Source organism: Furipterus horrens, unplaced genomic scaffold (assembly GCF_987537825.1).
Source record: "Furipterus horrens unplaced genomic scaffold, mFurHor1.1.pri manual_scaffold_9, whole genome shotgun sequence".
Taxonomy (NCBI): domain Eukaryota; kingdom Metazoa; phylum Chordata; class Mammalia; order Chiroptera; family Furipteridae; genus Furipterus; species Furipterus horrens.
The window spans coordinates 55202970-55491327 of record NW_028327179.1 but is presented as its reverse complement, the minus strand read 5'-3'; the positions used below and the strand labels follow the sequence as shown (position 1 = coordinate 55491327).

At 38.6% G+C, this 288358-nt stretch overlaps 3 protein-coding genes across 11 annotated transcripts; 2 read left to right on the top strand and 1 right to left on the bottom strand.

Moving 5' to 3' along the window:
* Positions 1–28955: 28955 nt before the first annotated feature.
* Positions 28956–110039, top strand: NRCAM (neuronal cell adhesion molecule). Of its 9 annotated transcripts, XM_090287356.1 has the most exons (30): positions 28956–29141; positions 31276–31293; positions 34486–34591; positions 36406–36602; positions 41773–41895; positions 44675–44845; positions 45351–45407; positions 47233–47344; positions 49880–50064; positions 51515–51646; positions 61996–62139; positions 63610–63721; positions 65091–65257; positions 65353–65500; positions 67020–67144; positions 67594–67623; positions 69153–69254; positions 73776–73973; positions 74066–74136; positions 75210–75435; positions 75792–75907; positions 78677–78881; positions 81027–81149; positions 81719–81895; positions 82921–82956; positions 88448–88564; positions 89717–89869; positions 95439–95570; positions 96077–96155; positions 108637–110039. In XM_090287356.1, exons 1-30 carry the CDS (start codon positions 29036–29038, stop codon positions 108872–108874), a joined length of 3906 nt encoding a protein of 1301 aa, XP_090143482.1. In that variant the 5' UTR covers positions 28956–29035; the 3' UTR covers positions 108875–110039. The 9 variants fall into 9 exon arrangements, with proteins under 9 accessions (XP_090143482.1, XP_090143484.1, XP_090143483.1 ...); XM_090287358.1 differs by lacking the exons at positions 31276–31293; positions 88448–88564; XM_090287357.1 differs by lacking the exons at positions 45351–45407; positions 88448–88564.
* Positions 110040–163313: 53274 nt separating this feature from the next.
* LOC150001788 (histone H3.3A-like) lies at positions 163314–163739 on the bottom strand. The gene has a single exon (XM_090286748.1). It carries the CDS (start codon positions 163737–163739, stop codon positions 163329–163331), a length of 411 nt encoding a protein of 136 aa, XP_090142874.1. The 3' UTR covers positions 163314–163328.
* A 3648-nt stretch (positions 163740–167387) lies between these two features.
* Positions 167388–268192, top strand: LAMB4 (laminin subunit beta 4). Its single transcript, XM_090286886.1, has 34 exons — positions 167388–167406; positions 167658–167815; positions 172232–172367; positions 174612–174685; positions 175758–175946; positions 176780–176843; positions 177003–177217; positions 178285–178405; positions 179549–179737; positions 183930–184109; positions 186535–186644; positions 189574–189653; positions 190202–190352; positions 199187–199318; positions 213800–213985; positions 215415–215530; positions 216127–216247; positions 227623–227800; positions 228910–229053; positions 230356–230587; positions 231019–231176; positions 233096–233320; positions 234169–234389; positions 236504–236600; positions 239667–240042; positions 244321–244481; positions 246354–246550; positions 247151–247312; positions 250703–250847; positions 255904–256111; positions 258673–258811; positions 261251–261424; positions 262719–262902; positions 267367–268192. The coding sequence occupies exons 1-34, from the start codon at positions 167388–167390 to the stop codon at positions 267498–267500; spliced, it is 5376 nt and encodes a 1791-aa protein (XP_090143012.1). The 3' UTR covers positions 267501–268192.
* The last annotated feature ends 20166 nt before the right edge of the window (positions 268193–288358 follow it).

Below are 288358 nucleotides of genomic sequence, written 5' to 3'. Positions count from 1 at the left end.
CCAGCATGGTCTGAAAAAGACTCATACAATCAAATATATTAGTAATTCTGCAGTAAAATGTACAAATAGCGACACTTAGTGGGATAGAGTGTATAAGTGGGTCAAAATTGTCACCAAAACTTGCATTTTTCAGAATTTATGGATAAGTGAACCTGTACTAATTTTTTCTTTGAGGATGTATGTATTTATTTGTTCAGCAAATAGCAGTTGCTCTACCAATGGTTGCTATCGTTTTTATTAGAATTAATGTCTGATAATGTGGATTTCATCTCTTACAGAAACTGAAATGTGAATAATTCTACTCACTATTAATACTCTCATTCCCATTGAATTTCATAGAAGGCCATTACAGTACTTTTAAAAATGGTGAACTTCATTCCTCAAGAAGATATTCACAAAAGGGCATAAATTCTTTCTTCAGTAATTTTAGATCTAGATATGTTACTCTGCTCTGAGATAATTGATAAGATCAGAATTATAGTTAGAACAGGAAATGAGATTTCCATTACATACAGTTAAAATTAGCACCAGCACATTTTTAGCTTTTTCTTCTTTTGCTATAATTCTATTTGAGCAGATAAAAATCAATCACTTCACTAGTTCAGCTAGTGTCTGAACATCCTAAAATAATGTATGTAGATTCATGCTAACTCTTGCTTGCTAGCTTATGCTTGATGTGACCTTAGACTAGCAGTTTTCAACTCACTGGTATACCAGGATCTGTGTGAGGTGTTCATAAGAAGTTTTACCAATAATAAAGTACCAAAGCTTGTAAATTATTTAATTAAAAAATAAATGAGTCATTATTTCAGGTTACCCTGTAATAATGTCATTTTCACTTTCTTAGGTTCTAATATGGAAGAGAAAAGGAAGGGCATTCTGCAGGAGTGTATCTTAATTAAATGTTATCCAATATGTCCTTGCAGGAGGCTTTCTTTAAAGAACTTTTTGCTAGTATATCTGCCTGTTAGTCAAAGTATGTAGATTTTAATCTTTTTTTTTTTAAATATGTGTTTTAAGTTACATTTGGAAAGATTAATTTTTAAAAATTCTTACTAGGACCTGCTTAATTTTTTCATTATGGTAAAAAATACATAACACAAAACTTATCATTTTAACCATTTTTAAGTACATTCACATTGTTGTGCAACCATTATCACCATCCGTCACCAGATTCTTTATCTTCCCCAACTGAAATTCTGCAACCGTTAGACACTTAACTCCCCAATCCTCTCTCACTCTAGCCCCTAACAACCACCATTCTACTTTCTGTCTCTAAGAATTGACTACTCTAGGTACCTAAGATAAGTGGAATCGTACAACATTTGTCCTTTTATGACTAGCTTATTTCACTTAATATGTCTTCAAGATGCATAAATATTATAGCATCACCTGTCAGGATGTCCTTCCTTTTTATGGCTGAGTAACATTTGTGTGTATGGATACCCATTTTTTAAATCCATTCATTCATTGATGGTACTTGCACTGCTTCTACATTTTGGCTCTTGTGAGTAGTTCTGCTGTGAACATAGGTGTAGACATGACTGAGCTTGAATTAGTATAGTTACTAATTGGGTGTTCAGTGATGCTCATATTATCATAAAAATAAGTCTGTTAGTATGTTAATTTGGCTATTTAAAGTCTCAATAGCAGAAATTCAGCATAAATAGCAGCTTTAAATTTAAGATTTAACTGTGTAACACTGATATTTCATCTCTTGTCTACCAGTGAATTATTAAGGTGCCAGTCTCTACATGAAGAGAGCCTTGAAAAAAGGGGCGTTTGGTCTTCTCTGACTAAGGAAGCATGCAATAGCATCACCAAATAGACTTCTTATGACAGGCTCCAAAGGTCAGTTCTAACCTCAGAACTGGAAAGTGTGTGGTGTTCCTAGTGAATTATTTTTGAGTCTCAAACTATTGCTCTTCTTACCTTGCTGCCTTTTCCCACCTTATAGTTCTTCAAGTAATCAATCAAATAATCTCCTTACAAAATAGCAATAATGAAAATTTATGAAAAAAGAAAAACTATTGTTTCTAAACTCATTATAGACTGTGAAGATGAGGAAAGTGTTTTTTTATGAAATATTTCAAACTCTAACAAACAGAAAAAAAAACAATGTCTCTTTTAGATATAAAATCAGATAATGCAGAGTATGGTTGTTATGTCAGGAAACCTCACTAAGATTTCTAGTACATTCAAAACATTTTATATGGATACAAATTTTTATTTATTCCTTCCTACTCCTACAAGTACTATGGTGATAAAGACTGGATCTTGTGGCTATAGGATGAAATAGCACCTGAATCATATTTTCAGTTTTAATAAAATTTTTAATTTGTTTTCAGCCCAATTTATTTTATTTTCAGCTCAAATTCTTTTATGGTTTGGGCATATAGGCCTTTGATTATTTCTCTGGAGTGTATTATTACTGATTACAATTTTGCCTAGCTTTGTATTCATTATCTTTTATATGGGTTCCTCCTATCAAATATGTAACTGTGTCATATTTGAGTCTTTAACCTATAGGTGCCATGTCCCTACCTTCTTATGACATCCAGACAACCTCCCTATCAGGCACTCCTACCCTCCAGTAGATCCTCCTTTCAGCCTGTGTGGGAAAAAAGAGTGACACAAAACAGGCCCCTGATCACACAGAGTTTATCATCTTCAAAAAGGCAGAGGGACACTAGCCAAATAAGCACACCACATTTATACAATTACAAACTGAAATCAGAGCTTTGAAGAAGAGAGACGTTTTTAAAAGAAATTGTTGACCATAATAGTTACAGACACAGACTCTAAAGCAATGTCACGCTTGCTTGAGATTGGAGGCTGAGGCAAAAGGGTAAGTCAGTAATATTGATCTTTGTTTCAACTTTTGATATTTATTCAAATGGGTAATTTGTATTAATCTGTTTTCTCAAATACTTTATTAAGATATTTTTATCTTGATTATTGAGTTTTTGGTGCCCCCTTATGTTTTATACCTAATGCTGCTGCCTCACTCACCTCACCTTAGTCCCAAATCTGCTCCAAAGCCAAACTACCTGACTTCAAGTCCTGGTTTTGCCACTCAGCAGCTGTGTGACATTGGGCAGGTTGCTTATACAGTGTATTTCAATTTCCTTATCTGTAAAATGGGGATAATAATAGTAGTACTTCAAAAGGTTGTCAAGAGTATTAAAATAAATTAATATTTGTAAAGCATGAGAGAAGTGCCTGGCACAAAGTACTACATGTACTTAAGGTGTATAATGAGGAAAGATGCCTCTAGACTGTTTCAAGTACTGAATGAGTCACTAGGAGCTGGATCTCATATGTCTGAATGCACCGGGCTGCCATGAGTGGGTTTCTAACCCCCAGCACGTTTGCTACATTTACACATACTCTCAGGAAGTCTTATAGCTAATGTTGTATATTTTAAAATTGAAGGATTTGCTTAATGCATTTCCTTTTTCCCGTCTTATTTTTTTTTTTTTTTTACCCTTCAAGAACCAAGGAGAGGGTGGAGAATTGAGGCCACCATCACCCTCAGGCAATGACATTTTTAGGCACTTTCAGAAACATAAAACACTTCATGGGTTTGTGTTTTCCTTGCGCTGAGGTTATGTAGCCTCTGCACGGCTGCCATGTTGCTTATGAGATAAGCACCACCTATAGATTTTTACCATCACGTACCAACAAGTTTCTTACACAGCCGTTGCAGAGCACTGCGCGCGTAAACATGCCAGTCCATTGTCAGAACCCCCACTTTTAAAATCTACTGCTTCTTTTCCTCTCTGTGGGGAAACTCCTAGCCTTCTGCTAGCATTTATTTCTACTGCCATTTTAAGTTCTACTCACAATGATTCTACAGAGTCTAGCACACTTCTTTTTATTCGTGTAAAGCACTTTTTTTAATGACAATACTATTCCCTTATGGCAAAGGTATTGTGTTTACACTTTAAAAGTATAAAGAGTAAACAGGAAAAAATCCTAATGTAAAAGGTGAAGAAATTCATTGTAAGTTAATTTTACTTATTCAAGATATTCACTTGAAAATGGCTAAATACAAGTTTCAGTTTAAAAAACAAACTCTGATGTGCACTAATTTATTTAATAAGATGGGGGAAACGGTGTGAGATAAGCAGGAATTTAATTATCTGTACCGAATTCTGGCTAACAGGTAATATTTTTGCTAAAATAGACTCTATAAATGAACATAATAAGTGCCCTCAGGAAAATAAGATTATACCATGGAAGAAATGAGCTTTGTCTCCAAGTGAATAAATGGATTCTTTCCTATTTTAATCTTTGAATTAACAATTTGTTGAAAGAGGGCCACTGGATTGGAATTAGCATTCTCCTTTGATGAGCTCTTATTTATATTCTGTCTGAGATTATATGTACATCTAAGTATTTTTCTATCTCTTATAAAGAACCCAAATGAGCTAAAGTTTAAATGTAGTGTTTCAATTTAAATAATAGAGCATTAAGAAATAAAAATGTTTCTATTTAAGGATGTATGTTTTGTGGCCACACTTATTAAAACTTGGTTAAATTGAGAGCATTTGTAGTGAAACCCTAAATAACTTTTTTGTTATTAGAATGTCTTTATATGGATAAATGTGACAAAAAGTCATTTATGTTTACATTCTCTTTGGAGGCCATGGGATTCTCAAGACCCAAAGCCAAGAGCCTTGACTGAAGGCATGAGGTTGTTGGTTGAACAAGTATTGCTATATTACATAGCCACACAATGTATTGTGCCTTTCTGCCACAGCGAGCAGCAGCAAAGTTAAAAGACTGCTGCGAGAAAACTTTCCATAGGTCCCCTGCCCATCCTGCAAGCAGAAGCACTGGTTACCCTTTGTTGCAAATTCTCTTTTTGATGATGTTTGTATAATGAACAGCCTCAGAAGGCAGAAAAGTGTTTCCCCCTAGAGCAAAGGGCAGGCATGCTCACCATCCATTATAAAAAACTCGGTTCCCTAAACTCGAATTTCCTCTCTTGTAATTCATTCTGCTGCATGTATAAGTGTCACCTGGTCCTCTTCATATCACCCTGTAGGAACTGAAACCTTGGGAATCAGGGCAAGAAAATGTGAATAGTCTGTTATAGTCTGGCTGCTGCTATTGCTGTATGCCATAGTCTTTGTCTTTGACACAGGGGTCTCATGTCCTCTCCTGGCATCTATAAAACTATAGCAAACTGACTTGTTAGCTTGTGAGTGAGGTAAAATCTCAACCCGTTTACACCCATTGGCAGGAATGACCATTAAAAGACAGATAAAGGTGATAGCCTTTTTTCCCCTCTGTGCATGATCCCAACTAGTTGGTGGTGGGTTTATAAATAACATGGCCTGAAGTATAGTGTATAGATAGAGCACTGCATGAGATGGCAGGGCATCAACTCTAAATATATAATGTGGTGTGAGTTGTAGGGAATAACTGATATTTCTCAAAACATGTAGGAGATTGTCTTTCTCATGAAGGCTTTGTACACCTAGGGACAAAAAATGATGCTGGATCTGATTTGGACTTCATCTCTGTTGGCTCAGATTCTCAAGGAAAACATTATCTAAATTTACCTAGAGAACATGCCATGTGTAATGACTTCTTAGTCTTGGAGACAGCCGATAGCCATAAGCCTAATCCTGTAATAACAGCTCACTTTGTTGTCATGCCTAGGCTTCACCAAGCCAGAATGCCAAAGTCTACATTGTTATGAGTTATAAGACAGCAACATTTCTTCATATCTGCCTTCCTTCTATGGACACAGCTCTAAGAAATGGATCTGCTACTCTAGACAGAAATGTCTTATACTTCACCCAAAATGGTTAAGTTGAGGCCATGCCATCCTGAATGGGGGAGCCAGCATGTAGCCTTTCTGTTACCTATTGACTCGTGAGAAAGAATGCTAAGTGATTTTTACATGTCATTCAAGTGAAGGCCCAAACTTACCATTTCTGTGTGTTTTAGCATATAATATGGGAGAGAGAAATGGACTTCACCTAAGAGTGATAACAAAAATTATAGAGGAGTCTTCACAAGTAGCCAAAAAGTTTTTTTCTTTGTTATTAATTGAGGTTGGCCAACAAGTGGCACTGGTGCTGCCACTCCTTCCTTCTGTGCCCCTGGCAGCCAAGGCTGGTCCATTCGGCCTTCTCTCTGACAACACTGGACTCCAACCTCTGGCTTCTCTACCCAGCCCTTCATGAAGCCACTGCCAATTGACTCATGATGGCCAGGGAGTCTAAACCTGTTTGTTCCATTTCTATAAATGTTTATGATGATTCAGTAGGCTTGAGAATCATAAAGCTCCACTGAAACAATGATGCGGGAAAACCTTACAAAGAACACCGAGAAATGGCACTTCTCATACATAAGAAAATTTTAAACATACACAACAATGTTAAGAATTAAAAAATGAAAAATATCAAGGAAAACAATAAAAACCAGATTAGATGTATGAGAGGCATATTTCAAATTATTTCGGCAATTCAGAACTGTCTAAAATGCTGATTATCTAGCACTTACACTACCACTGTTTTACTTATTCACCTGTTTTCTCCTCTAACAGGTATGCTTTCATTGTCTAAACATTCATGGTACATTTTAGTGTAAAATATACTGCAAATAAGTAAGGCATGATTTAAAGAGAACTACTCTGATCAGGATACAATTGTGCCAGTTAATTCTTGAAGAATCTTGTAGTTTTTGTGAATTCTGCTAAGCATCTGTGAAACTTTATATTAAGAAGCCTTTATCTGTTAATTATAATACCTAACTCAGAGAACTGTTGTAAGATCAAATAAGGTAATGTGTGCAAATTTCTCAGCATTAGTAAATGCTCAGTAAATGTTGATTATTATTGTAGGAAAGGAACAGTTTAAAACATGAGTATTTTAGACATTAGGAGTATCCAGAGGAAGCCAGATTTAGCTGTATAATTTGAAAAGTATACAATAGAAGTGAGATGTAAATTTGTTTCCTAGCAGGTGATGAGGAAATAAAAGGAGGACTCTTCGTACTTGCTAAACTGGGTCAAACTAGGATAGGTCTCAACATAGATGTGCTGTGAAGTCCTGTGTCTCACAGAAGGACATTGAGATCCATTTATAAGGTGACTTACCATTACCACTGACTCAAGGGTGAGGCCACTGGTGAGACATTCCACCAGGAGGAGGGATATTCCATTAACTTGTATCCCAAAACTCCAGGGTTGACAGCAGGTTTCAGAAGAAGTGTACAAAGCACCAGAGTTCCTCAAATGATAAAGGAAGGGACAACCGGGAGTGTGCCCTGGGTATTGTCACACAGTTTTACTTTCTAAACGCAGCTATAGCCCCTGAAGCCTTGTGTGAACCTTAGCTGCTACACATTCAGCTCTGAACATCTTTCAGAAGGTGAGGCTGAAATGAACTATTGACTGTTCGAGGTTGCACAGGCACTACCATTGCCCTGGAAGCACCTGAGCTTAAGGCTCACTTACCTCAGTCCCTCTTGAGCAAATGTAAGGTCATTGTTCACTACCTATCTGGTAGCAGAACCTCATTATTTATCTGCTGTCAGAGGGAAGAGGAGGTGTAGATCATTGCTTTTTCATTATATACCTTGCCTGGAGGGAAAGAATGACTTTTTTCCCCCCTCCCCAATTCCATAGAATTAGAAACCTAGAAACTGAATGAGGGCTTGGTCCAATTAATCAGACTGGAAACAGACTCTGATTTCTGATTAAAGAGGACAACCCAGGGAAAGAGAAACATACGTGTCTGTTACAGGAACAATGGTCTTTGTTTTTTGTCCCAACTGTGAAGAAGACCATAAGAAACAATGAGTTGCCGTTGGGAGGCTTTTAAAGACAGCTGCTGTATTAACAGTTGACACCAGTTAATCATTTTATTCAGTATGGAGTATGAATATGTCTCTGAAATGTAAGTTTGTTACACTGGTTGGACCATTTTTGTAGTGATCACTTGAAGTAAAGGTAGAGGACTAATCCAAGTTTTGGTGAAATCTAATGACCTTAAGGTCCTGTGATTTCCCCCAAGAGTCCCAGTGTACAATATCTTTAAAAATTAAACAAAAAAAAAATGTAACTCAGCTTGCAGAGAATATAAACATATTTAAAATGAAATAATGCAGCATTAAATATCTTCCTAGATAAATTAACAAAGAGCTTTACATGAGAAATAGAATATGCTAATCCATGTTTTATTTCCAAATACATAGCACTAAATGTAGCAGTAGTATTATATGTTTTAGAAACAGCAGGCACTGCAATATGGAAAGACTGAATCAGAGAAGACCTCCACGGATTATAAGGTAAATAAAGTTCAGGAACTCTGTGGGCTGCTGGGCTAGTATGAGGCCTGGCCCAGGTCACTTCCAGCTGTCTAACATGTGTTCCTGACTCATGGCACCCACCCAACATGAAAATGAGCTTTTCTGATTAAGTCATCTCATAAGCCTGTGAGTCAAGCTCTGTAGACTAGGTCATTCATGGAGATTAATGGCTTCTAGCTTCCTAAGTGGTTTCTGTGTGACAGTTGTGTGCATGGCAGGGGTAAGGGCTTCAGAGAAACACTCCATGATTTGAGGCAATTGCACAGCCCAGTTTGTGGCTGGGAAATGCTGCACCTGCCAGATGGTGCTGGCAGGAAGCAGGCAACGGGCAAGCCTGTTTCAGCACTGCCTGATGAGGAAGCCACTTTGCACCTGTTAGTGAAGAGGCCAGACTATTATGTCATTCATGTGCAGAGGATTTCTTTCTTTCTAACCTTTGGAGTTAGTGTTATTCTCATCCCCATGCTGCTAGAGGAAGAACATCAGTTCTTGTTTGCATCAAAAAAGGGGTAAGGAAAGAAATGAAATTCTCTTCTGTGAAGATGAATGAACAGAGTGAAATGAAGCAAACAGGTAAAATAATATGATTTTGTTATTTCTCCTGGAGTCTAGAAGCTGAGAGGAAATTTGAGGTTTTCTGCCACAGGGCATCAAGGTGGTTCTTGAGGGGGCCATAGAGGAAAGGTACTTGCTCTAATTTAGTGCCTTGGAAATTGAGAGTGGTTTTGGTGGTCTCCCAGACTATGGGAGACCTTCAGTGTGTGCCCCCATGTCAAGCTGGTAGCCAAGCTTGAGGAGAAATTAAAGATGTCTGAGAAATGCCTCTCCAAGATGTGGCTAATGTATTCTTGCATAGAACAAAAGTATTTGCACCAAGAGAATAATAAGAAAACTAAAATAAAGTTGGACACGTAAGTGCTAAGGGAATAGCTGTTTCTGTTTCCCCTGTTAGCCTTGGGAAGAAGAGACAAGTCAGTGCAGTTGAGGAGTCCTTGTGTTGCAGGGATGGGTACCTCAAGGGGCCAGTTATGGGTGTTATAATCCTGAAGCACAAACCCATGACATGAGATTTTGCAGGTACAATGTAAGACTGCACCCTCTTGTCTTAGCTTAAGGTCTCTCAAAGGCTGAGTGACAGACCAAACTTGTACATAGGTAGTTTGTTTGGAAATGTCACCTGATGAAGCAGAAATACAGGGCAGGAGGAGTGAAACAGAAAAAGGGAAAAGCCAACACAAGGATGCATGATGGTACTGGCTACTTCACCACCTCAGGACCTGTGAGGTGGGATATGAAATGCATCTCAGAACTGACTGCCAGGAGATGAAAATGGGATGCATTTATTCACTAGCTCCCATTGGTCAAGAGTGACCATACAGCACTAAATCCCAAGCTCTGCTGTGCTCAGCATGCCTGAATGCAGAGTGGATTCCTGGGACCTTTGACGTACGGAGTAGAAGTGCCCAGGGCAGGAAGCAAGCAATCCATTGTAAGGGACAAGTTGAGGTCACTGTCTAGGTGAGCCTGTGCAAAGCCTGCAGGGGACAAGACCCTAATGGCTTTGGCTGAAGTACAAGGAGCAACTGAGATGGTTTTGGAGTACTGCAGAAAAGGGGTGAACACACTAGCTCTCATGGAAATGCCTCTTTTTGTCCTTCTACCTAGAAGGAAGGTGCTGAAATGAATAATTTCTTAGACTATCTTTGGCCTTTCAAATCTATGATTGATGAAGATGGAAAAAAAACTTGCTAAAAATATCTTAATAAAATGTGAATGGACACAGCAGATCACAGCAATAGCATTTATTCTCCAAAAGATATCTGCCAGTTGTAGACAAGGTATAAAGTAAAACAGCTGTATCCAGTGTCTATTTAGATACCTGAGTAGGCAGCTGTGATATACACTGAACACAAATCAGTGCTTGGTCTATAATGAAAATCTGGTAAAAAGTCAAGTTTATTGATTCTTAGTACATGACCATTACCTGAGCCTTAAATGGTTTTTATAATTAGGTAATCTTATTAAAGGTGAAACTTTAGAAGGGATGCTAGGGTGGTTTTATTAACATGAGATTTAAGGAGGGGACATAGGAAACCTTTCAAAATACACTTGACTCCAGGCAAAATTATAAAGTGGATCAGGTTTATTTTCAGCCCTTCTCTGTCCACCACTCCCCACAACGTCCCATACTCACTATCTCTGCATCCTCATCACCCTTTGGGGACCTGCTGACTGCTCAGATACCTCTATGCTGTCATCCAGTTGATTATTTTTAAAATAATTTATTTATTTATTTGTTTATTTATTTATTTATTTTTAGAAAGAGGAGAAAGGAGAAAGAGAGGGAGAGAAACATCACTGTGTGGTTGCCTCTCACTCACACCCCCAACTGGGGACCTGACGTGCAACCTAGTCATGTGCCCTGACTGGGAATCGAACCAGCGACATTTGGTTCATAGGCCAACCCTCAATCCACTGAGCCACAGCAGCCAGGGCTTCCAGTTGATTTTCATTGATGTTTACCATATACCTAGAACCTTGCCGAGAGTCAAAAATGGGAACACGGAATGTTGTAAATCTCCCAATGTCTTATCCTCTGGTGTCCAAGTCCTTCCCATGATGACTAGATAATTTGAAAAATAAATTTATATACCTTGTGCCAGACAGCTTTTATGCTCCTCTTCGGGGCCTCTTGGTCTCTCCATCTCTTGTTCTAGCTTTGCATGGACTCTAACCAACTCGGCACCAGTACACTTCTCATCTCCAGCTGCAGGCTCTGGAGTTGACCCACTGCAGGATATAGTAGGTGCCCATGCCTTGGAATGTAAAACCCAGAGGTGGCCAAGTGGAACCCGGGATAAATTTTTCCTCTGTTCCCACTTTACCCTAGGGTTGGTTCTTAACTGCCATTTATACAGCATCTTGGGGCTGTGGTCTATGGATTGAACAGTCATGCTCAGCAGCTTAATATACTTCTCCATATTACCTCTCCTTCTCAGCTCATTCCCCTTGTACTTCAATCATACCTGAGATTGCATTCCATGATAAAATCATAGCACATTCATTCCTTCAACTAATATTTCTAAGGTACATATTATGTGCCAGACACTGCCAAAGACACCACAAATACAGCAATGTTTTATATTCAGTGACTTATCTGGCATCAGATATTTTCCCAGAAACCCTATTGTTTAATTTCCTTTCTAGGAGGTCAAGAAATCCTGGCCACATGGTATAGAGCTGGGATTGCCCAAACAAGTTAGGGACCGAGAGTGACTAGAAACAAATGTAACCCCACAAAAGAACACAATGAGAGGTAGAGGAGGGATGCTTGGGACAGAGCATTAAGAGCAGGATATAGCAGCTGATCTGGAATGACAAACATCAGAGAAGAGGCAAGAGTCAGCAGTCAAGGAGGTCAGAAACTGAATTAAAGGATTCAGAATGGATTGAGAAATGGAGATAAAACAAGGCAGAAGCATTTAGGTCCAACTGCTGAAAGCAAGGATATCAGGAGCCCCTTCCTAATGGCTCTGGGCTTCCAGAAAATTAAAAGGTGTTTTTTTTTTAAATAAAAAAAGGCTTTTTAAATCAATTACTCAGTAACTTATTTAGCGAACTCTTGCTTATTGAGGTGATATTTCATAAAACTCTTAGTTCATAGAGAAAAACAAAGAATCAACAATCAACAATAAGTGCTCTTATAAAAGTATGCATTGGTTCTTTGGTTGAAGGTGAGCCAAGACATTTTCCTCTAGAGCTGTTCTATGCAACAGAACTTCCTGTAATGATGAAAATGAATTCTATTCTGCCATGGCCAACACAGCAGCCACTAGCCAGCCACATGTGGCTATTGGGTCCTTGAAATGTGGTTACTGTGATTGAGGGACTGAATTTTTAATTGTAGTTAATTTTAAGTAATTTAAATAGCTACATGTGGTTAATGGCCACTGTTTAGGGGAGCACAGTTCTAGAGGATAACATCCTAGCTGAGTCTTCAGGAATTAGGAGGCATTATCCAGGCCATGAGGAGGGTGGGTGTCAAGCAGAGAGTTGGAAAAGTATTCCAACCAGAGGTAACAGCAGTGAAAGGCATGGAGATCAGAATGTCTGCTTATTAGTCTTGTGACAGAGGAGTGACAAAAAAGTGACAAAAAAGGAGTTTAGGAGGGTACCATATGTGGAAGCTCTGTGTGACCGGCCTTGTCACATTTACTAAGTCACCATTTACTAAGGGTACACTAAGCTTTTGGCATGTTGCTGTGTGCATTATATATTCATCTCATCCTCTCTACAGCCCTGGATCTAAGTTAATTAGCCCTATTTTATCAGTGGGGAGACTAAGGCACACAGAGTTGATTTAACATAACCAAGCAGTGCAACACAGCTTCTAAGTGGCAGAGTCAAGATTTAAAGGGGGGTCTGACTCCACAACCCATCTTCTTCCCACTTTATTACTTCACCCCACTATGTGTGGCACATGGGTAGTTTGGGCTTTATATCATTTTAGGCAAGACTAGTCTTCATTGGTATTTTTCCTAGGCAGGCCTGATGTAAAAACATGGAGACAAAGGAGTTGAGGGGACTGGCCAGAAAAATGGAGGATGGCCCATGGGATTTAGGTTGGAAAGTGAAGAACATAAAGATAAGAGAGGCCAAAGAACAGAGACAGTGGAATGATTAAGAGAACTGCAGGTGAGGGCATTATGGTCAGGGGAGATTATTGCCATTATAGTGGCTTTGAGCCTATTTTCAGCCCTGGAGCTGAGGGTGTTAATTGGTGGAGAAAGCCTCTGGCAAAGTTCCCATCTAGTGCATAGACAACCTCTTTTTCCAAAAAGCAGAGACCCAGGCTCCTTCTCCATGTGAGCAAATGGATTTCTCAGAAACTGAGCCTGAGTTTCAGAAGTTTTATTTTTTTAATCTCTATTTTGGTGACTTATTTTTGCTTAGTGAAATAGATGTAAACAGCACTGATTTTTAAAAGTCAATTTTTGTAACCTTCAGCTTGCTAAGCAACATGGAGCCAGGGAGGATGCATCAGGGATGTAAAGATGGGGCATACACCCTTACCTGTGACTCTTCTTGACACAGATCCTCTCTGCTGACTTATGTTTTAAGATCGCATGTGCCTTAGATGAGATGGAAGTGAATGTGAGGTTAAATGTACTTTTGATTTGAAATCAAATTATATAGAAGTGAGTTAATATATCATAAAAATCATTTTGAAAACTACAAAAATTGTCCTGATTTGTATGACACTGTTTTGCAGATAGTGATAGAAATATTTTTCATGCAAATGACATATGTAGCTTATTTTCATTTGCATTATCTACTTTACTTAGAATAGCTCTTATCTCTACATTCTTCTCTTAAATGACTCCTTCGATAATTCAGTTAAGCTTATAAAATAATATATTGTTTGTCATTTCTCTCAGTATTACTTAGTTTTATTTTTTCAGAAATATATAAACATTTAACTTATACTAGGACTAGAATATTATAAGTGAGAGCACATACCAGGGGAAATAAGGCCATAAATGTATTGTCTTGAAGTGTGTCCTGATTTGGAAAACACAAGGTGTTCAAGTTATTTTTCTTTTTTAGAGCTTTATTGAGATAAAGTTTACATACACAAAATTTACTCATTTTAAGTATAGTTTTATTACCAAACAAAAGTGGGGTTTGGCTGCCTGCTGTCACATATTCAGAAGAAAAAGGTTGGTAGAGAAGGAAAGAGGTCTTGATTAAAATGTTACACAGTTTAGGGGAATGGGGGAGCTAACTCCTCAACTCCAGGCCAATATATTCCAAGAAACCCATCTGTTCCCAAAAATACTGAAATCCAAAACCATGCCCAGAAATCCTGCTCCATCCTCATCTGTCCTTCAAAGCATGAGGCTGCTAGGCAGAGGGTTCTCTGGCTTCGGGTTCCCTGGGGTCTGTGCTGCCATCGCCACTGCTTCCACTCCAGGGGGCCCCGCTGCTGCCAGCCACTGGAGCCGGCCATGCAGGGGCTCCTTCATGCCAGCTGAGGGGTCCAGTGCCCACTGCTTCGCCAGGCAACTTCTATGGCCCACCAGTATGCAAGGGCTCCTGCCCCATGCCTGTCCTGCAGATCCCAGAGCAAGAGAAAGAACGAGACAAGTCTCTCTGCCTTCCCTTCGTTTAAATCTCCCAGCCCAAGCTTCCCTGCACTCCAGCAGGGTTCAGCTCCCTAAGTCAATCCCGTCCTCTTCCAAGGGTAGACTGACAGGCCTTACTCTAGCGCAGCACCTACCCCTGCTGCATGTTGACCTGTAAGGTATAATGACCGTACCCTCTCGTCCCCCCAATAGTTAGGGACTGGAAGCGGTAGGAGGACTTTTCCTCTGGTCCATCACTGTAGCCTCGAGATTGCTCCATGCAGCGCCTCCTCCTGCTGCGTCTCTGCCTGGGGAGTAGGCAAATATGTCGTCACATGCCACACTCGCAGCATGGCTTTACCCGACCACCACTACCCACCCACCCTGCTGCTTCCTGCAACCCTTCCCTCACTCCATGGCCTGGCCAAGCCATCTGGCCAGGTCTACCTGTATCAGTTTAATGAGTTTTAAAAAACTTAGACATTTGTGCAGACTTCACCCCAATCAAGTTTTCAAACACTACCATTGACCCAAAGAATTACTTCCTGTTTCTAGTCAATCTCATCTCCCAACTCCAGGCCCAAGCAGTCACTGATCTGTTTTCTGATTCTGTAGTTTTACTTTTTTTCAGAAAATTCATGTAAATGGAATTACATATAGTTGACATTTGAACAACATGAGTTTGAACTGCATGGCCACATATATGCAGATTTTGTTTCAATAAATATAGTTGGGCCTCTGTATTCACACCCATGAATTCAACCATTTGCAGATGGAAAACTATTTTGAATCCACGGTGGGGAAGTCCATGGATTTGGAGAACCATGCATTATTCTATGTCATTTTATGTAAGGAATTGCATTATTCTGTGTCATCTTATGTAAGGGAATTCAGCATACACAGATTTTGATGCTGTGGAAATCCTGGAACCAATCCCCTCACAGATACTGAGGGGGGAAGTCAAAAGTTATACAAGGATTTTCAGCTGTGCAGAGTTATTGACTCTAACCCATGCATTGTTCAAGGGTCAACTATGTAGTCTTTTGTGTCTGACTTTTTTCACATGTTTTACCCAAGTTGTTGCACATATCAGTAGTTCATTCTTTGTTATTATTGAATAGTTTTTCATTATATGAATATACACCATTTTTCTTTTCACCAACTGATGGACATTAGGATTGTTTGTAATTTTTTTATTATTATAAAAAATGCTGCTGTGTACATTTGCCTACAACTACTTTTGTGGACATATGTTTTCATTACTCTTAGGTAAATATCTAGGAGTGGAATTGTGGGTTGCAAAGTGTATACTTTACCTTCTTAGTAATTTCCAAACTGTTTTCCAAAGTGGCCATACCTTTTTACATTCCCAAAGCAATGTATAAGAATTCCAGTTCTCTATATCTTTACCAAAACTTGATATAATCAGTGTTTTTGAATATAGCTATTCAACTGATGTATAGTGATATCTCATGGTTTAAATTTGTATTTCTCTAATGATAAATCACATCAAACATCTTTTCATGTGTTTTTTAACTATTTGTATGTCTTCTTTGGGAAAGTGTCTATTCAAGGTTTTTGCCCATTTTTTTTTAATTGAGTTGTCTTCTTATTTTTGAGTTGCAAGCATTTCTTTATATGTTGTAGATATAAGTTTTTTTATTAGCTATATGATTTGTAAATATATCTCTCCTAGTCTGGGGCTTATCTTTACATTTTTTATTGGTACCTTTTGAAAAAAATGTTCTAAGTTTTGATAATGTTCAATTTATCTTTTGTTGTCATTTATAAATCATACTTTTAGTATCATATCTAAGAAACCTACCTAATCCAAAATCACAAAGCTATCCTTTTACATTAAAACTACTGACGTTTATTCCTTTAAAAGTGATCAAAATTATCTGAATGTCACAACAATAGCTTGGCAGTCTCTGTTTGTAAGTTTTATGTTTTTCTTTTCTTTAAAAAATAATTTGCTTTCTATTTCATAATGGTAATTTGTAAATAAAATTCGTGTTTTTTTAAAATTTTATTCTTTATGCTGAGTTTTGAAAGTGAGAAAACAAAGAAGAAATTATTTAAGCAGGAAATGCCAGAAATAAACTGTCACTGAGATATATTAAACAAAGAAAACTTAAACTGATGACTTGAAAATTTTATTTAAGTTTCTTTTTTTTAATTTTCACCGAAGTATATGTTTCTTGATTTCAGAGCGAGGAAGGGAGAGAGACAGACAGACAAACATTAATGGTAGAGAGAAACATCAGTCAGTTGCCTCCCATACGCACCCAGACCAGGGATCAAACCCTCAACCTAAGTATGTGCCCTAACTGGGAATCAAACCTGCAACCTTTTGCTGTATGGAATGATGCTCCAATAAACTGAGCCTCCTGGCCAGGGCTTAAGTTTCTTAATCACAATCCAAGAACATATTTATATGCAGTATTTGAGACCTTAAGTAAATGTGTTAAATTGGAACTCAGAGACTTTACTTAGCCCAGTCTGTTTCTCCCAGTTAAGGTATATTTTGGTTTAGTGGCTGTGGTAATGATAGGAGTCAGGGGGCCTAGTGTAGTGTTGTCACTTTAAATAAATATAACTTGGCCCCAGAAGCCTTTTATAATTCATTCTGCTTAGCACTGTACTGAAAAAAGTACCCTCCTGCCTGTTTGCCATTCATCTCCTCTTTGACTGCCCTCAGCCTCAGGCAGCCATTGGTCTGTACATAATTGATTCTCAGGTTATTGAATTTAATTGAATCCTCTAAAATTTCTTGCACATTTTACTCTTTGCATGAGAAGATGGTACTCTCCATGGTCCTTTTGAAAAAACTAATTCACCATACCCAGCTTAGTACTTTGAAACTAGTCCAAACTCAATGACACAACATTTAAATTCACTCACAATCTGGTACCAATTCGCTGCTTCTGCCCTATTCCTCCCTTCCCACCATGTGCCCTTCAGCGCCATCTAGGCTCTTGCTAGAAACACATGGTACCCTCAGTGCCCTGTGACTACTCAGTGCTTCCATCTTCTGTGTCTGGAGGATTCTTGTTACTCTCCGAGGCAGAGTTCAGATCTCACCTCCTGAAGTCTTTCCTCAGGAGGTCTCTCCTCTTGAGCAGAATTTGCTGCATGAACCGTCTCCCTGCTCCCATAAACTCAGGTCCTGCAGCTACTGGAGCATTTTCCACATTGTTTTTATATTTAGTTCTTATGGAACTTACTTCCCTTTCAAAAGCCCTAATCTGAGCACTCCAAGGGCATGAGTTATGTCAAATTCACTTTTGAAATCCCCCCAGAATATCTGAAACTTAAAGGGTATACAATGAATATTTTAAATAAAATGTTTGAAACCAGTCCTACAAAGAAGTCTATCTAATTGTGCTTTAGACACAGCTCTAATGCTGCAGTTTTAAAGCTTCTGAGTAAAACTAAGTGCTCTCCCGCTTAAGCTCTGTTGTTTTTGAAGTGCCCAGGCTGTCAGCCCTTCAGGTGTTGCTGCCTCTGTACCACTAGTGTGAGCTCTCTTCTCAATTTTGTAGCCTTGTCTTTCAGTTAGAATTTTCAGCATCCAATGTAGAGATTTTATCATTTGCTTCCTCCTCTTAAGCAAAATACTCAGAAATGTATCCAGATAGTTTTTCTCCATTTAAACCATTACTCTCAACTGAAACCAAAAGCACATCTTACAAACATGACTATTGCTTTCTGCTTCTTGCTTGTCTACCTGAGAGCGTAGCACAATTTGTGAAGTATTTACATAAGAACCATGTTCTTTTGCTTGTTTCTTTAATAGTAAACTTTTTTTTTCAAAGCAGTTTTAGCTTTACAGAAAAATTGAGCAGAAAGTTCAGGAAACTCCCATATGTCCCCTGCTCACCACTGTCAACATCCTTCGTCAGAGTGGGACATTTATTATAATCAATCAACCTACAGTGAACTAGTTAAGTATATGAGAAAAACCTGACAATGTAAATATCATGTTCTGTAATCAACTTTGATGCAAAATCAGAAATTAACACTGAGCTGCTATGGAGTAATGACAGATCTTTCTAGAAGGGTACTTAGACTTCCAAAAACAAGCACAAATTTCTTCTCTACAAGGCTTGTGAGAGGAGTTGGAGAACAACATTTAATGTTTTGTACTCTAGCAATGGCCTAAAACACTCTTATTTTAAATTCCTGAAGAAAACAAAAACTTAAACTTTGCCTTCCTCAGTCAGACTAACTGGACATATTTAAGATGCTTCCCTTAGCCTAGTGAAGTAGGGCAAGAGGGCCCCCAGTGTTTATTGACTTAATTGTGAACCTGCTGACCCAGCAGGGAGAGGACCTTTAACTGTTTCTTCCTGCCTGTGCCTGAGCAATTGCCACATTTAAACTCAGAACCCTATAAAAGCCAAATGTAATCATTCTTGTCAGCTCTAGGAATGTCTCTAGGTTTTGTCTCCTATATCCCTTGGTCTCATACTTTATACCTGGTGGTCTCCTTTAGGAACCTTTCTGCTATCTCTTACCTGGATTGTGTTCTTTATCCAGACCTTTCACTTCTAGACTCTGTTGGCTGCTCTGCCAGGCTTTGAAACTGCCTGCTCCACAAGAGTTGGCACCACTAGACACAGAGATCCAGCAAGTGGTGCCCAGACCTAAAAACCACTGCTCAGCCTCAGCCAAGAGCCCAAGCCCACTCCTCTCTGAGAAGGCATTGGACACAGACTTGCCTTACCTGCTCACATCATGCTGCCCTTTGTTGAGAAAGTAATATGTGGCTAATACTAATTTTTTCATTCCAGCCTTGCCTGCCTACCTTCATCAGATCCAATACCAGCAGCCTCACAGATTCTGATGCCTAACTCTTTTTCAATTTCTGATCTTGGTGTTTTCCATCTGCTGTGGCATCTCAGTGGCTGTACTATTTGTTGATGGGTGCTTTATTTGACTACACTTACATTGTAGCAGATGCAGCTCTCATAATTCAAAGAGTAGGACTGGAAGAGACCTTGCAGGTGCTCTAAGTATGAGCTCTTAGAGAGGTGCTCCTATGTAAATGTTTTCCTTGAAATTTTTGTGATTCCTTTTACATGCTTAAATTTTTTCCATATGTATTTTTATACCCAGTTTCTTTGTGAATTACAATTTCTGAATCCTCCCAAAAGTGATGATGACGATGATGATAATAATAATAATGTAACTTGAACATTCCTTGCACCTATGACATTTATTTCATTGCTTTCTCTTTGTCCTCATATCACTTTTCCTTCTTACTTTCAAAATCTCCTTCCAAAGAGGCACAGATATTTATCTTCAGGAAATAATCGCTCAGTTTACCCTCAAAAATTTTTCCATGAAAACTCAACTGAAGAAACACAAGGAGGCAGTAATTCTGGGTTTAATGTTGTTATCAGCCAACTTTGATTAAAAAAAAAAAAAAAACCTCTTGAGGGCCTTTTTTTGTCTTTATTCTTTCAGAGAGATGGACATTTGGACCAAGAATACTTTCTTCCTGATGGTATTTCTGACCTGCTCTTTGACTTGCCATTTCTTTCACACCAAAGCAATGGAATATATTCTTTCTATGGAGTCCATTTAGGTAGTAATAGAAATAGAATATGATCTTCTATAGAAAAGTGGTTACTGAGAAGTTGGTGTCTATTAGCTCCCACAGCAGAATATGCTAAAACTTTCACTGTTAGTTTGGTTAAATTTCACATTGCAGTCACTTTTAACATTCAGACTTTTGTGTACATAGCTTTTATAGAGAATATGGACTCCTGATGAACTAATATTTTACTTCCTGGAAACTAAGTTATATTCTAAATGCTCAGGAGGAAGATGTTCTTTGGAATAAATCTGATAAGTTATCTTGAAGCAACTGATCACTTACTGATTTGTTTTTTGTATTTTCACCTGGGCTGTTTAAAATTAAATGCACCAGGAGCTAAATAGTATTTCAGGCATTACTCCCCTGTTTTGCTGATAAATCCTTTGCAGTACAAAATGCATATCAGCAGGTGACTCAGATTTGTTCTTTATGTAAAAAGCCTCTAACTGGAATGAAGGATGTTCAGCTATTTAATTTATGATAAAATATCTTCCCCAGCAATGATGACAAGTGGAAAACACAATTCTTCATGTCACATCAGTCTCCATTTCTCATTTTCATGGTCCTGTTGTGATTATACAGAGCCTGGATACCTTAGCAAAATATATTTTGAAATGTTACTGTGAAAATTATAGTAATCTATGGCATGGAAGGAGTGATATCCCTTAGATTTGTTACTTCTGCCTCCTTACCCCTGCATTCAGGCCCATGTTTGGGAAAAGCCCAACTTACAGGAAAGAGTGATTCAGAAATGCAGCTGGGAGGTAGGCAGAGAGGGTGACTGTAGCCAACCAACAACCAACCACACAGTCCTTGCTCATAACCATCATTTTGCTCCCTAACTGATCATTGGGGTGAAACATAAGACAGCATTCCTGTAGAATGTCACCTTCAGGTTTTCTGTGAATCAAGCACATAATCTGTAACAGAGGTAGAAGTGCTCACTAAATATGCCACAGGCATCTGACATTTCCCAGCGTCCCTTTTGGCTGGAGTCATGACTACTCTGGTGAGTGGGCTGTGAGCAAAAGATGTGTGTGCATCATCTCTGGGTGTAAACAGTAAAATGCAGGAGAATGTGAAGGCCCTGGAAGCCACTTGTTGAAATGACAGCATCACAAAGTGGTGGAGCCTCCATAAGCCTGGAGCAGAGCCCCCTGCCACCCACTCTGGACATTAGCATGAGTGAGATACGAACTGTCCTGTGTGAAACACTAAGATCTATGGGTTAATTTCTCACCACAGTGTAGGCTCGTTCTCTTGCACGGTCTCTCTTCTCCCTTACCCCTCCCTTCAGCCCCATTAGGAGAGGAGCACACATTGAGATTTTGACCCATGTGCTGCATCTCCACCCTGAATGGCTCATAACAGCTTAAATCCTGGTTCTTTAAATATATGTGTGTGTGTGTGTATGTGTGTGTGTGTGTGTAGTATTTATTGATGAGAGGGAGAGAGAGAGAGATTCCACTTATTCATGCATTTATTGGTTGATTCTTACATGTGCCTTGACCAGGGATCAAACCCAGAACCCTGACATATCAGGATGACACTCTAACCCACTGAGAAACCCTGCCAGGGCCAAATTCTGGCTTCTTACATTTGAAATGTGACAAAACTTTTTTTAATCATTAGCCTACTATTGAATGGCTGCCAGTTTGCCAATATTAGTATTTCATATGGCCTGCTTTGCTGAAGGTTTTAATAAACTGTTTCTGATATACCTTTCAGTGATATTTGTAGAAATCTCAACTTATAGGAAGATGGAACAAGAGCTTATTTCAATAATTCAACAAATGTTTTTGAATATGTTACTATCAAGACTCATAGTCAGAATTCAATTTCTATTTCTAGACTTCACCTTTAGAGAAGTTCCCTACTTTCATTTCTAAAGATTAGAACTTTTTTTGTTTTATAATTGGAAGGAAACCAACTGGGAAGTGGGCCTTGTGATACAGGGATAGATCTGTCTCTAGCTTAATTTTTGCTTTTCTGCATTATAAATAAATTGCTATCATGCCTAAGACTCAATTAGGCATAACCCACAATTATTTTAGTGTAAACAAATTTGTTAGACATCAATGGTAACTGTCTTCTACTTATTCTGAGTATAAGTTTTGTGTGAGAAATGTAACTTGTCTGTGCCTTTTGGCTGCACCAATATATATATAAGGAAGTATATCTAGGAAAAAATGATACATCATTTAATTTACATACTTTTAATTTAAAATTCCTGTAATTCCAATCATGCTCTTGTAAGGAGATCTGTGTATTTAAATCATTAAGGATTCTCTTAAATGTGCACATTAGGGTCTTTCTGATTACACAAAACAGCCATCTCCATTTATCTTAATTGTTTCAGATGCCTATGCTTTGTAACAAATAACCTCCAAAATTTGTGGCTTGGAACAACAATAATTTATTATTTACCATAATTCTGAGAGGTTGTTAACCTTCAGATGGCTAACATCTGATTCTGTTCTCAGATGGTTCTTCTGTTGCATGTGGATTAACAGGTCATTCAGCTGCTTTCACCTGGGAGCTCAGTTGGGACCAGAAAGTCCAAGCTGGTCATTCATATCCCAGGGTCTCTTTCCACTGGCCTCTTATCATTCATTAGCTCAAACTTCCCCAAGGGAACATTACAAGAGAAAAAGCCCCAGTGTGCAAATGTTCAGCATACCTCATCTGCATAGTTCTTGCTAAAACCCCATTAACCAAAGTATATCATGTGGCCAAGCCCAGAGTCATCATGAGAGGGGACTACACAAGGGTATGGATGTTGGGAGGAGTGCTTCCTGTGAGCTACCGATGTGGCAGTCTACCCATTGTACCATGTTCATGAAGGCTTGCTTTAGAATTCACAGATAGAACAGAGCAGGAAGATGTTTCAACCACAATCACTATTCTGGCAAAATTCATAGAGAATTGGAATGTCATTTGGATTACCAAGAGTTTTAGAGGCCTGGTTATCATAGTGCAACAGGAGCAGATACTCATTATCACCTGTCAGGTGTTCCACTAATGCCGCAGTCACTCGGTGACTTTTTGTCTCTATTTCTGCTGATCTTGTTGCTGCTCACTGACTTCATTCTGCTCTTGATACATCATATTCTCTGCTTATACATGGATTTTCATACTGTCTTGCCTCTGTGTGAATCTTTGACCTTTCTTCCTGCTCCAAACTGTTGACTCACCTTCTCTTTCTGCCTCATATTCACTCTCTTCGTGAGAAAGGAATTTCTTACCACTTCATCAGCAAGTCATCTCACAGGCTCTATCTATGTGGCTGCTTCCTTTGGTCAGACACCTCCCATACCCTAATTCTTCTAACCTTTATCAGGATGGTGGCGTCAATGCAGAAAGTCAGACTGTGAGCATGGCAAGTCTTCAGAGGAAAATGGTCTTCTCTCCATTCTTTTTAGCTAATCGTGATCAGATTTGCCGGTAGAAATGAAGAAGCCGTCCTTTGAGAAGCACTGTTCTTTTTCTCTCTTATTCCATCCTTCCTTTCTTTTCCAATCAGCTATCTCACCCCCAAAGCTGATACTGACAACTATAACTGGCTAGACATGTGTAGGGCAGGTTGGCACCTTGGTTAGAGTCACTATTAGTCTAAGCATGTGGACTTTCATTAATCATGCTTTATCCTTTATCTTAGCTCGCTCAATTATATCATTGTCTACTATTTCCTTTCTTGTAATTTCTATGCTTAATAAAGGAGGTATGAAAAAAGCCAGTATCCAAAGAATTTCATGTGGTGCAAATAATTAGATTTCATTGAAAGACATTGGTATTTTTGATGATCTAACACCAATGTCAAAAAGGCTTTTAAAATTTTTTCAAAATCCAAGGGGTCCTTAAAATATTGTTTTATATATTTTTATACTTCTTTATGCACAAAATATCTCTAGAAGGATTCACAAAACTTGTTAATAGTAACCATCCCAAGGGAGAAACTGGGTTTCTGCATTGCTTATTTTGAATTATATGGTCTTTTGTACCTTATGAATGCTGTAACATGTACATATATTGCCACTTTTTAAATTAATTTTTTTAAATGCGTCTTGTCTACGTTGTCCTGACTTGAAGTTCCTTTAAAAGGCCAGGGCCAACATGTGGTACGATTTCAGCTGGCACCATTCTCATAAACCCCACCATGAAGAGGTCCCACTGTGAACATCTGTTGAGATTCAGAAACCATTTGTGTGTGTGTGTGTGTGTGTGTGTGTGTGTGTGTGTGTTTAACATCGTCATCATTGTCATCATTGCCTAAACCTGGTAATTCTGTTTGCCAATTGATTAAATGCAAAATAAGGGACATGAGAGGGAGGGAAATGCTAGGGGCTACTCAGGATGTGACAATGTGAGATAGCTGAAAGCTCCAGAACTTTTCAGCACTGGGGTTCTAGGTCTGGCACTTCTCATACTGTGTGTGTCCTTCCGCATATGACTTCACCATCCTGCATCTTAGATTCCTAATCAAGAATTGGCAAGATGAGATAAATTAATGTATGGAGCAGACCCAGTGTGATTCCTGGCATGTGGAAGGTTCTCAGTGAATGAATAATAGCCATCATGATTGGTTTTTTTCTCTCTCATCTATTAAATGGCTATAACACCTGCTTTCCTATTTCCTGGAGCTTTTATGAATATCAAATAAGTTAATCAGTTATAGTGCTCTGAGGAACGGAGACTTGAGCTATTTTCAAGATGTAATCTATTATCTATTATTTGGGTTTAAAAAATCTGTTAATTCACCTTTCCTTCAGTATTGTTCCAATTTCTAGTTACCAGATTCCTTGTAGAAACTCTACTATGGGACATCGCTTTGGGCTAGGAGGAAACTAGAAACATTTTCCTTGGTACTTCATAGAGTTTGCCTTGTTATTTAAAGAGATCATTACAGTCACATGATCTCAGACTACTTTTTTCTGAATCTCATTTATCATAGTGTCATTGTATAGATTTATGGGTTACTTTGTTGATGTGTTAATTATGCAAAGTCATTGTCCACTCTCTCTAACCTTCCTTCTATTACCAGTCATGGGCCTAGCCCTCAATGGGTCTGCCTAGGGCTAGCTGTAGTGTGCGGGTTCTTGATTTTATGTACAACAGCTTTCACAGCACAAGTCCAGATGACTATAGAATACATTTATTAAAGCTGGGACAGTAAAACAAGGGAGGGCTTAGCACAGAAGAAGCAACAGGAGAGCCTAGGCTGAGCTGTCTTAGACCACTGGGAAGTCAGAGAAGAGGGGGCCTTGGGGGCAGGTTCAGGGGATCCAGGGATCAGCCTGGAACAAACAGCCAGCTGCCCATTGCCTTAAAGTTTAGGAGACGAGTGCCTGTGGAGAAAGAGTCAGGGGAAGAAGAAGGGAATGACTTGGGCTGCTGCCCAGAGGGAGAGCACAAGCTGGGTGCTTTGTCTTGAGGCTTTTATCTCTCTCTTGCAGGCAGGAATCTTAGGGGAGATCTCTAGGGAGGGTTTCACCAGAATATTCATCCCTTCTCCAGGTGTGCCTTTCAGGGTCACAGTCTTTACTGATTGGTCAGTGGCAGGGCAAATGGTCTTTAGTCATTGCAGTTGGTCCTGGCATCGCCCACCTGGTTTTGTTGCTTTTCTGGGCCTGGAGCTGAAACACAACTGAGGTCTATAAGTTATCTCCAAGGAGGAAAGGCCAGGGAAGGGGAGGTTACTCTGGGGGCCAGGTCCTTGTTTTCCCAGTTTTGCCCCTTGTGAGGCCTTCAACCGTGGTGACCACCTGCACCTGGCTGTAAATTGCTTGACCATCATGATCAGCTGTCTCAGTGTCCCTATTCCACTTGTCAAGAAATTTTCCTAGCTTCTCACTCTCCTGCCTCACTTCCATAGTCTCAGACTTAAAATCTGTGGCTGAAAAGCAAAAATATGGGCTGGAAATGGGCATTAATGTGCTCATTCCTTAGAGTAAATATTTAGTTAAATATAAAAAGTAACCATCCTCAGGTTAACTGCTGAAAAATACCTTTCATAGTCAAGATAACATCATACCCAGCTAGCTATCCAGTCAGTGAGGCCAGCCACTGATGAGTCATCAGAGCAATTATTAGTGTGCCAGAGAGCATCCAATCACAAGTTTATTGGCCCAGAGAATTGATCATGTTACATTGTACAGTCACCATTGAACCACCCATGCTGGGATGCTGAAAAGTACAGACTAGAATGAAATGGTAAGTAATGTATGGCCTTCCAGTTTTGGTAAAAAGTTGGTATTTTTTAATATAATGAATTTTATCTTTCACTTGAGAGAAAAAGATTTTATCTTCTTTCCAATGATCACTCCTTAAGTAAACAACAGAAAGCCATGTTTCTTGAGCTTAATATGAATCCTTTGTTAAAACTTGAGGTTTTTAATATATATATGTAATAAATAACTCAGGAACATTTGCTCTATGATTTAATATGAATTTTAGGCAGAAAGCAGTAAGGGAACCTTGAATTGCATTTCTTTTCTAACGATGAAAAGTTTACTGAAGAAGGAGCATTTTTTTTCCTTCTCTTTCAGATGTTCTATAAGTAATATGTGAAAAATTGCTTTGAAGGCATTAAATGAAATATGTAAAGCTTTATTGTTTATCTTACTTTGAGTCATTTTAAAAATATATGTTCTTTCAAATATCAGGGTGATTTATGTTCCAAAAATGAACCTATCATTTGTCTCATTCAAGCATGCTTTAAAATGTCTGTGAGAAATTTTTTTTTCCAAATTACAAACTATATTTTGCTAATGTACTCTTTAGTCTTGACTAAGCATGACTTGCTGTTTCGTATTGGGGTTTCATTCATTTTAATGTAACTACATAAACAATTTAGTTTAAGTTCATGATTCTCTTATAAGAGAGAATGACCATCATTTTCCAACATAAATTACAAGGCAGATGGGGTCCTAGCAATGCAGGGCATTGACATCAATATTGAGAGTGCAGAAGCAAACGCAGAGCACGTTACTCTTACAAAGAGTAAGCTTAATTTTTTGTAGCTGTATTTGATTTTCACTTTGATTGAGTGCTGAGGACCTAATGCTGTCCTCGGGCATTGGGTTTTTCACCTGTGAGGGCATACATAGGAGGAGTGGGTGATTTTCCATGAGCAGGAGTCAGAGGATGGGCTGGGTCATTGCTTTGTCCTCCTTAAACAGAACCTACACTGATGACAATTTTGTGGCTGCTAGTGCAGTTAACTTACAATTTCTTGGAAGAAAGACCACATCTTCATTTATCATAGTTCATGTCCCACCCCCTTGTGAGGATTTACTCATATCTCTTTAAGTAAGTGCTTTCTCAGTTTTTCTTAATTTTTGTCTTTATACAACACTGTGATTTAATGTGCAATATTTTATTCTATATATACTCTGAAAAGGTAAAGCAGGTTGAATGATGCTTTCTTTTATATGAACTTACCTAATGGTTTTCTCTGTTTTAAAGGATGAATAGTTAAGGCATCCTTGAAAAATAAATAATATGCAAAGAACTTATAACATAAATTGTATGTAGTTGTTTAAGATCTTACTAGCATTGCAATTTATTAGTACACCTTTGAAAGAGTGCATTAGTTCTTTAGCACCTATTCATAGAGCAAGGCACTTAAATCTAATAAACTCAATTAGCTTGACACCTAAATCAGTCAGGTATGCCATTTGCTTACTCAGTGTTTGATTATGTAGTTTTTTCTCAATATGTGCAGTATGTAACGTCAACTTTTATGCCAGTTACTTTTATTTTCCCTGAAGCTTATGTGTAAATTCAAAATTAGCGTTTTAGCAGAAAATCATGACAGACGTAAATAAATTTAGTTAATTGGCATAATTATGCTTTCCACACACAGAAAGACAATATGGTTTGTATTTTGGTTAAAAATATCTGTGTGAGCCTCTATACCAGCCTCCCAATGCTTAATGGGCCTGATTGTTTATATATTATATTATGGAAAGCCAAATTTCCTAGATCTTAAATGAAACCACATAGTATAGATATTTTCTTCACAAAATATTTATATATGTATAATGTCTATATTTAACACAGTAAATGTTTTTGTGTTTGTTTAGCAAGAAGTGTCCAACTAAAATTGTAATTAGATTAAAATCAGAACTCATTTGCTAGCAAAACATGTTATCAGTATTGTTTCAGCTTTTTATACATATACATTTATACTCTATTTCACACACAGACATAATATGACAACTAATTTGATCATATTAACAAGTTTGGTTTTCAAACTAAATAGTTATAAATATAGAATTAGATAGACTGTGATCAGACTGCCTACATAAATAAAACCTCATCTTCAAAGATGTTAAGTCACCATTTCTGGAACTCAGAGCCTCAGAACTCAGAGCCCAGGCCTATCTGCTGCCATAGTCTATGTACGAGATGGGGAAGGCCTGAGTTGTCAGTCGTTCAGCTGATAAATCAGCGTTTGGGGGTTTGAGGCAAATTTGAGACAGTGACCTGGAGTTTCACAGAGATAATCTCTAGAATAAAGAAGTCATTAGTCTCCCCTCTAAAGTCACACTTTCTGACTGACTTGTGAGCCAAGTTTGTGTGATCTAGGAGAAATAATAGCATGGCAGCCTCCGATACAAATGCAGGTAATTAAAATGAAAAAACCGTAAAGATGGCAAAGTAGACATGTTTTGCTTAGCATCACTACAAGTATTTCTGACCTGATTTTAGCTGATTCATGAATAAATGATTATTCTAGTTCTGAGAGTTAAATATTTAAAACTTAGCTCACTCTTAGAGTTCATATGTAATCCAGGACTGATTTTCTGTGCTGCAGATTTCCACTCTTCATTTCCTTCTTTTTAATACACTATAACTCTTACTCTATCCTTTTCCAGTTTCCTGCATGAAAATTATTTAGACATTGCACACAAATCTTTTGTGAAAGAAGAAAAAGAAATTCAGTTTGTGGGTCTCAGCAGGAGTTAAGCTAATGCAGCTTAAAATAATGCCAAGAAAGAAGCGCTTATCTGCAGGCAGAGTGCCCCTGATTCTCTGCCTATGCCAGATGATTAGTGCACTGGAAGTACCTCTTGATCGTAAGTATTAACATTTTAAAGCTGTTAGGCCTGGGAGTCAAAACCTCCCCAGCATTTACCATCATCTGAACTGTGTGAATGGAGAAGGTGTCTGTGTGATACTGAAAAGCTAATCAAAATTAATTTGGCTTTTACTTTCAGCACCTGATGTTCATAAGGAATCACACCACAGAAATGGCCATTGAAACAGTTATGCACATTGTACCCTCCCTATCATTATCTTCCTCCTCCCTCAGGTACATTTTCTGTACCATGGGGGGCGAAGGTGAGGAGCCTGAGAAGGAGTGAATTGTGGGCTGCCCTGATCCTCCCAACAGGGGACTCTTTATAGTAGCAGTTCTGCAAGAAAACCATATGAATTACTTTAAAATGATTGTAGATCCTCCCTACTTACCCCTCCCCCCTTCTCCACCCCCTCACATGCTGAGAGAGCTCTGGAAAAGACTGGTAGATGGTCTCTCAGCCAACCCCACACCACTTCTATATCCCCAAACTACCCATAATACACTTCTCTTGATTCAGACAAGGAAAAATTCACCTTTGATTTTTGAATCTTAAATATGAATTTACATCTAGGAAATGTATCTTATCTGAAGCCTAGTGAAGGGTCATCTGTGTTTAAAAATGTAATCAAAGATCAAGATGTAAATTTTGAAAATAAAACAAGTCATCTACAAAAACACTATTTAAAATAGAGCAAGTAACAACTGCTATATTAGCCTCTCTTTTCCTAAGTAGTAAAGTATATGCTGGACTCTCCCTGGTCTGGGTGGCCTATTTATGAAAAATAATGATAATGCTGGTTTCAACTGGTCACTTTTCTTGTAATGGAAAGCAGAATTTCAAATCTGGACAATTACTATACTTCAAAATTGATTTATTCTTTATTCCTAATCTGCCTGACCTCTTTAAATCCATTAGTTTCCTGAATAGAACATCTGTTTGGCAAGTTTTCTGAGGTACAAGGAAGATAGCACTTTCCTGGGACTATTCAATTGTTGAGATGTCATTTTTTGCCAATGAGGTTGCAACTGCCAGTGGGAAGATATTAAGAAGTGGTTTGTCCCACACTTTGTTGAATTCCTTTGCTCTGCCTCTATAAGTCTAAAGTACAATAAAACATAATACTTTGCTTATTTTTAAAAATATAATTTCAATTACTTTAATTTCAAAAAAAAATTATTGCTTACACTCATTGGAGTTGGAATGCTTAAGTAAGCATTTGCCCTAACAGATATATAGGAAAGAGAAGATCACTGGAGAGAAATGCTTTTGTTCTCTATTGTATTAAATATAGTCCCCCTTAATCTGACTGCTCAATCTAACAATCAGAGGGAAACAGTCACCGAGGGCTAACTCAATTATCCCTGCTAATGGAGAGGAGTCATAACCGTGATGAAAAGAAAGGCACGGACAACCTAGGCACTCCTGCATTAACCTTTGCAAGTACTAGTGACAGGCAGCCCTGCAGAATCATTTGAATTGCATACTAATGTCATTTATTACTTGCCCCTATTCCTTACCTTTTTTCTATATGTGTGGCTCCTTGGTGTGGCTACTGGCAACACCTAGGTGATAAAGGAACTCTGAAAGCAGAAATATGCTAACAGTTTGACTTGGGAATTAACCATAGAAATATAAAAACCTAAAATCGGTGTTGGATTTGGCTTGGATGGAGCACTGTCATTGCAACTATGTCCCATTGTTAAGGATCATTACCATGTGCATAGTGATGTCTGGGATAATAGGATCAGACATGATATAGTATGTGACAACTCAAATTAATTGTAGATTTCAGCTGTTTTTCAAATTGAACATAATTACTTGTCCAGTACAACATGGGTAGAATGGAATTAGCCATGCTTATTCCTGGAAGAATCACTTTTTTTCTATAGCATTCCTTTTGTTCTTCAGTATGTTATGTGGGATAACTGCTTTAGGAATAAACAAGACCGTGAATGGGAGTTTCTCCTACAACTTCACAACTTCAAATTTGCTGTACTAGTTTTTTTAGGTCAAATCAAATAGGCAAGATGCCCCTTTTATCTTCAGGGTTCTAGTGTTCTTATTACTAACATTTGGTTTTCTTTAATTCTGTTTGCCCACTCACCTGCTGATATTGATGGGAAAAAAGCAAAACTTCTTGAAGACTGTAAGTGTCTTTCTGTAATAACTAGGCAGTGTGAAAATTTGGTCATGTCTTTGTTTTTGAATGAATAGTGTGAAATAAATTGTACAATTTAATGGTTTGTGACTAATGTATTTTAAGCATGTGTGTTTTCTGTGGCTAAATATTAAAATACCAAGAAGCAAATTTAATGTAGTCCCTGTATGAGTTCCGAAGACTCTGGCATTACTCTTTTTCATTTGCCTATATTATGCTCTACTAATTTCTGTGCTTTATTCACTTCTGATGTAACTCAATGAGAAAATTCACAAAATTTAAAGAGAACAACTACCTAGTTCAAAATACTATTAAATGTTTACTGGAATACAGACAGGTCTTTTGGTATCTTTTAGAAAGTGGATGCATGCAGATGCTTCATCCAAGTTGGCATCTGTGCATACTCCGTTATTCTTCTTCAACCTGCGCACTGTGTAGACAAGTGTTTCCAGGCGTCATCAGTATAATATCCTGGAGAATTTGAATACTGTTTTGAAAGGTGCAAAAGGCAATAAATAGCACTCCCTCCCAGCATTTCTGAGTGCCCTACTCTAAGCAAAACCTGTTGCTGCCTCTGACAGTTGATCATATATCATCTACCTAAAAAATAGTTTTCAGGCATTTGAAAAATCCTTTGATGTTGGATTAACCAGGAAATTATGTAAAATCACCTTTTTTCCCTTATTACTTCAAAGCATTTTTGTTTCCAGGTGATCTAAGCACTGTCTAGATGGTAAACTCCTGGCAGTTAGGAGTGGAATCTCTCTTGACATGTAAATAGAAGTTCTGGGTCTGAAACCACCAGACATGCATTCTATTGCTTTCAGAAAAGCACAAAAAATTGGTCTGAGTTGCTTATAAGAATTCCTTCACCTACCACCTATGTCCACTATTCTCTGGGTGTGAAATTCCATTTTTCTTTCCATCGTCCCAAACTCTATATTCCCTTCACTCAAAGGTGAAGCTGGTCCAAATAAAAATAATTTTGATAATAATGTGAACATAGGTAACATCACTAAACCATTATAGTACTAGTGGCATGTACTAAGAATTTTCCACAAATTATTTTATTTAATCTTCCAGTGACTCTTAAGTGCTCCCTCTAAGGAAACTAGAACCTATAGAAGTTTAAAAACTTGTTTGAAGTCTCAAAACTGGTAAGAAAGAAACAGACTGGGTCTTAGTCACCAGTTCAAACTACTAAACAACATTAGGAATTGACAGAGCTGGAAGAATGAGGGTCCTGTGTTGTTGTGGAGGCTGAGAAGAGGAGCTGGCTTGTCAGGAGGATGAGGAGGGGGATGCATCTTGCTAAAGGGGGAGAGGGGATTGATACTATCCAATACCCTGCATTTAATAGGCGCACAATAAGTAATGACAATAATAGGTTCAGCTTTTGATCTGTATTTTAGGTGTCATTTGGATACTTAGTAAAACGTTTCTAGTAGACAGGACTGGAGACAAAGCAAGAGAAAAGAACCATGTTTGCAGCTTTATAAGACATTGGACATGGAAGTGATAAAATTTAGACCTGGCAACAATTAACCACAGTAAGGAAAAACAAGAGCAGAGGGCAATTATTAAGCTTAGGGAAACACTTGGTTGGCAGGTGGAAGAGATTTCACAAAGGAAGCACAGTGTATGCGCAGAGAGGAAAGGGGAGATCTAGAACATGAAAACTTCAGTGATTGAGGTAAGTTTTATTCCAGGAGAGCTATCCATTGTAAGATGTTTAGCAACATCCCTGGCTTCTACAATAGGTGCCAGTACCACCCCCAGCCCCAGAGGTGACCCAAAATTGTCTCCAGATATGTCCAAATGTCCTGTGAGGGAAGGGGGCAAATTGCCTCCAGCTGGGAACCACTAGCTCTCCCTGGACTTGTACAAGTCATTGGTTTCTACCAGGAGAGTTTGGTTCTTTACTCTGCTTGTGCCTTCCTAGTCAAGCCTAGTTGCTGCCCTAAGTAAAAAAAAAAAAAAAAAGAAAGAAAAAGTTTAAATAGATTATTTCTCAAGACCCTACCTGTTCTAACACTGTAATTCTGATTTCATAAGAAGGACATGGTAATTTTAGAATGACTTGCATGTTGGATATTCAGATACCAGCTTTCTTCAGATTAAATTGTTTTGGGTCATAACGGTTTGCCCCTATGATTTGATAATAAATGATCATATTATACTTTGAAGACTGAAATGGAAATATTATCTCCTATAACAGAGAACTTCCCAAATCTATTTACCTCCTAAATAAGATTTTTATCTTTGTTCCGACTAGACACCTATATACATCCTGGCTCTAATAAGACATGTCAAGTCTCTAATTAAACCATCTGTTGTTTTTTTTTTAACAATTTTATTTATTTATTTATTTATTTATTTTTAGAGAGAGGGGAAAGGAGAAAGAGAGGGAGAGAAACATCACTGTGTGGTTGCCTCTCACATACCCCCAGCTGGGGACCTGACGTGCAACCTAGTCATGTGCCCTGACTGGGCATCAAACCAGCGACACTTGGTTCACAGGTTGACACTCAATCCACTGAGCCACAGCAGCCAGGGTTAAACCAGCTTTTTGAACATTAACTTCTCAAATATATGCTCCCAACATACAGGGTGGGACAAAAGTAGATTTACAGTTTTAAGTACTCGAAACACAGAGTTTATTCTTGTATTATTACTTTTTAATTATTGTATTATTTTTCATACAAACAACTGTAAACCTGCTTTTGCCCCTCCCTGTATGTCAACTTATATTAGTTCACTAATGAACTATATCAGTTACTCTTTCCAAAGAAAGGCAAGTTTACTTCATAACTAAAACTTCATTGAAAGACCCATTTGAACAAAAGGAATCAGAGGAAGGAATTTCTCATTGTTACATCAGAAAAGAAACTGTCTTAATATTAAACTTGTATTGGTAATTATTTTTCCAAACATTTAGTGGGAGAAAATGGGTTTTGTGAGTAGTACATATAAAGTTACCAAAAGGAAGTTATGCCTTGACTTCAAAGTTTTAGAACACTGCTTGTTAAAAATTGACTGGGGTATGTGCTACCACCATAGAAATTTCTAAAAACATTTGGAGCATGTCTGGAGTAAGTGATTTTTGATATAGAAAACATGATTGCTATTATGGTAATAAATGATTTATTTCTTTACATTGTTCTTCTTCTCACAATTAAGTGGTACAACCTCCAACCATTACTCAACAATCTCCAAAAGATTACATTATTGACCCTCGAGAGAATATTGTAATCCAATGTGAGGCCAAAGGGAAACCTCCTCCAAGGTGGGTGTGCTTTCTGCTTTGTTGTAGTAAGAAAAGTAAGCATTTGTATTAACATTGAAGTTCCTGCACATCTCTCAAGTATCATTTGTAGGTTCATTGTTTTGTCTCTCTTGTTAATTAGTCAGTTTTTCCTTCTTGAAAACCCAGATGATTGCATTTCTGTATTCATGCCTTTCTGCGAAATGCTCAAAAAATGTAGGGAGATGGTGGAAAGAACCTTCTAGTGGCTCTAAGTGACTTATGACATGGGAAAATCCTTTTTGTCTGGGCCTCAGCTTTTTCATGTGTAAAATAAATAAATTGAATTTGATGACTCCTAAGATCTCTCCTTTCTCTAGAGAGGTCTATAAAATAGTCTTAAGTGGGTTTCCAAACTTGGCAGGGTTCCATGAACAATGCATGACATTTTAGAGTTGGAAGAGATATTAAAAATTACCTGGTCCAACCAATATATTTTATAGATGGGAAACTGATGTCTAGATAACTTATCCAAGGTCCAACAGCTAATTAGTGGATGACCTGTAACTTGTCCAGTATATATAGGAGTTTGGGAGAGTTAGATGATTATTATTAAAATGTAATTTAGATTTTTAAGTAATAAAGAAATGAAAGTTTCTAAATATTTTATTTGAGTTTGTCTATTATTGGCCTTACCAAACTATCACAGACTAGTACCTGAGAAAAAAATTAATGGGTACTAAATACTGAAGTATATCAAAAACTTTCATCAAAGGTTTGCCATATCATTAGAAACCCTCTAGTGCTCAAGCCCTAATGTGATGTCATTTGATGGAGTTCCCCTTTAGTTTCATTTTTACTTAATACCTTCTATAACTCTTTGTAAGATAGAATTTCTTCATCTCAGCACTATTACTATTTGTGGGCCAGATAACTTTTTAACATGGGATGGGGCTGCCCTGTGCATTGTAAGTCGTTTAGTAGCATCCCTGACCTGTACCTAGTATATGCCAGTAGCACCTGCCACCACCTCCTGCCTTAGTAGTTGTGACCTCTACTGCTACAAGGAGAGTAGTGGGAAGAGAAATCCAAGTAGGTGTGGAAAACATAGTGAAGTTTAGAGATTCATGCCTTTGTATGAGCGTGTTCATTGTCAATTTGCGACTAGTTATAAAGTATTTAATTATGTGAGCACTGTGGCTTTTATATAAATAAAACTGAGAAAACTGAGAAAGAAGAATTTCAGTTGACAATCTGAAATACTTCCTAAGTAATTTACAAAATCATCTCTGGAATTAAAAATTCTTAAAATATATTATATAGAGAATTACCATTTTTAATAACCAACATTTAAAATGCCACTGAACTCATATTTCTTCTCCTCTTCGCAACCTACACTTCGCATTTTGGTAACTTGAAATTTGTCTGATTACTTGTGAAAGCCTCTCTTGTCACATTTCAGCCCAGAGCAAATTTTTGTAGATAGATTGTCAAAGCCATGAACAAGGGAGCTTACAATAAAAATGCTAATGAAGCTCTAAGATAGTGTGCCTAGGAGACCTATTTTCAGTATTTCTTTGAAAAATGACAGGCATTTCCTGTGCATTATTTCTATATTTGAGTCAGATTTCATCTAGTTCTAATAAAGACATGTACCTTAAAATATGTGGCCAGCACTTTTTTGTAAGTCATGATTCAATGAATCATTTTAGATATAGAGCCTATTGTTCCTTTATTGAATATTAAAATCTAATAATTATTTCTGGAAACCCATAAACTGCTAGGAATTTGTTAAAGAGTGAGTAATCTTGTTTTTCTGGACCATTAACAAGCTTAATCCTTTATGTATTGGGCAGCTTCTCCTGGACCCGAAATGGGACTCATTTTGATATAGATAAAGACCCTCTCGTTACTATGAAGCCTGGCTCAGGAACCCTCATTATTAACATCATGAGCGAAGGGAAAGCAGAGGCCTATGAAGGAGTCTATCAGTGTACAGCCAGGAATGAACGTGGAGCTGCAATGTCTAATAACATTGTTGTTCGCCCATCTAGTAAGTGGGACTGGTCCACCAACAGGTGGACCTTCATAAAGTATGGGTCTGAGACTCGGCATTGGTTACGTCATCCAAATACCATTACAAGAAAGTAATGGCATTGATTCCAATACTCTGATTTTGTTTGCATGGAAATTATTGCTCCTTTCCACTTTATCCTAAGTTCCTCAACCTAATACTTTGCCAATCCAGTATGTCTTTTACTTGTATACAAGTCCAGAATTAAACACCAGAGCTAAGAAAAGTGTTTCTTTCCCAAATTGATCTAATTATTAATTTCTTGTGTATTTTATGTATGAGCAAACTTCCTACGGCCAGATGGAAATAAATTCAGTATGAATTGGGTCACTGAGATCTTAGTGTAACAGAACCCATAGGCTGTTTAGTTATTAGGGGCCCGATTTCCCACCATCAGAAGCATAACTCTCAATACCAGAGTTTGGTGAAAAGAAAAAGAATTGTTTATTTAATGGTTATATAGATTTAGATTATTTGCGGATTTTTGCCATTAAGTCTTATTTTCTTTAGAACACCCACAAACACATAGTTCTGCCTCCCCATACCAAACCAGGCTAGTTTTAGAAAAGTCAGAGATAAAGTTTTCCTACTTCCCAGACACAGTTCAGTTTTACCTGCAGCTGCCAACCATTCAATCCTGATCAGGGAGGTTTTGCCTGTGTTGTGGTGTCCTCCAGCCTTAATGGAGAACCACATGGAGTTCCCAGCCTCCTTGTAAACCGAGTGGAGTTCTCCCTTTCCTTTACAAAGCCTCAGTGGCATTCCCCCTTTCCTTTCAAATCCACATGGTGTTCCCCCTTTCCTTTCAAAGCTGCGTGGTATTCTCCCCTAAAAATGTCTGCCGCTTATTTTTAAATCCCTGACTGCATCCTGTGATGCAGTGGGCATGGTAACCAATTCTGACCATTCACAGAACCTTACACGGGCTCTGTGCTCTCTGTACCATTCTTTGACCCAAAACCCCTCCCATCTTCCTGGGGCCTTGGGAGAACCAAAGCCACTTGCATAACAGACACTAGCCACTAGCCACAGGCATGTGAAGGCATCTTAAAAGCTGTTTCCTTTTACCATCCCCCAACCCACAGGCTCTGGGGATTTTTGGAGATCCCCATTCTGTAAGATTAGTATAATTTATTTTTTACATTTCTGTTTCAGAAATTACGTAGAGATAGAGTGGACTCACTGCCTCGATATTACTGTGGCTGTTATGCAGTGTACTGTACCCAAATTCTCTCAACAACTCAAGAGCATGTATTTAAAGAAAAGTGACTATTGGCAGTTCTGGTCATTTTTAAAGCTTTTCTTTTATTACATGTGTACTGTGTGTTCATTATATAAAAAAATCAATTATATATAAAAAATAAATTTAAAAATTACTCATGAATTCTTCCATTCAAGAAAATAATTACTGCTTTTTCCATTTTTTTCTAGATAATGTTTGTGTGTGTTTAAAATGAGCTCATTCTGAAGTACTACTTTATAACATTTTCTGACTTACCCATGATATGTATATTCTCATATCAATCTTTTAAATAAGTATACTTATATACTATGCAATACTATATGATATTCAAAGGTGTAGGTATACAATTATGTTATTTGTTTTATAAATTTATGGACATTTAAATGTCTTTCGTTCTTTTGTGAAAAAGATGCTTATAACAAAATATTACATATCTTCTTTTTTTCATTTAAAAAAATTTTATTGTTGTTCAATTACCGTTGTCCCAATTTTCCCCCTGTTGCCCTCCCCAGCTCCACCCACCCCCACTCCTGCTCGCACAATCAATCCCCACCCAGTTGTCCATGTCCATGGATCCTTTATACTTGTTCCTTGACTAGAACCTTTCCTTTTCTTCCCCTGTTATCTCCCTTCCCCCTCCCCTCTGGTCAGTGTCAGTCTGTTCCTTATTTCCATGTCTCTGTTCTATTTTGCCCATTTGTTTGTTTTGTTCATTAGGTTCCACTTATAGGTGAGGTCATATAGTATTTATCTTTTGCTGCCTGGCTTATTTCACTTAGCATTTACATCAATGCTGTGATGAAGGATAGGAGTTCATTCTTTCTTTCTGCTGTGTAGTATTCCAGTGAGTAAATGACCCAGTTTTTTGATCCACTCATTTACTGATAGGCACTTCAGCTGTTTCCAGCACTTTGCTGTATTAAATAGTGCTGCTATGAATATTGGGGTGCATAGGTTCTTTTGAATTGGTGTTTCAGGATTCTTAGGGTATAATCCCAGCAGTGATTTTTAGTTTTTAGAGGAAATTTCATACTGTTTTCCACAGTGGCTGCACCAGTTAGCACTGCCACAAACAATGCACTAGGGTTCCCTTTTCTCTGCATCCTCATCAGCACTTGTTGTTTGTTGATTTGTTGATGATGGTCATTCTTACCGGTGTGAAGTGGTATCTCATTGTGGTTTTATTTTGCATCTCTCTGATGACTAGTAATGTTGAACATCCTTTCATATGTCTGTGGATCTTCTATATGTCCTCCATAAAGAAGTGTCTGTTCAGGTCCTTTGCCCATTTTTTAATTGTATTGTTAGTCTTCCTGGTGTTGAGTTATATGAGTTCTTTATATATTTTGGAGATCAAACCCTTGCCCAATGTATCATTGGCAAATATGTTTTCCCATATGGTTGGTTCCCTTTTCATTATGCTGATGTTTTCTTTAGCCAAGCAGAAACATTTTAGTTTGATGTAGTCCCATTTGTTTATTCTTTTCTTTATTTCCCTTGCCCTAAGAGATATAGTGGCAAAAGTATTGCTGCATGGGATATCTGAAATTTTACTGCCTATGTTTTCCTCTAGGACTTTTATGGTGTCATTTCTTATATTTAAATCTTTTATCCATTTTGAGTTTATACTGTTTGATTACAGTGGCCTTAATATAGTTTGATATCAGGTATTGTGATCGCTCCTACTTTGTTTTTTCTCAAAATTGCTGAGATTATTCGAGGTTGTTTATGGTTCCTTATAAATTTTTGAAATATTTGTTCTATACCCGTGAAATATGGGTATTTTAATCGGGATTGCGTTGAATCTATAGATTGGTTTGGGTAATATGGACATTTTAATGATTTTAATTCTTCCAATCCATGAACACAGAATATGCTTTCATTTATTTGTGTGTTCCTTAATTTCTGTCTTTAGTGTTCTGTAGTTTTTTGAGTACAGGGATTTTACCTCCTTGGTTAAATTTATTCCTAGGTATTTTATTTTTCTTGTTGCTATAGTAAATGGGATTTTTCCCCTTGTTTCTCTTTCTGATATTTCTTTTTTTTTTTTTCTTTCTGATATTTCATTGTTGGTGTACAAAAATGCCTTCAGTTTCTGAATATTGACTTTGCATCCTGCTATTTTGTCAAATTCACTTATTAGGTCAAGTAGTTTTCTGGCGGATCCTGTAAGGTTTTCTATGTACATTATGACATCTGCAAACAATGACAGTTTTACTTCCTTCTTTCCAATTTGGATGCCTTCTATTTCTTTTTCTTGTCTGATTGCTGTGGCTTGAACTTCAAATGCTATGTCAAATAGAAGTGGTAGAAGTGGTAGAAGTGGACACCCTTGTCTTGTTCTTGATCTTAGGTAGAAAGCTTTTGGTTTTTACCTGTTGAGTATGATGTTGGCTGTAAGTTTCTCATATATGGCCTTTATTATGTTGAGGTATGTCCCCTCTATTCCCACTTTGCTGAGCATTTTTATCATAAATGGGTGCTGTACTTTATCAGATGATTTTTCAGCATCTATTGATATGATCATGTGACTTTCATTTTGTTTATGTGATGTATTCCGTTTATTGATTTATGAAATTGTACCATCCTTGCATCCCTGGATTGAATCCCACTTCACCACGCTGTATTACCTTTTCAATGTATTGCTGGATCCAGTTTGTCAATATTTTGTTGAGGATTTTAGCATCTATGTTCATCAGATATTGGCCTATAGTTTTCTTTCTTTGTTTTGTCTTTACCTGGTTTTGGAATTAGGATAATACTGGCCTCATAGAGTTTGGGAATCTTCCCTCTTGAATTTTTTGGAATAGTTTAAGAAGAATAGGAGTTATTGCTTCACTAAATGTTTGGCAAAGTTTATCTGTGGAACTGTCCAGTCCAAGGCTTTTGTGTGCCAAGAGTTTTTTGATTACTGATTCAGCTTCACTAATTGTTATCAGTCCATTCAGGCTTTCTGCTTCTTCTTGATTCAGTTTTGGAAGATTGTATGTTTCTAGAAATTTGTCCATTTCTCCTAGGTGTCCAATTTCCTGATAATAATTTCTTACAATCCTTTGTATTTCTATGATATCAGTTGTAATTTATCCTCTTTCATTTCTGATTTTATTTATTTGGGTTCTGTCTCTTTTTTTCTTGATGAGTCTGGTTAAAGGCTTGTCGATTTTGTTTATCTTTTCAAAGGACAAGCTCCTGGATTTATTGATCTTTTGAATTGTTCTTTTAGTCTCTATGTCATTTAATTCTGCTCTGATCATGATTGTTTCCTTCCTTGTACTCACTCTTAGCTTTGTTTGTTGTTGTTGTTCCTCTCATTCTTGTAGATGTAGGATTAAGTTGTTTATTTGAAATTTTTTTATCTTTTTTAGGTAGGTCTGTGTTGCTATGAACTTCCCTCTCAGGACTGCCTTCACTGTGTCCCATAGGTTTGGGGATGTTTTGTGTTCATTTCCATTTGTTTTCAGAAACTTTTTTGATTTCTTCCTTGATCTCATTGTTAACCCATTCGTTGTTTAGTAGTATGTTATTCAACCTCCAAGAATTTGAATGTTTTTGAGTTTTTTTCCTTGAGGTTCGTTTCTAGTTTCAAGCCATCGTGATGTGAGAGAATGACTGATATGATTTCAATTTTATTGAATTTGTTGAGGCTTACATATGTTCTTAATGATTTATTTAGTATATGTTCTTAGATTTGGAATCATTGACTCAGAATTCATACTATTAATGGCAATGAATGAAAATTGTCATTTTTTAACTTTTTACACTGTATTTAAAAATTATTTTCTTGTTATCTTAATGTACATAAATGCCAAATTACTGTTTTCCCAAAAGTTTGGTTTGTCTTTCTTTCTAGTGCTCTTTTTCTTTTTCAATGCTGAAATAACTTAGAAGCTATTTATTTTTTCATAGGGTCCCCATTGTGGACCAAAGAAAAACTTGAACCAATAACACTTCAAAGTGGCCAACATTTGGTACTTCCCTGCAGACCCCCAATTGGACTACCACCACCTATAATATTCTGGATGGATAATTGTAAGTTTTAAAAATGTTAATTTTCTTTCTTAAAGAATCTTATAATTATTTGCTGTCACACTAAATTATTACCTCTTGTGATTCATAAAATATTTTAGAGCTGCTCAGGAAAATAAATGCTCATTTAAATAAATAACATGTCATTTCATTCATTCACTTGTTTTTCCTGTGCACCTACTATAAACTAGTCACTGCTATAAGTAAGCCAAACAAATTTCATGCTCTCCTCAAGCTTATATTCTATGCAATGGGAATAGATAGGGGCGGAGAAGGAAGCAGATAATAAATGCATGTAGAAAACATGTGTCAGTTAGCAATAAATGCTGTGAGGGAAAATAAGCAGAGTTTTGAGCAGAGACTTAACAGAATGAGAGAGCAAGGCATGCCTCTAAATACCTGGGTAGAATGGGAAAAACTGGGGCAACCCCCTAAGGCAGAAGCACCTTGGTGTGTGTAAAAGACAGCAGGGAGGCCAGTAGTGCATCAAAGGAGAGAGTGATAGAAAAGGGCAGACAAGTCCATGGGCTCAATACAGAGGGCTTTGGCTTTGCACACATTGAGGGAGTGACTTTACTTGAAACCAAACAAATAGTAATAACATCACTTCAGCTTATGTGTGAACAATAGAGGACAAAAGGAGAGTAGACCTCCTTGACTGGAGGCCACTGCTATAATCTAGGCAAGGGTTTATGGTGACTTGGACTTGGGCAGTAGCAGTTGAGTGGGTAAGAAAGGGTCAGATTCTGGATGTGTTTTGGAGGTAGACACTCTAGGATTTATTTAGGTTAGGTTGGGGGCATGAGAGAAAAGATTCAAAAGTAACTCCAAAGTTGAGGACAGAACACCTGGTAAAATGGAATTTCCATTTCCTAAATTAGCGGAAGCCCATAAAGGAGAGTAAATCAAGCTGTTTTGGTTTCTTTTTTCAGTTGTTTGTTTGTTTGTTTGTTTATCCCCAATGGCAGCTAACATCTATTGTGTATATACTAAGTGCCTTTACTAAGGACTTTACATGGGTTATCTCATCAATTTCTTACAACAACCCTATGAAGTATGTCTGGTTATTCTTTCCACACTTTAGATGAGGAAACCAAGGCACAGACATGAAGTCATCAATTAGGTAGTTTAACATTTGTCCTCCTGTCCTTATCCTTGAGGAAATTTTTTTGTTGCTCCGCCTCCCCACCCTCCAAAACCTCCTCTGCAAAAAGGTTAATATGTTACCTTACAGGTAGCACATGGTTCTGCTGGGAGACTAGGAGATCAGGGAGTTTTTTAAAAATTTTTATTTATTTATTTTTAGACAGAGGGGAGGAAAGGAAGAGAAACATCAATGCATGGCTGCCTCTTGTGTGCCCCCAGCCAGGGACCTGGCCCACAACCCAGGCATGTGCCCTGCCTAGGAATCAAACTGGCGACCCTTTGGTTCTCATGTAGGCAGTCAATCAACCGAGCCACACGAGCCAGGGCAGAAATCGGAGTTTTGAATGTGAGAGGCCTATGAGACATCCATGGGGAGATGCACAGCAGGAGTCAGAGCTTCATGAGTCAGAAGAAAGATTCAGGGTTCTAGTCAGCAGTGTTTGCCTGTAGAGCCAGGGGCTGGATGAGAGAATGAAGAGAGGGAGGGAGTGCGGGTTTTGAAGAGCAAAGCCTGGGGTGCTGAGACCAGGAGCTCCCCAGGAACCAAGAACTTAGGGAGAGACCACCAAAGCAGATGAGAAGGAGCATCACTGAGGTAAGAAGAGAACAAAGAGAGAGTAGTGTCCCCAAGATGAGGTGAAGAAAGAGTCGCAATTTTATTGCTACAACAGTAGACATAGATCTAAAGGGTCACTGGTTCGATTCCCAGTCAGGGCACATGCCTGGGGGTGCACAAGTAGCAATCACACATTGATATTTCTCTCCCTCTCTTTCTCCCTCCCTTCCTCTCTCTCTAGAAAATAAATAAATAAATAAATAAATAAATAAACAACCTTAAAAAAGAAAAAGTTCACCTGATCAGCAGTACTCCTTTTTAAAAACAACAAAAACAACAATTTTTTTAAAAAAATAGAGCAGATGATAGTCTCTGTCCTGGAACTTAAATTCCAGCATGGTAGACAGGCAATAAGCCATATATATGATAAATAAAATATGTTATATGTTAGAGAATGATAAATAACTCAGAAAAGAAAAGGAAGAGGAGGTAAAGAAGGCTGGGTAGTCTGCAGCATTAAATAGTGTCATCATTGCACCCTATTGTTAATTGCCCTTTCGCTGCCTGATTCTTCAGTTAGCTCAGACAGGGTAGGGACCCCAGTATGGCTGACACCTTACACAGGGCCTAGCTCACAGGTGCTCTCACAGTCTGACAATTTATGAAGATGCAACCCAGATTAACATCTTTATAAGCTTCCTTAATCCATGTTTCAAAGCATGTGTGTATATGTGTCTAATATTTAGGAACTATTTAAATGTTAGGAAAAGTCACACAAATGCTTTCTGTCAAACTTTTTATGGTTTACATTTGCTTAATGAAACACTTCACTGTACAACTCTAATCTTACCTCTGCCCTACTCCAAAGAAGTTAAGTTCAACAGGTACAATTGGAGTTTTCATGTGTTATTTTGTTGTTCCTGCTTACACTTATATGCTGTTACTCAAAGAACTTTATGAATAGGGAAAAAATATTCCAGTGAAATTCATAGATCTATTAGTAGATACATTTATTTTGCTAATTTGGGAAGTGGTCCCTTTATGATAGAATGGCCTGTATATCTTTCTGCCTTTTTCCAGCCTTTCAAAGACTTCCACAAAGCGAGAGGGTTTCCCAAGGTCTGAATGGAGACCTTTATTTTTCTAATGTTCTCCCAGAGGACACCCGTGAAGACTATATCTGTTATGCCAGATTTAACCACACTCAGACTATACAGCAAAAGCAACCTATTTCTGTGAAGGTGCTTTCAGGTAAGAGTTTAGCTTCCTGAATCTGTCTTTCAATGATGTTTACAAATATCTGCAAAATATTAACTAATAAATACTACTGATTGAAGTAAACAAGTCCACTGATCAGGTAGTTTGAATAGTGACTAAAGTACTGGCATATGTGCTATAAGTGACATGTACAAATACCCTAAATACTGTGTTTTTCATGATATGCTGTTATTAACATATCTCTTTCCCTGGTAACCTTCTGAATCTTGGAGTTCTGCACATTGGTGTGTGCTTTATGCCCCATGATGCCTTTAATTGGTAATCCTGAAGCTTCAGTTATATGTTCACATAATACTGGTTGGGGTGACTGGGTAAATTAATGAGTTAGTCATGTACAATGTAAAGCACTGTTTTTAGTTGGTAAGGATGGCACTTGGTCAGCATAGCTGTATATGTTTACTTTTCTTGCCTAATACTTTTTTGTCCAATACCTTCTCCCCTATTTTTTACATTTTTCATAATATTCTGTTTATTTCAGTGGATGAATTGAATGACACTATAGCTGCTAATTTGAGTGACACTGAGTTTTATGGTGGTGAGTTATGGTGATCGTAACTGATATTCTCTTCTTCATTGTAGAATTTAGTTCACTAACTTCACCTCCATGGCTATTTAACCTTATTTCTTTATGAGATTCCTAGTTATGTGTTTAATACCACTAGAAAATATGTATGTTTCTTGTGAAATTTAGCTGTAAGCTTGCAAACATGCCACTAAAACATTTTCCATGTTGTATGTATAATAATGAAAATTATTATAGCTGTTTTCATGTAAAGAACCACTTCACATGATTTGGGTTTTTTTTCATGTATGTTCAGAATTATGTTTTTTGTCTTTTGTCTTGTTCATAAATTTTCCTCATGAACTAAGTAAGAATTGGCAGGGTGCAGTAACCTGCTTGAATACTAACTCTTCAAAGTCTTAGTATCCTTTAGCAACTAACAGTAAGTGGATTTTGATAGTAAGTCATCATATTTCCCATCTGTTTTCACATGACATTATCGATATCATAAAATTAGCAATAATATTTCTCTTAGTTTTGTTTAAAAACCAGTCATTATCTTCAGTGGAAGTAATATTTCTAAAAATAGAACATTTAACTTCATTCTTTCAAAAAGAAAAGAATTTGATTTCCTTAAGGGAAATGTGGGTTTCAGGTACAGAGTTGATCAATGAAAATTATGGGGTCTTCTTAATTATCTATAAGGCAGAATTTCTACTGTATTAATTTTTTTACCTTTGAGGTGTGAAGTAAAAAACATTAAGGTTTGATCAATGACCAGAGTAGACATACTACATCTTATGTCTTATTTTATTTTAATATACTCCTGAAAGATACAGGTCTCAAAACCATTTCCAAAGTGATTTTAGAAGGGTAAGATTTCCTATACTATCTCTAAAATCTTAGGAAAACTCTAATTTCTCTCAAGTCATACCTTTTTTTGGTATTCAATTTTTTCTTCTGAGGAATGAGTATAAATCATATATTACCTTTTATTCAGTTTTTGTTAGTATCAAATTGTTAATGCATTAAAGTTTTGAAAACTCTGAAGGACTGTAGAATCTGAATATGTTGGTTTCTACTTTAGGTTTTTCTGAGAGTTCATCAAAATATCAGGCCACATTTAGGCAACACCTCCTTGAGAAAAAAGATGGCCTGCATGAATCTCCCTGAGATCTCTGACTTGAGCCCTCTTTGTATTTTCACTGAGAAAACCAATTTCAATTTCTTTAACTCCACTATTATTCTTAATATATGGCAAAATTTGCCAGACCTCTGTCAGTAACTTTCTAGTTTTGTTTTGTTTTGTTTTGTTTTCCATAAACCTTGAAGTTTGGGGGTTTTGATATGTTAAACATCTACCCCAGATTTATCTTCATGATTAACAAATGGAATTGAGTACAATGTAGTCCCCAGTGTAAACCAAAATAGCCCTTCCATAGTCATACATTTCAGAAAAATATAACATCTTCCACATGGTAAATAATCAATTTTCACTTTGACCTAAGCACTAATTTTAAGTGATGTATATTTTGAGAATATGATTTTCCTTTTTATGTCTACATTTTGAAATTTTAACTACCAACAAAAAAATCATAAAAATATAACCCAAAATTAAGAAAATATACAAAAAGAGAATAGTTCTTACTATTATTAGTGCTATGCAACCAAAATTATTTCTATTCTTGTCTGAGTGAGCAATAGCTATTTCTGTAAGGCAAAGAGTGTGCATGTGTAGTTTAACAAATTTTAAAATGTTAAATAGTTTTGAAAAGGGATTATATTTTTTAAGCAGTGAATCTGTTTCTAGAAATACATATTCATAACTTTCAATGCATATTGATTTTCTCATTTTCAGCTAAATCAAATAGAGAGAGGCCACCAACACTTTTAACTCCAGAAGGCAATACAAGTAACAAAGAGGAATTAAAAGGAAATGTTCTTTCACTAGAGTGCATTGCAGAAGGACTGTGAGTTAATACTTTCTGTCTTGGTGTACATTTCTTATAAAAACATAGTAGATTGGTAGAGAAGTATTAATATCATAGCAAGAGTCATTGACTTATACTAATTCCATCAAACATCAGGAAAAATCTGATAATTACTTCCAAAATAAGCCAGATGAATTCTCATATTATTAAAATATTTTAATGTAATAGTTTCTCCTGAAATAAGTATCAGTAATCATCATATGATTACTATGATTATAATTAGGGTATATTATTTTGCTACAGTGTGTAACAAACGACCTCAAAACTTATTGGCTTAAAGACAATAGCTATTTATCATTGATCTTTTTTCTGCAGGTCTTCAGGGAAGTTGTGCTAGAATGGATTAGATCCAGGGATATAGGTTGATCCTGCTCATGTGTCTGCTAGGTGGCTCAGCTATGGGTTCACAACTCTGAGTGTCTGGCAACTGAGCTCTTGGTTTTGAGTTTCTCACATCCCTTTAGCAGTCCAGCCCAGGCTAACTCTCCTAACAACAGAAGCACACATGGCTTCTTTGGGCCTAGTGTCGGAACTGGCATACTGTTCCATCCACTACTTCCTACTGGCAAGTAACAAGCCCAGATTCTTTGCAAATGTCTCATCTGTGCACACCTCAAAATTAATGCCACTCCTAGAACCCATACACCTTTGGCAGGAGTTGCAGTGAGACCTCACTCAGATACAAGAACCACTATTACATTAGGTAAATATTAGAGGCAAGCTTCTACCTAGTCCCCTCTTATGCCTGGCACAGAGCAAGTACTATTGATATAGAAACATATGCTGAAAACATTGAATAGACTCTCAGAAACATGTTGTGATCACATGTTGTGACCTGCGCTACCCTTGTCCTGGTAACTCAGCAGTCTCACATTTGTTCCCAGAATCAGGCTTCAGGAACAACTTTACTGCAGGAGACACATGGAGGCCTTTTCTGGGCATGTCAAGAAATCACACTCTCAAGTAACTGAAGATGAGAAAAGCCTCATTTGAAGTATATATCTTGTCCACCAGAATTTTTTTAAAAAACAGAAAACAAAAGCCTTGTAATTTTCATCATTGTTGTGTTAAAAAGTGGTTTAATTACCAACCTTCGACCCTTTGGGAATAGAGGCACTCATTCTCACAACTTAGTGATTGCCCTTCCCCCAAATGACATATTAAAAAAACAAACAAAAAACTAAAATATGATTGGTATTTGGAAATTGCATCAAACTTCCAAAAGCTTTTAAAAGCTTGGAATGTTATAAAATTAAGATTGGAGGTCTATCACTTATAAATCAATGAGCATACAACTCATGGAATCAAAATATTTCTAATTCTTAACAGCTGCTCAGTGGAATAGTAGGCCTCTGGAATAGTTTATGACTTAGTTAAGCTATGATTTCATGCTTCTGACTGCATCACCCTCACACCTCCAGTTGTATGAGATGCAGATTAATCTGACTATAAGGAAACATAATGATATGCTATCAGATTCCACATGGGTATAGTATCTTCAACTTTTCAAAATGATTCTACGTTTTCTACCTTTTTATATTCACAGCATGTCTTATTTTAGAAGCCATTTCATCAACTATGCATATTCAATTATTTTTATTCAACCAAATAAACCAAAACCAATTCTAAAAATCAATTAGTCTCACTTGCATTTCTAATGACAAATATTGTGGTTTTCTTGAGGGCCTGCATCGTTCTTTTTTCATCTTTATCTTCCCAACACACAACTCAGTGCTTGGTCTCTAGTTCATTGTTCAGTAAATGTTTATGTCAAATGGAATTTTATTTTACCCACATGAAAACCCTCTAAAGCCACTTGATCGTATCCCTAGTAAGAAAGCTAAGGAAACTGAAGCCCAAGGAAGGTCAGGGATCCATGGTCAAAGAACAATTTAGAAACAGGGCTGGGACTTTGAAAGAGATCTTTAACTTCAGGCCTGTGTTCTGGCTTTTCATCCATCTCCATATTTCATAATTTAATGAAAAACACTGTAAGAATGGTATGAATAATTTGAGTTTAATTTAGTCTTATCAGTTGGTTTAATATTGCAAATATAAATAAGAAATGTGTGTATCATGTCTTTCTCTGTTTATCTTTAACTCTAGCTGATGAAAAATTTAAACTCAATATCATTAATTTCATGGTAATTCTTTTGATTGGCATAGCACTTCATGTAAAATTTTCCAAGAGTGCTTCATGGATCAGAACTTTGAAGAGAACATTTAGATCCCTCAGTAAAGTAACTTATGCTGACATTCTCTGCATCTCTGAACTCAAAGTCTATGGTGTGTCATAAAGTAGTGTAGTTCTGCTTCTGTGAAAATAGCTCTACGTATAAGGTTTTGAGCATTATTTATAAAAGTGTGATGCTAGTTAAAGTATCTATATCCTTCTCATTAGCTTTACGAGTATATAAAGAATTTGTTACAAACTTGCATGGAAATTAATCCTCAAAAGTAGTTAGGTCAACTTCTTTCTTTGTATCATCATCACTTATTTATTTATCTTATCAGGCCTACCCCACTTATTTACTGGATAAAAGAAGATGGAACACTACCCATTAACCGGACATTTTATAGAAACTTTCAGAAAACGCTACAGATTATTCAGGTTTCAGAAGAAGACTCTGGAAATTACCAATGTATAGCAAAAAATGCATTAGGAGCCATCCATCATACCATTTCTGTCACAGTTAAAGGTATATATATCATTGTTTAAAATGCGTTACTACTGCATTCATGAGAGGCCCTTAGTATTTGATTAGAATGCCTTTCATTATATTCATCAATAATAATAAATGTAAATTTATATCAACATTCATGGTATCTTGAATCTCTTCTCATTGTTATTTGTATTTATTGTGTATCTAAATCAGATTAAAAATTATCTCCCTCAAATCTTTCTTACAAAAGAATACCAGTTAATACATGTAGAAAGAAGAAAGGAAATGGAAAAATCACCATTAGAATCCCACAGTTATAATTGCTGTAGGCAAGAGCCAGTGATGAATGCTAAAATTAGTGGATGAGCCTTCAGGGGAAATAGGATATTTGCATAGCCCCAAAGTATTTATCACCACCCCCTTCCAGGCAAAAAAAAATTTTTTTTTAATTTACTGAGGCAGTTTTAACACATGTCTACTCATTCTTCACTATTCCTCTCTTATGGAGATGGATCTTAATTTTCCTGCCCTTGAATGTGGGCTGAACTTAGTGACTCACTGGTCAATAAAGTATGGTAAGCAGGAAAATAGTAACATTACAGTGGAGAAACCTGGCGAACGTCACCTTAACCAAGTGATTGAGATTAGCACAACCAGCAATAAGTCATGTTGATATCATGTACTCCCTGATATGATGTAATCAGAGGGTCCGTCACCCAAAACCTCAGTCTAATCATGAGAAAACAGACAAACCCAAGTTGAGAAACATTCTACGAAATAATTGATTAGCACTCTTTGAAAGTCTGAAAGTCATGAAAGACACAGAAGACCAAGAAACTCTTAAGCTGGAGGAAGCTAAGTGAGGAGACATGACAAGTAAATGCAATGTCGTGTCCAGGACAGGGTCCTGGGACAGAAATATGACAGCGGAAAAACTGAGGAAGTTCTAGTAAAGTGTGTAGTTTAGTAATGGTATTGTATCAATGTTAATTTCTTGCTTTGATAACTGTACCATGTTTATATAAATGCTAACATTAGAGAAGGCTGAATGAAAGACTTCTGGGAACACTATTAACTTTGCAACTTTTCAGAGTTTTAAAAATTGCTTCCTAATTTTATAACTACATATATTCTGTAGGGCTCAAAATTTTAATTCATCTTTTTAGCTAGATCTATGCCTGTAAATTTCTTAGCCTTAGATAAATCTGTTGCCTATTTAATGTATCGTTAGTTAATGTAAAACAGATGATGATAATTATATCAAAAAGGTCTGTAAATAATACATAGATATCAGTGAATCTCTTTAAACATTCTTTTGAAAATGTGAAGTATTGTTTGAAGCACCATGTATAAATCTATTCACTCTAAAAAATGAAACTAACAAATGTTTTGCAAGATACTTTTTATTAAAATAGTTTAATATACTAAATTTGCTAAAATATCTATTTGATTCAAATACTTGTATTTTTTTCTTTCCTCAATAAAGCGGCTCCATACTGGATCATGGCACCTCAAAATCTTGTGCTGTCCCCAGGAGAGGATGGGACCCTAATCTGCAGAGTTAACGGCAACCCCAAACCCAAAATTAGCTGGTTATCAAATGGAGTCCCAATAGAAAGTAAGTTTCCTTAACTGGCTCCAGTTGTTGTATATTCTCAGAGCATAACTACATCTCAACAGCAAACAAATAGTGATAAAAATAATTTGGGTTAAACAAGAAAGACATGTATAAGTTAAACAGGCACCAAATTACCTTTAGACTTTTATCTTACTACATTTAGATTTTTTATTATAACTGAATATTTTGTACTATAATGGTATGTGTTCATTGGGACTTGGGGATATTTCCTTTGTTTTTTTTCAAATGCATCATAGGAGGAATGCAGGGTCAGAAATAAACATCACTGAGAAGTTCAGATCCTGTTTTTTGTTCAAAATGTGAAGTGGTTTGTGGAAACATAAGAATTAGAGGAGGTGGGTGGGGAGGCTAGGAGTAGAGACAGTGGTATAAAAATAAGAATACAGCTGTCTTAATTTAAAGAGTTTTTATTTCTAAATATAGCCCAGATGTTCTCAACTTCTCAAGGCTTTGGTGTTCACTAGACCATTGAACACCCAGAGAAGAACACATCATCTCATCCCAATCATGTTCAGGACACTCTCAGTCTTTGACCAGTTTCCCTGAGTCCTAGCTACTTCATATCACCTCTTCTGCTACCTTCCCTGGAAGCCTCCTGGAAATTTTCTCAGCCAGCTTCTTCAGGCTGCCATTTTGCTGCCCAAAGCAGTCCTTCAGGTGTGGCCACGGGCTCTCCCATTAATTTCCTAAAACACAACAAAGACCAGTTTTACAAAATGTGGTTAAAGGCTTGAGGATAGTAGAAAGGGTTTATGGCAAAAGAAAAGAAAACTGAAAACAAATATTATCCCTCTCTGCCCCTGGATTCCCAAACCACAGCCATCCACAGAGAGCCCACTTAGTCCCCTCTTTCTCAACCTCACTCACCGCCAACTGGTGCCCAGGGGAGAATCTTGAAACATTTCCCCTTTCTTGGAGTGCAGACCTTCTCCTAGATCCAGAAAAAGAGAAAATCAGTTTCTGTTTAAAACCCAGCATTAGGTTCATCCTTTCAGTCCATAGCATAATAATGTGCAAAGACACTCTTTACTCACAATAAAGACAACATTTTAGGTTTATGATGTAGATCAGCTTGGATCCTCATTGCCTAAGACAGAATAAAAGATTGGTTCTATAGTTACATAACCAAAAGTTCCGTTAAAATGGCTTACCTGAAATAATCTTTAGCCTAAGATGAATTTGAAAACTGCTGGCAGATTTGAAATGGCACAAGCCCCTTTTTTCTCACCATCAAGGTCTTACATTTGCAGGTCTTATATTTGCAGGTCTAAGAGCACCCTGTTCCATGAGTAAGTTTTAGGAGTTTGTGTCACACAGAAATTATCAGACATAGTCATGAGTTGCATCATAACCTTTCAGTCAATGGCAGAAGGCATATACAATGTTGGTATACCATTTAGCCTGGGTGTATATATAGTAGGCCAGAGAAGGAAAACTCTGACTCCAAAAAACCTCCGCTGCCTTGCGGCATACCTCTTCAGGGGAAAGGCTAGGGGAGTAAACCCCGACAGAAAATCCGGAGCCGGAGTCCCTAAGGCGGTTTGACGTTGTAGTCAACACCGGCAACTCCTGCGGCGCACCTGAAGCCAAGCTGTATTGACTCCGTCTTTCCCTTGGGCCCTTCAGCTGCGAAGAGAGGGGGGGGGGTCTGCTGCATGGGCAACAGCAGACCCTCCATATCACCCTGCCCAGGCTCTGTAGCTTCAGCTTCACTGGAGAGGACACTCCAGCGTCATCGCAAGATGTCGATTCAACACAGGAGGAGACAGATACCGTGTCACTCCCGAGTCGGACTGCACAGCCATTCTCAGCGGTGCAGATAGACTCTTAAGAAGCTACACCATCGTCTCTCGAGACGGACGGCTGCCGACGATATATAGTAGGCTATACCACCTAGGTTCGTGTAAGTGCACTCCATGATATTCGCATGACAAAATAACCTAATGACTAATTTCTCAGGATCATCCCCGTCATTAAGCAGTGCATGGCTGTACTCTGACACAGACAGCCTGTGTTTGTTGTAAAAGGAAATATCCTCCTAGGAGTAAACAGATTCTAAAGCAGATTCCAAACCCTAGCAAGTGGAGGTTTGGATATTTCCACTATCAATTTTAACCATGATCAGAATCAAGAACTGCAGGAAGTGGTTGTATATTGGGAAGCTGCTACCACTCTCAGAGACATGCTAATGAAAACTGAAAGAAAAAGTGAAAGAAAACCCAGAACTAAAACAAGTTTTATGGTACATTTTCTGATTTTCTTAGGAATGTGAGGCAATAAAGGATGGAGCATGCTCATTACTTGGACACCATATTTTACAGCTCAGAGACCTATGCCCATTTATGGAAGGTTAAATGTGCACCTGAGATCTGGCTTCAGTGGAACTCAGTGGGCAGGGTCATTCTTCTAGCCACTCAGCAGGAAAACCAGGGAGCCAGGGAATGTTGAAAAATTAAGTCCTTAAGCTTGGCAGCCAGAATAGAGTCATAAGCAAGGAAAATTGAGACAGAAGTGAGTCAGTGACACAAGAACAAGGGGAAATTAATTAATGAAGCTGATCTTTCCTCCTGATTCCCTCAGCTTATTGCCCTTCCAAACCCAGCATAGGCAGTTGTATTAATAGCTTTGAAATGCACTCATAAATACTCCTTTTGGGGGGAGAATCAACTGTGAAAGGTCTCCTTTGGGGAGGTGTTGGCGCAGGACAGGGGTCCCAGGAGACAAGGTAGGCCCTTCTACTATAACCCCAAATCATCTGATTAGGTCCAGAGCAGAAGAACAAAAATCTCTCAAGTCAGTTTCCATATTAGATCATTTCTTCCATTTCAAAAGTATATTTAAGTCACCACTAGAAGGAAAGCAGGAGGTTAAGCAAAGATAGAATCAAAATTTTAACTATGCTTACAGACCCAGGGTCCCTCGACCTCTGGTGTGCATCAGAGCAGTCACTCTGGTGGACAAGCGAGGGAAGAAACACTATGTGGTGTGGCAGCAGACAAGGGCCCTCCCTGGCCCACCATGGTGCCCCATGGTGCCAGGAGAAGGTGCTGTATGTTTACACCATGGTGATGTGAAGCATCTGTAAAAGGTTTCTTTCTCTACATTCAGTGGCCAAGCTAAATGTGTATGTATTGCTTTTTTTGAATCTCATAACTAAAAGGTAAATTGCTGAAACACCTGTTGGGAACCCTCATAGTTCTCTGCACAATGATACTGCAGGGACACTGCTGTTCCCTGCCCCCACCCTGAGCAGCTGGTCTGCCTGCAGCTTCTGCTGAGCGGCCTTTTGGCTAGATACTAAGTTGTAAACAGCTAAGTTCAAAGTCAACCCTACATGCCCCCACCTTGTGTTAACCTACCCTGATCCAACATAACGAGTAAATGAAGAAGAAAAATGTCAAGAATTTCATGTAAGTTCAAGGAGCTTTGTGCCTCTCCACCCTGCTTGATGGTATCCCTATGAATTTAGAGGACCCTAAACAGAATTGCCTTTGAGGTCTGGAAACAGGGGACTGGGACTTGTTTCTCACCTGCAGTTTGCTGCATGCAGCAAATGATAGTTTCTGGGGAAAGAATGCCAGAGAAGAGGGGGTAGGCTGGAGAGAGCAAAGTTTGCAGCAGTATACAGTGGCATGGAATTGGCATAGTAAGTATTCCTAATCTTTGGGGGGACCTAGACTGGGCCCCAGAAATTAGGTGGGAGCACAAGCTGACTTGCTGACAACACCTTTCACTGAAAAGACTGCAGACATCTTGGGTAGAGCAGCTGCTGAGGGTGAGGGGCAGGGAACAGCTATGCCTCAGCATCATTATCATGCAGGGAGCTGTGTAGCATCTGCACCAGGTGCAGCACAACAGAGACACTATCAGGGGACCATACTCCCAGATACACAGTCTTCCCATACCTGACTTGCAGTGACACCTGAGGACAGTGACTTTCCTCTGACCTCTGCAGGCCCTAGCTGCCAAGTGCACATATATACTATAAAGGAGAAGCAGGATCAGGGAGAGAGAGGGATTTTTTTAGCAAAACAGTGTTCTTGATTTTTGACTGTGCATTTCAGACCTGGACCCTGCTTTTTACAGAACTGGAAGGATAAACTCAACAACTGAGCTCTAATCTCAATGTCTTCCAAAGTTCTGTCCCCTCAGGACTCACTAGGTTACTTTAAACTTTTCTTGAAGGAAAAAATAAAGTAGACTATGAAATACAGAATTTGCCTAAAACTACCAAAATATTTTTTATGCCAAAGGACCTAAGCAGGTTATTTTATTTTAAAGTACATATTTTTTATTATGCTGTTACAGTAGTCCCAATTCTTTTTTCCCTTTGCTCACCTCCGCCCAGTACCCCGCTTCCTTTCAGCAATCCCATCCCCGCTTAGTTCTTGTCCATGGGTCGTGCATGTAATTTCCTTGGCTTCACCCTTTCCTGTACTATTCTTAACATCCTGCTGTCTATTTTGTTCCTACCAGTTATGCTTCTTAATTCCTGCACCATTTCCCCCTTTCTCCTCGTTTCTCCCCTTTCCCCCTCCCAGCTTATAACCCTCTTAATGATCCCCATCCCTATGATTCTGTTCCTGTCTTGGTTCTTTGCTTAATTTGTTTTTGTTTTTTAGATTCAGTTACTGATAGCTGTGAGTTTGTTGTCATTTTAATGTACATAGTTTTGATCTTTTTTTTAAATAAGTTCCTTTAACATTTCATATAATAATGGCTTGGTGATGATGAATTATTTTTGCTTTTCCTTGTCTGGGAAGCACTTTATCTTCCCTTCCATTTTAAATGATAGCTTTGCTGGATAGAGTAATCTTGGTTGTAGGTCCTTGCTTTTCATCACTTTGAATACTTGCCAATCCCTTCTTGCCTGCAAAGTTTCCTTTGAGAGATCAGCTGATAGTCTTATGGGGACTTCTTTGTAGGTAACTCTCTTCTTTTCTCTTGCTGCTTTTAAGATTCTCTCCTTATGTTTAGCCTTTGGCAATTTAATTATGATGTGTCTTGATGTGGTCATCTTTGGGTCCAACTTGTTTGGGACCCTTTGTGCTTCCTGGACCTGTATGTCTATTTCCTTCTCCAAATTAGGGAACTTTTCCTTCATTATTTTTTCACGTAATTTTTCAATTTCTTGCTCTTCCTCTTCTCCTGGCACCCCTATGATTTGGATGTTGGTAAGTTTAACGTTGCCCCAGAGGTTCCTAAGCCTCTCCTTGTTTTTGTTTTTTGGTTTTTTTTCAATTTTTGTTTCTTTTTTCTGTTCCGGGTGAATGTTTATTTATTCATTTTTTTCCAAATTGTTTATTTGAATCCCAGCTTCCTTCCCATCACTGTTGGTTCCCTATATATATATATTTTTTTTTTTATTTCACTTTGTATAACCTTCACTTCTTCCTTTATTTTGTGGCTGTACTTAGTCATTTCTCTGAGCAGCCTGATCACCAGTGTTTTGAATTCTGCATCTGATAGGTTAGCTATCTCCATTTTCTTTAGTTCTTTTCCTGGAGTTCTGTTCTGACCTTTCATTTGGGCCATATCTCTTTGTCTCCTCAGTTTGGCAGCCTCCCTATGTTTGTTTCTGTGTATTAGGTAGAGCTGTTTTGACTCTGTGTCTTGATAGTGTGGCCTAATGCAGTGGGAGTCCTATAGGGTCCAGTGGCCCAGCCTCCCCTATCACCCAAGCTAGGTACTCAAGGTACGCCCTTCGTGTGGGCTGAGTACACCCTCTTCTTGTAGTTGAGCCTTGGTTGCTGTTGGCAGGTCAATGGGAGGATTTACCCAGGGAAGTCAGCTGCAAAGACTGGCTGTGACCACTCACCATCAAGCTCTGCCCTCCACGGATGATCAGCTGTGCAGGGCCATGGTGGTGGTGCCCTGATGTGCTCTGTAGCTGTCCACTGGGTATGCTGACCCTGGGGTTTCCTGGGTGGTACAGACCAAGGTCAGTCCCCACCTGTGTTTGGCCAAGGGCCACCCTGCCTGAGCTATAAAGCAATCAGAGATGGCTGTTACTTGTTCTGGGCTTGGAGATTCCCAGTTGAAGCCAAGCTGTGAAATTAGGCTAGCTGCTGCTAGTGCTGAGCCTGAGGCTCACTAAGGCCAATTGTTGCTTGTTTGATAGGACTTAGGAAATTGAGAAGCATAAACCAAGACCAGCAATTCATATGGAAAAGCAGCTTGGGTAGGCCCATAAGTTAGGTGGAGAGGAGTCTCTGGGGCTCTCCAAGGCAGTTCAAATAGTGTTAGCCAGGTTAATGGAGTCTTGGGTATGGAACCAGCTTGCCAGATTAAGGGGCAGGCAGGGGAGGGGGCAGTTTAGAAAAGAGACAATGGCCTCTGCTTGCCTGGATGCCAAATGCTTCATTTTCTCCCTGAATGCCACTGGTGCCTTTCAAGCTGCTACCCCAGTACCGGAGCTCAGAGGAAGTAAGTCTGAGTAGGTGAGTCTGTGTGTGGGTTCTTCAAGATGAACTGCCTGGGGCTCCAGCAGTTTCTTCCACCAACTCAATCTCCACTGGTTTTTGCAGCCATTGGCTGGGGGTGCTTGGTGTGGGACTGGGACTCCCTGACCTCAAGATATCCCTCCTGAATTTTTATCCACCACATGTGACTGAGAGACTAGCCCATTCTGCATCTGCACCCCTCCTACCCATCTTGATGGATGTGGTTTCTTTAATTCCATAATTGTCAGACTTCCATCTAACTCAATTTCTGACATTTCTGGCAAATGGTTGTTCTATATTTCTATTGTAATTTTGATGTGGTTGTGCAAAAAGGTGAGTCATGTCTGCCTACACTGCCATCTTGGCCAGGTCTCCAAAAATATTTGTTAAACAACCTACAGAAGTCAGGAAAAAGAACACAGCTGCAGAGAGCTAGTGCCAAAAGAGATCAGAGAGCTTTGATTTTATCACGTGACCTTCAGAGGCTGGGATAGTGTGGAAGTAGAACCCAGGACCAAAAGGAAAATGTCCAAGGCCAAGGCCATGTGCACCATAGTTCCTGTCCCTGTCCTAGGAGGCAGCAGGAGAGCCTAATGCATATAGATCTGGAATAGTGTTCCATGTGGGTTGGGGGAAATCTCAAATTTTTTCACATGGGGTATATATAAGATCACACCATTATTATGTTAAAAGGAATGAAGAGAATGAGAATGCACAGAAAACCTTCTCCTGCCACAATTACATATGGTGCTGGCATTACAAGGAGAGATTTAAAACCAGAAATGTGTGATAAGCAGTCAGGGGAATGAGGGAATGGACCAAGATATTCCCAAGTTTCCACCAAGGCATCTTCCTTCTTCCTTTTCTCATAAGTAAAGGGTTCAGTTCACATCCCCTTAGAGTGGATGAAATAATTAATTCAAGAGGAAATTTATCTCTTCACCTAGAGGCTTGTTCTACATTATTCCCAAATGTTCAGTTTTCTGGAGATGTTTATGAAGCAGACTACTCAGAAAAGCTGAGCATTGATCTCATGTTAAACAAAGTGCTCCAGTCTCAAGTTTCTCATCTCCAAAATATATACTCTGTCTAGTTAATCTAACTAACAAAGTTCTTTTTAAAGAGAAATTATGCAATAGATATAAAATATTTTAAAAATTGATAGTACTCTATACATGTAAGATGGCACTAATTATTATTACTCTCATTATCTGAATGTTGCAAGCATTTAGAGTTTGGCCAGCCATGTCAGGATAGTAAGGATAAAAGAAAGTATTGTTGGTAGGCAGTCATCCCAGTTATGAACCTTACCTTTGGGGCTTTAAGTTATATGCAGTGATTCTGTGCTCTTAAATTTCTTTTTCCAATGTTCACTTGTAGCAAGTGAAATTAATTATTTCCAGAATCAATTATTGTTCCTTTGGATAACTTAGATTTGGATGCTAGAGAGTTGTTCCCACCTAGTCGCCAGCAGATTCCAAAGGCTTCAGATGTCTCTGTAGTAGTAATTTCATTCTTTGCCCAAATACCAGCTGAGCCTCCACATGTCATGGGGACAGTTCCTGGATTGGTTTGTGTTTCATTCGTAAGTGCTTAAGGAAAATGTAGCCCAAACTCCATGGAGAGAGACCTGCTTGTTTACTACTCTTACTTAAAGGTTTATTTTATTCCTGGACATGTTGCCAAAAATATTCAAAGCCTGCTCCACTTATTGGAAATAAGGCACATACAATTGGATGCCTTTCAGGTAAAGAATAACATCAAAAAGTGCAACCTTTTTAAAATAGTTTATGTTGTGATGTGATTGATGAGAGTCCTTCCCAGGAGAAGATTGTCCTGCTGGCTTTGTTCATTGAGGTAGTCTTCCATGTTTACAGCGATGTAACTTTTTAAAATAATTGTTGTGGTTGAGAAACATATAACATGAAATTTACCATCTTAACCATTTTAAGTGTACAGTTTGGTAGTGTTAATATATTCACTTTATTGTAAATGCGATCTCCAGAGCTTTTCCATCTTGCAAAACTGGAACTCAATACCATTAAACAATACAAGGTGGTATAACTCTTAAAAGCTCAATATACTCAAGAAATTAGAGGAGCTCTTCTCACTCAGTCTGCCACCCACCCAGACAGATTTAGCTAGAGCTCTTCCTGGGCCTCATCACTGCCTGAAATGCCATCACTCACTCCCAGACCTCCACTGCCTAGCATGACCACAGAGGTACAGTACAAATGGACATATAGGGACACTGAGAGTACCCTGAGGAGTCCCAACAGTGAGTGCCCAAGTACTGGGTCCAAAAGTGCTAAGAATAATTGGCCAAGAAAGAGACTCAGAAATGCTGCTCTGTTCCAGCATGGCTTATTGAGGCAGTAGGTGGACATCATGAGAGTGTGTGAGGCAGGAAGACCCTGAGGATACTAGACTTTGGACTTGAACCAAGTAACCTAGCTGTCCTGAGTTTATTGCTGTAGTTTATTGATGAAACCTATATCTGTTCAAGAAGAACATGTTTCCTAAGGCAATTTTGAAGATACTAGAGTCATAAACAGCAGATATGAGCTAAGATACTGACTCAAGTATCTTGGCACAACCAGACTACTAGTTAAACTAATTGGAGTATCTAAGAGGATTTCATAAATTAGCTATTGATTGTGATCTGAGTGTTGAGCAGCTACATACAAATATATGTGATAGTAAATTTGTGTGGCCTTAAGCCACTAGGTTTGTAGTAACTTGTTATAGTAGCAGTAGAAAATTAATGCAAAAAGAATGAGCTCAATACTTTGAATATGTGTAGTAAAACAAGGATTAATAACTTTATTTTGGCTTGTTTTTATTAAAGTGAGTTAATAAGTCACAGATGAACCAAATATTTGAGACTTTAAAGTGACAAAGGAGTCTAAATGCAGTGATAATCATGTCTTAGATGCACATACCTTTCCTGTCATCAAAGGAAAAAATGGTGTGTAGAATGAAAGTAAAGTCTACTTAAGTGGTTCAAGTTGAAAGGGCAGTTTAAGAGAAAGGCTGCTGTTATTTAGTTTTGATTTTGATCAGCATACTGAGACAGATACCTATCATCCCTTTTAGTGTACTTTTAAAGCAATGCAAGGTCCCAGCCTAAGGTTTAGCATTTACAAAAAGGAATTTATCTCCAGTATCACAGCACTTCCAAATTGTTGGGCATGCCCTGGACATAATTCTCACATATTATGTTACCCAACCACCTTCGTTCTGCTTCAGTAAGGATCAGTCCTGGAGTTAACATTTTTAAAAGTACTTGAGAGATTTAGCTGAAAATACTACCTTTAAGAGAAATTTTACACAACTTATTTCTATGTCAGCCTCAGGAATTTCCAAAGAAGAAAAATTAATATCTTCACATTTGATTATTAGTTCTATATTTAGTTACTTTTTTATTTATTTACCTAGTTATTTCAATAAGAGACTCTTTAGTTACAGATTTAGATTAGCTAGAGGGTTTCTATATTTTTTGACTAGCTTTGCCATCTCCTCTTAATAAATTATTAATTTGCTTCATCAAAAATAACCACGGTTTCTTTATGAACAGGCAATGTTTTCCTAAATTTATATTGTTTTCACCTAACTTGTGCTTTTCTGTTCCTGCATCTCTCAAAATAATATTCAGTCTTACAGAACAAATCCACTTAAAACTAAATACACCCATGCTAGGTGATAACTAAATTCTGAGGAAGAAAAATTATGGCTTCTACCTGGGTTTATGGCCTTGTCCTTCATACTGGATATACCTAGATCACTGTGTATTTCTTTTCTACTTACTATAATGTAGACCTCAAGCTTTACATCTTCTAAGCAAAGAGGAATAAATATATACTTTTAATTTTTACACCCAAACAGTTGCGCCTGATGACCCCAGCAGAAAGATAGATGGCGATACCATTATTTTTTCAAATGTTCAAGAAAGATCCAGTGCAGTGTATCAGTGCAATGCTTCTAACGAATATGGATATTTACTGGCAAATGCATTTGTAAATGTGCTGGGTAAGCTCTTCCTTTATTAAAGGCATGGCAAATTAAATTAATGACTTCTGTTGTTTTCCATTCATTCAGCAAAAATGCACTGAGCATCTACTATGTGAAAAAGAACACAAAGTGATAAAGGACATAGAAAGATGAATAAAATACAAACCTTGCTCTAAAGGATTATTACAGTCTGCTATTAATGTTCTTTCATAACACAGTATTTATCATGGGATAGCCTAATTGTATGAGTAATCAAATAGGCTGTTCCGTTCACAGATGGTTAGACCAAGTGTCAATCCCCTCAATAGGAAAATAGCATTGATCTGTCATTAGTAATGGAATACTACTGCTGTTCCATCCTTGAATAACAGTTTCATGCTTTTGATTTTTAGAAAATAAATTATTGATCATAATATTTGGCCTTTATCCAAGTCACAGATGTTAATTAATTTATTAATTCATAATAATACATTTAGAAAACTATGACATATTCAAACATATTCTGAAACAGTTGGTTTATGTGAACATTGTATTTCTCATAATGGACAAAACTACCAGAACATCAAATTTGTTAAAATTTGATGTGATAATTGTTTTCATGGTTCCAGGGAATTATATTTCAATTTTTTCAGTGGAGTAGGCTCCCCTTCAAACAAAATTAAAATTAGGAAGCCAACCAATACTTGGTATTTTCCCTTTGTGCTTGAAATAAAGGTCAGTAAATCAAATAAAGTGCTGAGCAGTTAAGATACTAGTGGATGTTTAAGAAGCACTTTTGATTTCTGATCCTGGTCCTTTTTTTAATCCTCACCTAAGGATATGTTCACTGATTCCAAAGAGAGAGGAAGGGAGGGAGGAAGATGGAGAGAGAGAGAGAGAGAGAGAGAGAGAGAGAGAGAGAAAAGAAGAGAGAGAGAAAGAGAGACACTGATGTGAGAAACATCAGTTGGTTGCCTCCTATAAGCACCGCAACCAGGGATGTATGGGCAACACTCCAACAGATTGAGCCACCCAGCCAGCATTGGTTCTGTTTTTTAATCATCAGCACTCTGCTTTTTTGTGCTGGCTTCATTCCCACCCACTCACCCCCATTATAACCCTACGGTTATGAAGAGCCAGTCATCAACAAAAATGTACTTAGCCATGATATCCATATCAGAAACTGCTGGTTTCTGGGGGGTAAAACAATAGAAGTCTCATTCTCTGCCCTCAAGCGACTCGTAGTATAGTAGGAGATATAGATAAATTAACCAATTATTAAAATATTATGCCTGAGTAATACATGGGGCATGAGGCAAAAGGAGAACACTTTCATTTTTCTCCTTCAGCAACTGGTAGTGTCATATCTTGTAGAACACATAAGGATAGAGGCATATTTGTTGTGCTTTACCTTAAATTCTAATGGCCTTGAAACAAAATGCCATAAAATCCATGGTGGGCCTAATGTTTATTTTATTTTATATTTACTTCACCTTTTTATGTTTTTAGCTGAGCCACCACGAATCCTTACATCTGCAGACACACTCTATCAGGTCATTGCAAACAGGCCCGCTTTACTAGATTGTGCCTTCTTTGGGTCTCCTCTGCCTACCATTGAGTGGTAAGTATTGGTCCTACTTCTTTTTAATATTTACATTTGCTAAAGCCTTCATATTTCTCAATATGTTGGGTTAGTCAGAGAACAGATAGGGGAAAGGTGGTACAGAATCCATTATTTTATTAACTATTAAATTTATTCACAAATATTTGTTAAATGCTTGCTCTGTGCTAAATACTTGCACATGTATAATCTATTTAGCAGCGCACTTTGTCAACCACAGAGATATATATAAATGTTTTTGAAAAAAATTGAGGTTGCCGTATTTTCCAATGCCATGGACATTACCTGGGATTTTATAAATAGTGGGTAGAGGGATTGGTTAGGGGACCTTTCTTGATTATAAAATATCATTTGGGGTGGGGGAGAGGTTCTATAAGCTCAAAATTAGAATTGTTATGACCACCAGTGTTTATCTTTAGTACCTCTCCCACCTGAATTTCCTGACTTGGATCCAGCCAAGCTCTCCTGTGTTCTTTAACTCTTTACTTCAGACCATCCTCTTTCATATAACACACCTGATACATGTTCTGTTCATCCTCCTAACTTGCTTGCTTTAGCATGAGCTGGAAAAAACAAGCTAGCATAAGTAACAGCTCGGAAAGAATGAGTGAAAAAAAATAGGAACATTCATTTATTGGTCCTCTATCAGGTGCTGCGTTCTGCCTACAATGAGAGATGAAAGCCAGGTGTAGAGTTAAAGGATAATCTCCCCAGGCGCCCACTTCACCCTCAGAGAAGTGTGGGCATTTGTGTAGATGATTTCCTAGTGAAGATGGCAAGTTAACACTTAGTCCCGGTTGATTTGGCCTTTTCATCCATCCTCACTTCTGTCCGACACTAACCAGGAAGTTGAGGGTACACATGATTTACATACACTCTTTATGCTTTTTTGTCCCTGATTATTTTCCTAGTCATACTTTCAAAAATACGACCCTTGTAACCTTGAAATCAAAGTCTCTTTAGAATTGTATCCTGCAGATGGAGTTACAAATACATCACAGCAGGGGGAAAATGTCAGAAAGAGCAGCCTTCATTTTTGCTTATCTTATCACTTATTTAGAGATAGAGTATGTAATAGTGTGTTTATAAAATTATGAATCTCATAATGAAATTTACAACTTAAGTAGTATTTTGTATTGTCACCCTAATAATTTTTGCACCATTGATCATTGAATTCTCCAGTTTTATATCCTATCTTTACATGGACCCCACTGACTTAAAAGCATGCAATATGCTTTGCCAGTTCCAAACACCTTTGAACTTGATACAATAATGCAGATCCTGGTATGTTGACCTCAAACATGGTATTTTTATGTCTGACTCCAAGTTATAATGTGTTTTATTTCTCGTTGTTATTTCCAAAATGAAGGTTTAAAGAAGCTAAAGGTAGTGCTCTTCATGAAGATATTTATGTTTTACATGACAATGGAACTTTGGAAATTCCTGTGGCCCAAAAGGACAGTACAGGAACTTATACATGTGTTGCAAGGAATAAATTAGGAATGTCAAAGAATGAAGTCCACTTAGAAATCAAAGGTAAGGCAGAGGTGAATTTTTTTTTTCAAGAATTTTGTGACTTTGAGCGAATTCTCCAGCTTTGGCAATAGATAATGATAACCTTGAAATTTCAGATCCAACCAGGATCATTAAACAGCCTGAATATGCAGTTGTGCAAAGAGGGAGCACAGTGTCCTTTGAATGTAAAGTGAAACATGATCACACCTTAATCCCTACGGTCATCTGGCTGAAGGACAACAGTGAGCTGCCCAATGATGGAAGGTATTTGAACATGATTTCTGTCGTTCCTTTAAGTTGCCATTGAATTAAAGGTTTGTTGTATAATGACCTAACCATGATGTTTTAAATGTTTCTGAAGTATGCTCTCTCCAAAATAGATATGCATTCACTCCCTGCTTTATAATGTTTGTACCTAAAAAGGCATTGAGTTATTAAACTAAGACCCTGAAAATGTTTGTCTATCATTGTGTGTTGTATCCTTGTAATTCAGGATGAGAAAAATCTTTCAGGCTTTGGACAACGTCTATTGTTTTCTGCCTTGTACAGTGAAATCTCAAGAGATGTTTTCATTGCCATTCTACAAATAAGCATAAAGTATGATCTCTTTAATCACCAGAGTGTGCCTGAATCCTTGTATTTTAAGGGACACTAGTTTTTATTTGGATAGGGACTTTTCTTTTTTATTTTAATTAAAGCCAATAAAAAAGAGAGAGAGAAAAGTTTTAAAAGCATTTAGAAGAGCCAGAGCATGTTGCAGCTCTTTAGCTTGTTTGAGCATGTTGAGGCCCTCAATTTAACCAAGCAAGTACAGATTTGAAGGTGTGAATTTTAGCCATCAGAGTATGGCTACAAGCATCGCCCCCTGTTGGAAGAAATGCTGGATGTTGGTGGAAATAGTTTCTGTGGTTTGCTTGGGAGGTGTGGAAATGTTGCCCTGTTGCTGTTAATAGCCCCTAAAAGAACAATGAGGTCTTCTTTATATGCCCAGAGTTTCCATCTAGTTCTGTGCTTCAACTGGTCACTTTTATTTGTGGAATCTGAGTGATAAAGATGAAAAGAAAATATGAAGTAATGACCTTCAGTTTAAGTTGCCTAAAGTTTTAACTTTGAAATCCTCTGTGAGGACAGTTAATGTTTTATACAGCCTTGTTAAAACCTTGCATGAATCCTATTTACATGTATTTTTGGCCTACTTGGTAATTTTTCATGACCACAGTGACCTCTAGAAAACTCTTCGTGGTGATTACTGATCTAAATCTTCCTGTTTCTAGTGAGAAAGCTGATTTTATTTTTTGAATTTACTTTCTCCTGTGAGAGTTTATGCATGTGACAGAAATGACACAAAATTTCTACAGTAAATACTGAATTATTTTAAAATATGCACTCTGTTAGAAATTGAGCTGGATGAATGGTGTTCAAAGGTGTCTTAGCAGCAGAAGCCATAGGAGAACCCCCTAGTAAGGTAACTTGAGCTACCTCCCACCCCCCACCCCAGATGCCCCTGGTCTCTAAGGAAGCTCCTAAAACTCCAAGGGCATGGTTGAACACCACCAGATGAGATGATAGACAGCCCTGATAACCCAAGGTGATAATTTATTCTAATTTTTTTCAAACTTTAACTATTATCAAAGAGACACATGTTGTATAAGATTTTAGCTCTCATGTACTTCAAATCTCCATCATCTTTCTTATATCAAATTCACAGTAGCATGCCAGTAAAGCAATCATCAGATGTAGTTAGATGTCCATTTCAGTTGCTCTGAATGTGTTTTATTCACAGGTTCACTATTGACAAGGACTATTTGGTGGTAACTGATGTAAGTGATGATGATGGTGGGACCTACACGTGTGTAGCCAACACAACTCTGGACAGCGTTTCTGCCAGTGCTGTGCTTAGCGTTGTTGGTAAGAACTGGGACACACACATAGCTGGCTGCCCTGTTTTAGGCAGAAAGGAAAAATTGTCAATAGTAGTTGTTTGCTTATTAGTTTTACAACTTTATGACTGAGTTAAATAATCACTTTTTTTTTCTTTGAAAGATACCCATGAAGTGATAATTTCAGTATAAATATACTCTGTAGCAGTACTGGAATAAAGTGGTGGTTATGCATATTAGTGATATTTGATATTTGTATTTTAAGAAATTAGAGAAAATAATCTACTTTTATTTAAAATGGAAAGATTTCTTCCCCCATAAATTGTTACCACATGTTTATCAATTCCATATCTCACAGCTAATCATAGGGCTTAGTTTTATAATCTTAATCATGTTCATTCTTTGTCTTCTTGTGCTATTGTATATCTTTCCATTACTAATTGTGATTAAAATCCTTTATATTAATGTCCCTTCTAGCTCCTACTCCAACTCCAGCTCCCATTTACGGTAAACTAATGAGTCTTCTTTTTCTATTTTCTGTCAAACAATTTCACATTTGCAGAAAAATTACTTTCCTCTATCACATCATTGTGTTTCTGTAAGGAAAGGGGCTCTGTCAAATGCTCTGTTGGATTGCTCCTTTACTGCTATGCATCATTTCCTCATTAAAACTCTGGAACTTTCCACTGAATAGATTACCACTCTTTTCTAAAGATTTCTTATGTTATTATACAGTTATTTCATTTAATAAAAGTCCCTCTTTGATACGATTTCCTTGTAAAGAAGCATAGTGTTTTCTCAAAAGCTATCATCTACATTGTACAGAATAAAAAAGCTATTTCAAATATCCCACAAATCAGTTTTTTATTTCAGTCTATTAATAGTTGTTTTGAAAAAATAAATGTTTGGGGATTCCATTTTCAAGAAATTTACATAGGAAAGCAATGGATATTTAGAACGACATTTGACCTTTGTGTTAGAGAAAACTAACTCATTGTGTGTTAGCAAAAGATAAATCACTAAAGAAAGACCAAAAGGAGGGTACTTAAGGTTGTGTGAATTTTCTGAATCTGGAAAATAAATCATAAATTATTTCTAGACATCTTTTCAACTTAAGAACCCTCATCTTTATTCAGCATAAAAATACATAAATTAATTTTTGACATAAACTCAGCTAGATTTTACATAGTATTATTAAGTTAGGTGTAGAAAGCCTGTTCTTTGTAGACATTTAAGGCTACTTTACTGATTGAAAAAAAAAATGCCCATGTTTTTATATGGACTCCGACCCCCCAAGAGCCACAGTTACTCCCAGGAGCAAGGTCAGGAAAAGTCCCAGGGAGGAACATTAACTCTCTGGATCTCAGAATCACCATTAGGAGAGACAGACTACTTTTGGGACACCTTCATCCCAAAAGGTGTCTGTACCCTTATGTCCTCTGAGAGTAAACACACCTCCCCGTGTGCCTGATTGACTATTGTACTAAGTTATCTGCATAAGATATGCATGCTGAGGGCTACCTATATAGCATCAATTTTAGAATTCCCTTAAAAATATAAATATTCTTCAGGAGCCCCCAAATCCATAATTTAGCTTTGCATGTTTCAGGAAAAACATTTGAGTCTTCTTTAGTCTTCTTTAAAATGTACATGTACTTGCCTGTATTTTTTTTCAGCATTTACTATTGTGTTTCTCATTTATTAGAAATTAAGTTTCTGTATGATTTTTTTTCTGTTTGTTAGAAGACACATACTGAGAGTGCTGGTGAACCATCCACGCCCACTTGGCTGGTTTTGGTTACAAGTAATTTAGTTTCATTTGAAAAGGAAGCAAGCAGAACTCATTGATGGGTTGTCTTGGGTGTGCTTGTGTGTTCCTAGCAACCTCAGTTGTTTTCATTTCACTTCAGCTGCATGCTTATTGACCATTCAGTGTGTTATGTCTTTAATATGTTTCTTCTGTGACTAATACCACAAATACAGGAAAACCTCATAAGGATGGACGGTTAATTTTGATGTCTGTGTTTGCTCTACAGATGTCCCAAATCCTCCCTTTGATTTAGAATTGACAGATCAACTTGACAAAAGTGTTCAGCTGTCATGGACCCCAGGCGATGACAACAATAGCCCTATTACAAGTATGTGGTGTCATTCACTTTATAAGATATAAATAATGACCATTGTTAAATCACTTTATCACATGCAATTGAAATTCCTTACAGAGATATTTGCTGGCATCCTCTGCTTCATTACTAATAGAACAAAAACATTTATTTATGGCTCTCTTCTCTTCAGAGTTAGAATTATTTCTGGTTCAGCTTTTGGTACAGACACAAATTAATTGCTGAAGATGTTAATTACACAAATACACTATCACTTTGTGTTTAAGATCCATAAGAATCACCTTAAATTTCTACCACAAGAGAAAGATGCATTGTAAGTAATTAATTTTTCCCATTAACACATGAGAAAAGGATAAGAGGGCCAGGTACTATAATGCCTAGTCTATATATTAGGAAATTGAAACTTGGAGGGTAAAATGACTTTTCAGACTTACAACTGGTAACAGAACTGTGTTGACATCAGGTCTGTTCACTTCCAGTCCAGGTTTCCTTCTTCTAATTAGCCTTTACTGCAAAGTGACAGCACAATCAGCAGTGTGAACTTCTTACCTTAATGATACGAGCCTAGGGAACAAAATCAGGTCAGAGACCATGCCATAAGGATACTGGAAGAGCTTAATAAAATCAGGCTATAGATAAGCTTGGAAATTTTAAAACCATAAAGATATTTGAGTGTAGACACAAGCAAGACATAAGCCTGTAATATTACCTTCAGGTATATACTGCAGAAAGACTAAATCCCTTTCTGATGACTACCTCAGATTATTCTGAAATGATGTGTGTGTTGATTTATTGCACCTGCTGGTAAAGCAGAATATTGCCAATAAAATTAAACAAAGCCTCCTCTTTATCTTGTGTAATTCAGTGGTGTTCATTTCTCAATTGAGTTTTCAGTGTCCTTGATCAGAACACTCCTTCATTCATACTGAGTCTCCCAGTTAACTCAATACATTAGCTCAATTTAGCCGCTTAGGATGCTTGGAGACTGTTGCAATGATAGTATTCAATTTCAAAGCACTTCTACTTGCTCCTTCATTCATCCTTTCATTCAACAGGTGTTCATCTAGTGTCCATTATGTACCAAGCATTGTTTTAAAACAAAACAATAAAATAACCTCTGCTTATGTGGGGCTTATATTTTACTTGAATGCACAAATAAGATAAAATTAATAATATATATTATTATAAATAATGTAATCATATTTTTGTATACATGTATATGTGTACACACACATCTCAGAACTCCCTTCAAGAGAGAACCTGCTGCCAGGAGTGTTAACAGCAGGTTCCATTTGCTGTACCTTCCCCAAAGATCTGCTCCAGTGTTCACATGAGGCCATTCTCTTCCCAGTTGCTCTAGTGGGGGTCCTAGAGCTCAGCCACACCCAGCATAGAACTTTTTTATGGGCTCCCTGATGATATGATTGATTGAAAGTATACCGAAGTCTGAGGCTTTTCCAACGCACTGCTTCTTCCTTTTCCCTCTCCTTTCACAGACATCAGAACTTTATCTTGGTCTGAAGATCTTCCCTGCCTACTCCTGTTTTCTCTCCCTTTTATCTTCCATGGGCATTTTCCCCAGAAAGCCTCTTGCACTATCTAAGTCTGTCTTAATATCTGCTTTTTATAGGACTCAAACATATACACACACACACACACACACACAAACATGATTGTGTGTGTGGTGTGTATTGAGGTCTTGCAGAAAAAAACAAAGCATGAGAAGGAAGTTAAGGAATATAGGGGTCTGGGGTATACTTATGAATGGAGTGGTCAGGAAAGGCCACTTTACAAATGTAACATTTGAGTATGCCGATAAAGACATGACAAGGGAGGAAGTGAACACACTATGCAGTTTCTGGGGGGAAAACTTTCCCAACACAGCAAGAAGAAGAGCAAAGGCCCTAAAACAGGGGCGTCTCTGCTAGAAGGCCAGTGTAGCTGAGTGAAATGAACAAGAGGAGGTGAAGTAGGAGAGAATGCTAAAGAGGTAGAGTTGGTTAGTGGGAGTGGAGTGTGAACTTGCAAGGCCTTGTAGGCCATTATACAAGTTTGTGAAGTCATTGGAAAGATTTCAGTAAAGGAATGATTCAAGGATCACTGTGTTTATTCTATTGAAAACAGTCTCTTTCTTCTCAAACTGCATTGAGTACCCTGTAGAACCTCAGCAAACCCACAGGGGTACTTCAAGATATTTCTGAAGTTTCTCATTTTTAAATTTTGATATTTGAAAAACAGAGACATCTGCAGGCACCACATGAAACATTAGCTTGAGGCAGTTTACAGTTCTAACATGATATTGCTATATCATATTATAATGATGTCATATCTCTGCAAAGCCTTTGCTGTGATAAAAAGCAAGGACCATATGAAAATCCATATAGAACAGGAAATGAGGACGGTGGTGTCCAATCTGTTAACAAGGTTTCAGAAATTATGCAGTACCCATAGGTTTTAAGTTTTTAAGACATGAATATTTAGTAAGTTAAATGGACCTAACTACTTACATGGAATTGTTAGTAATTTCTTTTTCCCTAAGGGAGCCATTAAAAAAGTTACTAAACACTCCATACACATGAACTGAGAAAGTTTGGGAACCTATGAGTTAGTAGGTTACATAATAATTGAGACAAGAGATTATGGAGGCTTGGAATAGACTGAGAGAGATGGAGGTGTTAAAAAATGATCATATTTGCATGTATTTTAACGTAGAGCCAACAGGACTATGAAAGAAGGAAAGGAGCTAAGGACTTCAAGGTTTTGACCTAGGTGTCACTATGAAGTTGGGAATCAAGATGGAGATCGTCGTCGTCGGCAACCGTCCGTCTCGAGAGACGATGGTGTAGCTTCTCAAGAGTCTATCTGCACCGCCGAGAATGGCTGTGCAGTCCGACTCGGGAGTGACACGGTATCTGTCTCCTCCCGTGTTGAATCGACATCTTGCGATGACGCTGGAGTGTCCTCTCCAGTGAAGCTGAAGCTACAGAGCCTGGGCAGGGTGATATGCAGGGTCTGCTGAAGATGGAGATCAGTCTTGGTCATATCCAATATAAGTTGCTGTAATAGACAAACAAGTGTAGTTGTTGAATAGACAATTACAGTTTTAACATGATATTGCAGTAAGTTTTCAGTGCAGGGGAAAGGGAGGGCTGCAGATATAAATGTGAAAGTTATCAATTTATAAGACTAAAGATCACCTCCAAATTAATGTAGATTGAAAGGAGAAATCGTAAGTACTGAGCTTTGGAACACTGTAACACATGATGGCTCTAGTTTATCTTTATATCTAAAATTCATATTATTGCACATGGCACTTAGAAGGCAATTAATGAATATCTAAATACCTGCTCTATTTTTTTCTACAAGATTAAAACGTGTACTTACCACAAAATTTTGGTAGATGCAAAAGGGTATGCACTGGAAAGTGAGTCTTTCTCCTACCCCTGATTCCTGTTGGAGGCAGCAACACCAAGTGTATATATGTATCCTCTGAGAGGTAATACATGTGCATTCAAGAATATATGAATGTGTATGTTTCACAGTATAGCTTTTCACTTTTTTAAAGATTTTATTTATTTACTTTTAGAGAGGGGGGAAGGGAAGGAGAGAGGGAGAGAAACACCAATGTATAGTTGCCTCTCACACGCCCCCAACTGGGGATCTGGCCCGCAATCCAGGCATGTGCCCTAACTGGGAATTGAACCAGCAACCCTTTAATTCACAGGCCGGCACTCAATACACTGAGCCACATCAGCCAGGGCTCTTTTCACCTTTACAGGAGTGTAGTATCTGGTGCACACTGACCTATACCCTACTTGGTATGACTTAATGATATATTTTAGAAATAATTTTATTTCAGTACATATAGAGCACCCCCATTCATTTTTTACAGCAGCAGAGTATTCCATTGTGAGGATGCACAATAATTTATTTAGTCAATTAGGTTGTTTCAACTGCAAACAAAACTGCAATGTGGATCTTTTTCATGTCTTTGAGTACATGTGTGAGCACACTTATTTGAAATAAATTGCCATGTAAATACAATTTTTCAATCGAAAGTTTTCTGAGTTAAATATAGTTAATGTTCTAAATTGTTCTCTATAGAAGTTGTACCAATTTACCCCTCCCACAAAGTATGAGAATGCTTATTTCCCTGAGTCATAGTCAAAAAAGTGTGTTCGACTTTTGATTGTTGCCAGTCAGTTTAGTGGAAAATGGTATCTCACTGTATTTAATTTAACTTCTATTATGAAGACATTATCCATCTTTTCATATATTGAAACTTTCCTAGGGATATATGTGGATCCATTCTAAAAAGTTCTAAGTAACTAAATTCAGTATGCCAGAGAAATATTTTTGGGTATGCTTAAGTATTGAAGATGATGATAGAATTCTGAAATCAAAATATTCTAATGAAATATTTCTTGAAAGTAAAATAATTCATGTCTGCCTACTCACGTAGACTGTCCTAGCAACCTACCCTTGAGTGACTGAATTCATTGTCTTGCATTTATTGTGTGTGTGTGTTATGACCAGAATTTGTCATTGAATATGAAGATGCAATGCATGAGGCAGGACTATGGCACCACCAAACTGAAGTTCCTGGGACGCAGACCACAGCCCAGCTGAAGCTGTCACCTTATGTGAACTACTCTTTCCGAGTGATGGCAGAGAACGGCCTTGGGAGGAGCTTGCCCAGTGAGCCATCTGAACAGTATTTGACTAAAGCTGCAGGTAAAACAGGACTTTTGTGATATGAAATAAAATAGAAACGTTTTCCGCTGTTTGTAAAAGACAACGCTTACATGTGGCTGCTTAACTTCTAGAACCGGATAAAAATCCCATGACTGTGGAAGGACTAGGATCAGAGCCTGATAATTTGGTGATTACATGGAAGGTGAGCTATATATAAAGCCCTCAACTTTCCTCGGTATATTTTTAGATTGAAAAAACACTTGTTTTAAAATAATATCTGTATTACAATCCTTTTTTACCAATTTTGGGGAAAAATATATATTCTATATCTTTATTTAAAACACAGTAATGTGTAGTAGTTAAAATCTTGATACTTGGAGCAAAAATAAAAGAGTGCAAATCCCAGCTTTTACCACTTACTATGTGGCTTTAAGCCAGTTCTTTAACATCTCCATGATGTAGTTGTATAATTAGAATAATAATAGAACCAACCTCCTAAGATTTAAAGAGTTAATACATATAATGCCTAGAACAGTGCCTAGCACATACATGTGCTCAATAAATGCTAGCTAGTATTATCATTATAGAGAACCATCTAGAAAACATATACCAACATTTACCAAGTTAGTTATTCCCCATAGTTGACTTCTTTCCTTTCTTTCTTCCTTTTTTTCTTTCCTTTTCTTCTTTCTTTCTTTCTTTCTTCCTTTTTCTTTTTTGGCTTATCTGTATTTTCTGGACTTGAAAAAGTCAAATACCATATAATTTTAAAACTTTTTAGATAGATCTGTTCATGCATACTTATATGCAAACATATATTTGTATATACTTATATACACACATACATATAGAAACAGGATAGAATGACAAACCAACTATTTTCTTTTTAAAAAAAGAGAAGTTCATAAGTTTTAGTCTCCAAGTGAAATAGACAATGATGTACTGGTACACAAACAGAAATATAAAGAATCCTATATAACTGAATGTTTTAAGTCATCCATACTGACTGAGGAGCCAGAGTTTGAGAGGCTTATGTGGTATTTACTACTTCAAGATAGAAATTAACAACTTTTGAAATGTTAACCCCAAAACAAGCTTTGAATCTCACCAAAAATGAAAAAAAAGAAGATAAAAGGTCCCTGGAGAATATGTTAATAGCTTATATTTTAGTGTTTCAGTACTCACTTTAAGTCTAGGTATTGGCTTTGCTGTTCCTGTAAAAGGTTGTGTAGTTGATCTGTTTTATAAGCTCTGATTATTTGGCTTTTCTTGTAGCCCTTGAATGGTTTTGAATCTAATGGACCAGGCCTTCAGTACAAAGTGAGCTGGCGCCAGAAAGATGGTGATGATGAATGGACATCTGTGGTAGTGGCAAATGTATCCAAATATATTGTCTCAGGCACGCCAACCTTTGTTCCATACCTGATAAAAGTTCAGGCCCTGAATAATGTGGGGTTTGCTCCAGAGCCAGCTGTAGTCATGGGACATTCTGGAGAAGACCGTAAGTGTCTGATACTGTTTTGTTTATACTTTTTCTCAGCAAAACAGACTTACCAAAGTGTAAGCCACATCTATTTCCTGGGGTGCTTAGAATGGGAGGAAGAGAGGTGGCAATTATTGTGTTCAACATTTCTGAATTCGAACAGCCTTATATGCAGAAAATAGATTCAAAATGTTAGGAGTTGTTATTTTTTAAAAGATGTTATTCTTACAAAGTTAAATGAACAGATATCAAAAATCTCTCAATCCTTGATAATTTATAGAATAGGACTAGGGAATTCTCCATGAAGCCAAATTATTAGACAGTGATTTTTTTTTCATGAAATTCAAAATAACATAATACTTCCCTACCCCTAGTCCCAATGGTGGCTCCTGGGAACGTGCAGGTGAACGTGGTGAACAGTACCTTAGCTGAGGTGCACTGGAACCCAGTCCCTCTGAAAAGCATCCGAGGACATCTGCAAGGCTATCGAGTAAGTGTATGGGGACCTTTCCCATTCTTTCCTTAGGAACAGATCATCAATGAATACCAGATGCACTTCTCTTGGTGGGAAAAGGCCTTGAGTTCCTCTGGTTTATCACCCTGGGCAAGCCACATCTGAACAACCCCCACTTAAGCTGAATCAAAATCTCACTGCATCCAAAGTGAGAAAAAAATTGTTTTCTGCATTTTTCCCACTGAAAATCTAAGATTTTGCCAACTAAGTAATTAACATATGCACAACATAGGGAAAACTAATGTTCAGAAAACTAGGATATGACCAAATGCACCAAGCTTTAAAACAATACTGACCACATGTGTTGAATACACAAATTATACTAAAAAAAAAAAGTAGACTTAAAAAAAATAATTCAGATTATACTTTAAGACCATATAGTACCAAGTGGGTCATTCTAAAGAACATCAATTATCTTTGTTCTTGGGAAGCACTGTTTATAAAGTTGTTGTTTTTTGTTTGTTTGTTTTGTTTTTTTGATTTATTGATGGTCGAAGAACTGTTTTTACATCCACAGAACAAGATCAATAGTTTGATTTGTCAACCCTGTCCCCTAGAGGTCACTTTTTGCACTGCATCATGTTCAATTTTGTTTTTTCTTTAACATTGCTAGATTCTGTATATAGTTGACTTCTCTTGAAAATGCCTTTAAACTCCAGGAATAATTTAAGAGGACTTAATGAACAACAAATCTGGATTTTTAACCAAAGTTAACCAACACATTTTTAATCAACTACCATAAATAAATAAATAAATAAATAAATAAATAAATAAATGTGAAAGCCCTAGACTTGGCGTGAAGGGTTCACTGTAGCTCTTGATTGCCCTGTGGCTTTAGACAAGTCACTTGGTAACTGTAGGGCTCATCCGTGCTATAGGAATAATAATAATAAAAGCTTCACTATGGTTTTTAATATTGAACTAAATGATATATTGTACATGAAGTTCTATTAACTCTGGAAAAGAATATAAATTTTGGCCAGTAATTTTTATTTTAGAATATTTTGCATAAATAATACACTTAAATCCTTCCATTGTCTTTTATTTTTTAAACTTATTTTTCAATTTTTTTATTACTGTTTATTCTATTACAGTAGTCCCAATTTTTCTCTTTTTGTCCTCCTCCACCCAGCCCACCCCTGCTTGCACAATCAATCCCCACACTTTTGTTCATGTCCATGAGTTATTTATACCTGTTCTTTGACTAATATGCTCCCCTTCTTTCCACCATTCCCTTCTCCCCACCACTGTGGCAGCTGTTAGTCTGTTCCATGTTTCCATGTCTCTGATTCTATTTTGCTCGTTCATTTATTTTGTTCATTAGAGTCTTCTTATAAATGAGGTCATATAGTATTTGTCTTTCACCTACTGGCTTATAGATCAATGGAACAGAATAGAGAGCCCAGAAATAAACCCATGTCTCTATGGTTAATTAATGTTTGACAAAGTGGGCAGGAGCATAAAATGGACTAAAAATAGTCTCGTTAATAAATGGTGTTGAGAGATCTGAACTGGTACATGCAAAAAAATGAAACTAGACCACCACTTTACACCACACACCAGAATAAACTCAAAATGAATAAAAGACTTTGATATAAGTTGTGACACCGTAAAAGTCCTAGAGGAAAACAGAGGCAGTAAAATTTCAGATATCCCACGTAGCATTATTTTTGCTAATATATCTCCTAGGGCAAGGGAAATAAATGGAAAAATAAACAAATGGGACTATATAAAATTAAAAAGCTTCTGCACAGCTGAAGAAACTGTCATCAAAATAAAAAGGGGACCAACTATATGGGAGAACATAATTGCCAATGATACATCAGAAAGGGTTTAATCTCCAAACTATATAAATAACTCACACAACTCAACAGCAGGAAGACAAACGACCCAATTAAAACAGGGGTAAAGGACCTGAGTAGACACTTCTCCAAGGAGGACATACAGATGACCCATAGACGTATGAAATAATGCTCAACATCACTAGCCAACCAAGAGATGCAGATTAAAACCACGATGAGATATCACCTCACACCGGTCAGAATGACCATCGTTAATAAATCAACAAATAACAAGTGCTGGTGAGGATGTGGAGAAAAGGAACCCTAGTGCACTGTTGGTGGAAATGCAAACTGGTGCAGCTGCTGTGAAAAACAGTATGGAATTTCCTCAAAAAATTAAAAACGAAACTGCCTTTTGGCCAAGTGATTCCACTGCTGGGAATATATCCTAAGATCCCCAAACACCTATTCAAAAGAATCTATGCTATTTACAATAGCCAAGTGTTGAAAACAGCCTAAGTGCCCATCAGTAAATGAGTGGATCAAAAAACTGTGATACATTTACACAATGGAGTACTACACAGCAGAAGGAAAGAAGGAATTCCTACCATTTGCAACAGCGTGGTTGGAACTGAAGACTATTATGCTAAGTGAAATACACCAGTTGGAGAAAAATAAATTTTTTTATTGTCTTTTAGAGAGAACTGTATGGGTGTCATGCTATTTCATTTATTTCACTTATATTCCTCCAACAAAATATTATAGCCAAGCTTCATCTCATATTCTTAATTTAATTTTCCTCATTATCTGTGGGCTTCTTACTGTCTTCTTCATAGTCAATATTTCTCAGTTTTACCAGTAATCTAAAATTCACCAAGGGAATTTTCTGGGGGAAAACCCCCCATAAAACCTTAATCTTGTTTGCTTCCTTATACACCTCTGGCTGTTTTTCTTGCTGCTTCAGATTTACTACTGGAAGGCACAGAGTTCATCAAAAAGAAACAGACGCCACATTGAGAAAAAGATCCTCACTTTCCAGGGCAGCAAGACCCATGGCATGTTGCCCGGGCTGGAGCCTTTTAGCCACTACACACTGAATGTCCGCGTGGTCAACGGAAAAGGGGAGGGCCCAGCTAGCCCTGACAGAGTCTTTTATACTCCAGAAGGAGGTATGAGGTGCACGCGTCTCTGAGATCCTAGCAACACATGACACATGCTGAGAGGCTTTGTATGACAGAATGACCCCTAAATAAAGTATATTCTGGAAGCCAAATGTGATTTTCCCATAGATGAATACAGCACACACAAAGCTGGCAAAGTATCACCTTGTATGCGGACTGAGGGTATGAAGGCTGCAGATCACAAAATGCTACCCTAAAATCCTCTCTCTCTTAACTTAAACTTTTTTCTAACACTTAGTTACACTGTCAGAAACCTTGCTAATTTGATGTTTATTTGGGTCATTAACTTCCTAACCAGAAACAAGTTATATAACTTCTAGAAACCTCAGTTTCCTCATTTGAAAAGTATGGGAACTAAATGTGATATCCTAAGAAAAACATCTGGAAAAGAAAATAATTCTGTAAATGATAGTTTACTTCTTTCTTGGTGCACCTTCATAGTTTATGCTAAACATAAGCTAAGTTAGAAGGTTGGAAGTCTTAACAAAACAAATCAGGAAGAGATAGAAGAAGTCATTGCTAGCATGGACCATCACAAGGGGAAGAGGAAGGGAGACTCACATATGTTGTATGGGAGTGGGGGCGGGAAGAGTTTGGACAGGGACATGGGAGTCTAGTGGATGAGGGAGAAAAGGGCCATAAGTAAGAAAGGGGTTTGAGAAGGCACTGAAAATGGGCCTTACCTATTTTGAGTTTTGCCTCAAGCCAGTATTGAAAGTGAGCCAAATAACTTCTATAGATTCATGAGTTCCTCTAGATAAAAGCAGTTTACAGACAAATTCTGTCCTGTCTCCTAGTTGACGGACTCATGATGTCATCAGCTTCCCAACAGCCTCTGAGGCTCCTGCTGTGTCCCAGCTCCCATCTCATTATTATTGCTGGTCCTTGGTCTCATTGCTCCTTAGAGGTTAAGTGTGCCTTCCACTCAAGGCTTTCCCAGTGAGATACCACACTGGTCCTTAGAAGGTTCGGGGGAAGGTGTCATATAAGAGATTACCTGGGGATGAAAGGATCAAGAAGAGAGGAAGTAGTATGTTCAGAAACACAAAGGTATGAAACAGTGTGGGTACTTCAAGGAACTGCAAGTAGTATAGTTAAGAATGGTGAGAAAAGAGGGGAAGGTCAGCTAGCAAGGGCCCATGTCATGGATGGTCTTAAATACTATGGGTATTAAGCCAGAGGCCTTTAACCTGGGGATTATACTCTCATAGGGGATCAATGAATGGGTTTAAGGAGCTCCATGAACCCCAATATTGTAGAAGGAAATGGCTATTGTTGAGATGAACAAGGTGGAATTAACAGGATTTAGTGTCCCAGGAGATGGTGGAAATGAAACAGAGGGAGTAATTCAGGATGACTCCCTGGTTTCTGGCTAGAGTGACAGGAGGAACAGTGGTGCCATTAAGGGCTCTAGGGAATATGAAAGGTTGGGTAGAGGAGGTAATGATCATAAGGGAGAGCTGCCACCATCCATCATCCTCTTGAAGGAGTGAATAAAACAGCCCAGGCATGTCTCCTCTGGTAATTTGCCAGCCTCTGCTATGGAACACCTGTCACCAGTAGGCCTGCCTCAGGGCCAGGGTTTGCCAGCACCGGGGTTTTTGTCCATTGCCATGAGATTCTGTGTGTCTGTCAGCTCCCCAGGTGAGGACTACTCTGCACCTGGGCAGGCTGGCTCACACCCAGAACCCAGCAGGCAGGATATTCTCACTGTTTGGAGACACCTGGTTTGTTGGGGAAAACAGCCCTGAGCAGCCCAGAACACAGCTGCTTACTCAAAGGTCTGGTTAGAATAGTGTCACTTAGTCACCAGTTTGCTTTTATTAAACTTCATTCATGAAACAAATACAGTCTCTTTTTAATTTTATTAAATTTATTATCTCAAAAATATTGATTTGGGTCCATATGAAAGCAAAATTTATGTATTTTGAGAGAATGGTTGTAATTAATCTAAATGGAAATTGTGAGTAAAAAGAGAGGAAGAGAGTGGATAAATGGGTCCCTGTCCCAGGTTTCTGTTAATGTATTTTCAGCTAAATCAGGAACAAGATTCAAAACCTTGATGAATTGTGTCATTTTAATATATTTTGGAACATTGAAAAACCTTTATGTTGACTGTGTTCTCATTGTAAGTTCCCAGTGCCCCGTCCTCTTTGAAGATTGTTAATCCAACACTAGACTCTCTCACTTTGGAATGGGATCCACCAAGCCACCCAAATGGCATTTTGACTGAGTACACCTTAAAATATCAACCAAGTAAGTTATTGGGAGAAGAAAAAAGAAAATATCATTCAAAAGAAAAAACATATTAAAATATCAACTGGTTATTATTTTATAGCTGTAGAATAAATACACATACCTTCAAGTGTTATTCCAGAAGGAACTTCAGATCATACTTTTTAAAGAAAAATTACATAGATGTTACTGAAAATTAAGTATTCTGTAGAATAATACAGACTTTTGAGCATGAGGTTTAGGTGGGTGCTATGTTTAGTAAACATTATCTATAACTAGTAAATAGCAAGAAGAGCAGTTGTTTTGTCACAAGTCCTCTGAAGATAAGGTTTGGGTTATTTAACAATATATGGCTCTACCTGCAAAAATGCTGAGCTGAAAAATGCTATTGTAATTCAACTATAAAATTGCCCCAGCTTAGAAACCAATGGAGAATATTTTTCTCTTTTTGTGCCATATTATGGGAGCTGTAAAAGGTTATCAGTTATGTCAAGCAAAAAGTGATAGGGTTACAAAAGTCAGTGTAATCCATTTGTAATAGTATTCCTATAGCAATTAATGGGAAATGTTTTTGTTATTCTTCTTGACAGTTAACAGCACCCATGAATTAGGCCCATTGGTAGATTTGAAAATTCCTGCCAACAAGACTCGTTGGACTTTAAAAAATTTAAATTTCAGCACTCGGTATAAATTTTATTTCTATGCACAAACATCAGCAGGATCAGGAAGTCAAATAACAGAGGAAGGAGTAACAACTGTGGATGAAGGTAAGATGGGTATGTATAAAATCCATAAAACTATAAGTGTTTTTTAAAAAATCTGAATTTGTGCTTTCTCCTGTCTTCTGATCATGGAGTACTCATCTTACCCAATTAATACAAACACTTATTTGTAATTTCTCATTTGAACATATATAAAGTTAATTATTTAACTCATGTTAGAATAATGACTTGATATTAGTTTTCCAAGTTTATATGAAAGTTTTAAACTTACATTAAATTACTGAGGCAAGAGTGGGAAATTATAATATGCCACACTTGAATTCAAAATTCAGGCATTATTTTTTCCTTTCTGCAACTTTACATATACACACACACACATACATATGCATACATGTAATACACATGTATATGGACACACATATACATATACACAAATAAATATATGTAATTCTAGTTCTGGTCTTGATTCACCATAAAATAACTTGATAGGTCTATACTGATTTAGGTTTTCTAGTAATGAAATTGAAACAGTTATTAAGCAGTGCATTTATTTTGTGTTTGAGCACGGGACTCTCATATCTCAGTGGGCCATCTGGTACAGAGAAAACAAAATAACCCCATTAAACTATCTAGAAAAGGAATTAATACTTCTTGTCATATTTTTAAAACTCTTGAAAAAATTTTAGATTCAATAAAATGATGGAAAATACTGTAAAAGATTTTCTCTTTTTGCATGTCTCCAAATTGTAGAATTGCTTAAGGATTATTTATTTGATTATCTTCCATAGCATAAGAAATTGACATTTCTACCCAAAAACTGGTTTGAGATATCCTAAGCCTTCTTACATGATAGGCAAGTATGAATAATGTACCTTAAGTAAAGTATGGATTTTGATTACTGGGTAATTTTGGGGATACCAACATATCTTTGTCCCCTGTACTGACATGGTACACTTCATTCTTCTTGCATGCTTTAGCATTTTAAGAAGTGTTTTTATATAGCTTTACATGCTCATGGTTGTGTTACATTTAACTATATAGTGTCTTATTTCTGTTTCCCTTCATTAAAGCTGGTATTCTTCCACCTGATGTAGGTGCAGGCAAAGGTAACATAATTCATCTGCATGACTTTACACATGTGTGAAATTTGCAATGTTAATTAAACATGGGAAAGTGCAGCATGGGTTAAAAAAGGAAAAATAAAATAAGCTTTGAAACACTAAAGAAAGAGAAGATCTTGGAAGATCTTGGGTTTAAAATTACTATCTAATATTTTTAAAATAGCCACACGTTATATTCTGCTAAGACTTTTCTCAAGCCTTATCTCTGGTGCCAATCCTAATCTTAGCTTTTAATGATATGGCTGTGGTTCGATCAGACAGGACCAAACTGTGGATTTGCCACATGTCCTCTATAGGGCCATGCCACGTATTCAGACTTCAGAAATATTAGTCCTGTGATGAAAATAGCCTGTGAGGAAATCAGATCAACTGAGCTTTCCATTCCAATCTGACTTAGTTTACTCCTCATAAATACAGTGTACATTTGGCTGTCATTGCACTACACTGTCCATTTGAAGTTTTGGATACCTGAGACTAAAAGTCTCCCTACCAGGATCCCCTAGAGAAATCTTCCAGTCTGCCTGCCTGCTCACCTCAGTTGTGTTATTCCATCCTGTTGTCACCAAACTATTAAGTCTCCTCCTCCTGGGTAATAGCCAACTGTCACGATGAACTACTTTTGTTTTTCTTATTCCTCACAGCTCTATGGGTGAGAAAGATTTGTTGGGAGCATGGTGCTTGAATAAGTAGTAATATGTCTTCCACATGAGGCAATCCCAAAGATCCTCCCATTTACAGCTTTGGATGCTCTTTTCATGTAGAGTTTTCTTGGGCTTTGACAGACTAAATGAGTACAAATAGGAGTGAAGAAAAAGACCGTGAGAAATAAGTACTTTGTCCTAAATTATTCAAATGTTGTGAGTTTAGGCCTTATATATATATCTTCTATTTTCTTAGAAATCTGCTTATATTCAGAGTATCTGCAAATTATTAAATACAGAGATTTAGTAGATTAGATAGATTTTGAAGTGATTGACTAAGAACTGTAGCCATTTTCAGGAATCTTAATATGTTATATATGTGTTTTTAACATAAACAAAGTTGTAAAAATTCAAAATTTCCACAATATAGGAGAAAGTTGTGAACCTTTCCTTTAAATGTATTCTTTCCTGAGACAACTAGGTATCAATTAAAATCCTTGCTGTTTTACAGTAATTTACTGCCATGCTCTCCTTATAACCTTTCATTGGAGCATTCCAGACAAAGCCTGGCCTCTTTCCCGAGTAGTGGGCATGTCACTGCTGCTCTGCCTGGACTCAGTAGCAGAGCAGTTGTGTTGCAGTGAGGCTGCCTACGAAGTGAGTCGGAGTTTTTCATTGATTTGTCACATAAGTGGACATGCAGTACACTGGGGAAAAATCATTCTGCTTATTTTAATGAGTTAAAACCAACTAAAGTAAATTTTTTAAAAATAATTTAAGTTTTACTATTTACTATTACTAAATTGGATTATGAATTACTTATGATTGTAGAGACAAGAAAAATTGAATTGTAGAAGTTTCTTGAAGCCCCCAGTATTGAAATCTGATGAATCTCAGATAAGAGAAATCATATATAAATTTCAAAAGAAAGCTAAATCTATCCTTATTTTCTATATTGTTTCTTTTAATAGTGCACCAGTAATTAAACATTGCTTGCATAAAATAATGACATTTTGTTGACAAGACTTTAAGCTGCTCAAAAAATATTTGTTATCCTGGGTTTTCCTCCCTTAAAAATATTTTTTTTTCAATCTAAGAATAAATTTTAGCTTCTCCATTTTTCTTCTCCAGGCAGTTTAGATACTCCCTGAGATAAAAGAAGAATAAAAATGCACCACATTCCTTCCAAATTTTAATAGTTTATATTTCTTTTATATTTTAATTTAAAACAACATGAAAGAAGCCCTGGCTGCTGTGGCTCAGTGGATTAAGTGTCGGCCTGCGAGCCAAGTGTCGCTGGTTCAATTCCCAGCTAGGGCACATTACTAGGTTGCATGTCAGGTCCCCAGTTGGGGGCGCGAGTTAGAGGCAACCACACAGAGATGTTTCTCTTCCTCTCTTTCTCCTTTCCTCTCTCTCTAAAAATAAAATAAGCAAACAAACAAATAAATAATTTTTAAAAAAAAGAAAAAAAATTTCTCTCCTTTATAAAAAAAAAAAAAAAACATGAAAGAGAATAAAGAAGAGATAAATCATTGAGGAAAAACACACATGTTAGCCTTAGCTATAGAAGCATCAGCCTCCAGTGGGGTGGGCAGAGCAGTGAAGAGCAATGGAGGAAAATTGGGATAACTCTAATAGAACAAAAATTTTTTAAATAAATTTAAAGAAAAGCATCAGCCTCTAGTGATTTCAATTAACTTCTGATTGAGGAGGGGAAAAGAGATGCATATAAATTTACATTTTTAAAATTTTCTTACAAATTTTAAAAGATGTTAATGAAATCCAAGCTTATAAATGTATAATTACAAAAGAATTATTTAAACCTCAAAGAAGAAACCAGGATAATTTAATTTGTCGTATTATGCCTGCTTTCCCTTTTCCTTAATACTCTCCTCAATTTGATCATAGAAATACTCTTTATCTTCAGGATTCACTTATTTTGATCCATGTCCTTATTTGTTTTCAGTATTTCTGTAGGAATTATAGTTGCTTGGCTACATTTGTTCATTTTTGTGTCCCTTTAAATAGTTTTGTGTCTGGACCTCTAGGATATATACCTGTGAAGGCATCTATAAAAATGAACTGAAACATGCACATAATGGATTTGAGGCCTCAGTATTGCTGATGGATAGACACTGCTTTATCCATAGCTTTTATTTTTTCTCCCTTGAAGCCAGTCTTCAGAACACTTTTGTAAAGTGACTAGTTAGGGCACAGGAATAAGGAGAAACTAAATGGCAGGTCAGAATCTGAGTCTGTTCCTTGACTTAATTTGCAGCTGACTATTAAGAGGAGGGTACTGAGGAGCTGGTGACGAATCTTCTCCGTGGTCAGACTCTCACTATACAATTATGTCAGAGTGGGTCGCATTGCTACTACCAGTTAGGTCAAGAAACAGGAAAAGCTAGAGAACCAATAAGTTAAAATCAAGTTTAAAGTTCACAACTTTATTTGGCCTGAACATCGACAACAACAAAAACTATATAGAAGATTCAGTCAAGTTCAACAGCTAGTGTCTACCTAGCATGTAAAGCGCAACAGTCTTTTATAAGGCACTGTGTATCTAGATGGTAAAGCACACCCTGCCTTTGATATGTTTAACATCTGTCAGTTAAGACCAATGTAAGAAAAAGCATAAAAATAGGTGCTAGTCATTTGAACAAAACCTTATATAAGCAGAGAGGAGTGAACCATTTATTTTGCCAAACAGGATCAGGAAAAACTTCAAAAAGAAAGTAATGGACTAGACCTTGAGACAAGAATTTTGGCAGATGAGTCGGGGTTGGGGTGTATAAATTCATGGTAGGATAAGAAGCAAAGGCATGGAGTTTGAAAACCCACAGAACATTTGGGTTCTACCCAAAGGTCCAGTTTGGCAGAAATACAGAGTGCATGGAAAAAAGAACCTGAGATGTGACTGAAGAGGTAGGTGAGGCCACAATGATCATTAATAGCCATGAATGCCTTGGTTAGGAATTTAGGTTTACCTGTCAGCAGTGGTAAGTCATCTCCATGTTTTAAACAAATGACAGAGTCAGATATGTAGTTTCGAAGCGAAAATGTAGGTAACTACACTGGCAGGATCTACAAAGGAAGATACAGTAGGAAGAGAGACTAGAAGCGGACTCCTGAGCAAGCCCAGCTGAGAGCTGACACTCGTACATCTTAGGAACATTGTCTGCACATCACAGGTGCTCAGTGAGTATTTGCTCAGGAAGGAAGTGGAGAGTGGGGCATCCAAGCAAGGAGAGTTAGAGTTCTCTGGAAAAAGTGGCATCACCTCAGAAAACTGTGATATCTTCTCTTGGTCTCTTTAAGAGTAAGCTAAATGCTCTTCTGTTGGCAGTATTTCACTGTGGGTCTGCCTTGAACATCTTCCATAATCACACCAGACTAACTTCCTCAGGTCCATGACTCCAAAATATTTTAAAGAAAATTAATGGGTTCTTTGCCACTGATGTTGTTATACACATGTTCATATTTACTATTTTTGTTTATTGATCATATTCCTATCATTATCTATTTTTTAAGTGAAAAATCAGTTAGGTGCTCAGAAGGGCTCTACATGATTCAATAATCAATTTTTCTGTTTCCCACCCTAACCCAGAGGGGCACAAAATATACAAGTGATGGTGAATTATATCTTGGAGGTCAAGTGTATTACTTAATTTCTTAATATACGTCTCTTTTTTTTTTTTTATCCTAAGAAATGCTATTTCATCAGATTTTAGATTTATTAGAGACCTTTTACTTCTAAATTATATAATATAATTTGGAACTTAATTTTAGAGTCTGAGTAAACCTTCTGATTTACTATCCTAAGATGTTTTCTCTGGGATAATAAATTGATCTTATCAGTTTTAACTACCCAAGTTAATATATCTGTAAGTATATCATTTTAGTTTAGGTGGTTACAGTGAGGCTGATATAATTGTCAGTCTTGGGTGGCCAAATAAAATCTTTTAATAACTATAGGTGTTCTCTTTACTCAGTAGCAAGTATATATCATTATATAATCTCCAGAATTTGGTGTTTTAAAAAGCTACTTAGGATGCACAGTGATTTTTCAGAACATGATATGTAATGAACACTTGGCAGGTAATATTGTCTTGCTCTCTGGGTTTTATCAAGTAAAATAGTTCTTCTATTTCTTCTTTCTTAACTTCTGAAAAAAGAATATTTGGCAATCCTTTTGGCAGCTTTTCTTCCAGCATACCCTAACCAGTCCACATTCTCCAAAGCAGGTGTTCTTCACCTGGGCTCCCTCAACTCCACAGAAGCAGCTTTTTAAAGAAATTTCTGACTCAAAACAGATCAAAAGCCACTATTCTAAGGAGCATCCTTTCTCACCCCAGCTCAAATTTTTGAAAGACCCACATTAAGATGATAAATAGAATTGAAAAGTAGCCACCTAGTGTTGGGTTTTACCTTGCAGTCTCTGGTAGTCTTTCTATGGCCTCTGCCCCCAACATTGTTCAGCAGTCCCACCCCTCATCAAACATCAGTAAATGAAGGCTTGGATGATTCCTGGGACTGTATCTAATGGACAACAGTTCACATTATTCAGGACCCATATAATAGAAATCATAAATTTTAATATTGAGTATCATTATTTCTGGTTATTGATTTAGTTCCTAATGCTGTAGTTTAGTAAGTGAAAAACATGTCTGTAATGAAAGTGATGTATGAGTGAACCCTAAATTTTAGCAGTAAATTGTAATTTAATTTCATTAGCACAATTTCAGAATACTTAAATTATTTTATATGTGCGTGTATGGTGTTGCAATTTGATTGTTTGTTTTACTTTTCTATTGCATATTTATTTCAAGCAGTAAATCCCAGGATCAACAAACTTACTGTCGCAGCTGCTGAGACCTATGCCAATATCAGTTGGGAATATGAGGGACGAGAGCATGTCAACTTTTATGTTGAATATGGTGTAGCTGGCAGTAAGAAACAACTTCATTGCCCGGTTTTTAATTTGGGGGATACATTTAAAGAGATTAAAAACATTTTTAAGGATTTACTGTGAATCATCTTGAAAAACAACTTGATCCAATTAAATGAATCAGATTTATCTAAAAAAATTTATAGTGAACCATCAACCTGTATATGTTATATGTAATGAACAATGTTTTTGTGTTCCTGTTATCAAAAAGAAGGAACATAAGTTCTATTACATATGTTATTTTCATATCATAGTACTTAAGACTGTTCTATTCCCACAATGTTTAAACAAGAGTAACAGTGAATAATTATGTTTGTAAATAGGAAAGAAGAAAAGTTTGTTAAATTGGACTTAAAGTAACAGAAATCAAACTGACTTAAAGTAGTCATTTTGCCATTACTATCCAAGAGAATTTTATCAGAAACTGCAGAAAATTACCACTTTTATTTTGATGTTAAATGTACTCCTGAATCAGGCTCCCTACTTACATCCTGGCCACCTCTACCAGGACATGGGGCAGCTTTAATTTTCAGCAGTTTATGAAAAACCAGTGTTCCTCTTTAATGCAGTATGCTCTGCGCATAATAAGCTGGGTGGCCAGGGAACGTTTGTAAGAAAATGTTGAACATAGTCCAACTTTCTCTATAGGCTTTTGTCAGGCAAATAAATATCTTTAGAAATAACCATTCCTTTAGGAAAATGAATACTCAGGAAAGATTGAATCTGTAACTTACATAAATTTGAAGACATTTAAGTTTACTAAAAGATTCATCTTGTGAATCTTAAAAATAATTCTTACCATAGTTTATTTAAACTCTTAAAATGTTTAACATTTCTTTTCATACACATTAATAGAAAAACTCAATAGTTTTATAAAGCGAGGTGCACATGAAAAAGCTTCCTTTGTTTTAAAAAGAAAATTTAATACAATGAGAATATATGCAATTAAGCAGTTTGGATATCCAGTCAGTTTTTCTTTGAGAATATTTTCATGTAGTTCCTTAATTGATTTATTTGACTTGACCGAAAATAATATAGCTAAGCATCCTAGATTTTGTCTTTAGCTTATAAAGAATTTTCCTTTCTTGAATAATTAAGTGACTTCCAGTCCCTTAAAATATTATAATTTGTTGTTTTTGCAAAATTTCCATAGGCAAAGAAGAATGGAGGAAAGAAATTGTAAATGGTTCTCGGAGCTTCTTTGGGTTAAAGGGTCTAATGCCAGGAACAGCATACAAAGTTCGAGTTGGTGCTGAGGGGGACTCTGGTTTTGTGAGTTCAGAGGATGTGTTTGAGACAGGCCCAGGTGAGGTGCACACCACGCCAGTTCTGGCTCATGTTCAGAGGTGAAGCCGCTGAGCACTCCAGCTGGAGATGGGGGCTAGTGGTGCTGTTGTGGATAGGGCTATGAATGTTTTTCTGTGGAGTCTGCTGGGGTTGAGAGTTGGGTTTTTAATTGTCTTTTGCTCTTTATGTCAAATGAATTACAGAATTGAGCAAATCATTTTCTAATCACATTATTGCCAAAAACCATTACAAAGACAGAGCTAAATGTGATTTTTTTCATTTTCAAATAATTTTTATTTTCAAGTACAGTTGGCATATATTATTATATTAGTTTCAGGTGTACATCCCAGTGATCAGACATTACATAACTTACTAAATGATTATCCCATTAAATAAATCTTGCACCCATCTGACTCCATACAGTTTTACAGAAAGTACAGCATTAAGCTGTACTTTCTATCCCTATGACTATTCTGTAGCAACCAATTTGTACTTTTTAATTCCTTCAGCTTTTTCACCCATCCCCCCAAACCTCAAATTAACTTACATTATTTAGGTAATTCAATCCTTTATATCATTTAAATGTATAAACTTTCCCTCAGAGTTAGAATGGAATTTTTGAAACACTTTTGAAGCTGAAAAAACTCATTGATAAAGTCACAATTTTTTATGTCAAAGTGAGCTATAACCCAGCAAAACCCTGTAGTTTACTTAGATAACTGATGTAAATATTGTTAAATTTGTACAGTACAGGAAATTGTTCAATTCATGTGTTTCATTGTTATCATACCATATTTATCTGTATATTGTTTTAGTTATTTGAACATTATCAAAACATATAAGTGATAGAGTCTCTAAAATAAAGAAAAATGTTCATATAAGAGTCAAATATTCATGTTTACTCACAAGATGGAAAAAAATCTCTGCTTATTTAAATTTATAAAAGGATTGTGTGGTACGTGTTCATTTTGTGATTCATACATCCACATTATGTTCAGTCATTTCATGTGTTCTTGAGGAAATGTTGCATTTCCTAGAGAACCTACAGGCAAAATGTTCTTTTTTTCATTACTGAAGTATTATGATTTTAAATTCATTGCTTAAAATTTAGAAAATATACAATCAAGAGTGATTTCTAAAAAGAAGGAGAAACCAAAGGTAATAATAATTTACTAAACTATATTTTTAAGTATTTATGAGCTAAAATCATAATGTATAAAGAAATTTTTCTGTTATTCTCTTTCTTGTATTTTCATATCCATTTGTGAAGTAAGTTCTAGGAAAATACTGTATTAAACTTAAAAGAGGAACATCAGTTGACAGTATTACAAGGTGTTTGTTATTATCAATAACTGAATTTCAAAATACTAAAAGCTCAAGTAGGTATTCTGTCCATTTATAGCTAGAACACTACTAATAATAACAGCACTAGCATATAATCAGCTCCAGTCTATACCAAGTGAATGGGTTTCATGGCTTTTCTCATTCAGTCCTTACAACAATCCTATGAAGCAGGCAGTGTTGTTACCCAATTATACATCATGTTAATGACCTGCCTGTCACCCAGCTAACATGTGGGAGAGCTGGGCTTTGAGACTCGGCCTTCCAACACTGCAGGAGAGGCTCTCACTACGGCGCCCATACCGGGTCACAGAGGCCCACATGCAAGGGGAACAGATGGTCTCAGAAATAACCACTTAGCCTTTCCAGCTCTTACAAACCCACAGTCCACTGTACTCCCAGCTTACAGATATAACTAAAGTTGGATTCCACCCTTAAAATCAAGGTGTGGCATTTTTTATCCTTTTATAGGACAGAAAGCAAACCCTTCAGAAAGAAAATTTTTCCTTCAGTGTTGTAATATCTACATTTACAGCTGCAGCTGACAGTTCAAGATGAGCAGTTATAATGGGTGGGCCATTCTTGTGTGTCAGTGATGGAGAAGCAAGAAGAGGCTGCAACCGGTTATTGTCACCTTTTACATATAAATGTAACTATTAAGAAGAATAACTATTGATTAAACCCTAGGGATCTTAGTTTAACTTATTACCTCCAGGAGCAAATATGTATTGTTAATCCAACTCCCTTGTTCTCCCAGTTTCATTGCTCTATCCTGTAGGGCTACTGGATTAGCTCCAGTGTGAAAGCATACTGCTCTTGCTTCTCTCCTCCATGGCAGGTTCTGAAATTGAATGTCAGTAACTGAGCATGGAAGCATACCATTCTGGCTAATTTTTAACTCTGAATTAATGAGCTGCTTCTTTGAGTTTTTCTAATTTCAGCAACATAGACTCAATTTTCATCTATGCTTGTTTCATGAATCTTCTTAGCATGAAACCATCTCTGCTTTTGATAGACCAAGTTTTTAAGATATATTTCTAAATTTTTTGTGTGGCACAAGCTGCACACTAACTCATACATGACTGTGGGTGGTGTCCTGATGCTGTACCTCTAACCCACACTCCTGTTAGAAGCCCCCCTCATCTTCCTGCTTCTCACCCCTCTCTCAACTACCCTCTTTCCTCTTCTTTCATATCACAAAGGCTTCAAAGCAGATTTGTATTTACTGAGGCCTGTCAGCTACCTCCAGACTTTGACCAAGGTCATTTTTTCCCTTTCTACACATTTCTAACTATTTTAATAAAACAGGACATTTTCTTTTATTTATAATGGATTCTTTATTGTCATTTATCTCACTGTCTCTTCAATGTTTATTTTCTAAGTACTCAGATTTTCCTTGGAGACCTACTACCACAGAGCACAGATTATCCACGAGACAACAAGCAATGCCATAGCAGAAGACTGTTGTTAAAACTAACTTCTAGGAAACAAAACAATTTCATTCCTCTGGCTTATTTTCTTTTTTCATATTCTTAATATTTGTCTCTTTAATTTATAGCTTTACAGATTATTCAAGTAATACATGATATAATTTTATTATAAAAGTTTTAGGTAAATAAAAAATCCTCTTTCTTCTACTCAATCCTACTAATAACTCACCCATTGAAAATCAGATTCTATAAGAAACAGCCCACAGGCTTCATTTGGCATTTGTGTGTGTGTGTGTGTGTGTGTGTGTGCGCGTGATGTACAGTGGTGACTACAACTTGGGTTTGTGAAATAATCTGCAGTTAAGATGATTTTAGAGTGTCCTGGGAAGACTTGAAGCCTTTTATAGTCAGTCTGGGCTTTAGCTCCCTTCTTATATGGATGGGAAGTCAATAGAAGTTATTTTAACTTACATAATTTTTGTTTTATATCAACAGGTACACGTGTGTGTGTGTGTGTATGTGTAATAATATGCACACACACACACACACACACACCTGTTAACATTCTGTGTATGCCTAATCTTAAATAATGGGTAGTGAAATATTTGGCACTTTTTCTTCAGACATAAAGGCAAAAATTCAAGGTCAATTTGGATGTTCCTTTATAAACTGTTAAAGAAACATTTCTACTTTTTGCATAGTTGCATAGTAACAAGCTGCCAGTGGGCAGTTCAATTTTGACAGTCACCATCTTTTTAAAACAATGTTTGTGCTAGTTTTTGAGTATTTTATTGCATTTTCCCTTATCAGTTGCATTTAATTAGGGGGAAATGTAAATGCAGATACCATTTATGACAAGGCCGTAAATCAGTAAGCATACTAAAAACTTTAAATTCAATCAAACACTCAATAGGCTTACACCAGTTAGTTTTTGGTTCAGTTTTGAAGAAAAGGCACACAAAAACCATGTGTGAATTGACAGAAATATATTGCCAAAGAGTATATAATGATGGACATTTAAAATACTTTTACCTGTCTCAGAATGGGAAGTTCCTACAACATTTTATTCTTATATGTAAACACCCCTGCAGATTTGATGTCTGGCCATGTTTTCAGGACTATGTTATAACAGCAGAGCACAATGGCTACTACTATATACCCTCAAGTCAGACAGACTTAGGTCAAACGTCAGCTCTTGGGCAAGTTCTTTACCCTCTCCAAGCATGAATTTATTCCTCAAGCTTAGCTCAAAGGATTGTTGTAAAGATTAAATGACATTTTTTTCCCAACACAGTACCTCGCAGGTAGTAAGATTTCAAAATGTAAGCTCTCGTTATGACTGTCTTCATCTTCATCATCATCATCATCATGATTATGGTATGTGTGTGAAAGGGGAGCACTGTCCATACTGGTGGTTTAGTTGTATCAAGTTATGGTACAACTCAAAACCCCTCTAACCAACGAGGCACAAGGAGCTATTGGGGAAAGGCTACTGGCACTTGATTTGTATTCCAGATAATGTATTTTCCACAAACATACATCTACACATTTTTCACATTCCTCTTCACACTTAATTTTAAGCATTTCATTTTTCTCCCTGTATTTTGTGTGGAGGAAAAAAGGCAATGAGGTAGCATTTTTGCACATATATCAGAACCTGGGACACATGTAGCCATGCTTATTTCTGCATCCAGGAATTACAAACACCTTACCCAATGATGTTAAATGTATTCAGAAGAATTTCAAATTAAAAGCATGACAGAGGCATGCTTATGAATCAAAAGAAGAAAACCTTCTATCTTGATTATGGTCAAAAGAGAAAAATACCAATTGATTTGAACAAATCTTCATGGACATGTCTGAATAGTCATTGATGCTGCACTTTGTCCCATTTTACTGACACTTCTGAAAGCATAGAAATGCTAATTATTCTATATTTTTCTTAGGAGATTTGCAAACTGCCACTGGTTGAAAAAGAGTCCTTACATTTATTGACTCAAACAGAATAGGTGAAGAGTTAAAGAATATGTATACATGTGAATGAGTATTTTCTCTCTAAACTGGTCACTTATTCTAATAATGATGCAACTGATCAAGATATATTTCAAAGTCTTTTATTGATCCTAAGCAATATTGAATATTGATATTTTGAGGGTAAATTGGATTTTTAAGAAATTTACTGAAGTCATTCAGAACCAACTTTATAAATAAGATGAATAACAAAGGATATGAATAACAAATGTAATATTTTGGGTGAAAATTGAAATACATACAAAATGATAAGCCTGGTTATCTTATATGAACAGGTTTCTTGTGTGGAAAGTTTTCTTTTTTTAACAGATTTCCGTAACATTTTGAAAAATGGCAGCATCATTGCAATGATACTTTAGCCTCCAACATGGTTCCTTTAAATGAAAAATACTCCATTAGATGTATACATTCTGTTCTGTCTAAAATTCAGTCATATTCTTACCATCGTACTTAACAATTTATCTTATAAATAGTATATTTGTTCATTGGTTTGGGACTGTGTTTCCACTAAGAATACATAGTTAATAGAACTGTGAACACATTGTTCAGCAGGGTTTGTTGGCATTTAATGGTATTATCACTCAGATTTCTCTATTTGAATTGTTTTAATTAAGATTTTTCAAATTTAAGTATTTATATACTACCTGGTTGATAACAGATTACAATTTGGGGCCACATGTAAAACATATAAAAGTTTATGTACTATGGCAATTTTTTATATAAGAAACAACAGTTCTCATCTCTCTGTTAAGCCATTCCCATTGTCACTATTCATTTGTTCTCCAGCAATGGCAAGCCGACAGGTGGACATTGCGACTCAAGGCTGGTTCATTGGTCTAATGTGTGCTGTTGCTCTCCTTATCTTAATTTTGCTGATCGTTTGCTTCATCAGAAGAAACAAAGGTGGTAAATATCCAGGTAAGAAATAAAAATTAAAATTGCCTGTAATGCTGCATAATGATCCATTGAAATAAAAAAGAAATCGTGAGGGTAAATCATAGAGATTATAATAAGTATATCTTTCCAGAGCCATAAATTTGGACTTTATGTTCAAACAATTTTTTTATCTTTTTTTTATCTAATGGGAGTCTAAACATGGTCAAGGATCAGAAGGCATTTGGGGACAGTGAATGAATCTGTTCTTTGAAGATATTAGTGACTCTGCTTCCATATAAGCCATAGGTGCTGAAATAGCACCTACAACCAGCAGAAAGGGGGAAGCTACCTGAAGTCTTACAGAGGAAATAAGGCATGAACTGAGTCTTGAGGCTTTAACATTGCTTTCCCTATAGGGCTAATATTATACAACCCATATGATTGTGTGGAAGTATTTTATACTGCTGTGTATCTCAGAGTGCACTCTTAAAAATTTTGCATAAAAAAACACAGAATCAATAGATAAGAATGTCATTTTGAATTTTTAGTTAAAGAAAAGGAGGATGCCCATGCTGACCCTGAAATCCAGCCTATGAAGGAAGATGATGGTACTTTTGGAGAATACAGGTGAGCCTCTGCTTCTCCTCAACCTGCACCTTCTCTGCCCCACACAGACACAGCACTCTGTCTCCCTGGCATAGGATCAGGCCAGGAACAGGCTCCCCTTGGCCTTTTGTCTTTTCCTTAAATATTAGTTTATAAATGTTTCCATATCTAAATGTTTACACATCCCTCACAGTTAAAATAGTCTCTCACTTTTCATTAAATAACAAATTTCCATTTTAGTCATAAGTTGAGAGGCAGAGTGTCTTCCACTCTGTAATATACAGAAGCTCTGCTGTATTGATCAGCTTAGCAAAACTGGTGTGTTACAATAAGAGTTAAAGCAACAATAAAGACCCCACAAACCTGCACTGTAGAGAAAACTACACCTGTCATTTTCTAAAGAGTGCTTTTAAAAACCAGTGTTATTTGCTCTGGCTGGTGTGGCTCAGTTGGTTGAACAATTTTCCTATAACTGAAAGGTTTCAGGTTCAATCCCAGGTCAGGGCCCCTGAGGAAGGGCAACAAATTGACCAACTGATATTCTCATTCTCTCTCTCTCTCTCTCTCTCTCTCTCTCTCTCTCTCTCTCTCTCTCTCTCTCTCTCTCTCTCTCCCTCTGTCTCTAAAAGCAATAAAAAATGTATGTCCTCAGGTAAGGGTTAAAAAAAATGAAAGTAAAAAATAAATTTAAAAACCAGTGTTACTCTTTTTGATGTTAGATTTGAAATTTGTTTTTCCAAAACAAATATCTATAACTCTGCCCATTAATCATAAAATGATGACTAGTTTGTTTTAGAGGCTGTTAGTTATTAAGAACTATCACAGTGTGTTAACTCACAGTCCTTTGATAATACATTCTTGGCTTGGCTCCATCCATCATTAAGGACAAATTTTAACAAAACCTATGTGTAAAATAGTTTTAAAGTAAAGGAAGGAAGGTAGGAAGAAACTTTAAACAGAAGTATACTTGCCTAGGGATTATAGGTTTTTTTAAAGAGAAATAAATGATTACTTTAAATATGTTTTTTAAAATAACAAAGTATATATTAACTCATTTAAGAGATGGGGATTTTGGTGTGCCAAAAGAATACTTCTATTCATAAAATGCCTTTATACCTTGCTTTTTATTTTTATAAGCCTTTTGATTATATAAAATATAATCTTTTAAATAGGCACTGAGCCCACTTTGAGGCGTTTTTTTTTTTTTTTTTTGCCAGAAGAAAAGGCTTTAGGTGAAATAAAATATTTCACTATTGTGATTTCCAGGTGATATTTGTAGGTATTTGTATTAATTTCTACCTGTCTCTGGAGCTATTTTTTTGTATTTCCATGTCAATATCATGAGGGGAGAAATAATGCCAAAGATAGGAAATTATGCCAAAGTATAATTGATTGGGGGGAAAAACATGTTTTTGACAGGATTGGTTTTTATACCAGTTTTCATGCAGGTACCAGTGTTTTGCCTTTGTGTCTCAGCACCTGAACTTTCCATATTCTGATCATAGTCAACAGAGATGACTATGATTTCCAAAATTTCTCAGAATTTCTGTATCTCTTGATATAGGAAAAGGTCCAGTGAGGGCTGTCTTGATTTCAGATGTTGACTCTGGGATGGAAAGTTTATGAAGACCTCCTGCAGCCGCCACCCAGTCCACCCAGAAGCTTTCATAGCACATTAGCTCAGCCTGCAAATGGCTTCAGCTGAGGGCAGCCATGTGTTAAACTGGATGATTTGAAATCTTGGCTGATTTAACTCAGTCTTCTACATATTTCTCCTGTAAAACAAGGGAACTGGTAATTAGTAGAGTTCTTGCAGCTAGAATTCTATACAGGATATGCAACCACTTGCTTATGTATTGTGATGAAGCTAAATCTTTAATACAGCCCAGAAAAAAAAAATGTGTATTTGCATGATTTGAAAATAAACCATTGCACTTTATACATTCTTCACATGTTGATGGACTTCTGTCCAACCTCATCATGGTTAAATGAATGTGGGAATGTACTGCTCATCTTGTGGCTCTCAAATGTCAATTTGCTACTATAAGGGTATGAAACTGTGATCTGCTGTACTGTGACTTTCTCAGAATATGCTACCTATGCCATTAAAACTAGACTGAAATGAAGGTTGAATGAATGCGAACTAGCTTGGAATAGTTAGTTTTTTATTTTTTACTCTTTTTTTAAAGTATATTTTATTGGCTACGTTGTTACAGTAGTCCCAATTTTTTTTCCATTGCTTCAGTCTTCCCGGTACCCCTCTTCCCTTCAGCAATCCCACACCCCTTAGTTCATGTCCATGGGTTGTGCATATAAATTCTTTGGCTTCACCCTTTCCTATATTATTCTTAACTTCCTCCTGTCTATTTTGTACAAACCAATTATGCTTCTTAATCCCTGCACCATATCCCCATTTCTCCCCCTCCGCCCTCCCAGATGATAACCCTCCAAATGATCCCCATACCTATGATTCTGTTCCAATTCTGATTTGCTTAGTTAGACTTTGTTTTTATTTTTTCGATTCAGTTGTTGATAGGTGTGAGTCTGTCATTTTAATGTCCATAGTTTTGATCTTCTTTTTCTTAAGTAAGTCCTTTTGACGTTTCATATAATAATGGTGTGGTGATGATGAAATTCTTTAGCTTTACCTTGTCTGTGAAGCACTTTATCTGCCCTTCCATTCTAAATGATAGCTTTGCTGGCTAGAGCAACCTTGGGTGTAGGTCCTTGCTTTTCACCACTTTGAATACTTCTTGCCAGTCGCTTCTAGCCTGCAAAGTTTCTTTTGAGAAACCAGATGACAGTCTTATGAGAACTCCTTTGTACGTAACTATCTACTTTTCTCTTGATCCTTTTAAGATTCTCTCTTTATCTTTAGCCTTTGGCATTTTAATTATGATGTATCTTGATGTGGTCCTCTTTGCATCTATTTTGTTTGGGACTCCATGCTTCCTGGACTTCTAATGTCTATATCCTTTGCCAAATTAAGGAAGTTTTTTTCATTACTTTTTCAAATAAGTTTTCAATTTCTTGCTCTTTTTCTTCTCCTTCCAGCACCCCTATGATTTGAATGGTATGTTTGAAGTTGTCCCAGAGGCTCTTTATCCTATTCTTGTGGGGGTTTTTTGGATTATTTTTTTCTTCTTGCTATTCTTATTGAGTGTTTTTTTCTTCCTTAGGTTCAAAATCATTGATTTAATTCTCAGCTTCATCCACTCCATTGTTAATTCCCTGTACATTTTTCTTTATTTCACTGAGTGTAACCTTCATTTCTCCCTGGGTCTCTTTTTATGCTTCTGAAGTACCCAATAAGTTCCTTGAGCATCCTAACAACAAGTGTTTTGAACTCTGCATTGGATAGATTGTTTATCTCTCTTTTGTTTAGTTCTTTTTCTGGAGTTTTGTTCTGTTCTTTCATTTGAGCCATATTTCTTTGTCTCCTTATTTTGGCAGCCTCCCTGAGTTTTTTTCTATGTGATTAGGAAGAGCTGCTTTGACTCCCTGTCTTAGTAACATGAGCTGTTGTAGAAAAGCACATCAGTAAGTTGGATGGGACAGAGCCTTAAATAATCTCCAGGGCGGGGCAACCCATGTGAACCAGGTTGATGGAATCTCAGATATGGTGTCTCCAGTCTTTGGCTCTGTATGGGGTAGGGCTCAGAAAAGGGGCAGTGGCCACTGCTTGGCCTCTGAAGTTTTGTCCAACAGGAAACTACCCCCCCCCACCCCCCAGCATTCACACTGATTCCAGACATTTCAGCTTTTGCCCATATGTCTCTGGTACCCTTCCAGCTGCTGCCCTGGTGCTGGAGTCCAGAGGGAATGAGTCTGCATAAGTGCTAAGTCTGTTGCAGGCCCTTTAAGAAGAGACACCTGAGAACCCTTAAGTTTATTTCAATGCCCCAACTTCCACTGGTTTTTACAACCAGAAGTTATGGCAACTTATCTTCCTGGCACTGGAACTCTGGGCTGGGTTGTCTGGTGTGAGGCTGGGATCCCTCTGTGCCAAGGTATCCCTCCCATATTTTATCAAGCACTCATGGTTGTGGGATCGCCCTTTCTGCCTCTCCACCCCTCCACCCCTTCTGCCCGTGTGAATGAATATGACTTCTTTAATTCCTTGGTTGTTGGACTTCCATATAGCTCAATTTTCTGATGATTCTGGGTGATAGTTGTTTTGTAGTTTAGTTGTAGTTTTTGCTGTGCTTGTGTGAGGAGGCGAGCCTTCATCTTGACTGGAAGTCTATTTTTTTTATTCTTTAGATCCATTCTACTAAAAACTGGAATGAACCTGTCTCATAAACCATATGGCCATAATACTTGAACTCAGAGCTTAAATGGAGACTCTTGGCATGGGAATTGTCATTCATGTGACCATGGTCCTATTGCAAGCATGCAAACCCAAGCTCAATAAGATTGAATGATAGGAATATGTGTCACATTTCTTATATTACTTTAGATTTATTCTGCTCAAAAGCATAAACTAGTATGTGAGCAGTATAAATAAAGACAGACTTGTAGAGAGGGTGTTTGGAAAAAATGTTTGGGTCATGAATGTCAATGAAACTGCAGCATGGTTTGACCATGGTAGGGTGGTGACCATAGGAAAATCAAATTGAATGATCACATATTTATTCATTGTTGCTCAACTTTACATAGTAAAGGTACATTCATTCTGTGTGCACAACCCTGAAGTGCTTTTGGAAAAAAAATGTGAACTCCCTAAAATACATTCTTACAGTAAGAGAATGGAAAGAATACACATATATTCCAATGTTTTGCCTGATATTCTAAAATTAACTAAGATGGAATGAAATTTTTTTAATCCTGACCTGAGGACATTTTTTTCGTTGCTTTTAGAGAAAGAGGAAGTTGGCAGGGGGCGGACATCAATGTGAGAGAGAAACATTGATATGAGTGAGAAATATCAATCCATTGCCTTCCTGTATGCACCCTGACTGGGGATCAAACTCACAAACTGAGTATGTGCCCTCACCAGAAATTGAACTCATATTAACCTTTCAGTCTATGAAACAACACTCCAACTGAGCCATACCAGCCAGAGCTGAATTATTTTTTTTTTTTTCTGATTATCCTTGGCAATTTTTATTTTTATTTTTTTAATGTTTTTTATTGATTATATTGTTATAACAGTTCCAATTTTCTCCCCCTTGCTCCCCTCCACCCAGCACCCCCCTCCCCCAGCAATCCCCCCCAAGTCCATACCCCTGGTTCGTAAAAATTAACTATCCCCCCCCCTCAAATATTAGGACCCTTTGTAATCTTGTAAAGGACAATGGGCGAAGGTGTCAAGCTCCTCTAGCTGCTTCAAGCTGGACATGGTCGTCGTCCTACCTACCCTTGGGTCCAGAAAACCCTAATAAGAGTGGGGGTGTGGAGGGGAGGGTGGCCTTCCCACATGGGGAAGGATCGTGCAGACTCCAGGTCAGTTGGCTGTCTCCGGTCAACGGCGTGCTTGGTTTAACAGGCTGGTGTCCTTGTTGTGTTCTGGGGGCAACAGATTTGGCGAAAAGGGCTGAATTTTTTTAATGTTAGAATTCTGCAAACTTTCTCAAATGATTACTATCTCTTTTATTGTTATTTTATAATGAATTGTTTATCCCATATTTATTGAATGTCTACTGTATGCCAGGCTGTAGAGGTATCAAAACCAATAAAATGTTATGTCACTGATTTATAGTCTAGTGAGGGATATGAGAAGTAAAAGAACAATCTGAGCATAGTGTGAGAAGTTCTATGAAAGGAATACAAACTATGGTGCCAAGGGAGCAGGATCAGAAAGCCAAAGCTAAGTGGGTAGCAAAGTGGAGTGGAGCAGTGGTCTCTGCAGAAGTAATGATGCAGAAACTGAGTTGTGATATTGTAATGTGAACACTTTTTTTCACTGCATGACCCTTTTTATTCATGGATAAAAGTATCAAAAATATATTTTGTGGCTATATATTTCTATTTTATGATTATTTTATGACATTTTGAAATTTGTTTTTATCTTTAACATTCTAGGCTCAGAATTAAATCTGACCCCTCCTGTCCTTAAAAGTTTTCATAAAAATGTGGATGACATTTAAAAATATATAGTTTATTTACTTCTTTTTAGAAAGGGAGAAAGAGAGGGAGTAAGAAAGGGAGAGAAACATTAATGCACAGGAGATACTGGGGACCTGGCCTGCAGCACAGAAATGTGCCCTGATTGGGAATCAAACTGGCAACCTTTCAGTCCACAAGCCACACTGAACCACACCAGCCAGGGCTGGATAACTTTTTAAACTTCGAATGCAATGTAGCTAAATAAGTATGTGACTTTTATGTAATCTTCTATATCTTTTACATTTCTGTCATTTGGGAAACCACCTTTTCATACTTAACCTTCACGAAGCAACTTTCCTTGGTACAATGTTAAAAACAATTTATTTACTATTTCTTTATAAAATTTATTTTTGAGTTGCAAAAGGTAAGCAGTAATGAGTGCTTCAACACAGACTTGAAACCATGGATTATATCTGGAAAGTTCTTAGTGTGTGTTACACAAAATATTTCTTAGAAAAAAATTTCTCTGCAGTGAGGACCTGCAGTGGAGAGAAGAGGTGTGATGGCAGGTGGATGAGCTCAAATCACACACCGGGTACTGCTGGTGCCTCATATAATTTCTTCTTATTTAACGAGATTCTAGTTACTGAAGTTTGACGTGACATCACTCCACTTTTACAAAACTAGTCTTAAAAGATCTTTAGCAGCCTTTGAACAGCTGTTCCTATTAAGATTCTGTTTGTGGCTAGAACATTCTCTTCCAACTTCACTTCTTTTAAGCACAGCCTACGTTGCTGTAGATCTTCTCTCTTCCACTAGGGCCATTAAGCTGGAATAAATGCTTACAGGGACACCCTTCCTAACTCATGTGATTGTGTATGGAAAAATCTAAATGAATATGCAAGAAAACAGTACAATTAATAAGAGTATTTAATAATGTTGCTTGACAAAAAAAAATAAACGTAAAGTCCATTATGTTTCTATGTACCAGCAAACAGTTGGAAAATAGGATTTAAAAAATCCAGTTATGATAGCATAAAAACATGATGTTAAAATAAACCCAACAAAATGATTTCTTAACTATTTCAGGGCTCTGTGTTCCATTTTGCTGATCAATTTGTCTTTCTCTGCACTGAAAATACGTTGTCCTAATTAATGCTATAGCTTTGAATGAGTCTTAACATCTGGTAGGTCAGGTCCTCTAACTTTGTTACTTTTCCTCAAGAATTTTTTAGATATTCCTCACCCTTTTTATTTAAATTTACATCTACATCTTAGAACCAGCTTGCCAAGATCCACATAAAAACTTTCTGGGTTTTTATTGGACATAAATTGAATCTAAAGAGAAATATGGAGGTTAACCTATTTACCGTGTTTGAGTCTTCCTGTCCGTAGTTATGGTATATTACGCCACTTATTTAGCTCTTTAATAACTTTAAATAAAAGTTTCATTTTCTTCATAGAGGTCTTACACTTATTTTTGTTGGATTTTTTTCTTATAGACCTCATATTTTTAAGATATCATAAATAAAATTACTTTTAAATTTTATTTTCTAATTGTTTGCAAGTACATAAATAAAACTGACTTTTATTCTAATGTTTGCCTGTAGATTCTTTTGGATTTTTTACACACATAACCATATCATTTATGAATAATGACAGTTTCTTTTCTTCTTAATATATATGCCTTCTATTTCTTTTTCTTATCACATTGCTTTTTGTGATTAAAACTGGTGATAGCAGGCATCCCTTCTGTTATTTCTGATGTCAAGCATAAAGCTCTCAACATTCACCATCAAGGGTGACATTAACCCCAGGTTCCTTATATATACCTTTAATTAAGTTAATGAACATCCTTTCTTTTTCCAATGTATTAAAGATTTTATTGTGAATGGGTATTGAATATTACCTTATACTATTTTCTAAATCTACTGAATCATAAGATATTGTTCTTTCATTCTTATAAAATGATGAATTATATGAATTGGTGTTTTGATGCTAAACCAGATTTGCATTCCTGAAATAAAAATAACCTAATCCTGATATGTTATCTTTTTAGATTGGTAAATTCTGTATACTCACCATTTCTTTGAGATTTTCTCACCTATCTTCATAAATGAGATTAGCCTGTAATTTTTAATTCTCAAAGTGTTCTTGTTAGTTTTAGATTGTGTTGTGCTAGACTCATAAAATGGTTAAAGCAGTAGTTCTTCTGATATGTCAAACTTCAACATGTCCAGAACTGAACTACATACTTGTTCTTCCACAAAAAAAAGTGCTGTACTCCAGTAGGGTAATTCTAGCCTTCCGGTTTCTCAAACCAAAAACCTTGGTGTTGTTTCCTTCTCTATTATTCCTATCCACCAGAAAATTCTGTTTTTGCTACATTCGAAATACATCCATAATCTGACTTCTTTGCACCACCCCCAGTGTTCTTCTCTGGCCCAAGTCACAGTCACCTTACTCCTAGATTATTGCAGTCAGCCCCAAACTTTTTTCTGTAAAGGGCCTGATAGCAAATGATTGACTTTACAGGGCACATGGCTCCTGCTGCAACTCTACACTTCTGCTATTGTAGTGCAGAGGCAGCCACAGAAAGAATGTAATAAATGAGCATGGCCCAGTTTGCTGTTTACCAACCCTTCCCTCTGGGGTAGGCTGTTCTCAACACTGATGACAGTAATCCTTTTAAAATGTAAGATCATGTCACTCATCCATTGGAAACCCTCCAGTACCTACCCATCTCATTCAGAGTCAATGATAGAATCCTTACAATGTCCTACAAGGAAGATCCTGATCTAGTCTAGCCCTGTCTTCTCTCTTTTACTTTAATTCATCCCTCATCCCTCTACCCCCCTCTCTCTCTTTCTCATTCCCTCATTCAGTTCCAGCCATACAAGCTCCCCTCTGTTCCAGGATTGCCCTCACCTCAGGGCATTCACACTGCTTGTTATTCCTGCTGGAATTGCTCTCCCTCCAGCTATCTACCTGGATATCTCAGATCTTTTAAGTCTTTGATCAGATGTTACTTCTTAATGAGGCCTTCCCTGGACATCTTATTTATTTATTTATTTATTTTCATATATTTTATTGATTGTGCTATCAATAAAGTCCCAATTTTTTTCCCTGTACCTCCTTCGCCTGATATCCCCCTTCCTCCAGAAATCATGCCCGCCTAGTACATATCCATGGGCCATGCATATAAATTCTTCGGCTTCTCCATTCCTTTATTATTCTTAACACCCCTCTGTCTATTTTGTACCTACCAGTTATGCTTCTTAATCCCTGTACATTTTCCCCCATTCTCCCCTCTTCCCCCACCCCACTGATAATAACCCTCCATACGATCTCCGTCTCTATGATTCTGTTCCTGTTCTAGTTGTTCGCTTAGTTTGTTTTTGTTTTTAGATTCAGTTGTTGATAGTTGTGAGTTTGTTGTCATTTTACTGTTCATAGTTTTGATTTGCTTTCTCTTAAATAAGTCCCTTTACCATTTCATATAATAAGGGCTTGGTGATGATGAACTCCTTTAGCTTTCCCCTGTTTGGGAAGTACTCTATCTGCCCTTCCATTTTAAATGATAGCTTTGCTGCATAGAGTAATCTTAGTTATAGGTCCTTGCTTTTCACCACTTTGAGTACTTCTTGCTAGTCCCTTCTAGCCTGCAAAGTTTCTTTTGAGAAACCAGCTGATGGCCTTCTTTTCTTTTTCTGCTTTTAAGATTCTTTCTTTATCTTTAGCCTTTGGCATTTCAATTATGATGTGTCTTGGTGTGGTCCTCTTTGGATCCATCTTGTTTGGGACTCTTTGTGCTTCCTGAACTTGTATGTCTACTTCCTTCACCAAATTAGGGAAGTTTTCTTTCATTATTTTTTCAAGTTTTCAATTTCTTGCTCTTTCTCTTCTCCTTCTGGCATCACTATGATTCAGATGTTGACCCTTTTAGAGATAACCCAGAGTCTTCTTATTCTGTCTCCATTTTTTTGAATTCTTGTTTCTTCATTCTGTACTGGTTGACTGTTTATTTCTTCCTTATGTTCCAATTCATTGATTTGAACCCTGGCTTCCTTCCCTTTACTATTGGCTCCCTGTGGATGTTTTTTTATTTCACTTAATGTAGCCTTAATTTCTTCTCTTATGTATTTGCCGTACTCAGTCATTTCTGTCAGCATCCTTATCCCCAGTGTTTTGAACTCTGCATCTGATAAGTTGGCTATCTCCATTTCACTTAATTCTTTTTCTGGAGTTTTTATCTGTTCCTTCATTTGGGCCATATTTCTTTGTCTCTCAAATTTTCAGCCTCCATGTGTTTGTTTCTGTGTATTAGGTAGAGCTGCTTTGACGCCCTGTCTGGGTGCACCTGTTACGTTGTATGGGGTAGGGTCATGGATATTCATCAGTGCAGGGTGATTCATTCACCGCTTTGTGGCACTGTGTACATGTCCTGTTTAAACCTTTCACATCCTCCCCTGACACCTTTCTTCCTCTTTACTCAGCTCTTTGTTTTCATGGCACTTTTCATTCTGATTTACTATACAACTAATTTTTTAATATGTTGATTGCTTATGCCTGTGTTTTCCCTACTAGAAGTAGCTCAGTGAGGTCAGAGTTTCAGTTTATTTTGTTTGCTCCTTTAGTCCCAATGACTAGAACATTCTCTGTCTTACAATAGGCACTTGATAAGCATTTATTAGATAACGGGTGGATGTATGGATGGGTCAAAGAAATGCCATAGACTAGAATTGGAATCCAGGTGACAGAATTCTCCTTATTGAATTCTTCAGTGGAATTAAGTGTCTCACCAAGTCATGAGCAATATTTCACAGGAAATATTCAAGCAAAACCTAGAAGTTGAGTATTAAAATGTGCAAGTTATTCTTGCAACAGGTTGAGAATGGATGCTATGTCTAATAACGTACCCCAAGCACAGGCCACCTCAAGGTTCTTTGATATTTCCCCAGCTGTTTATTAGTAGTGGTGATAATATAGTTTATTCAGTTTGTGACAGAAATTTGTGTTTTGTTGAAACAGGTAGTTTTCAAAAGCATGTGTGAGTGTCTTAATAAGCTATGATTATTTTCTAGTCTTAAGATTTTCTTCTTGGAGAAAAATTGAAAACACTAGTAGGAATTATTGGCAAAAGAGCCAGAATATTTGTGCATCTTGAAATATTTGTATCTTGGTTAGAAAAAAACTCACTCTCAGAAACAAAGGGAACAATAAAGTCCTAGTACAAATTGGTGGGTGAAATGTAGCTAATGCAACCTCTTTTTTTTTTTTTTTACTATATTAAGCCTTTTTTATTTTTTACTAAAAATGTTTGTTTTTTTATTTTGCCTGTATTTTTATTCTTTGAAAAATATTGCCATTGCCTTTTTGTCTTTTTTTCTTTTCTTTTTTTTTTAAGCCGAATACACCAGTTAAGGAATAGGGAAATGTACATACCTAGTTGCAAACTATATAAGTGGTTATTCTAAAATATAATGGTTACTCTTCTAGTTCCAGATGCTGTGCTTAGGGGTTCAACAGAGAAATAGCAAAAAAAAATTGTGTGTTATAAAGATTTATTAGATTATACTCTTTAAATTCTCATCTGACATGGATAGGCTGCATACCACACTTGGGAGAACTGAGCAGTGGAGTAAAGATTAATACAGGAAGTGCTTGCTTTTACATTTTTGGAATCACTCACATTCTAGAATATATTGGCATGCCATTAATAGTACAAATGCATTTCTCTGAAGTTAAATTGTGTCTCTTTCTAAAATAATAAATCTTTACCCGTTAACTGAAATTCTTACAGAAAACAAAATACTGTGTGCTATCAGTATAAGGATTTTGCTTTTCTTCTTAGGCTATTTTCATTTGTTTCTTCTGCATCCTTTTAATGGAATTTGTAGGTCTCTTGAAAGGTAAGGTTAAAGTTTACAAGTTGCCCTGCACTTAATAACAAAATTATTTGAAATGCAGGATTTTGCTCCTTCTTCTTGCTCAGAAAATAATCCATATTTCACACTTAACCAAAATCATCTCCATTCATATCCAAGGAATTATAGATATTACACAGTTTAATATATACTAACTTCTCTGTTGCCATAGTCTTTTACCCCCTTTTGAATTCAAATTAGTAATGATTTTCATCTTCTTTCAAGCCTTCCTTATCTAATGCTTGTGATTATTTCTGAGTTGTTTCCAAATAGGAGCCCAAATCTGATACTGATAGTGATTGACATACACAATAAGAAGCCATCCAACTACTGAAGACTTCATGATTAAACCATTTCTGCACCTGATTTTTATACCAACCACATGCCAGTCATTGGAGTCAATCTGATGATTAGATATGGTGGCTCTGGACTCCATATGCTATGTCATAATTTGCATGCATGATCTTTAAGAACAAAATATTTTACCTAAATGCCACTCTTGACAAAAACGTATTCTTTTTTTCCAGTGATGCAGAAGACCACAAGCCTTTGAAAAAAGGTAGTCGAACACCTTCAGACAGGACTGTGAAAAAAGAAGATAGTGACGATAGCCTAGTTGACTATGGAGAGGGCGTGAATGGCCAGTTCAATGAGGATGGCTCCTTTATTGGACAATACAGTGGTAAGAAAGAGAAAGAACCAGCTGAAGGAAACGAAAGCTCAGAGGCACCTTCTCCTGTCAATGCCATGAATTCCTTTGTTTAATTTGTAAGCTTCTTGCCAATATCCCATTCCTTTAGAACGTTTATCTTAAACACTTGTTTGTCAGCCTTCTCATACTGTGAACATAGAGGCAGAAAGTATATGTTCTGCTGTTATGTTAATATTATGAGAACAGAGAAAGAACATAACTCAATAATCAGATTATATATCGATGTGAACTACAGTGCAAAGCACATACTTTTTTTTATTCAAAATAGGTATTCTTGATTTTCTCAAAACTGATAAAAATAATACATCATCAACAAATCATGTTATTTTCTCTTCAGGATAGAGTTCAACATGATGCATGAAAAATGCTGCACAGTTAAAGGACATACCTGTGTATGTTACTAAAACATGGTTTGATACTTTGTTTCTACTCTCCTCAGCTAAACCCCTAAATATGAATTCTATTCTCACTGTCAAGAGTGTTACTGTAGTGTTCTTTAGAACTACAATGTCTTTGTGGACATTGTTGTGAATTTGGTGACTCTGTGTCTAGCTGTTAGTCTTTTGGGGAGACTGTTAGGAACAATATGTACAGTATATACTTGCTAAATGAGTTAATCATGACAGTTGCATTTGCTAATGCTTACTGAGACTCTGTTATCTGCTCTTTGCTCCTGTTACTTCATAGCCTTCTTAATCTTCCAGGTATTACAGCAGTACAGTGTTCTACTTTTTACATCATTTCTATGTTCAGTTGTTTTTAGGCATAAACAATGTGTATTACAATGCATTTTGACATCTGTGCCATACTGAAAGAATCAAAAACAAATCACTATAATTAAACTTCAAAACTTAATCCAGCAAGCACAGGGCAAGACAACATGCTGTGCCTTCAGACAAGAAGCATTCCCTAACATCCTGCCTTCTGTATCAAAGGTACAGTTGACTCAGAGGCCCAGGTTACTGTCATTGTCTAAGAGTAATTTTTACTAAAGTGGAGATAACGAAAACCACAATGCTAAAAAAAATGAAATGTGAAAATAAAATTAATAAGACATCTTATTTTTAAGAAGCATTCTCCCCATATGTATAAAAAAAAAAACAACTTAATCACCAACTGGAGTGCATGATGATTTTTCTCTCTAACCTTTCATGGTTTCTGCTAAAACAAGTCCCATTCAGCAAGAAAGATGTCAACTTGGTAGAAAAAAAATCTTTTTAAACTCGTCGTCGTCGTCGGTGGCGGCAGCCGTCCGTCTCGAGAGACGATGGTGTAGCTTCTTAAGAGTCTATCTGCACCGCCAAGAATGGCTGTGCAGTCCGACTCGGGAGTGACATCGTATCTGTCTCCTCCCGTGTTGAATCGACATCATGCGATGACGCTGAAGCTACAGAGCCTGGGCAGGGTGATATGGAGGGTCTGCTGTTGCCCATGCAGCAGACCCCCCCTCTCTTCGCAGCTGAAGGGTCCAAGGGAAAGACGGAGTCGATACAGCTTGGGTTCAGGTGCGCCGCAGGAGTTGCCGGTGTTGACTCCAACGTCAAACCGCCTTAGGGACTCCGGCTCCGGATTTTCTGTCGGGGTTTACTCCCTTAGCCTTTCCCCTGAAGAGGTATGCCGCAAGGCAGCGGAGGTTTTTTGGAGTCAGAGTTTTCCTTCTCTGCTTTTTAAACTATTACAAAACTAAAAGCATACAACAGCATGCCAACAGGAATATATAATTCTCTCTAAGTCTTTACCTATATGGCAGCTTTTGAAACTCTCTGCAGCATTTAAAAATCTTTATGCAAATTGCTATGTGCACATTTCAGAATCTGAAAAATCTAGTAAGTGCTAACAAGGCCAAGAGTCAAAGAGATTACATCTGCAGTTTCAAAAAAACCATATATATTCTACCATATTCATAAACAATATCTATTAAATGATTTACCTCCAAATATGAAATTCTATAACAACCTATGGTTGAAGGAATGCTCAGCTTCATTTGCCAATAAATTGGTTTCTCATAACTTGCATCAAGTTCAATTTTAAGTAAAGCTTTTTATATGTAGATATTTTGTTGAATTTGTAAATATACTTAAACTGTAGATGCTATATGCTTATAGGTGTCACATACAAATAAACATGCAAACAATATTTATGTTGTCCTGTATAAGAAGTTAGCTAATTAATACAGTGCATGGGATTGGAAAGCATTTAAATATCTTTGGGTCTTTATTTTCCCTTTTTGATGTGAAACTGAAATAGTGAACTATTCTACATATTGACAACAAGTTTCTAGATGAACTCTTCAGAGCTTTTCCTGTGGGGCTCAGTAAGCCGAGTCATGTAGCATCTTTGATATATGTAGGCAAAGCACAGTTTGAAGTAATCCCAGGTAAAGATGGCCCTAAATACTTTCACATCTCCATATTTACTTTTTACAGATCAGCCTTTCTAATGGAAATACAAAAAGACAAAACAGGCCTGCCTTGGTATCAGAGAGCACAAAGATACAAGTTCCTTTAAATTTGCCAGTGTTTAGGGGAAACAATAAAAGTACAGTTTTTACTCTTCCATAAAAGTAGATTCTAAATTTATCTGTGCATGAAGAGGTCACTTCTGTAATAGTACAACACATTTTGTATTAAAAATTAAAAGTGGTTTTAAAAGTCCCTCTCTTTTTTGTAATATATCATGTTCCTAGTGAAGTGTGAATGTTCAATGGTATATGTAATGGTACAGCAGATATGACTGGATTTCCATCAAAAAGTAACTATTAAACAGTCTTGATCTCTTTGTGATTTTTAGCTCTTTCAAACATATATGTTTTAAAATAGGGCAAATTTTTATTTTTGCTTTATAAAGCATACTATATGGGAGACTTCCGGCCAAGATGGAGGCTTAGACGGACACGCTAGGTCTCCCTCTACAACTAGAGAGGAATACAACTACTTCAAAACAAAGGATAACTAGAAATTCCAGAAAATAAAACTACACGGAAGCCCAACATATGAAGTTATAAACCAGCGGTGCCATTTGGGCAGGTAAGAGTTAAAGAGGGCAGTGCTGTTTGCGGTCGCACCTGGACAGCGGTGGGCAGCGAGGAATCCCGGCTGCGCAAGCCCCTGGCGGTGCGCGACTCCGGCGCTGGGGAGAGCGGCCACCGCATCGCCTTGAACAGTGAGGCCCAGGGGGGCGGGAGGACGGATCCCGGTCTCCTAGCTGAATAACTGTGTGAATCCATCTTGGACCCCCGCCCCCAAAGAAAGCACCACAGGGCTGCGAAATAGGTCGCAGACAGGCGCCAGTCGCTGAATTGTGACGCGTACACAGGCACTGCCCCTTACAGCCGGCCCAAGAAAACAAAACGCATCTGTCAAAATGAGGCAGACAACTATAGAAATCCCGGTAGCACAGCTCACCAGGCAACAGATAGAGAACCTGACAGTTGAACAGATAAGAAACCTGTCAGAGGCTCAGTTCTGGGCCATTGTTATCAGGTGGCTTACAGAATTCACAAAAGAGCAGGAAAAAGATAAGAAAGAAGCGAAAAACATTCATAACGAAAGGAACAAAACCACATACGAGACAGATGGTGAGGAAAAAAATTCCAGAGTTCATTTCAACAAACTGGAATATGGAGAAGGAACAAGCAGTCAACCAATGCAGAGAGAGGAAATGGGAAGCAACAATGAGAGGATCAGAAACCTCTGGGACAGCTATAAAAGGCCCAACATAAGAATCATTGGTTTGCCAGAGAGCGAGGAAGATGAACTAGAACTTGAAAATTTGAGTGAAAATATAATAAAGGAGAACTTCCCAGACTTGGGGAAGGGAATAGACTTGCAGGTCCAGGAAGCAAGGAGAGTTCCCAAGAGACTGGACCCAGGGAGAACCACTCCAAGACACATTATAATCAAAATGTCAAAAATTAAAGATAAAGAGAGAATCTTAAAAGCAGCAAGAGAGAAGAAAAGAATTATGTACAAAGGGGTCCCAATTAGACTATCAGCTGACTTCTCAAGAAAGACCCTACAGGCAAGAAGGGACTGGCAAGAAATATTCAAAGTAATGAAAATCCAAAACCTACAACCACGAATACTCTATCCAGCGAAATTGTCATTCAGAATAGAAGGACAGAGAAAGTGTTTCCAGGACAAAATAAAACTGAAAGAGTTCATTAGATCCAAACCACTGTTATATGAGATGTTAAAGGGACTGGTTTAAAAAACAGAAGCTAGGGAGATGAAACAAAGGCAAACTAAACAGGCAACGAGAGTGGAAAAGGAACTGTGGGTACGGGAAGCATATTGGGGGGAGGTCAACAGGGAGGGGGAGTGGGGAGAGGGAGGGAGATGATATAGGAATTGGGGATCATGGTAGGAGGGAATGGAATAGACGGAGAGAGGTTGGGAGGAACTGTATGCACAACTAATGGACATAATCTAAAAGGGGGGGACAACTGGAGGGAGGGGGGCCACCGGGTGGAGGGGAGCAGAGGGAAGGGAAATTGGCACAAATGTAATATTTTAATCAATAAAACACATTAAATCTGAAAAAAAAAATAAAGCATACTATATGCAGAGAAAATTATACACAAAACTGAACACATAAAACACAGTTTTAATAAAGTAGGGCATATGAAACATTTTTCATGAAAAGCAGGAATAGATATTACCAGCCTTTGGAGAAACAGTCTGAGAAATCAGGTGCTGCTTTCTTTCCTGGAGCCTACCCCCCACTGGCCTGGCTCCCTGGTGTGCCAGGTCAGCCTGTCTTCCACCTGCCTAGATCTCCACCCTCACGGCCACAGGCAGCTGGGACTCCTTAACCTCTCCTTCTCAATGAAATAGTTCAGGCATTTACATGTGTTACAGGTGTGTCATCCACTTGCTTCTCTCTAGCCCTGTTCTTTTCATGGTCTCAGACTTGTCTAGCTCTGTAAACTGCCTGCGTCCAGTTTGTTCTGCTGTTCTATCACCTGTCTTTGTTCACCTGTCTGTCCCCTGATCTCAGCTTTCAACCCACAAGACCTTCTGTTGGTATTTGAATAACAACATTTACAGTAGTCCCGCCTTATACAAACAGGATATGTTCCAAGACCCCCAGTGGATGTCTAAAGCCTAAGATAGTACCAAGCCCTATATATACTATGTTTTTTTTGCATACATACATACCTATGATAAAGTTTAATTTATACATTAGGCTAAGTAAGAGATTAACAACAATAACTAATGATAAGATAGAACAATTATAGCAATATACTATAATAAAAGTTATGTGCAAGGCTTTGGACTGTTAATAAGTAAAATAAGGCTTACTTGAACACAAACACTGTGATACCAAACCATCTGATAACCAAGATGGCTACTAAGTGACTAATGCAGGGGAGGGCCTACAGTGTAGACACTGGACACAGGGATGATTCACATCTCATGCTGGATGGAGCAAGACGGCTCCAGATGGCTTGCGATTTAAAACCTATCAATTGTTTATTTATGAAATTCGTCATTTAATATTTGTTGACCACCATTGGCCATGGGTAACTGAAACTGCAAAAAAAGAATTGTGGATATGGGGACTACTGTACGTCAGTCAACAATAAAATGCTACATAAACCTTAGTATTCCTAGAACAGAGAGCATTCACTTCTGAACAGAAAATCAAAACCTTCCTTCACACTGTGGGCCAGATTCACAATCCACATCCTCAGGACACATCACAGTTATGGCTCTACTTAGCAACAGGGGCTGGTAAATTGTAAATCTGACCACAAAAAGCATTGGTCCATTGATACCTTCTTCTTCAGATGGTTTATAATAAACCTGCTTTACTTTTATTTATTTTTTAAAGATTTTATATATTTATTATTAGAGAGAGGGGAAGGAAGGGAGAAAAAGAGGGAGAGAGCCATCCATGTGAGAGGGGCCTGGCCCACAACCCAAACATGTGCCCTGACCAGGAATCGAACTGGAGACTTTTTAGTTTGCAGGACAACGCCCAACCCATTGAACCACATCAGTCAGGGCTGGTTTATTTTTAATGGCTGCTTTTGGAAATGGCTTGTGGAGGCAAGAGACATACAAAGAACTGAGAATTCTCCCCCAGACTCAGCAAATCTCTGCCCCTCACGAGATCTTTCTGCGAATTACCACCAGAGGGCCCCTGTGCTTTATTCAGTATGAAGGAAACATTGTGGGGAAATGAAGCCTCTAGAGAGAAGCAGTGCAAATCGCTTTGATCATCAGACTGTGGTCTGACAGTGCAGACAATGATGGCCTGCTGCCACCAGGGGAAAAGGGGTTTGCAGCTTCCAGGGAGTAAGTGTATGTCACTGTGAGCCTTATTAATCTTCCTGTTACTATGTCCAGGCTTCTGGTGGTTGATCAGCAGGAGAGAAGGAGACGAGTGAGCCTGCCGGTCCCACTACGCACCTCCTCACTGCTGCAGGTTGGTGGGGGTGAGGGAAGAGGCATGTCCTCAATGTGGCCCCCCGTCCCCGTTCCCTAGAGCATGCCATCTGACTGCCACCAGTGCTCTGACATTTTGTGATTGGACAGCACAACAGCAGAGTTTGCACACAGTCTTTTTTTCACTTGTGAAAAAGCAGGAGAGGGAGAGAATACTACGAGAGTACTTATATTGAGAAAACAGACAAACAGTTCACAGGCTGAGGCAGAAAGAGACCAGAATTTACATTCCAGTTCCACTGTGTAACTGTAAATGAAACCCGTTTTGTCCCCCATCTCTTTAGGCCTCCATTTCTTCAATTTTAAAAATGATTGAAAACAGATGATTTCTAATATCCCTTTCTGATTAAGTCCCATGGTATTAAATAACCTGCCCATCTCTCCAAAAAATTTTATTTTGAGCACCTACGACAGGTATTTTGCTAAGTGGGAGGGTACAAGATGCGCTAAACCAGATGTGGTTCCTGCTCTGGCAGTGCCTGGAGTCTGGTGTGAGAAGACAGACGTTAATCAAATAGCCACCTAAATGAATGTGCAATTCCAAGCTGAGACAAGCACTGTGAGGGAAAGGCACGCCCTTCTGTGAGAGCAAGTAGTGGAGGAGGCTGACTGTGCAGAGGGCTCAGGGTGGCTTCCCTTGGAAGTGTGGGTAGAGAGCAGGGGACAAACAGGAGAGGAGGAGCAGGCAGGACAAGGCCAGTGTGCTAGGAGCAGATGCTGGGGACACGCCATACTGAGACCTGAGGACCACAGGACAGGTTTCTGTGTGTATTCAAGGAGTAGTGCAAAGTGGGGAGTAATTAAAGCAGTTGAAGGAAAGAGTTATGTGATCAGATCTGTGTTTGGAAAGGAGAGGATTCATGGGATTCAGTGCGGAGAAGAGGCTGGAGGGGAGCTGGAGAGACTGATAAGAAGACATTGAGTAATTTGGTCAAGAGATGGTGGAGGTTGGTTCTAGATCATGACACTGGAGAAGGAGAGAAGTGGTGGATTATAAAGACATTCAGGAAGAAAACTGATGGGAGTAAGAGGTAGTATATGGGAAGTTGAGGGAAAGGGAGTCTCTTAGATGTCTGGCTTGTATAACCTGACCTGAGGTACACTTAGGGGAGAACATCAGGAAAGAACCATATTCAGGCTAAGTTTTGAGTTCAAGTGAATAAATGAGGAGGTTGAAAAGCCTCTGAGACAGCCAAGTAGAAATGACTGTAGGAATTGGATATATGGGCTTAATGCTCCAAAGGAACTTCCAAGATGATGAATAGTCATTGAAGCCATGAAGCACCGATGCAAGTGTCTAGGGAAAAAATATAGACAGAGGGCTGAGGATTACCCTACTAAGAAAACGCCATGTACAGATGGCCCTCTAATGGGGACTAATAAACAGGAGCCAGAGAAGTTGGGAAGAAATAAGGAAAGTGTGTTGTCTTGGAAGCCAGTGAAAGATACCATTTCAAAAATAGAGAATGGTTTAGTGTAATATAATGCTGAAAAATCAAGCGAAATGAGGACTGGAAAATGCTTTTTGGATTTGAAGGCTTAGAGGTCATCTGAGACCTCAGTAAAAGCTGTTGGGTGGAGTGTGGTCACAGATTGGAGTGAGCTGAGGAGTGAGGAGAAGGTGAGGAAATGGAGACAGTGAGATTTACCATTACCCTTATGGACAACCCACCTGTCCGTGGTTCAGTTCCTTGACATCTCTGTCTCCGCAATATAACCTCAGCATCCTGTTCTGCTCACAACCTCTCCTCCAACCTCCTGACCCCTCTAATTTCTCTCAATCCTTTAGCTGGTTCTTTTTTTCCGTTGCTTTTTCAGTGTGGATTTCATAGTTCATTTTTAAATTTTATTTTTAAATTACAGTTTACATTCATATAGCTCATTATTTTTGAAACACTCTTGCTTTACCACCAAAACGCTTTGCCCATCTGTCTCTTCTAAATACCTGTGGAGGTATCATGTTACTCAGGATCAAGTTTACTGTCTGCTTCCTACTGCTACCCCGCTACCTTGGGGAGTTGAAAGAGACAACAGAGGTCAACATCATTATAAAGTCATAACTATCTTCAAGTGGCTCAACTCTCCACGCTGCACAGTAGATCAACTTATTTTTCTCAGGCAAACTTATGTTCTCACACTCAGCAATGACTACTTCAAATCTTTTCTACTCTCCTCAGACATTCAACTCTGCTTCATCTCCCCACTCAGCCCCACAACTCATTCTCTACAAAATGGCCTTACATCACCGTTAGCTAAAACAAGAAAAGAAAAGCAGAGATTGGAATTCCCTCACCTGCCAGCAAACCAAAATGCCTGCCTCAATATGCTCTTACCTTCTACCTCCGGTGAAAACAGAGGAGACATCCTTCCTCCTATCCTGGACCAGTCCTTCTTGGGTCTTGAAACTTCTCTCCCTGTCAGTGGCATCTTAACCATCACTCATCCCTCCTTCTGCTCAGCTGGATTTTCTGTTGACATTTAAACACACTTGACATCTCTCCCATCTGAAACAAAGAGACCTTTGAAGCCTTTGATTCCCCACCAATACACCCCCTTATGTTATCATTTTCTCTCCTCTACTTCATGGTCAAAAATGTTGAAAAAGTTGAAATAATAGCAGGAAAATTAAAGGAAGATAATTGTAGAAACTACTGTTTGCCAGATAGTGCATTCTTTTTTCCTTCGTTAGCCATAAAACATCTCCAGTCTCACCCAGTTTGTCCTAAGACACTCTTTCTTCATCGTAATTATGTAGTTGTTATCTCAGTGAAAGGCTCAAACTTTTTCTTTTAATCAGAGGTTCTCAGCTGCCCATTGGACTCACCTGGAGAGCTTTAAAGCTCTAATGTCTGCCCACTTGCCCCTCAGTTGTAATTGTCTGAGATGTAGCCTGGCAGCAGCTGCCCAGATGATTGTAATGTGCAGCCAAGACTGAAACCAGTGTTGCCATGCTCTTGTGTGTGCACTTAATGTAGCTGATGAACAATATGTTGAATACATTTCTTCACACATGTTAATCTCAAATTCTCTTGTATTTCTCACATTAAAAAAAAAAACATACCTAGGGAAAATGGGACTCACATTTTTGGTGAGAATATAAAATGTTACAGCCACTTTGTAAAACAGTTTGGCAGTTTCTTCAAATGTTAAGTATAAATTTACCATATGAGTCAGAAATTTCACTCCTAGGTATATATCCAAAAGATATGAACTGATGATAAATTAATAAAACATGGTCTTTTCTTACAACTAAATGGTATATCTATGCAATTAAATGGAATACTATTTGGTAATTTTTTTTAAGTACTAACACATGCTACAACGTAGAGGACCCTCAATAACATTAAGCTAAATTAAAGAAGCCATGCATAAAAAACCACATACTTCATGATTTTACTTACTTGAAATACCCAGAAAAGCAAACATATAAAGACTGAAAGTAAATTAGTAGTTGTCTGGGACTGGGAATGGTGATAAAGTGAACTGTAACTTGGCAGGAGGGACGTTACTAAAGTGATGGAAATGTTCTAAAACTGGATTGTGTTGATGATTGTACAACTTGGTAAATTTACTAAAAACCATTGAATTGTATACTTAAAACAAGTGATTTGTGATGTATAAGTTATACCTCAATAAAGCTGTTAAGATCAACCATCCCTAGGCATACATGTATCTGAAAAGAGCTCAAGGCATATGATGAGCACAACACCATTAGAGGTCACTTCACATCCCTGTCCTCTTGTTTCCTCAAGGACACATCACAGATGAGTGGTTCCCAAAGTGTGGTCCCGGAACGGCAGCATCAACCCTATTTGTTAGATATGCAAATTTTTGGTTCTCCCCCATCTACTGAATTGGAAGCTCTGGGGGTGGAGCAGCAGCTGTTTTACCAAGTGCTTGGAGTGATTCTGAGACAGTAACAGGTGAGAGGCTGTGCACTCAATCTATGTGCTGGACTCTCTCCTCTCCCACCTGTAGGAATAGGAGTACTTTATCTGTTGAGATTAAAAGAAGAAGCTAGGTTCTTTTCATAATAGCAAAAAAGTTGCAATAACCCAAATGTCCATCAACAGATAATGGTTGAATACTTTTTGGTATATCACATCAATATTTATGCCAATAAAATACTAATCTGCAATAAATAAATAAATAAACTACTGAATTCATTCTGCTGAGTGAAAGAAGCCAACAGTTTCATTTATATGGAATAGGCAAAGCCAACCCATAGCACTGAAAGCATACCAGCTGTTGCCTGGGGCTGGGAAGGGGGTGGGCTTTACTACAAAGAGGTTGAGGGAACTTTTGGGGCTGATGGAAATTACCTATCTTTTGATTATAGTGCTGTTCACACAGTTGTATTCATTTGTCAGGACTCAAAACTAAATTTTTAAAATAGATATATTTTACTGTACATAGTTATATCTCAATAAAGTTGGTTTTAAAAGGCAAAAATAAGGAACTGGGTCTAAGTGATCCTCTTCTCTTCTTTCTCTTGGGTCTACCTACCCAAGAGGGGGCCGGAGCAGAGGACATGAGGCAGGGGCCTTCGTCTCTGCTCCTGTTTCCATGTGGTATGTGCAAGTGGGCAGGACCCAGCCTGGCTTTTGGAGAAAGATGTACCAGAGGCCATCTCTCCCGGGCTCCACCCAGCCCTGCCCTCACTGTCGAGGGCATCTGTCAGGCACCTGAGTCTACCTGTCAGCTCCAGCATACACCCACAGCTCCCCAGGTGGTGCCTCAAGATGTGGGAGACAGCCGCTTCCTAACTTACGTCTCTGTGTGACAAGGCCCCCTTTGGGGCTTTTCTGAATCCCTAGCCGGTTTCTGTCTCCAGCTTGGGGCTTCATGCCATCTCTTCCCTCTTCTTTATTTTTCTTTCTCAGGCTTTTTACTACTTTCCTTATTCCTTGCTAGTATTTTACTCAGTTTTGCTCTCCTGAGCCCAAACAACATTGTTTCCTAGCTTTCAATTCTCATCCAAATGCGGTCTAAATGACATCTCAGAATTAACCTGTTTGAAGATAAATCTTCAGTTGTTTTATACCCTGTAACTCTTCCCTTCCCCAAAGCACCCAACTCAGTAAATAACACCACACTGGATCTGGGTACCAGTGACCCTGAGAGTCATGGTTTTTCCTCCCCACCCCAACAAAGCCAACACCCAATTCCCTAGGTTTTTTTCAAAATATGTGTTGAATACATCCACACCTCTTTATCTCCAGTCTCCCAAATATATTGCCAGCTCCTCTTGCCCTCTGGCAAGCCAACACCCCACAATAGAGAAGGACTGGCAAACTGTCTTTAAAGGCCCAGATAGTAAATAACTGAGACTTTGCAAGCCATATGGTCACTGTGACAAGTACCCAGCTCTGCTGCTATAGAGTGAAAGCAGCCTCAGACTTAAGACTTGTGCTGTGTAAGATAAACAAGTGGGTGTGGCTATGCTCCAATAGAATGATTTACAGTAATAGCTGTGTTTTGTGCTTTGTGCCAATCTCCACTTATCGTTAGTAATGCAATCTGCTAGAAATGCCTGGGGCAAGAATTCCCTCCGTTTCAGGACCACTTGCCTGAAAGTGACTTAAGGAGTGTCTATAAGACCATCATCAGGACCAAGGAAACCAGCTCCTGGGAACGTGGACCTGGATGGAAGTTCCAAAGAACATTAGGTTGGAAAGCCTGCAGTTGAGTCTCCTCACAGAGGTCAAGTGGTGCCCTGGTCAGTCAACGTCTGTCTATCCAAAGGGAACAAGAATAAATTTAGTAGGGAAAGAGATGACCTGTTTTGAAGAGGAATTCCAGGAGGAGATTGCCAAGAGGAGTCCCATGTAAGTATCAATAATCCTGATGTTGTAATCTGATGGCCCCAGTGAAGGGGACAGCTGGACGGTGAAATCACTGTTCAGGGAAGTATGGTCAGCCTCCCCCAGAGGACATGTCCCTGTCTAGATAGCCTCTATTGTTCGGTTTTGGAGCAGCTAGTGCATTTGTCTATCATAAGCTTGGCTGCCAGAGAGGGTTTCCCCTGACTTGGGCCCAAGTTGTTAAGGCATGAACTCCCTAATGACACAAGCTGGTGAAAAGGGTCAGTACTCTGAGGCATCTGTACTTGGCTGAGTGTGGAGGGCTTAGTGAGGGAAACTGCAATTTTGCTGAAAATAGTTTCTGCTGTGAAGCAGTTTGTGTGAACAGAAGCATAAGTAGCGGTGACAGGAATTGGGGATTCTGCTAATTCCTGCCATATCTGGATGCCTCAGATGAGTGTGCCTTGGATAAGGAAATTGTCCTTGGATGAGGAAATTGTCCTTAGCCATTGGCCAGAGCAAATGTCAAGACCTAACAAGGGCCCAGGAGTCTGAAAATGCAACTCCACGAGAGACCCCTTCTTATGGTCTCCTTGAGGGCTAGGTGATCAGCTCACTACACCCACTGGGCTGAGTCAGAAGTGCCCTCTTCCACTAGCGAGGTATCTGAGGCAGGCGGGATGGCACAGCCCACCAGCAGACTGCCTTGCATACAGCGTTGCGTGCCATCGATGAAGTGCCCTGACCCTATCTCAGGAAGTTGGGGCCCCTGGGACTCCCAAAGTAGCCAAAGGGGAAGAAGCAGGGAGCACAGCCATCACTTCCTCAAGGCTCTCTGGCAAGGGGGTAGCATGGGGGAAACCACGTTCTCCTATAATTTGGAAAAGCCTTTGACACCAGGGTTAGCCCTCTTGTGAAGGCATCGTTTCTATTTCACCAGAGGCAACTCTATTCCAGGGCTTTGCAGGAACTCGGGTATAGAGCAGTACTGGGTGGGGCTGGTTAGGGCCTCAGTTTCTAAAAGAACCCAATAGGATGGCAAAAGCTGGTGCTTAAGGGGAATGTTTCAGGTTGCCACTGGGGATAGAAACTTAGTCCAAACCCACACAGGAAGCCAGGTAGACTCACATTTGGTCCAGAAACTCCAAGAGGCACAGTCGGGTGTGGCGAAGGACTCAACTCAGGATGTGGAGCCAGCGAGGGCAAAAGGTGAGGCTTGCTGGACAGCCGCTATTGGGCTCTATCCCAGTGGAGGGTGGCAGACCTTCACGTGGTTACATATACAGGGCGAATAATTAGTGAGACCTGTTGCCTTAAGAGCATGAAAAGGCTCACATGTGTTGTGCCTGTGTGAGTGTAGCGGGTGGTGTAATGTCATGGATGTTTGACTGTTGGGGGAATTTCTAGGCCCTCAGAGGACCAGATGATGCCCAGAAATATGAAGGGGAGGCTGGGCCTTGAATCTTGTGAGGGGAATTGCCTAACGGTGTTGATGGTCTGTGAGGGTGAGCACATCTGCCTGTACTGCTCCCTCAGAGGGACCCCTCCACATGTCATCGACATATGGAACTTTCCAATCATCAGGTATTGAAATACTGGCAGCAGAGTTAATGTGCAATTGCAGGACTGTTTAAATACCCCATTAGGAGCCTTGTCAATGTATACTGAGCCCCTACTGAAGTGAAAGCAAATTGGGCCTAGGTTTCCTCTGAGATAAGAACAGACTAGAACATATTAGCTAGGTTAGAAACCTCAAGGAATGCTTCTTATCCATTGTATAATATGTCTACCACAGGTTCTATAATATTAAGAATTAGAACCTTAATCAAGGGAGTCTAAAGCACCAGTCATTAGTGGCTGAGGTAGGGACCAGACAAACGAGGTGTTTGCAGGGGAGGTTGTGAGTTTCATGACCCCATCTCAAGGTTGCCATTAACAACAGAACAAAGGCTTCAGCTCCCTGTTAAAGTTTGTACTGGGAGTGTTTACCATCCTGTCCTCAGGAGGAAGACTCTCCTATGTGCCTTTGGTGAGTCTCACCTGGAAGGCCAAAAACGTGGGCTTCTTCCAAGTTGCATGGTGACAGAGCAGTGTCTCCATGTCTATGGTAAGGAAAGAGTGAGCCAGGCACCACCACCAGGGAAAGCTCTTTGAGGGGAATGGTCCCAACAGTTACATTCAAATGGGTTTGTAAACGTTGATTGTTTTACCAATCCAAGGTAGAAGGGCTTCCTTTTTGGAAATTTAGAAAGATTGCTCAGAATGACAGTGACTTGAGCCCTGGTGTCCAAGAGAGCCAAAAAAAATAGTGCGTTTCTCTTTTCTCCATGGACCACCAGAGTGGTACAGGGTGACTGTCCCTCAGAGGTGGAACAAGCCCCAGGAGCTGCCAGTTTCCTAGGGTCCGGGGTCCGGTGACTGCTTGTCCTGGAGGGGAGTGGGGGGCAGAGGTGGCAGCAGGGACTGGCTGGGCCAGAGGGTTGGAGGGCAGCGGTGTGGTAAAATGAGGGACAACAGAAGGGTGCTTGGAGCTGGGAGAATGCTGGTTTCAGGGCCTGGAGTTTAGAGTCTGGCTATCCAGAGATTAAGTGGCCAGAATGCTGAGTTCTCATAACTCCCAGCACAGGTTTGCCTGGGCATGCCCACAGGGGCAACATTAGGGAAGGGAGTGGGGAACCTTTCCATTGAGGGAAATTTGTTCACGGTTAGCCCCTTCCCGGGCAGCAGAGGCAGAGGAGCGTGAGTCTGAAGTATCTGGGCACCTGGGAGGGAGTCCCTTTCGTGTCCAGCAGTCCTTTTGGTATCCCAACAAAATGTAGTAGCACTGTCCTGCCAGTGGAGGGAGGGGGAGCTCCCTGTAAAAAGAATTCTCCAGACCTTAACAGTGGATGGGCACAGGGCCAGGCAATAAATAGCCAATTGTATTGAGAGGAAGAGCCCTACGAATATCACTGGGTCTGGGGACTTTTGCCTCCTCTTCTCCCTCTTCCTCATTACTAGATGCCTTGCTAATCCTGTCATCTTTTCTTTGGGTGGCAGGGACGCCTCCAGGAAGTGTTTCTTGGTTCTGCCCCATTCAAGGCAAAGTCAGGGATCTGGGGTTCTCGGAGTAAAAACATATTGCCCAGATGAATCTTTGAAAATGTTATAGATTTTAGGATTTACAGATACCAAGCAGTTAATGCATTTCAGTAGTTGTGCATAATCTGAGCCTGGTCTAAAAGCGATCAGTAGCTAATCAGCTCCCTTCCCTGCTGCATGAAATCATTAAGAAATGTTTGCATTTCAGTTAAAATGTAGTTTCTGAACTCAGTTACTATGTCTTGGTTTTCTCCCATTAACTTACCTGTTGTTACCATAAAAATTGGTGGATGGTATCCTCTGAGCCCCCTTCATGGGCAGCCATTTTCTTTTCCCAATGAACCTCCCCAGATTGGGGTCTGACTGCACTAGTTCAATATGCACAGTGTCTTTGGCCAACGCTCCCAAGCTCCGGAGCACAATACCAGAGCCTTGGCATGTTGGTATCTGTGGCACTGAGCAATGCCTAGGAAGCATCCGTGGGATTTCCCTATACCAAGGAGTTGGCACACTTACTTGGGGATTTTAGGAGGCGCTGACACCAGATACTTAGGACATTTATATTTGTCTGTTAAGTTTTAGCAACATTGTGCCAGGGATTGGACCCACAGTATCCCTTTGGGTCAGGGGATGAGGAGTGACGGCAGTGAGTACAGTGCTGACACAGGGACCATAGGCTTCTGCTAGATTTCCCCTTTCGTGATACCATTGGTTTCCTGCTGCAAAGCTATTTACTTGTCCAGCTTAAGACACACAGTCCAGGCATGACCCACAGGCAGAGGTCCCAGTCCTCCTTGCCTTGGGACAATCCTTTCCTGGTGGGTTTAGTCCAGAGCCTCTTCTTTTTCCCTGACAATAGTCTTACAATACAATCCACCTTCTTTACCTCTCCTTGGCTGCTTGCTGAGTGTCTGTATTCCCCAACTAGTGTTAGGAAGGCTGGGGCTTGGCTCTTGAACAGTCACCACCATGTCGCTCATGCTTAGAATAAAATACCTAAGACTCATTCACAAACACATTTTGAGTGCCTGGTGTGTGCCAGATGCTGTTCTAGGCTCATAGTTGATACTCAGTCTGTGCTGGTGAATGAATTAAGGAAAAAATGAGTGAATGATACCATTCCAAGATTCTTTTTATAGGCCTCACTAGGATGAGCATGTGACCATATTTCTACATACTTCAGCATTTTTTAAAGATTTTATTTGTTTTTTTTTTTTGTTTTGTTTTGTTTTTTTTTTTTAGAGAGAGAGGGGAAGGGAGGGAGAAAGAGAGAGAGAGAAACATCAATGTGAGAGAAACTTCGATCGGCCGCCTCTTGCAAGGACCCCAACTGGGAACCGGGCCCACAGCCCAGCCATGTGCCCTGACCAGGAATCCAACTGCTTTGCAGGATGATGTTCAACCAACTGAGCCATGATGGTCAGAACTACTTCTGCATTTAAAAAAAATCCTCACCTGAGGATATGTTTATTGATTTGAGAGAGAGAGAAACATCAATGTGAGAAAGAAATATCAATCAGTTGCCTCCCATACGCGCCCCAACCAAGGATCAAACCCTCAACCCAGGTGTGTGCTCTGACTGAGGATTGAACCTGCAAATTTTGGTGCACAAGATGATGCTGCAACCAACTGAGCCACTCAGCCAGGCAATACTTCAGCATTTTTAAAGCAATTGCTTTACATTTCCATCGCCCTGTTAATGTGAATCTGACCTCCATATTGACATTTGAACATCTACCTGCTGGAGCCCCTTTAATGAAGATGCATAACCACATTTGCAGAGTAGGACTTTTGCATTCCCACTTTGGCCCAGAAAGCCATGTGAATGTTTTAATCTCTGGTGACACCTGGACTGGAAAGTCTTGAGTGTATAAGGTTCTCAGCTAACCTGGGAAACTTTCAGCTTTGCAAATGATTCTCCCAGACAATAGAGCTCACAGCCTAGGGTGCTGCTTCGCATTCAATGTATGTTTGTAATGAAAATGACAAACCAACTTCCCCAGACCACCAGGTAAACCCAGATATCTTTCCCTTAGCTGCATCAACCATTTTTGCTGCTCTGGTTTTTGGTTTTTCCTTTGGCCCTGTTCTTTTCTGTCTTCTTTGGCTAAAGGGGAAAAAAAGTTACAATTTCTTAAAAATATTAAGGTAACATTTTATATAACACTGCTGGATACTATGTACAAGAAAACAGGCATGGAGCAACTTTTCACAACAACGTGAATTTTCAAATGCATTTTCAGAATAAGGGTTGCTATGTGATATGAACATATAGAGGTATCAACTGGCATGTTGGTGTTTTCAATTGACAACTGACTAGGGAGGAGGAAGAAGAGGGTATTAGGTATGGAGAGACCACACAGTCTTTGGAAGTCTCTTGTCTCTCCTACTCCTTCCTTCACCTCTACATCTCTCTTTAAACTGCCAAGAGCTGAATTGTAGTATATGAGGTAATGGAAGGTAACATTAGACATCTCATTTCGTTTGCAATGAACCGTGGGAACACTCATGGAGCAGAGACATGGGGGGCCCGCGAGAAGACTCCACTCATCTCCATCTGTGGGGAACCAACAAAGCGTGAGTGATGCTGCCAGCCACCTCCCACCTCTGCTCTCCTTCCCCAGCAAAATAGAGAAACAAAGTAGGAAAGGAAGAAGTGTATAGGTCTTAACACAATTTAAATTATTCAGGGTAAAATCTGAGATGAAAAGAAATGCCAAGTATAAACATGACTGAATGTGCCCCCCAAAACTCCTAAGTTGCAACCCCAATCCCCATTGTGACTATATTTGGAGATAGAGCCTTTATGGAGGTAATTAGGGTTAAATGAGGTCATTGGGTTGGCACCTTGATCCAATAGGATTCGTGTCCTTGTAAGAGGAAATGCCAGAAAGCTTGCATGCTCACCTGCACTCCCCAGCCACCCACATGAAGATACAGAGAGAAGGCAGTCATTTACAAACCAGCACCCCAGAGGACGGTTCCTTGATCTGGGACTTCCGGCCTCCTGTGAGAAAATGAACTTCTATTGTTTAAACTACCCATTTTGTTTTGTTATGGCAGCCTGAGCTAAGGCATAATCCTTCAAATCACTTTATATTCTTTCACATTTTGTCCCCCAAATGCAAACAATCATTGTGGTGTATTTCTACTCTATATGTGTTTTTAGGATTTAATCCTCTTCAGTTAGCAAGAATTGGTTCTGTTACAATGAGGACAGAGAAGAAAAGAATAAACCTGTCTTTAGTGTCTATTAAATGCAGGGTACTATACCAAGTACTATGTATACATCATTCCCATTTCATATTCTCAGCTACAAAGTGGCACCCTTTTTTCCCCAGATATCACACAACCATAGAAGAACTCTCAAATGTGAACTCAAGTGTGTCTGACTCCAAATTACAAGCTCCATCCCTCATGAAATTATTTCTCCTTAAACCTTAACTACATAAAATACAACTCTGCTGTTCAAAGGGAGGAGAGTAGGCCTGTAGACAGAGGTCTGTTGTATAGTAAAGATTAATATTTTAAAATGAAATAAAAACCTGTTGTACAGTTTAAAGGTCAATGAGTTCTCAATCCAAAACCCATAAAATGAAAAGTCACAGCATTGTACCCAGGCACGGACCCACATTTACGCGAAAGCAGAAACCCACATGTAGAGCACAACTTAGGATGGCCTGCTTTGAAGGATCGTCCTGCTCTGCTGGGTGTGAGGCTGCTGGATGCTCTGGAAAGCAGAACCCACACTTGCAAGTGTTTCATAAAGTCCCTAAAATATTGTTGGGACTCGTCTGAGGTTGTGTAGGGTGTGTGCTGACCATTATTTTCCATAAGGATGGGAGGGACACCATGAGAGTATGAAAGTCACACCTAACTGCTTACCCGTTCTGCTCCAGGCCCAGCTCATGGGCAGATGCAGCTCTCTGCTCAGCCCACCTCAGTCTCATCTCTAGCATAAGTAACAAAAGGGAGGAAGGAGAGGGTAGATTTGGAGATCTGAAATTTGCAGCTCTGCACATGGTTACTCCAGGTAATAATGGAAACTTCCATCAACAATTTTTACATCTCTGGGTGCATGCACCATGTTACAGGAGAGCCAGCAGAGTATAACAACAGCTTCTGTCTTCATAGCACCTTCAGAGCAATTAGAGAAATGGGTTACCTCATGTCCAATAATTAAAGATCTAGGATCAGCCACTAGGATAGTATATAGACTGTAATTACAAAGGCAGATGTCACTGTGGGCTGAGGTAAAGGAGTTCCAGGAGAGGACTTTTAAAGATGAATGGAATTTGGAAAGGATAAGGATAGAGAGAGGTGTGGTAGTCAGAATAATGACTTCCCAGAGATGTCCAAGTCCTAATCCCTGTCACCTATGAATACTTTGCAAATGTGATCAAGTTGAGGATATTGAGGTGGAGAGATTTTCCTGGATTATCTGAATGTGCCCAATATAATCACAGAGTCCTTATAAGAGAGAAGCAGGAGAGTCAGAGTGAGGAGTAAGAAAAACAACACAAGCAAGAGATTAGAGTGGTGGAAGGAAGGGCGTTGGAATGCAGGCACCTCTAGAAGCTGACAAAGGCAAGGGCATGGATTCTCCCCTCAGAGCCTCCCGAGAAGGAACCAGATCTGCTGGCACCTTGACTTCAGCTCATGAGACTGATTTTAAACTTCCAGCCTCCAAATTGTGAAATAACAAGTTTGTGGTAATTTGTTACAATGGCAATAGGAAACTATATGGGGAGGAGGGGGTATTCAATTTGTAAAAGCAGCAAGATCAACAAACCCAAAAGGCAGTGACTATAAGTGAAATAAACCACTAATTCCCAATATTGGAGTTAGGGAAAAGAAGGATGAAAAGTAAGGTATCATGATGTATTAGTTTGCTGGAGCTGCCATAATAACAGAAATGTATTGTCTTACAGTTTTGGAAGCTAGAAGTCCAAGATCAAGGTGCTGGCAGGGCTATGCTTCCTCTGAAGGCACTAGAGAAGGATCTGTTCCAGGATAGGTAGGTAAGTGGAAAACATTGAGAAAGGTACCCCCAGAAGTTGTGCCAGCTGCTTAGCCCTGCACATATCAGGAGGGTAGTTCAAGCTGGCCTGTTCTGCAGAGACTTTTAAACCTGTACTGTCGTCTGAGCACAGCCCACCTTCACAGAGCTCAGTCACCATATGAGGCCACAACAGCTGGAGTTCTTACTTCAGCTTCCACTGTGCCCTTGAACATTGCATTTCAAGGTAATTCAAAGAAAATAATGATTGATGTCATTTTATTTTAAGAATAGGTTGGTTTGTGTCGTTGCTTTAACCAAAAAAAAATCAAAACATGCTGATGGTCAATGACTGAATATTGATTGCCGTGATATTGAAATGCCCTTGTTATCCAGTATAGGATAAGGGAAGCATTCATTCAATAAATATTGAGAGCCCATTACATGCCAGGCACTGTCTTAGGCACCAGGAATGCAAGGGTGAACTAGAGATAGTCCATGTTCTCAAGGGATTTCCAGACTAGGTATGAAGGCATAAGAAAAGTCAACACTCACAACTCAGGTGGCAATTGCTACAGTAGACACACATATAGGGTGTTATATGTACCTACTGGGAGAACCCAGCCCAGAATGGAGAGTTAGGAAGTGTCCTGGAGGTGGTGCTGAGACATCAGGGGCATTAAGTAGATTATGGGTGGCTTAGTCCATTCAAACTGTTATAACATAGTATAATGGACCAGGGGGCTTATAAACAACGGCAATTTATTTTTCACAATTCCAGAAGCTGGAAGTCCAAGATCAGGGTGCCAGCATGGTTTGGTTCTGCTGAAAACCCTCTTTCCAGCTACAGAAAGCCAACTTCCTGCTGTGTCCTCACGAGGGAGAAGAGTCAAGGAATCTCTGTGGGGTCACTTTTATACGGGCACTAATCCCATTCATGAAGGTTCCAGCCTCATGACCTAAGCACCTCCCAAATGCCCCACCTCCTAATATCATCATCTTTGGAGTTAAGATTTCAGCATATGAACTGGGGGTAACTCAGACATTCAGACCATAGCAATGGGCTCTGAGACTTTTTCTGAAAATGGCCAGATAGTAAGTATTTTTGGCTTTACAGGTGGTGAGTTCTCTTTCACAACTTCTCAACTCTGTTGTAGTATAGACATGGTAGCTGTATAAACTATGTAGTGATTAATATGGATATTTCAATTAAATCTAATTTATGAACACCATAATGAGAATTTCTTATCATAGACATGTGTCACAAAATTTTTTAAAAATACTTTGTAACCTTAAAAGTCAGTCTTAACTTGTAGGCCATTACAAAAGCAGGTAGTGGGACAGACTGGACCTGTGTCTTGGACATTGCTGATCCCTGAACTACATGAGGAAGTGAGAAAAACATTACATGAAGAGGAAACAGCTCATGAGAAAGCCACATAGGCACATTTAGAAACTATAAGCAGTTGTTAAAGATCAATTTTTTTAAAAGGGTGAGATCAAGAGTTTTATACAAACAAACATGTGCAAAAGATTTATTTAATTTATTAATTAATGAGGGAACCAGTAAAACATTATTCCCAATTCAAAGGGAACATTTTAAATATATATTTTATTGGTCATGCTATTACAGTTGTTCAATTTTCCCTCTTTGGCCCCTCTCCAACCAGTACCCCCCTTCCTTCTAACAGTACGCCCCCTTAGTTATGTCCATGGGTCATGCATATAAGTTCTTTAGCTTCTCCATTTCCTTTAATGTTCTTAACAACCCCTTGTATATTTTGTTCCTACCAAATATGCTTCTTAATCTCTGCACATTCTCCCCCATTTATCTCCTTCCCCATCCCAGCTGATAACCCTTTAAATGATGTTCATATCTATAATTCTGTTTCTGTTCTGTTTGTTTGCTTCGTTTGTTATTTGGATTCAATTATTGATAGTTATGAATTTATAGCCATTTTAATGTTCATCATTTTGATCTTCTTTTTCTTATATAAGGCCCTTTAGGATTTCATACAATAATGACTTGGTGATGATGAACTCTTTTAGTTTTACCTTGTCTGGGAAGCACTTTATCTGCCCTTCCATTCTAAATGATAGCTTTGCTGGATAGAGTAGTCTTGGTTGTAGGTCCTTGCTTTTTGTCACTTTGAACACTTCTTTTTTTTTTTTTAAGTATATTTTATTGATTATATTGTTACAATAGTTCCAATTTTTCCCCTTTGCTCCCCTACGCCCAGCACCCCCCTTCCCCGACAATCCCCTCCCCAAGTCCATGCCCATGGCTCACCCTTTCATATATTCTTCTTCTTTTTTTTAAAAAAAATAATTAATTAATTAGTTAAATATTTTAACAATAAAAAATAACAATCCCTCCCTCTCAGACTTAAGACCCTTTACAATCTTAATAAAGGACAATGGGCGAAGGTCTCGAGCTCCTCTAGCTGCTTCAAGCTGGACATGGTCGTCGTCCTACCTATCCTTGGGTCAAGAAATCCCTAATAAGAGTCGGGGTGTGGAGGGGAGGGTGGCCTTCCCACAAAGGGAAGGATCGTGCAGACTCCAGGTTGGTTGGCTGTCTCTGGACAACGGCATGCTTGGTTTAACAGGCTGGCATCCTTGTTGTATTCTGGGGACAACAGTGTTAAAGGACATCATTCAATCCGTAACCACTAGATGACAAAAGACAGGTATTAATTTTTCAATGTCCAACATTAGGGAAAAGAAGGGCTTCTTTAGAGGAAGGTATACCAGGTACATCTCACCTGTCCAAAACCCTTTTGCCCATTATACTTAGTTTGGACTGAGGGAAATATTTTAGGTTTCCCCCCTCTCAGGCCTCTGGGCTCTTTCTGTCCAAGCCATTAAGATAGAAAAGAGAAACCAGTTTTAAGGTGAAGCCCACAGACCACCCCGTTCTTCACCAACCCAGCCACTTAGTTCAGCCAAACCATTGAGTCTCAGGAGGCAGCAATGCAGACAGGATTAAGTGAGGCCTATACATACAATCACTCAGGTAATGAGATCGTAGGCTTATGCCCTTTGAAAACAGAAAACACATGTTAATTTATGTAACATAACCCACACACAAGTTTATAGATCTGTAGGACTGTCTTATCGGAAAGACATCCAGTTGCAAGGCATTTGACATTCTTCTTGCCTGTAAATTAAACATCTTTGATAATGCCACAGACATAGTTTAACTTTCAAATGAAAACAAATTTTAAATGAAAAGAAACTTTAAAGACGGTTAGCTGCACTACTTTATAGTCTGCCACTGGGCATTGTGATCTTCCTTGAATCTTGATTTTTCTCCCTAAGATTACCCTCCTTGTCATTAAAGGGACTGCATTAAGTTCATTTTTAATTTATCCTGTTCATTTGCATAAACACAACAAGAGCAGCAAATGATCACTTATGATCTTTAGTTCTGTTTTGCTGGAACTTATGCAAGGGACATTTAGGGTGACCTTCAGTCTCCCTTCAGGGCACAGAAGCTGAGCCACATACCTGGCATTCAGCCTTGCCTGTAAACACCTGTCTTTTCCAGGTCCTCCTGGTTTTCCATTGTGCCTTAAGGTCCCTTCTAGCCATCTTTCAGGAAAACAACCTTCGTTCCTTCCCTGGAAAGATTGCTATGGACCGCTCATCCATCCAAGGTACCAGGCCTTTTATCTCGTGGACTTTTATTACCTTTGAAAGTCAGTCTCAGTTGCTCAGGGCTTTTTGGTAACAACCAAAGCCCAAGCATGTCTCCTTTAGGCATGACATTCCAGTCAATGTCTTAGTCAAATAAATCGTTATTAACAACTGGTCTTATTAGTTTTATGCAAAGAAACTTAGGTCATTACTTACTTCTTTAGAATGCCAAATTCTGGAGGGATCAGATAGGGAGAAAATATATACAGTGTGAAGGAAAATCCTTGTCCTTCTAATATTCACTGAACTTGCATTTCTATTCTTTATATTTTTATTTTTCCCCCCACTAAAAATTTTTCTGTTTCTTTGTTTTTCCATTACAGTTGTCTCACTTTTTTCCCCCTCTTGCTTCTCTGCACCCTGTCCCTCCCTTCTCCCACATTCAGTCCCCACCCAGCTGTCCATGTCCATGGATCATTTATACATGTTCTTTGACTAGACCCTTCCCCTTCTTACCACTTCTCTCCCTCCCATCTCCCCCTTTGTTACTCTTAGTTTATTCCTTGTTTACATACCTCTGGTTCAATCCCGCTCATTTGTTTGTGTTGTTTATTAGTTTCCTTTAACAGGTGATAGCATAAGGTAATTTTCTTTTTTGCCTGGCTTATTTTGCTAAGCATAATTCTCTCTAGTTCCAATCATGTTGTTGCAAATGGTAGAAGTTCCTTCTTTCTTTCAGTACTCATTCATTGTCATTTTCCCCCTTTGTACTCGTGTTCCTCTCTGTCTCTCTCTGTTTCTTCATCTTCTTAAAGCAGACTCTTTAGCATCTCTTGCAATACTGGTTTGGTGGAGATGTATTCTTTTAACCTTCTTTTGTCTTGGAAACTCCTTATTTCACCTTCCATTTTGAATGAGAGCCTTGCTGGGTAGAGTATTCTTGGTTGTAGGCCTTTGTTTTTCATTACTTGGAACATATTTTGCCATTCCCTTCTGGCTTGTAGTGTTTCTGTGGAGAAATCTGATGATAGCCTTATTGGAGCTCCCTTGTATGTTATTAGTTGTTTCTCTCTTGCTGCTTTTAGGATTCTCTCTTTGTCTTTGAATGTTGCCATTTTAATTATGATGTGTCTTGAAGTGGGCCTGTTGGGGTTCATCTTCATTGGGACCCTCTGTGCTTCCTGGACTTGCATGATTCTTTCTCTCTTCATGTTAGGGAAGTTTTCTGTCATTAGTTTTTCAAAGAGGTTTTCTATCCCTTGTTCTTCTTCTTCTCCTTCTGGAATTCCTATGATACGGATATTATTACGTTTCATGTTGTCCTGTAGCTGTCTTAGAGCCTCTTCAGTCTTATTCAGCCTTTTTTCATTTTGTTGCACTGTCTGTGAGTTTTTGTCTACATTGTCTTCCAGCTCGCTGATCCGATTTTCTGCTTCCTCTAGCCTGTTTTCAATTCCTTCTACTGTGTTCTTCAATTCAGAGATCGTATTCTTCATTTCCTCCTGGCTCTTATTGATAGCTTCTATGTCCTTTTTGATGCTGGTATAATTCTCAGTAAGTTCCTTATAGTTCTTCTGGAGTTCACTGTAGTTTTTCTGGAGTTCTTTGTAGTTTCCACTGAGCTCATTGAGCTTCTCCATAATCCATGCTTTCAACTCCATATCTGATAGTTGGCTCCCCTCTATTTCATTTAGCACTCTTTCTGGGGACTCTGCCTTTCCTTTCGAGGGGGGATTGTTTCTCTGTCTCCCCATTTTTGTGACTCCTATTGTTTGTTGGTGCTTCTTAGAATGATCTGCACTTCCTCTGAACACTTCTTGCTAGTCCCTTCTAGCATGCAAAGTTTCTTTTGAGAAATTGACTGACAATCTTATGGGAATTCTTTTGTAGGTGACTCTCTACTTTCCTCTTGCAGCTTTTAAGATTCTCTCTTTATCTTTAACCTTTGGCATTTTGATTATGATGTGTCTTGGTGTGGTCCTCTTTGGGTCATCTTGTTTGGGACTCTTTGTGCTTCCTGGACTTATATGTTTATTTTCTTTGCCAAATTAAGTAAGTTTTCTCTCATTGTTTTTTCAAGTAAGTTTTCAATTTCTTGCTCTTCCTCTTCTATTTCTGGCACCCTGTGATTTTGATGTAGGTATTTTCAAAGATGTCCCAAAGGCTCCTTAGTCTATCCTTGTTTTTATTAATTCTTTTTTCTTCCTGCTGTTCTGATTGAATGCTTTTTTCTTGTGTTCCAATTTGTTGATTTAATCCTTAGCCTCATCCCCTCCACTGTTGTTTCCCTGTAGATTTTTTCTTTATTTCACTTAATGCAACCTTCATCTCTGCCTGAGTTGAAGTACTCAGTGAGTTCTTTGAGCATCCTGATAACCAGTGTTTGAATTGTGCATCTAATAGGTTGCTTATCCCCATTTTTTTAGCTCTTTTTCTGAAGTTTTGTTCTGTTCTTTCATTTGGGCCACATTTCTTTATTTCTTCATTTTGGCAACTTCCCTGCATTTGTTTCTGTGTATTAGGTAGAACTGCTTTAACTCCCTGTCTTAGTAGCATGGACTATTGTAGAAAAGTGCACCTGTAAGTTCAATGGGGTGGAGCCTTAGGTAATCACCAGGGCAGGGCAGCTCATGTCACTGCTCTGTTGCTCTGTGTTGGGAAGGGCTTGAAGATGAGAGACAATGCCACTGCCTGGCCTCTGGAGTTTTGTCCTCGAGGAAGCTGTCTCCCAACACTTGCCCTGTTGCCAGTCCCTTCACTTTCTCCTCATATGCCACTGGTGTCCTTCCAGCTGTTGAAGGACACTGGTGCTGAATCCCAGAGTTGGGGAGTCTGCGTGAGTCCTAAGTCTGTTGCAGGCCCTTTAAAAGGAATCTCTTGAGAATCCTGAAGTTTCTTCTGCCACCCCAAACCCCACTTGTTTTTATAGCCAGAAGTAATGGGGACTTATCTTCCTGGCACTGGAACCCTGGGCTAGGAGGTCTGCTATGGGGCTCGTTCCAAAGGTATACCTCCCAATTTTTATCCACCACACGTGGATGTGGCACTGCCCATTCCATGTCTCCATGCCTCTCCACCTCTCCATGCCTCTCTGCATCTCCACCCCTCTCTGCATCTGGATGAATGTGACTTCTTTAAGTCCTTGGTTGTCAGATTTCCATACAGTCAATTTTCTGACACTTCTGGGTGATATTTGTTTTGTAATTTAGTTGTATTTTTTGCTATACTTGTGGGAGGAGACAAGGTTTGTTTACCTACACCTCCATTTTAACCAAAAGTCAAAACTTTTAAAAAATATATACATATTTAAGCTCTCAGGAATGCTAAATCAGTTGCTCAACGTCTAGAAGGCAATAATCTCCACAGGATGCAGTTTGTGTTTCTGTGGACAAGAATTATATGCATTATCAGTAACCATGGGCAAGCTCTTTAACTTTTTTGCCTCAGTTTCCTCATTTGTAAAATGAGAATAACTTAGTATACCTCACAGGGCTGATTTGTGAATTAAATGATTTAGTATGCCTCATTATCCTACAAAATACTTCCATTTCTCTGGACTTACTGAAACCTTAAAGTATGCTAGTGTGACACTGTGTCACAAGAGCACCACAGAAGGAAGTAACAGAAACCTGGCCATGTACCATTGGCTGTTAGAGTGGCAAAGTTGGGGGAGGGCTGTGGACCCATGTGAGGTGTGAGCTGAATCACTTCACTTTACATTTTAGTTTCCTCATCTTGAGGGCAAAGAGAACTATAATTATCCATGACTCTTTGTTAACAATTTTTACATAGAAGTGACAGCGCTTTCACATTATCAACAACTAAAATTTGCTACATTTCAACACTTTCCTATAAGGGATGAAATGCATTTTAAAATTCTGATAGTAATTATAAAAGCCCACCTATGGACCTGAGTCACCTGGCTGTCTCTTAAGTGCCCTCTGAGCTCCGTCTACCTCAGTCTGGCAATGAGAGCACTCCAATGCAGAGTCTGAGCTGGGAGCTTCCAGGAGTTCCTCAGGCCCAAGTCCCTGGAGGCTGTATGGATTGTTTCATCTTCCTCTGTAAGGAAAGGAACTCAGAAAGTTGGTTAGAAAAGAAACCAAAGGGTAAATCTATCAGAGTTCTCTCCAGGTGCCAATGGGCTCTGTCTGGAGTCACTCTGAGGTAACACAGGGTGGTTGACATCAGTTCTGACAGGAAGGATTTTGCAGATTCCTTGCTGCCTGAGGACATTGTAGGCAGGCCCACACCCATCTGTCCTTTCAGAGTTTGACAGCACATGTCAGCTCCATTAAGCATTGAGATTTAGATCGTTCAGGTTCACAGAATCTCATTAACAGCTGGTGAGCTATCTTAATGTCTTCTGAAATTTAGTAATCCTCCACACACCCCTCCAGGATGTGTAAACCTCCTGGTGCCCCATGAAGACTACTTAGCCCTCATGAAATCTCCTTGAGTTTGGGTAAATCTCCGTGAGTGCTGCTTCCTCAGCCCTGCCACTACGTGGGCCATTGCCACCAAGGAGAAAAGGCAGGTGGGATCACAGCTGGACAAGGCTGATCAAGGAATTTTGGTTGAGATAACATTGCCATCTCTTGTTTTCTTTTCCAGAAACATAATAGCTTTATTGCTTTTCCTGAACAACAATAAATGCTCATATCTTCCAGCGCTGCCTACCTAGTGGTATGAAATGTTCATTTCTCCCACATTTGATTTCAACTGAATGCATTGAATTTTGCACTTCAAACAAGTGGACTTTATGACATGTAAATCATACTTAATGGAATTTGCCAGCTTTTAATGTTTGTGACTAAAAATGTAGAGCTGGGATTCTGCTGAACTGGGGACTTGGGCCTGAACTTCAGTCTGCCCTGCCTCTATTTCTCAGATGAGAGTGCAAGTAAGAACGAGAGTGAGGGAGATGAGAGATCTGGAAAGGACTTCACAGAAAGATTGTAAGCTTCCAGGTGACTTTTATTTTCTTCTTCATATTTCTTTACATTGTCTGATTGGAGTAAATAAGCATTTATTGTTTTTCAGGAAAAGCAATAAAGCTCTTTTCTTCCTGGAAAAGAAAATAAGAGATGCCAAGACCTTTGTTTAAAAAGGTCTGATTAACTGGTAGACTAACCTTTTGGTTTAATCGGCAAATCACTTTTCTTGAAAATACCTCCTCTCTGACCACACCTAACCCTAACCTTAATCCTAAGAGATAAATAGTTAAGTCAGATAGTGCAGGCAGATATCCTGCTTCAATTTACAGGAAAATAGCTGCAGTCACCTGTATCTGGTTGTTTGGACAAATTTCTGAAATTTGAGCAGTGTTGTCACATTAATTTTTATTATAAAACTGGGGAAAACCCTGCAAGATATAATAACATCACTCAAGAATGAAGCAAGCCTTTTAAATTGATATATTTTAAAAAGTACTTTTTATGAAATTCCAATGTTTGAGATTATTTTAAAATAAACATAAATATTTACTCTCTAGTGGTTTACATTTAGTACAATAATTTAAGATACTCCTGGGGAAATAGTAATAGGTTAATAAAGCAGTTCACAAACCAATCAAATGAACAAACTGAGAAGCCCCTCCATTTTGTTTAAACTCCCTGCTGAAGTTTCTACCTAAAAATCAAATACTATTCTTAGGTCTCCTGCTGCCTGGTGCTTTGTAAAAAGAAATGAAACAAGGTCAGCAGATACTGATTGCAGGCTTCCTCCTCTGTGTTCAGCCCTGAAATGGAAAAGACATGATTCCAGTTGTCCAGGAGTTTGTTTTCCAGTACATCTGTAGGGAACAAAATTAAAATCAGCAGTGGCATCAATTTAAAATGTAGCAATAAATAAAAACACAATTATATAACAAGTCAGAGCCTTTGAAAAACACTTCTGAAAGAGGTAAAAGGTCTATAAAATTAGTGTTTGGAGAACATTCGTTGAATTTATTCTCTACTTAGTCAATGTTGTGTAAAAGTGAATATCTAGTTCTGGCTTAGTGAACAACCATTATCTGCCATGAGGGTATCTATTCTTCATGAGCTTATAAGAACCTTAAAGCAACCAACCGACTTACCCACTGAAACTGCACAGTAGGTTTGAAATGGATACTTTAATATACTGATGGGTGAATGAAATTTAAGACTCTGACTTAATTGCATTTCTATTCTATAAACCTTCTTTGTAGGAGAATGGAATCCCAAGCCATATGGATTCCTGAATCATTTAAATCTGCAATTCCCACAATGGTTATACTTGCCGAATCACAAGGCAAACAGAAGGTATGTGAGCCATTGAGGATGATCCTGAGTCAATTGGGATTGGACAGTGTTGAAAAGCAGAAAGCACTCCACCTGGTCCCCCTAGAAGTAGATTGGGGTGGGGCTGGGGTCTCTCGTTTCTTAGAAATAAGCCCCTTCTAGTTCAGCAGTTTATAGTTGATAGGTATCAAGCTGCCTGAAAATGATTACTGAAGCATGAACCAGAAAAAAATATAAATACATAAAACAGGGAACTAAATACCCCTGTATTAGCCCTGGCAATTAAAATTGACTTTAGAGAAATTGAGAAGATTTAAGGGAAGAAAATTAAGAAGCTATAAGAGATGAGAAAGGGGGGAATGAAACAAAGGTAAATTACATTTTGTGAAGAAAGGCAGGTAGTGATTGATAAAAAAAGGTAACAATTGACTTAAGTTACTACAGGGCCTTATTATGGTATAAAAAATATTCTAGCTATTCTAAGATATTAAACAGTAAAGAAAATTGTCATGTTCTTGTCTTGAATGTTTTGCTCTCTAGAAATTCCCTTTGATAACTTTCCTGTGCCATCAAACGCTGGTAATTTACTGTGCCAAATAAAAGCCAACATAAAGCAGTTCAAATCATGTGTCCTTAAATTTTAGAATATAAATTCTAAATCTAGATCAGAGATTTAGATTTTTCTGATATAAGTATAACCATATAAGTTTGTTAGCAGTTTCTGCAATTAAATATCAGCTCATTCAAAAGAGAAAATGCCTACTGCATACACTAAGTTTGGCATTTGAGAGTACAGTGTGACATATTTTAAATCCTTGGCCAGACTTCCGGCCAAGATGGAGGCTTAGACGGACACGCTAGGTCTCCCTCTACAACTAGAGAGGAATACAACTACTTCAAAACAAAGGATAACTAGAAATTCCAGAAAATAAAACTACACGGAAGCCCAACATATGAAGTTATAAACCAGCGGTGCCATTTGGGCAGGTAAGAGTTAAAGAGGGCAGTGCTGTTTGCGGTCGCACCTGGACAGCGGCGGGTGACGAGGAATCCCGGCTGCGCAAGCCCCTGGTGGTGCGCGACTCCGGCGCTGGGGAGAACGGCCGCCGCATTGCCTTGAACAGTGAGGCCCAGGGGGGCGGGAGGACGGATCCCGGTCTCCTAGCTGAATAACTGTGTGAATCCATCTTGGACCCCCACCCCCAAAGAAAGCACCACAGGGCTGCGAAATAGGTCGCGGACAGGCAGGCACCGGTCGCTGATTTGTGACGCGTACACAGGCACTGCCCCGGACAGCCGGCCCAAGAAAACAAAACGCATCTGTCAAAATGAGGCAGACAACTATAGAAATCCCGGTGGCACAGCTCACCAGGCAGCAGATAGAGAACCTGACAGATGAACAGATAAGAAACCTGTCAGAGGCTCAGTTCTGGGCCATTGTTATCAGGTGGCTTACAGAATTCACAAAAGAGCAGGAAAAAGATAAGAAAGAAGCGAAAAACTTTCATAACGAAAGGAACAAAACCGCATACGAGATAGATGGTGAGAAAAAAAAATCCAGAGTTCATTTCAACAAACTGGAATATGGAGAAGGAACAAGCAGTCAACCAATGCAGAGAGAGGAAATGGGAAGCAACAATGAGAGGATCAGAAACCTCTGGGACAGCTATAAAAGGCCCAACATAAGAATCATTGGTTTGCCAGAGAATGAGGAAGATGAACTAGAACTTGAAAAATTGAGTGAAAATATAATAAAGGAGAACTTCCCAGACTTGGGGAAGGGAATAGACTTGCAGGTCCAGGAAGCAAGGAGAGTTCCCAAGAGACTGGACCCAGGGAGAACCACTCCAAGACACATTATAATCAAAATGTCAAAAATTAAAGATAAAGAGAGAATCTTAAAAGCAGCAAGAGAGAAGAAAAGAATTATGTACAAAGGGGTCCCAATTAGACTATCAGCTGACTTCTCAAGGGAAACCCTACAGGCAAGAAGGGACTGGCAAGAAATATTCAAAGTAATGAAAATCCAAAACCTACAACCACGAATACTCTATCCAGCGAAATTGTCATTCAGAATAGAAGGACAGAGAAAGTGTTTCCAGGACAAAATAAAACTGAAAGAGTTCATTAGATCCAAACCACTGTTATATGAGATGTTAAAGGGACTGGTTTAAAAAAACAGAAGCTAGGGAGATGAAACAAAGGCAAACTAAATAGGCAACGGGAGTGGAAAAGGAACTGTGGGTACGGGAAGCATATTGGGGGGAGGTCAACAGGGAGGGGGAATGGGGAAAGGGAGGGAGATGATATAGGAACTGGGGATCAAGGTAGGAGGGAATGGAATAGACGGAGAGAGGTTGGGAGGAACTGTATGCACAACTAATGGACATAATCTAAAAGGGGGGGACAACTGGAGGGAGGGGGGCCACCGGGTGGAGGGGAGCAGAGGGAAGGGAAATTGGCACAAATGTAATATTTTAATCAATAAAACACATTAAATCTGAAAAAAAAATAAATAAATAAATAAATCCTTGGCCAAAACTTTGTGGGGTAGAAGATAATGCCCAAGCGAATTCATTACAGTGGGGCAGATGACACGCTGTACATCCCTACTTTAAGACTAGAGAAGGGGGCAGGAAATAAACCAGATTCATCTAAATTCCAGTATGGCCATCTCTGTGGAGATTAGACAAGACCTAGCAGTAGAAAATCCATGAGACTTGCAATATTGAGGATCTGTCTGCTGTGGCAGAGCGGTGGGAAGAGGCTAACATAAAGGGGGACCCACCCCACAGGAAAAGACTAAGGGCTGGGTTCCTGGTCAAAAGAGGCATTCAAGGTGGACACAGTGAAGTCTCCAGATACTGGGCCAGGCTTCTTACTAGGAAGAAAGGACCTTAGACACAAATTCAGTCCTGCAAAACAGGAAGGGAAGAGGTAGCGTGGGGGGGGGGGGTGAGAAGTGCTGCCCCCTGCTTGGCACTAGAATACCCAGAATGAGGTAGAGTCTGATGATAATGAAGATCAGAGGGTACACAGGAGTTTACCTGCCAGAACTGAGCCATTGGTTTCTGGGCACAGGAAGCATGAGCAGTACCAGAGTCAGAGCAAGAGCAGTAACCACGGGCCTTCTCTCTCATCCTTGCCATCAAGGTGCTCAGAGTGTGGCGGGGAGGCTGACACCAACATGTCACTGAAAAAAAGAGCCCGTTGCTCTATCATAGTACTTCTAAAGGAGGAATAGCCAACTCTGCCTGGGGAGACAAGAAAAACTAGAAAACGTTAAAGTTAAAGGTAAAATGGAGCAGGGAGAATGGTGTGCCATAAAAGGAGTGGTCTGTTTGAGGCTGGGCATGAAAGTACATGGCGTGTTCAGGACATCAGGCGTGGAGCAGAGCTCCCATGGAAGGAGCGTAGAAAGAGAGGCTGGGACCAGATTGTGAACAGGTTTTGTTATGCCACATTAAGAAAATTGGAACCTGTAAGTAAAAGGGTTGTAAGCAAAGGAATAACACATGTAGATGTGTGTTCTCTGTTGACAATGAAGGGAATGGCTCAGAAGAATCAAGGGCAAGATTCAGGAGGCAACTACAGTCTGTGTTAGAAATAATGACAGCCCCAATTAATATATTGATGTAAGGCTCTAGAGCAAAGAATAAATGGAGCAGAAAAGCAGACAGCATTCGGAAGCTGGGGGATTTCTTTCATAGTATCATTTGATCTCTGAAAATGTAATGTTTTAAAATGTTCTACTTTAAGTAATTGAGGTAGTATAACTTTGTTTTGGTCATCAAGACCTGGCCACAAAATAATACATTTGGTTTTTCTAAACAAAATAAAACAGTTCAATCAATATTTAGCCTTCTTTCTCCAACCTTCTCCCACACCCCACACCCCACTCCACCTCCCAACCCCCATCCTTGAAAGGATCATAAGTGTAACAAAGCCAGTGAAAGTTAAGACCTTCTGACTAACAATCTTGAGTAGAAATAGTAAGAATCAGGTGCTGTTTTGAACAGAAGGGAACAAAGGAAGGAGGACCGACACTTGATGTCCTGTCCTCCCGCTGAGTGAGGCTCTGAGACCTGGCTGAGCCCTGCAACTTCTTTCTGAAAGGACATAATAGTGTCCTAGTGCCAACAAGCCACAGCCCAAGGAAAGTCCCTTGTACTGCACCAATCACCAGGCATGTCTATGCTAAGGGGAAAACACAGGGACTTCGGGGGAAGCAGCCAAATAAATAGCTAAGGCCACTTCCCTTTTTGTCAGTAAACCCCATCAATGGTTTAGGGAGGCCAGGCTCAGAAATTTTGATTCTCTCTCTCAGGGGGAATGAAAGGAAAAGAGAGAAATTAAGCATAGCTGAGGTTCCTGGCTTGCACAAATGAGTGGGTAAAGATGCCATTCACTGGGATGGTATGGAAATGAGGAAGATGGACAGGTTTAAACAACTCTGAGCCATGTATGTTTGAGGTGCTGGTGAGTCATCCGGATAGAGTTATCAAAAGGCAGATGGAAACATGGAATCAAAGTTCAGGAAATAGGTGGGGTTAGGGGTAGAGAAAGAAGTGGTTTAAGCCATTAAACTATCCAAGTGAGTTGCCTGAGGAATACACACAGAAAAAGAAGGAGGTTCTCAGGTGACAAAGCAGAGCAAATGCCAATGTTCAAGGGGAAGGTAGAAGAGAATACTTTCTGTTTCATCTCCTTGGTGTATGAAAATAGAAACACCTTTGTTTGCTTGGTGACTTACTGAAATATTCAAATCCAATCAAATAATGGAGGATTAAAATCTATCACCCCAATCTAGGAAGTACTGAGTAGTATAATTTTCAAACTTCTATGTTATAGCATGCACTACCAAAGTATCTGGGTAATGGTGAAAACAGAGAGAAGTTTTTCAAGACCAAGTAAATTCTGAAAGACTGACCTTTTCCATGCTGAGGATGAACACATGTGTTGTGGGCAGCAGTTACAGACAAGGTTTCAGAGTCCAGGGCTCAGCTGTGATCTAGCCTCCTGAACTTTTCTTTCTTTTTTGTTCTTGTCTGTTCAACATGAGCTATTTCTTCTTCTTCTTTTTGACAGATATAAGTCAGTGAAACAAGTTAAGCTTATTTTGTCTTAGTGTTGTATTTGTAGAGATAAGTTTACTACTCAAATTCTAGGAGCCAAAATATGCCATGGACTGTCCTGCTCTTTCTCTGTAAGTTTCATCAGACATAGGTTCCTCTATGCATACACCCAAAATCTTGGTTTCTGAGGGCAAAGTTGGACGCTCAAGCAAAAGACTCTACAAGTTAGTGAATCACGAAAACATCTGCATTTATCAACCACTTTTTTCCAGGTTGAAAGTTTACTTTATGAGTGTATTATTGCAAGTAGAAAGTAAAATGTATTTGAATAAGTCGATCCTTTTCCCCAAAGTAAACTAAGAGCATCTCACTCAAACAATTCATTTCCTGAGACAGCATTGCACCTCCGTTGCATTTGTGAGCACAAGGCAAGCCTTGATTCATTGTGAATCTTCCTCCTTAACTTCACACTGTTGGAGCAGCTACAAGTAACCTAAAAACTTAGTTATAAATTTGGTAGGAATGTTGTAGTTTGTTGCAACTTCTCATAGTCACTGTTTTCCGAAGTTTGGCACGTAAAAGAACATTTGCTGTAAAACTGAGCTCTCTCTCCCTCTGTATACAGGGTGTGTGTGTAAATCAAAACGTAAGGCAAGCAGCTTCACAAATCAGCTTTTTTGGCAAGTTTTGGAATACCTCTCATCTTTTTTTTTCCTACCCTTAGGTGCCTCGGGGGAAACATTTTCTACTTAAATCGACTCTCACTTTCAGGTGTGCCTTTACACGTCCTCCCTTCCTGCTGCCTGCGCCTTTCAGCAGACTCGCAAATCCCGGTAAGTCTCACCTTCCATCTCGCTGGCAAGTTGGCATTTGGGGGATTAAGTGAAGGTATCAGCAAGTGAAGGTACGTGGGGAACCAGCACCAGTATACTATATCAGAATAATCGTCACTTTTACAGAATGATCAATAATCAGATAATGTACACAGACATGTACATATAATGCAGTATTCAGTGGGAAAAGTAGAAGCTTAATGCATAGTGGGTGCAGCCAGTGACTGAAGTTTTCTGTTTGTTAAAGGAAGCTTCAAATGATGTTGTGTCGAACCATACAATTTTAAATTGTGTATTAGGTAAATGCATATTTTATTATGGTGATACAACTGGTAACAATTTAGAAAAAGTACCAATTCTAGAGAACTATATATCTTCAAAATATTTTTTTTAATATCCCAGGTGTGTTGAGTACTGTTTTAAGGAAAACATAATATCCACTTTAATTGACATGAAAAGCAGCTTTACAGCACTGTTCTACATTCTTCACTATGATGCAATTCAGCAGCACAGCTAAAATATCAAATAATTCCTCATATAAAGTGGGGAAAAAATGTGTTACACAAATAAAGGAAAGTTAAACATAATTTTGTTGACCTGAGCACAGCGTCCAAGTGAAGGCAGATGTGGCAATATTAGTGAATGTATGAACAAATTAAAATCCATGAGCAGTGCCAGAAAGTTATTGTCAGTTTCACATACTTTACCATTTATTGGAACACTTCACACTTTTAAGACCTGTTTATTGCAACAGAGTGTATTTTAAGACCCGCATCGTTCAGCAACATTCATTAAACAATGACCTAAATGCATCCAGTCTCCTAGTAAATACATTTACATGCTTTTCCTCCAAAGGGGTAATATTATATTTATTCATCCTAATTATTTTTACATATATCACTTACACTCACCAATGAATTGAACAAGAAAAAAATTCACATAGCCCCTGTGAGGCTTTGTAAATGTCAGCTCTGATAAACCAGCCAGAAAATCAAAATGAGTGAAATGAATAGCTTGATGAAGGAAGGCATGGATGAGATCACCACAGCCCCTAAACCGTGCTGCATGTGTGGCTGTGGGTTTCAGAGTGCCTGGGTAGATGATTTCAGATAGCAGAACTTTTAAATGTTGTCAGACTGGGAAAAAAGACCTCTTTAGAATGTCTCCCAGACTCTGGTTGGGTAGCTAAGTTGGTTAGAGCGTTGTCCTAATTGCCAGGATTGGGGGTTTGATACTGGTCAAGATGCATACAAGAATCAGCCAATGAATGCGTGCGTAAGTCAAAACAGCCAATCGATGTTCTTCTCTCTCTCTCCCCATCTCTCTCACACACAAAAAAGAAAATTAATAAATAGGATGTCTTCCAGCTATGATAATAAAAATTGGGACTATTGATGAGTGATTATATCTATGACCCTCTTTACTGCCCAAGTGCTTCCTATTGCAATGTTTAAATTTTCAGATTTAAAGACAGCCCCAGTTTCACACTACGGCTCTGGAAAGCAAACAAATTATGAAATAGGGAGGAAGCTAGAGACTAAAAGCCACAGACTAAGGCCATGGAGGAAAAGGCAAGTAAAAGGTCAGCACCAGGGAACAGCCAGGATTGGCAATTGATATGGGGATCTTAAAACCAAGGCTACAGCAGCCCCAGCAGGAATGGGAGCCTCTGGGGCACAGGGGCACAGCTGAGACTTTCAAGTGGGGGCAGATGAGGTGAGGTTAGTGCAATAGCCAGTAAGTAAAAAACAAGCTATAATGCTATACCTGCAATTGGTGTCAAGGGCAGACACTGACATATTTCAACACAAGAAATCAAGTCAACAAATGTATTTCTAAATATTTTTCTAAGTACTTCCAGGGACAAAAAGATTAATGTTTGCTTTCAAGTGCTTACAAAGGAGGGTTTAGACGAGGTCATAAAAATTTCTTTAAAGCAGGATGTTTCTATTCCTACATATTTACCCAAGAAAAATGAAAATATACATTCATACAAATACTTGTAGATAAACATTCATGGCAGCATTATTCATAATAGCCAAAAAAATAGAAAAATAAAATGCCCGCAAACTGATGAATGGATAAACAGAATATGGTATATCCATATAGTGGAATATTATTCGGTAATAAAAAAGGAATGCTGCACTGACACCTACTACAATAAGAATGGACCTTTAAAATATTATGCTAGGAAGAATATGGCAGAGGAGTGAAGGGAGGCTGTGCTTTCTTGCTCCTGAGACCTTCTGTAGTTTGGGTTAATTGGAGACAGAACATCTCAGTTAACATCTGGATACTGGCAGGAGCTGAGCCTTGGCACTGCTGGATCAGAGAAGACTGTCTGAGAGTGACCTGTTTGGTGAGGATAGCAGAGGAAAAAGGGCTGAGATGGGATTTCTGACTGGGTTGGCTTCCCAAGCTGCAGCTGGCAGTACACAAAGACTTTTTAGTGACCCCAGGTTTACCCAGAGAAGAATTGGGAGGGGAGCAGGGCACTGCCCACTGGCAGAGCCAGGAGAGGTCCAGGTGGCATCTGGTGCTGAAAGGCAAGAAACAGCATACTGCTGTGTATGTATGAATGTGTTTTTCCTTTTTCTTTTTCTCTTTTGTTTTTTGCGGAGAGGGGAGGAGAGGTTGGGGGTGGGACAAGATTCTTGAGGAGCGCAGGTGCAGAAGTGCGCTCGCCCACTCCCCAACCCTCCCCCTGGGTCATGTGAGTGCTCACAGGGAGGTGCCTCCGTCAGCCCGCCCAGGCACACAACCAACTCGCCAGCTGCTGTACCCAGGTACCCCTCAGATCTGCCCCAACAGGTGCAAGATCAACGTGCCAGCCACCAGGCACAGACGCCCACCTCCACCACACTCAGGTGCCTGTAGCCCCATCCCAATGGGCGCAAAATCAACTTGTGGAGCACGCCGGTCACCATGCGCAGGCACCCCTGGCCCTCCCCAATAGGCGCCAAACCAAGGCACTGGCTGCCACACTCAGGTGTCACTTGGGAATGCTCCAGTGGGTGCAAGACCAGCGGGCCGACCGCTGCACATAGGCGCCCACCACCAACACGCACAGGTGCCTGTGGCCCTGCCCTAATGGACACAAAACCAACTCACCAGCCGCCACACATAGGCAAAGGCGCCATCTGGACCTGCCCCAATGAGCGTGAAACCAATACACCAGCCACCCCAATAGGCCCACAACAAACCAGCACACCAGCGAGTAGAGGCCTCCCCCTCCACTGGAACAGGAAAGTAACCAGTCCGCCTTGGACCCACGCATCCCGGTGCGCAATGGGTCAGCCCACCCCTGGCCTTCATGAGGGAATGCACTTGCCTCTGACTGAGGCCAAAGGTGAATGAAATGTACTAGAAGCACTTTGTGATAAGTTTTGGGTGCTGGCTCTCACAGAAGAGCTGGGAGAGCAGCGGCCTAGGTCCCAGTACTGAAGTATCCCAAGTGCTACAGGAGAAATAACTTAAGCAGACTGCTCCCCTCCAAGGGGCATCAACTGGAGACAGCAGTTCAACAACTGTATACAAGAAGGTCACACCATAAAGGCAGAAAATAAAAGCAGATCAATCTAAGAAGCAGAAACTACACCAGTGCCCAAAATGGGGAGGCGGAATAACGCCCCACCAAACAGAAACAACACTCCACCAAAAATAAAGGAGGAATTCCCAGAAGGAGGGATAGATGACATAGAAGCAAGCAAGCTATCAGACATGGAATTAAAAACAATAGTAATGAGGAAGCTCAATGAACTTGACAAACTCAAAGAAAACTATAATGAACTTCAGGAAACTATAAAGAACTTCAGGGAAGCTACAAGGAACTTACTAAGAACTATATCAGCATAAAAAAAGGACATAGAAACTATCAACAAGAACCAGGAAGAAATGAAGAATACAATCTTTGAATTGAAGAATGCAGTAGAATCAATCAAAAGCAGGCTAAATGAAGCAAAGGAGCGAATCAGTGAGTTAGAGGACAACATAGAAAAAAATTCCCAAACAATGCAACAAAATGAAAAAACACTGAAAAAGAGTGAGGAGTGTTTAAGAGAACTGCCAGACAACATGGGACAAAACAACATTAGAATCATGGGGATGCAAGAAGGAGAAGAAGTGGAGCAAGGGACAGAAAACCTGATTGAAAAAGTAATAACAGAAAATTTTCCTAACTTGATGAGAGAAAAAGTCACGCAAGTCCAGGAAGCACAGAGGGTCCCAATGAAGATGAACCCAAAAAGGCCTACATTATAATTAAAATGACAACATTCAAAGACAAACGGATAATCCTAAAGGCAACCAGAGAAAAACAGCAAATAACATACAAGCGAGCTCTGATAAGACTATCAACCAATTTCTCAACAGAAACACTACAAGCCAGAAGGGAATGGCAAAAAATATTTCAAACAAGGAAATACAAAGATCTACAATCAAGACTATTATACCCAGCAAGGCTCTCTTTCAAAATGGAAGGTGAAATAAGGAGTTTCCAAGACAAAGGAAGACTAAAAGAATACATCTCCACCAAACCAGCATTGCAAGAGATGCTAAAGGGAATGGTGTAAGAAAAAGAAGAAAAAGAGAGAGGGAGAGGAACACAGGAACAAAGGGAAATGAATAAATACCTGTCAATAATAACCTTAAATGTAAATGGATTAAATGCTCCAATCAAAAGACACAAGGGAGCAGAATGGTTATGAAAACATGACCCACGTATATGCTGTCTACAAGAGACACACCTCAAAACAAAAGATTTACACAGATTGAAAGTGAAGGGAAGGAAAAAAGTATTCCAAGCAAATGGACATGAAAAAAAAGCTGGGGTAGCAGTATTTAAATCAGACAAAACAGATTTCACAGCAAAGGCCATAAAAAGAGACAAAGAAGGACATTTTATAATACTTAAGGGAACAATCCATCAAGAAGATATAACCCTTGTAAACATATATGCATCCAATACAGGTGTACCGAAATATATAAAGAAAATATTGGAAGACTACAAAAAATATATCAACAGCAACACACTCATAGTAGGGGACTTTAACACACCATTGTCAACAATGGACAGATCTTCAAAGCAAAGAAACACCAAGGATACACAGGCATTGAATAACACCCTAGACAAAATGGACTTAATTGATATATGTAGAACTTTTCACCCCAAAGAAGCAAAATATACATTCTTTTTGAATGCACATTGGACATTTTCAAAGATAGACCACATGGTAGAACACAAAACAAGCCTCAACAAATTCAAGTAAATTAAAATTATATCAAGCATCTTCTCAGATCACATTGCCTTGAAACTAGAAATCAACCTCAAGGAAAAAACTCAAAAACATTCAAACTCATGGAGAATAAAAAACATGCTATTTAATAGTGAATGGGTTAACAATGAAATCAAGGAAAAAATCAAGAAGTTTCTGGAAACAAATGATAATGAACACACAACAACACAAAACCTATGGGATACAGCGAAAGCAGTCCTGAGAAGAAAGTTCATAGCAATACAGGCCTATCTAAAAAGGATAGAAGAATCTCAAAAAATCTAACCATACAGATACAAAAACTAGAAAACAACAACAAACAAAGCCCAGAGTGAGTAGAAGGAAGGAAATCATCAAGATCAGAGCAGAATTAAATGACATAGAGACTAAACAAACAATTCGAAAGATCAACAAGAGTAGAAGCTGATTCTTTGAAAAGATAAACAAAATTGACAAGCCTTTAGCTAGCCTCATCAAGAAAAAAAAGAGAGAGGTCCCAAATAAACAAAATCAGAAACAGAAGAGGAGAAATCATGACCGATATCACAGAAATACAAAGGATGATTAGAAATTACTACAAACAACTATATGTCAAGAAACTTGACAACCTAAATGAAATGAACAAATTTCTAGAAACACATAATCTTCCAAAACTAAATCAAGAAAAAGGAGAGAACCTGAACAGACTGATAACAAACAGTGAAATTGAAACAGTAACCAAAAAACTCCCGGCACACAAAAGCCCTAGACCAGATGGCTTCAGAGGCAAATTTTACAAAACATTTAGGGAAGAACTAACACCTACCCTTCTCAAACTATTACAGAAAATCCAAGAAGAGGGTAGACTCCCAAACTCTTTCTATGAAGCCAGTGTTACCCTAATTCCAAAACCAGGTCAAGACACGACAAAGAAAGAAAACTACAGGCCAATATCACTGATTAACATAGATGCTAAAATCCTCAACACAATATTGGCAAAACAGATCCAGCAACACATTAAAAAGATCATACATCACAATCAAGTGGTATTCATCTCAGGGATGCAAGGATGGTTTAATATTTGCAAATCAATAAATGTAATACACCACATAAATAACATGAAAGATAAAAACCACATGATTATATCAATAGATGCTGAAAAGGCATTTGGTAAAGTACAACACCCATTTATGGTGAAAACACTCAGCAAGCTGGGAATAGAGGGAGCATACCTCAACATAATAAAGGTTATATATGAGAAACCTGAAGCCAACATCATACTCAATGGACAAAAATTGAAAGCATTCCCCCTGAGATCAGGAACAAGACAAGGATGTCCACTCTCTCCACTTCTATTCAACATCATATTGAAAGTTCTAGCCACAGAAATCAGAAAGAAAAAGAAAGAAAAGGCATCCAAATTGGAAAAGAAGTAAAACTGTCACTATTTGCAGATTACATGATAGTATACATAGAAAACCCTAAAGACTCCAAGAAAGAACTACTCAACCTAATAAGTGATTTTGGCAAAATAGCAGGGTACAAAGTCAATATTCAGAAATCAAAGACATTTCTGTACACCAAAAATAAAATATCAGAGATAGAAACTAGGAAAAAATCCCATTTACTATAGCAACAAGAAACATAAAGTACCTAGGAATAAATTTAACCAAAGAGGTAAGAGTTCTGTACTTGGAAAACTACATAACTGTTAAGAAAGAAATTAAGGAAGATACAAATAAATGGAAGCATATGCCATGTTCATGGATGGGAAGAATCAACATCATTAAAATGTCCATATTACCCAAAGCAATTTATAGATTCAATGCGATCCCTATTAAAATACCAGCGACGTATTTCACAGACATAGAACAAATACTTCAAAAATTTATATGGAACCAAAAAAGGCCCTGAATAGCCACAGGTATCTTGAGACAGAAGAATGCAATAGGAGGAATCACAATACCTAACATCAAACTATACTACAATACCACTGTAATCAAAACAGCCTGATACTGGCATAAGAACAGACATATAGATCAATGGGACAGAATAGAGAGCCCAGAAATAAACCCAGGCCTCTATGGTCAACTAATATTCAATAAAGGGGGAAGGAACATAAAATAGAATAAGAAGAGCCTCTTCAACAAATGGTGCTGGGAGAACTGGACAGGGACATGCAAAAAAATGAAACTAGATCACCAACTTACACCACACACCAGAATAAACTCAAGATGGATCAAAGACTGAAATGCAAGCTGTGACATTTTAAAAGTCCCAGAGGAAAATATAGGCAGGAAAATTTCAGATGTCCCATGTAACAATATTTTCACTGATACATCTCCTAAGGCAAGGGAAATAAAGGGAAAAATAAACAAATGGGACTTCATCAAGCTAAAGAGCTCTGCTCAACAAAAGAAAACATCAGCAAGATGAAAAGAGAACCAACCATATGGGAAAGCATATTTGCCAATGATACATCAGATAAGGGATTGATCTCCAAAATATATAAAGAACTTACATATCTCAACACAAAGAAGACAGACAGCCCAATTAAAAAATGGGCAAAGGACCTCAACAAACACTTCTCCAAGGTGGATATACAGAGGCTCCATAGGAATATAAAAGAATGCTCAACATCACTAGCCATCAGAGAGATGCAAATAAAAACCACAATGAGATACCACCTCACACCAGTCAAAATGGCCATCATCAACAAATCAACAAACAACAAGTGCTGGCGAGGATGTGGAGAAATGGGAGCCCTACTGCACTGTTGGTGTGAATGCAGACTGGTGCAGCTGCTATGGAAAACAGTATGGAATTTCCTCAAAAAACTAAAAATGGAACTGCCTTTTGAACCAGCGATTCCACTGCTAAGATTATACCCAAAGAATCCTGAAACCCCAGTTCAAAAGAACTTATGCACCCCTATGTTCATAGCAGTGCTGTTTACAATAGTCAAGTGCTGGAAACAGCCTAAGTGCCCATCTGTGGATGAGTGGATTAAGAAACTGTGGTACATTTATGCAGTGGAATACTATGCAGCAGAGAAAAAGAACGAACTCCTGCCATTTGGGACAACATGGATGGAACTTGAGAGAATTGTGCTTAGCGAAATAAGCTAGGCAATGAAATAAAAATACCATATGGTATCACCTAATACAGGAGACTAATGAACAACACAAACAAATGAACAAAAATGAACAAGGAACAGAGTAACAGTTATCAGAGGGGAAGGAGATAAGTAGGGGAAGGGTTTAGCAAAGGAACTAATATAAATAACCCATGAACATGGACTGCGGGAGAATGGGTCGGCTGGGTGGGGGGTAGAATGAGGGGAAAAGTGGGACGATTGTAATAGAAAAACAAAAAAAAATAAAATTAAAAAAAAGAAAATATGCTAATTAAGAAAAGGAAGTCACAAAAGACAACATATCATGATATTTTATTTACATAAAGTATAGACAAATCCAAAAAGAGAGAAAGTAGGAGGTACAGGAGAGGCAGATGGGGGTGACTGCCAAAGTGTGTGGATTTCTTGTTTGGGTAATGAAATGTTCTACAGTTAGACAGTGGTGATGGAGCAGAAGTCTGTGAATGCATTAAAAGCCATGTTGGAGGTGAATTTTAAATGTGAATTATCTCAGTAAAGCTGCCACCAAAAAATAAATAAAAAGCAGAATATACTTTATGCCTTAAAAGAGTTACTAAGAGCTGTGAAGATAAAAGCACACCTCCATTCTTGCCCTGACTAGTGTGACTCAGTTGATTGGGTATTATCCTGCAAAGCAAAAGAAAGGTCAACGGTTCAATTTCCGATCAGAGCAAATCCCAGGGTTGCTAGTTTGGTCCCTGGTCATTGTGTAGGGACTGATATTTCTCTCTCTCTCTCTCTCTCTCTCTCTCTCTCTCTCTCTCTCTCTCTCTCTCTCTCTCTCTCTCCCCCTCCTTTCAGAAAGAAAGAAGGAAAGAAAGAAAGAAAGAAAGAAAGAAAGAAAGAAAGAAAGAAAGAAAGAAAGAAAGGAAGGAAGGAAGGAAGGAAGGAAGGAAGGAAGGAAGGAAGGAAGGAAGGAAGGAAGGAAGGAAGGAAGGAAGGAAGAGAAAGAGAAAGAAAGAGAGAAAGAAGAAAGAAAGAGAGAAAGAGAGAGAAAAGGGAAGGAAGGAAGGAAGGAAGGAAGGAAGGAAGGAAGGAAGGAAGGAAGGAAGGAAGGAAGGAAGGAAGGAAGGAAGGAAGGAAGGAAAGAAAAGAATACCCTCATTCAGAGAGATGAGAAGTTTCCCGGGAGAGACTTCATATATGAAAGAAAACTCTTTTCTTCTGTCTTCTTCCTAGAAGCTTATCAACAATATAAAAGCTTCTATTCTAATGGGAAAATTATTTTTGGATATTGAAGGTCTAGAAAAGGAAGCCCTTCACTGAGCAAGGTTTAAGAAGAACACAAGAACACATACATTTAGTCAGGAACAGATATATGCACCCTCCCTACTCACTGCATGACCACAGCACCACAGCCTGTGCCTGCAGTGTCTAACCGGGGACCACCCAGACCACACAGCTAAGAAAGCACCTGCCACCAAGTAGGGTCTCATTAAATGTTAGTTGCTTTCTCTGGGAGCAACAGCATCTCTGATCTTGCAAGTCACTTAAGGCAGTGGTTTATTAAACCTGAGCTACACCAGCCTCATGTGGAGTGCTGGGCCCCATCCCTAGAGTTTCTGAGTTAGTAGGTACTGGGCTGGGGTTTGATTATTTGCATTTCTAACTAGTTTCCAGGTGACACTGATTCTGCTCGTCCAGTAGAATGGCCAACATCTGGGTTTCCCAAGACTCAGGGAGATTCCCAGGACCTGGCGAAAGTCCCAGGGAAACTTGTCACCTTACTAAGTCCATGGACCACACATTGAAAACCACTGTTTAAGGAGATAAAATCAAATTTAGACTTGAAGGGTGACAGGAGGAATATAGAATGACCCTCAAATTCCTGGCGTAAGCACATTGGTCCATGGTAATGCCAGTGGATCCTCAACTTTGTTACATATTGAAATCACCTGGAATCTTTGAAGCATACTGTGGGACCTCACCTCCAGGTAATCTGATTTAATTGGTATGGAATGTACATGGGTAGCAGGACGTTTAAATCTCCCCAGGTGATTCTAATGTGCAGCAAATTTGGAAAACATTGGGTTATGCCCTTCTCTTAGAACGGAGCCCAGGAGGTGCGCAGACATTTGTGGCAAATTAATGAGTTTCAGATGTTTGTGAGCCATCGGTGTTGCTAAACCCTGGCTATATATTAGGGGAGCATCTTAAACGCATTACACCTGGGTCCCACCCCCAACAATTCTGATTCAATTGACCTGGGATGGGTCTGAGCATTGGTAGTTGATAAATCTCGCAGAGAATTTTTAAAAGGGTGGAATGAAGCATGCAGGCAGGAGTTCTGAATCCAGAACAACAGGATTTGGAATTTCATGTTACCAAAAGCGTAGCTGGGTAACCAAAGCCATATGTTCTGACTGAGGAAAAGGTAACAAAAGTGAACCATCTAGAAAAAGTGCTCAGGTTCAGGTGGCCCACACAGAATGGAATTTCCTAAGGCTCCATCTGGACTCTCTATAGGTCTTCACAAGGTTTTGTATGAATTAGACCAAAACCGCAGATTTTTGCAACGCATAGGGTTCATTTTAAGATGGAGATGCTTCCAGAGGAAATGCTTCTCACTCAGTCATTTTCTTCTGACATTGGGCATCCTAAATTACCTCAGGCTCTGTAAAGAGCTTGATCACAGAATGGGAAATTTGCCTAAAATCAGGCATTTCAAAACACTTTTTAAACGATTTTATAAGAAGGCTGGCATTTGAATCTAGGAGGTTGGCATTCAAGGCAAAGGAGGATCTGGCAAGCAGGAAATGGTGTCATGATACTGGAGTGCAGGGAAGGTGAGATTAGATGGATAAAGATGTGGGATTAATAGGATGTCAAAAATAATTTTCATTTCTAAATACATGAAAAATATTTTTATACTCACTACTATTGAAACAGAGACATTAAAATAATGATGAGGTACAGCTTTTTTGCTTTTTAAATTGATAAAATTTTAAAAACTCAATACTCAGTATTGCTAAGGGCTCAATCAACAGTTGTTCCCATAGGCTATTAATGAGAGTGAAAATTGGGACAAACCTTCTGAATGGCAGTTTGACATCAAAAGCTTTACACACACACATGCATGTAGTGTATACTCATGTATATATGCATATGTATATTATTCTATGCATACATGTGAATGTATACACACATGCATGCTCCTTCATTCATTGTTTCTACTCTATTTACTATATCATGGGGAATAATTAAAGATATAAACAAAAATTTAACAAAAATATTTGTAACAGGAAAATATTAGAAACAAAGTACACATCAACTAACAGAGGATTTGTTAAATAAATTTTAGTTCCTGCACTCAGAGGAATATTATCCAGTAATTTAAAATATTGATGCAGGAGAGCTTTTTATTTTCTCTCCTCCCGACCCACTGAGGTGCATGTATACTTTCATTATGCCAGGGCCCCTGCAACAGCAACCCAGGAAGCCTTCTATCTAGAAGGTCTTAGCTGAACACATATATCTGTCTAGAAAAAGTCCAACCATTGTTAGTATAACAAGAACAGTTTGTGTGACATTGATGTAACCTGGCAGAATGGACTGGAATGCACATGAGTGAACAATGACAATTTCATTCTACTGGTCAGTGGTGGTGGTAGCATTGAGTGAGCATGTGTACTGTGTGGCTGTCACAATCAAAATGACTGAGCAAGTAGAGCAACAAATCTGCATCAAATTTTGCGTTAAGCTTTAACATTCCTCTGTGGAAACTGTTTGAATGATTCTGAATGCTACAGCTATGAGCAACTGGAGATTGGCAGCTTCATCATGATATCACATCTCGAGAAGAGCTTTTTGGTGAAACATCAAATCATCCAGGTGATTCAGCCTCCCTACAGCCCAGATTCAGCACCCTGTGACTGGTGGCTTTTCCCAAAACTAAAATCACCTTTGAAAGGGAAGAAATTTCAGACCATCAATGAAATTCTAAAAAATACAACAGGGCAGCTGATGGCGATTGGGAGAACTGTGTGAGGTCCCAAGATGCCTATTTTGAAGGGAACTGAGGTGTCATTGTCCTCTGTACAATGTTTCTTGTATCTTATATCTTCTTCAATAAATGTCTTTATTTTTCAAATTACATGGCTGATACCTTCTGGTACAAAAAGATGTCTGGGGTACACTGATGTGGTATCATTTTTGAAAAACATATGCAAGGAAGAAGGCATGGAAAAACCTTTAGCAAGATATTAACCACTTTTCTCTAGGTGGTAGTACTATGAATAATAATTTCTTTATTTTGCTTGTCTGATTTTTCTGTTTTCAATAATATTAATTGTGTAATTTAATTTTTTTCTAAATAATAAAGTGGGAAAAATAGGTTAAAATAAAAGCATGCAAAGGAAATAATATTTGTTTTATATTATTTTGCATAAATGATTGTATTTTGTGATTTAAAAATAAAAAACAAATATTTGTAAAAATCTATATACTTTTATTTTTTAAGGAATTGGGCACTATAGGTATTTTGTGTTCCTAAAGGGTAAGAAATATCAGACAAATTTTCAAATCATTGACAATTGATGCAATTATTGAATTATCAGTGACTGATTTAACCTCCTTTTTTTTTAACCTAGCAGAATTGAATTTAATCATTTCCTGACAAAATAATGCAATTTCAACTGACCTTTCTTTTGCACCTTGGTGAGTATTAGTTGTCAAAAATCAATTTTATGTTTGTATTAAATTGTTCTAAAATATTTAGTAGAAATAGTTTTTAAACATATTCACCCTTTTTTTCTATACTGCTATATATATATTTGCATGGCTACTCATATAATTGTGTCAAGCAACTAAAACACTTCACTTGAATATGTTTAGTACTTACACATAGCTATTTCTATCACTCTTTAATGATATATTATCCCCAATAGATAAGAGAGTAAAGTATCATACTAAAGAAAATAAAATACTTTCAGATTCATAATTTACAAATATAATGCATTTCAATTTTTAAAAATAGTTCTGCTTTGAATGTAGCATTTGTCCCAGTGATGTGTTCTCATCAAGAATTTATAGGCAAAATTCCCTCTTCTAAGTAAGCAGCAGCTCTGGGCTAAAGGGCCAAACTCTCCATGCCTCTGCTGTTTTTAATAAGCTGAGAATAATTTACATTAGTCATAGAAAAGATGTTTCCAACAATCATTCTTTGATCCTGAATTTTCTGTGTAACAGACCTGCTTTTGATTACTAAGTGCTAACTAAATTGCTTAGATTATTCTCTTCAAAGATTCATGCTGAATTTCTTCATGCCAGCAAACTTTAAGAATCCCATCTTTTATTTTTGCACTTTTTAAATCCTGAGGCAATTGCCCAGTCAGACTTGCTGGTAATGGAGGAAAGAACTGATCTAGATGGGAAATGTCCATTTGTTCTCTGTTGAAAATTCCCTGCCTCAGAAAGGTAAGTCACAAGCCAGGGAACAAAGATGTTTAATCTGCATCTGGCTTGGATGTTCTCTTTGGGAGTAAAGCAGCATTCAAAATTAGAAGCAAACACTGAGGATGGCTGCCCTTTTCCTAGCTGCAATGGAGGATAACTTACACCCTGCTCAAAGTCTCCCTTGAGGAGATCCCTCTTCTGAAGGAAAGGTCTTCAAAACTAACTCAGCTTGTGCAGAAAGGCCTCGCTGCAATACATCCAGGATTTCTAAGCCTAAGGTACCCTGATATAACCCAAATGTCTATGGTTGCCTGTAATACGTCATCAACTTGGGCATTTTCTGGTTTGTTCAACCATGGCATTTATATAAATGCTGGAGCCTATTTAAACACTTCATCTTGCATTTGCATTCTGACTAAGGAAAATAAGGAGAAAGAATCATAAAACATGCATTGGTGCCAGGTTTGGGGAACAGGATGCAAAGTGTAAACCTTATCTAATATGCATTCTTTGTACTTTTTCTTACCCATAATAAATAATGTGTGTGAGTATGTAAATGTGTTTTTACAACCTCTAAAACTCTAACGTGTACCCTAAATTTTATGAAAACATCTCACATGTTTCAGAAAATTATAACAATATATAAAATTACTGTAAGATTATATAATAATGGTTATTTCTACAAAATGACCCTTTACAGAAAATTTGCCATGCATTTTCTTTGAATGGCCAGATCTCCCACATTCTTAATAAGATTTTATCTTTAAGTTGTATATCATTTTTGAGGAATATGTTGATTTTCTAAAGACATAAATATTTTTATCCTTCATCTTTATTGAATTAGTTCTGATCTATTGCTAATGTAATAATCTGGCAGTTGAAATCTTTAGCCCAGGAAGGATATTGCTCAGTTTATGTTCAGGCATGAAGCCTTAAGTACTTTGTTTCTAGCCACTTTTTGCCAACTATTTTAGAGCATAAGTTCATATTTTCACTTAAAATACTACATGAATAATAGCTAAATTTCCCTAAGTCCTGGAAAACTTTTATTTCTAAAAAAGTACAGATCTGATTAAAACAAGTTTCACCAAGTTAGGTTATAAAAGCAGGTTAAATCTCTAAGGCAACAATTCCAATAAAAGAATTCAGGATGGAACTTGTCTGAAAGAATAAATCCCTGGAAGGGAAGTCTTAGTTAATCCATGTGTAGCATTAGCAGAAATTTTATACTTGACCTTGTTTCAAAAAGCTTCTGCCTATTGGAGTTCAAAATTCTGATTAATTACTGGTCCTAGTTGCCAATTCTAGGAAATAAAAGGAGATCTGCATTTGGATTGTTGGGTGAATAAAAGGAAAATTTGTGTTAACCAATCTAGGACCATTTATTAAACAATGAAATAAAAAGTGTATGATGGAACTAAGTTTTTTTACACATCTATCTCTCAAATACAGAGAAAGAAATGCTGTGTCTTTGTTTTAGAATAATAATCTTCACAATGAGATTGAAGATAAAAAATTCCCTGTTCAAACTGACATTTGATAACCTGTGGAGAAGCAGACATTATGTATCATTCTTAGCTGTAGAATTATGACCTATGTATGTTTACAGGCTGATAATACCCACAAAATAATCAGGTTAAAAGAATATTTCATGTGGGAAATGTATGCATAAGAGAAAGAACATTATTTTTCAAAAGCTTATATTTTGGGGAGAAAAAGTTGAAGAAAAGAAATTCATTAGATACAATTGAGAAAACTGAGAAGAAACCAAAGTTAGTTCATAGTATGGTAAATATTTTTCATTTTAGGCCAATTCTCTCACTCCTGTCTATTGAAATCACGTCTTGGCATAAAATGTCTCAAGGGAAAAGTATATAAGAGCATCCGGAAGAGATCATGTGTGTTATTTTAGAATGTGGGTTTACTTGATTCACCATCCAGAGGCTGATGGGGTGATTTTGAAGGGAGAAGATTGTTTGGGTGTTTTATTTTTCATTTTGAGGTAATTGAAGGTTCTTGTGCAGTTGTAAGAAATAATACAGAGATATCCCATATACCTGTCACTCAATTTCCCCTGATAATAACATCTTGCATAACTATAGTACAATATCACAACCCGAAAATTAACATTGACCTTATTTGGATTTCACCAGTTTTACATGCACTCATTTGTGTATATGTATTAACTTTATGCAACGTGACCATCACCACAGTTAAGATACAGAACAATTCCATCACCTCATGGATCCCTAGTATTACCCCTTTATATCCAATCCCACCTCCTTCCCTCCCTGCCTCCCAACCCCCCTCACAATCTGTTCTCCATCTCTACAACTTTGTCATTCAAGAAATGAAATTATACAGTATATAACCTTTTAAAAAATATTTTATTTATATTTTTTTAGTGCAAGGGGAAGGGAGGGAGAAAAAGAGGGAGAGAAACATTGATGTGAGAGAGAAATACCAATCAGTTGCTTTTCCTATGTGCCTTGACCGGGAACCAGACCTGCAACCCACGCATGTGTCCTGACCAGTATCAAACTTGCAACTTTTTGCTTTGTGGGATGATGCTCCAACCAATTTAGCCACCCTGTTCAGGGCCAGTATATAATCTTTTGCAATTTCCTTTTTCACTCAGCATAACTCCTTTGAGATTTATCCACATTGTTGCTATGTTTCAAGATTCACTCATTTTTATTGCTAAGTACTAGTCCATGATACAGCTGTACCACACTTTGTTTAACCATTTACCCATTGAAGGAAATCTGGCTTTTTTACAGCTTTTGACTATTATAAATAAAGATGCTATGGACATATGTATACAGGTTTTTGTGTAAACCTAAATTTTCATATCTCTGGGATAAATATCTAAGATTGCAATTGCTGATTGTATGATAAGCACATGCTTAGTTTTCTAAAAATTCACCATATTTTCCCCAGCCATTTTACATTCCCACCAGCAGTGTATGAGTGATCCAGTTTCTCCACATCCTCTCCAGCACCTGGTGTTACTGCTTTCTTTTTTATCTAACCATCCTGATAGTTATGTAGTGCTCTCTTATTGTGGCTTTGATTTGCATTTCCCTAATGGCTAATGATGTTGAACATGTTTTCAGGGCCTTATTTGGAATCTGTGTGTTTTTTTCAGTGCAATATCTATTTATGCCACTTGCCATGTTCTAGTTGGGTTGGTTTTTTTCAATCCTGAATTTTGAGAACACTTTATATTCTAGATCAAGACCTTTGTCAGATATGTGATTTGCAATTATATTCTCCCAGCCTATAGCTTGCCTTTTTACTTCTTCACAAAGTTTCTAATTTTGATTAGGCCCAATTTATCACTTTTTCTTTTTATGGATCACATTCTTGTCATCAATTCTAAAAATTCTTTGCCTAGCCCTAAGTCCCAAAGATTTTCTCCTCCATGCTATAGAAGTTTCATACCTTTATACTTTTCTATTTTACATTTAAATCCATGATTCATTTTGTATTAATATTTGTATAAGTTGTGAGGTTTTGGTGACAGTTCATTTTTTGCCTATAGATGTTCAGTTGCTCCAGCACTATTTGTTGAAAAGGTTATCCTTCTTCCATTCAATTTCCTTTGTACCTCAAAAATCAGTTGGGCATATTTGTGTGGATGTGTTTCTGGATTCTCTATTCAGAAATTCCATTGATCTATGGCCCTATCCCTCTATTAGTATTACACTCTTTTGTTCACTGTACCTATATAGAAAGCTTTAATATTAAGTAGAGAGATTTTCAAAATTCTTTCAGCTATTCTGGGTCCTATGTCTTTTAGTCTATTTTATTTCTGCAAAATTATGTCTATAATTTGAATTTTAACCAGGAGAAAACTAATGCCTGGATTTGGCCTTGAGAATCAAACAGAATTTTAACCCTCTAATTAAATTTTAAAAGATACTATACTGTCTTGTTCAAATACACTTTTAAAAGAAGAAATAGAACTATTTCTATAAATAGCTACCAATAAAATATTACAGTTGACTCACATTGCATCTGCATTTAACTTTTTTTTCATAGTTTAATATATTTTAATAGCAAACTTACAGGAACAGCACAGAAGACAGACAACATTAAAAACATGTACTTGCATGTAGGACAACTCAGTTAGAAAAGTATAGCGAATGGATGGAATCTACTGTATGATAAATGTGCTACAAACACCATTTAGTTGCCATCAATAAGAAATTCACTTGTTTTAAAAAAATCCAAATGCTGGCATTGTCCAGAAAAATTTAACAGGTTTATTTATATTATTATAAAGTTGAACTGCTGAAACTTGTTCACTGAAACATCTTGACTTGCATTAATGCTTTATATCCCCGCATTTATATTTAAAAAAATTCACACACAAATGAAAATGAAAAAACTGCCAATACCTGATTTCTGTCCCCTATTTTCCACTTGCAATCATATACTTAGGTACCTTTTGACTCCATGGAAAAAAAATATCTAACGTTCAGAACTACCAATAACAGGAAGAAGAGAATTTTTTTTTTTTTAAGAATGAAATGTTTCCCATCATAGTGGACTCTTACGCACGTTCTCCACTTATGCGGCGTGCTAGCTGGATGTCTTTTGGCATAATTGTTACACGTTTGGCATGGATAGCACACAGGTTGGTGTCTTCAAAAAGGCTAACCAGATAGGCTTCACTTGCCTCCTGCAAAGCACCAATAGCTGCACTCTGGAAGCGCAGATCTGTTTTGAAGTCCTGAGCAATTTCTCGCACCAGACGCTGGAAGGGATGTTTGCGAATCAGAACTTCAGTAGACTTCTGATAACGTCTAATTTCACGGAGTGCCACAGTACCAGGCCTGTAACGATGAGGTTTCTTCACCCCTCCAGTAGAGGGCGCACTCTTGCGAGCGGCTTTGGTAGCCAGTTGCTTCCTCGGTGCTATACCACCGGTGGATTTGCAGGCAGTCTGCTTTGTATGAGCCATGGTAGAGAGACTTCTTTAGTTACCCCCCTTTTCCTTCAGCTGGAGCTCTGTGAGCTGAAGGAGGCGCTGGTGTTAGAGAGCAACGGCAGCTGAGAACACAATTCTGCATTTAACTTTATATGAGTATTAACCTTATTTATCCCAGTAAGATTCTATTGTTTTCTTCAATCTTCCCAACAATAAACAAATCTGTTAATATGTTATGGGTTACAAAAAATGTAACTTTAACATAATAGAGTAAACCATGCATGCAAGAGAGAGTTCAGATTACACTACCCACTCCACATTCACATGTAGAGATTTAAATTCTCTTAACCCAGAATTTAACATTTTAAAACAAATAGAACTTTAAAAATAGTTTTGAAACTGAGATTTAAGAATATTATCTCAGAGGCTGTACATAAAAAGTAAAGAATTAAAGTGACAATTGAGATTGAGTTGCCCTTGCAATGCTCTTATATCTCTGTGACCAAATTCTGTCAAGACAGATCTGTTGGACACCAGGCGCAGAGAGCTAAGTGTGCTATGCAGACTGGAACTTCATCTCTCACTTTATCCCAAAGTTACACGATTTGTTCCATGGTGCATCTGAGCCCAACAATTCATGTTATAAATCAGTCAATTGAACTTTATATTTTAGGAGAATATGAGGCAGGATTAGGATTCTCCTTCCTCATGTCTATGCATTAGTCTTTGTTTTTGCCCTAAAATGATACATGGAGAATTTCCAGAGAAGCTGTCTTAGATGAGGTTTCTTCAAAGCAGAGCCTGACACAGGGATTTGTGGGCATGTAATTTATTGAGGGAGTGCTCTTTCTGAGGAGTAAGGATAAGGGAGTGAAGGCAGGATGTGGTCCCAGCTGGGTTCGGGCTTCAGCCTCCTCTTATGGAGAGGTTCTGAGCAAAATTTGCACAGTGAAGTTGATCCTAGCCTGAGGCAATGGACTATGTATTGAACTATGTATTTATCAGTCAATTGACTATGCGCTGGCCTAGATGGGGACATGAATGCAGATGGTGTAACCTCCCAGGTTAAGAAATTTTCATTAGACTAAGGGCACCAACTGTATCCAGGACAAGGGTCTTAATAATCAACAGAACTGGTATTAAAAATAAATGGACTGTTAAAAGTCGTAAAGGAAATGGAGAAGCCAAAGAACTTAAATCATGACCCATGTACATGAACTAAGGTGGGGGACTGCTGGATGTAAGGGGGTACCAGGCAGAGGGGGGCAAAGAAAAAATATTGCGACAACCATAATAGCATAATCAATAAAATATACTAAATAAGACTTCTGGCCAAGATGGAGGCTTAGACGGACACGCTCGGTCTCCCTCTACAACTAGAGAGGAATACAACTACTACAAAACAAAAGTTAACTAGAAATTCCAGAAAATAAAACTACATGGAAGTTCAACGTACAAAGATATAAACCAGCAGCGCTCATCGGGCAGCTAAGAGGAGCAAAAGTCGGCGGTGCTGTTTGCGGAAGCATCAGGGACAGCGGCAGGGAGAACAATCCCGGCTGCAGTCGAACCCCAGTGGCTCGCGACCCCAACGCTGGGAAAAGCAGCCACCACATCCCCTCAAACGGTGAGGCCCAGAGGGTGGGAGGATGAATCCTGGTCTCCTGGCGGAACAACTGCAGGAATCCATCTTGGACCCCTGCCCCCACACAAAGCGCCACAGCGCTGCAAAATAGGTTGAGGATCGCCACTGGTCGCTGGGAAGTGACAACAAAGGGCCACAGTGCGGCGAGAAAGGTTGCGGATCGGCGCAGGTCGCTGGGTCGTGATGAGTACACAGGCACCGCCCCCTATAGGTGGCCCAAGAAGACAAAACGCATCTGTCAAAATGAGGCAGACAACTATAGAAATCCCGGTGGCGCAGCTCACCAGGCAACAGATGAAGAATCTGACAGATGAACAAATAAGAAACCTGTCAGAGGCTCAGTTCAGGGCCATTGTTATCAGGTGGCTTACAGAATTAACAAAAGATCTGGAAAAAGATGAGAAAGAATCGAAAAACACTCATACTGAAAGGAACAAAACCACATACGAGACAGATGGTGAGGAAATAAAATCCAGAGTTCAAATCAACAAACAAGAACACAGAGAAGGAACAAACAGTCAACCAGTGCAGAGAGAGGAAACTGGAAGCAAAGAAAATGATGAGAGGATCAGAAACCTCTGGGACAACTGTAAAAGGCCCAACATAAGAATCATTGGTTTGCCAGAGGGCGAAGAAGATGAACTAGAAATTGAAAAATTAAGTGAAAATATAATAAAGCAGAACTTCCCAAACTTGGGGAAGGAAATAGACGTACAGGTCCAGGAAGCACAGAGAGTTCCAGAAAAACTGGACCCAGGGAGAACCACTCCAAGACACATTATAATCAGAATGTCAAAAGTTAAAGATAAAGAGAGAATCCTAAAAGCAGCAAGAGAGAAGAAAAGAATAATGTACGAAGGGGTCCCAATTAGACTACCAGCTGACTTCTCAAGGGAGACCCTGCAGGCAAGAAGGGACTAGCAAGAAATATTCAAAGTAATGAAAATCCAAAGCCTACAACCACGATTACTCTATCCAGCGAAATTGTCATTCAGAATAGAAGGGCAGAGGAAGTGTTTACAGGACAAAATAAAACTGAAAGAGTTCATTAGATCCAAACCACTATTATATGAGATGTTAAAGGGACTGGTTTAGAAAAAGGAGGATCAAAACTATGAACACTAAAATGAAAACTGTATCACAAGAAACAACAACAGAAGCTAGGGAATTGAAACAAAGGCAAACTAAACAGGCAACGAGAGTGGAAAAAGAACTATAGGTATTGGGAGCATATTGGGGGGAGGTCAGCAGGGAGGGGGAAGGGGGGAGAGGGAAGGAGATGATATAGGAATTAAGAAGCATAGTAGGAGGGAATGGAATAGACAGAGAGAGGTTGAGAAGAACTATATGCACAACTAATGGACATGGACTAAAAGGGGGGAACAACTGGAGGGAGGGGGGGCCACCGGGTGGAGGGGAGCAGAGGGAAGGGAAATTGGGACAAATGTAACACTATAATCAATAAAACACATTTAAAAAAAAAGAAAGAAAAACGAGTATACGCTCTCCCCAGAGAAGTTTGCAACAAGAGAGAAGAGTGGAATCCATCTTTAATGAGCAGAAAAAGCAAGTGAATTCTGAGGAGTGTAGTAGGACAAATATAAGAATCAAGATTGCTTAGATCTACAAGTAAAATTTTGATTGTGGCCTATCAAATAACCTTGACTCCTCAGGCCTCCTTTTACCACAAGCTTAGTCCCAGGCTTAAACTAAACCAGTCTTGGAATCCCATTTCCCCTGCCAGTGATTGCTTTAGAAATGGGGAGGTGACAGAGAGAGTCTTCTTAGGGCTTCTTGATCAGGTTTCTTTGCTTCTGAAAAGAGACACTTTCCCCTTCCCCTTCTTATCCTCGCTCAACTTCCAGGACTGGGATGTAAGTCCTGAAACCGCTGTGGCTATCTTGCTTACATTCAGAAGTTGAAGCTGACACTTGGAAGGTGGAGTGGCCAAGGGGGCCACAGAGAAGAGCAGCAATGGGATACTGTGTCTGGACCTCCTGTCATGTAGTGTAGTTCCTTGTTGAAGCCAAATCGAGATGCTGTTTTCTATTACTTGTAACCAAAGGCATCCTAACTGACACATTTTCTTACCACATTATTTCATCTATAAAATGAGGGTATTGGCCTAGATGACTTCTGCAGCTCTTGGATTTAAAATAAAATTTCTTATTAACTGAAAAAAATATACATATATACTAAATAAATAAATAAATTGACTGTTAACTTTCCAACTTAACTAATTGCTTCTTTAAGCCTTTGGCTATACTTGGACTGCCTTCTAATTAGCTGTTTCTGTTGCATTCAAGGGTTGCTAAGTTATGCAAAAGCTGAAAATGGATGCAACAGACGTGCCTGTTATCCCACCACTGGCAATCTCCTAGTGGGACGCAGCACTCAGCTCACGGCTTCTTCTACTTGTGGGCTACACAGAGCCCAGAAATACTGCATCCTCAGCTACCTTGAGGTGGGTTGCTTCTTTGTTTACTTGTTGGGGCCTTATTCAATCAATGGTGTAGATTCATCCAGGTACATCTGGGCCTGTTCAGACAACAGTGAAGAAGGAGACATTTCTTTCAGAAGATCAGACACACATGTGATACAATTTCAAGTCCAGGAAACCTTATAGATCAGAAAATAGGGAAGGCCTGCTTCATCTATATTTCTTGTTACCTTTAGAATTAAACAGAAACGTCTTCTTGGTTCAGTCTTTGAAGGGAATGACTATAAACTGTGGCTACCATAGAGTAGACCTAATTGACAATCAGTGAAGGCTGAGAGTCTGTCAGGCCCTCAAAGGCATTGTGCTAAGCAATTTTCCCTGCCTGTCTTAGACACAGAATGGTGTAGAACCTGGAATTCACTGTGCAGCCTAACAATGCCCTTGGAAATTGTCTTGGGTCTTGAATAAAAACCAAAAATTCCAGAGTGAACATATTTTGGGGACTTTTTTCCCTTGAAAACCAGTTTATTAAAAGGACAAGTTGCTTTAGAGTTTTTTTTTTTCTCCCCTGTGGTCTGAGAGCAGATGAAGCATCCAAGGTCAACTGTGCATCATACCTGCTGAAAAGCCCAAGGCGCTCAAGTCAACCCTTCAAGGAGAGGATATGCAGGAAGGAAGTTGGATACAAGCCTAATGTTAGTGGCCCAGGCTTTTCCATGTATTGTTCATTAAGGCAACTCCTGGAGGTCTCTAGGAAATGCTTTGTATTCTCATTGGTTTCTAGCAAAAGAGGATGATTATAAATAAGTGGAGACAATACTTGAATGCTTAGCACTGTTCTAAGTTTGGGAAGCACTTGTGTAAAAAAGAAAACTCTCTACATGTGCAAGGAAATGCCACTGTAGAAGTTTCGCTCAACTCTGGGTCAGGTGGGACAGATGGCCCTTCAAGTAACTTTACGAGTCCAGGTCCTGTAGACAAAGAAGTGGTTCTCAATGCTAATATTAGAAACTTTCTGACCCAGGCATCACCCATTTTGTTCTTCAACCACTGGCATTTTACTTACTGTTGTCATAGCCAACTCATAGTATACTTGGACGATAATTAGAAATTCATGTTTCTCTATTTTAATTTCACACCACCAAAGACAAAAGTAAATCAAACTTCAGAGGCTTTATTTGTTGTTGTTGTTTATAGTATCACAGAAATCTTAAAAGTCCTAGGACTGAAAAAAATCTCAAAATATCTGCAGGCTGACAAAGTGTCACAGGTGGGGCTGCAAGTACTCATCCACATAAACAGGATGGATGGTGATTTTTCGCCATCTATTATCTAAGAAATTGGTACCAAACAAAGTATTCTCTTCAAAAACTTCAAGTCTACGCTGACCCACAATCAGTGGGACTTTCACTTAGTCACTACTGCTAATCATCCTTTATAGTCAGTCCCAGCAAAGCCTGTGCTTGTGAAATGTTTACAGAAAGAATAGCCCACAAGCCCTGAGTATAAATGTTTTTCCCCAAAATTTTTGTGATATTAATGGAAATACTTTGAAGTCTTGACATCTTGTGATGGAATCACAGGGCTTCTGTTGCTCTTTTAGGATAGGTGTGAGTCAAGCTTCCCCATATGCAGAAGTGAGGTAGCTTCCATTGTTCCTTAATTTCTTCAGGTGGAAGGTTTATAGTGGCCAGTAATTATAAAAATATTTTATAGCCCCGACCATTGTGGCTCGGTTGGTTGGGCATCATCGGCAAAGGGAAAGGTCGCTGGTTCAATTCTTGATCAGGGCACATACCTTGGTTGCAGGTTCATTCCCCAGTCAGGGCATGTATGAGAGGCAACTGATCAATATTTCTCTCCCTCTCTTTCTCCATCCCTCCTCTTTTTTAAAGTTAAAAGATTATGTGAATCTCTTGAAAGGCTGGTTTACTCTGATAGACTCTAGCTGAAATAGTCATTAAAATCATCATGCACTCATTCAACAAATTTTATTAATCATCTACTATAGTCCAGACACTATTATAGGTAAGGAGAATACATCCATAAACAAAACAAAGTCCTTGTTCTCATTTAGCTTAAAGTCTAACAATGGCAACAGAGAGTATCCAGCAACTATATAATATAGTCTAAAGTAGTGATAAGGGCTTAAAAAATATTGTCAAGAAGCGTTAAGTGATAGAGACCAGCAGAGGCCTTAAGGCTGGGAAGTGGTGGTACTTTACATATAAGTCAAGGAAAATTTCTCTGAGATGATGGCATTTAAGCAGAGACCTGAAAGAAGGGGAGGAGCAGGAGATGGGAATATTTGGTGGGGGTTCAGGGAGAACTGAGAACAGCTTGTGTCAAGAGTCTACGTCAGGAGAGTTCTTGGTAAGCTCATGGAAAAGAGGTGAGTGTAGCTAGGACTGAGTGAATCAGGGACGACAGTCAAGGAAGTAGCCCTGATGAGGTCATGTAGGCCCTTGTAAGTCATGGTCAGGACGTAAACTTAACGTTCACGGAACACCTACTAGCACATTCACTGCTGTAAGCAATTTCCAGCACAAAGGATGGTAATAAACAGCTCCTGCTTCCAGAAAGCTTTATAATAATGTTCCTCCAGAGCCCCATATATTAGCCAGAAACAACTGTGCAGGCCATAAACAGTCTTTTGGAAATCTTTGGAGGTTTCCTTAGGAACTTTTTTTTTTTTTAATTTTTACTGTATTGTTTTTCATTACCATTTATTCCCCTTATACCCTCTCCTCTCTGCAATCACCACATGGTTGTCCATGTCCATGAGTCCTTTTTCCTTCTTTGCTTGATCTCTCCACCCCCTGACCCCCCTGTTCAATAGCTGTCTCCCAAGGCAGGTGTGAGGTAATATCTCATTGTGTTTTAATTTGCATTTTTCTGATGATTCTACATCCTTTCATATGTCTATTGGTCATCCGTATGTCCTCTTTGGAGAAGTATCTACTCAGGTGCTTTGCTCATTTTTTAATTGAATTATTTGTTTTTCTGGTTTGAGTTTTGTAAGTTCTTTACAAAATTTTGGATGTATTGGTGAATATGTTCTCCCATTCTGTGAGTTGTCTTTTTATTTTGTTGATGATCTTTTTGCTGTGCAAAACTTTTTAGTTTGGTGTAGTCCCATTTATTTATTTTCTTTTGTTTCCCTTGCCTGGGGAGATATATCAGATAAAATATTGCTACAAGCAATGTCCAAGATTTTGCTGCCTGTGTTTTTTTCTATGATTTTAATGGTTTTGGCTCTAATAATTAAGTCCTTAATCCATTTTGAATTTATTCTTGTGTGTGGTGTAAGAAGTGGGTCTAGTTTCATTTTTCTGCATGTATCTGCCCAATTTTCCCAACCATTTATTGAATAAACTATCTTTAGCTCATTGTATGTGCTTGCTTCCTCTGTCAAATATAAAGGTGTGGGTTTATTTCTGGGAGGAGTTTTAAGTAAGTACAGCTACAAGCAGACATATTCAATTAATCACCTCCAAGGCCAGTCTGGCTGTTAATAGCACTTGAAAATCCAACTCATATAAAACCAGTTCCAGTTCACTAATAAGACCTTCTAATTTGCATGACAAGAGGGTGAGGTTCTCTGTTGTGAGTTTATGAAAATCTTTTACAAAATCCACATGTGTAATATAAAAGTTTTAGCATTGGAGGCTTTTCTGCCAAAAACTATGTCTGAGAGAGAAATGATGATGGTTGCTGATAACCTAGTGGTCCATTGTTTTATTAGTTTTATGCCAAATATTCTTTTTTTGACAAAAGGAAATAATTCCACTCAAAATTATATTCTAATTATTTCTCTATAGGAGTGGTTCTCAACCTTCCTAATTCCATGACCCTTTAATACAGTTCCTCATGTTGTGGTGATCCCCAACCATAAAATTATTTTTGTTGCTACTTCATAACTGTAATTTTGCTACTGTTATGAATCATAATGTAAATATCTGATATGCAGGATGTATTTTCATTGTTACAAGTTGAACATAATTAAAGCATAGTGATTAATCACAAAAACAATATGTAATTATATATGTGTTTTCCAATGGTCTTAGGCAACCCCTCTGAAAGGGTTGTTCAACCCCCAAAGGGGTCACAACCCACAGGTTGAGAACCACTGCTCTATGGTTTAAAATAATCTCCAGATCATCTGCATCTAGTATGAAAAAAGAATTAGTTCTACATATATGTGCATTTTTGCTCCAAATATATAAATTTATAAAAACTCTAACCCATATTTTAATTTTTTTTTTGTTATTGTATTTAGGCATCTATTGATGGAAAAATTGATGTCTTGTTATTTCCTCTGCTTTTTATTTTTAGCCAGATTGAATGACAAATATAGTAAGTACAGCTTGTTTTTAAATTCAGGTCAACAATGAGTAATTACAATTCTTTATTTAAAATTTTAATGATGGTGTTTTCCAGGGGGAACAAAAATGCTTCATCTGTGACTCCAGATTTCCATATGATCCAGACATCCAGCCCAACAGCCACACCATTGAGAATGTGATTACAAGTTTTGAACCAGATAGAGAAAAAAAATGGTGGCAGTCTGAAAACGGTATGATTCAGTTCCTTTTGAATGTTTTCTTTCTTCATATTTTTAATAAGGTGTATTTCTGTATGATTTTAATAATGTCAGAGCAAGGAGTTATATTGGAATGGAACAGCATCCACCAGAATACAGAGTCCTGTATAAGAACAAATTTTCTTTTCACTTTAAGAAATATTATTTTTTTCTAGCAAAATAGAAGTGTATTTTATGCACATAACTCAGAATGTTTCCCTCTTTCCATGCTGGAGACAAAAATCTCTGCATTCTTTTGTTCTTTGTAAAAATAATAATAATAATAAGGAAGTTTATAACGTGTTGGCAAATAAAGCCTAACATATAAAGCACACTGATAAGTGGAATTAATAACACCAGGAAAGTCTGAGAGTTCACACCATGTGCTTTCTCCTTCTTCAACACATGAAGGAAGAGAGATAAAGGACATGTCGTTTCTTACTGCAAACCAACGCTTTTAATATAAAAATTGAATCAAAAGGATAGTTGGCTACTACTGACGTTTCTTCCTTTCTGGATTTGTGCCCTTCTCTGGTCATAAATAACTGTGATATTGGACCTCACACTGGTATTTCCTAGATGCCCACTCTAAGTTGGAGCCTGACTAAGGATTCCTCATGTGCCACCCGGCTCTGGGCCTTACGTGCCTAAATGAATGCAGACTGGCTCACTCAGGATGGTCCCTCTTCGACATTTCTCTGGAACCCTGAACCACCACCCTACCACCCCCCGACAAATGATTCCATTGCCACATCTCTATATGTTGCACTTGAGGCTATAATCACTCGGTTTTCCTCAGAGGTAAACATATTCCCCTTAAGGGATCCTAGCCAATTAGAGGGGAGTGTAAGAATAAACACATAAGATTGTTTACAGCAAGCATAGTGTGAGGTTATTTTTCTGTCATCCATTGGACAAGTACATGATCAGTGTCTACTAAATGCCAGTTCATTTTGGACTCTAGTTAGACTCTTTCCAATGAATGGGAGGTAGTTTTTACCACAAATACCTGCTTCATTGGTGAATGGTGCCATTTTTGCTATATAACTGTTTTGACCCAAATGTCCAGCATTTGCCCCACATCTCACAGAAGGAATGCCCCTCTCCCAAGGCTGATCACATGGACAAGGGTTCTCAACCAAGAATTTTAGAGAGCAGAAAGCAAGCCTCCTTTCTAGAAAAGGTTAGGAGACCTTGACAGAGCCTGGAACATGGCTGCCCTCTCTGCAGCAAACCCTTCCCTGAACCCCGAGCCCTAGAAGGTCAGCTGCACCCCAGGGCACTGAAGTCCAGCCACTGTTCTGCAGAGCTTCACTGACCAATATCACAGCCCCGAGCCGCATGTGGCTACTGAGCACTTAAAACATGGCTAATTCAAATTGAAATGTGCTACAAGTATAAAAACACCCCAGATTTCTAACACTTAGTTTTGGAAATGTATAATAAAACATTGCTCATGTTTAAAATATTGATTACATATTGAAATGAGAATATTTTTATTTATTTTGTTAAATATATTAAAAATAATTCCACCTGCTTCTTTTTACTTGTATGACTACGGCTGCCAGAACATTTTAAATTACATGTGTCACTCATATTTCTATTGGACAGTGTACTTCAGAGGGATCAGGGTTTCCATGTTGTCCAGACTAGGGTCAGTCCTCCACATCCACACTGTAGATGAGGGCAGCTAATTACCTCAGTGCAAAGTCCTGGTCAGGATGCCTCTGCCTTCTCTTGGGCCATGGAGGGGCCCACAGATCCTCACTCCAGGGGAATGTTACACGCTGTGTTTTATGCTGCATATCAGTAAAACTAGTTCAAATGACTGTTAGCAGCTCCTGGAAGAACAGGGTGTGTCGATTTTACTGTGCTCTGGCTTGCTAGTTCACGTTTGTATGTATAGTCAAGATTTGAGTTCAGGGAATGAGCCCTCTTGTTCCACCTATGGGAAATGTCCTTGGTTGTATGTAATATTGCCACACTGTGACCATAAGCATTGCCACCAAAATATGGATGTGGGCACAATCTGGGTAAACCCTATAGTCCTTTCCCAAAGACCTTCTCTTGGGCATGGAATGGCATGCGAGGCCACTCTGGAAGACTAGGAAAGAATGTTGGTCACCAGCCATGTGATTTCCAAGGGTTTTGTTACAGACAGGCCACAGTGAGGGATTAACATGATAAACAAGGGTCTCTCAAAATCACTGATTTTCTTCTTTCTGGATTTTTCTTTAGGCCTTGATCATGTCAGCATCAGATTGGACCTAGAAGCATTATTTCAGTTCAGCCATCTTATTCTGACCTTTAAGGTATAGATGCATAGGTTTGCTGCCCCTTTTATGTACTTACCAAAATTCTGGGCTTACCTGAAATTTCACTTATTTGCTTCCTTGCAGAGAACAAAAAGCTGTATGCATCCAGACTCAATCTTTGTCATCTGGGTGTTTGTTCTTGAACAAAAACACAATAACACTATTCACTAATAAATAACTTATATAGTTAACAACAACAAAAAATGTCTTAGAATATGTAGCAAAAAGGAAATCATGAAGCACTAGGGTATAGAGACCATAACAAAGCGAAAAATAACTTTTAGGAGAAAAGGGCAGGAACTGGAAATTATTTAGGGAAGTATGGAAAGACTGTGATTCAAAAAGGAAGAAAAATTAACGGGCCTTTGCTAAGGTTAGTGAGATGCCAGAGAAAATCCTGTGCTATAAGCATTCTCTAATCATTCATCAAAACTCTAATTTTGCTGTCAGGCCTGGTGCTAAGTTGTGGTAATAAGATAATGAATATAAAATAAAAAGTTATAAAAATTGGGGGGAAAGTTTTAGCCTTTGCCGTCAAAAAACTCACAGTCTAGTCACAAATACAAGCACATATATAAGTTTAAAATTATAATACAGGTTGATAAGTGCATAGACATATGGTAAGAATACTGTGGAGTTCATTGACAAGGCTAAATCTGCTCTGGGGAATTCAGGTAAACTTCATGGTAGATTTTCAAGGACATATGAGTCTGACAGAGGAAACGCATTCTAGGCCAAGAAAACCACATGCAAATTGCTTTTGAAAAATTAACATGCCATCTTTTTTTTTTTTTTATACTTCATCTCTAACAGGCCATCTTTCTTCAATTATTAAATCACATGGCCATAAACATTTTAAAAATGGAATTAGATTATAAGGCAAAATATGTGCTCATAAATACCTGCCTGCTTTTGGGAGGAGATTTTGGTATGTTCTTTGTATAGTGATTTTAAAGGATACAAATAAAGTTTGAAAATATAGAATTAGAAAATAGAAATATTCAATCTATAGTGGGTAATAAAATCTTTCTTTTGTGAAGCATCACAAGTTTAATTCCTTTTTCCATAGACTTTTCGGCCTGCTGCAATGTTAGTTGAACGTTCCACAGACTATGGACACACCTGGAAAGTGTTTAAGTATTTTGCAAAAGACTGTGCCACTTCCTTTCCCAATATCACATCTGGCCAGGCCCAGGGAGTGGGAGACCTTGTGTGTGACTCTAGATATTCGGATATTGAACCCTCCACTGGTGGTGAGGTAGCATTTCCTTTTTTGGATTTCTTTGATGTAAAATTAACCTTTTTTGTGCATATGTGTGTTAATGTGGTTGATTTAAATGAGAACATTTTAGGTAGTGCTTGCGGAAATATAATTTGAGCTGTTGATTTTTAAAAAGGAGAGAGTTTAAATTGAAATGAGTCCTGAATTCATCTCAAATTCCGATAAATGATAAATACCTTCTAAAAAATAATCCTTCACAGAGAAACCAGCTGAAGGTGAGCAGGGGCTGAAAGCCAGGCTGGGCTTCAGGGCCTGGGAAGCCAGGGGAAGGGCATTTGTTTCTAACCCCTGCAAGGGAGCACATAGGCCAGCGCAGTGCTGGATTAGTTATCTCATCTCCTTGCTCTATAAACCACCACTCAGCTGGAATCTGCCAGGAACATGCCCTGAGCAAAACTGGTAACTGGCAGAGGGTCCAAGTAGGAGTGGGGTTGGCAGGTATTACCTTATTGAGTGTAGGAGAGGGGATTGAGGCAGACAGCGGCTCCAGAGTTCGCTGCCCGATCCAAAGTGATGATGACTTGCTGAATTGTGATCCCACAATTCCACCCTAACCCAGAGTAGGAGCCCTTTTTACCTTTGGGGTCACAACTTCTGCCTTCATGGACCACTTGTGCATAAAGAGCTTTCATTTTCCTTCTTGGTACTTTTATTCATATGAGAACCCAGCGATAACCTGTATCCTATGCTAGCTGGGAGGCAATAGCTCAGCCTTCTTATAAGATCAGGATCCCTTCTTCAAAAGCATACTATTTAACAATAACGTTTTTGGGTAAAATACTTTAAATTTACCAACATTTGTTTTACAGGTTGTTTTAAAAGTTTTGGATCCCAGCTTTGAAATAGAAAACCCATACAGCCCCTACATTCAGGGTATGAATTGCTTTATATTTTTCACATCAATTTCTTTTCTAAAATATCCCTTAGGAGTGTTCCCTGTCATTACATTTCTATAGTATAGAAGGGCACCTTGAAGCAATACAACCTAAATGCACTTTGATTCATTATTTTTTATTATTTTCCTTTCTCTAGACCTTGTTACATTAACAAACCTGAGGATAAACTTTACCAAACTCCACACCCTTGGGGATACATTGCTTGGAAGGAGGCAAAATGATTCCCTTGATAAATACTACTATGCCCTGTATGAGATGGTGGTTCGGGGCAGCTGTTTCTGCAATGGCCATGCTAGCGAATGTGGCCCAACGCAGAAGGTGCGGGGAGATGTGTTTAGCCCTCCTGGAATGGTGAGTTACTTACCCAGAAAACCACAGGGGTCTCCTAACTTCCCTTCCTTTCCCTTCCCTGTCCTGGTACTCAATGTAGATCAACTTTTTTATGTGGGGACCAGCGAAGTGCCAGCCTTGTGTGGGGGCAGGTATGATTCACCTGGCCTGAGAGGTCATCTAGGGGCCTGCAGTTCTCTCTCCAGAGAGACTTTTGAATCCTGCCACATATGGGCACTACTGAACTCAAGACCAGAATTATAACTTATGATTTTAAGATAGCCCATCTTGCTCTCTTTTTGTTATTTGATTTTTATGGAATGGAGATTTGGTGGGAAGGACCCATAATTTTAAGTGCATTCTCTCACAAAAATTTATGGAGGGCCTGTTGTGTTCAATGCCAAGGTGTGTGAAAAATATCTGATATTGTAAAGATGGTCACTCCAAGTTACAATCTCACAGTGTGAATGGCTATGTCTTATAGTGCAAGTCTCTTCCATTCTTGAGACTAGTCTTAAAGAATGATGAGTAGAAGAATTATATTTTCATGCAGAGTCCTGGGGGTGTGTATACTAAATAATTTTAAACTCCTAGTCATAGTCAGACATGGCTTGATGTTAGGGCTATTACTTCTTACTCAGCTATCTCCATGTTGCACTGCAAACAGAACTGCTGCCTTTGAACTTGAACATTTAGGGCATTTTGTGGAGAGTCACATACCTTTCTCTAATTTCTTTGTTTTCTAATTCCCTCTTTTGTCTTATGCTTTAAAGCACCCTGACACACATAACACACACACACACACACACACACACACATCCCTGTCCTATTCTGCAATATGCTGCCCTGAAACTAGTAGTCAGAAAAAAAAAATTGTTGTTATAAATGTATACTAAACATCTTAAAATTTTTAATTATAAAAGCTAGTTAAGCAAATAATAATAGATAGTCCAGGTTGGTATTGTAACTAACATAGGGGGAAAAGCTAAGTCTCAGACCTGTGACCTGGAATCTCACTTTCCATTTCAAGAACCCCAGCATCCAGGATGAGCCCTCTTTCAACACTGTTTGTTTAACACAAAATGCAGGTTCATGGTCGGTGTGTCTGTCAGCACAATACAGATGGCCCAAGCTGTGAGCGGTGCAAGCACTTCTTCCAGGATGCTCCTTGGAGGCCAGCTGCAGGCCTCCAGGACAGCACTTGCAGAGGTGAGTGGAGAAGAGTTCTCAGCACAGACCGACTGCAGGCAACAAACCTGTGGCTTCCAGCTCCAGCTGTGCGATAAGCCAGTGTCTCCCATTGTCTCACAAGGAAGAATCACCAATGTCTCAGACCTTCACACCAAAATAACATTAATTTGAAAAATGAAACAATATACATGATGGGTGACCCCTCTCGAGTGCAGGGACGGCGCCATGTAATAATAACAGTGGAGATGACATTGCCAATCCAAGAATTGGGTGAATGCTGGATTTGGTACAGAGGTCCCTACCATTCTCCTGAATAATCATGCATTCCGTGAGCATGACCTTAAACTCCTGTGTCAGATAATAGGAGAAATGAGGTCTAGGTTGACATGCTATTGTACTTTCTATAAAATTTTTAGGCAAATAACGTGGAGGTTTTACATAATGCGTTTACAGCCTCTAAGTTTTGATGAACTTTCAGACAAACTTGTTATTCAGTTTCTTTTCCAAGTCTTGAGAAAAATAAGATTTGAGGGCACAGAGGTCACTAGCAGAGCCCGCGGAAAAGCGTCATCGATGAGTCATAATATACAAGACCCAGCAATGTTTATGCTGTTTACAGGGAAGAAAAAAGCAACAAGATGAACAGCATAGACATTAGCACAAAGACAAACAGATTCCTCCAGACAGATTGCCCTCCCTTGTATTGCTCCAGCTGCGCCCCAGCTCAGAGAGGTGGATTGAGGATCTATTTTAACAACTTACCTGAGAATCCCAGTGCCCACAGAGCATATGATGTAAAAAATTCAAGTTTACAAAGTATGTCAGTAAAAGTATTATTGACTGAATGACAACAAAAATATTGCACTTCAGGACTTCTAGATTACCCAAATGATTTACTTTTATTAACTTGATTTTTTTTTTGATATCTACATATTAAACGTTTGGGGAACACATTTTATAGAGAGTATATGAGCATGATAAGAGTACTAGAAAGGTATTTTGAAAACATGTAATTTAACTGTTTGTATACATGGTGTGTTCCTAAAAAGTAGCTGGAGTGCCTAAAGAAAGAGGAGAGGATGCAGGAATCGTAGGTGGAATGCCAGCTCGGTTACTCTCCACACCTTGCTGAATCTCTCAGTAACTCCTCTCCTCTCCCAGCTTGTAACTGTAACAGCCACTCGGACCGCTGTCACTTCGACATGACCGTGTACCTGGCCAGCGGCGGGATCAGCGGGGGCGTGTGCGAAGACTGCCAGCACAACACCGAGGGACAGCACTGCCATCACTGCAGACCCCTTTTCTACAGGGACCCCCTCAAGGCCATCTCAGATCCTTACGCGTGCCTTCGTGAGTTCCCAGCCTCTGGCCTCATCCTTTCCACTGGTTTGAGAAATGCTGAAGGAGCAAGTCTCACTGGGGCTGCCAGTCCACACTCGGCTTAGCAGCATCTCCAAACGGCCGTCTTAGGGGCAGTGGGGGATTGCAAAATCACTTCAACTCTAGAGCGTTTCTTTCTCTGAACAAATTGGGCCAAATAATCCAGGTCCATCCTGGCAGTCTTGCAGCCGTGGTTCCTCCTGGAAAATCAGGACACTCTTCTAGATTCAACCAGCAGGGGGCGGATGGTTTCAGAAACGCCGCAGACACCTGGAGTCTTCGGAGGTCAGCTCCAGCAAGTAGCTAACTACTGGAAATAGCTACATTTGACTGGCTGTAGACAATTCCAGTTTGTTGTTAAGATGCATGAGCTATTACCTTGCTTATTTTTTTCTTTTTTAACCTTAAAGCAGTTTCGTTTTATCTTTAATTTCAACTCCTAAAAATATTTCAAGCATATACAAAATAACAGAATAATATAGTAAACACCTTTATAACCACCACCAGCTTCATCAAAATTTCTTACTCTATCATCTTCAAGACTGTAATAAAACACTACAGGTACTAGTGATGTCCTAGATGCAATCTGTCCCATTTGTCTACCCTTCTTTCTAGGGACAAACTAACATATTTAGCAGCTATCACCATATTTATTTTTTTCTTTTTTTAAATTTAATCTTTATTGTATTTTTTCCCATTACCATTTAGTCCTCTTATAACCCCCTCCTGTCAGCAATCACCACACTGTTGACCATGCTTATTTTTACATTTTTACATATGTTTTTATCTACAAACAATACATATTGGCAAATTTTCAAACTTTAGATAAATTATATTATTCTGTATTGTACCTTTCAGTATTTTATTCAACATTATATTTTTAAAATTTGTCCTTATCAGGTGGCCCTAGATCTCCAATTTTAATTTCTGTGTATAATTCCTTTCTTCCTATAAATCTGACAAGTCTACTTGTCTATTTTGATTTTGATGCTACAATAGCCATGTATGTGGCCTTGTGCACATGCACAGAGGCTGTCCCTAAGAGTCATACCTAGGAGGGAATTACTGGGACATAATATAATCTTCTTCAAATTGATTAGGTAATACTGAATTGTCCCCTAGGCAGGTGTACCAAGTAACAGCCTGACCAACAGTGTAAAAGGGTTCCTGTTGCTCTATATCCTGGCCAACACTTGGTTTTATCACGCTTTAATTTTTGCTATGCAAATGGATCTCACCATTATTTTAACTTGCATTTCCCCGAAGCAATGAGACTAGAGTGAACAAAACACCTAGGTTCCAAAATTTAAGGAAGCAGTCACTCTCAGAGTCATCTCAGAGTCATGTAAGCATAGGGTTGACACTTGCCAGTTGCACTAACCTGACAGTGAGTACCTCCTTAATTTTGAGCCTTCAGCACCTTGCTTGCCTCTCTTTAATCTCAGCACTGCTGTTGATCATTGCATAGAGAAATACCCTAACCTGATTTCAAACACCCAGAGCCAGTTACTGAGTCTGAGAACTTAACTTGCAAACTAACAGATTAGCCTGTTATTGTTCCATGGATGCTTGTGGAGAACATGAAACTCCTGGGTCAAAGTCAAAAGACTTCATTACTCATGGCACAGCAAGCAGCAAGAGGTTTGTCTTGGTGTGAGTTTCCAAGCCCTCAAGCCCGAGTTCCATGAGGCAATGCAAAGGACATCAGGTGGATCCTGTACACATAATGACTTTAACTCTTAGCTAGGAAACATTGAGCAGAGGGTTCATTGCTTTTATAGCAATGCAAGCAAGCTTGTTCTTTGGGGAGAAGTTTCCTCATTCCTCAAGTTAGCTTGCTGCAAACATAATCTAGAGATGTGGCCTGGATAAAGAGCAATCAGGGCCTTGCATTGTCAGCACTGTCAGCAAAGCGTTCAGATGCCCAAGACCCATGGAAGATTGTTTCTCTCAATACCCAGAAATCCTGCTTCACATGCTATATGATCACTGTTATATTGGGTATGGGACTTGCTATGAAACTATAACTTCAAACTTTATATAATCATAATACATAAAATGAAGTCTTATGCAAAAGTTATTCAGTGGCTACCTGAATATATACAATATTCTAGATGTCAAACTTTAAATCATCACAATTTTTAAAAAAACATAAATTTTTTTGTTCAGATTACTCAGTAGGTACTTGATTGCATAAAATTTTATTTACAAGGCCTGTTTAAAATTTAAAGAACTGAAATCTCAGAAAATACATTTTTTTAAAATCAATGTCCTAAGTGTCCTACATTTTTTATGAGAATCCATAATCACACACACACACAACTGTTATTTTTGTTTTTAAAGCTATGTATTTATAAAAGAAGATGAAATTGCTTTCTTAGGAAAATATGTTTTGAAACAGATAATCTCAGAATATGGAAAGAAATTTGAAATAACTAAACCAAATGTTTTGAACACATTGAACTAATTCTTGTTCCTTAAGAACCACTTAGTATTAACTTGATGGTGCTTTTGAAGGAAACCAGGGAAAGAAAACTAGTACCTCAATATGAAATTAAGAAGTGATTCTTTGTAAACAAGGAGTTTCTTGAGGAAAGGCAGTTAAAAAGGTTATAAAAATTGCCATCATGAGACTCTTCAGTTTCTCCCAGTTTACCTAAATAGATGCTTATGTATGTGTAAGTGAGTCTATACAAATGACATGTTTTAAGACTGACTCACAGCAATCACATATAAATTTCCCTTAAGTTGTTTTTGTTTGACTCTAAATATTTACATAATCAGATTCCAGGCATAAGACTTAACTAACTTTAAGTCTTCTATGATTAAAACAGAAAAAAACCCAAAGATTTGGTAGACACGACCACTGATAATAAAATTTGCTAGAATTAAGTTGTGGGACACCAAGAGATTTTATTGAAATTCTATCTTAAAGACCATGACATAGGGTTATTTCGAAGTAAAGTTACTACCCACTCACTCACATCCCCCAGAGATGCTTCTGTACATAATTAAATTATACTCTGGAACTCAGCACTAACCCTGTGGAGTGTCTCCCAAATAAAGCCGAGCTTTTTCCTTTTGGCTACTTCTAAAATGAATCCCCTTTGTTCCTTTCTAGAAGCAATGGCTTTAATTAGAAGAAAGTGTGGTTTTCCAAACTAAACAGAACCCAGTGCTGTTTTTCCGTAGTAAGATTTCCTCTCAAGTCACAATTCAATAGCAAACAATTGACATGCAAAAATTGTTTTCCATGACAACCAAGTAATTGCTTCAATGACACCAAACAACTGGTTTGACTGGATTTTTTCACTAAACTCACTAACCTAACTGGTTGTTGTGTAAACATAGCTTTAGGCCTGAGGGTTTTATTTTTATCGATCTAAAGAAAACTGTATAAAAGTGAATGTAATTATTCCTTGGAATCAGGATGTTCATTTATGTATTCTTATTACATTCCTTAAAAGTGGAATCCCTTGAAAACACAGCACCACAAAGATACAAGGGACCTTTGTGGTCATCTAATGTCTACCACACACACGTCCTCTAAAAAGGCACAAGTGCTGTTCCAGTCTCTGCCTGGACACCACCACTGATGAGCAGGGCAGTGCCCTGTTTGACAGCCAGATCTGCTAGAGTGTTCTTCCTTAGACTCCGGTAGGCTCTGCCTTTAGTAACGTCTGCCCTCTGGGATTATTCACACTATCAGCATCCTTTATCATATGACACACCTTCCTTCAGTTGTTCAAGTTTCTACTAAAAAAAAGGGAGTGGGGGAGTTGGAACTTTTGTTGCTCGTTTGCTACAGGTGACTGTTATCTAATTTTCCAGAATCTCTTCAAGGTTTTGCCCCATCAGCAGACATCCATAAAGGAAACAAGAATATGAACATTTCTTGGTCTTCCTTTCTTTCTTGTAGGTGCTCCTAACAGGGACAATCCAGGTCTCTTTTTTTTAAATGGGTGGAATTTTTCAACACTTTCAAAGAGCAGAGATCTGGGAGCTATTTCTGAGCAGTGTTTGCCCACTTGTCCAATTGTTTATACATATTTAATGATTTAAACAATGTAAAATAGTTATAGCATGAGTAAAATGCTATGCTTACATTTCAGGTTTCCCACAATTTGCAGTTAACTTAGATAATGCATGTCTGTGTCCCCAGCTTGTGAATGTGACCCCGACGGAACCATATCCGGTGGCATTTGTGTGAGACACTCGGATCCTGCCTTGGGGTCTGTGGCCGGCCAGTGCCTGTGTAAGGAGAACGTGGAAGGAGCCAAGTGCGACCAGTGCAAGCCCAACCACTACGGACTGAGTGCCACTGACCCCATGGGCTGTCAGGGTGAGTCAACGGTGGCTGCACAGCCAGCCCGGATGGTTTAAGGCTTGGGGCTGTCTCTGTCAGCTCTAAACTTCGGTTCATTGTAAATACCCGAGAGTCCTTCCAGGTTCTTGGTTTTTAAAAGAGATTCAAAAACTCCCATAAATTTTAGTTAAGTTAAATTCTTGGTAGTTTACTGGGTTTAATCATAAGTGACCAGCAGGGGGCGGTCACATTTTTCTGCTGGAGCAAACAGTGGAAAATGCCAAGAAACTTAGCGCGAAGCTGTGAAACCTTTAGAAAAACAGCTTCCACTAGAACTCTTCTATACGGACTGTAAAGACTGATGACTTCTTGGGCAATTTTCATGTGATGGCTCCTTTCTTTCTTTCTTTTTTACATTACTTTCTTTTCTTCTCAAACCTCTCCTGTACTTTTATGTTCTCTGACAAAGAAAAAAAATTAGAGTCTGGGGAGAGGTTTCAGGGAAATAGAAAAAAACTTCAGAGTTTTCTGGGGCCAAATGAAGAAGCCCTTGGCTTTAGGATCACACAAGCTTAGAGCTGCCTAGGATCTCAAGGAGCTGCAGAATCTTCAGGGTGTCTGGATAAATAATTTCCCTTCCTTCACAGCATCATACTCTATATTTTTATCCATATAAAGAGCTGTACATTACTTGCATGTTTAGAGAAGAGTGTACTAAATCTTTCTGTAATAAGATTTTCTTCTTGAGTTTAATGGCAAAATTAAATTTCAGGATAATGAATTATATAGTCAAGCCAGTGCCCCGTCACACTTTGCAGCACTCCAGACATTTTCCCTGGTTCCCAAACTAACTTAATGCCCTTTGAGAAGAGGCCAGATAGAGGTTTTTGTTTTGCTTTGTTTTGTTTTTCTTTTATAACAGCTTTAGTTAGGTATAATTCACATACCACCTAATTCACCTTTTAAAGTGTACAATCAGTGATTTTTTTTTTTTTTTTTTTGTATATTCAGAATCAGTTTTAGAATGTTTGCATTATCCCAGAATGAAACCCCATACCCTACTTCTGGCTATGTACCCAAAAGTTTGAAAACATGGTCTGAAAGAGATATTTGTATACTCATGTTCATCGCTGCATTGTTCACAGTGTCCAAAAGATGGAAACAATTCAAATGTGCACCCATGGATAAGTAGATAAGCAAAATGTGGTATGTATATACCATGGAATGTTATTCAGCCTTAGAAAGGAAGGAAATTCTGATGCATGCTACAATGTGAATGAACCTTGAAAGCCTGTTAAATGAAATAAGCTAGTCACAAAAGGACAAATATTGTATAATTCTACTTATATGAGGCACCTTGAATGTCAGATCCATACAAACAGAATGGAGAATGGTGGTTGCCAAGTGCTGGAGAAGAGGGGGAAATGGAGAGAGATGATGTTTAATGGGCACAGAGCTTCAGTTTTGCAAGATGAAAAGAGTTTTGGAGATTGGTTGCATAACAATGTGAGTGTGCCAACCCTACTGAATTAAATTGTACGCTTAAAATGGTGAAGATAGTAATTTTATGTTAAATATATTCTACCATTACAAAAAGATAAGAAAAGAAACTCCATGTTCTTTATCTACTACTTCCCTATCCTCCCATTTCCCCAGCCCTAGGTAGGACAAATCAACTTTCTGTTTCTACAGATTTGCCTGTTGTGAACATTTTATAAACTGGAATCCTATAATTTGTGGTCTTTTATGGCTGGCTTCTTTCACTTAGTATAATATTTTTCAAGGTTTATCCATGTTGTAGCATGAATCAATATTTCATTTCTTTTTATAACTGAATATGTCCATTGTATCAATATATCCCATTTCATTTATTCATTTTTCAGTTGATGATCATTTGTATTTTTCCATGAACAATGGTTTTTCCTGAATGGGAAATATACATCTTGCTCTGGTAGTATAATTTCTTAGCCTTCATAACATAAAAAAAAAAACTCAGAAATGTCTATGGGTATAAAAGAGAGAGGGGGAGGAGAAGAAAATGAAAATGGAACAATGCAGTAAAAAAAGAGAGGGAATAAATGGGGAAATGATAGATGCATCTGCCGTAGAAGGAACCATCAGTAATAACCATGGCACCAGAAATCCTTGTCACTAGTCAGCTCCCCAGCCAGCATCACTCAGCATAACAGTGCAGGGCCCTCAGTTTGCATACTCCACTTTCTTATCTCCTCCTAATTGCCATCCAGTAGGTCTACACGAGGGCTCTGGAAGTGTTTGGCACTGGTATTCCTGTGCATGGTTGTGTGCAGTACAATAATCTTGTAGCCAGGCAGTCAGGAAGCTTGGCAAGGCTGGCTGTTCTGTGTTCCTGTGGCCACCTGTTTTGCTCAGTGTGAGCTATTAAGAACAGTTACAAATGGTGTGAAATAAAAATGAATGATTGTGTATGCTGTGCTTTCAGCCTGCAACTGTAACCCTCTGGGGAGTCTGCCACTCTCAACCTGTGATGTGGACACAGGCCAGTGCCTGTGCCAGCCCTTTTCCACCGGACCCCACTGTGAGGAGTGCACTGTACGTATTTGCCTACAATTTCCCTTGTAGGTAGTGATGCAGACTTCTACTGCCGTTGCCTAGGAGAGACTTGGTCTTGCTCATTGCTTTCCTTGTCCTATTGTGTTTGGATACTACTGTGCTAAATGTGTTTATACTACAGAAATCAGCAAATACTAGAAATCAGCCCCCACAGAGAGCTGGCTGTTAATCATTTACTAGCACACCAACATTTACCAGATTGGACTGAACCTACTCAGGCACACATGCCAATATTTTTCTGTTTCATTTTTGTTTCACTTTATTGTATTTTGCTTTATTGTGCTTCAAAGATATTCCTGAGTTGTTTTTATTTTCCCTCACTTGAGGATATGTTTCTATTGATTTGAGAGAAAGAAGGTGAGAGAGAGACAGAGACAGAGAAACATCAATTCATTGCCTCCCGTACATACCCCAACTGGGAGTCAAACCTGCAACCCTTTGGTGTATGGGACAATGTTCCAACCAACTGAACCACCCAGTCACAGCAGATGTTCCTGGTTTTATAAATTTTATTTTTAATTATACTTAGCATACAATATTATACTAGTTTCAGGTACAGTACTCCCTCACTTATCGTGGGTATTATGTTCTAGACCCCTCTGCCCCGCAATAGGTGAAAATCCATGAAGTAGGAACCTTACATTTATTTTAATATTTATATATTTTTTAAGGCTTTATAAACCCTTCCCACACACTTATAAACCATTCCCAGTCCCTTATTAACCTTTCCCACTCCTTTATTAACCTTTTCCACACTTTTATAAACACTACTTATGTTCTTAAACATATTCTACACTCTTAAACCTACGTAAGTTTAACAACATACATATGCAGTACTGCAAAATCCTGCAATATAGTGAGAAATCTACGATAAATAATTAAATATAATATTTTTTAAAATCCCGCAATACAGTGAGGCTGCAATAAGTGAATCGCGATATAGAGAGGGACTACTGTATACAAAATAGTGATTAGACACTTATATGCTTTACAAAATAATCACCACAGTTAGTACAGCATAAAGAGTATAGCTCATGTCAATAGTTTTATACTTTGTTCACCTAAAAGGGCCAAGCAGTAGAAGGTAAGAGCATTTACCTACCTGCCCCTTTCTTTAGGCCTACCAGATCATGGGGCCTCTTCTGTTCTCTGCCCGCAGTCTCTTTACCACTTCTACCACTCCTTGCCTAGAAATATTTTTGATGTGCTCATTTAAAAAATGGATTTAAATGTTTTTAAAAACATCTTTAAAACATTTATTCCTGTGGAAAATAAACTTTTGGATTTTTCACAGACTCCACCAAATGTATGAGTACATATGTCGAAAATTTGTCAAATAAAACATTTTTACTCCATAAGAAATGTGTTATGCAATAGGGAGTTCAAACTCAACTCTTCTTTGTTCTCCAATCTTGGCAGCCACCATGACATTTTAGAAAGAAAAAAAAATTAACCTAATAAAAGAACAGTGACCTTGATGTGTCTGAAGAAATGCAGCTGATAAATATGAAACATATGCCTATTAGGACATAGTTTTGTGCTAATATTTTAAGTAATTTTACTGAAATCATATGAGGATGAAGCAGAGGAGGTAGGGAAAGAAAGCACAGAAGTATTCAGAAGGCACTCAATGTGAGACAAGGTGAGTTGTCTCAAAGTTTACTTAGCAAAATGAGCCACACCAAGCTTGGTGGCCATGCGTGGGCAACACAAAGAAGCATACAGAGCTGTTTAACAGGATCCATGGAGACACCACAGCAGAGCAATCCAATAAACCTTAGACTCATGCTGAGTTTTTTATTGGCAGGTTAACTGCCACTTTGCAGGTAACTCGATTGTGTTTACAGGAAAAAAATAACTGAGCAAGGGCCACCCAAGGGGCACCTGTCCATTGTCAGTGAGCCCACATATCTGCCAGGCGCCCCAAAACCACATCTGTCCAATGGTGCCCTGACCTGTATTGAGGTGGCCAACATAGCAGTGTACCCTGCCCAGAAGGCATTTTCACAGCCCCAGCCTCAGTGAAGCAGTTCATTTCACCTTGTTTCTGCCTAAACTGAAATTTGGTTTTGTATAAAATATCAAAAGTCCTTTACTGAATTTTGTAACAAATTAAGTCAACTTTAAATGTTTAAAATAAATCTTCTTGAGTAAAATTGGGCAAAAAATTTTATCAAGATAAAAAGAAAAAGTATAGCTATTTCACGAACCCATTTCAAACAATAGTTCCATGCCTAGTAAGAGCATGATTATTTTATAGTAAATCTTATCATATTTAAGAAATAGTTGTTTGTATATCACCAGTTGTTTATCCTGAATAAAGGTCAAGATGTTGCAATGATGAAAAGTCTTAGGCAACAGAGCTAACTCTCAGAGGAAGAGATTGTTATGCCAAAACAACTCTATTTATAAACAAGTGGTTCGTCTAAACTCTGATATTCATGTAAGACCTCAAAATCAGCTTGACTGATTTTTTTTTTTTTTTTTACCCCAAAACATTTCAGTATTGTTTAAGTAAAAGTCCCTAGGGATTTTGCAGTAAGGAAATCTACTGGTTTTATAAAAACAGTTGTAAATAGGGTAGTTGAAGAACTTCTCTTGACTGGCCTTAAACAACCCAGCTTGAGGCTAAATTGGTTCTGTCAGAGGAGCTGTGTGGTTTCCATTGCATCTCCACTTGAACACTACACAGACAACTTGCCTGTTCCCTTCATTGCATGTCCTTGGAATGGGAGCTAGTGTCTTTGAAAATCATTACCAAGTACACAAACAATAAAAGCTACTGTATGATTGTTCAGGCTGTGTGGTCATTTGTTGGGCAACCATTGAATTGTAGTGCTTTCGATATTATATGCCAAAGCAGCAACTATCTTCATACCTGAATCAACTGAGCATTTTCTCTTTGTAGGTTGGATACTGGGGACTGGAATATCATCTCCATGGATGTGCTCCCTGTGACTGTGATATTGGAGGGGCTTATTCTAATGTGTAAGTCAGTAAAATGGGTAAAACAAAGTTTTGCGACAGTATTCCTCACTCACATATCTACATAAAAGCAAACTTTATTCTGATAAGTTCATAGTCACAGGTAAAGAGCATCAGAAAGCAACAATCTCCAGACATTAACCAGAGCCCAGCTGATTTGTTTTACATGAAGTATCTTCAAGGGTAAGATGACATTTCTACTGCCTGGATCTCTCGTGAGATGATGGGATAGATGCCTGCAAACGTGTGACCTGGCCTGCTTAAAACACTAACTCTTGCCACTCCACAAAGAGATCCTACCCTCTTTTTTTCCTAGTTTTTCAAGCAGAATCAGAGCCACTGAGGAAAGAAGTGGCTATTTGGTTTCATGGATCTGGATTTGCTTTTCAAGACCAGACTTCTAGAGCCCATGGCTTCTCCTCCCTAGGAGAGTTGATTGATCAATTCAAAGAATGGATCCAAACTTGGGCACAGTTAGCTCAGCACTCCCATGCCTTCACTTTGCACTTGCCTCCTCTACACTTTTTTCAGATGGGTTTGCTTTTCCTCAGGTGCTCTCCCAAGGATGGGCAGTGCAAGTGCCGCCCACATGTCTCTGGCCGCAGCTGCACTGAACCAGCCCCTGGCTACTTCTTTGTTTCTTTGAATTTCTATCTCTATGAGGCTGAGGAAGCCACGCCACTTCAAGGATTTGCCCCTCTGGTTCGTATTTCATTTACTCTCCTTACAAACTTCATTTGATGAAATAGCACACCCTTGAGATTATGGCTAAGGTACCTGGAAAAGATGGTTTTACCCACAAATGCAGATCAGAGTAGAGTTTATTCTGCCATGGAACTATAGATTATATAGATTCTTGAAAGCAGAGTCTGCATTTTGTTGATCTTTGTATCCTGGTTCTAGCCCAGAGCTTGGGACATAAATATGAATTGGGTTAAGTTGTGATAAAACTGACTTGACTTTTGCTCTTTTGATGCACCCATCAGATAGTGTGTTTATTGAGCCTCTACTTGTCTGTCTCCCCCATGGCACTGTAACCCATGAGAGGAAAGGGAGGATGTGTGACCCATTTACCATTGCTGCTCTAGAGCATGTCACATAAGAGGAACTTGACAGATCTCTGCTAATGAATAAATGAATGATTGAATGTGGTACATGAAAGCAGTGTAGATGTGCTCTCTGGCCTGTGAAGCTACTCTGGGATTAGCAGTTGTCACTGAAGTCAGTGATGTTCACAGGAGTGTGTGATTGCAGGTGACACTTGGTACTCTACTTCATTTTCTACAAGTTACATTCCTGTGGGGTATATCAATGTAAGAAAGTCCAAACCTGTAAGAATTTTTAGGAGTTTATTTGAGCCAAACTGACAACAATTTCCAGGAAGCAAAATCTCAATGGATTGAGAAAATGCTCCAGAAAATGGAAGTTTTACCACTTATTTATACTTCAGAGTCAAAAGGGAAGACATACAGGGGTTGTGTGAAATCTACTGGTGAAAGATTAGTGAGGTGGGAGAAAGCAAAGCAGGGAAACTTCAGGGATTGCATGAAAAGTAAAAGGAATAGACACATACTTCTTTTACATAGATGGTACCGGATAGTTAACAGTTAACAATTAACATGATAACTGTAATGGTGAGGGGTTTTGTGGTCTCTGCTCTGGTGCTGTGAGAGGGGAGGGATTACTGTGGCATTCCAAAGGTAAGTTATCATAGATGCAAAAAGACGATAGACCGGCTCAGTTAAGGTAAAGATTGACCTTTGTCAGAGAAGATACCAACTAAGACATGACTACCCGCCATGACTCACTTTTAGGTAGAAAGTTTTAATTTCAGACCATCCTATGTGGTTACTTTAGGTCTCTGAGTTTGTAAGGCTGCCATGCGGGCCTCCCCTGAACTTGTCAGGTTTAGTTTGTGGCCTCTTTTTCGTCCACAGATATTTTCTATAAAAATATTTTCCTTAAAGTTTTGTGAGAGGTACAGACACACACATGTAAAATGATTAGAGAAAATACAAATTAGACTCCCATAACATTCTCAAGCATGTGACTCCAGCCATAGACAGGATTATGACAAAGGGAAAGGTAATGTATAATTCTTTAGGGAGAGAAAGTGTGTGAAAATTGATTCTGAAGATCAGATTGAACAGAAAACTGGGAACTTCTTTACGTCTCTTCCTTATCTGAACACTGATAGAAATTCAAAGAGATAAAAATACATAAGGGATAAAAATGCTATCATGAGCCTTGGAATTTGCAGTTTTAGTGACTGGAATTGGTGCAGCAGGAGGCTTACAGCTGTAGGGGGTCATGGAATCGAAATGAAACAATTCTTTCTGCAGTCTTCCTCATGGTTTTTAACATTGCCTCTTTATAATGGTGATGAAAAAACTTTTGAAAAGGAATGTTGGTAGTTATATGTCGGCTATACCTATTGTGGATTAATAGAGAAATATAGAGAGTTGTCTTGGCTCCTGACACAGAGCGCCTAACTCCTTTGTAATTCCTTAGTGGTAAGAGCACTTAAGAACATCTTTTGTTCTAATATGGGTCTTTGACCTGGCTCCTGATGCAGAGCTCCTAAATTCTTTGGAATTTCCTAAGCAATAGGAGAAGATAGTAGTGTTCTTTGTTCTAGTAAGGCAACTCTAAATGGGCTCCTGGGTAGCTTCAGGATGAGGACTAGTCACCAGAAAGAGTAAGCCATTATTAGAAGCTTGAAACTTTCAGTCCCATGCCCCATCCTTCAGGAGGGTGAGAGGGCTGAATATTGAATTATTACCTGTGTGATGTAGCCTCCATGAAAACGCGAGGTGTACTGGATTCAGAGAGCTTCCATGTTGGTGACCACATCCATGTGCCAGTAGCACAGTGCACCCCAACTCCAAGGGGACAGAAGCTCCTGTGTCTGTGGCCCTTCCAGTTCTCACCCTATGTAACTCTTCATCTGGCTATTTATCTGTATATTTTATCCTATCCTTTATTATATAATAAACCAGTATATGTATTTCCCTGATTTCTGTGAGCTATCCTAGTAAATTGTTAAACCCAAGGAGGGGTCACAGGAATCCCATTTTAGCCAGTAGGTCAGAAGTACAGGTATCACCACTACTTCTAATTGGCATCTGAAGAGGGAGGCAGTCTTATGGGACTGGGGTCTTAACCTATGGGATCTCATGCTAACTCCAGGTAGATAGTGTCAGAAATAAATTAAATTGTAGTACAACCATGTAGGACAACCAGCTGGTGTCAGAGACTTGATGCTTATGGGAATAAACCTACACATCTAGTGTCAGGAGTGTTGTGACTGTGGTAACACCGTGAAAGTAGAGGAGAAATACCAGAGTCTCCTTTACAACTATAAATACAATAATTTACATTTTTCAAGTAAGAATACACAAAACAAACATGATTAGTTAAAATAAATGGAATGCTACTTAACATTTATTCAGTATGTACCATGTCATGGGCTCTGAGAAGCAACTAATATCATATGTGCTAATAGCTCCAAACTGAATAGAATGACTCAGGCGACTCCTTACTCATCTCTCCATGGCTTAAAGAAAAATAGCAAGGATACAGAATGGGTTTAAAAGGCAAGGAAAATTGCTTAAAGGATTGGAAAATAATGCATATTGCAAAGGAAAGGAAATTAAAGGCGGGATGGATGTTAAGTGTTTAAAGGTTAATATGTTAGACACAATTTAATTATTCATGCATTCATTTAACAAATACATATTGTGTGCTACTATAAATAAATAAATAAAACTTGCACTGATTTAATGTTCTGTGCTTTGCACTTTATATACATTATCTTACTTAACTTTCCAAATAATAGCTATTATCATCTGTAATTTCCAGATGAGGGAAAGCATTAGAGAGGTTTAGTAACTTGCCCAAAGTCAGACAGCTGGTGGACAGTGGGGCCTGGACTGAAACCCAAATGTGTCTGCTTTCAAAGCTTGCTCTCAACCACCAGTATGTTGCCCATCCATATGCGTAATGCTGAACTTCAAACTAAGGTGGCACAGAAAGGGTTTAGTTAGAGTCCCTGCCCTTCTGGAGTTTTGAACCATAGCTACTATGTTTACATATATAGAAGGGGGCAGCGCCATATGAAAAAAAGAGTCAATAAGTGCATTAGGATTTCAGAGCCATGGGTGATCCTTTATGAACAGGCTTAACACCTTTATGAACAGGCTTAACACAGAGAAAGAATAATTGGCCTGAGACTTGTAAACAATAAGATTCAATTAGTAGACTAGGTGAGAAGATAGTCCATCCAGGAAAAGTTATAACTAATGGTTCAGAGAAAAAAAAAGACAGTTGTATTTACAGGTAGAACACGAAGTTTGTATAACGAAAAAGTATTGAAAAGGAACATTAGATTCTCCTGTTAAAGAGGCTACATTTTATTCTCTGAACAATGAGAACTCATTGAAGCTTTCTACGTAAGAAAATGACATGATCAAGACTATCCTCGGTGTGCTTTTTTTTAAGTGTACCTAGTTTTAATTCTCATTTTTTAATTATATTTTGTTGATTATGCTATTACAGTTGTCCCAATTTTTCCCCTTTGCCCTCTTCCACTCAGCACCCCCCAGTCCCTCAGGCAATCCCCACACCATTGTTCATGTCCATGGGTCATGAGTATAAGTTCTTTGGCTACTCCATTTCCTATACTGTAGTTTGTATGTATCCCCATGGCTATTCTGTAATGACCTATTTATACTTCTTAATCCCCTACCTCTTCACCCATTCCCCCATACCCCTCCTATCTGGCAATCATCAAAATACTCTCCGTATACATGACTCTGTCTCTGTTCTTGTTTGTTTAGTTTGTTTTCTTAGATTTGATAGATATGTATTTATTGGCATTTTATTGTTCATAGTTTTGATCTTCTTTTTCTTAAATAAGTCCCTCTAACATTTCATATTATAATGGTTTGGTGGTGATGAATTCTTTTAGTTTTTCTTGTCTGTCCTTCAATTCTGAATGATAGCTTTGCTGGGTAGAGCAATCTTTGCTGTAGGTCCCTACTTTTCATGATTTTGAATATTTCTTGCCAATGCCTTATAGCCTGCGAAGTTTCTTTTGAGAAATCAGCTGACAACCTTATGGGTACTCCCCAGTAGGTAACTAACTGCTGTCCTATTGCTGCTTTTAAAATTCTCTCTTTATCTTGAAGCTCTGGCATTTTAATTATGATGTGTCTTGGAGTGGGCCTCTTTGCACCCATCTTGTTTGGGACTCTATTCTTCCTGGACTGGCATGTCTATTTCCTTCACCAAATTAGGGAAGTTTTCTTTTATTATTTTTCAAATAGATTTCCAATTTCTTTCTCTGTTTCTTCTCCTTCTGGCACCCCTATGATGTGAATGTTGGAATGCTTAAACTTGTCCCAGAGGCTGTTTACACAATCCTAGGTTTTTTGGATTCTTTTTTCTTCTCGTTTTTCTGATTGTTTGTTTTTTCTTTCTTATGTTCCAAATCATTGATTTGTTCCTCAGCTTCATTCATTCTACTGTTGTTTCCCTGTAAATTGTTCTTTATTTCAATTCATATGTCCTTCATTTTTGACAGGGTATTTTTTTTTTTTTTTTTTTTTTTTTTTGTAATGCCATTGAGGTCCTCACTGAGTTCCTTAAGCATGCTTTTAACCAGTGTATTGAACACTGCATCTGATAGATTGTTTATCTCCATTTTATTAGTTCTTTTTCTGGAATTTTGATTTGCTCTTTTGTCTGAGCCATGTTTCTTCATCTCCTTGTTCTGGCAGCCACCCTGTGTTTGTTTCTATGTATTAGGTAGAGCTGTTTTGACTCCATGTCTTGGTAGCATGGCCTAATGTAGTAGGTGTCCTGTAGGGTTCAATGGCATATCACTCAAGCTGGGTATTTGAGGTGTACCCTTTGTGTGGGCTGAGTACACCCTCCTCTTGTAGTTGAGCCTTGGTTTCTGTTGGCAGAGCATTGGGAGGAATTTAACCAGGCCAGTCAGCTGCAAGATTGGCTGTGACCACCAACCTCTGCCCTCCATGGAGGATCAGCTGTGTAGGGGCAGAATGGTGGTGCTCCAGGATGGTCTGTAGTTGTTCACTGGGTACACAGGTCCTGGCATTTCCTGGGTGGTGTAGGCCAGGGTTAGCCCCCACCTGTGCTTGGCCCAGGGCCACCCTGCCTGAGCTAAAAAGCAATCTGAAATGGCTGCTACTTGTGCTGGGCCTAGAGATTCCCAGGCAAAGCCAAGCTGTGAACCTAGGCTGACTGCTGCAAATGCTGTGCCTGGGTCCAGTTAGCAAGAAGTATAGGAGCTGGGGGCTTGGGGCTTGGCTCATTGAGGCTGGCTGTTGCTTATTTAAAAGGCTTTAGGAGGATGTGTAGCATGAGCTAAAACCAGCCATTCATATGGAAAAGCCACTGTTAACAGATGTAAGTTGGGTGGCACGGAACTTCAGGGGATCTCTAGAGTGGGGCAAACAGTGTTAGCCAGGTTGATGAAGTCTCAGATATGTCACCCACCTGCTGACTCTGTTGAGAGAAGGTTCAGATATGGGTTAATGGCATCTGCCCACCTTTCTGTCTGGGAGAAATCTGTCCCCCAGTTCCTACCTTAATGCCAGACACTTCAGTGCCTTCCTGTAAGCCACTTGTGCCTTTCAAGCTGCTACCCCAGTGCTGGAATTCAGAGGGAGTGAGTCTGAGTAAGTGGGCTATTTAAGACTGCTTGTGACTCCAGAAGTTTATTCCACTGACTCAATCCCCACTGGTTTTTGCAGCCAGTGTCATGGTGAGTTATCCTCCTGGCACTGCAACCCTGGGCTGGGGAGCCTGGTGTGGGGCTGGGACTCCTCACTCCTGAGATCTCCTTCCCAAATTTTTATCCACCACACATGGATGTGGAACCCGCCTTTTCCACATCTCCTCCCCTCCTACCAGTCTGGATGAATGTGATCTCTTTAATTCCATAGTTGTCAGACTTCCATTCATCCTGCTTTCTAATGGTTCTGAGTGATGGTTGTTCTATAATTTAGTTGTAGTTTTGATGTGGTTGTGCTAGGAGGTGAGCCATGTTTACTTATGCTGCCATCTTGACTGGAAGTCTCCTCAGTCTAACCCAAGAAAAGCCTGGGATGGAGGGAGAGCAGCCTGCAATGGTCCAGATAGGAATAAAAGAGACAAAGGATGGAGATGGAGACATGAAAGGGCATGAATCTCAGAGAACTAGGAAGAATGAAAAGTAACTCTCTTGGTAGGACTTAAAAAGGCTATATACAAGGACACCTCAGAGATGTTGTGGATTTGGTTCCAGACCACTGCAATAAAGTGAGTCATAATCTTTTTGCTGGTGAAGGGTCTTGCCTTTGATTTGTTAAAAAAAAAAAAAAAAAAAAAGCAAAACATCTGAGAAACACAGTAAAGCAAATTGCAATAAAATGAGGTATGCCTGTGTATATATTTTTCTTAGCCTTTTTGGGCTGCTATAACAAAAATACCATATACTAGATGGCTTATAAACAACAAGAGTTTATTTCTCACAGTTCTGGAAGCTGGGAAGTCCAAGATCAATGCACTCGCAGGTTCAGTGTCTGCTGAGAGCTCACTTTCTGGCTAATAGACATCTGTCTTTTTCCCAACTCCTCACAGGACAGAAGTGGTAAAGGAGCTCTCTGAGGCCTCTTTTATAAGGGCACTAATTCTATTCATGAGGGCCCCACCCTTGTGACCTAATCAACTTCCAAAGGCCCTACTTCCAAATACATGACCTTGAGGATTAGGTTTCAACATAATGACTTTGCAGGGGAGGGAACAAACATTCAGTCTGTGGCAACATACTTGCTATTCAAAATGTAGTCTGTGGATGGGCCATCAATACTGGCATCACCTGGGAGTTCATTAGACTTGGAGAATCTCAGGCCCCACCCCAGACTCACAGAATCAGGTCTGTATCTTAGCAAGATCCTTGGGTGATTCATATGCAGTTTGGGAAGTGCTGGTTTGTTTTCTTAGAGAAATTACCTGTGGTCACAGAAGTTAATATTGATTGAATTTAACACAGTATAGAGTTTGATATAGTATATAGTTGATTCCATAATGTGTTTTCTTAATAAAGTTAATTAAACAATTTGTAATTTTGTGTTATAAGATTAACACAATTGGTGAGTAAAAAAAAGAAGAGGATTAGTATGCATAACCTCAGAGGGGCCTGTCTGAAGGGTCCTCCTCACAGATGAGTAGAAGAACTGATCAGAGTATGGCTGAGGCTCTGAACAGTAAACACTAGAGTAAGAAAGTTCTTAAAGTGCCACTGCTGACCTCAGGGCTGCATACTGATGCTGAGCAACATGGGCACCTGTGAAATTAATGACCCTGTATATAAAATCAATAATGAGACATAACCAAGCAAACACCAATGTCCAAGATACAGTGAGCATTTGAAAATGAGCAATTGGAGATTCTAACTGGGTTGTAGCTGAATGACTAAGGAGAAGATATGAAAGAGAAGCCCATAAAACCCAAAATTTCAAGGAAACTGGAGTTGCATTAATGCAATTCCTTTGCTTCTGTCTTACTGGTGCAATTTGGGTATCCTGGTATAACCCCTCATGGGAACTTTCAAGACCAAATCCTACAAACTGTGAGAACCACGAGGAATCGATCTAGAGTGTGTGAAAAGTTATGATAGCTCATTAATCTTTGAATCTGTGTACCATGCCTATTGTTGATTTTCTACAAATTTTTTCTTGACATTTCATGTTAAAACATAGCATTTGTAGTTTTTCTTAAACACCACAAAATCAGTAGATAAGAATAAATATTTTACCAGTTTAGAATTTCACTAGTATAACATCCTTTAAAAATAAAAACCAATATGTGGCCTTAGCACTGTTACAGCAGATTCAGCAAGAATAAACCACTCAGAGACTGTCGATAAGGAAAGCAAAGGGTTTATTGCCAGCGGCCTGGCCTAGACCAAGTCTCCAAAATGGCTCTGACCCTGAATGGGGTTTAGGGCAGGGTTTATATAGGGTCTTTTCCTTTGGTGGGAAAACGACCCCGGCAGGAAGTGGGGGTGGGACAGCTGCAGGTAGGTGTGCACATGACATCTGGCAGCAACAGGGACAAGGTTTACAGGGTTATCTTCAGTTGTAGTCAGCTGCTTAGCCGGATTCTCTGCAGGACAGACAGCTCTGCAAAAAGGCCGGATTCTCTGCAAGAGAAAAGCCTCAAAGAGGCAATTACTTAATGCTAGCAGCAGACATTTGCAAATTTTTACAGGCCTTAGGCAATGGGGCCCTTAGGGGATGACTGGAATTCCTTACAAGGAATGGCTGAAGGCCCTACAGGACCACCAAAAATTTTCTCTTTTCACAGGAAAACAAAAAATTATTAACTGTTTCCATGACTGCTTCCTGAGGCTATTAAGTGAAAATCATAATTACCTTTTAAATTATGGTATAATCTAAAATTCTTGAACTTCAAGATCATTGGACCTTTTGTTGCTTACTTACTCTTTCATTTCTTTTCTTTTTAAGATATTAGCAACAGCTTTGCCTACATGCGATGTGTATTTGCAGCAGCAAGGAAATGATTTCATAATCGACAAAGGAAATATAATCCTGAAGAGAAATCAGAAACAGAGTATGCATGCTGACAAGCAGAGTGAGGTAAGCTGTCTCTTCATGGCCATGGTCTGTCGGGCCATAAACAAGGAGCCCAGGTAATGCACTGAACACTGTGCTGGACCATAGAATTATTTGGTCAATGTAAGGTCTTATTATCCTCAAGAACTGAATGGAGGAAAGAAGAAGCAAGCTCCAAGTAATTAGAGCCCCTGTGTCTTTTCACAACAAAAATTTCTGGAATGCTGGATTCCAAGGAGTTGGAGAGTCAGGTACTGTGAATTCACAATTTCTTGTCATTTTAGTAAGAAAGGGTACAGTGGTGAAAAACGGTTCTCCTAGTCAGGGGAAAAAAACCTGCTGATGTCCCTGGGAATGGCACATGGCTATGCCCTCAATTCCAAGGTGGTTGTAATTGGTCAGTGCTGGTGTGAGTGCCAGGACAATGCCGCCGCCTTGGGGCCCTGCCTCCAATGGCTTCAGAAGGCTAGAGGAGATCTGAGGACCTTACAGCCAGCCAACTATTATTGACTTAGAGTTGGGACTGCTTTAGACCCATGTGTTCATTCGTTCATTCATTACACTGGGATCTTTACTAAAGGTTCCTGGTGCATGTGCATGAATGGGCATGTTGGAAAAGCAAACAAAAGCAGATGTTGGCTGTCTTGTTTACCAACCTAGCACCTGAAAAAAATTCATTCATATAAGAGACCATCTTAAGTGAGTGAAATGGTTGAATGAGAGATGACAGAATTATTTAGACTTGGAACCTGTCCTTAAACTCGTTGTTGGGAAATGAGCCATGTATACTAATGTGCGACAGGTGAGCCAAATCCACAAAAGAGGGGCATATATGTGATATGGACCTAGAGTGGGGAGAGCTGCCTCTGGCTGACAGAGTCAGCACAGGTTTCATGGGGGTGTGCCTCCTGCTGTCCTGCACACCAGTCCTGGTGGCTTTGCTATTCCTCCCATTTCTGCTGCCATCTGCATGCCCATGAAGCCTTCTCCAGCTCCCCAGGCTTCTCAGTCTGAAGTCCACCTAACGAGAGGTCCACCTGAATGTACTCCCTGTGACACAGATCAGTCAGCCTCAAATTTTACTGTGTGTAAGAATAACCCAGAGGTTCATTTCAAATGCATATTCTAGGGCTTTACCCTTGAGATACTGAATCAGGGACTCTGAGACTGGTCAAGAAATATGCATCTTTGCTAAGCATCCCAAAGTGCTTCTGATAAAATGGCTCCTGACTGCACTTTGAGGGGCACTGCTCGAAACCTTCCTGAGCTGCACTCCAAACTCTTGCCCGAAATGACCGCCTCTGTATTACTGATTTGCAGACCTTCTACCAATCCCTTAAGACCCAACTCAGATTTATCTTTCTCTTACATTCCTGACATCTGGACATAATTAATTGCTTCCATCTCAGGGGTCCCAGAGATCAGTAGTTTTCAAACTACCAGCAGGTCATGCCTGTTGGTAAGTAGGTGATAAAATCATTGGACAGGGTCAGCTTAGCATAACAGAAGATTACAAAACAAGAACATATTTTTTTGGTGAAACTTTTGTTTCAGTTTTATATAAATGTGTGTGTGCGCATACATGGTGATTAGGTTGGGTTCCCTAGAAGCAGAGATTACAACAGAGATTTAGGAGGATGTGCTTTATTGAGGGAGCACTCATCAGGAGAAACATGTAAGGGAGGGAGGGCAGTAGGCTGGGGAGGGGGAAAGTAAAGCAATGATAGGGTCTGGGGGAGAGTCTAGCCAGGGCCTGAGCCCCCAGGAAAGCTCAGAAGCATAAATTGGCACCACAGAGTTGTCCTGCATCGAGGTCCAAAGGCCTGCCTATTATATTCCCATATCAGTCAGTCATGACCTGGGCCACCAGGGCAGATGGAGGTAGCCTCCCAGGTGAAGTGGCTCCCATCAGCCAAGGGCAATTCTCAAGAGAAGAGAGCAGCAGCAAGAAAAGCCAGCAATTGCAAGAATTGGTGGCTGGATAGAGTGGCATCAACTAAAGTCCCCTCCTTGAAGGCTCAGACCCACATACAGGGCCCAGGACAAAATAGAAAGACAGGGCTCCTGTTCAGAAATTAGGGAAAAGAGCCACTGAAGACAGTAAAATACAAAGCTTTAGACTTTCTTCCACAGTCTCTCTTGTCAAAGTGCTTTTTATTTTCTATTTAATGCTGTTCTAAGTAAAGAAATATTAAAAATTTAAATTATCATGAGTCATACTATTCACATTTATATTATGTAATACAAGTTTATCTGCAAACATAAGGGAATTTAACTCATATGTATCATAACTGAAATTATACAATTTGTAGTTTGCAGTTATAGATGCATTTGTATTTTGTTCCTTCCAGAACAATGAGAATACTACGCAAAATTGACTCAGCTGTTCTTTTAAGTATATTTTATTGATTATGTTATAACAGCTGTTCCAATTTTTCCCCCTTTGTCCCCTTCTGCCCAGTGCCCACCTTCCCTCCAGCAATCCCCCCTCTTAGTTCATGTCCATGGGTTGTGTATATAAGTTCTTTGGCTTCTCCCTTTCCTATACTATTCTTAACTTCCCCCTGTCTATTTTGTACCTACCAATTATGCTTCTTAATCCCTGCACCATTTCCCCATTTCTCCCCCTCCCCCCTCCCAGCTGATAACCTTGCAAATGATTCCCATACCTATGATTCTGTTCCTGTTCTGGTTGTTTGCTTAGTTTGTTTTGTTATTGTCTTTTAGATTCAGTTGTTGATAGCTATGAGTTTGTTGTCATTTTAATGTTCATAGTTTTGGTCTTCTTTTTCCTAAATAAGTCTCTTTGACATTTCATGTAATAATGGCTGGGTGATGATGAACTCTTTAGCTTTACCTTGTCTGGGAGGCACTTTATCTGTCCTTCCATTCTGAATGACAGCTTTGCTGGATAGAGTAATCTTGGTTGTAGGTCCTTGCTCTTCATCACTTTGAATACTTCTGGCCAGTCCCTTCTTGCCTGCAAAGTTTCTTTTGAGTAATCAGCTGATAGTCAACTGTTGTTATTTCACTTCATGATACATGTTCTACCAGCACTCTCTACCTTCAGCTTACTGATAAGGAAGGACTGAAAACAAAAGAAACTATGAGTTTCTCTATCTTTCTCTCTCCTTCTAGTCATCATTTTCAGTGTAAGTAGTTGGCTTATACTGGGTAGTGAAATTAATAATGTGTTTCTTGGAATGCCTTCACCTTCTTCTTGCTTTCTAATTCTGGTTGGAATAGAAAGTTTGGCTTTTTGGAGCTCTTAGTCCCCCTGTTAGTCATAGTTATAACACACTTTCTTTGCACTCACTTTGAGTCTCACTGAACACCAGTGCATAGTAGGTCCACTTGAATCCTGTGCTCATGGGCATCACATGTGCTGTATGTGAATGGGACAGCAAGGATGCAGACATGTATTATGCCTATCTCTTTGGCTCATGTACGTGCTCCATCATCTTAAGAGATTCCACTTACAAGACAACTTCAAAGATAAAATTATTTTAAGATGGTGACAGAAGAGCGTTTAGCCAAGTATGGGCTCTTCTGAGCGTGGGGCCCTGTGCAGCTCCACAGGCCTGATGTCCATGGAGCTGAACCTGCCCATTTGCTTCTGTCTTAAGTTCACTCCTTGCAGACATAGTTTTCCATGGTCACAATTCCTGGGGAAATTTACAAAAGCAGATAAGCTTCCCTGTTGCAGTTGATCCCAAGGCTGTAACTGATACTCAATATCTCCCTCCTTCCTCACCACATCTTCTAGATTCTCCTCATCCTCAACTAGCACTTTTTTTAAAGTATATTTTATTGATTATGCTGTTACAGTAGTTCCAATTTTTTTCCCCTTTGCTCCCCTCTGCCCACTACTCCCCTTCCCTCCAGCAACCCCACCCCCTTAGTTCATGTCCATGGATCGTGCATATAAGTTCTTTGGCTTCACAGTTTCCTATATTATTCTTAACATACCCCTGTCTATTTTGTACCAGCCGATTATGCTTCTTAGTCCCTGCACCATTTCCCCATTTCTCCCCCTCCCCTCTCCTAGCTGACAACCCTCCAAATGATCCCCATACCTTTGATTCTGTTCCTATTCTGGTTCGCTTAATCAGATTTTGGTTTTATTTTTTAGATTCAGTTGTTGATAGTTGTGTTTGTTGTCATTGTAGAGTTCATAGTTTTGATCTTCTTTTTTTAAGAAGTCCCTTTGACATTTCATATAATAATGGCTTGGTGATGATGAACTCCATTAGCTTCACCTTGTCTGGGAAGCACTTCAGCTGCCCTTCCATTCCAAATGATAGCTTTGCTGGATAGAGTAATCCTGGTTGCAGATTGCCTTTCATCACATTGAATACTGCTTGCCAGTCCCTTCCTGCCTGCAAAGTGTCCTCTGAGAAATCAGCTGATAGTCCTATAGGCACCCCCTATAGGAAACTCTCTTCCTTTCTCTTTTTGCCCTCAGGACTCTCTATCTTTCACCTTTGGCACATCAATCATGATGTGTCCTGGTGTGGGCCCCTCTGGGTCCAGCTCGCCCAGGACCCTCCGTGCTTCCTGGACCTGTACGTCCATCTCCTTCACAAAATTTGGGAAGTTTTTCTCATTTTTTTCAATTCTTGCTTCCTCATTCTGCACTGGTTGACTGTTTTTTTCTTCCTTATGTTCCAAATCATTGATTTGAATCCGGTTTCCTTCCCTTCATTATTGGTTTTGTGTGGATTTTCTTTCGTTTCACTTAGCATAGCCTTCACTTCTTCTCTTATGCGCTTGCTGTATTCAAGTGTATCTGTCAAGCCTGTGAGCATCTTTATCACCAGTGTTTTGAATTCTTCATCTGTTAGGTTCTCTATCTCCTCATCTGTTAGGTTGGCTATCTCTTTGTAGCTTAGCTCTCCCACTGGAACCTTGATACGTTCCCCCTTTTGGGCCATACTTCTCTGCCTCCTCATTCTGACAGGCTCCTGTGTTTGTTTGCCTCTGCGTCCCAGGTAGAGCTGTCACTCCTGTTATGTTGTAAGGGGTGGAGCCTTAGGGATTCGTCAGTACAGGGCGACCTGTTTCACCACGTTGTGGCACTATATGCGGGGGAGGGGTCCGAGAGGGAACAACGCCGCCTGCCCAGCACTCACCCCTTTTCCAGGCACCTCTCCCACTTCCACACTGGACTGGTGCCCCTCTAGCTGCTGTCCTGGCCATCGCTCCCAGAGTGGGTGGGTCTGTGGATGTTCTAGGACCATGGGGGCCCTTTAAACAGGCAGACTCTGCTGAGACCAGATGTTTCTGCCTCTACCCCAACCCCCACTAGTCTGCACAGTCAGAAGCAATGAGGCTTGATTTTCCTTGGTGCTGGGACCATGAGCTTCGAGGTCTGGTGAGGAGCTGGGTACGCTCCCCAGGTGTCCCTCCTGACTTTTTAAAACATGGGACTGCAGTTTCTGCCAGCCTGCCACTGCTGCTACCACCACACCGTGTCCTCTCCACCCAGGCTCTGCCTCTCCTACCTGTCTGGATGAATGTTTCTTCTTCATTTTTTAAAGTATATTTTATTGATATATTATTACAATAGTTCCAATTTTTTCCCTTGGCTCCCCTTCTCCCTGCACCCCCCCTCCCCCAACATTTCCCCCCCCAAGTCCAAGCCCATGAATCATACATACAAGCTCTCCTGCCTCACCCTTTCATATATTCTTCTTCTTCTTTTTAAAATAATTAATTAATTAATTATTTTAACAATAAAAAATAACAATCCCTCCCTTTCAGACTTAAGACCCTTTATAATCTTATAAAGAACAATGGACGAAGGTCTCAAGCTCCTCTAGCTGCTTCAAGCTTCACATGGTCGTCGTCCTACCTACCATTGGGTCCAGAAATCCCTAATAAGAGTGGGGGGTATGGAGGGGAGGGTGGCCTTCCCACATGGGTAAGGATCGTGCAGACTCCAGTTTGGTTGGCTGTCCCCGGACAACGGCATGCTTGATTTAACAGACTGGCATCCTTGTTGTATTCTGGAGGCAACAGATTTCGCAACAGGGTTAAAGGACATCATTCAATCCATAACCACTAGATGACAAAAGACAGGTATTAATTTTTCAATGTCCCACATTAGGGAAGAAAAAAGGGGAGGGGGCTTCTTTGGAGGAAGGTGTGCCAGGTACATCTCACCTGTCCAAAACCCTTTTGCCCATTATACTTAGTTTGGGCTGAGGGAAATATTTTAGGTTTCCCCCCTCTCAGACCTCTGGGCTCTTTCTGTCCGAGCCTTTAGGACAGAAAAGAGAAACCAGTTTTAAAGTGAAGCCCACAGACCACCCCATGATTCACCAACCCAGCCACTTAGTTCAGCCAAACCATTGAGTCTCAGGAGGCAGTAATGCAGACAGGATTAAGTGAGGCCTATATGTACAGACAATCAGGTAATGAGATTGTAGGCTTATGCCCTTTGAAAACAGAAAACACATGTTAATTTATGTAACATAACCCACATACAAGTCTCTAAATCTGTAAGACTGTCTTATCGGAAAGACATCCAGTTGCAAGGCATTTGACATTCTTCTTGCCTGTAAATTAAACATCTTTGATGATACCACAGACATAGTTTAACTTTCAAGTGAAAACATATTTTAAATGAAAAGAAACTTTAAAGACGGTTAGCTGCACTACTTTATAGTCTACCACTGAGCATTATGATTTTCCTTGAATCACGATTTTTCTCCCTAAGATTACCCTCCTTGTCATTAAAGGGACTGCATTAAGTTCATTTTTAATTTATCCTGTTCATTTGCATAAACACAACAAGAGCAGCAAATGATCACTTATGATCTTTAGTTCTGCTTTGCTGGAACTTACTCAAGGAACATTTAGGGTGACCTTCAGTCTGCCCTTTAAGGTACAGAAGCAGAATCACATACCTGGAACTCAGCCTTGCCTGTAGACATCTGTCTTTTCCAAGTCCTTCTGGTTTTCCATTGTGCCTTAAGGTCCCATCTAGCCATCTCTCAGGAAAATAACCTTCATTCCTTCCCTGGAAAGATTCCTATGGACCGCGCATCCATTCAAGGTACCAGGCCTTTTATCTTACGGACTTTTATTACCTTTGAAAGTCAACCCCAGTTCCTCAGGGCTTTTTGGTAACAACCAAAGCCCAAGCATGTCTCCTTTAGGCATGACATTCCAGTCAAAGTCTTAGTTAAAAAACAAACAAACAAAAAAAAAAAAAACCTCTATTAACAACTGGTCTTATTAGTTTTATGCAAAGAAACTTATGTCATTAATTTACTTCTTTAGAATGGCAAACTCTGGAGGATGAGATAGGGAGAAAAATATACAGTGTGAAGGAAAATCCTTGTCCTTCTAATATTCACTGAACTTGCATTTCTATTCTTTATATTTTCATTTTTCCCCCACTAAAATTTTTTGTTTGTTTTTCCATTACAGTTGTCCCATTTTTTTCCCCCTCTTGCTTTCCTGCACCCTGCCCCCCCTTCTCCCACATTCAGTCCCCACCCAGTTGTCCATGTCCATGGGTCATTTATACATGTTCTTTGACTAGACCCTTCCCCTTCTTACCCCCTTCTCTCCCTCCCATCTCCCCCTTTGTTATTGTTAGTTTATTCCTTGTTTACATACCTCTGGTTCAGTTTTGCTCATTTGTTTGTGTTGTCCATTAGTTTCCTGTAATAGGTGATAGCATAAGGTATTTTTCTTTTGTTGCCTGGCTTATTTCGCTAAGCATAATTCTCCCTAGTTCCAACCGTGTTGTTGCAAATGGTAGAAGTTCCTTCTTTCTTTCAGTACTTATTCATTGTCATTTCCCCCTTTGTACTTGTGTTCCTCTGTCTCTCTCTGTTTCTTTATCTTCTTAAAGCAGACCCTTTAGCATCTCTTGCAATGCTGGTGTGGTGGAGATGTATTCTTTTAGCCTTCTTTTGTCTTGGAAACTCCTTATTTCACCTTCCATTTTGAATGAGAGCCTTGCTGGGTAGAGTATTCTTGGTTGTAGGCCTTTGTTTTTCATTGCTTGGAATATTTTTTGCCATTCCCTTCTGGCTTGTACTGTTTCTGCTGAGAAATCTGATGATAGCCTTATTGGAGCTCCCTTGTATGTTATTAGTTGTTTCTCTCTTGCTGCTTTTAGGATTCTCTCTTTGTCTTTGAATGTTGCCATTTTAATTATGATGTGTCTTGAGGTGGACCTGTTGGGGTTCATCTTCATTGGGACCCTCTGTGCTTCCTGGACTTGTGTGACTCTTTCTCTCCTCATGTTAGGGAAGTTTTCTGTCATTAGTTTTTCAAAGAGGTTTTCTATCCCTTGCTCTTCTTCTTCTCCTTCTGGAATTCCTATGATACGGATATTATTGCGTTTCATGTTGTCCTGTAGCTGTCTTAGAACCTCTTCAGTCTTGTTCAGTCTTTTTTCATTTTGTTGCACTGTCTGGGAGTTTTTGTGTACGTTGTCCTCCAGCTCGCTGATCCGATCTTCTGCTTCCTCTAGCCTGCTTTTAATTCCTTCTACTGTGTTCTTCAATTCAGAGATCATATTCTTCATTTCCTCCTGGCTCTTATTGATAGCTTCCATGTCCTTTTTCATGCTGGTGTAATTCTCAGTAAGTTCCCTGTAGTTTTTCTGGAGTTCTTTGTAGTTTCTGCTGAGCTCATTGAGCTTCTCCATAATCCATGTTTTGAATTCCATATCTGATAGTTTGCTCCCCTCTATTTCATTTAGCACTCTTTCTGGGGATTCTACCTTTCCTTTCGACGGGGGTGTTGTTTCTCTGTCTCCCCATTTTTGTGACTCCTATTGTTTGTTGGTGCTTCTTAGAATGATCTGCACTTCCTGGGTCTGCCCCTGGTGGCGTCAGATCCTGTACCATCTGGGCCTAGGCAGCCTGTTGGAGACTTCCAGGGATCTACTGCCTTTGTCTGTCTTCTTTAGTTGTTAATCTATTCAATCTGTGATTAGCCATCAGACTTAAGGACCGTGGGTGTGGCAGCTTAATTCCTATAGTCAGGGCTTTTGCTTCCCCTCAGGCTGATGCCACTCAGAGGGGAATGGTCTACATGCAGTACTGGGGATGAGTCAGCACTGGGACCTGGTCGGCTACTCCCCCAGTTCTCCCCTCAAAGCCACCACACCAAACTCTCCGCAAGTCCTAGTCCTCTCTGCCTTCCTTCTGCTTGAGCCCAGGGTAAGTGGGGGCAAAATATTTTCATATGTGATCTGCCTAAGAGCTCTTTTTCTCCAGCTGTTTCTCTCCGGCTAGCAAGAAACCCAGTGGCTTTTCGCTTTTCTCAGCTGGATACTATTTTACTTTCCACTCTGTTGCTGTAGGCTGGGAAGCTTGGCTGGGGGTTTAGACCCTGCCTTTCTCAGGGGGAATCCCCGGATGCTGAGCTGTTTCTCAGTCCCTTCAGCTGCCACCCGTGTGAGCCCAGCCAGCCCTTCCGCGTCTCTGCACTCCCTACCGGTCACGTTGTGATGTAACAGCCTTTTCTGTCTCTCCGTGGTTATAAGACTTCTCTCCAGCTGGTGTTCGGTTGGGTATTCCAGATGATTTCTCCAGAATTAAGTTGTAAATCCGGACTAGTTCTGGGAGGAGGTTAGTGTAGCTTCCACTTACTCCTCCGCCATCTTGTTTTCTCTCAGTGTTTCTTCTTTATATCTTTGTTTGTTGGACTTCCATGCAGTTTGATTTTCTGGAACTTGTGGTTGTTTCTAGTTTTGAGGTAGTCGTATTCCTTCTTAGTTGTGGAGGGAGATGCAGCATGTCTGTCTATACCTCCATCTTGGCCAGAAGTCCTCTACTTCTCTTAACTATCACTTCTTGCTTGGTTCAATGACCTAGACCATCATCCCTTCAGGGTCTGAGTCCCAGGTTACCATGCCCTTATCAGGCCACATGCTTGGGAGCTCCAAAAGTACCTCAGTGGTTCACCTCAGTTACCATATATATTCCTTGTGTTCCCATTATACAGCAACAGTCCTACCAAGTATGAGGATTCCTTCCATGCCTGCTGGTCTATAGTCATCAGGAGCCTAGGTAACCATACAGCAGCCATAGCTTTAAGGTTAGTGGAATTCTTTGTCCCTGCCCAAAAATCAAGACATCGAGACCTACAGAGCCTAATGTTGTAGGGACAAGAAACCCAAATTCTCATGGTCACTGGGAGTGATGATATGCTTGGCTACTCCATAGTTCCTAAACCCATGTTTTCTCCCTTCTGGGGACACAGCATCTCATAAAGACCATTCATTTAAATAGTAAATAACACTCTGAAAAACACTGCCCCATCTCAAAAGATGCCATTTCCAAGCTAGTAAAGCTGATGCACCTTTGAGGGGCCCCATTCCACTGCCATCCAAGGGCAGCATCTTCTGGATGCCATGGTTTGTGTAGGAGCAGTGGCTCCCAAGTTAGATGACTCCTGCTACACTTCTTCTGCTGTAAATACACTTGGGCTGAGGAGATATTATGTTTTCCCACATTAGTCAATCAGATACTCTATGAGTCCTCAGAGAATGTGCTGACCAAGGCCATGGAGTGTCTGATTCTTACTGTGGGAGACCACATAATATCATGGACCAAGGGACCAACTTCACGATCCTCCAATACAGGGGACCTGTGTACTATTTTGCAGGATATCTGGATGGTCCAGATCCTTTTGAGCTATACGGGTAGAGAGTGGGAGAATTAACAGTTTTGGGTCAGAACTGAATATACGGATTCCAAGTAAATATAAATTGCTTCTGTTCTTTCTTCTTCATGGGGATGAAAAAGAACACATTTTGCATTTCAATAACTGCATATCATAGACCAATATGGTGTTAATCTACTCTGATAAAGATACTTCATCTAGCACAACAGATACAAGCAGGGCTACAACTTGGTTATGTTTGTGTTAAGTTTGTAATGGGAATATAATGGATCAATTATAAAGTCTTGAGAGCAGCACTTTGAGGATGCCTCTGACTTGCAGTATTTTTTTTTTATTTACTATCTTGGCTTGGTAGGGAATGGGTGTAGGTTGGGCATATCACAAGCTTATATGTGGCATTTCCTAGAACTAAAAGACTCTTACTCTTCAGGTGAAAGAATCAATGTCCATTGCTAAGCAGGTCCATTCCAATTACATATTCAAGAACTTAAGGAAACAATCAGTGTGTAGTTCAGTAAACCCAGGCAACCCACTGTGAAAAGGATCTGGGCCAGGACTCCATTTATTACCTGAGCTTTATATGCCTCTATTCTAACAGGTGGACCGTAGCGGTACTTTGGGCATCTGATTATCAGCATCAGCTCTGATCCTGTATCCACCAACCCTTGGGAAAATCTAGATATTATTCCTTCCCCAATAGACTCAAGTAAATAACCATAGACCTCTTTGGGAAATAAGTGAGAGAATCACTCTTAGCATGGTGCTGAAGAGTCTTTCCTTGTGGGGACCTGGACTCTCACTCAGTCACTGGGTACTGCATTTGAGAAGTGGCTCAGATCTAGAACTTGGCAAAGGATCATAGATTTATTAGGACAGCTGGCCCCAGTCTTCTGCTAATTCATCCTTGATCACTTTTGATTATGGATATTAAGCAATACTTTTGTTGACTGCTCACTTACCTTGCTCCTAGGAACACCATGTTCTATTAATCATCTCCACAGAAGATTCCTATGAGTCAGGACCCCTTGTTTCCTGTTCCAACCTTGCTGCCCACATAATTATACCCATCTTGCTTTTGAGAATTAAGTGCTACCCACCTTTGATGGTCTGAGGTTCTCTTCTCCACCTTGTTACAAAGGAGCTCAGTTTTGTACTGGTTTACCCTACCAGCCTACAGAGGAGACCCAATACTCTGCTTCTCAGGAATGCTGGTGCCCCCCTCACCAGTTCATCCCTTACTGTCTTAATAAATGGAATGTCCTCCAGATCTTCCCCAAAGCAGTCAGTTGGTGGGTCTTCTGGTCTTTTATCTTAGATCCACTCTAGCATGCCTACTTCTTTGAGTCTTATAGTCCTTCCTCCACAACCTGCTGCAGTCATTCTGGCACCTCCTTTTCATTAGTCTGGGCTACAATTTTTGCCAAGCTTCTGAGAGCTACTCCAGCAACACATTGGATCTGTCTCCCAGAGCTACAGGGCCCTTGCCAGAGTGTTAAATCCTAGATCACTGGTTACCCCCAAATCAACAAACTCTTCTTATCGAGTTTCATATTCTGCCCCCTTGGTCTAGCACCCTCAGGATTCATACCCAACCATCCTTTCCCAGTGGCTACTAGTACATGCTAATCAGGGCCCTCTCAAAGATCCAGGACTTTCTCAGTCAGATCATACTGAAACTTGACCCTAATTATCAAGCAAGTAGTGAGAAGGAGTAGTACAGGCATATCCTGTGGAAGTTATACATTTTGCTTAAGATTCCTTAACTATTTAAGATTTTTGCGTTGTCTTTTAATGAGTCAGTAATGGAGAGGGAATGTCTCCATTTTCCAATAAGAATGCATGCATAACTTCTACAGTTCAAGTGTGCTCAGGAGAGCCTTAGAGTTCAAGGTTCTATTGTGTATCATCCACGTCTCAAGACCCCACAGCTTCCGTGGAAAGGGCCTGACTTTGGCAGAGATGACTTACCTAAGCTGAGAATTCAGCCTTCTCTGAAGTTCTATAGCACTTGCTGTTAAGTCTTGTGCCTGGTCTTTATTTCTTCCATCCTCTAGCTAAAGGAGATGAAAACCTCTTTGAATGCCACCAAGGAGGCTGTCTGATTCTCATACTTTGCTCTAAATTGAAAACTGATCACCCTGGGCTTGTCATCTTCTCTCACCAATGGCCTCCAACAGCAGCCTCTCGTTTCCACGGTTCTTATAATTCCTCTTTTCTCCATATTTCTCAATGTCAGAAATATAATCACGTCTTGCCTGTTCCTCCTTTTTATGCTGCCCCAGTTCTCCATAGATGACAGTTTTAGCAGTTGTTCTGCTACTGCACACCAGGGATCATCAGCATGTATTCATCATGGGGGTTCTCATTGCCAGCTGAACAGTAAATGAGCCCCCTCAGAAATGCATCTTAGAGTCTACTTTTAGGTAAACTGCTACCAGCTTTCTCAGGTCAGGTGCCATGGAAAGAGAGCCTAAGACTGGATTCAGGTGCATGTGATTTATTAAGGAAGTTTTTCAGGAAAGCTCTTTAAGAGAATGAAGAAAATAAGATAGAGAAGAAGAAAGAGTAGATGTTTTCTCGGGTAAAACAAACCTTGGATTGAACCATAGGGAGCTCAGAAGTATAAACCGCAGGCAAAGTTGTCCTGCCCCTTGAGACCACCATTCTAGCCTTTGGCTGTGAGCTATCTTGGAGAGTGAAGATGGGAGGTAAGGAGGAAGCATGGAGGGCAGTTCATCAGAGAAGTGGGGCAACACACAGAAACTGGGCGGTGGGTGCACCAACCAGGTAAGGAGGATCCCAGAGAGGCACCTACAGCATCCACCGCAATTATAAGAGTGTTAGAAAAATGTTGCATATAGATGAGTTTACATATACCAGCGTCTATTGAAGCCTGAGGATATAGTATTTTTTATTCACATTTCTGTCTCCAGTGCAAGGTTCTAAACTGCTCTACGGAAGGCACTCTGTCCTATTCATCTTTGCATTCCTAATTCAGAGGAAGACATTGAGTTGTTGCTAAATAAACATTTACCAAAAGAAGAGCAGTTGGGGTAGATCACAGAGCAGTTAGAACTCCAGGCTAAGTAATTTGGGTGTGATTCTGTTGGCAGTTAGAAAGAAGTTGAAATGCTTGTTGGCAGCGGTGTATAATATGTATTGAACTTGGGAGAGAATGGAGAGAACAGCCAAGAGACTGTTGCAGCAAAGCAGGCAAAAGTGCCAAGAGGCAGAATTCCCAGGGAGGCTGTGTGTATGGAGAGGCAGATGCAAAAGCCATTAAAGAAAAAGTATCTACAGGGTCCAAATGGCCCCAGGCTAACATCTAATTCAGAGTTTTTCAGGGATGTTAATCAATCAAATAAGTTTTGTATTTATCTGCCCCAAGCAGATAGAAGACCATTTCTTATATTTGCATGGAAGAAATATCTAAATAATAAATCCATGTGGGTTTTCTCATTGTCATCATACACATCTAGGCAAAATCCATGAAGTAGACATGGGAATCTTTTTCTTCTCTCCATATTTTGGCCAGGATCCTACAGTCATCAGTGTGGAATTTGCTCAATTCATTAGCACATGGAATACTTAAAATTAATGTGGTTTCCAGTGTCATTGCCTTCAAATCAACAATCCTATATGTAATATATATATCAAAGCTGCAGATTGAGCACATTATTCTTTGCTATACTCTGGACTGTATCCTGAGTGGAATACTTTATCTGTGACTCAGATAGATCATATACATATGCATCAGGAAATACGTGGGTTTCTTTTATTCTTTTCTGAACTCTTCCGGGGCTTGACTGTAGGCAAAGCCATGTATAATACATTTCTCTTTTATTTTAGGGCTCAGTGACTTTTGGCCAGGTGCCTGCTGTTCGCATTGTCTTCGGAGAGCTGGTTCCTGGGATGCCTATTACCTGGACAGGACCTGGATTTGCCAAGGTTCTCCCTGGGGCTGGCTTAAGATTTGCTATCAACAACATTCCCTCTCCCATGAACTTCACTGTGGCCATTCGCTATGAAACTCAGGTATCCTTTAAGTCCAATGTTTTCAGTGGTGAAAAGCAGAAATAAATTCTCGCACTAAGTGTTTCCATCCTAGTCTTGCTAGATATGTTTATCATAAAGTGATTTGCAAAAAGTAGAACATCTGGAGAGCATTATACACCAAAGGGATTCCTAAAGATATTAAAGCAACATAGTGAGCCATATGTACACATGGTTTATTCCAGAGAGAGACGCTAAAGTTGGAGTTACATATTTAAGGCATTAGGTCTATCGAAGTGGTGATGCAATGTTTGTAGAAGAATAATAAATAACTAAAATAACACAAATCCTGCTCTCCTGGAACTTTTTTCCTAAAAGTTTAATAAACTAACATGTGTAGAGATTCAGACTTAAGGGCTGTAGAAGAGGCATTTATTTGCATTTGGATTTTCCCTGAAATAAGAGAAAAACTAAAATTAGGCAGCTTCTCTTGCCTCCCACTGCTATATTACCCTTCCCCCACCTTTTGAGAAATAGCTAAAACAGAATAGAAAACAGATTAGAAAAACACTTGATGTAGGGCAATAGTTCTTAATCTTTTCTTTCATAATATGAAACCCCTCAGACCATCTCCCCTGAAAGATATTTTCTATGGCTTGTTGGGGTAGGTGGTCCCAGAGTCCCTCTGGAAATGTTCACTGTGTGTTATATGGCCAGAGCTGCTGACCCATTGTGAAACTCTTGATATGATGTAATTCTCTATTTCTCACTTACAAATGAAAGCCAAGGGACTTCAATGAACTTTGACCTGGTGAGTATGACAAAAAAGTTGTTAAATATATATATCTATATATCTATGTACATACATATATCTACATAGATATATAGATATATATACACATTTTTTCATAGAGAGGACATATCTCTAACAGCTTTGAAAAGCTTTTACAAATTGTAAGACTTTCAGAGTATAGCTAATTAGCATATACTATAAATATAAATATATATTTATATACATATAAGCATATCTAGTAATATAATAATCATTAAAACATACAATTTACATAATATATTTATGTAGTCATATTAAAAAGTACATATCCTTTGTGAAGGATTCCAAATTTTTATTTTTGTTCAATGATCCATGAACACGAGGAATTAATTGATGCTTTGGGAGACAGAGGTTAAAGATAAGACATGTCAGGAGTACCAGGGTTTTTCAGGCTTGTGAACTACTCGCAGGCAGCTATGGCCAGAAACAACATTCCTCCACCTGGATCACAATTCAGACACCAGAGTTGGGCCTGAGAGTGAACATCTAAGACTTTTTTCAACTCAAAAATTCTATTTTCCAAGTGAGCTATGGGTTGCAAATTCGATTCCATGCAATATTCATCAGGTATATATTTGTACATGCAAATCAAGTTCCCATGTCCTCACAGTGACATGCTTTTATGTCATGCCTGTCTAGTCTGCAGCTGACTGGACTGTCCACATTGTAGTTAACCCTCCTGGAGGAAGTGAGCACTGTACACGCAAGACCCCTCAGCAAAAGCCTCAGTCTTTCGCCTTACCAGCAGCCTCCAGGTATGCTTGGCACCTATCCTCAAACACTGATGGTTTCTTAGAATTTTGTTCATTTATCAATAATTTATATCCAAGAATTAAGTAGGAGAACAGATCTATTAAACAAGACTAAAGAATGTTCCTTTCCTATTCCCTCCCCCCCTCCCCATGGCCTTGAAATGTGAGAAAGTAAAATGCTGTAAGATTAAAACTAAAATATTCAGCTTGAGTTATCACAGCTGGAACTCTGTGAGGTAAAAAGCTACTAATTTTTGAGGGCACTAATTTTGCCTCATTAGAGATTTGTAGCAAAATTAAACAGAGGCCCTGATGATATTAGCATGATAGATAAAATGAAGGACATTTGTATTATCTTTTCCCCATAGCAGTCATGACAGCCCATGGCCTATAGTTTCTAAGGCTTTGCTATTTGGTACCACCCGTGGAAGAGCCATGGAAAATCTCAGTATGTATTTACTGTCCACCTAGACCGTGCCTGTGCTCCACAGTGGAACCCATATCAGAGCATAGATGAAATGCTGCCAACCATTATGATCACTTGGGTTATATAACTGTACTTTTGTCACTGTATTTTTCCTTTATTTCTCTTAATACAGAATTGTGCTGCTTCCCATACCCATCTGCTTAGAACCAGATGTACAATATTTCATAGATGTCTATTTTTCCCAGTCTTTGGAAGGAGGGTCCTACGCTCATTCACACATCCTTGTTGATTCTGTACGTATCACAGAGCTTTGTGGGTGCTTCCTTCTAAACTGTGCTCTATTATAATTCTAAAAGTACATGTTTCTAAAGAAGAGTTATAGAACAGTATGTGCCAGTGCCAGTAATGGTTTGAAATGTTTTACATATTCTATGATTAAGTCTTATGAGCTCAACAATTCTAAAAGGTGGGTACTATTATTATCCCATTTATAGATGACAGAACTGAGTCCCAGTTCTGAGCCATGACAGCATATTGGCATTATAGAAAGTTTAGGGAGAAATCCCACCACTTTAAGTATTATCATCTTGCACGTTCCCATTTATTCACATAATGCTTTTATGTTGTTGTAAACAGAGCACTTGTACAAATATGCATATGTACATTTTTCTTCTTTTTTTGTCCTAGTTTGTCTTAGCTAGTTCTTTTTTTAAAATATATTTTATTGATGATGCTATTACAGTTGTCCCAATTTTTCTCCCTTTGCCCTCTCTGCCCAGTACCTGCCTTCCCTCTAGCAATCCCCCACCTTAGTTCATGTCCATGGGTCATGTATGTAAGTTCTTTGGCTTCTCCCTTTCCTATGCTATTCTTAACATCCCCCTGTCTATTTTGTTCCTACCAATTATGTTTCTTAATCCCTGCACCTTTCCCTGCTTTCTTCCACTTCCCCCTCCCAGCTGATAACCCTCCAAATGATTTCCATATGTATGATCCTGTTCCTGTTCTAGTTGTTTGCTTAGTTTGTTTTTGTTCTTTAGATTCAGTTGTAGATAGTTGTGAGTTTGTTATCATTTCAATGTTCAGTTTTAATTTTCTCCTCTTTCTTAAATAAGTCCTTTTAACATTTCATGTAATAATGGCTGTATGATGATGATTTCCTTTAGCTTTACCTTGTTTGGGAAACACTTTATCTTCCCTTCCATTCTAAATGACAGCTTTGCTAGAGAGAGCTTTGAATACTTCTTGCCAGCCCCTTTTTGCCTGCAAGGTTTCTTTTGAGAAATCAGCTGATACTCTTATGGGAATTCCTTTGTAGGGAAGTCTCTGCTTTTCTCTTGCTGCTTTTAAGATTCTCTCTTTATCTTTAACCGTTTGCATTTTAATTATGATGTGTCTTGATGTGGTCCTCTTTGGGTCCAACTTGCTTAGGGCTGTCTGTGCTGTTTCCTTTGCCAAATTAGGGAAATTTTCTTTCATTCTTTTTTCAAGTAAATTTTCAATTTCTTGCTCTTTCTCTTGTCCTTCTGGCACCCCTGTGATTCGGATGTCAATACATTTAAAGTTGTCCTAGAAGTTCCTAAGCCTTTTCTAGTTTTTTTGCATTATTTCTTCTTTCTGTCCTGGCTGAATGTTTATTTCTTCCTTTTGTTCCAAATCATTGATTTGAACCCAGCTTCCTTCTCTTCACTGTTGGTTCCCTGTATATTTTTCTTTATTTCACTTTGTGTAACCTTCATTTCTTCTTTAATTTTTTGCCATACTTTATGAGTTCTCTGAGTATCCTTATCACAAGTGTTTTAAATCTGCATCTGATGGGTTGGCTATCTCTATTTTGTTTAGTTATTTTTCTGGGGGTTTGTTCTGTTCTTTCATATGGGCCTTATTTCTTTGCCTCCTCAATTTGGCAGCCTCCCTGTGTTTGTTTCTGTGTATTGGGAGAGCTGCTTTTACTCCCTGTCTTAGTAGCATGGCCTATGTAGCAAAGACAATTGTAAATTGTGTGGGGCAGAGCCTTTATGTAATTGCCAGGGTAGGGCCACCCATTTCAATGCTTTGTGGCTCTGTTTGGGGTGGGGTGGTTGGAGAGAGCACAAACACCACTGCATGGCTTCTGGTGATTTGCCTGGTGCTCTCCCTGTTTCAAGTCTCTTCACCCACTTCCTATTTGTGATTGGCACTCTTCCTGTTGCTGCCCTGGGGTTTGCATATATTCTAAGTTCATGCAAACCCTTTAAGTGGCAAAAATATGGCAGCTTCTTCCACCATCCCAACCCACACTAGGTTTTACAGTCAGAGGTAATGGGTGTTTATCTTCCCAGTGCTGGAACCCTGGGCTGTGTGGCCTGGCCTGGGGCTGGAATTGCTCGCTCCCAGGATATTCCTCCTGATTTTTATCTACCACACATGAATGTAGGGCCATCCATTCTGCCACCACTGCTGCCTCTGCTTGTCCAAGCCACACCGCCTCTCTGCCCCATCTCCACAACTCAGCCCCTCCTACCCATTTGGGTAAATGTGTCTTCTTTAAATCCTTCGTTGTCAGATTTCCATACAGCTCTATTTTCTGGTGGTTCTGGTTGTTATTTGGTTTTGGATATGGTTGTAATTCTTTCTATGGTTGTGCAAGGAGGCAAAGTGTATCTACCTACACCTCAATCTTGATTACAAGTCCTATATGAACACTTTTCACTTCACGTTATGTCCTAAACATTTTCCCATCATGTTTATTTAGTCTTATTTTGGGGAACTATGCATAGCATTTCTTTGAGTGACCTTTTAAATTTTTATTTTTCAATTACAGTTTACATTCAATATTATTTTGTATTAGTTTCAAGTGTACAGCAGAGTGGTTAGATAATCACATAATGTATAAAGTGTTCCTCCTGATATTTTCAGTACCCACCTGACACCATGCATAGTTATTATAATATTAGTGACTATATTTCCTGTGCTGTACTTTACATCCCTGTGACTATTTTATAACTACAAATTTGTACTTCTTAATACCTTCACCTTTTTTACCCAGCCCCCAAAACCCTCTTCTTCAGCAATCATCAGTCTGTTTTCTGTGTCTATGACTGTGTTTCAATTTTGCTTTTTTTTGTTTATTTCAAGTGACTTCTTTCAGCGCCTTTTCCCCACAGTGCTAGACCACAGAGAGTCCTTCTAACTCTTACTCTGTGCACAACTTCAGACCCAGATTTGTCACTGGGCAGAGTTTGAAATTGAGTAAATTTACATAATTTACTTATCTATTCCCCTACTTGTGAAATACTAGTTGCTTTTATTTTTAAATATGTACAGTTGGTACATATTTTCAATGTTTTAAAATATAGTCCTACTTACCCAAGGTTTTATGGCTCCTTAAGTAACTTATCAAATTAATTTCTGAAAGCTACTCTCCAATTAATTTTCAGGATTATCACTAATGTATGAAAGTAAGTTTCATCTCATTTTTATAAGAATTGTATATAATTGGGATTTTTTGAGTAATTTGTGCATAAAAATCAAATTGCTTTGCTAAAATTGTAATTTTAAATATTTTTGAGACTCTTCTAATATCATGATTTAATTGGCAAACTACAACCTACAAATTTTATTGAAACACTGCCATGCCCTTTTGTTTGCATATTATCTACGCTACTTTCAAACTACAAAGGCAGACCGAGTAGTTGTAACAGAGACTGAAAATATTTACTATCTGGTCTCTTATAGGAAGTTTGTTGACCCCTGATTTAATTAACTGTGTAGCCTTATTTTGTGAATTGTGTCCTCAAAGTTCAATTTTTCACCATTGAAAATTTTAAATTTATAACCCTAGAACTTCATTACTTCACCATCTACTGTAGAATTCAATATGAGGTAGGTATATATTGGACTTTATTCAACAAGGTGAGCTATTATAACATCAAAAAGCACCTTTGGCGTCGGCCTGCAAGCCAAGTGTCACTGGTTCGATTCCCAGTCAGGGCACATTACTAGGTTGCAAGTCAGGTCCCTAGTTGGGGGCGCAAGTGAGAGGCAACCACACAGTGATGTTTCTCTCCCTCTCTTTCTCCTTTCCCCTCTCTCTAAAAATAAATTAAATAAACAAACAAACAAATAAATAAATAAATTATTTTTTTTTAAAAAGCACCTTTGTTTTAAGATTATTTTACCAAAGGCAGATTGCAAGATCTAGCAAAAATGGAAGGAATGAGGGAAGAAGGAAGGAAGGAAGGGAGGAAGGAAGGAAAAAGGGAAAGTTAGAAAGGGAAGGAGGGAAGGAAGGAAAGAAAGAAACAGTACAACCAATTAAATTTGAATGTGGTATAAATATGTCCCAAATATTGCATGAGAAATACTTATACTAAAAAAATTATTCAAATTATTCATTGTTTCTCTGAAATTCAGTTTTAACTAAGTGATTGTATTTTCTACAGCAATTTTATCCAAAGATAGTGTAAAGCCTGCACTGGAGGGCCCTATCGTTGTGAGGTTCTACCACATGATGGTGGAAATGAAGTAGAAAGTAGAAACAAACAACAAACTCTTAAATGGGAAATTCAAACTATCATGATTTCCCTAGCCACACAATTTATATTCTTTGCTGAGAATATAAATAGAACTGTGCTCATGAACCAACAATTGAGTTACAAAGAAAGAAAATCATATCCAACAGGTTTAAATCAGGGGGGAGAAAGCTCAAAGGTGGGAGCTCAGGCAGAGTCAAGAAAGGGACAGAGGGAAAATAAGGAAGTCCTAAATCATAAAGGGGTGTAATAGTAATAATAATAATAATAATAATAATAATAGTAATGGTCATGAAACTCAACTTTATAAGAGCCAACTTAGTCTTCATTTTAAATTCATATTCTAAATATTTCTAAACTTCATAAACTTAAGAGATTATCACCAGATGCTTTATTTTTTTAAGTATATTTTATTGGTTATGCTGTTAGTGTAGCCCCAACTTTTTTTCCCTTTGCTCCCCTGTTCCCAGTACCCCTCTTCCCTCCAGCAATTCCACACCCCTTAGTTCATGTCCATGGGTCATGCATATAAGTTCTTTGGCTTCACCCTCTCCTATATTATTCTTAACTTTCCTCTGTCTATTTTGTACCAACCAATTATGCTTCTTAATCCCTGAACCATTTTCCCATTTCTCCCCCTTCCCCCTCCCAGCTGATAATCCTCCAGATGATCCCCATACCTATGATTCTGTTCCTATTCTGGATTTCTTGGTTGGTTTTTGTTTTTATTTTTTTGATTCAGCTGTTGATAGGTGTGAGTTTGTTGTCATTTTAATGTTCATAATTTTGATCTTCTTTTCCTTAAGTAAGTCCCTTTGACATTTCATATAATAATGGCTTGGTGATGATGAACTTCTTTAGCTTTACCTTGTCTGTAAAGCACTTTATCTGCCTTTCCATTCTAAATGATAGCTTTGCTGGATACAGTAATCTTAGTTGTAGGTCCTTACTTTTCATCACTTTGAATACTTCTTGCCAGCCTCTTCTTGCATGCAGTTTCTTTTGAGAAGTCAGCTGAGAGTCTTATAGGCATCCCTTGGTAGGTAACTCTCTGCTCCTCTCTTGCTGCTTTTAAGATTCTCTCTTTATCTTGAACCTTTGTTCGGCATTTTGATTATGATGTATCTTGGTGTGGTCCTTTTTGGGTCTAGCTTGTTTGGGACTCTCTATGCTTCCTGAACTTGTATGTCTATTTCCTTCACCAAATTTGGGGAGTTTTCCTTCATTATTTTATGACATAAGCTTTTGATTTCTTGCTCTTCCTCTTCTCCTTCTGACACCCCTATGGTTCAGATGTTGGCACGTTTAAAGTTGTCCCAGAGGTTCCTAAGCCTCTCCTCATTTTTTTCTATTCTTGTTTCATTATTCTGTACCAGATGACTTTTTTTTTTTCCCTTATGTTACAAATTATTGATTTGAACCCTGGTTTCCTTCCTTTCACCATTGGTTTTGTGTGGATTTTTTTTCATTTCATTTAGCATAGCCTTCACTTCTTCTCTTATGCGTTTGCCATACTTAAGCATATCTGTCAGGCCTGTGAGCATCTTTATCACCAGTGTTTTGAACTCTACATATGTTAGGTTGGCTATCTCCTTGTCTGTGAGGTTGGCTATCTCCTCATCACTTAGCTCTCCCACTGCAACCTTGATATGTTCTCCCTTTTGGGCCATAATTTTCTGTCTCCTCATCTTGACAGGCTCCTGTGTTTGTTTGCCGCTCTGTCTTAAGTAGAGCTCTCTCACCTATTATGTTGTAAGGGGCGGAGCCTTAGGTATTTGTCAGTACAGGGCGATCCGTTTCACCATGCTGTGGCACTGTATAGGGAGGAGGGGTCTGAGAGGGAACAATGCTGCTTGCTGAGCACTTGCCCCCCTTTTCCAGGCACTTCTCCCACTTCCATATGGGACTGGCACCTCTCTAGCTGTTGCCCTGGCCGTCACTCCCAGAGTGGGTGGGTGGATCTGCGGACATTCTAGGACTGTGGGGGCCCTTTAAACAAGCAGACTCTGCTGAGAGACCGTCAGTTTTTGCCTCTACCCCACCCCCCACTGGTTTGCATAGTCAGAAGCAATGAGCTTTATTTTCCCCTGGCACTGGGACTGTGAGCTGTGCAGTGGGACTGTGAGCTGTGCAGTCAGTCTGGTCTGGTCCTGCGGAGCGCTCCCCAGGTGTCCCTCCTTACTTTTTAAAGTGTGACTGTGCTTTACGCCGGCCTGCCACTGCCACCACTGCTGCTGCCACCACACTGTGTCCTCTCTTCCCCAGCTCCTCCCCTCCTACCTGTCTGGATGAGTATTTCTTCTTTATATCTTTGTTGGACTTCCATGCAGCTCCATTTCCTGGAACTTCTGGTTGTCTCTAGTTTTGAGGTAGTTGTACTCCTTTTTAGTTGTGGAGGGAGGTGCAGCATGTTTGTCTAGGCCTCTGTCTTGGCCATAAGTCCACCTGATTTTTTATTAAATGCATCCATCCAAATTATCCATTCATCATCTATTCACTGAATATGTATGGGTCAGGCACTGTGCTGGTCCCTGGTGAGTAAAATATGCTTCTTGCCCTCTAAGAATTCTCAGTGTGATACAGAAAAGAGCTATGTAAACAAAAATCATGGCAGTGATGTTTGACAGATACATAATATAAGTAGGTAATTTGGAATTAACTTAAAAATATATCTATTCTATCAGTTTTCAAGCAATCTTTTTTTAATAAAGATATATAAGTATGAAAACACTGAACCCCCTGAAGGAGAATTAAGAGAGTACACTGATCCTGGCAAACTATCAGAACCCACAGAAGAGGCTGTAAGCCCCTGTTTTAGGACAGATTCTTCAGCAGCAGAAACTGGGACCAGGACTCAGGTGCACCTGATTTATTGAAGGTGTGGGGGCAGGAAAAGAGGAATGAGGGAAATAAGAGAGGACAGGGGAGGAGGAAGCAAGGATGTGGCCTGCACTGAAGTATAGCTGCAGCCTGATCCCACAGGCAGCTTTGGAACAGAAATTACACCACAGAATTGGTTCCACCTAGAGGCAAAACCGTGGGCCTGTGTGTGCCTTAGTTGCTGGCTACAGATCACCAACCCATCCCCCACTGTGTGCATTAACTCCTGGACAAGGTGACAGACTCCAACTTTCTGGAGAAGGGGACAGCTGTGAGCTTTGGGCAGCCAATGCCACAGCAGCTGGCAGGCAAGAAGATCTGATCAGGGCACAATGTCCCCTAGAGTCCCTGACCGAGGATGTCTAGTAAGAGAAAGTCATTGCACATTTTATGATTACAGACTAATGCAGTTTTTCCATGCCATCAATTTTGCTGCTCTGGGAAGATACTTGACTGTTTGGGACTTGGTCCTTTCAGAGTTTACTCTTTTCTAAGGCCAGATTAACATTTTTATCTATAAGATGTATTACCAAGAAGATGAGATGAAATTTCTATTCATCTCTGGATGCCCTTTTGCATAAATTTCTTTTGTTGGCAGTATAATGAGAGGGTTATCTTTTTTTCTTTTTCAGTTTCCCTGATGACAAGATATGTGTTTTCATAAAAGTGTGTTTAGCCATGACCAGTGTTGCTCAGTTTGTTGAGCATCATCCCACAAAGCAAAATGTCACTGGTTCAATTCCTGCTCAGGGCACATGCCGGGGTTGTGGGCTCTGTCCCCAGTTGAGGCATATGCAAAGGACAACCAATCAATGTTTCTCTCACACAGCAATATTTTTCTCCTTCCTTTCTCCTTCCCTTTCCTTCTCTTTAAAAATAAACACATAAAATCTTTTTTTTAAAGTATATTTACAGTCAAAAGTATATTAGGTGTCCCAGAATATAAAACTACCATTCTTCTTTCAAATCGTGGAATCAGCCGCACTTGGGAAACATAAAGTCCTTCGAGTTTCTAGAAGTGGGTCATGGCATTACAAAATGCTATAGCTGACAGGGACTACTATCATTTGGTCTATCTCATACCAAAATTGGCCAACTCTAAACTGGTTCAGACCAATCACTCTGAATAATTAACCCCTAGTTGGCTGCCTTCATCCCCCACCCCAGCCCATCTGGCTTCCTTCTGCATCTTTCTCCCCTTGGCTTATGTTTAGACAAAATAGAGTCATTTAAGTATCAACTTAAAGATGCAATGCTAGAAATTTATATATACCTTCTTATTGAACAAGTTTGTATGCAGCATATACTATAAATTAAACACCATAGAGGCACAGGTATAAACAACAACAAAAAACAAAAAAAAAAAAAAAAAAACACCTTTCCTGCCATGCTGAGGCTTACTCTCTAAAAAGGAGATGCAGGTGGTAATGCAGGAATGATAACACACTGTATATAAGTGGGACTGGGAGCCATGATAGGAAACTGAGTTGAAAGTTCAGTGTCACTCAGCAGGGTTCTCAACATCACATGCCCAGCCTCCCCTTTTATAATACAAATATTTTGTAACACTCTTCACTACCCTGAAATAAATTCATAGGTATTATAGCCTGCCTGCATGCAGAACTTCCACATAATATTAATGTAATGTACAAATGCAAAGAATAAATAAAAGGGAAGTAATTTATAAAGCAATCATGTGTACCACAATAGGTGTATGCATACACATGGAAGCACCAGAAGACAATGAAGTAGGAGATGCTCATACATGTAGAATCACTATGAGACAGTCATGAAAGCAGGTGTGCTAGAAACTTGTTTAATGTGTTTTAAAAACATAGAATAAACAGGGATTTCTTCTTCATGGATTTTCAGTGAAACATTCAAAACCTACTGTAGAAGACATAGAATGATTTTCCTTTTTGTGAGACTGTCAAGCATTTGTCACTTCACCCACTAAATGCTATAAAACGTCTTGCCTAATAGTGGTGACAACCAAAACCACCCCTTGGAATTTCCAAAATGGACCACAGGAACAATGAAGCTGAGAGGATTGAATGGATGGATGAATGGATGAATATGAAGCTTAGATTTTATCCTGAGGCAATGGGAAGCTACTGGAGGAGCGGTTATCTGAAAAAAAAAATTGCCTTTTAAAGGATAACTATGACTATACAGTAGAATATTGATGAAAAAAGGAGGACAAGAGTGGAAGATGAGGCATCTGTTGGGCTGCCACTATGGTAATCTAGGTGGTCCAACCGAGGGAAGTGACAGGGAAACAGAGCAATAAATGCTTCCTAGACATATTTAAGAGGTCAGATTGACCAGGCTTGTGATGGAATATGGAATTGATGTATGGAGGATGTGGGGTGGGTGTGGATTATTAATGACAAAGAGGAAGAGTTGACCTTCTTCAGTTTTCTGCACTGAGTAGCCTGATAGATGGTGAAATTGGAATTATTTCCTGACAATAGGCACAGAAAGGAAAGCAGGTTTCAGGTGTGTTTGTTTTGTAGTACCTGTGGGACAACCAATAGGCTTGTCTGTCCATATCTGTGCAGACTGAGAGCCCACAGTCAAGATGTGGGCAGGAGACGTAAATTCCCATGTCAGCAATCTGTAGATAGTAATGGAAGACACAGCCTTATCAATGCCACCTAGAAAGTGGGCTTGGAGTAAGAAGGAAGCCAATGAAAAAACCCTGGGAATCCAAATCTTTAGGGATGTGTGGAAGGAGAGGTACTGCACTGGCATGGAAAGTGAAGGGGAGAGGAGGCAATGAGTTTGGCAAAGAAACAAAAATTGTCCTTTGGGGCCCAGTGACCTAGTCCCCCTATTCACCTGAGCTATCAAGGAGTCAAAGTGGGCAGTGGCAAGAGAATTATATGAGGTCCAGGAGGTGATTTTATAGACTGGAAAGACATAAGCACATTTAAATGCCAGTTGAGAGACTGCGATTAAAGAAAGAAAGCATAACCCACAAAAAATGTGTCCCAAGGGCAGAGGGGAAAGTAGTGGGACACTTCTTCCTCTGGGGTCCTTCTTCCCTGTCAGTAGGAAGGGTCAAGAACAGGTGATGTTTCCCATGAGCAGAGAGTTTGGCAGGCAGGAAGTGGAGGGCTCCAATGCCTTGACTGGGGTCTCTTTTCTTTGCGAAGTGAGAGAAGAAGCAATGACACATGCTGAGACTACAGGGAAAATGAGGTTACAGGTATGAGGAGTGGAGACACTTTGAATAGTCATCTAGGGTTAAATTCCACCCTCTGGTGTGTCAAAGGACAAAGAGAGAAGGACTGGAGAGGGTTGGAGTTAAAAGACTGTGGAAAGTAGCTTCAGTGTGTACAAAGCAAAAAGATCAGAGATTTACCTGTGCCACTGGATTCACTCTCCTAACACAACCTGCTGCATTAAAACTTATTTTTAATGCTGTTCTTTCATCAATCATTCAAAATGATCAACTTGATGTGATTAGTCTGCTGTACTAACATTTTCTTTACTATATCATTTAAGCTACAAATAAACTTTTCAAATAGCATTAGGCTATAACTTAGATAAAATCTTCTTAAAAATATAACTGTAAAGATTTTCTTCAATATGTTAAACTATAGATGATTTCTCTTTGAGAATAAACATAAGAATGCATTTGTCCCCATAATAACTATATGATCTAAGCCAGGAATTCCCAAAATGCATCTGTGAATTACTGACTTTATGAGATGTATCATTTGAATATAGGACCAAATGGTTAAATAAGTCTGAAAACACTGAGTTTAAAGATCTTTCTTGCATGACTTCACAGAACCTTTGATATGCAGTTCTATTCTGTGAATCTCCAAGAGGCAGATATAGTTTGATGTAGAACACCACGTTCATATATAATCAAAAAAGACAAAACTTGTGAAGAAGAATTTTGTGGATTTAGTTTCACAGTAACACTATGGAATGCTCTAAAGCATAATTTACTATTACAAGTAGCCTAGTAAAAGTCATCAAATCTAAGACAAATTATTAGCAAGTTAAAAAGTAGTAGTAAGGACAGTAAAAAGGTACAGGCTCATTTATTTTCTTTGCCATTGTTCAATAAATGAAAATATTTAGTTGAAGACTTCTTAAATAAGTTGAAAATCTTAAAATACTTAATCATAAGCAACTTAAAGAATTGAATTGAGTCTCTTTTCAACCATTACTCACATATATTAATCTAATTTTTTTTATAACTGGAATGTGAACAGCAAACAGTTGTGGACATAAGTCTTTTCTCATTATTTTAAAAGCTTGGTCTTCTTCCCCAAACCAATGGATTGGAGGATTTCTGCAACAATTTGAATTTAGATGAATATCAACTGCACACCTGTGTCGAAATTGCCTTGGAACCAGGAGCTCAGGTGCTCCCGGGTGCATGTGAAAGGCTTATAGTCAGCATGTCTGCCAGGCTACACAATGGGGCAGTGGGTGAGTATCCATTTAGTAGGTTCTACTGAAGCACTGCTACTCTGTAAAAATGATTTTTGGAACACGAGTGAATCAATTTAATCTATCTTAGCTTCCATTCCAAACAACCAACTACTTGCCCAGTAATTAGACACACAGAGCAGTCTGTTGATGTGCTGGAATCACAACATACATTATAAGAATTATACAGAAAGAGAAGCCTTGCAGTACCATTAAGATGCTAGATTGTTGGAACAATAGCCCTAAAACAGTTATTTAGAATCTGAGATTTTAGGTCTCAAATGAACTCTAAACAACTTCTTTCATCCCTAAACTTTCATTTAATAAATAAGATGATTAGGGTTCAAAACCATTAGGTAACTTGCCCATTTCACTAAGCTACAGAGGGGTTTCTCACCCTCAGCAGTTTTGACATTTTGGGTTGGACAATACTTTGTTTGTGGGGGTAGGTGGTAGTTGTCCTCTGCATTAGAATATGTTTAGTAGCATTTCTACCCTCTACCCCCGATACCAATAGCACCCCTGCCCTGGTTGTGACATCCAAAAATGTCTCCAAACTGTGTCATATGTGCCCTGGGGCAAAATTCCTCCCAGTTGGGAACCCCTGCTATAAAATGACTGCTATGTAACAGCCTGTGCTTCCTGAGTTCCAAGTAAATACTTCTTTATAGCGAAGGGCTATGACTTCAGAGTGTCCAGTCTCATGAAAAATATGGAATAGGAAAAATCAAAGCTATAGTCCAGCACCAACATCGACCATTAGGAACTGATGTAATAATAATATCAATAATAATAATTATTATACTGGAACAATTAATTATTAATACAATTTATTTTAAGCCTCTCATTAACAAGTAATATTATTGTTATGTTTATTGAGCATGTACTACATGCCAAACAGTGTTGTAAGTAATTCACAGGCCTTATTATCTTTAATCCTTATAATCTCATGAGGTAGATGCTATATTATCCTCCTTTAACATATAAGGGATTAAGCACTGGAGAGGGACCACATGAAAGAAAGGTGCACTGAAACTATGATACTAACTACATGAGGTGCTTGTCTGTCACTTTGTTCAACTCTAACTCCCTTCTTTTGTTCCCTGCAGCCTGCAAGTGTCACCCCCAGGGCTCAGTGAGGCCCAGCTGCAGCCCACTTGGAGGCCAGTGCCAGTGTAAGCCGCATGTGGCTGGGCGCTGCTGTGATAGGTGCTCAACAGGAAGCTACGGTTTGGGGCACCATGGCTGTCACTGTATGTAGCAAAAAGCAGGTCGGGGGAAACACTCTTGTTCACAGCCTTGGTGTTTTGAAGGCAGGAAAATTGATTTGGGGAGTCTCAAAGGAGAGAGGATTGGGAATTTTACTACATTATCCAAACTGTCTATACAGATAAAATTAAATGTACTGAGTTTTTTTCTACCATACTTCATTCATCCATTCACTGGGCACTGACTGTGTAGAGCTCTATTAAGAAGCATGAGTGATGATAAAATCATGGTCCACGCTTCTGGGAGTTTGCAGTCTGTGTCAAATAGAGGGTAGCCTGTGTAGGATGTGGGAATGCCATGAAGGGAGTTGGCTGTATGATCTGTCATGTAAGCCAGAGGCTGGAAAGGCTAAAACAATGAGATTGGGAAGTTGAGAAAGGGGACAACCATGTGACCAGTATATTAAGCTTTCTGATGCTGGAGTCACAAATAGTCTTGGAACTCGTAAGTTGCCCATTAATCAGGGCTTTGATGGGGCTTCAAACACAGTGGGTAGTTCAGTTATCATGGCTATTACTTCTGTTCATGATGTAAACCATTAGTGAAAATTCTGTCCCCCACAGAAAGCTGCCTTAGGAACCATGAAAACCCCCAGGTACACTAATTCTCCCTTCAGGTAGGGGAACATATCTTTCAGTCCTGATTCAGAGCAATGGCACACCTTCCTGGTCATTGCCTGTCTAGCAAACAGCCCAGCAAACAGCTTAGGTCCACCATCACTTTTTTCCTCTTTTCTTTAAAAAAAAAAAAATTAATTGCTTGACATACACAAGAGAATTAACACAAAGTAGCAAACATTTCCATGTAGCGCCCTGTCAAACAAACAGGCGTCACATTTTTTGTATAGGGAAGATCAGCTCAAAGGATTCAACAATTTAGCAGAAAAGGGTTGAACCTCTACTATCTTGTCTAGGAAAAAGAAAAATATGACCATGTTGAGAGGGGAATTTTATATTTTTTTATAGTCTTAAAGTTTGACTCTCAAGATACATGAAAGTTCAGGTCATTAAAAACACATTACTTATTCAATTCCTCTGTATAAACAACATTTATCAGACCCAATTGTTTACAATTTACTGTTTATTGAATGAATTTATGAATTGTTATTTAACAAACATTCACCTGGTACTCGCTATATGCCAGGCTCCGCTCTAGGCACTTTAGAGCTCACTCTGTTTGCCCTGGTTGGGATGAGACGGTAAGCACAGTACTACAAAATTATAGCTGTACTTCTTTCACCAGCATACCACTTGCCCCCACCCTATGCTTCTCTTTGTTTTATCTAGCATGTCACTGCCACCCTCAAGGCTCAAAGGGCACTGTATGTGACCAAATAACAGGACAGTGTCCCTGCCAGGAGGAGGTGGCTGGCCGCCGTTGTGACCAGTGCCTGCAGGGCTATTTTGGATTTCCTAACTGCCGCCCTTGCCTTTGTAATGGGTTCACAGAGCTTTGTGATCCAGAAACAGGATCATGCTTCAATTGCAGAGGGTTTACAACGGGAAGAAACTGTGAAAGGTATGAAATTCATATGTACTTTTATTTAAAATTTTTTTCTTTTTGTTCTGATCTCACAACACTCTCCAAAGAACCATTGAGTAGAAATTCAATAGTATTTAAGTGTAGAAAGATTTCTCAGGGTGGGGATCATTGCGTCATTCCATTACCCTTCAAAATCTTGTTATAAGTCTGACAGGGTCTGATTAAATCAGCAATAGGTAGTTGCATGGCACCTTGCTTTTTATATTTCTTAAATACAACATGTAATTGAGCTTAATGACTATACTGTGGGACTTTCAATAGTAAAAAATCCTTTTGCAGAGCAAATAAGCATCTTTTAAAATACTGAGTTTTCAGAACTGCATGGTTCTAATGCACAACAAATTCACATTGGCTAACACTCAAGCTTTTCCTGGGAACATTTTGGTAAAAAGAAATTGCCTTGACAGGTGCATCGATGGTTACTATGGAAATCCTTCTTCAGGACAGCCCTGCCATGCTTGCCCGTGTCCAGGTGTTCCCTCAAGCAATCGGTATTTTGCTCATTCCTGTTATCAGAATCCTTGGAACTCAGATGTAATCTGCAATTGTGCTCAAGGTTATGCAGGTAGGCAGTATACTTCATGATGGCTGTTTTTCTTCCATTTCACACTGCTATCTGAAAAATAATCACATATAAATAATTTATCTGCCTTGGCCAAATGAGTGTCGCAGAATATAAGTTAATGGTAAGAAGACACAACTTGGTAAATTGCTACTTTACAAACAAAGATTTTAAATGATTCAAAAACAAATGACAATTTAAAACTCACCCCACTGAACAATAGGTGTTAATACTGTTCTGGAACACTAACTGACAAAATTAGTTTAAACCAAGTTAATATCTTCAAAATCATCACATGTTAAGATATATATGTGATTAAGTAAATATATGTGATATATTGGGTTGACCAAAAATTCCATATGGTTTTTTCCATAAAATAAGACACATTTTTCACTTTCATCAATACCTTTATTGATCTGGATATTTTGAGTGTTTCAGCTATCTCCCACATGGTATAACCTTGATTGTTCTCAATTAATGTCCCAATTTGATCACTATCAACTTCAACTGCTCTATCCAGCAGTGGAGCATTGCCAGCGAGAAATCTCCAGCACAAAACTGCAAAATACTTTTGACATGTTCAATCAGTCAAAGTACCTTCTCCATACACTGCACAAACCTTTTTTCTGCATTCAGTTGCATTTTTACCTTTCTTAAAATAATAAAGCATAATGCTGACAATGTCACTTTTTTTTTGTCCATCTTCAATATTAAAATCGCTACACAAAAATTCACCAATTTTGATATTTTTTTAAGTACACTGATATGACAGCTGTCACAATACAATCTAACAAAATTGTGTTTTGAATGAAATTAAAGACAACTAAGTGCTACCAGAGCCAACCCAATATATTACATATAACATAAGCAATTAAAAAGTTTAAAAAAAAAGCCTTAACCAAATGCTTTCTTTGTATAATTGCAAGCAATCAATTTGACTGTTATTTCACAGATAGAACTAATTTTTTCAGAAATCTGAAAGTACTGATTTGAGCATTGAATAGAGACTACATAAGTTCACTCAATATTTGTATTTATTGGTCAGTCAAAAATTTTATTTTGCATAATTAAAGTATGAATGTAAATATGCAATGTAAACAAGGGGGAAAACTTATGAAAGTCCACTTGATTTAATCACACTTAGAAAATATGCTGCTCTTATTTCATTCAGTGATAATTACCACCATGGTAATAGATTACATGGCTAATTTTTTATTATTTGTCACCTCTAAGGTTACACATGTCTCTAGTTAATTCTTACCTCCTCTCTTATAGTCTCTTGTCCATTAACACTTCAGCTTGGTTGATCAGTTTTTTTGAACTGAGACCATGATTGGGCTACCATAGCATTTCTAAATGAGATGAACCAAAATGTGGAGAGTAGACCCACAGTTTGGGCACCTAAACAAGTGCAGTTGCCTCGTGGTTGGGAGGGTAAAGATTACAGGCAAGAAGGGATGGTTTCTCCATACAGTGCTTAATAAGAACCGTCTTGGGCTCATACATCAAGGAAATTACTCTTACCCATCTTCACTTCTTGACACATATCTCAGGCTGCTGCTGTTTCACCTCTAGGATCAGGTGAGAAGAGGGGCTGAAATAAGCTTTGGGTCCTGGGGTACACAAGAGTAACCCTCGTTCTATAAGGATCCAGGGGTCCTCTGCCCACAACTCCAGCTAGGTTTTTAAGAAAGACTAGAATCCATTCTTCACCAATGACTTTTTAGCTCTGAATAATCATTTTATCTTCTGATTGAATAATAAATTTAAATGAATGTTTCATTTAATATTAGAACACTTTTCCATATTATCCCTAGAGGAGCCTAATTATTCTCTATTTATACCAATCTCCACCCCCCTTCTCCCAACACACACACATACACGCCCTCATCTCCTTCCCTGTTCCTTTCCCCATCATTTAGGTAAGCAGTGTGAAGAATGCTCTGCTGGTTTCTACGGAAATCCAAGAATTTTGGGAGCACCTTGCCGGCCATGTGCCTGCAACAATAACATTGATGCAACTGATCCAGAGTCCTGCAGCCAAGTGACAGGGGAGTGCCTTAAATGTCTACACAACACTGAGGGGCCCAAATGCCAGCACTGCAAGCCTGGTTACTTTGGATCAGCCCTCAATCAAACCTGCAGAAGTAAGTCTGCAAGGCTGGTGGGGGAAATGTGGCAGCAGAGTGGCTACTCATGAATGGTAGCTCTCCCATGCTCATTTCAGTCAGGCCAGTAGTATCAGCGCCCACTGATAATACTGGGTGATGGGCTGGAACAATGAACTCATCAGCAGAAATGGGTGCAGCTACAGTATACTCACTGGTGTGATTAGTCTGCCTTTTCTGACTGTTGCCTTCAATTCCTGCTCTGGTGAGTTTTGAGCATTGTTTCTCAGAGTATGGTCCAAGGTGCACTGGGCCAGTCATCTGGGCGTTGGGATGGGGTATTAACACGAAGATTCCTGGGCTGTACCTCAGACATACAGAATTGGATATATGGGGTTGGGGATCAGGAATTTAAGTGTGACAAATTCATCAAATGACTTCAGTGTATAAATATGAGAATCATTGATGTAGAGTAGGACATGAATTTAATTCTAGGATAAAGAAAGAGGAGAAATAAACTGCTCTTTTTTAGGAACTATCTTAACTATTTCAGTTCACTCAAGTCAATTTAGTAAACTATCTGTTTTCAGATCTTGTACATAAATGGAACTTTGGTGAATGGCACGAGGGAAAAAGTAAGATTTGCAGTCTTCCTAATTGTGACCCCTTGGAACATAGTAGGCACAACCATATAAAACTGCTATTTTGGGAGACCAGCAACAATTGAATAAGTTTGACTTGTTTCGATTCTTTGATAAATTCTGTACTATTGTAAGATGTTTTGTCTTTGAGCCATTTGGAGAAATGATACATCCAAGTCTAAAAAACTGTTTGCATGGGTTGTTGAAAGGCAGTGTTATCACTGACTTTGTCTCCTGTTATCTCAGGATGCTCCTGTCATCCTTCCGGTGTGAAGACCACTGAGTGTCCCCCTGCTCAATTAGCTTGCCTCTGTGACCCTGATACTGGAACATGCCCTTGTCTGCCCAACATCACAGGGCAGACCTGTGACCATTGTGCTGATGGATACTGGAACCTGGTTCCTGGAAGAGGATGTCAGCCATGTGACTGTGACCCCCAGACCTCTCATGGTAGCCACTGTGACCAGGCAAGATACTTTAAAGTTATTAAGCTCATCTTATCCATTTCCTGCCCCTTTTCTATAATAGCCATTTCTTCAAGGCGTGATGGTTCATTTTGCTGGAGCATGGTATTAGAAACCAAGATCTGGACACCAGATGACTATTTCTATTTTATATGCTCCCCTCCACCCTTCCAGTCCTCACGCCTGCAACCACCAACTCTGGAACAAACTGTTGCTTGGCTTCCTCATTCATGAGGAACTCCTAATGTTCATGACATCACTCTCTGGCATGCTTGTTAGACCTTTGGTGAAGCGTATTTGTAGCAGACTCAACAAATAGCACAGTTCAAACATGGAGACTATGGAAGCCTGGGAACCTGAAAGTCAAACAGCACTGGTTTAACCAAAGAGCCCTATGACCAGGAGATTGGGGTTTTCTGATCCATAGGGAATTCCTGGGGGAAATCTGCTCTTTACAGTTAAAAAACACTTTCATTGGAGTACAGAGGAGACACATGTGGACATTTAGATTCTCAGATGTTTAAACAACTATGATAAATGTCTCTGTCTCAGCCAGTAGGTGGTCCCCAGTGTATTCTTACAGAGAGATACAAATGTGCCATCCAATATTTTCATCCACAGTTTAAGATGGAAATGAAGAATCATGCTTTTCAGATTTTCAGATATTGCAAACTTGTAAACAGAACAAGAGACAAGATATCCTAACAGGCTGTCTGGAAACAAGATGAGATGTTAACAGGGTAGAAGTCAATTTTTGCAATTGGGTTTTAAACATTTGCATAAATACAGGGAGGGAATAATAACTTGGCATCAGCTCATGTGAAAAATATCTGAGGATTTTCACAGTGTGCTTCAAGTGAGCCAGCTGTGGGATGGGCTGTCAAGGAGGCAATGCCCATTCAGGCCGGAGTAGAGAGCCATACCCAGGTTCTGGACAGTCATTGCCCCACTGCCCTTTGTACTAGCCAGGTGGCTCCATGAGTACTGTTGTCATTTATGAATACATTTTAAACATTATATTGACAAAATAATATGTGTCTAAAAGACAATGGGTAGAACCATACTATTCTGTGGTGAAGGCTTGAAAAGAATTATGGGTGGGCAGCCTGAAGAAGAGAGCAAATGCAAGTTGAAAATGACTCTGTGTAGGTGGAGAAAGGACTATAAAAGGGAAGAGGGAAGCTGCCTGTTTTGTGCAGCCCATAAGATGGGCCTCAGAACAATGGGAACAAGTCACAATGAGCAGATCCTACATCAGTGTAATAAAGCACTGCCCAACAGTCAAGGACAACCAACAATACGACAGCCCCCAGGGGCAACAGTCTCCCGTAATTCTATATTTGAGTAGAAGCTAGTGGTTACTCCAAAGATGGGCAGAAAATTAGTAAATCCAGTCACTTTTTTAATCCAGCTACATGTTCACTGGAAGCATACTGGTGTAGTTGTTGTTTAAGCAGATTTGGCCAAGAAAAACCTAGAACAACTACAATAGTGATTTACTTCTATATTTTTCTCTTGTTAATTTTGTAACCTCCTCAGTTTTCATAAAAGCTGGTCAAGAATTCAGTTGGGAGAGTGCAGAAAAGTTCAACCTTTTCTCCGAAACACAGTTAAATAACTATCATTAAATGATCAAACATCAAGTGCAAAAGAAAATGTTTTGTTGAGCAAAACACTGGTCAAATGGGGAGAAAATCCATGGGACAGTCCATCATGGATTCATTATTTGCTGAATTAATTGATGAACGTTTGTCCAGGTTTTTAGCCTCTTTCTGTTTTGGGAGAACTCCAATAACTGTAGAGGGAAAGAATGTGGCCTGTTTCCCATTATGTGTTTTGTTTTTACTTACATCTGTGTATATTTCCCAGTTTGGGCCACCTGTCCTTGAACAGCTGGAAGCAGGCGGTATATTCAAGAGCCCTAGGCCAAAACACAGGAACTCCTCATTCTTGGCGTTGTTGGGGGGGGGGGGGGCTGGCCATGGGAATCGTCCCTCCTCTGACTTTGCACAGCTGTATGTTCTAAATCACTGGAGGGAAAACTGTTTCGTACTAAAATGCATTATTATTTTAGATCAGAAAGCTTGTCAATTCCTCAGCCATGAATGTTCTCACAGGTTACAGGCCAGTGTCCGTGTAAATTAGGATATGGTGGGAAACGCTGCAGTGAGTGCCAGGAAAATTATTATGGTGATCCACTGGGGCGATGCCTTCGTAAGTATTGGTAATTCTAAAAACATGACTACTGTCAACCTGGTCCTACCACAAGCATGCTATGAACCAACTGAATTTCAAACTCCTTTATTTGGTAGAAAGCTCTCAAAATGTAATTCTAGTTTAGAAAATAATATTTTTGTAGCCCTATAAAAATATTTTTTTCCTGTATTAAATGCTAGCCTATGTTCAAACTTGTAGCCCATATTAACATTCCTCAGAGTCATTAAAATGGAACACATCTCTGAGGTCATGACTTGTAACAAATTTTCTGCTATTTGGAAGCATGTTGACAAAAACCAACTACTCTGGATTGAGGTACAAGCTGGGAGATATATGGCAGGAAACCAGCTGAGGTTTCCTCAACATGGCTCTCTTATAACTCTGGGTCAATCACATATTCACTCTTTCATTTACTTTAAAACATTAATAGAGTCTACTGAATACTCTAGGTAATGAACAAATAAGACAAGGCCCTCAACCTCAAAGGGTTTAAGTTGTAGTGCTCTCATGCCATGTCTTAGCACTTGTTGTAGGATTTAGAACCAACACTGTCCAACAGAACTTTCTGCAGAGATGGAAATGTACATCTGTGCTTCCCAGCACAGGAGCCACATGTAGCTGTTGAGCATTTGCAGTGTGGCCAGTGCAAATTAGAAAAAGAATGGTTATTTCATTTAATTCATTTAAATCTAAATAGCCACATGTGCTTAGTAGCTACCAAATTGGACAGTATGGATTTAAAATCTGGGTTAGGTTCTAGGAAAAGGGATTTTAATCTGTGTCTAAAATCATCTTCCAAACAGTCAATCCAAAGAAATAACAGATGTGATGGGTTTATCATTTACACAACTTATAGCTGTTTCCTCCTTTCAATTTTTTTTTTATAAGTGTGCTTTTGTGGCTAAAAAAAAATGCCTTCATTTTCTTGTCCCATTCAAATCTTTATTCTAAATGGCTTTCCCCAGTCTCACTCCAAGGAGGAATTTTGGTTCTTGGAAAATCTGTCTTAGCCTCTTTTCTCTTGTCCTAATATTTCAATAATCTCATTTTATAAAAATGCTTTCATCTTTTATGGAGAAAACTTTGCAAACGGTCAATTCAGACCACAGACCTCGCTCAAACTCTTGGAGAAGAACAGTTAACATGGGGACCCTTGGCTTCCAGCTGGTAAGGTGACAGAGTGCTGCCCCAAGCAGTTCCTACTATGGCCTCTGAACCAAAGTGAACCTGCCAGGCAGATGTCCAGTTGAAGGGCCTAATATGGCAATCAATTTTCATTTGTAATTAGCATTATTTTTATTCAAGCTGTCAAATGCATATTTAGATTGCTTGTTCCTTGCAGTTAGTCCAGTTACATAGGCTAGTGATCCCCTGGCCTTTTGGAAATTGAAGTAACTTCAATAGCTCTCCCAACCTCCATCTTTAGGCTTCATCGAAAACCTACTTAATTAAAGTGCATGTAGTATAGAGTTTTTTTATTATTAAGACAAAATAAATTTAATTTTCTCCCTTTTAAAAAAATACTTTATTTTTTAGAGCAACTTTTGGGTTCACAGCAAAATTGAGAGAAAAGTACAGAGATTTCCCATATACCTCCTGCCCGCACAGATGCATATCTTTCCCCATGATCAACATCCCCTAGAGGGTGGTACATTTGTTACAACTGATGAATCTACATTGAAGCATTATAATCCACTCTTGACATTGAACATTCTATAGGTTTTGACAAATGTATAATGACATATATCCATTCATTATAGTAGGATACAGGATATTTAGACTGCCCTAAAAATCCTCTGTGCTCTGCCTATTCTATCTAGCCCCCCACCTCTGGCAACCACAAACTTTTTATTGTCTCAATAGTTATGTCTTTTCTAGAATGTCTTATAGTTGGAATCATACAGTATGTAGTCTTTTCAAGTTGGCTTATTTCACTTAGTTAATAAGCATTTAAGTTTCCTTCACATCCTTTTTATGGCTTGAAGCTCATTTGTTTTTAACATTGAATAATATTTTTATTGTGTAATTGTACCACAGTTTATTTAACCATTCACCTCTGAACCACATCTTGGTTACCTTCAAGTTTTGGCAATTATGGCTGAAGTTACTATAAGCATTTGTGTGCAGATTTTTGTATGGATGTAAGTTTTCATCTCCTTTGGGTAAATACCAAGAAATGACTCTCCACTCCTACCTTCCCCCCCCTTTTTTGAGAATGGGATAGTTTTCCTTCTATAATGGAAGATAGTATGAGTCAGCACACCCAGACCTGGGTTTTATGGAGAAAAGGTGTGGTCATGGGAATTCTTGGTCTTTGACATGACTGAGTCATCCTTGGAAACACTAGCTGTGGTCACTAGTGTATAATAAACAGTTAGATCCATGTTTCTCATTAAAATAAATAAAGAACCCACACACAAAAACTCACACTCACAAAAACAAAAACAAAAACAAAACAAAAAACTCACACTCACAGTAAAAAAACATTGAATTTTTTCCATGTAGAAACCATGGACTGATCTGTCAGTGGAATGAAAAGAAAAATGCTGTATTTTTTAAAAATCTTATTTTGTTCTTTTATATATTTATTTCCTCTTTAACTGAGCCCTATCTCAGTGTAGAGTTAATTTCCAGTTGAATCATTTCTCACCTTTAAAGTATCACTAAATGCTTAATACTTCAAGGTTATTGTTAAGGAGAGAATTGGTTAAACGAATGATGTGACATAAATACAATGGAGGACTGGAGAACTCTTAGATGTAGATCTATGTATTGAAGAGAACAGATACCCATAATTGGATTTTTCTCCCTAAAGATGTGAAGTTTTTCACTTTCATTTTTTTAATAGTTCATTTTTTACTGTATTTTTTCCATCACTATTTATTCGCCCTATACCCTCTTCCACTTCCAAGGAATACTGTATTTTAATGGCCATTGCACAGATTTCTTACATTAAATGGTTTTAAATGTTCACCTTAGAAATGGGAATTGGGAAATTCTTGAGCTGGTCATAAGCAAAACACGATGTAAATGCTATCTCTGCTCCTTCTTTTTCTTTTTTAGCATGTGACTGCAACAGTGAGGGTACCCAGAAGCCCATCTGTGACCAGGACACTGGCACATGTCACTGCCGAGAAGGTGTCAGTGGCCAGCGATGTGATCACTGTGCACGGGGTCACGACCAGGAATTCCCTGCTTGTCTTCGGTGTCACTTGTGCTTTGATCAATGGGACCACACCATTTCTTTCCTCTCCAGAGCAGTTCAAGGGTTAATTAGGCTGGCTGCTAACATGGAAGATAAAAGCAAAAACCTGCCAGTCTGTGAGACTGACTTCAAAGGCCTCCGAGAGAACATGTCTGAAATAGAAAGGATTTTGAAATATCCTGTTTTCTCATCTGGGGAATTTTTAAAAGTCAAGGATTATCACGACTCTGTTCGGTAAGATTTGTGCTCAAGCAATAGATAGCAAAGTTCCTGACTATCTTAACCTCTACTAAGCTTTAACAACCTTCAGTTTAGAAATGTACTTAAATGTATGTTGGCATTAGGGAAATGATAATTGTCCAGTTAATAAATAGTCAGACTGGTGATTATGTTTGTCTCTTTCTTTTTTAAAAAATAATTTTTATTTTTCAATGATATACAATATTATATTAGTTTCAGGTGTATACCTCAGTGATTAGACATTTATATAACTTATTAAGTGATCACCCTAATAAACATAATCCCCATCTGACACCTTATATAGTTATTACAATACTACTTACTATCTTCCCTACACTTTACACACCTGTGACCATTCTGTAATTATTAATTTGTACTTGTTAATCCCTTTACCTTTTTCACCCATCCCCCAACCCTGTTCCATCTGATAATCATAAAAATGTTCTCTGTATAAGTCTGTTTCTGACCTGCTTGTTTGTTTATTTTGGTTTTTATTGTAGATGCCACATATAAATGAAATCATATGGTATTTGTCTTTCTCTGACTTATTTCACTTAGTACAATACTTTCTAGGTTGATCCATATTGTTGAAGATTGCAAGATTTCATCCTTTTTTATAGCTGAGTCATATTTCATTGAATGTATGCACCATTTCTTCTTTATTCATCTATTGATGGACACTTAGGTTGCTTCCATTTCTTGGCTATTGTAAATAATGCTTCAGTGAATATGTGTTTGCACATGTCTTTTTTATTTACTGTTTTGGATATCTTCAGATAAATACCCTGAAGTGGAATTGCTGGGTTCTTCACTATCTCTTGTGATAACCTTTATTTTAAAGTCTATTTTGTCTGATATAACTATTGCTACCCCAGCTTTTCTTTTCCTTCTATTTTCATAAAACATCTTTTTCTATCCCTTTACTTTCAGTCTGTGTGTGCCTTTCAATCTGAAGTGAGTCTCTTGTAGACAACAAGTCATGGTCTTATTTTGTTATCCATTCAGCTACCATATGTCATATGATTGGAACATTTAATCTATTTGCATTTAAAGTAATTGTTGATATGTAGTTGTTGCTATTTTATTATTTATATTTTTATCTCTTTTTCTTAGAGAATACTCTGTCATTTCTTGTAATACTGGTTTGGTGGAGATGAATTCCTTTAGGTTTTTCTTGTCTGGGGTGCTCTTTATCTGTCCTTTGGTTCTACATGAGAGCTTTGCTGCGTAAAGTAATCTTTGTTGGACATCCTTGATTTTCATCACTTTGAATATTTCATGCCAATGCTTCTGGTATGCAAAGTTTCTGTTGAGAAACCAGCTGATTGTCTTATGGGAGCTCCCTTGCAGGTAACTAATTGCTTTTCTCTTGCTGCTTTTACAATTCTTTGTCTTTAACCTTAGGCATTTTAATTATGATATGTCTTGTTGTGGGTCTCTTTAGATTCATCTTGGTTTGTAGCATCAGAGAAGATGCTGATGGCAAATGAACACACCCAGGGTACACTCAACAACAAGGAAACTCCTTGTCACTTGTAGGAATTGAATTTTAAGACCATACACAGAAGAAGCACTAAAAGGAACCTTGCTGAAAGCATATTTATTCTAAATGAAGAACTGATCTTTATCCTGGGCTGGGCAGGGGTTCAGTGTTAAGAGCTGATGGTAGATTGGCTCTCTTAGACTGATTTAAACATGCCATGTCTGAATATATGTTTTTGAAAGCCCAAAGAAAAAGGAAAACAGAGTATAAACAGATGATATTGAAAGATTCAAAATTTTTTTATGCTATTAGGACTTGAATGCTGATCATATCTTAAGTGAGTGATGAAATATTCTAGGAAGATAAATTAATAAGAAAGACAGAAGCCATAAACAGAATTATAAACTGTCAAATAAAAAATGGGTTGGGGGGATTTCTGGCCAAGATGGAGGCATAGGTAAACACGCTTGCCTCCTTCTACAACCAAAAGGATCCACCTCAAAACTAAACACAACCAGAAGTACCAGAAAATTTAACTGCATGAAAGTCCAACAAACAAAGATATAAAGAAGTAATACTCATCCAGACAGGTAGGAAGAGTGGAGCCAGGGCAGAGAGAATGCAGTGTTACGACGGTGGTGGTGGTGGCAGCAAGGCAGTGCCTGTGGCCAGCCAGCAGAAAGAACAGTCACACATTATAAAAGTCAGAAGGAACACCTGGGGAGTGATCCCACCCCAGACCAGGCCAGACCACTCAGCTCAGAGTTCCAGCGCCAGGGAAAATAGTCTCATTGCTTCTGACTGTGCAGACCAGTGGGGGTTGGGGTGGCAGAAGAAACTGCTGATACCTCAGCAGAGTTAACTTGTTTAGAGGGCTACCACAGTCCTAGAATGTTTGCAGACCCCCCAATCTGGGAACCACAACTAGGGCAACAGCTAGAAGGGCACCAATCCCATATAGGAAGCAAAGCGAGTAAAGTGGCTGGAAAGGGGGTGAGTGCTGAGCAAGTGGCATTGTTCCCTCTCTGACCCCTCCCCCACATACAGCGTCACAACGTGGTGAAACAGGTCGCCCCACACTGATGAATACTTAAGGCTCTGTCCCTTACAAAGTAACAGGTACAAAAGCTCTACCTAAGACACAGAAGCAAACATAGGAGCCTGTCAAGTTGAGGTGATAGAGAAGTATGACCCAAAAGAGGGAGCAGATCAAGATTCCAGTGAGAGAACTAAGGGACAAGGAAATAGCCAACCTAACAGACACAGAGTTCAAAATGCTGGTGATAATTATGCTCAAGGGCTTGACAGATATGCTTGAGTATGGCAAACGCATAAGGGAAGAAGTGAAGGTTATACTAAGTGAAGTGAAGGAAAATCCACACCAAACCAATGGTGAAAGGAAGGAAGCCAGGGTTCAAATCAACAATTTGGAACATAAGGAAGAAAAAAAACAGTCAACCAGTACAGAAGGAGGAAACAAGAATTGAAAAAAGTAAGGAGAGGCTTAGGAACCTCTGGGACAACTTTAAACATACCAACATCTGAATCATAGGGGTGCCAGAAGGAGAAGAGGAAGAACAAAAAATGAAAAACTTATTTGAAGAAATAATTAAGGAAAACTCCCCAAATTTGGTGAAGGAAATAGATATACAAGTATTGGAAGCACACAAGGTCCCAAACAAGCTAGATCCAAAGAGGACCACACCAAGACATATAATAGTTAAAATGCCAAAGGTAAAAGACAAAGAGAGACTCTTAAAAGCAGCAAGAGAAAAGCAAAGAATTATCTACCAAGGGGTTCCTATAAGACTATCAGCTGATTTCTCCAAGGAAACTTTGTAGGCAAGAAGAGACTGGCAAGAAGTATTCAAAGTGATGAAAAGCAAGGACCTACAACCAAGATTACTCTATCCAGCAAAGCTCACATTTAGAATGGAAGGGCAGATAAAGTGCTTGCCAGACAAGGTAAAGTTAAAGGATTTCATCATCACCAAGCCCTTATTATATGAAATGTTAAAGGGACTTATTTAAGAAAAAGAAAATCAAAACTATGAACATTAATATGACAACAGCCATGGCTAGTGTGGCTCAGTGGATTGAGCACCGGCCTGCAACCAAAGGGTTGCTGGTTTGATTCCCAGTCAGAGCATATGCCTGGGTTGCAGGCCAGATCCCCAGTTGGGGGCATGCAAGAGGCAACCACACATTGATGTTTCTCCCCTTCTCTTCCCTCCCCGCTCTCTAAAAATAAATAAATAAAATATTTTTTAAAAAACAAAGTGACAACAAACTCACAACTATCAGCAACAGAATTTTAAAAATTCTAAAAAATAAAAACACAAGCAAACAGAACAGGAACGGAATCACAAATATGGGGCTCATTTGGAGGGCTATCTGCTGGGAGGGGGAAGGGGGAGAAAGAGGGAAGTGGTGCAGGGATTAGGAAGCATAATCGGTTGGTACAAAATAGACAGGGGGATTTTAAAAATAGTATAGGAAAGGGTGAAGCTAAAGAACTTACATGCGCAACCCACGGACATGAACTAAGGGGGGGTGAGATTGCTGGAGGGAAGGGGGTACTGGGCAGAGGAGAGCAAAGGGGAAAGAATTGGGACAACTGTAATAGCATAATCAATAAAATATACTTTAAAAAAATGGGGTGAGGGCAATCCTTTCTAACTATGAGGTAATTGCCCTAATAATAATGACAATTTTTTTACATGTGTTTTTCCACTAATCTATCAAATGTAGTATAAGCTCTACTACGTTTATTCTCTTTTCCCCTGTAGGGAACAAATTATGCAGCTAAGTGAGCAACTGAAAACAGCATATGAATTTCAAGATCTGAAAGAAACAATAATAAAAATGGTGAATGAATCAGACCTTTTACTTGAAAATCTTCAGGAAGAAATTGATTTGCACTCCAGTGCCCGTAATGCAAGCACCATGGGTAAGATAGAAAATGCACTTCAACTGTCTGTTTCTGGACAAAGGTTTATATAATCCATAGTCCATTCCATTAGCAAGTCACCCTGTTCTTACTGCCAAAGTGCCCAAGCACTTCAGACCATGAAAACACACTCATTGAAGGTATTATTTGTACATGAATATTTCAACTTTTTAAATATTGCAGAATCCAGATAGCATTTGCTCAAAATCATGACTATAACTAACAATGTTTGATATTAAACAAATACCAAAGTAATCTTCTAGAGCCAAACCATGAAAGGGGTCTTGTGAAATTAGCAAATTAATAATTCTAACAAGTCTAAGGGAGTAAGAGAGATATGTTTCTGTGCTGTCCTACATATAAGCCACTCCATTTCCACCAACCATAAATGCAAAGGATATGAGGCAAAAAGTGCTCGACTATCTCATAAGAACTTTGTAGAGGTTTTGAGTCATTTAACATACTGGAAGCCCACAATTCTAAAAAAAAAAAAAAAAAAAAGAATGGGAGTCATGGCAAAGCCAAGATAAACTTGGAGGAGAAATGGAACTCTGAAGCAAAACTTTGATCAGCTCTTCTCCTGATCTCTGATGAGATCTCTGTTATATTTGGAAATGGGCAACTTGATACTACCAGGAGAGGCAGCACTGACCTTATTCATACCTAACCCATCTAATTGAGAGGTAAAGTGAAAATATGCATGAAATCCACCTCAAGGCCAAAGAACTGTCTGCTTTTCTTTGTCCTATGTGTTTTTCATCTGATCTTCACCTAAAAAAGAAAAAAATAGATGACAATGATGTCCCTAAAGGCAGACCTAAATTTAATGAAATAACTATTGATGACACTCAATAAATGCTATGTCAAGAGTGAAGAATTTGCTGATTCCTAATCTGGAAAAGGTGCCATCACCCAAGCCAGGTAGAATGGAAAACCGCCCTTGTGCTAAGCCTCTCAGACTTGCAGTTCAACAGCAGTTACTGAGCTCTTTCTCACTATCTGACACTGTGCTGGGGCAATGAACACTGCAAGTCTTTGCCCTTAAGTTATTCCAATCTGGTGAGAAGACAGGCATATAAACAATTGCAAACAAAAAATCTAAATTAGAGCTTCTTCAATTGCTTCAGGAATGGAGCAGCAAAACAGAATTCCTTTCTGAGTTTTTTAGGAAAGGCTTCAGGGAGCAGGTGGTAACAGAATTAGGCTTCACAGAATGAAGATGGTTCACCAGCAAATCCTACCTACAACCTGTTTTTCTAAATAAAGTTTCATTAGAAGACAACCTCACCTATTTATTTACATGTTGTCTGTTGCAGCTTTCACACAACATTGGCAAAATTGAGTCCCTGTGACAGAAACACTATGGCTGGCAAACCTAAAACATTTATTCCCTAGCTCTATGCAGAACAAATTTGTCCAATTATGCTCTGTATAATTAGGTAAATTTAGTTGGTTTATCATATTTGGGTTCATAATTAATACACTTGTGGAACACTTTACAAAGTATTTTTGTGTCTCACTTAATCCTTAACAAATTATCATCACCAATTTACAGATAAGGAAACACAATCTAAGAGATTAATCAATTTGCTCAAGGACATATCCAGACAGTAAAAAGCGAACCAACACTCAAATCCATGCCTGCAGACTTAGATCTGAGTGTTCAATGTCTATTATATCTATATTTACTATACTACATGTAATCCTTCCTCATGAAGTGCAAGTTCAAGGAAGAGAATGTTGAATTTTTGTATTGTCATTAAAACAAAGACAGTAGTCAAATTGTGAAGTGATTATCTTGATAGCAAATATATAATCTCATTTGTTTTCACAACATTTCTCTTACCTCAATTTGTGATGTTGCTTCCTCAGAGAACATCGAGAAGTATTATCAGAGATCATCATCTGCTGAAAAAAAAATTAGTGAAATTACTTCCATCATAAATAATTCTGAAAAAAACAGAATTGATTTACTTAACATCTTAGATACACTAACCTCAAAAGAAAACTTGTCATTGGGAAAATTAAAACAGATTAAGACACCAGATATCCAAATATTAAAGGAAAAGGTAAATATTTGTATGGTGTAATAACATTTGTGGTTTCTACTTGCTATACAGATCTCTTCAATTATATTTTCCTGTCTTACATTTTATTTCTTTTGTATTTCTTTTATAAATGTATAAATATATGTAAGATATACATGCTCTGTTATCTAATGTATAAATTAATATAAATATGTGTATTTTTATTTAAGTCAAAGTTTGAGAAATCTCAAAGAATAAAAATTGTGACTTGACTTTATTGTTTTATATTATTTACTATTGCCAAAAGGATACAGATTGCTATTCTTGCTTATTATAAGCAAAAGTTAACTTATTTTTTTAAATAAAATTAACATGGAAATGCTAGACATTTGACAATTTTCCCAAAAAACTACAAGTATAAAAATGACATTGGTTGGCACAATGTTGATAACAAACACTTTAGGTGCTGATTCAGGTATGTAGGAAACAATTAGTGGGTCACATCTATATAGTAATGTTACATGAACAACTATTGAAGAATCATATATGAATGAGCAGTGACTTGCCTCAGTGAGCCTGTATGGCATTCAAAAAATCTCTGCCAGCAGGTTGCTTTTTAACTCAAGTCATCTCTCCTGTCAGGTGTGTGGAGAACGAGGGGACATGCCATGTGTGCTCTCCTCATGTGGTGGCCCAAGCTGCCGTGACTCCCTGACCCTCTCAAGAAACGCCCTTCAGAAAGCTCAGGAAGCAGAGTCCATGGTTCATAATTTGAACAATCAGGCTCAAGGGCTGAAGAAGAAGGTAAATAACTTCTCTTGCTTTATCTGTAAAGCAATAAAGAAAGCAAACTATTAGAAAATTTTAAACGGCTCTTTAGCTTCTATGCAAAAGGATGATTCTAGGTATTAGGCATTCTTATGCTTGGAAATATAGGATAAAATTATAGATGTAGAGATAAATGTAGATTTAGAAGTAGATGTGAATATTGACATATTTTCTATTTCTGTAATATTTCCATTACTATATGTTTGTAGACATAGACATCTGTGGACATATTTCTTTTATAATAAACATTACATTGAAATGTGAAGAATCCTAGCCTTAAAGATTTGAAACTATAGATCTTTCAAAGTGAAGAATAATTTTTTATCAGTTCAAGAGTATATTCAAAATTCTACCAAATATACACAAAGTTAGAATTTAATTTAATGTTATAAAATATTTTAATAGGAATATACCCTCATGCTTTGGATGCATTCCTAAGTTGATAAACATAAGTTGTTTTTTTAATACATTTTGGCTGGTGTGGCTCTGTGGATTGAGTGCTGGCCTGGGAACCAAAGGGTCTCCAGTTCAATTCCCAGTCAGGGCACATGCCAGGGTTGTGGCCAGGTCCCCAACTGGGGGCATGCAAGAGGTAATCACACATTGATATTTCTCTCTCTCTTTCTCCCTCCTTTTTCCTCTCTCTAAAAATAAATAAAAGCTTTTTAAAATATGTATATTCGGCAGCAGCCATCCGTCTCGAGAGACGATGGTGTAGCTTCTTAAGAGTCTATCTGCACCGCCGAGAATGGCTGTGCAGTCCGACTCGGGAGTGACACGGTATCTGTCTCCTCCCGTGTTGAATCGACATCTTGCGATGTCACTGGAGTGTCCTCTCCAGTGAAGCTGAAGCTACAGAGCCTGGGCAGGGTGATATGGAGGGTCTGCTGTTGCCCATGCAGCAGACCCAAATATGTATATTATTGAATATTCTATTACAGTTGTCCCAATTTTCTCCCTTTGCACCCCTCCATTCAGTAACCACCATTCCCTCCAGCAATCCTCCCCTTAGTTCATGTCCATGGATCATGCCTGAAAGTTCTTTGGCTACTCTATTTCATATACTGTTGTTAACATCCCCGTGTCTGACTGGGAATCAAAATGGTGGCCTTTCACTTTGTGAAAGAATGCCCATCCAACTGAACCATACTGGTCTGGGCTAGCTCGCCCCTTTTTTGATAATATACATAGAGCCTTTGATTTTTAAAAAACTCTTAAAGTGTTGAGGATTTTTTTTTTTTTTTTTTTTTTTTTTACCAATGTTAAGTCAGTCATTATTCTTGTTTGCAATCAACGGAAACTAATTCCTGAACAAGAAGGAAATGTACATGAAACATCTCAGAATAGAGAGGAAGACAGAGGGTCAAGCTTGGGAAAGGGGTGAGAACCATCTATAATACATGTGTGTGCACCCCCACACAAGAATGCTCATGCATATACACACAAATACACAGAGCAACAGTTTGCTCTGAGAGCCTGACCTCCATAGGCCTGAGCCCCAACTGGTCCCGCATTCTTGTTCCACAAGCCACAGAATCCAAGTTTGAAGCAGGCCTCTGATTAGCCAAGCTGAAGAATATCCCTACACATACACTAAATGTTGAAAACTTTTATTTGCATAGTAATAATTTTGCATTACTACATAGCTTTTCACTTATGTTATTCTTTATTCCTTTAGTAAATATTTATGAGTAACTACTATGTGTCAGGCATTTATCTAGATGTTGCAAATAAAACAGTGAACATAAGAAATGCAAATTCTGGTCATGCATCCCAGTGGTTAAAACAATCCTTAATTGTTTAATGTAATTTAAAGATTATGTTGAAATTTCTCAGAAAACAGAGATTTCACACCATTTAAACAAGTCCCATTAAACTATGCTTTTAAAACATAACCCCTTTAGTGCATATTAGCAGAATCTGGCTTAATCAGCACATGAATGGAGAACTGGAAAAGGGGTAGGGGAAAGGGCTGTCAAGTTGATAAAATGGTGTGCTATTTTCCTCTCGATTGGAAGGGGAAGGAGTGCCAGAGAGATTGTGAGAGAATTCTTAGGAATGAATTGTGACAGAAGATGGATGACAGAAAGATGTTTTAAGAGTGAAATAATTTAGTGAACTCTTTCTTTCTGAATATGGCATCAACTAATCTCCGCGGAGGTTTCATCTGTATAATTTGGCCTTTTCCTGTCCAGAGTATTTATTCCTGTACTTCTCATTTTACTGTTATCTATTCTTACTTACTGCTATCTTTTATTTTAAATTGAAATATAGTTGACAGATGTACAGCCTGATGACTTGATATACTTTGTATATATCGCTAAATGATTATTAGCACAGTTTTAGTTAACATTACCACAGTTACATTTTTTTCCTTATGAGAACTTTTAAGATCTACTATCTTAACAACCACTATTTATATTAAAGTTTACAAAGTTCTAGAGCATCAGGGAACAATTCAAAAAATTAATATATATATTTTTAATCATGTAAATATTTGTTTTTGTTTCATTACTTGCCAATTATATAATTAAAGCCTTGTCCACAAAATATGTATGGCTCAATTAAGTAGGCTTTTTTTGTGGGGAAATAAAGGGAGATTTTTTTACCCCCTAATTATGTTTGGTCCTAATTAGCCCTACTTCTGTCACAGTTTATTCAACACAGCTCAGCTGGTTGGTGATATTGTCCTACTGTTTTATGTTTTTTTCTTTTCTTTGGTTTTGTTGTAATTCCAAGAAAAAGTCCATGATCTTTCTCAAATCACCCATTTAAGAATTTACATTTCTAGGTTGCAAGCCTTGTAGTGCTATCATTCCTCCACCAAGTGTACAAAGTGCTTGACATTTATATTTGCAGCCTGCACTGAGTTCAAACTCATTTCTCAGTAGAAGGAATGCTTTCTTTTAAGCTTTCAATGGAAGTGCATTATTTGAGGAAGGTTTAGAAAAATGGCTATTCTAACTTACGTTAAAAGAAAATGTTCTCAACTTGTTAAACGTAACAGCCACTTTAAGTAAGTAGTTCTAAGTAATTTCTATATAATTGTTGATATTTTGGAATGCTAAAGTCTCATTAAAACATAATTTGTGTCAAGAAAAGTCAGATATTATTTTCAAGTAATGATTTTTAATCCTGATAATGTATTTAGAGATAAATTTACATTATTAAGCAAACATGATAATGAAAACAAATAATAGCTTTTTAAAGAGAACTTGAAAATGTTTTAAAATTGTTTAATTATTTACACTTCTATTTCAGTTTTGGTGACAGTTTTAGTTGGTCTAGCTAAGCAATTTAACATCACAGAACGTGCCTAATTATTGTGTGTTTTTGGGTTTTCTTCATTTTTTTTTTATATTCCAGATAAAAAATATAAGTAAACTGGCAGAAGTCTCTAAAAACAGTGCCTTGCAGTTAAGTGAGAAACTGAGAAATATGAAAAACCAAAGTGAATTTGAAGAAGAAAACATGAAACTTTTAATCAAAAAGCTGAAAAAGTTTTTGTTAGGTAATTTTTTTTACATATTAAAACTAGTTTTCATCTCTATATTTTTAAAAATGTATACTCAAACATCACAACCAATTCCAAATCACATTAATTGGAAATGACATGCCTAAATTAGGAACATAATACACCCTTTGATTTAAAATTTCTTAATGAAATAATCCAAAATGAACTTGGTGTTTAAAGTTTTGTTTTTTTTTAATTAGGGAAGTTCAACATGATTTCTATATCAGATTCCCTCTTGTTAGGATTCCATAATTGTCTCTGCTGACAAAATATATAAATCAAGGTATGTCAAATTTTCGTTAATATATCAAACATCATAGTGAGGTAGCATCTAAAATATTGGTTATTAATTATTATTGACTATTGCCAAGTCTCATATTGCTCTCTCTGACTGGCCAAAGGAAGTATTTAATTCATTATTATAAATTATTGTTATAATTATGAACTTATTCCTCATTATGCCTAGTTTGGGGAGAGGCTTATTTTAAACTCCAGAGAATCATTAGCTAAGATAAAAATCAAATAATACAACTGGAAATTAATATGGAAACTGATTCTCAATGGTTTCAACATTATAGAGAATTAATTCCAAGAGGCTTTGTTTTTCATAGTCATCTTCCAAATTCAACAATTTAACACTCTGCACATGAATTAATTGACAATTGGGACATCTGTTACATTCTGTGCAATCACTTCATTAATCTGTTTAATATTTATAAGAGACCCCTGTGATCAAATAAGTATTTTTTTCTATCTCAAAGTTTCTAGAAATTGTATTAGCAGCTTCTAGTCCTGATTTTCATGGTCAGAAAAAAAAAATTGACAGTAATAAGAATCAATAAAAATGACCAAAATAATCAGTAAAAATGAATGGAGGTGGGATCAGTCTGACGGACATTTTGTTTGTTCAAAAGCAAATTTTCAATGAGTTAGGAACTGACCGGATTGAGGAACACGTTAGCTGTTTCTGCAGATACCAGCTGACTTGGCACAAATCAAAACTGTCAGACAACTCATGTGAAAATAGTGCAATAGGTCCCAAGCCACAGCAATGGTTCAGAAAGTAGATTCTTGCTTTCCACCTAGTTAATTAAGTCATAAAGTTTATTCCCATATTAGTCCTATTTCTCATTGCTACTGAATAAATTTCTAATAAAAATTTACTTTAACCTAAAGAGTTGAAAAAAAAAAAACTGTGTCCAGATTGTTATAGCAAAAATTAGACTAGGCAAAGAGAAAAGTCCTATTCTATAAAAGAAAATGCTCTGGTCAGGATTCCAAGACCCTGGGTCTCCAGGAAGCAGTGCCTTCACCACCCATTTCTTCTCTTTTCCTTGTTATAAAGCCCAAAGAAAACCATCATTAGACTCTATGGTGGCCCAACTATTCAGTTCTTCTTTGACCATTTTAATATTTTCCTTGTAGTCTGAATTTCTTATGAACTATATTATGTGTCATTTCTCCTGAAAGTCCCAAAGAAAAAATTTGAACTTACTATATCATAATGAATGCCAATAAATGTTTAATGACTGAATATGTGGTTAAGTTTAAATCATGTTTTATTAGAATATTTTTACAAAGAAAATTACTATTTTTAAAGAGCCAACTCCTTCATTGCATTTAAAATACGGTTTTAATGTATTCATAAAAATGCTTATCACATTTTTCCAAAAACATTACAGGAAGTAACATATTCATTTTATAGCAAACAAAATAGAGCAAAAATGATTACAAAAAGGATATATACTTGTATCATGCTGCTCAAATGCTAAAAACCATCTCTGGTTCCCACTGCCTCCTTCCTGATCAAAGTCCCTGTTACTTTAGGGATTTCTGTGATCTGCTCCCAGCATTTCTAAACTTCCACACCTCCAATTGTGGACACCCCACTCTCCCACCAAGAGTGAGTTGTGAACTGCTTCTGAGCTTTTTCTTCTGTGGTTCCCTCATCTTAGAAAGCCTTTCATCCCTCCCCTCTGCCCACATCTTCACAAGCTTCATCTGTGCTGTCCTCCAAGGACCGATTTTAAAGTTTTTTCAAAATTCTTCCTGAAGTATTTTCTCCTCCCTCTGGATTCCACAACATTTTGTCTTATGTTCATCTCTTCTGTTCTTACATTATCAATATTATGTAGAATGACTCATATTTCCCCACTTGATAGTAAACGCCTTGAGGATCAGGTCTGTGTCTAAGTCATCTCCAACTATCCCCCTTCTGCTTCGATAAGGAGCCAAACAGTGACAAAGAGTTGTTAGCCCAGTCACTAACAGTCCACCTTCCCCTTTAGTTCTCAAAGAGGGCCAGTTTTATTTTCCTGAAAGGAAGAGCATAGATGCATATAACAGTTTCATTTTGATATGTTATTCACATGTACTTTTTCTGTATTGTCACATACACTTTTCAAAATAGGCCTTTGAGTAGTAGCATCAAATATAATTACACAGTTATGCAAAAGAGAAAAAATGGTGAGCTTTCTTAATACCATGGAGGATTAGAATTGAATTTTGTTGAGTCCAAACCCAATGCTTCTCCATTGTCTCATTCATTGTGTTTGACTGTTAATGACAGGCATCTAAACGTTTTAACTCCTTTTGACTCTGTGCTTATAATAATCAAGTTTTGTGAAGACATTTTGGAGAACACATGCAATATCCCAAGTCAGTAGTTCTTTTACTTTTCTAACAAGCATTTGTGCAGTATGTATTCAGACCTGCATTAGCAGCATTTCTTTCTGAGAAAAGGGGAAATGAAGCATGAAAAAGAATCCAGGACTTCCAACCAAGATGGAGGCCTAGACTGACACGCTCTGTCTCCCTACACAACTAAGAAGGACTACAACTAATGCAAAACCAGAAATAACCAGAAGTTCCAGAAAATAAAGCTACATGGAAATCCAACGTATGAAGTTAGAAACAAGTGGGGCACGTCCAGACGGGTAGGAGTGGCAAAGCTGGGACAGAAAGGTCAAGCTGTGCTGGCGGCAGCAGCTATGGTGACGAGTGGCGGAACTGCAGTAAGCACAGACATCCATATTTAAGGGGAGTCGAGAAGCACCTGGAGAGTACCCTTGGCTGCAGACCAGCTCATGATTCCAATGCTGGGGAAGACAGATGCCCATTGCCTCAGACTGTGAGGCCCAGGGGGCATGGGGATGGAGGAGGAGGCTCCCGGTCTTTCAGCGGAGAGTAAACGGAAGGAATCTATCTTAGACCCCCGCCCCCACACAAAGTGCCACAGTATGGTGAGGGTCGCTTGGTAGTGACAAGTGCATGGAGCTTCGCCCCCTATAGCATAGGAGGTATGACAGTTCCACCCAAGAAGGAAAGGTAAACAAAACTGTCAGGATGGCAGACATAATGATAGAAATACCAATCACGCAACTGACCAGAAAGCAAATACATGAATTAATGGACGAACAGATAGATAATCTTTCTGAGGCTCACTTCAGAGCTATAGTTATAAGACAGCTTACAGATATAACAGTGGGACTTAATCAAGACAGGGAAGGAATGAAGGCTAGTCCTGCTGAAATGAATGAAAACACATACGAAACAAGTTGGTGAGGGAAGGAAAACCAGGGATCAAATCAACAAATCGAAACATAGGGAAGGAACAGTCAACCAGTGCAGAAAGAGGAAACAAAAAGTGAGGAATATGAGGAGAAGCTCAGAAAACTCTGGGACAACTATAAGCAAGTGAAGATCCAAATTATAGGGTTGCCAGGAGGTGAAGAAGAACTAGAAATTGAAAAATTATGTGAAAAAATAGTGAAGCAGAACTTCCCTAACTTGGGGAAGGAAATAGACTTACAGGTCCAGGAATCACAGAGAGTTCCAAATAAACTAGACCCAGGAAGAACCACGCCAAGACCCATTATAATCAAAATGTCAAAAATTAAAGATGAAGAGAGAATCTTAAAAGCAGCAAGAGAGAAGAAGAGAATTATGTACAAAGGGGACCCAATTAGACTATCAGCTGATTTCTCAAAGGAGACCCTGCAGGCAAGAAAGGACTAGCAAGAAATATTCAAAGGAATGAACATCAAAAACCTACAGCCTCGATTACTCTATTCGGTGAAGCTATCATTCAGAATAGAAGGGCAGAGAAAGTGCTTCCAGGACAAAGTAAAACTGAAGGAGTTCATTAGATCCAAACCACTATTACATGAGATGTTAAAGGGACTTGTCTAGAAGAAGGAGGATCAAAACTATGAACATTAAAATGAAAACTGTATCATAACAACCAACAACAGAAGCTAGGGAATCGAAACAAAGGCAAACTAAAAAGGCAACGAGAGTAGAACAATAATTATAAGTATGGGGAACATATTGGGGAGAGGTTAGCATGGACGGGGTAGAGAGGAAAGGGAGGGAGATAATGCAGGAAATAAGAAGCCTAGTAGGAGGGAGTGGAGTAGACAGGAAGATGTTGAGAAGAACTATATGCACAACCAGTGGACATGGACTAAGGGAGGGGGGAACAACTGGAGGGAGGGGGGTCACTGGGTGGACTGGAGCAGAGGGAAAAGAAATGAAGACAACTGTAACAGCATAATCAATAAAACATATTTAAAAAAAAACCCAACTGGGGACCTGACATGCAACCTAGTCATGTGCCCTGACTGGGAATCAAACCAGTGACACTGGGTTCGCAGGCCGACCCTCAATCCACTGAGCCACAGCAGCCAGGAAAATATACATTCTTCTTAAGTACACACTGAACATTCACCAAAAGAACTCTGTATGGGGTTTTAAGGATTAAAAACATACTGATCATATTCTTTGGCCAAAAAGGATTTAAATTGGACATCAATAACAAAAACATATCTAACACATCCCCCAGTTTTTGATAATTAGAAAATATTTTGAACTAAATGGTAATAAAAATACAACATATCAAAATTTGTAAAAAAAAAAAAAAAAAAAAAAACGAATCCATGGGACATAGACAATCTATTCTAGGTACACACAATCAAATGAGAGTGGCTATAGTTAAAAGATACAGAGTTTGATAAGGAGATGTAATGACCTGAAACCCATCTTTTTATTTAAGAGGAAAATGTGCCTCCAGAGGACATAGAGAAGGTTGCAAATCATGTACTTGACATCCATCTGCCAATAACATCACAAAATCTAACCTGTGAACTTGAAAAAATACAGAAACTTATACAACTCTGGGAGGACTACAGGACAGATGAGAACAAGCTAAATAAAGCAGCAAATGAAGCACAGAAGATTTTGGTGAAGGCAAAAGCAGCTGAGTAAGTATCATATTAATATTCTCATCTTGCTCAAATGGGCCAGCTGCTAAAGGTCTGTCTAAAAAATATTTGCCTAAAGAACTATAACATTCAAATGAAATTACCTTCCCATAATTTGGTGCCCAAACTGAGGTCTAAGCTGTCTCTCGAAGGGCCCCAGGAAGCTGGGAGATCAGGAGGCAGTGTGCAAGAATCCCTGCTGCCCATTTTCCTTAGATGCAAAGGCCTTTCCAGTGGTCCGTTACCTCTTCATACCAATATACAGCAGTAAATGCCACATGCTAATTATATGCCAATATTTTAACACATGGTGGGAATATCAGAGTATTTTTCCCTTCTTATTTACCTACTTTTGATACTTATAAGTTTATAATAACAAACAGTACTTTAAATATCTAAATTTAAAAAACAGATTATAATAAAAAGATATGATGTTGACTTAGGGTCAGCTGGATGGTGGTGGCATCATCAATATCTATCTATCACCATCTGGATGCCCCGCAGACTGGAGACTTGAGCTGCCCTCACTGTCTCATGACCCACTTATATAAATTAGTGTACCAGATTCAGCTGTAAGGCCAACCCCTTTTTTATATTTTAATATTTAAAACTAGCAGCATCAAATAACAGCAGTATAATCACATAGCTACTAAAAATGATGTGGATAAAGAATTTTTAATAACATGAAGAGATTCTTACAGTATAATATTAATACTTTTAAAAGAAGGTAAAATTATATATGAAAGAAGAGTTCAATCATGAAAATAAAAAAAATTTGTAGGACAAAAATGCTAGAATATACCAGTGTTTTAAAAGGTGGTAGGATTACTGGTAAATTTTTCCCTTCCTAATTTTTTTCTTCTTCCTTGTTCCCGTCCTCCTCCTCCTCCTCCTCCTTTTCCTTCTTCTTCTTTTTCATTTTGTACTTTCTAAATTTACTATAATTCATAGTACATTGAAAATTTAAAGAAAAAAGGTTCCAGTAAAAAGATATGACATGTGTATAAACGGTGTTATAATAAGAAAAGGTTCCTGAACCCCCACTGTAACAATAGGGGAAAAATATAGACAGAAAGTCTACATCCTATATGATTCTAGATACAGGATATTCTGAAAAAGGTGAAAGTATGGGGACAGTAAAAAAAAAAAAAAAAAAAAGAATAGTGGTTGCCAGGGGTTAGGGGAGGGATGAATCGGCAGAGCACGGTGAATTTTAGGACTATGAAAATACTCCGTATGACACTATATTGATGGATAAGTGTCATAATACATTTGTCCAAATGTATAGAATGTACACCAAGAGGAAACTCTAAGGTACTCTGGCCAGGTGGTTCAGTTGATTGGAGTGTCAACCTGTACACCAAAAGGTTGCGGGCTTGATCCCCAGTCAAGGCACAGAGGAGAGGCAACAGATCAATAGTTCTCTCTCATCTCTCTCTTTCTCTCTCTTTCTCCCTCTCTCTCTCTTTCTCTCCATCCCTCCTTCCCTCCCTTTCTCTCTCTCTGAAATCAATAAATATATCCTCAGGTGAGGATTTTTAAAAAAAGATAAACTATGAACTTTGGGTGATTATGATGTGTCAATGTAGTTTCAGCAGGAAATCTCTGTACCTTCCTCTCAATTTTGCTGCAAACCCAGAACTACTCTAAAAAGCAAAGTATTTTCTTTAATTAATTAATTAATTTTTAAATGTTGTTCTATTACAGTTGTCCCATTTTTCCCTCATTGCTCTCCCCTGCTTTTTTTTTCTTTTTTTTTCTTTTAAGAGATTACTACTAGGAGGAGGAGGATGGGTTGAATGAAGAAGGTGAAGTTTTGTAAATTAGCTATTTTGTTCTGGGCACATCATTTCTTTCTTTCTGGGGGGTGGGGAGGCACCACAATCATTTCTTAATTATTCCTCTGCAAAGGTCTGTCTGATATTTCACTTCCTTGGTGCATTCTTCCAAAGGTGGTTATGAGCCCATAGATCTAAGTAGTTGGTGAATGTTGGCTTGAGGCGAGCTCATTTCTATAAATCGCCTATCACTTGGAATGCTTGTCATTTTAACCTCTGACTGGGCCCCTGGGCAGCTGGAATGCCAGGGAAGCTTAAATAAACCTGAACAAACACAGTCTGAAAATGCAGGGCCTTTAGTTCTCTCTTTGCTCTCTGTGGAGCCTCTTGACTCTCTCACCTCCACTCCAATGAAGATTTAGAAACTGTTGCTTAAGTTTGAGAAATCACAGAACTGGAACTGGTTGAGGATAGCTTTTTGTTCAAAGCTTAGTTGTTATATCCTCCAAACCTCAACACTTATGACAAATTAAGAAAAAATATGACCTGTATCCTTGATGTCCATATCTGGTGACATGTTTTCTGCATGTGCATAGATGTGTGTTTTTATTGGCATTTAATATGCCTGTTCTCAAAATGAAGACTTCAGCACTTCGTCTTATTCAAGAGTTCTAGCTTACTTTATGAGTCAGTAAAACTTGGTTGAGTCAAATGAGTTCTCAAGGTGAAATAAATGAATAATTGTATATTTATGTAATCTGATGTGTTAATATTTTACCTTAGAAAAGCAGAAAATGTTCTATTAAATCTTGACAAAATGTTGAATAAATTGCAACAAGTCCAAATCACTCAAGGACGGGCGAATTCTATCACCACACAGCTGACTGCTGAGATAACAAAAATAAAAAAGAATGTACTGCAGGTATTTTTCTATTTTCTTTGAAGCTAATCTGAAACTGCTTTTGAGTGTGGAAACAGCCTGGTTTTTATGTATGCCAATGTCACGCTTGCCTTACCTGTCTGATGGGATTATTGTATGGATGAAATAAGCTCTCTCAGCATCATTTCATTTATCCCCAATCCTGGAAATAAAGCAGGTTCTACCTCAGCTTATAAATGTGAAAACTAAGGATCAGGGAGGTTAAGTGACTTGCCTAAGGCCACACAGATGATTAAAGATAGATATGAGGTCAGAGTTTATCCCTTTTGATACCAGGGAAAGTAATAGACTCTTTAAAGCTCACAAACCAAAGACACCAAGTTAATTGTTGCCAGGTGTTTGTAACTAATGTGCATAAAATCTTATCAGAGTATCCTAAAAGAATATCCTACCCAAAAGAGTGTTCCAACCACAATTCAAAGGGAACAAGATCACAGTTTAACACATGTGATGGATCCAGAAGAGGAAGCCTGGCAATTGGAAGATAGGACAGGACTTAGTCCCAGGGTGTGTGAAGTCACTTTCTCCAAGCTCCATCCTCTAGCTCATCCCCCTTCCCTGCAGATAGCAAGTTACTCAGTCTCCATTCTTCAGCTGTGTTTTATAGCCTTAAATGCATGCATCTTGAAGAAAAGCAGAGAGCAAAAGAACAGGAAGTAGTGCACCAGGAAATCAAAGGGTTGCATATGAAGAAGCTGTATATATAGGGAAGCAAAAGGATTAAGGCTTCCAGGTTTTTCTCCTTCTAGGCATAGTATCTAGAACATGGGTTGACAAAATATAGCCCCTGGGCCAAATAGGCACACAAACTGTTTCTGCCTCCAAAGTCACAAAACTTTATTGGAATACAGTCACATATTGTCTCTAGCTGTTTTTGTGCTACAATGGCACAGAGTTGAATAGTTGCAATAGAGACTTTACGGATTAGAAAATGTACAATATTTACTATCTGGCCCTTTACAAAAAAAGTTGCGGATTCCTGCTCTAGAAAAGCTCTTACATATACTCAAGGACACAGGGAGGGACTTCTATTTCTAAAATTTGATGGACCAGTATCCCCAATGAACCTTCCTACCTAGTAGGAAAATAAAAATAAAAATGTTAGCTGGAGCATTTAAAATATCTTAAATGCATAGCTGAATTAGTAAGAAACAGAGGAAATCCTCAAATGCTAAAAAAGACAAGAAAGCATGAATCCAGAAAGGTAATTAAGCATGAACCTGAAGGCAGAGGGCATCTGCTAATCTCTGGTGTATTGAAACAATTAGTTTAGTGGTCACCATGCATAACAGACAGAAAATGAAGCAAGCAGGGAATAAGACCTTGTATAGAGCTGGGACATCAAAAGGCAAAATCTTCAGTGAAATGTTAAACTATGACACACATGCACACACACACACAGAAACAGAGAGACAAAGAGAGACAGAGAGAAACACACACTTGCCTCTTGCCTCTGGGTGGAGGGAGAAAGTCTTCAATAAGAATTGCTAACGGCAAGTTGGCTCTCACAGTAGTTTGGGGCTAGGATTCACACTACCTGGGTGGCCCCAACAACCCAAGCTAAAAATGTCATTTTAAGTGGTCCCAGGATGGTAGTGCTCTCAGATCTTGACAGAGGCAAACAGAAAACCCCCTCCAAAGAAATACACCTTAAAACCAAGCCTCAAATAATTCCCCCCAAACATGTAAAGAAACAAATTGCCTTAAACAAGGCAGTAAACAACAGAATCAAAATGCAACAGACAGCAGCTATTTCTATTACTGGTTATTGAATACAAAATAAGAACATTTACTGTACCTAAGAAAATTAAGAATGGTATCACCAAAAAATAAGAAACAAGAGATAACAAGTGACAAGTTAGATTTGAGAAATATTTAAATAGGTCTTCTAGCTATGGCGAATATAGTCATTAATATTTGTAAGGGGATAAAATTAGAAGCTACCTGCATCAAATGGAAAAATAATTAGAAAATAAAAATATAATAAAATGACATATTGTATAAAGTTAAAATAGAGAATACTGTATATTGTTAGAAATTCTGCATAGGGATATAGTAAAAAGCATATAGAAGAACATAGAATGACATGTATTAGCTTCAGGGCAGTGGTTGCCATTAGGGGGAGAGACAGGAGACGTGATGGGAGTGGTACACTGAGGGCGTTGACTCATGGGCCATGCTTTATTCTTAAACTGGCTAGTGGGTATGTGGACATGTATCATATTTTCTTCTAGACCCTTCTGTATGTCTGAAATATTTTATCATGACATTTTTTCTTTTGTAAGTAAAACAGAAATATCAAAGGAACGATTTCTTTCCCTTTACACCTATCTTATTTTCTGAGGGGTAATTATATCATTTATTTTGTTTGTTCCTTGTTACATAAAGAGACTCTCTCCTTTCTGATCTTTAAATCAACAGACTGGAAATCAAGCCAAGGTGACCAAGAATGAACTGGATTTAGCAAAGCAGCAGTCAGCTCTGGAGGAGGGATTCTCCCAGCTGCGGATCAAATTGCAAAGGAATCAAGAGCAAGCCAGCCTTGTGGAAGATCAGGCTGAATGGGCCCGGGGCCAGGCAGGGGGCCTTGAGGAGGTCATTAGTCCTGCCACTGCCACTAAGAGCAAATCGTGCTTCTTTGAAAGCCAGTCCTCTAACCCCAGATTTCTGTGCCATTTCTCAGTATTTCCTGTGGTGCTGGTCCAGGCTCAGTGGTGTCTGTTCATAGGAATCCCGAGGGGCATGAAGCCGGGGAGGGCTGTCTCTGGGGAAGGCAGAAGTCCTCTGGACAAATCACGTCAGAGTGTTTACTCCCCATCTCCTCACGCCGCTAGTGTTCTTAGTGATCTTGTGGTCATATCTTTCCTGAACTTCCAAGCTCTCACAATTTATGTCACTATATTGTCTGTATTTGTTTGCCCTTTAGTTAAAGCATGTAACATATATGGAAAACAAGAAGTGAAAGTCATATGCCAGAGAATAGGTGGAGTTACAAAAATCAGAATGAATTAATTAAACAGTTGTGGAAAGTGGCCCATTAATTTCAGTTGCTGAAAGAACCTAGCAACTCATTTTCTTAGCAGGATACCTTTGGTTGGTAGCATTAATATGGTATCTTAAACAAAAGAAAAATGTTAAAGTGTTTTTACAATTGTCTTATTATCTTGCTTTTAATCCCTAATCTACTGGGTAAAGTTTCCACTGACGTGGGAGTTGAGAACATTTTCTATGGAACAGAGGCTGAGAAAGTGCTTGCTGCCCACCACCCTCTTCCCACTTCCATATTCCATATTTCATAGAGGCCTGGCCTTTATTCTTCTGTTTAACACCCTAAGTTGTAAACCACACAGGCTGACCCCTAAGACTTCCATTCTTATTCTGAGGGAGATCTTCATACTAACACTTCTACTTTCCTTCCTGCCTCCCTTTTTACCTCATTTTTCTCTCACCTTTTTGCCAACCTAAGAATGCATCCTTGCTGCTTCTAAATCTTCACCGCTCACTCTGCCCTGCATCTTCCACCAGCAGCTGCTCCATTCAGCTGGAGATCTGTCCAGGGCCAGACTGCGTCATTCTGTCCTCTGTATCTCTCACCCTAGCGTGGTTCAGGGCAAACAATCACCACCTCATAAATAGTTGCCCAAACATGGAGTAATGATTGATATTTTATAACAGAGTTTTATTTTTAATTAACTAAAGCTGAGATATTTTTCAACCTGAAAAAAAAAATGCAAATAAAAGCCCTGTTGGAACTATCAGAGTAATTTAAGCTTATTGACTGGATTATGGTTTCCTCTTATTCCTTTTATCAATAGTACCAGGCAAATATCATGTATGTACTCATGCTTTATAAATATTTTCTGTTGATGGGAGTGTTGCTCTGTTACAGGAGTTTGTTGGGCTAAAAAATCAATATGCTACTCTGCAACGTAAGACAAGCACAACAGGACTGACAAAGGAAACCCTAGAAAAAGTGAAACAGCTAAAAGATGCAGCAGAAAAATTGGCTGGAGATACAGAGGACAAGATAAGAAGAATAACAGGTATCTCTGCACTTTTCCAGCTTTACACAGGTATAATTGACAAACAGAATTATATACACTAAAACAGTACAATGTGCCCATTTGCTAGACGTATATATTGTGAAATTATTACAACTAAGTTAATACATCTATCACCTCACATGATTCCTTTTTTCTTTTTGCTACCTTTGAGAATGCTTAAGATCATTCATGTGCACAATACAATATTAACTATAATCAGCACCATACAGTACATTAGATCCTCAGAACTTACTCATGTATACCTTTTGAACAGCATCTCCCCATTTTGCCCATCCCCCAACCCCTAGCAGCCACTATTACATTCCGCTCTGTTTCTGTGTGTTCAACTTTTTTTTTTTTTAATGAGTGGAATGAGTGAGATCATACAGTATTTGTCTTCTGTCTGGCTTATTTCAGTCAGCATAATATCGATGGTTTATCCATGTTGTTGCAAATGGCTAAATATATATATATATGTGTGTGTGTATGATAATATATATTATGTTATATTATATGTTACATATAAAATATAATTTTCTTTATCCACCTACCTGATAGACACACAGGGTGTTTCCATACCTTGGATATTGTAAATAATGCTGCAATAAACATGGGGTTGCAGATATCTCTTTAAGACACAGATTTAGTTTTCTTTTAATATACACCCAAAAGTGAGATTGCTAGATCATATGGTAGCTTTATCTATTCTTTTACCCACTTCATCAGTTTGACAATAACACTGTCATACTCCATCAGGAGGTAGAATTTCAATTTATCATTGCCACAGTTTAACCACATGAGTCCACTGAGGATAAAGAAGTAGGAATTGGGTTTTTATGTTGGGGACTACAAAGCAACAAGCCTCTTGCACAGTTTTACTTAAAAGCGTATTTAATTAGCTTCCACTCTGTATTAATCAGAACAAACTGAAATTTACCTATGGTCACCTTGAAACACCCTTTTCTTAACCCAGTGGTTCTCAACCAGGGGTGATTTTATTCCCTCCTCTGGGGACAAAAATCTCTGAAGAGATTTCTGCTAGGGGGTACAATTAGCATCTAGTGAATGGAGGCCAATGGATGTTGCTAAACATCCTATAATGCACAGGATATCTGCCCCCTCTCCAGGACAAACAATTATTCTGTCCGAAGTATCAATGATACTATAACTGAGAAACCCTGTTGTAACCTATGCTGCTTATTGTTTCCCCTTGTGTGAATCACTTTTTGGAGTCAGTATGATCAAGACTCTAGGGCACTAGGTCACCTAGCAAGGTCTGTAGGTTGCAATCCAAAGGAATCATATTCTGGACAAGGATTTTGATCAAAATGGAAATTTTAAGGCACACAAAGTGTGCATACATAGAATGCATACAATTAAAGTTCATTAGGATTTTTGCTTTATGCAATTGATACTGATGGTCTTTCTGGGCAATCACTATGTCTTCCTTAACAACCTCCAAATCAACAAGAAATATCAGATGATGAGTGGTCTAGTTTTACTTTTGTTTGTATGTATTATCTCCCAAATTTTTAAAATAATCATATTCATTTGTAATATGTGACTCTGAAAAGTTTAAAATAACCCAGACTCCTCACTTATAAATGCTTCTTTGTTATAAAGTGAGTCTTTGGCCTTACAACCACTTATATCATCAGCATGACATGAAAAAAATGGAAGTGCAACATTAGTGTGGGCCAAAGCAAAGAAAAATACATACCAAATTAACACCAATTATCTCTGGGAAAGGGGAGAGTGAAGAGGAAAACATACTTTTTATGTCTGTATACTTATTTACAAGTAGTAGCTTGTGGACATTCTTTTTTTCATTTTTAGTATTTTTCCTAATAATTTTAAAAAGGAGATATTAGGAAAGATTCAAAAAGACAAACATAATGTGTTTTTTTTAACCTTATACTCGGCTACATAGGCAATACCATAAGTATCAGTTTCTATTATTTCCAGACTTTGATCCTTTCTATAAGAGCAAAACCATGGGGAAAATATTTTCTGTCATATATTTTATGGCAGTGTACAAATTGTTTCCACTTATCCCCAGAGACTAAAGCTTTCACAGTTCTTGAATTAGATTGGAAGAGAAGTTTAAGTTAGGGGACTTCTCCTCAAAAAGGTCTAAGATAATACATCCCATTTTTCCTCTTTTCACATTAAGGCTGTTTCCACAACTCAACAAATAGGAAAAACAGACATTGGTTTGGCCATCTTCCTGACTCTGCCTCTGAAAAGGGGCTGAACCACAGGGCTGTGCTCTGTTCCCATCTATTAGGAAGAAATGCTCATGGAATCCCTGAACACAAGACAGCCCTTACTTAGCTTGGCAGGATCGAAGTTGAGACAGTGGCGAGTGGGCCCCAGTTTGCAGCCAGGGTCCCTCCGTAGACTTTGTCAGTCAGAGTCCCAGAAGGAAATTGAAAGCACATTTGGATGTAGTTCTGGATCATGTATTTATAAGCAGAGTTGTCTCAGTTACCTATCCAAGTAGCTGCATCCAGCCAGTGGGTCAGCTGGCAGGTCTGCCAGGGGCTGGGGTTGGCTGAGAAGCTGGGCCTCTCTCTCTGTGGGGTCTTTCATCCCAGGCTGCTCTGCAGCATGCTTGTTTGATTGTTCTGTTAAAATAAGTGCAGAAGCTGTGTGGCTCTTGAGGTCCTGCAACATCATTTCTTCCACTTTCTATGGGTCAGAATAATTTGCAAAGCCAGACCTGGTTTGGGGGGAAAGGATAAATACTCTCCGCTTCTTGATGGGAGAAACTACAAAGAATGCACAGGAATTAAAGGACACAAACAAGGGTCTGGAGGTTCCCGGTGACAGAGACACTGAGAAGCCTGCAGAAGCAGGGAAAGTAGGCCTGTGAAAGCTGGAATGGAAGAGGCCACCCTGCAGGAGCTGGAGCTGAAGTATAAGAACTGACAGAACCTGATGCTGAACAGGGCAGTGTCTGCCTATTCTCCTCACCCTCCTACCACTTCTCAGCACTGGGCAGTGAAGGGCAGCCAGAGGTCAGGGAGCCAGGTGATGTTATCCACGGAGGCAAGCTTTCCAGGACACAGAGCAGGGTGCAGAATGGATCTGGTGGGGTAAACCTCTGGAAACAGACTGTGTTCACCAAGTCTCCCTATCAGGAATTCTCTGACCATTTGTAAAGCCCCAGCCCAGAGTTTCTGTGTAGAGGACCCAGGCTCCAGCTGTGGCCACCATGTAATTTTATACAAAAAATAAATAAAGTGAATCAAGCCTGTAAAAAAAAAATAATAATAATTTTAAAAAGTAACCAGCACAATCTTGTTAACTTATGTAGTAGAAACATGAGGGTCTTGTCTTTTTTTTTAGAAATATACTTCCAATGCTGAATCACCTTTTCAATCCCAAATGACCTGTATTTGAAAGTTTCTTGTGACAAAATGTTCACCACCTTCCATAGCTGCTCTTTAGCCTTTGAACAGCTGTGACTACTAGAAAGCTCCTTCTATTCAGACAAAACCTTCATGGAGCTTTCACCTGCTGGTTTCATTCTATTTCCTCGGGCTGACAAAATAATAATAATAATAAATAACAATAATAGCTAAAACAACAACAACAAAACCACATACTTACTCTGCTTTTCTGGCCCTCAAATACTTAAAAATAGCTATAGCACATGCCCTGAATCTTCCCTCCTTTATATGAAAATCACCAGTTAATTCATTTTTGTTCACAGGATATTTTCAAATTTCTCTACAATCTCGTTTTTTCCTCTCAACACATGCTACATGCTAGTTTGACAGTTACCCCAAACCAAATGAGTGTTCAGGTGTGATCTGACCAAGTGAAGTGGAACATGTACCTTCCCTCTTTTAGAAGTTCCCTTCAACCTAAAGCCAGTTTCTTTTCTAAAGACCACCTCACTATTAACTGTAGTTCATTATACTTCTTCCATCCACTACTTGGTGGGCTCCTTCCTACGGTTTAATATAATTCCCAGATATTTGTTGATTGAAGGATGGATGGGAGGAAGAAAGGCATTACTTTGTTGTCACTGTTCAAGGACTTCAATATTAGCAGAGGAGAAGGAAGTAAAATGTCAGTCTTTTTACTGAAAGATTGGGAAACTCTAAAGTGAAAAACACATGTTAAAAAGTGTACTTAAAACAGAAAGAACAAATCTTTGGAAAGACAGCACTTCACCAGATCCAATCAAGGCTTGTCATCTGTCTCTTCATTTCCAGTAAATTTTAACTAACTGTAGACTCACATTGATAAAAGCCTTTAGATATAAAATATTTTTAGGCAAAAATATATCAATTTGCTCCAATTTATATGAAAATCTTGGGAAGTCTGCTGAATATAAATGTTTTATCTATTGATTCAAAACACAAAACTAACTATAACTTTAAGACACATAAAACACTGTTTGGTATCATGTGGGCATTCAGGAGGAATCTATCAAATGGAAATGTATCATCTACTTTATTTTTTTATTTTTATTTTTTTCAGATTTAGAAAAGAAGATCCAAGATTTGAATCTAAGTAGACAAGAAAAAGCTGATCAACTGAAACAGTTGGAAGATCAAGTCATTGCCATTAAAAATGAAATTGTTGAGCAAGAAAATAAATATACATCCTGTTAGGCAGAATTAAAGTGCAAAGGCCTGTGCCTTTGTTTCTGGTTTCTGATGAGCAAACCTGAGGGAAACACAAATGGTGGGTCTCTGCTGCCACCCCTCCCAGAGGCCTCGGCTTGCTGTACACATGCTGATGGTGGCGAGAGAGTAGAACTGGCCCAGGAAAGGCCTCTTCATATGGAATAGAAAGGGGGAAGTAAAGAGATAGTCTCTGGTTTCTGAAACCTTTCTTCTTGCCTTTCATAACTTTGAAATAATTAGTTACGTATGACAAGTACAAATCTAAATAAGTATTCTATTTACTAATACTTACTTCAGTCAAATGAACCTAGATGTTAAACTGTCAGAGGCTGGGGGTGGTGGAGAATAGGGAGTTACTAACCAACTGGTGGAAAGGTTCAGTTAGGCCAGATTAATTAAGTTCTAGAGATCTGCTGTACAGTATTATATGTGTTGTTAACAGTAATGTATTGTACACTTAAAAATGTATTAAGAGGGTAGAGCTTGAGTTAAATGCTCTTACTATGATAAAATAAGAATGAATATATTTAAACTAATTAAATTAAAATAAACAAATTAATATTTCTAATATTCAAATGGAATAAATATGATGGTATATACTACTGTTCCTATATTTCATTTTTATTTGGATTTGCTTTATCTGTAAAACTATTATTCTATTCTGAATAAAATATATACAATGCAAAATGTAACTTGTTGTTACACCTACTTTCCTACATATTTATTCTCTCAACCAAGGGATTCTATTTTCCCCAATATTCAAAAACTAAATATTGAACTATTTTTCATAATTTCTCTGCAAGAGTTTCTGCTGTAAATCTGCTACTTACTATTAAAAGTCTAGCAATTATGTAGTTATTGTTTAGTATAAAAGATCAGATTGTCTCACTTCAAATGGGTCTATAATTTCATATTAACTTTTTTGCATATGTAATATATACTAGAGCACATTACTTGTTTACTATCCTTCAGTAGGATTAATTTAAGGAAATTTGGCCCCACATTTTTTTTTATTGTTGTTTCAATACAGTTATCCCAATTTTCCTTCATTGCTCTCCCCTGCCTCGCTCAACCCTTCTCCCACAGTCAATCCCCACCCTACTGTCCATGTCCATGGGTCAGTTATACCTCTTCCTTGACTAGACCCTTCCCCTTCTTCCCCCCCCTTCACCCCCTCTCCTACCCACTCTGGTTCTATTTATCTCCCTTGTTTGTTTGTTCATTAGGTTCTTCTTATAGGTGAGATCATTTGCTATTTGTCTTTCACCGCCAGTTCCATCCATACTGTTGTGAAAGGTAGGAGGAGTTCCTCCTTTCTTTCTGCTGCATAGTATTCCATTGTGTAAATGTACCACAGTTTTTTGATCCACTCATTTATTGATAGACACTTAGGCCATTTCTAACACTTAGCTATGGTAAATAATACTGCTATGAAAGTAGGGGTGTAGGGATTCTCTTGAATTCGTGTTTCAGGATTCTTTGGGTATAATCCAGTAGTGGAATCACTGGGTCAAAAGGCAGTCCTATTTTTAGTTTTTTGAGGAAATTCCATACTGTTTTCCACAGTGGCTGTACCAGTCTGCATTCCCACCAACAGTGCACTAGGGTTCCCTTCTCTCCACATCCTTGCCAGAGCTTGTTGTTTGTTGATTTGTTAACGATGGCCATTCTGAAGTGCTATCTCATTGTGGTTTTAATTTGCATTTCTCTGATGGCTAGTGATGTTGAGCATCCTTTCATATGCTTATGGGCCCTCTGTATGTTCTCCTTGGAGAAATGTCTGTTTAGGCCTTTTGCCCATTTTTTTTTATTGGATTGTTCATCTTCCTGGTGTTGAGTCGTATGAGTACTTTATATATTTTGGAAATCAAACCCTTGTCCAAGGTATCATTGGCAAATATGTTTTCCCATATGGTCAGTTTCCTTTTCATTTTAATGATGTGTTCTTTAGCTGTGCAGAGGCTTTTCAATTTGACGTACTCCCCTTTGTTTATTCTTTCCTTTATTTCCCTTGCCCTAGAGGATATATAGGTGAAAATATTGCTGCATTGGATATCTGAAATTTTACTGCCTATGTTTTTCTCTAGGACTTTTATGGTGTCACAGCCCATGTTTAAGTCTTTTATACATTTTGAGTTTATTCTGGTGTATGATGTAAGTGGCTGGTCTAGTTTCATTTTTTTTTTTTTAATTATTTTTTTTGCATGTACCATTCCAGTTCTCCCAACATCATCTGTTGAATAGGCTATTTTGACTCCATTTTATGCTACTGCCCCTTTGTCAAATATTTATTAATCATAGAGACCTGGGTTTATTTCTGGATGCTCTATTCTCTAATCTAATTTTGATTACCATGGCCTTGTAATATAGTTTGATATCAGATATTGTGATCCTTTCTACTTTGTTCTTCTTTCTTAAGATTGCTGAGGCTATTTGGGGTCATTTTTTGTTCCATGAAAAATTTTGAAATATTTGTTCTAAATCTGTGAAATAGATCATTGATATTTTAATAGGGGTTGTGCTGAATCCATAGATTGCTTTGGGTAGTGTGGACATTTAATGATGTTGATTCTTCCAATCTATGAACATGGTAAATGCTTCCATTTGTTTGTATCTTCCTTAATTTCTTTCTTCAGCATTCTATAGTTTTCCTTGTACAGGACTTTTTACCTTCTTGGTTAAATTTATTCCTGGGAACTTTATTTTCCTTATTGCTATAGTAAATGGGGATTTTTTTCCTGTAGGTTTTGTTTCTGATATTTCATTGTTGGTGTACAAAAGTGCTTTCAACTTCTGAATACTGACTTTATATCCCACTATTTTGCCATAATCACTTATTAGGTCAAGTAGGTTTTTGGTGGGAACTATAGGATTTTCTATGTACACTGTCATGTCATCTGCAAATAATGACAGTTTTACTTCTTCCTTTCCAATTTGGATGCATTTTATTTCTTTCCCTTGTCTGATTGCTGTGGCTAGAACTTTCAAAACTATGTTGAATAAAAGGGGTGAAAGTGGAAACCTTTGTCTTGTTCCTTATCTTAGGGAGAAAGCTTTTATTTTTTACCCATTAAGTATGATGTTAGCTGTAGATTTCTCATACATAGCCTTTATTATGTTGAGGTATACTCCCTCTATGCCCGCTTTGCTGAGCATTTTTATCATAAATGGGTGCTTTCCATTACCAAATACTTTTTCAGGATCTACTGAAATGATCATGTGATTTTTGTCTTTCATTTTGTTTATGTGGTGTATTACATTTATTGATTTGCAAATATTAAACAATCCTTGCATCCCTGGGATGAATCCCACTTGATTGTGGTGTATGATCTTTTTAATGTGTTGCTGGATCCAGTTTGTCAATATTTTGTTGAGGATTTTAGCATCTATATTATTCAGCAATATTGGCCTGTAGTTTTCTTTCTTTGTTGTGTCTTGACATGGTTTTGGAATTAGGATAATGCTGGCCTCATAGAAGGAATTTGGGAGTCTTCCCTCTTCTTGAATTTTTGGAATAGTTTGAGAAAGATAGGAGTTAGCTCTTCCCTAAATGTTTGGTAAAATTCACCCATGAAGCCATCTGATCCAGGCCTTTTCTATGCCAGGAGTTTTTTAAATTAATGCTTCAATTTCAGTAATAGATATCAGTCTATTCAGGCTTTCTGCTTCTTGATTCAGTTTTGGAAGATTATGTTTCTAGAAATTTATTTATTTCCCCAGGTTGTTAAATATCTTGGCATATAGTTATTCATAGTAATTTCTGAAAATCCTTTATATTTCTGTGGTATCAGTTGTAATTTATCCTCTTTCATTCATGATTTTATTTATTTGGGTCCTCTCCTTTTTTCTTGATGAGCCTGGTTAAAGGATTGTCAATTTTGTTTATCTTTTCAAAGAATCAGTTCCTGGATTCACTGATCTTTTGAATTATTCTTTTAGTCTCTATGTCATTTAATTCTCCCTGATCTTGATTATTTCTTTTCTTCTATTCACTCTTCCCTTTGTTGTTGCTCCTCTAATTATTTTATATGTAAGGTTTTGTTGTTTATTTGAGATTTTTCTACCTTTTTTAGGTATGCCTCTATGGCTATAACTTCCCTCTTAGGACTGCCTTCACTATGTTCCATAGGTATTGGGCTGTTGTGTGTTTATTTTCATTTGCTTCCAGAAATTTTTATTTCTTTCTTGATCTCATTGTTAACCAATTCATTATTTAATAGCATGTTATTCAGTCTCCAAGGATTTGAGTGTTTTTCAGTTTTTTTCCTTGAGGTTGGTTTCTAGTTTCAAGTCATTGTGATCCGAGAAGGTGCTTGCTATGATTTCAACTTTCTTGAATTTTTTGAGGCTTGTTTTTTCTCCTACCACATGGTTTCTCTTTGAGAATGTTCCATGAGCATTTGGAAAGAATGCATATTTTGCCTCTTTGGGGTGAAAGGTTCTGTATATATCAATTAAGTCCATTAGATCTAGTGTTGTTCAATGACACAATATTTTTGTTGATTCTTTGCTTGGAAGATCTATTCATTGCTGACAATAGAGTGTTAAAATCCCCTGCTATGAGTGTGCTGCTGTCAACATCTTTCTTGAATTCCTTCAAGATTTTCCTTATATTTTCATGCTCCTATGTTGGGTGCATATATGTTTACAAAGGTCATAATCTTCTTGGTGGATTATTATTCCCTTATTATGTAGCATCCTTCTTTGTCTCTTTTTATGGCCTTTGTTTTGAAATCTATTTTGTCTGATGTAAGTATTGCTACCCCAATTATTTTTCCATGTCCATTTGCTTGGAATATTTTTTTCCATCTCTTCACTTTCAGTCTGCATAGAGCTTTTGTTCTGATGTGAGTCTGTTATAGATAGCATATATGTGGGTCATGTCTTCTTATCCATTCAGCTACCCTAGGTATTTTGATTGAAGCATTTGATCCATTTACATTTAAGGTTATTATTGATAGTTACTAATTCATTGCCATTTTTTTCTTTGTACCTGTGTTCCTCTCTCTCTCTCTCTCTCTCTCTCTCTCTCTCCCTTTTTCTGCCTCTTTTTAAAGCAGTCCCTTTAGCATCTCTTGCAATGCTGGTTTGGTGGTGATGTATTCTTTTAGCCTTTTTTTTTTTTTTTTTTTTTGGTTTGGGAAATTCCTTATTTCACCTTCCATTTTAAATGACAGCCTTCCTGGGTACAGTAGTCTTGGTTGCAGGCCTTTGTTTTTCATTACTTGGACTATTACTATTGCTTTATATTCCCTTTTGCTTTGTAGTGTTTCTATTGAATAATCAGCTGATAGCCTTACTAGAGCTTCCTTGTATGTTACTAGCTGTTTCTCTTTGGCTGCCTTTAAGATTCTTTGTCTTTGAATGTTGCCATTTTAATTATGATGTGTCTTCGAGTTGGCCCCACATTTTAAAATAAGAAATAATATACATCAACACTGATAAATGAAAGAGGAAAAGTAGATGGAACCATTTCTATCAAGGGCTGATTCTTAAAAGATGGATTTAAAAATTCAACAAAGGGGCTTTAGGATTGTGCATAAATATTAAAATTCTTAAAATGTAGGCTATTAAAGAAAATTGTAGCCTTCCCAGAGATTCTGAAAAATAGAATGAAACTTTTCTATAGGAAGGACCACCCCAGAGATCTCTCTTAAAATATATCATTGTAATATATTTTATTGTAATATATTTTATTGTAATGCTCCACATATCCAGCACTTAGTTTTGGGAACCTCCACCAATAAATGGCACACAGAATGAACCAAAGGGTTGAAAAATACAGCGATCACAAAATCTAAGTTGTTTACTCTAATTTAGAGGGTGGAACACACTCCTGCTTTCCCACTGGGATACTGACTTTCGACTTTGTACAAGTGAAAAACTTAAATTTTACAAGCATGGTTGTCTGTTTGCAATATTAACATTCATTTGTTCTACCTTTTACATGGTCAGAGATTATAACGTCACAGGACAGAGTGTGTGGAAGGGGTTAATGAGGGAAGAATTTCTGTACTCTGGTTGGGAGGCTGTTGAGTTCTGAAGAGACAGAAAATTCTTCAACCATGAAGAAAGCGCAGCAATCTGGGAACTTAGGAGCAAGAACAAAGTAAACCCATCCTCTCCATGGGCCTCCAGGATTGCAGTTTCATGAGGTTAGGAATTATGTGATATACCTTGAAAAGATTGCAATTAAAAAGTGGTTGCTTTTTAAACTTTGGTGTTGAAAACAACCATTGGTTATCTTTTTTAAAATGTACATGTGAAAAATATTATGCCTCAGTAATGTCAGATAAATCATCCTAACATCTATTACTCGCTGTATCAGTTGTCCAAAATGTGAGCAAGGCAAAGATTCAGTGAAACAGTATCTCTTATACATTGCAAAGTAATTTGACAACGTGTAGCAATGTTTATCCTAAGGAGGTGATCATCTTATAAATTATATAAATGTCTACTTTCTAGGTTGTACACCTGAAATTAATATCATACTGTATATCAACTGTAATTGAAAAATTGAAACAATTTTTAAGTATATAATCTTAAATACAGGTGGGAAAAGCTTTGTGAATAAATTATTGCAGCACTAAGTACATTAACAATGCAAGATTACAACTTCTGGCCAAGATGGAGGCCTACACTGACCCGCTCCACCTCCCTCCACAACTAAGAAGGAATACAACTACTGCAAAACCAGAAATAACCAGAAGTTCCAGAAAATAAAGCTACATGGAAGTTCAACATATGAAGTTATAAGGAAGAAGTGCTTGTCCGGATGGGTAGGAGAGGCGAAGCTGGGTGGAGAGATCAGGCTGTGCTGCCGACGGCAGCTATGACGACGAGTGGTGGGACTGTGGTAAGCACAGACACCCATATTTAAGGGGAGGCAAGAAACATCTGGGGAGCACCCCCGGCTGCAGTACAGACCTGTCAGCTCGTGATTCCAATGCCGGGGAAGGCAGACCCCCATTGCCTCAGACTGTGAGGCCAGAGGGCGTGGGGATGGAGGAGGAGGCTCCCAATCTCTCAGCGGAGAATGAACAGCAGGAATCCATCTTGAACCCCCACCTAGACACAAAGCGCCACAGTGTGGTGAGAAGGGTTGCCCGGTAGTGACAAGTGCACGGGGCTCTGCCCTTATAGCATAGGAGGTGTGACAGCCCCGCCCACAAAGAAAAGGTAAACACGAGACTGTCAGGATGGCAGAGATAATGATAGAAATACCAATCACACAACTGACCAGAAAGCAAATACATGAATTAATGGACGAACAGATAGATAATCTTTCTGAGGCTCACTTCAGAGCTATAGTTTATAAGGCAGCTTACAGAAATAACAGCAGGACTTAATCAAGACAGGGAAGGAATGAAGGCTAGTCCTGCTGAAATGAACGAAAATACATACGAAACAAGTGGTGAGGGAAGGAAAACCAGGGATCAAATCAACAAATCGAACATATGAAAGGAACAAACAGTCAACCAGTGCAGAAAGAGGAAACAAAAAGTGAGGAATATGAGGAGCTCAGAAACCTCTGGGACAACTATAAGAGAGTGAATATCCGAATTATAGGGTTGCCAGGAGGTGAAGAAGAAGAACTAGGAATTTAAAAATTGTGTGAAAAAATAGTGAAGCAGAACTTCCCTAACTTGGGGAAGGAAATAGACTTACAGGTCCAGGAAGCACAGAGAGTTCCAAATAAACTAGACCCAGGAAGAACCACACCAAGACCAATTATAATCAAAATGTCAAAAATTAAAGATAAAGAGAGAATCTTAAAAGCAGCAAGAGAGAAGAAGAGAATTATGTACAAAGGGGTCCCAATTAGACTGTCAGCAGATTTCTCAAAGGAGACTCTGCAGGCAAAAAGGGACTGGCAAGAAATATTCAAAGGAATGAAAATCAAAAACCTACAACCACGATTACTCTATCCAGCGAAGCTGTCATTCAGAATAGAAGGGCAGAGAAAGTGCTTCCAGGACAAAGTAAAACTGAAGGAGTTCATTAGATCCAAACCACTGTTATATGAGATGTTAAAGGAACTTGTTTAGAAGAAGGAGGATCAAAACTATGAACATTAAAATGAAAACTGTATCACAACAACCAACAACAGAAGCTAAGGAATTGAAACAAAGGCAAACTAAGTAGGCAATGAGAGTGGAGAAAGAATTATAGGTATGGGAAACATATTGGGGGGAGGTCAGCAGGGACGGGGAAGGGGGAAAAAGGAGGGAGATGATGCAGGAATTAAGAAGCATAGTAGGAGGGAGTGGAGTAGACAGGAAGATGTTGAAAAGAACTATATGCACAACCAATGGCCATGGACTAAGGAGCGGGGGACAACTGGAGGGAGGGGGGTCACTAGGTGGAGGGGAGAAGAGGGAAAAGAAATGAGGACAACTGTCTAACAGCATAATCAATAAAACATAATAAAAATAACAAACAAACAAACAAAAAACAATGCAAGATTCCAGCCCTGGGCAAGTGGCTCAGTTGGCTGGAGTGTCGTCCCTTATATCAAAAGGTTGTGGGTTTGATTCCCAGTCAGGGAACATGACTAGGTTTCAGGTTCAGTCCCTGGTCAGGGCATATTTGAGAGGCAATTGATAAAGATTTCTCTCTCACATCAACATCTCTTTGTCTCTCTGTCTCTCTCCCTCCTCTCTCCTTCTCTCTCTCTCTCTCTCTGTCCCCTTCCCCTCTCTCTCTAAAATCAATAAACATGTCCTCAGTTGAGGATTTTTAAAAAATAACTTATTGTACTTCAAAAAAAGCAAAGAATCCAAATAACTAACAATCAAAAAAGTTAAATATTATTTTACCAGTTTGAATTCTTGGCGGCAAACACTGAAAACCAATGATAGTTTTTAAGCAGAAAAGGAATTTATAGAAAGGCTATCTGATAGCATATAAAATTGAAGAAATGGTTGGAGAAAATATAACCAAAGGTAATTATGCATCTGGGAACATACCCAAGATCACACCTCAGTAATGCTCAGGTTAAGCTGCTAACATTGGCCCTGGTGGACACTCTCCACCATGTTAACATCAACTGTCCTGGCATCTTGTCACTCTTTCATGACTTGACATACCTGGTAGTAGTATCCAGTTGGCTGAACCTCTTTGGGTGCTGACAGACAGTGAGAGCAGAGAATATCATGCCCACTTTGGCTTTGGTTGTGGAAGGAGGGTTTTGCCTCCACCTGTCTTTGGAATCTTCCAAGGTAGGAAGGATTTTGATGCCAGCCATCAAATGATTACAAAGTTTCATTATAGACTACCTCTTTGACTTCCATTTAATATCATCATACATTCTCCCATTTTTAAATTCTAAAGCAAACGTTTCTAGCAAATATAATGTTGCATTCACTCAGTCATTTGAAAGCACATCCATCTTGGCTTCACGGGAACCATCCCAAAGTCCCATCACTCACTGAGTTGCACCAGCTCTAAGGCTGCAGTCTGTTCCTTTCCTACTTTTGTGACAATTCTATCTTGAAATACCACAACTTGTGATGAAAATGATGGAGTTCACCATCAATATCCACAAACTATAGAATAGTAGGGGAAAGAAAGGAGATAAAAAGAAATTTTATATATATATATATTTGTAATAAAAAATGTAAGTACTACGGAACATTGTACTTCTATAATTTCAAGAGGCTATAGTTGGGAATCAAAAATTCCAACTATGCTGCACAGCTCATTCCATGTTCTTTCTCCCTTAAGCAAGCATCTTTTATCAGGAAGAGTGACCCAAACCTCCCATCCTGAGGATTTTGAACCTCTGGAGGTCTGGCATAGGTAAGGGTAGAGTGCTCTTGCACTACATTTGTTTTCTGGACATGGCAGGACTAGACAGTCTAGAGTTCAGACACACCATGCCCTGCTGTCACTGTGGATCTGTTTCCCTTTAAGAGTCAAGATAATTACCCCAGTCAAAAGAAGAACCACCCCCCACCTGACCCCCCTGCTTTTTGGACCTATTTATCCTTTAGAATGAGGAGCCTGCAATATCTGGGTGTGTAGTTCAAGTCAATGGAAGAACTTTTGTGCCATCTAGTAACAACGTGCTTCCTGAGACACGAGAGCCCAAAATCATAGGTACAGAAAGTAAAATTATGCCTCTGAGTCATTTGGATATAATTGTGAGCTGTGTCACATATTTTCACTCTTGGTTTTAGATTTATGTATTCTGCCTATACAATGCTCCATCTGCTCTCATGGTAGACCTGGCTCTGCCTCCCAACTAAGGAAAATAATCTGATGTGAGTAGGAAAAGTCAGTTAAATAAATTAAACTGTGTGAAGCACCTATATGTGATTGCCAGCTAATAATGAATAGAAAATACATTTTATTTTTTCCAGTTTTTTAAAAGATTTTATTTATTTATTTTTAGAGAGAGGGGAAGGGAAGGAGAAAGAGAGGGAGAGAAACATCAATATGTGGTTGCCTCTTGAACACCCCCAACTGGGGACCTGGTCCACAGTCCAGGCATGTGCCCTGATTGGGAATCAAACCAGGGATCCTGTGGTTCACAGGATGGCACTCAGTCCACTGAGCCACACCAGCCAGGGCAAAAAATACATTTTAATTTTTCATATAAAACATTTACATGGATGAATGTGAATATATTTTCTTTTTCTCTGTTATAATTATTTTAATAGTTTCCTAAATTTGAGCTTAATGAACACTACATCTACCTTAGCAATGGGAGATCTGTTTAGGTATGTGAGAGACCAACTCGGAGAAACATCTAGACTGAGTTTTGAGCATCTCAGAGCAGGGGATGAGTGAAAGGCAGGAATTAAGAGAGCCAAAGTTTGCACTGAGAATAGCAACCAGGCCTGCAGGGGCTGAGACTGGAAATAACAGGGGCAGGCAGACAGGATCTAAGACATTGAATGTGGAAGGTAGAGCAAGACAGTGGACAGACAGCGGACTGGGGGTGGGGTGTCACACATGATGTGGGTGGGCCAGTAAGCATGAGGTAGGAACACTTGCAACCCAGCCAGTCACATCAGAAAATCATTATGAAGATCAGGAAACAAGTGACTATGAAGTAGCCAGTGTGGTCTATGAAGAGGACAACGCTATTTCTTCCCCTAAATTAGAAACCAATCCCAGGTGAAGGCAGCTAAGGGCCAGGAGAATTAGCCAAAAGCACCATAAGGCAAAACGAAGTGAAGGCAAACAAGCAAGAGCAAATGAGCCTGACAGGGCACAGGCTAAAAATTCCTGTACAATATTCATTCTCCCCTTCTTTCTTTTCCTAACAGAACTCCTCCATATTTTAACTGGGCACATGGCTGCCACCTGAGACTATATTTCTCAACCTCCCTGGAAGGTTCGATGTGACCATGTGACTAAATTCTGGCCAACAGAATGTTAGTGAGCATGTTGTGTACACATTCAAGAGCAGGCCCTTAAAAAGAAGCTCTTTTGCCCTCTGTGGTAGGCAGAGTAATAGCCCCAAAAGATGTTCATGTCCTAATCTCTGTAACCTGTATGTAATATCACATGGCAAAGAGAAATGATGGTTACAGATGGAATTTAAGTACTAATCGGCTGACCTTGAGATGGGACAAATAGCATGGATTATGCAGGTGGGTCCAATGTAATCATAAGCATCCTTGAAAGTAAAAGGAGGCAGAAGAAAGTCAGACATCCACATGAGCAGGACTTGGCCTGATGTTGACTTTGAAGATGGAAGAAGAGGACCATGAAGCAAAGAACGTAAAGGCGTCCCTAGAAGCTGGAAAAAGCAAGAAAAGGGATTCTCCTCCACTGCTTCCAGAGAAGAACACAGCCATGCAACACCTTGATAGCTTTATTTTAGCCCAGTGGGACCTATATTAGATTTGTAACCTATGGAACAGTAAGATGAAGTTGCATTATTTTAAGCCACTATGTTTGCTGTAATTGGTTGCAGTAGCAATAGGAAACTAATATACCCGTCATTTGTTCTTTTATCCTTCAGTTGGGCCGGAATGTGGTGAGTCAGCCATAAGCATGTAGGTGATGATAATCCTGCTGAAACAAGATAGAAAAATTTTAGGTCTCTAGTTGACTGTACCATCACTGTCCCAGCAAGGAGATGAGGAGATGAGCTGGGACAATTTGTTAAGGGGACTATTTACAAAGATGTGGACAGAGTGGAGGAAAATCATTAACGGCAGTGCAGCATCCCAGAGCCATCATTGGGTAGGGGGACATCACCACCCTCAAATAGGGACAAAGGCATCATATTGAAGACAGACTGTGTAGGAGGGCCACTTAACAGGAGCAATGATGTCTGGTTAATGAATGCCACCAGCATGACAGCCCTGCAGAGGACCTTGGAGCATAAGCTTCCTGATGTCACTCTCTTTCCCCTGTCCAGGCCCTTGTTAGTGCTTCCCATTTGCTAAACCAAGAAAACAGGTTGACGTTCCCATGCAGCTCAGCCTTCTGGGACATAGAAGAAAGTCAAGTTGAACTGGAGAGGCACGATGACCTTGTGGGTTAAAGCGGTCTGTGCCTGACTCCCCTGGTCCAGGCAGTCCTTGGACCATTGTTTTTTCAAACATAACATAAAAGCAGATCAGCCCTTCTAAAAATGCAATTGAGAACAATTTAAGTATTTACCTCAATATTTAGAGAAAAATGTCAGAAAGAAATAGAATACACGCACGGACAAAAATCTTTTTCCCCATCGCTCCCACTCTCAATAACTACCATACTCTATAGCACCTGTTGAAAATCCTCTCCTCTCTATACAAACTCCTCAAACCAAGGAGTTGTTCTCCCACAACTCTTCATTCTCTTAGGCTCCCTCCTTCTTTTCCCTCTCAAATCTAGTGTCTTCCCTTTGCCCTTGCTCATTCTTCTCTTCCCTGCCATGTATGTTTGTTGATACTTTCCAAGTCTTGCAGCCATGAATTAGGGTGAGCCACTTCCAAATGAAAGTCATGGCCTCACAAACAGGCAGGAGCTACACTTCCCAGGCAGGGTCACCCAGCCACACTGAAGGAAAGCCTTTTCTTTTCATTCAGTTGGGCTTTGTCTAGGAAAAAGTAATTATATTAAGTGGCTAAGCATAAAACATCAAAGGACAAATTTGAAAACATTTTGTATATAAATATAAAGGCTTATGTGTTTATATATAAAGATTCATGCAAAATTTATATAAATACAATTATAATTTGTAGATTCTTCAGTAATCCTCAGCCATTAAACAAACAGTTTAATTAAACCCTCCTGCATACAAACCCGGCACCCCCCCGCCACTCTTCCTCCTCTCCCTCACCCAAAAGTAAGCTTGACTAGAACATTTTTTTTTCATTCACTTTAGGCTTCTAACTAAAAGTTCTTTCCCAGCCACGATTCTGGTACATCAGAAAAGTGAAAAATTTAAGAACTTTAGTCTGAGTTCTCACAGGCTTTTCCCATTATAAGCTTTAAGGCCTTTAGCCCTAGAGCTGCCTGCCCTCAGCCTTGTTTCTTCTAGTTCCTTGGGATAGAGTAAAAGAAGGAGCTTTTTCCCCTTTCCTTCAAACATAAAGCAGCCAAAGCAGAACTTCTCTAAACACCTGTTCATCCATCAGCACCTAGCTTCTCTTCTGGGGCATAACTTGAACCCACATATGATCTTTAGCTGTAATTATTAAATGCTGTGAGTGGCCATTCTAGAAGGTTTCTACTGCTCTACCAACCTGCCTTGGATTTAGCCTGTCAACTGAATGAACTTTGTTAGACAAAGCAAGCTTACCACAAGTTGTACCAAACACATCAATCAGAACATACATGGGTTTTAAATAGATATGGGGCGTTTTCTTCCTGTTCATATAAATTGTGTAATTTTTAACAGTCAAGAGTTTGATTCACAGTGATATCCGACAGAGTTCCACGCACAACCATAGTGCTCTCTTTAATGACAAATACCAAAGGCTAGGGGATACGTTGCTGGCTACACATTCTTATATTGACTAGATGACCACAGGTTAAATAAACTGCATTTAAAACTTCTCTCTAGAGATCCAAAATGACACCAAGAATTAAAATCTAATCTTTGGTACTAGAACTTCTCTGCAGTGAAGACTTTGAAATATTTAGCCTATAAAACATTCACAGCAAACATTAAAATCTACCATTGAAAGATATTACCCCTGATGGAAAAGGATATAAAATGATTGTCAGAAAAGTACTAGATACAGCTAAGTAAACCCTTAGACACTAGCTGCAGAGATCTCAAGGAGCTCTCACACGTGACATGCTCCCTAGAACTCTCTCCCATTCAGGAAAGGGATTTAAGAATTCCCTAGCCTCAATCCCTCACTTTCTGAACAGTACTGAGGTTACCTTTGGCCAGGGTCACAGTTAGTTGGCAGAAATACTAAGGCAGGTGTGATAGGAAATAAAACCTGAGATAATACTCATTCTATTGCACCCTTTTCTTTAAGACAACTTTCTCTTTTAACTAGTCTCAGGTTCTATTAAAAGGACCATCAAATATAGCAGAACTAACTTAAATTGACTAAGTTTTTTCTTTACATAAATGGCCTATTTTAGAAGTTTAATAATTTGAGCCTGTTAATACGTATTTCACAGAAAGTAATTCTGCTTGAAAGAAAATGAAGGTCAAAGCAGCTAACCAAATAGAAAAGCTTTATCAAAATGTTAGTGAACATATGTGAGCATATAATTGTAGTTATTAATACATTCAGTATAATTATTTTCAGTCCTCAAAATGTTCCATATAGTTTTCAAAATAGGCCTACAATTAAATTATAAATAAGAAGGTCAAAGTATTTAAATTAATCCAAATTTTTTTCTTGATTCTCAGTTAATTGAGCCTATTGAAGGTATCACCATACTGTGAACTTCCTAGAAAGGAGTAGAAATGGAAGTTAAATGGAGCCTTAAAATCTAAAAAACTAGTATTTGAGGATTCCAGAGATTTGTGTGATAGGAACAAGCCCAAAGCTTGGAAAAGCTGTATAAACATTCCATATCTAAAGATAAACACTTGAGCAAAAAGGAAAAGGACTCATGGACGTGGACAACAGTGTGAGGATTGTGGGGGTAGGGGGTAAAGGTGGAACAGAGTGTAAGGGGGATAAATGATAAAGGGAAAAATACAATAAAAAATAAACTGTTAAATATTATAAGACACCAAAATAACCTTAAAATATACAAAAATAAATAAAGATAAACACTTGGAGATCTTTCTGACATTTGGGTTTAGCTTTGTGTTGATCATACTGCATTATGACTCATCTAGGGAAGGCAAAATATAAATGGAAAAAATAAAATATTGAAGATTAAGAGAACAATCACTTTCATTTGGAAAGAGGAAGTCTAACATTTCTTACAAATAAGTGTAAAAGGTCAATCTAGTTAGATATATGTTTTAAGTTATAATTTTACTTTATAAAATTTGTTCTTAACTTTTCAGACCACCATATGATATATATCTCTTTCTGTACAATATACATATAGAAATGTGTATACTAAATTCTTTCCTTAAACTCAATTTTCTTTTAACCCATTTTGGGCACAACTTTAATATACAGACAATTTGAACAATTTAAAATTTTTAAACATTTATATAAACACACTCCTCTAAGAAAAAAATATCAGCTTTCAACTGTGAAGACAACTTGGCATATTTTCATTAGAACATAGGAGGAAAGGAAGTGGTTAACAAGAATTAATCATGGCTACTAAAACATCTCATTCAAACCCAAATAGACCATAGTACTTCCTACTCAACTCAAACTCAATTTTCTATCAAATAGCTGCGTGTTTTAAGAGATAGCAGCAAGCTCGGTTTATTTTTCCTAGTCTTCACTGGCCAGAGGATAGTCTCTTTTTTTAAGGATGTGAACATTGCCCAATATCTCCATCTAGGCTGCAGAGTCTGTTAAAATGAACTAAATTGCTAAACATAAAAAGTGGATTTGAGAATGCAACCACAGTAAACTACCTTAATTTTGAAATAATTTTTTAGGACAAGGGCTATGTATATTTATTATGAAAAAAATTATAAAATAAAAGGGGAAATGCTATTTAATATTTTGGGCTTTACAGAGAGAATTCCTGGGTGACCCCCCCTTTAATCCATCATAGAATAGGCCCTGCCTTTTTATTTTTAAAATATTTTTAAAGATTTTTATTTATTTATTTTTAGAGAGAGGGAAAGGGAGGGAGAAAGAGAAGGAGAGAAACATCCACCGATTGGCTGCCTTTCGCACATCCCCAACTGGGAACCTGGCCTGCAACCCCAGCATGGGCCCTGACTAGAATGGAACCAGTAGTAACTTTTTGATCTGCAGAGCAACACCCAACCCACTGAGCTACACCAGTCAGGGCTAGGCTCCATCTTTTTAGGCAATTATTTAGTATTCCATTGCAGAGGTCAAGCTTAATTACCTAACTAATCCCCTAGTGATGACCATTTAGATTATTCCAGTTTTTCTTTTGTAAACTATAGTGTAAATATCTACATACGCATTATTTGGCATGCTTTTCCAGAGTTAAAGTTATATATTTTTTAAAATTTAATATATTTAAGATATGCCTTTCTAAGGCACAATTTTACCTTCCCAATGATCACTTATGCTAGTGCCCTCATGAACATAATTACAGATGAGGTCACAAGACTTGGGGACATTTACTTACCATTATATCATCATCACCTTGAGGCTTCTCACATGATTGTGAAAGTGCAATTTACTTCTTGGTAATCCTCATGTATATTTACACTCTGCACATTACATACAGAGCAGTTCCGAATAAGTTTGTTAACATTATATGTATTAGTGCTTCATGTACCTAAATCACAGCAAACTGCTCACTGTTTTATTTTTCCCATGGAATAAAATTAACATGCTAGCTGCTTTTTTAAAGCACTGATGTGTTCTGGAAATGACTCATCCTGGCTAAAGAATTACCTGTGAATGTTTTCTCCCCAGAGAGCACATGAGCACAGTTCTAGGGATTTGCTAAATGAATGCATTCAACAAATATCTGATGAGCTCTATGCTCAGTGCTAGGGAAATTAGGATGCTCTCAAGGTACTCACAATTTAGTACACATGAAAAATGTATTAATACACTAACCATTTATTTGGTGAATACTCATTGCACACCTACAATGTGTTTTGTGCCATGCTGGGATACAGCAGTGAGTGCAAGAGGTGGGTTGCTTGGCCTCGTGTGTAGCACATTTCTTTTAGAACAATCTAGAAAACCTTCTCCAATAGATATATGCTCAAGTGTTGTACCTGGGCAGTGGAATTCAGAAAGTTATACATATAAAGTATTATAGAGGTGAACTTTGATCGTAAGTAAAAGTTGGCTTGGCAGAGAAGAGGGAGAAGGCATTCCAGGCAGAAGGAACCAGATAAGCCAAAAAAAAAAAAAAAAAGGGTTTGGGTTTTGATAATGGTGAGTATATCAAGGCTAGAGCTTGGTAGGGGTGGGAGGTGGGTAGGCTGAAAATACAGAGATGAAAGATTATATTGGGGCCAGATTTCAAAGAACCTGTATCATGTGTGAAGGTACCTGAACTTTGTACTTGTTTCACAGACGAGGAAACTGAGGCATATAGAAATGTGACTTACATGGTCCTAATTTAAGAACCTTGTCATGCCATTCAGTAAATCTATTAGTGACTAGAAATAACCAATTTAATAGATCTTCGAATTTGTATTTCAAGGGAAGAACCCAGTCAACATTTATCATATGCTTTACTCAAAGTATAACAAATATTTATACTTCAAGAAGACTTTTTGTTAGAATTTTTGTTTTTAGTTACACCAGTTATAGACAAATACAGTTTCCATCATTAAGAAAAAGAAGTTAAAACATTACAGATAAGGCAAGAGTTCCCTTTAAGCCCCATTCCAAACACAAGCCCTGAACCTTCTCTAAAAGATCCACAATTACCCACTTGCTATGTCTCCTCCTAGAACTTTATCATTGTCTATTCATGTATAGATGAGGAGGACACCCCCCAAAAAACTGAACTTATCTTCCTGAGGGTGGGTCCCTTGTAGTACAGGCTTCCCCTGCCAGGTGAGTGTTCTAGGAACACATCTGTATCAGTGTATCAGCTGGTGTTGTTGTAAGGGGCTGCATTCGGCTTTAGTGATTTTTTTTGAAGACTCTTTCAATGTGTTTGCCCATTTAATGATGGGTGGTTTACCAGCACACCTGCCCACAGTGCACTGAGTTTTCATTAGTTTTTGACCAAAAATGGCATGACCCCCATGCTCCACCCTCCCTATTCACCCAATCTTACCCCCAAGCAACATTTTTGTTTGTTTGTTTCCCTGGATTAAAAAGAAGTCCTCAGAGGGAAATATTTTGCTGATGTGGAAGAGGTGAAGCAAAAAATGTCAGAAGCACTAAAAGGCATCAAAATTGGAGTTCAAAACCTGTTTTGAGCAGTGGAAAAAACATCTTGATAGGGACATTGCTTCAAATGGTGAGTACTTTGAAGGTGACTGAAGTTTAAACATGTAAGAATAAATACACAACTTTTTTATTAATAAATTCTGGGTTTTTTGGGCCCCCCTCTTATACATTTATGTTTACAGAAATAGAAAATTATAATGTTTTTTCTTTACCTCAGACCTTAACACTTATTGATCTTTACCAACAGTGCATACATTTAAGATAACCCTGGTCTTCTCTAAATGTAGAATATAAACCATTAGACCACAGCAGTGCTTGGCACATAGTAAGTGCTCAAAAAATGTTAGAGAGATGTTGATGCTAAGGCTTATGGTGCTACTTGGGTAGACAAGTGGAGTTCCCAAAGTCAAAAGTCAACCAAATAGTAGTGATTATCACCACTTGGATTATCCAAGTAGATGACTGAACTGTCTGCTCCATATTCCATGATTTCTAAATAGGATCACCGAGAAATCATTTAATCCTAGAGGTTAATAGCAGTATTTCATTAGCCATCCTGAAAAGATCAAACACATGCTACTAATTTTTTGTCTGGCAAACAGCTCAATATATAAAACAGCATGTAATACTGGAGTGGGACCCAGTGCTGACTTGTTTCTGGTATGAAAAAAACACAGCACCAGCTCTGAGTGGGCTGGCGTTCAGAAAGCTGAATAGCAGCAACAAGTGCAGCAGCGCAGTCAAAGAAAGTCCCTTTCCAGAAGAGCAGTCTTACTCTTTTAGAGGAACTGCTGTTGTAGAGTTAATTCTTCTAAAAGGCCAAGGGCATTCTGATTGGCAGAGATGAGGTAGAACTGCTATTTGAGAGGGGATGAATTTTACCAGCATTTCCATCACTTCTGATCAAAAACCCCAGTCCTCCCAGGGTAAAAATACTGGACTGAGAATTAGGATCCACTCCCAGTACAAGCCATAAACAGTAGTGAAGCATTTAACTTGCTAATTAAATCCAGTTTCCTGGATCACTCTAGGTAATAATTAACAACCCAGAACTATGAGATAGGTTTGTAGCATGAAAGTAGATTAGACCAACACTTCAAGCCTCTGGTACAAAGATACTGCCTAGGTTCAACATATAGGTTAAGTAAGAAGTCCTTAATATTCAATAAACATATCCCAAAGACCTACTATGTGCCAGACAAGGGACTAGGAACTCACAGGGAGATGTGTCAAGGATTTCAGGAGTTCACTGGGAGCTGAACTTGGCTTTTCAAATGGAGAAAAACAGAATCTGGATAAAAGTGGAGGATTTTTAAAATTTAAAATATTGGAATACAGAAAGTTCTTTTTTTCCTCCTCTGGCTATTCCTGGATTTCAGCATCCTTACAAAGCTAAGGAAAGTAATATCATTAGCTGAAGTAAAACTTTCAAAATAATCTTTGAAATACAATTTTAGGTGAATTCCTATAATAGTTTAATTAAGAAACTAAAACTTAACTATCAACCATTGAGTGTTTGCTGCCTACTTAATTTAACATTGGTAATTTTCAATAACATTTTAAAACAAAAAGTAGTTTTAACAGACCTCAGCTTTTAGATGCCAATGTATTTTGATCAAGTAGATAGTTTATATCAAATATTTCTACAGGAAAGAGTTGCAATAGTTTCTTAAATTTCTAATTATACACATTTTAAAAGTTTGTGAGTATAACTGTAGGTGACAAAAGCTGACAAGAGAAACAAACCAAAACCCTTATTTTGGAAGGCCTTAAGTTTCATTATCTGTGAATTGGCAAGTATTTTTACTTTTAAAATTCTTACTGCCCTTCCTTCTTTAAAAGATATGCCAGAAAAAAATGAATCTTGGGTGCATGACTACTATTCAAGTCTTAAGGTGTTTAATTGACTACATTTAAGTTAATCCTCCTATGAATCTGACAAAATGTTTAAAGAGCTTTCTTAAAGCTCTCTACCCTTACTTCAGACATTAATCGCTCTCCTACTCATTTTTAAAGTGCCAGGTTAGCAACCAAAGAGTAAATTCCATAAACAAAGAACAAACAGTGCACTGAAATAACTTGTTCCACTTAGTGTTAAATATAGATTAGAAATTTTTTTTTTAATGATTTGGAATTCATGGGCATAGGTGGGGACCCTCTTTACAGTTCCACCTATAGTACCATCTTGAATCTACAGATCCATCTCGCAACCTTTTTGGGAGGTGAAATGCAATGGGAGCATAGCCTTATAGAAGGCTGGAAAAAGCATGGATGACGCCTTCTTACATCTATTTTAGTGACTGTCTTAAAACACTAAAATATAGATTTTGATACACTCTCATTTGTGATATTTCTTTTGAGATATTTAAGTATGGACAGATGACCATTTTTAAGATGGTGTTGATCTACCTGAATCACCCAGGATAAACTGACTGTTTATTGTGA

Bases quoted from the DNA above. Each gene is read 5' to 3' on its own strand.
- LOC150001788 (XM_090286748.1), bottom strand. From the start codon at position 163,739: ATGGCTCATACAAAGCAGACTGCCTGCAAATCCACCGGTGGTATAGCA.
- LAMB4 (XM_090286886.1), top strand. The intron at 179,738-183,929 runs GTGAGTTCCCAG...CTGTGTCCCCAG, and splicing joins AGATCCTTACGCGTGCCTTC to CTTGTGAATGTGACCCCGAC. The intron at 230,588-231,018 runs GTATGAAATTCA...TTGCCTTGACAG, and splicing joins ACGGGAAGAAACTGTGAAAG to GTGCATCGATGGTTACTATG.
- NRCAM (XM_090287356.1), top strand. From the start codon at position 29,036: ATGCAGCTTAAAATAATGCCAAGAAAGAAGCGCTTATCTGCAGGCAGA. The intron at 65,258-65,352 runs GTAAGGCAGAGG...TTGAAATTTCAG, and splicing joins AGTCCACTTAGAAATCAAAG to ATCCAACCAGGATCATTAAA. The intron at 75,436-75,791 runs GTAAGTGTCTGA...CCCTACCCCTAG, and splicing joins GGGACATTCTGGAGAAGACC to TCCCAATGGTGGCTCCTGGG.